The 288358-nt window shown below is 45.4% G+C and overlaps 2 protein-coding genes across 3 annotated transcripts; both read right to left on the bottom strand.

The window, feature by feature from the left end:
• Positions 1-55908: 55908 nt before the first annotated feature.
• On the bottom strand, positions 55909-234830 carry GPR174 (G protein-coupled receptor 174). Of its 2 annotated transcripts, XM_069212571.1 has the most exons (3): positions 234666-234830; positions 60747-60790; positions 55909-57583 (listed from the first exon to the last, which is right to left on the bottom strand). In XM_069212571.1, exon 3 carries the CDS (start codon positions 57066-57068, stop codon positions 56073-56075), a length of 996 nt encoding a protein of 331 aa, XP_069068672.1. In that variant the 5' UTR covers positions 57069-57583; positions 60747-60790; positions 234666-234830; the 3' UTR covers positions 55909-56072. The 2 variants fall into 2 exon arrangements, with proteins under 2 accessions (XP_069068672.1, XP_069068673.1); XM_069212572.1 differs by lacking the exon at positions 60747-60790.
• LOC138259699 (octapeptide-repeat protein T2-like) lies at positions 151295-176132 on the bottom strand. Its single transcript, XM_069207593.1, has 2 exons — positions 175607-176132; positions 151295-151392 (listed from the first exon to the last, which is right to left on the bottom strand). The coding sequence occupies exons 1-2, from the start codon at positions 176130-176132 to the stop codon at positions 151295-151297; spliced, it is 624 nt and encodes a 207-aa protein (XP_069063694.1).
• Positions 234831-288358: the final 53528 nt, after the last annotated feature.

Genomic DNA, 288358 nt, shown 5'->3' with positions numbered 1-288358 from the left:
GAAAAAAGGACTTCCTCTGAGAGAGGGTGTTACACCCTCTCCCTTTGGAAAATGGTGTGAAGGCAGGGGAGGAGTAGCCTCCCCCAGCCTCTGGAAATGCTTTCTTGGGCACAGATGTGCCCAATTCTGCATAAGCCAGTCTACACCGGTTCAGGGGACCCCTTAGCCCTGCTCTGGCGCGAAACTGGACAAAGGAAAGGGGAGTGACCACTCCCCTGACCTGCACCTCCCCTGGGAGGTGTCCAGAGCTCCTCCAGTGTGCTCCAGACCTCTGCCATCTTGGAAACAGAGGTGCTGCTGGCACACTGGACTGCTCTGAGTGGCCAGTGCCACCAGGTGATGTCAGAGACTCCTTCTGATAGGCTCCTTCAGGTGTTAGTAGCCTATCCTCTCTCCTAGGTAGCCAAACCCTCTTTTCTGGCTATTTAGGGTCTCTGTCTCTGGGGAAACTTTAGATAACGAATGCAAGAGCTCAGCCGAGTTCCTCTGCATCTCTCTCTTCACCTTCTACCAAGGAATCGACTGCTGACCACGCTGGAAGCCTGCAAAACTGCAACATAGTAGCAAAGACGACTACTGCAACTCCTTAACGCTGATCCTGACACCTTCTCGACTGTTTTCCTGGTGGTGCATGCTGTGGGGGTAGTGTGCCTCCTCTCTGCACTAGAAGCTCAGAAGAAATCTCCCGTGGGTCGACGGAATCTTCCCCCTGCCACCGCAGGCACCAAAAAGCTGCATTACCGGTCCCTTGGGTCTCCTCTCAGCATGACGAGCGAGGTCCCTCAAATCCAGCAACTCTGTCCAAGTGGCCCCCACAGTCCAGTGACTCTTCAGTCCAAGTTTGGTGGAGGTTGCCTCACCTCGCTAGACTGCATTGCTGGGAACCGTGACTTTTGCAGCTACTCCGGCCTCCGTGCACTTCCGGCGGAAATCCTTTGTGCACAGCCAAGCCTGGGTCCACGGCACTCGAACCTGCATTGCATGACTTTCTAAGTTGGTCTCCGGCGACGTGGGACTCCTTTGTGTAACTTCGGGTGAGCACCATTTCATGCATCCTTGTAGTGCCTGTTTCTGGCACTTCTCCGGGTGCTACCTGCTGCTGAGAGGGCTCCTTGTCTTGCTCGACATCTCCTCTACCACCTGGTCCAATTTGCGACCTCCTGGTCTCTCCTGGGCCACAGCAGCGTCCAAAAACGTTAACCGCATGATTTGCAGCAAGCAAGGCTTGTTGGCGTTCTTTCGGCGGGAAAACACTTATGCACAACTCTCCACGGTGAGGGGGATTGGTCCACCAAAGGGGAAGTCTCTAGCCCTTTTCGTTCCTGCAGAAACCTCAGCTTCTTCTGTCCAGTAGAAGCTTCTTTGCATCCACAGCTGGCATTTCCTGGGCATATGCCCATCTCCGACTTGCTTGTGACTTTTGGACTTGGTCCCCTTGTTCCACAGGTACCCTAGATTGGAAATCCATCGTTGTTGCATTGTTGGTTTGTGTCTTTCTTGCATTATTCCTCTATCACGACTTCTGTGTCCTTGGGGGAACTTTAGTGCACTTTGCACTCACTTTTCAGGGTCTTGGGGAGGGCTAATTTTCTAACTCTCAGTATTTTCTAATAGTCCCAGCGACCCTCTACAAGGTCACATAGGTTTGGGGTCCATTCGTGGTTCGCATTCCACTTTTGGAGTATATGGTTTGTGTTGCCCCTATCCCTATGTGTCCCCATTGCATCCTATTGTAACTATATATTGTTTGCACTGTTTTCTAAGACTATACTGCATATTTTTGGTATTGTGTATATATATCTTGTGTATATTTCCTATCCTCTCACTGAGGGTACACTCTAAGATACTTTGGCATATTGTCATAAAAATAAAGTACCTTTATTTTTAGTATAACTGTGTATTGTGTTTTCTTATGATATTGTGCATATGACACTAAGTGGTACTGTAGTAGCTTCACACGTCTCCTAGTTCAGCCTAAGCTGCTCTGCTAAGCTACCATTATCTATCAGCCTAAGCTGCTAGACACCCTATACACTAATAAGGGATAACTGGGCCTGGTGCAAGGTGCAAGTACCCCTTGGTACTCACTACAAGCCAATCCAGCCTCCTACATTGGTTGTGCAGTGGTGGGATAAGTGCTTTGAGACTACTTACCACTCTTGTCATTGTACTTTTCATAAGAGAAAAATATACAAAACAAGTTCAGTGTATATACACATAGCCAAAAAGTTTTGCATTTCCTCTTTTCACTCTTTTCTAAGTGCTGAAAAGTACTTCTAAACTTTCTAAAAAGTTCTAAAAAGTTTAACAAGTTTTTTTCTCTGTCTTTCTAAAAACTCTGACAAACTTTTTCTCTTTTTCTATCACTTTAACTCTCTCTAAAAAATGTCTGGCACAGGCCAAAATGTTGATCTGTCCAAACTTGCATATGATCACCTTAGCTGGAAAGGAACAAGGAGTCTCTGCATAGAGAGAGGTTTGAGTGTAGGGAAGAATCCTTCCTTGGAATTGTTAATCAACATGCTTAGAGAACAAGATAAGGCTATAAGTGCCCCATCTGTTGAAAAAGTACCTAATAGTTCCCAATCTGATTCAGGGACTCCCCCAGGAAAAGATTCAGGAAAGAAACTTCCTAGCCTGCCCATTACTAGACAGTCTAGCATAGTTGGTAATGATGATGAGCCACACCATACAAATAGTGTTGTCTCACATCATAGCAAAAGCATTTATTCTCACCATACTGGTAGTGATGTTTCTGTTAGCGAAGCTGTTAGGGTGGCTTCTGTAAGGGACAGGTCTCCTTCTGTTCATTCCCATCATACCTCTGTATCTAGGAATGTCCCTCCCACCAACCCTGATGACAGAATGTTAGAGAGGGAACTCAATAAGTTGAGGGTGGAACAAACCAGACTGAAGCTTAAAAAGCAACAGCTGGATTTGGATAGACAGTCTTTTGAACTAGAGAAGGAAAGACAGAAGTTGGGTTTAGATACCCATGGTGGCAGCAGCAGTATTCCCCATAGTCATCCTGCAAAAGAGCATGATTCCAGGAATCTGCACAAGATAGTTCCCCCTTATAAGGAGGGGGATGACATTAACAAGTGGTTTGCTGCACTTGAGAGGGCCTGTGTTGTACAGGATGTCCCTCAAAGGCAGTGGGCTGCTATCCTATGGCTATCATTTAGTGGAAAAGGTAGGGATAGGCTCCTTACTGTGAAAGAAAATGATGCCAATAATTTCCAAGTTCTTAAGAATGCACTCCTGGATGGTTATGGCTTAACCAATGAACAATACAGGATAAAGTTCAGAGAGACCAAAAAGGAGTCTTCACAAGACTGGGTTGATTTCATTGACCATTCAGTGAAGGCCTTGGAGGGGTGGTTACATGGCAGTAAAGTTACTGATTATGGCAGCCTGTATAACTTAATCCTGAGAGCGCATATTCTTAATAATTGTGTGTCTGATTTGTTGCACCAGTACTTGGTGGACTCTGATCTGACCTCTCCCCAAGAATTGAGAAAGAAGGCAGACAAATGGGTCAGAACAAGGGTGAACAGAAAAGTTCATACAGGGGGTGACAAAGATGGCAACAAAAAGAAGGATGGTAAGTCTTCTGACAAGGGTGGGGACAAATCTAAAAATGAGTCTTCATCAGGCCCACAAAAACACTCTGGTGGGGGTGGTGGGCCCAAATCCTCTTTTAATCAGAACAAGGAAAAGAAACCATGGTGCTATTTATGTAAAATAAAAGGCCATTGGACAACAGATCCCAGTTGTCCAAATAAAAGCACCAATGCTCCTACCACTACAACCCCTACTGCTACCCCTAGTGTCCCTACTAATAGCAGTGGTGGTGGGAGCAAACCTACTAATAGCCAATCCAAGGGAGTAGCTGGGCTCACTATTGGTAACTTAGTTGGGGTTGGCCTTGTTAGGGAGGCCACAGAGGCTGTGTTAGTCTCTGAGGGGGCTATTGATTTAGCCACCTTAGTTGCTTGTCCCCTTAATATGGATAAGTACAAGCAGCTACCCCTAATAAATGGTGTTGAGGTTCAGGCCTACAGGGACACTGGAGCCAGTGTGACTATGGTCATAGAGAAACTGGTCCACCCTGAACAACACCTACTTGGTCACCAGTACCAAGTAACCGATGCTCACAACAACACACTTATCCACCCCATGGCTGTTGTTAATCTCAACTGGGGGGGGGTTACTGGTCCAAAGAAAGTTGTGGTAGCCACAGATTTACCTGTAGACTGTCTACTAGGAAATGATTTGGAGACATCAGCTTGGTCAGATGTGGAGTTGGAGGCCCATGCAGCAATGCTGGGCATCCCAGGGCATATTTTTGCTTTGACAAGGGCTCAGGCCAAAAAGCAAAAAGGACAGGGAAGCTTGGATCCTGGAACAATGGACCAAGTGCTCCCTAAAGCTAGGGCTAGTAGAAGCAAACCACTTCCTACTATCCCTCCCTCTACAGTGGATTCTACTTCTGAGGAAGAAGAATTCCCTCCTTGTGCAGAACCTACACCAGAGGAGCTGGAGGCAGATACTGCTGAGCTTTTGGGTGAAGGGGGGCCTGCCAGGGAGGAGCTGAGTGTGGCACAGCAAACTTGTCCCACATTAGAGGGTCTCAGACAGCAAGCTGTCAAACAGGCTAATGGGGATGTCAGTGACTCTCACAGAGTTTACTGGGAGGACAACCTCTTGTACACTGAGCATAGGGATCCTAAACCTGGAGCTGCCAGGAGATTAGTGATTCCTCAGGAGTACAGAAAGTTCCTCCTAACTCTTGCCCACGACATTCCCCTAGCTGGGCATCTAGGGCAAATGAAAACTTGGGACAGGCTTGTTCCCTTGTTTCATTGGCCTAGGATGTCTGAGGACACAAAAGATTTTTGTAAGTCCTGTGAAACCTGTCAAGCCAGTGGCAAGACAGGTGGCACCCCAAAGGCACCCCTTATTCCACTGCCTGTGGTTGGGGTTCCCTTTGAAAGGGTAGGGGTTGACATAGTTGGCCCCCTTGACCCTCCTACTGCTTCAGGCAATAGATTTATCTTGGTGGTAGTGGACCATGCCACAAGATACCCTGAAGCAATTCCTTTAAGGACCACTACAGCACCTGCAGTGGCAAAGGCCCTCCTGGGAATATTTTCCAGAGTGGGCTTCCCAAAGGAAGTAGTATCAGACAGGGGAAGCAATTTCATGTCTGCATACTTAAAGGCCATGAGGAAGGAGTGTGGTGTAACTTACAAGTTCACAACACCCTATCATCCACAAACAAATGGACTGGTGGAGAGATTTAATAAAACTCTCAAAGGCATGATTATGGGTCTCCCTGAAAAACTCCGCAGGAGATGGGATATCCTTCTACCATGCCTCCTTTTTGCCTACAGGAAGGTACCCCAGAAAGGAGTGGGCTTCAGCCCCTTTGAACTTCTTTTTGGACACCCTGTTAGGGGTCCACTCACACTTGTAAAGGAGGGTTGGGAACAACCTTTAAAAACTCCTAAGCAGGATACTGTGGATTATGTACTTGGCCACAGATCAAGGATGGCTGAGTACATGAAAAAGGCCAGCAAAAACCTTCAGGCCAGCCAAGAGCTCCAGAAGCAATGGCATGATCAGAAGGCTGTTTTGGTTCAGTACCAACCAGGGCAGAAAGTGTGGGTCTTGGAGCCTGTGGCCCCAAGAGCACTCCAAGATAAATGGAGTGGACCCCACACAATTGTTGAAAAGAAGGGAGAAGTCACCTATTTAGTTGACTTAGGCACTGCCAGGAGTCCCCTTAGGGTGCTCCATGTCAACCGCCTGAAACCCTACTATGACAGGGCTTATCTCACCCTGCTCATGGCAACTGATGAGGGACAGGAAGAAGACAGTGATCCTCTACCTGATCTCTTCTCTTCCACAGAACAAGATGCTCTTGTGGAAGGTGTAGTTTTGGCTGATTGTCTTACTGCTGAGCAGAAAGACCATTGCATAAATCTCCTAGATCAATTCTCTGAACTCTTCTCTACTGTGCCAGGTACCACTTCTTGGTGTGAGCACACTATAGATACTGGAGACAGTTTACCTGTCAAAAGTAAGATCTATAGGCAGCCTGACCATGTCAGGGACTGCATAAAGCAAGAGGTGCAGAAAATGTTAGAACTAGGAGTGGTTGAGCACTCTGAAAGTCCATGGGCTTCTCCTGTGGTACTTGTACCAAAACCCCATTCCAAAGATGGAAAGAAGGAAATGCGGTTTTGTGTAGACTATAGAGGTCTCAACTTGATAACCAAAACTGATGCTCACCCTGTACCCAGGGCAGATGAGCTCATAGATACACTGGCATCTGCCAAGTATCTAAGCACTTTTGATTTGACTGCAGGGTATTGGCAGATCAAATTGTCAGAAGATGCTAAACCTAAAACTGCATTTTCAACCATTGGAGGACATTACCAGTTTACTGTAATGCCTTTTGGTTTGAAAAATGCACCTGCCACTTTTCAAAGGTTGGTGAACACAGTCCTGCAAGGGCTGGAAGCTTTCAGTGCAGCATATTTGGACGATATAGCTGTCTTTAGCTCCAGCTGGGATGATCACCTGGTCCACCTATGGAAAGTTTTGGAGGCCCTGCAGAAGGCAGGCCTCACTATCAAGGCTTCAAAGTGGCAGATAGGGCAGGGGAAGGTGGTTTATCTGGGACACCTTGTTGGTGGGGAACAGATTGCACCACTTCAGGGGAAAATCCAAACAATTATTGATTGGGTTCCCCCTACTACTCAGACTCAGGTGAGAGCCTTCCTAGGCCTCACTGGGTATTACAGGAGGTTCATTAAGAACTATGGCTCCATTGCAGCCCCTCTTAATGACCTCACATCCAAGAAAATGCCTAAAAAGGTATTATGGACAGCAAACTGTCAGAAAGCTTTTGAGGAGCTGAAGCAGGCCATGTGCTCTGCACCTGTCCTGAAAAGCCCTTGTTACTTAAAAAAATTCTATGTCCAAACTGATGCATCTGAATTAGGAGTAGGGGCAGTCCTATCACAACTTAATTCTGAGGGCCAGGATCAACCTGTTGCTTTTATTAGTAGGAGGTTGACCCCTAGAGAAAAGCGTTGGTCTGCCATTGAGAGGGAGGCCTTTGCTGTGGTCTGGGCACTGAAGAAGTTGAGGCCATACCTGTTTGGCACTCACTTCATTGTTCAGACAGACCACAAACCTCTACTTTGGCTAAAACAAATGAAAGGTGAAAATCCTAAATTGTTGAGGTGGTCCATATCCCTACAGGGAATGGACTATACAGTGGAACATAGACCTGGGAGTAGCCACTCCAATGCAGATGGACTCTCCAGATATTTCCAATTAGACAATGAAGACTCATCAGGTCATGGCTAGTCTTATTGTCCTTCGTTTGGGGGGGGTTGTGTAGGAAAGTACCATCTTGCCTGGCATTTACCCCCATTTTTCACTGTATATATGTTGTTTTAGTTGTATGTGTCACTGGGACCCTGTTCACCAGGGCCCCAGTGCTCATAAGTGTGCCTGAATGTGTTACCTGTGTAGTGACTAACTGTCTCACTGAGGCTCTGCTAATCAGAACCTCAGTGGTTATGCTCTCTCATTTCTTTCCAAATTGTCACTAACAGGCTAGTGACTATTTTTACCAATTTACATTGGCTTACTGGAACACCCTTATAATTCCCTAGTATATGGTACTGAGGTACCCAGGGTATTGGGGTTCCAGGAGATCCCTATGGGCTGCAGCATTTCTTTTGCCACCCATAGGGAGCTCTGACAATTCTTACACAGGCCTGCCACTGCAGCCTGAGTGAAATAACGTCCACGTTATTTCACAGCCATTTTACACTGCACTTAAGTAACTTATAAGTCACCTATATGTCTAACCTTTACCTGGTAAAGGTTAGGTGCAAAGTTGCTTAGTGTGAGGGCACCCTGGCACTAGCCAAGGTGCCCCCACATTGTTCAGGGCCCATTCCCCGGACTTTGTGAGTGCGGGGACACCATTACACGCGTGCACTACATATAGGTCAGTACCTATATGTAGCTTCACAATGGTAACTCAGAATATGGCCATGTAACATGTCTATGATCATGGAATTGCCCCCTCTATACCATCCTGGCATAGTTGGCACAATCCCATGATCCCAGTGGTCTGTAGCACAGACCCTGGTACTGCCAAACTGCCCTTCCTGGGGTTTCACTGCAGCTGCTGCTGCTGCCAACCCCTCAGACAGGCATCTGCCCTCCTGGGGTCCAGCCAGGCCTGGCCCAGGATGGCAGAACAAAGGACTTCCTCTGAGAGAGGGTGTTACACCCTCTCCCTTTGGAAAATGGTGTGAAGGCAGGGGAGGAGTAGCCTACCCCAGCCTCTGGAAATGCTTTCTTGGGCACAGATGTGCCCAATTCTGCATAAGCCAGTCTACACCGGTTCAGGGGACCCCTTAGCCCTGCTCTGCCGCGAAACTGGACAAAGGAAAGGGGAGTGACCACTCCCCTGACCTGCACCTCCCCTGGGAGGTGTCCAGAGCTCCTCCAGTGTGCTCCAGACCTCTGCCATCTTGGAAACAGAGGTGCTGCTGGCACACTGGACTGCTCTGAGTGGCCAGTGCCACCAGGTGACGTCAGAGACTCCTTCTGATAGGCTCCTTCAGGTGTTAGTAGCCTATCCTCTCTCCTAGGTAGCCAAACCCTCTTTTCTGGCTATTTAGGGTCTCTGTCTCTGGGGAAACTTTAGATAACGAATGCAAGAGCTCAGCCGAGTTCCTCTGCATCTCTCTCTTCACCTTCTACCAAGGAATCGACTGCTGACCGCGCTGGAAGCCTGCAAAACTGCAACATAGTAGCAAAGACGACTACTGCAACTCTGTAACGCTGATCCTGCCGCCTTCTCGACTGTTTTCCTGGTGGTGCATGCTGTGGGGGTAGTCTGCCTCCTCTCTGCACTAGAAGCTCAGAAGAAATCTCCCGTGGGTCGACGGAATCTTCCCCCTGCAACCGCAGGCACCAAAAAGCTACATTACCGGTCCCTTGGGTCTCCTCTCAGCACGACGAGCGAGGTCCCTCGAATCCAGCAACTCTGTCCAAGTGGCCCCCACAGTCCAGTGACTCTTCAGTCCAAGTTTGGTGGAGGTAAGTCCTTGCCTCACCTCGCTAGACTGCATTGCTGGGAACCGCGACTTTTGCAGCTACTCCGGCCTCCGTGCACTTCCGGCAGAAATCCTTTGTGCACAGCCAAGCCTGGGTCCACGGCACTCGAACCTGCATTGCACGACTTTCTAAGTTGGTCTCCGGCGACGTGGGACTCCTTTGTGTAACTTCGGGTGAGCACTGTTTCATGCATCCTTGTAGTGCCTGTTTCTGGCACTTCTTCGGGTGCTACCTGCTGCTGAGAGGGCTCCTTGTCTTGCTCGACGTCTCCTCTACCACCTGGTCCAATTTGCGACCTCCTGGTCTCTCCTGGGCCACAGCAGCGTCCAAAAACGCTAACCGCATGATTTGCAGCAAGCAAGGCTTGTTGGCATTCTTTTGGCCGGAAAACACTTCTGCACAACTCTCCACGGCGAGAGGGATTGGTCCACCAAAGGGGAAGTCTCTAGCCCTTTTCGTTCCTGCAGAAACCTCAGCTTCTTCTGTCCAGTAGAAGCTTCTTTGCATCCACAGCTGGCATTTCCTGGGCATATGCCCATCTCCGACTTGCTTGTGACTTTTGGACTTGGTCCCCTTGTTCCACAGGTACCCTAGATTGGAAATCCATCGTTGTTGCATTGTTGGTTTGTGTCTTTCTTGCATTATTCCTCTATCACGACTTCTGTGTCCTTGGGGGAACTTTAGTGCACCTTGCACTCACTTTTCAGGGTCTTGGGGAGGGCTAATTTTCTAACTCTCACTATTTTCTAATAGTCCCAGCGACCCTCTACAAGGTCACATAGGTTTGGGGTCCATTCGTGGTTCGCATTCCACTTTTGGAGTATATGGTTTGTGTTGCCCCTATCCTTATGTGTCCCCATTGCATCCTATTGTAACTATACATTGTTTGCACTGTTTTCTAAGACTATACTGCATATTTTTGGTATTGTGTATATATATCTTGTGTATATTTCCTATCCTCTCACTGAGGGTACACTCTAAGATACTTTGGCATATTGTCATAAAAATAAAGTACCTTTATTTTTAGTATAACTGTGTATTGTGTTTTCTTATGATATTGTGCATATGACACTAAGTGGTACTGTAGTAGCTTCACACGTCTCCTAGTTCAGCCTAAGCTGCTCTGCTAAGCTACCATTATCTATCAGCCTAAGCTGCTAGACACCCTATACACTAATAAGGGATAACTGGGCCTGGTGCAATGTGCAAGTACCCCTTGGTACTCACTACAAGCCAGTCCAGCCTCCTACAAAGACTTACTTGGAACTGGGCACAGGATGCTGCTGAATAGGACTTACCAGGATCCACCTTGGACTGCTGCTGCTGTGCTGACCTGTGACCTGCCTGGTCACCAGGAGGAACTGCCACCATCTGCATCCCCTGTGCTGGCCTGTTGCTGGGCCTGCTAGCCCTGTGATTCCTCCGTCTCTTGTCTCCAGGGCCAGGGTGCCGTGGCCCCTGACCCCTGCAACTATCCAAAATACGAGGAGCACTTCTCTTCTGCACCTATAGCACCTGGAGAGCGCTTTTCGGTGCCTCTATGCGCTTTTCATCGCTGTCACTGTAAGGAACATACACCGTTGTGACCCGGGCTTTGGGAATGCCCCCCTGTACCTGGAAAAGTACATTATTGCTGTAAAACACTCACAGCTGCCACCCGGCTTGGTTATTTTTGAGCGTGCTTGAGTTGCACTTTTCCGGAACCCCCAGGGCATGAAAAGGCAAAGAGTGGAACATCTGTGTTCCCACTAGTACCCCTGGGGTGACGCATGCGGGGAGGAGCGCCTCCGGGGCAGGAACCAACACCTCTTTTAGTGCGCTTTCACCGCCACGGCCCGGGAAGGGCAGAAGAGTGGCTTGCGCACCGTGTTGGATGCGGCCGCTTCCCGAGTGGAGGGGAGGCCTCATTGGGGCCCCCCACTCCACCAGGCCGCAGTCAACGAGGGAGCACGAAGCAAGGAGGAAGTCCTCAATGAAGGATCCTCTCCTTTTTCTGCACCAGAGATCGCAAGCGGGTGGACGCTTCATCGGAGGCCCTTGCATCGCCAGGTCTCTTCTTTTCCCCCATTTTGTGGGGTTTAGATTCGGCCCCCCCTTGTAGAGAGGCCTGCAGAGGCCCAGGGAGGGGCTACTTGGAGATCGTGGGTCCCAGGAGGGTCCGCGATCCTACCTTCCCCTGTTATAAACGGCCCCTGTTTTGCACATAGAAGCGCCAGGGACCCTTATATCGATCTTCATGCCACAGGCTCTGCCTTCCAGACGGAAACAGTTACTTTTCAGAGACTACCCATCCTTTTTTAATGCTTCTGCTATGGGCATTATGGGCCTGATATGATCACCTGTGTGTTTTATGACAACCCATGATTTCTAATGTTCCTCTTATGGGCATGTATGGTAATACCAGGATAAGTGTATGGATTGTATAATGTGATTCCTGAATACTGCTTATGTTGCAGAATCCTGAGTACTTATGTATTCTAATGTGACTACTGCTTATTCTTGCAGAGTATTAGTAACCTGTGCAACGTTATGACAACTGCTAAGGTAGCAGGGTATTACTGACATGTAATGTTTGGTCTCATTATGTTTTGTGCAATACAGCCCAGCGGGAAAGTCAGAATGGCCCCCGCGGTCTTTTGACCATGGGGCGGCCATTTGGCGGTTCAGGCCAGGTTCAGTCTGGGAGTTGGCAGAGGCTAACACTAATTAGTTTTCTGAAAGCTCAGGTAGATACATAGTAATTCCATAAAGTTGCATTTTCAAAATATATAATGAAAATCCCACTTTAACACTGGATTAGATTTCAGTTAACTAAGAAAATTAGTGCTGAGTCAGTAAGAATAAAGTATGTAACCTATATTTTGACTTTTTCTATGCCAGTTACAGCCTGATCAGTGACAATGCTGTTTTGTGCCGTCATGTTCCACTCTAAAATATTATTTAGCCTACCTCGTAGGCAGGAAGGTGAAGTTATGAGTGACTTATTTAACATTTAAAATCAGGTTTTCCTTCCAGTCTAAAGGGTCATTTTGACAGGTCTGAGCAGCAGGGTTCAAGATGCTGCCACCAGGCTACACAAAGTAGGCCTGAACCTGTGTTTTCACTTCCATTGTAATGGATGGCACAATGGGGGTCATTCTAACCCTGGCGGTCCAAGACCGCCAGGGCTAAAATGACGGGGGCACCGCCAACAGGCTGGTGGTGCCCCGCTGGGCATTCTGACCGCAGCGGTTTGACCGCGGTCAGAAGTGGAAAACCGGCAGTCTCCCGCCGGTTTTCCGCTGCCCATTTGAATCCTCCATGGCGGCGCAGCTTGCTGCGCCGCCATGTGGATTCTGACAGCCCATACCGCCATCCTGTTCCTGGCGGTTCGCCCGCCAGGAACATGATGGCGATATGGGTTGTCGTGGGGCCCCTGGGGGCCCCTGCAGTGCCCATGCCAATGGCATGGGCACTGCAGGGGCCCCCGTAAGAGGGCCCCACAAAGAATTTCACTGTCTGCATTGCAGACAGTGAAATTCGCGACGGGTGCCACTGCACCCGTCGCACCTTCCCACTCCGCCGGCTCCATTCGGAGCTGGTGTCCTCGTGGGAAGATAGTTTTGCACTGGGCTGGCGGGCGGCCTTTTGGCGGTCGCCCGCCAGCCCAGTACAAAACCCAGAATACCCTCAGCGGTCTTCCGACCGCGGAGCGGTACTTTGGAGGGGGAAGTCTGGCGGGCGCCCTCCGCCGCCCGCCAGACTTAGAATCACCCCCATAAGGTGCTGCTGTCCACAACTCATATTTAACTTTCCATGCCATTGCTGTATTTATGCACCATATAGTATGTCCTTACAGGAAAGTTTAGTGAAAATTAGATGTAACAATCAAGGTTAAGCTAATTGGATTTCTCACACAAACGCATTCAAATCTTTTTAAAATTATCTCAGCCAACATTTTGCAGAAGGTTATTGGGTTTGGGCATTGCTCTTGTATGTTAGCCCTGCTGTGGATAATCATATTCTATATGAAGTCTGCGATATATACTCACACAGAGCATCCTGAGGGCACTGCATTAAACAAGGTTCAAGATTTATTTCCAAACTTCTGTCCATTTCAATTATCAAGATTGTAAATTATCCCTAGTGCAGCCACGTTCATATTTATTCACCAGAGTACAGTATCTGATGACGGTCAATTATTTATTCTTTTTCTAAGTTGATTTTGATAGCACTCAATGAATTTCAGGTTTCAGGAAGCTTGGGTTATGGCAGAATTGACCAGTGACTTAGGGGGTTATTACAACTTTGGAGGAGGTGTTAATCCGTCCCAAAAGTGACGGTAAAGTGACGGATATACCACCAGCCGTATTACGAGTTCCATAGGATATAATGGACTCGTAATACGGCTGGTGGTATATCCATCACTTTACCGTCACTTTTGGGACGGATTAACACCTCCTCCAAAGTTGTAATAACCCCCTTAGTGTTGTTACCTAAACGTCTTTGCAACTCATGGCTTAAAATAAAGCAGTATATTTGCTTTGCTGGGATGGGGGATGCCCAGACTTACCTGTCTACAACATGGTGGAACTGCCTGTTACCGGGTGCATCACTGCTCGCTCAACCTGCCACAGCTGTTGTGAGGGGGAGGCACTGGCACCACGCATATAGCATTTCCCCGCAGCACAGGATGCTTCCCTGGGTTGGGGACTGCCCTAACTTACCTGTCTACACCCTGGTGAGACTCCTTGTCTCGGGATGCATCGTTGCTCTGCTCAACCTACCACAGCTGCTGTAAGGGGGAGGTGCAGACATGCACATTTAGGGGGTCATTCCAAGCTTGGCGGGCGGTGGGAGCCGCCCGCCAAGCGGGAACCACCAGAAGACCGTATTTCAGACCGTCATTCTGGGTTTCCCACTGGGCTGGCGGGCGACCGCCAAAAGGCCGCCCCCCAGCCCAGTGTGAAACACCCTTCCACTAGGAAGCCGGCTCCGAATGGAGCCGGCGGAGTGGAAGGTGTGCGACGGGTGCAGTAGCACCCGTCGCAAATTTCAGTGTCTGCTAAGCAGACACTGAAATTCAAAGTGGGGCCCTCTTACGGGGGCCCCTGCAGTGCCCATGCCATTGGCATGGGCACTGCAGGGGCCCCCAGGGGCCCCACGACACCCCTCACCGCCAACCTGTTTCTGGCGGTCGAAACCGCCAGGAACAGGATGGCGGTGAGAGGGTCGGAATCCCCCATGGCTGCGTAGCAAGCTGCGCCGCCATGGGGGAATCCTCAAGGCAGCGGAAAACCGGCGGGACACCGCCGGTTTTCCGTTTCTGACCGCGGCCATACCGCAGCGGTCAGAATGCCCTTAGGAGCACCGCCAGCCTGTTGGCGGTGCTCCCGCCGACCCCGGCCCTGGCGGTCAAGGACCGCCAGGGTCGGAATCAGGCCCTTAGTGTTGCCTCTTTCCTCACAGTGTGCAATGCTTCTCTGGGCCAGGGGCTGTCCTAACTTACCATTCTACACACTGGTGTGACTCCCTTTCCCAGGGTGCATTACTGCTCAACTCAACCTGCCACAGCTGCTGTGAGGGGGAGGCCCTGACACCATGCATTTAGCGCTGCATCTTTCTCTGTGGTGTGGGACGCTTCACTAGGCTGAGAATTGCCTGATTACTTGTCTACACCCTGGTGGGACTTCCTGTCCCAAGGTGAATCGCTGGTCTGCTCAACCTGCCACAGCGGCTGTGAATGGGAGGTGCTGACATCGCACATTTAGCGCTGCCTCTTTCCCTGCAGCACGGGATGCTCTGCTGGGCTGGAGGCTGCCCTGACTTACCTGTCTACAACCTGGTGGGACTCCCTGTTCCAGGTGCATTGCTGCTCCGCTCAACCTTCCACAGCTGCTGTGAGGCAAAGGAGCTGACACCGCACAGTTAGTGCTGCCTGCCACAGCTGTTGTGAGGGGGACACACTGATACTGCGCATTTAGCACTGTCTCTTTCCCCACAACATGGGACACTTCACTGGAGGCTGCCCTGACTTACTTGTCTACATCGCTGCTCCAATCAACCTGCCACAGCTGCTGTGAGGGGGAGGCATTGTCACCATGCATTTAACGCTGCCTCTTTCTCCACGGTGAGGGACATGCCTGGGTGAAGCCAGGGCCAAGGGCAGGCCCGTCCGCACCCGTTGGAGCTCGAAGGAGGCTGGGTCACATCGCTAACACCTGTGCTTTGCCGGTTACTATCCATTCAACCCCTTGTGGCAGATTTGTTTTTGGGACAGTCTTGTTTATTTTACTGGCCCAGTCAGTTCTCCAATTGCTGAAAATGTGGTTGCTTTGTTGTTTTTTATATTTCGCCATTATTGGTAGTATATTGCTAGCTAAAGAAGGGGAAGAGGAAGGCTGAGGAGGGGGGGTCAGGTGAGGTTAATAAGTAAGCCAAGAAATCACAAGAACATGCTGGTAGCAATTATGTGATAGATATGATTAATAACCTATTGGTGCATGTGAAGAGATGTTAGCCCCAGATCCAGCTGCCCTGCTTCCCTGCCCCTCGAAACCCAAGAAAGATTTGTGTTAGTGCAAGTAAGCAGGTGCGCATTCCTGGCATTTTTAAGAGTCCGGGTAACCACACACTGGAATCTCCTACCACTCTTCCTCTGGCCCCAATCTCCCAGAGAGCAACAATCTGGCCAAAGCTGATTCTCGGGTGCAGAACTTCCCATGCAGCAATTGTTTTTTACCCTTGAAAAAAATCCTGAAATTCCTACACTTGCTGAGGAAATAGTTGGGGAGGGTGGCTCAACCCGCTGCGTCATCTTTAGTCTCATCCTTTAGTGGAAGCTTGTTTGAATATTTAAACACACTCAGGGAGGAGATCAAAACACTTAGGATCCTTGTAGGCTGTTTTAGGATTAGTTAACCAGCTGCAAGAATAGAGGGTGGGACGCTATCCGAGGGATCACGTCAAACCTATTTATTACCTTGTCACTGTTCAGGAACCAGGTCCAGTTCAGTCATTGGTGAATGGATCCAGAGCGAGCTCTAGCACAACTAGTGAAATAGCTAATAGGGGATTTGCAGAGGGTCTAGTGTGACTGGCTTTGGGGAGAACAGGTTGTCAGCCAGAGAAAGTAGGCACATACCACCCCTGTTATGTGGCCAATGGTACGTCCAAGGAACCTGTGGCAGCAAGAGCTATGAGTCACCCGCCCCTAGTCCCGCGTAGACAGGTTTCGCCCACCCCACAAAATATTCTTATGGTTAATGTGCCTAGGATCCTGTTGGGTTCAGACTATGAGGGGGAGGATTCTCTAAAAAATAAGGTTGTCCTTTGGATCCACTGTATGAAATGATGCAGGTCTGTTATTAGGGATGATATCTTGAGGACCAAGAGATGTGAGTTTTCCAATCAGACCACTGACAGTATAAAACTGACCCTGGTAGATGGAAAATTGGTCGATAGTTTGGTGGCTGTTGACCTGAGGACCAGTCACCCCAATGGTTCCAACATTTAATTGAAATATTTTCCAACTTCAAACAGGCTCTGAGAATATCCTGGGAGCTTTAGCTCTCTATTCAATCGAACCCAGCAATGCTATATATGAGGATGCTACAGGGGATTTTCTCCACTCTGTTTTGTTTGCTAGTGATAGAAACGATGACAAGCCTATCCTGGGCAGTACTTTGTGTGCTTTAAATGGGTCAGAGTCATCCCTTGAGGTTTGTGCTAATTCTACTCTCTCTTTGCTAAACAGCAACCAATCATTGGCACCTAATGTAGTGGATTCATGTGCTCACTATTTACCTTCCTCATCTGAAGCTCTTCCTAAGATTCAGTTTGTTTCTTGGAAAATCAAAACTCACCTTGCCATCTTGGAATGAGTATGTTGAGGAGTATGATATCTGCCTATTTCAAGAAACCTGGTGCATTGAGCCAGGGCATAATTCAGGCTACCTTAATTATTTTCTGCCTGCCTTGCACAACAGGCATAGGCAACGTGCTGGTGGGTTGCTCATTTGGGTAAAAACCTCTCTCAACTGTTCTATTAGTCAGACGTGTGTAACTTGCTCGAACATAGTGGTTATCCGAGTAAAGGACCATTCTTGTGTTACTGTAGATATTTTTAATATCTAGGCAAGAGGCCTAAAGGATGGTAAGCAATCAGCAGCTCTTCTGACAATTGAGGATTTTTTGGATAAGAGGGGCCCTAGCCATTGGTTGATCTTGGCTGTGACTTTAATGTCTCCTTTGAACCCATCGAAATGGATGAGAAGTGTACAGTCTCCAAGTAAGATGATCTATGGGCTATTCTGTGCTTGGACTTGGCCCTTGTGAGCAAATGGTCCAGAGTTGCACTCCAGTTGAAGACGGTGACTCTTGAGTTTGGGCTTCGAGTGGCTAAAGTTAGAACCAAATCATATAAGGCAGAGGCCTTTACATACAAGAGAGTAAACAGAAGGAGTCTCATTGACTGTGTCTTGATTGATTTAAGGCTCTGGAGATACGTCAAGGACAAGGTTGTAGGGGAGCGGCTTGAAAGTGACAATAACCCCTATGTCTAACTTTGCTGTCTCTATTGTGTAGTTTGTCTAATTTTTGCCATTTGCACTTGTTAACCCAGGAAGTGACTTTAATGACAAACATTATCTTAAGCGCTAGTATTTGGCCATGCAGCAGGATTGTTTATTGAGCATTAATACAGATGTATCAAAATCTATAACAGCACTGCAGGCTTTGGAGGAGCTAGGCCGCAGATGTTCATACTTGCCTTTTTGAGCAGTTAGCATCCTATTTTATTGTGCCAGCTTCTCAACCAAGAGAGAAACAAAGCAAGTCCAATTCTCTGGTTTAAAAAATGCTGGGCAGGTTAGCCAACAGCCAGTTAATGTTGGCTATAAAGTCCAAAGATGTGGTTCAAACAAGATCTCTTAGGAAGGTGTACAAGCAGATTTTGATTAAAGCCAAAAAGGATTGGAACGAGAAGAGATGGCAGGACATTAAGGTAGCATGTGAGGCAAAGAGTTCTAGTCAGTTTTGGTCTCTGGTGACATGGGAGAGTAGAAAGGCCTTGTCCAAATTGGATAACCATATTTCTGCTGCCATCTTGTCTGATTATTTTAAGGCATAATAAAGGCATGTTTTGCTGAATAATTAAGGCATATTCTGCTGAAAGTCAGGCCTATCCACCTGAATCTTTTCTTGTTGTCGTTCTGCTGGCCACCTGCGATCTGTTCAACCTGGTTCATATTGAAGCCTCTCTAGAAGCTATTCCGCATGCTAAAGCGCCAGGCCAAGATGGGATACCAGGCGATCTCTTTCTGCACAATAGAAAAAACTTGGCAAAGTATCTTTTGCTTATGTCAAATGCTATTGCATGTGGGGCCTAAATTCAGGATTGGATTGATGCACATAACAAACTGATGCCATTTCAGGATTGGCTTTAAGCAGAAAACCAACACAATTGACCAGGTTTTTTATTTTCAAATCTTGTTTTAGAAAATGGTTGTGATTGGTAAAAGTAGCTTTTATGTTGCATTCTTCGACCTAAAATCTGACTTTGATCTGGTACCCAGACAGACGCTCTGGCAGGTGTTGCACCAAATGGGTATGCCATCGGACCTTTAATTCTTAATTATTCATCTCCACAAGGACAATCTTGCTAGAGTTCGCTGCGGTAAGCAGGGCCAGCTCACTAAGCAAATTTCTGTAAACAAAGGCATTTGCCAAGGAAGCGTGCTCGCTCCAACTCTGCTCTCAATGAATCTGATTGATTTTGTCCAATATCTTTCCTCATTACCTGTGGATGTGCCCTGTCTAGGTAAGGAAAACGTCTCCACATTGTTCTTTGCCAATGATACCCTATTGGTATCTAAAACTGCAGGTGGCCTCCAGCTTTTACTCAATCAATTTGAGGATTTTTGTAAATTTCGTGGTCTTATGATAAATACTGGAAAGACCAAATTCATGGCAATTAATCCCTAAAAGTTGAATAGAGGGAGGCCTACTTTTGAGGGGGATGCACTCGAAGAGCAAATACTTTAGAGTATTTGGGCATACGCCTTTCAGCTAGAATGTAATGGAAACCCCATTTGGTAAAAATGACCTTAAAACATAGGCAAATAATGTGGGGAGGGGTGCTGAGTGAACATTGAGTATCTATTAGCAAACCTGTAGCAGCAGCTCTCCAGGTTTATGAAAGCAAAGCCATGGGAACAGCACTTTATGGACCTGAACTCTGGGGTTTTGCCAATCCTGTGGATATGTCTAGAACTGAGCACAAATATCTGAGGTCTTTGGTACTACTGCCTCCGAATACATCACTCCATCCTCTTAAATTAGATATGGGTGGGAAGTCAATCCAGGATAGAATTAGGCTGTGTCCTATGCTGTTCTGGAGACTAATCATATCCACTCATTAGCTGTTGTCTTACACTGATGCTTTCCAGGAAGTCATATCTCTTGCAGGCACCAGTAAGGTAGTGTGTGTCAAGACGGGGTCACTCACCTGAAAAGCAGGATGTCTGCAGGGGTGATGGTATGCCCTCCGACCTCCTGGAACACCTCTCGGCACTTCCTGGTGGACACAGAAACCCCGGCAGGTGTCCCAAAAGGAAAGGGGGAGTGGAAGAGAAAGAGACAAAACACTGCCAGGCCTCGCCGGTCCAGCCAGGCACCCTGGGGGGCAGGTCGTTGTTGACAGAGTGATAGTAGAGTTAGTGCACTCAACTTCCTCAAAACTGAGGGGGTTATTACAACTTTGGAGGAGGTGTTAATCCGCCCTAAAAGTGACGGTAAAGTGACGGATATACCACCAGCCGTATTACGAGTTCCATAGGATATAATGGACTCGTAATACGGCTGGTGGTATATCCGTCACTTTACCGTCACTTTTGGGACGGATTAACACCTCCTCCAAAGTTGTAATAACCCCCTGAATCTCTCTTTCTGATATGGGCACGGGAGCGGTAGAAGAACACCAGGATGCTCCAGCACTTTTCTTGTATAATAATAACTATTGGCACAATTACTAACACTGTATTACCAAAAACCCAAACTGAGTACCATAACAATAAGTACTGCAACACTAGGGCTGGCTTCACAGAGATTCACTGTTGCACACTACAATTAGAACTGTGGTTGCACTTATATGCACAAGAAAAACAAACAAGGGCATTCATTATATCACATATACATTTCCTGCATGCATAGTGTTATACTGAAAGGAACAAAAGCAATCCAAGAAATACAAATGTCCACTCTGGGTTTAAACAGTTAGGGTGGCACAGTTTGGTTTAGTTTCACTCTGTGTATGAAAAAACCCTTCAAAAAGCAAATTCCTCAAACCTGAAACACAGGCATGAATGACATAATTTAAATCCAAGAGTTATGCTATTAGAGAAAGAAAAGTCACGTAAATGCTCTTTTAAAATTGCACTGTCACTTTTTGTAGTACTTGAGCTCAAGCAGATTTCCTGAAGCACATTTAGGCAGGTAACTACATTAATAATGTAGAATGTTCAGAAATGCATTTGTCTCTTCAAGATAAGCACTCTGCCAAAATACAAAGGGGGTTATTACAACTTTGGAGGAGGTGTTAATCTGTCCCAAAAGTGACGGTAAAGTGACTGATATACCACTAGCCGTATTACGAGTCCATTATATCCTTTGGAACTCGTAATACGGCTGGTGGTATATCCGTCACTTTACCGTCACTTTTGGGACGGATTAACACCTCCTCCAAAGTTGTAATAACCCCCAAAGTCTGAAATACACCAGCTGTTCTATGAAACTCCGGCGCTCAAAGAAAAAACTCCCTGGAGAATACTAGTCAATTAGCTGCAGTCTTTTCTGGTGTGCTGGAGGAATACCTGGTGTCAACTGGTACAGGAACAAAGAAAAGAATTGCCTCAAAAGTCCTGAATACGAGGATGACAGTAGGGGCTGGACTGCCAAATCAGATGCTGAGATCAGGAAGCAAAACAAAGCCAAGCTCTGCTATTTATAGCCAATCAGGAAAGCAGTTGAGATGAGTCACCACACCCAATTAGAAGCACATGTCTACACCTGCTCACAATAGCAAAGAAGCATTGGTAAAACAAGCATTGATAAAACCAATTGTGTAACAAAGCTAATTATGTTTACTTAGAAACATGAAGGTTTAACCAAGAACAGAGCTATGATTTAACACTAATCCCTGGGGATGCTGACAGATAACGCAGGAGGCACCTTGGGGATTCCTGACAGTCTACCCCACCAAAGACCCTCTCAAAGGGCGGGGCTTGGAAGTGTCCAGGCAATGGAATTTTTTAGTAAGACGTGGAGCATGAACTGTGGACGTGGGTTCCCAGGAATTGTCCTCAGGCCCATAGCCATTCCAAGCCAATAACTCGTATAGAACACCACGGACGCGCCTGGAGTCAAGAATTTTGGGCACTTCAAATTTCCACTGCCCGTGTACTTTTACAGGGGGAGGTGGTGGGGCATCGCAGGTATCAGGGGAGTAGGGACGGAGTAACAACACATGAAACACAGGGTGTACCTTGAAATCATCTGGATTGATGCTTTTGGCAATAGGAAAGGGGCCTATAAATCAGGGGTTTCATTTTCTGGATCCTGCAAGATAGAGATTTTTTGATGAGAGACACCTGATCTCCTATCTGATAAGACGGAGCAGGTCTCCTTCTTTTGTCTGCTTCTTTTTGTACTTGAGCTTGGTAGAGTTTTAAATAGTGTTGTACTTGTTTTTTAATCTCCTGTAACTTGTTATGGTGTTTCTGTACTGATGGGACTCTTGTGGATGTTTGGGACCCAGTTATAGGCAGCATTCTTGGGTGCAGACCAAACAAACAGTAAAATGGAGATACTCCTGTAGCCATGTGGACACTGTTGTTATATACAAATTCAACAAGAGGTAAAGCCTTATCCCACTCAGTAGACCATGTGTCAATGTAACATCTCAGGATTTGATCCAGCGATTGGTTGGCACGTTCCGTTTGCCCATCCGTTTGTGGATGATATGCAGAGGACAAGTGGACGTCCATACCGACAGAGGAACAGAAGCTACGCCAAAACCGTGACATAAATTGGGGTCCATGATTGAAAACAATTGTGGTGGGCAACCCATGAAGCCGTACAATGTGTTGGACAAACAAATCAGAGAGCTTGGAAGCCGTAGGGAGGCATTTTAATGGAACAAAATGAGCCGTTTTAGTTAGGTAACCTACAACCACCCATATGACAGTGTGTACATTGGAAGCTGGAGGATAGGAAATAAAATCCATACTTATGGTATGCCATGGGGCCACCGGGATTGGCATAGGAAGTAACAATCCTGTGGCTGGAGGACGTGGGGTTTTAGCCCAACCATAGGTGGAACAAGTCTCGACGTAGCTTCTGACATCCTGCACAAGTGTGGGCCACCAAAACCATCTTTGACAGAGATGTAACATCTTTTTCTCACCCTGGTGACGTGCGAGGACAGAATCATGTCCCCAATGTAACACTGTATCCCATAATTCTTTGGTAGGGACGTACAACTGATCAGCATGGTATAATAAACCCTCTTTTTAATACACGTCAATTGAACAGGGAACCTTGTGTTGGGCTACCCGTATTTTCTCAAGGAACTCTTGGTAAGTGCACACAGCCACAATGTTTTCTGGGGGTATACTGCGTCTGACCTGTTCCTAGCGCAACATCAGCAGAGAAACCCATCCTAGACGATGTGTCTGCCTTTTGTTGTGTTGTACCGGGCCTATAGGTGATTACGAAGTCAAACTCGTTAAAGAGTAGAAGCCAGCGTAATTGACAAGGTGTTAGGGCCTTGGTCGCTTGAGAAAACTGTAAATTACGGTGATCTGTGTAAATAGTTACGGTGTGTCTAGGTCCTAGTAGGTGGTGACGCCACCGTGTAATTTTGCTCTGCGGGTAGCAATTTCTCTGAGAAGTAAGCTACTGGATGGAAATGCCCAGACTCAGGATCTCGTTGGAACAAGACACCACCCACTGCCATACAGGAAGTGTCTGCTTCCACGAAAAATGGCTGAGCCGGGCCGGGATGATGGAGAATGGGTGCTTCAGTCAATGTGTTTTTAAGATGTTGGAAGGCTTTCTCAGCTTCTGCATTCCAGAGGAACTTAACCCCCTTTCGTAGGAGACGAGTTATGGGAGATACCACGGTAGAAAAGTGGGGTATAAATCTCTGATAAAAATTTGCGAAGCCCAAAAACTGTTGCCCTTCCTCGATGGATCTTGGGGCTACCCAATCCAGGATGGCCTGTACCTTGTACCTATCCATGGAAATTTCATCGGGAGTGATCACATATCCCAGGTATTCTACAGCTGTAGAATGAAAAACACATTTTTCCTGCTTGGCGAAGAGATGATTCTCATGAAGCCGTTGTAAAACCGATCTTACATGCCCTATATGTTCCACAGTGGGAGACGAATAGATCAAAATCTCGTCTATGTATATCACTACACAGATATCCAGAAACTCCTGCATCACTTCATTGATGAAAAATTGAAACGTTGCAGGACCTTTACACAACCTGAAGGACATCACTGTGTAATCGAAGAGTCCAAATTTAGGGCCAGATGTAGCAAAGTGTTTGCGCCTCGCAAACGGCGAAAATCGCTGTTTGCGAGGCGCAAAAGCCACTTTGCTATTCAGAAATGCATTTTGCGAGTCGGCTACGACTCGCAAAATGCATTTCCGACTCGCAAATAGGAAGGGGTGTTCCCTTCCTATTTGCGACTCGCAGTGGGATGCAATTCCATTTGCGACCGCGTACGCGGTTGCAAATGGAGTCGCAGTTACCATCCACTTCAAGTGGATGGTAACCCACTCGCAAATTGGAAGGGGTCCCCATGGGACCCCTTCCACTTTGTGAATGGACCCAAAAATATTTTTTCAGGGCAGGGAGTGGTCCAAGGGACCACTCCCTGTCCTGAAAAAATACCGAAACTAAAGGTTTCGTTTTTTTTTTAAAGTGCAGCTCGTTTTCCTTTAAAGAAAACGGGCTACACTTAAAAAAAAAAACCTGCTTTATTTAAAAAGCAGTCACGAACATGGAGGTCTGCTGACGTCAGCAGGCCTCCATGTTAGCGAGTGCCTATACTCGCAATGGGGCCGCAATTTGCGACCCACCTCATGAATATTGATGAGGTGGGTCATTGCGACCCCATTGCGAGTCGCAGTCGGTGTCTGAGACACCGTACTGCATAGCAATTTGCAACTTGCAAATTGCGAGTCGCAGGGACTCGCAATTTGCAAGTCGCAAATTGCCAAGTTGCTACATCTGGCCCCAAGTTCGGAACACTGTCTTCCACTCATCCCCCTTCATCACTCGGATCAAGTGGTAGGTGCCCTGGAGGTCAAGTTTAGTATAAATGGTTGACTGACGCACCTGATCTAAAAGTACCGGGATCAACGGAAGAGGATACCAATTTTTTATGGTCACTGCGCGATAATCTAAACAGGCACGTAGCTCGCGATTCTTCTTGGGCACAGAGAACAAAGACGACAATACTGTTTTTTTTTTTTTAAATAATTTTTATTGCTTTTTATAATAGTGCAATGACATTCACTTAATAATAATATATTGTTCTGAATTCCCCAACTTAACATTTATGCCCTCCTCCCCCCTTTTAACACAAGATTGTTCATAATGGTTCTTTGGTTAGCAATTCACATGTACAAGCAGTTGATTCCAATGCATGTGACGTTTAAGTTATGGGTGTAGAAGGCTGTTCAGTTTCAGATTCTGAGGTAGTATTTTCTTCTTCCCATATGGGGGCGTCTATATTTCTTAAGTTTTCTAGGATCATACTCCATTGTGAAACATTGTCTCTGGGTCTATGCCCGTGTACGGCTTCTTTTAACAACGCTGTTCCCTCGGCTTCTGCCCATTTCTCCAATGCATTTTGCCATCTAGTCACTTGGGGGCCCACTGAGTCCTTCCAATGTGAGGTTATCTCTCTTCTGGCTAAAATCAAAGTGAGGTCCATAAATTTGTTGGATATTTTATGAGCTGGCGGTCGGGTGAAGTCCCCCGGCATTGCCACGATTGGGGCGGGGGATAAATGCCTCCCAGTGCAGGAGGACATTTTCTTAAAAATCTCCATTCAATAATCACTGATTGAGGGACATACCCATAGCATGTGTAGCAGGTCTGCTGCTGGGTCAGTACATCTAGGGCAGTTGGAATTGGTTGTACCATACATTTTCGATATCATTTGAGTGGTTAAGTAGGCCCTATGATATATATATACATTTATCAGCATAAATCTTGCGTTTCTATACACTGTGTATATATGGGAGGTTATCCTGGTCCATAGTTCCTCCTCTATAGTAGTTTCCAATTCCATCTGCCATTTGGTTTTAAGTTTATCTAGGGGTAAGCATGCATTATTCAATAAAGATTTATATATTCCTGAAATCACTCCCTTTTGTTCCCCAATTGAACAGATTAGATTACACCTCTCATGTGTCGGTGGTTCAAGTGTACCTGTTCGCCATCTCTTATTAATGGCTCTGGTAATGGTGTTATGTATAAGGAACATTCCAGGTGGGAGTTCAAATTGTTCTTGAAGTTCTGCATAAGTGCAAAGCTTCCCGTTGTCATACAGGTCACCCAGTTTTGTAATATTATGTGTTATTAGTTTAGCGATGCCTATTATCATATGATCTCCAGTAATGTATGTCAGGCTTGTTATGGGGGCTTCAGGTGTATATGGTGTCATGTTGTGGATGCGTTTTAAATGTTGCTTCCAGCAATATCTGGATGGCTCCCATTCCATAGGAACAGGCCTCTTCTGCTTTTTCGGATTCAGTAATATCCCCAGGATTTGTGCGAGTGGGCAGTTCAATGGAATCTGTAAGTCCCCGGGTATTGAGGGCTCAACAATTATTTTTGCTAGCCATTGTAGTTGCCCTGCCCAGTAGTAAGTTTCCAGGTTCGGGACAGCTAGGCCTCCTTCAGCAGTAGGTCTCTGGAGGGTATGTAGCGCGATTCTGTGTCTGCTCGAGCCCCATATGAAACCTGTGACCATAGATTGTATATTTTTAAACACCGTTTTAGGAATTAATAGTGGAAGAGTGGAGAACTAGTAGAGCAGTCTGGGTAACACTATCATTTTGAGTAGGGCGACTCTTCCAGAGACTGTCAGAGGGAGTGTCCTCCAGAACTGCATGTTCTCTCTGATCCTCCCGAGTGCGCTATGTATGTTACTGTCTAGCAAGTCATTTGTGTTATGGTATATATTTACCCCCAGATATTTAAATGTGTTCGGGGTCCAGGGTAGACCTTTGGTGTCTATAGGTTCTACAGTGCCCTTAATTGCCGGGAAAATGGAGGACTTTTTCCAGTTGATGCGGAGGCCGGATGCTGCTCCGTATGCCTCTTACATGTCCATTGCTCCCGGAAGACCCACCACCAGACTCTTAAGGAAGAGCAGCATGTCATCTGCGTAGACAGCAATATGATGTGTCCAGCGATTTACTAAGATACCCTCATAGTATCCTCGGGTTCTGGCCATTTGGGCCAGCGGTTCTACCGCCACTGCAAAAGGAAGGGGTGACAGTGGGCAACCCTTTCTGGTACCTCTACCTATGGGGAAGGAGTCGGACACCACTTGACCTGTTCGCACTCGTGCAGTGGGGTTGGTGTACAGTAGCTTCGTCCAATGGACGAAGCCGTCTCCAAGCCCCATATGCAGCATGACCTACTCCAGGTAGTCCCATCTCAAGCTATCAAAGGCTTTCTCGATATCCACCGATATGATCGCTGCCTGTGGTGCAGTTGGAGGTATGTTATTAAGGACCGATTAGAGGCTCCTAATGTTTTGTGCCGTGCTGTGTGATGGTATGAAGCCCGACTGATCTTGATGGATCAATGAGATAATGTGCGGTAATAGCCTCTCTGCTAATACTCTACTAAGTATCTTATAATCAAGGTTTAGCATCGATAACGGGCGATATGATCGGACATCAGCAGGGGGCTTATCGGGTTTCAATAATGGAATCATTATGGCTTCGGAGGTTGATTGGGGTAGGTTATTATTATTCCATGCTTCTGTATATAGAATGCAAAGTTGTGGAGCTAGTAGATCTTGGAATCGTAGATAGAACTCCATTGGGAGCCGTCCGCTCCTGGTACTTTACCTCTTGCCATATTTTGGATTGCTGATTTGACTTCTGCGACCGAAATGGATGTCGCCAGAGTCAAACAGTCCTCGGTCCCTAGCTTAGGGAGAGTGAGGGCCTCCAGTTCCCTCATCTGGGTCTCAGTTATCTCATCAATAGTGGGTGCGTATAATGCTGAGTAATAGTTAACAAAGCTCGCGTTTATCTCCTTCTGTCCAAATACTCTATGATCTGGAGTGTCTTCAATTTCCATTATAACCGTTTGCTGCGTGTGGGGTCTGGCTAACCAAGCCAGTAGAGCTCCTGATTTATCCCCCTCTGCGTGTTGTCTGCTTAAATAGAGTTTGTAATCGAATCAGGACAGGTTAATATTTGCTTCAGCTATCTTATTTCTAGTTTCGAGTATTAGGGAGGACAGGTCGGGTTGCGTAGGGTAGTTACGCTCGAGTTGTCTGAGGGAGTCCTCAAGTCGCTGGAGTTCCCCGTCTAGTACTTTCCTAACACCCATACTTTCGCTAATACATTGGCCCCTGGTGACTACTTTGAACGTTTCCCATTCTATAGATCTAGTGGTGGCAGTCCCAGCGTTTTGTTTAAAAAAATCGTTAATGTTCTTATGTAAGACTTGTCTAAATGATTCGTCTTCTAAGGTATCTGCCCTCAAATGCCAAGTTGGTATTGAGGGTCTCTCTCCAGTCCAAGCCAAGGAGATCATCAGTGGGTTGTGGTCCGATATGATGCGGCTAAGATATTCAGCTGTTACCACTGTACTATGCACTTCCGGTGATACCAATATGGTGTCAAGCCTTACATGCAGTGCGTGTGCTGCAGAATAATATGGTTAATCCCTAATGTGTGGATTGAGTTGTCTCCAGCAGTCTGTGAGGTGCCAGTGTAGCTGCCATTTTTTGAATAGTTGGGCCGTTTTACATATCGGGGACTGTGGGAGGGGCAGAAGTGATCTATCCAGGTCAATGTTAGTTATACAATTAAAATCACCTCCAATTACCTTTGGGCCTGTCATGAGTGGGCCTATGTTACATGATACCCTGTTGAAGAATTTCCCTTGGTCTTGATTTGGGGCGTATATCCCACTGACGGTTATCTCTTTTCCTTCCAGCTTCCTGGTGATCACCACATACCTCCCATCATTGTCTATGATCTTGTGTAATACTTGGAAGGGCACCCCCGGCCGGATCCACAATAGTACTCCCCTCTTGAATGCTGAGGACGTAGTTGCGAAGATTTGGCCTCTCCACCTTTTTTTCAGGACATAAACGTCTTGTTCTATTAGGTGTGTCTCCTGTAAGATAGCTATATGGATATCCCTCCGTTTAATGTAATTGTGTACTTTGTATCTTTTAGACATATTATTTAGGCCTCTAACATTCCAGGATATAATTTTATATAGTGTAGGCATGATCTATTTTAGTAGTGTGATGTGGGTAGAATCTATGTTCCTGTTGCAGTGCTTGGAACCATAATAATAATTCCAATGTTTTAGATCGTGAATTGCTCGGAGCATTACCTACTTGTGTTTTTAGTACCCCTAAAACTAACTTAATTAACTTGTTTCCCAACACCCACTTCCCAGGACCGGTGCTTACAACTCCCCCCGTCCAAACCATATTAACTGTCTTAATTAGTGTCCTATAGGTGGGTGGCGTGGCAATGGCCGAGAGCAGTCGCTCCGGGCTGCTCCCCAGGCCCCTCTGTGTTATCCTTATTGCCCAGTCCAGTGTGCTTAAGTAGTTTCATTGGGGTCTGCGTTGTGTGCTCTTTTACTTAGTTCTTGTATTAGTATTTTGTAAAGTAGGTCGGTACTCACAAAGTGGTCCTTTCGTTCAAGAGAGAGATCAGATAATCTCATCCGCTGTTCTTGGCGTCACCGAAGGCAGACTGACAAGGGTGTCTTGTGAGCACCCCGAGGAGCCCCCACTACACGAGTCTATATCTGAAACATTACCAGAGGTAGGAGATAGCGGTGGGACCCCCCCACTCAGTGTCGGTGCTGTGTGTATGGCTCCTCTCATCTCCTGCAGGGATTGGTGTCTTGGAGGGGCTATCTCTGTGATCCGTCTCCTGGATCTGCTGCGTTTTCCTCTGTGTACATGGGAGGATTGAGGGCCGGTTGTCGGTTTGGTTACGTCCAGGATTCTAGCCAGTCCTCTACTGATTGTGGAGATAGAAAGAAGTGTGTTGTATTGTCGTATTCTACTCTAAGCTTGGCCGGGAAGAGCATCGCGTATTTTATACCATTCTCTTGCAAGACCCGCTTGGGTCTGTTGAAGGAAGCCCTTTGCGCTTGTGTTCCCCTGGTGAAGTCAGGAAATATCATGATTCTTTGGTTCTCATATAGGACTTCACCACGTAGGCGGGACTGGGCTAGAATATAGTCTCTGTCTTTATAATGTAGCAGTTTTGCCATTATTATTCTCGGTCTGGCTCTAGGAGGAGGTGGTGTGTTGAATATTCTGTGGGCTCTCTCCACTGCAAAAAACGCTGTGAGGCCCTCTGGTGCTACTTCGTTTCTGAGCCACTGTTCTAGGAAAGATTCCATGTTGACTGCTGATGACTCCGCTCCTTCTGGAATGCCAATTATTCTGAGGTTGTTCTGGCGGGCTCGGTTTTCGGCATCTTCAGCCCTAGTTTCCAGTGTTTTAACCCTTGATGTGAGGTCCATAAACTCTGATGATGCGCTTTTTTGCATTGTGGCCATAAGAGTAATAGATTTTTCATTCGCTCCTACTCTTTCTGCTAATTTCCTATGGTCGTCTCGTAGCAGTGAGAGGTCTATTGTTAGGTTGTCTATCTTGCGTTCCAATGCTTCACAGGATTCCTTAATGGCTAGGAGTACAGTGTCTAGGGTCGTCACTTGTGCCTCCTGATTCTCCCATGGGCCCGTTGGCTGTGACTGTCCAAGCTGTCCTGTGGTTGAAGTTCCATCTTGTTGATGCTCTTCTCCCTTTTTAGGTTTTCCCATTGTTAGAGCAAGGAGGCCTGCTGTTCCAGAACAGGTTTGTTCACAGTTTCAATGGGGTCACTTCCTGAAAAGTTTGCCTGAGGTTCCCACCGCCACTCCTGGCATTCACTGTCGTCCACAAGTGATATGCGTTCCCAGTTATTTTAAGATTTGGTCAGCTTCTTTTCCGGCCCATTTCTGCTCCATGGGCGGTGGGGCATAAACAAAAAGCAAAAGTGAAAAAGGGGGGAGTGGGGGAAGCAAAGTGTCCAAGCACCCGGGAGATCAACTCTCCCTCATCCCTAACAGGCCTGTCCATGCAGGGCAATCTGCCTGAATCGCCTCTTCCCTCTAGGGGTGCAGAGATTTTCCCGACCGCTCCTCTCCGAGCGGTTCAGCCCAGTGCTGGTGTTTAAGTGCCGGTTCAACGATGTGTTCCGTCCGCACTGCCAGAGCCGCGCGCTTCACTGAGTGGGCCTCTCCCCCCCCGTCTGTGATCCTCGATGAACCTCATGGTACTCACCAGAGGGCGGGTCGCTCTCACCCAGTGCGGCTTGTTGCCGGGTTCTCTCCGCTCGCTGCCCGCTCTCCGTAGTGACTCGGTCTGTGCCCTCACCGCTAATCGCTGCCGCCGTGGGCGGTTGGTTAGCGGTTCGATGTCTGAAGGGGGGCACCTCTCTGAGTCAGGGGTGAGTCTCCTCTTCGGTGGTGCACTCGGTCCCTTCCTGCCTTCACATCTCCTCAGCCAGGGTAACGCTCGGCCGCATCCGCCATCTTGTGCCTCAGCGGCCGTGGGGAGAGCTGGGCAGATCTCTCCGATTTCTCCTGTGTTCCGGACTGGCGGTGGGTCCACTGTGTGCTACTGGTCTTCCGATCTCTAACCCCGTTATTTTCGGCAGTGGTTGGGTTCCAATTATTGCTAGTATGATGGTTGGGCCCAGTTCGCGGCCCCGGAGCTCCACACTAGGCGTGTTGCTGCATCGGCTGCAGGCCACGCCCCCCAAAGACGGCGATACTGGTGATGCTGAATGACGAATGAAACCCTTGGCCAATAGATCATTCGGGTAGTCTTGCAGGTATCGATTCTCAGGCTGAGAAACAGCATACAACCTACTACATGGTAGCTTTGCCCCTCGAATCAAGTCGATACGACAATCGTATGACTTATGTGGCAGCAGCTGGGGGGCCTTCTGTTCACTAAAGACATCATGGAAGTCTTTATACGGTGCAGGAATGGCCAGTGTGTCATCCGGTTTGACAGCCGTACTATGTGTGGACCCACAATGCAAGGGTGTCACTTGTAATGGTTTGTCTTGGTAACAGGAGTGCCAGCAATGTTTAGAGTATAATGTCACTGTCCTTGCTGCCCAGTCAATTTTAGGATTGTGTAACTGAAGCCAGGTTAACCCCAAAATGGCTCCAAATACTGGGGTATCTATGAGGTCAAACTGAATTTGTTCTGTATGGTTGTTTGCACAAAGCATGGACAAAGGTGTTGTTTGATAAATGATAAGCCTGGAGGACAATTCTGAGCCATCCACGGCTCTGACTGGTTCAGGGACGTCTTTCCTGACAATCGTAATATTTTGGGTTTTAGCCAAACCCAAGTCTAAAACTTTTCCGGTAGGCCCAGAGTCAAGCAATATGGGAATGACCTTATGAACCTGAGGGGACAACACTAATGTCACAATAAGAGTTAGATGTTGAGGTACTGGACTGGTGGTATTAGCCAGAAGATGTGAGACCATATTGAAAGAAGCGCTCAATAAAATGGTCTCAGAAGTTATCGACCCAGTTAGTTTTTCGCCTGGTCAGGAAGAGAGAATTTAGGCCCTGTTACCACTCCAATGGCTTTCTTTGGAGCGGTAGGCTTGTTAGGACATTCCCAAGCAAAATGCTCTGCCTTGCTGCAGTATAAACACAGTTTCAATTTTCTCCTACGTTCTTTCTCTTCCTTAGATAGTGGGCCCGCACACTGCCAATTTGCATGGGCTCAGGTGTATCATGATTGGGAATGGTGGACTTCTTTTTCTCATTTTTGAGCACCACTAAGCGTGTGTCACCCCGGAATTTTACTCCCTTGCGTTCACTCAAGCAGTGATCCAATCGTACCACCAGGTCAATGAACTCGGAACACTCAGTAGGAGGATCCACAATTTGGGCTAGAACATCCTTGAGATCGTCCCGAAGGCCACAATAGAAGAGGGAGGTCCTCTTCTCCTCGGGCCACTCAGTCTCTGGCCACCAACCGATTGAAAGGACAGTAGATCCTTGTTTCCCTGGTGCAAATTCAGCAACCCATTGTCACTGGCTTGCACGAAGAGGTGTTTGGCGAACAGTTTCTGCAAGGCTTCCTTGAACCGGACGAAATCAGTTTCAAAGGTGTTTGGCGAACAGTTTCTGTAAGGCTTCCTTGAACCGGTTGAAATCATACAGTATAGCGTCATTGTGCTCCACCAGCAGAACAGACCAATTAAATGCATTGTCTCCCAAATAAGAGATAATAAAAGCTACCTTTGCAGCATCATTGGGGAATGCAGCTGCCCGACACAAAAACTGTAGCTTGCTCTGGTTAAGAAATTTTTTGAACTTGGCACTATCTCCCAAAAACATTTCTGGAGGAGCTAAGGGCACAGGGGTTGGTGTTGTGACCATTACCTGCATGGGTTGTGTGGTGGAGATCTTTGTTTTAGTTTGACTCCTCCCCAGGGGGTGTCTTGTGGTTTATACCGCTGTAGTTCAGTGTGCAACTCCAGGTTCTCTTGCTTTAAGGAAATAACTTCCTCCTGTAATCCTGCTAGGGCGCTAGTTAAATCTAATAAAGATGGAGCATCCTGAGCAGCTGGTAAAGCCCGTGCTAAACTTTTGAAAGTACCCATTGAGGAACCCATCACCCAGGCAGCTCTGTATGTTGTTGCTTGGCTTTATGTTGAGACAGGACCACTCACCTGAAAAGCAGGATGTCTTGCGGGGTTATAGTATGCCCCGACCTTCTGGAACACCTCTCAACACTTCCTGGTGGACACAGAAACCCCGGCAGGTGTCCCAAAAGGAAAGGGGGAGTGGAAGAGAAAGAGACAGAAAACTGCCATGTCTTGCCGGTCCAGCCAGGCACCCTGTATCTTTGGGGGGCAGGTCGTTGTTGACAGAGTGATAGTAAAGTTAGTGCACTCAACTTCCTTGAAGCTAAATCTCTCTTTCTGATATGGGCACAGGAGCGGTAGAAGAACACCGGGATGCTCTAGGACTTTTCTTAGATAATAATAACTATTTGCACAATTACTAACACTGCATTACCAAAAACTGAAACTGAGTACCATAACAATAAGTACTGCAACACTAGGGCTGGCTTAACAGATATTCACTGTTGCACACTACAATTAGAACTGTGGTTGCACTTATATGCACAAGAAAGACAAACAAGGGCATTAATTATATCACATATAAATTTCCTGCATGCATAGGGTTAAACTAAAAGGAGAAAACAAGAAATACAAATGTCCACCCTGGGTTCAAACAGTTAGGGTGGCACAGTTTGGTTTGGTTTCACTCTGTGTGTGAAAAACCCTTCAAAAAGCAAATTCCTCTGACCTGAAACACAGGCATGAATGACACAATTTAAATCCAAGAGTTATGCAATTACAGAAAGAAAAGTCACGTAAATGCTCTTTTAATATTGCACTGTCACTTTTTTGTAGTACTTGAGCTCAAGCGGATTTCCTGTAGCACATTTAGGCAAGTAGGTACAATAATAATGTAGAATGTTCAGAAATGCATTTGTCTCTTCAAGATAAGCACTCTGCCAAAATACGAGGTCTGAAATACGCCAGGTGTTCTAGGAAAGCCCGGCGCTCAAAGAACAAACTCCCTGGAGAGTACTAGCCACTTAGCTGCAGTCTTTTCCGGTGTGCTGGAGGAATGCCTGGTGTGAGCTGGTACAGGAACGAAGAAAATAATTGCCTCAAAAGTCCTGAATACGAGGATGACAGCAGGGACTGGACTGCCAAGTCAGATGCTGAGATCAGGAAGCAAAACAAAGCCAAGCAGGGATGCATGCTTCACTCTGCTATTTATAGCCAATCAGGAAAGCAGTTGAGATGAGTGACAATGCTCAATTAGAAGCACATGTTTACGCCTGCTCACATTAGCAAACAAGCATTGGTAAAACAAGCATTGATAAAACCAACTGTGTAACTCAGCACATTATGTTTACTTAGAAACAGGAAGGTTTAACCAAGAACAGAGATATGATTGAACACTAATCCATGGAGATGCTGACAGATAGCGCAGGAGGCACCTTAGGGATTCCTGACAGCGTGGATTAGTAACATAAGAAAATGTTGTCATCTCTGGGTTTCCAGACAGCCTGGACTGTTCTTTCAGGGAACTTCTCCCCTCCAAGGATGTAATGAAGGCTCGCTATTGGAAATGGGTAACCCAAAATGAGGTTTATGCTGCCTCTAGATGTCTGTTATCCGGCAAACTTTAAATCAGCCAGTGTTTTGGAACCTATTTAGACTCGATCTCTGTTCCCCAGGATAGGAAGCTTTACATCCAGTTTAGAATTGCATCCCTTCCTCTTAAAGTATTTACTAGTAGATGGTAGTCAAATCCATCTACCTCCATTCTTTGCCCCGGCTGTAACAAAGCTCAGGAAACTGTAGCTCATGTGCTGTTTGTTTGTGCTGCATATGCACCTCCCTGGTCCCAGTGGCTAAAGCCTACCTGTAGACTACTGGGCACACGTAACTATGTCACAGCTTTCCGAATCCTAAGATCTGATTCCTGTCTTGTGAATGCTTGTGCTATTGCTAGGTTCTTGGGGAAAATGTGGCTTATTAGAAGGAAGGCCTTGTCCCTTGATGGCCTTGTCCTCTCCTGTTGGAGGCAGGGTGGATGCCATCAATGGGGAATTTGCTTATTGCATATAGTACTTTGTATGTTTGCTTTTAGTTGTCTATTGTCTTATTTGGAGTTGAGTTTATGATTCTTCCTTTTGTATTAATCTGCTTAATTTGATTAAGTGGTATTTTAACTATTTGTTTTTGTATTTTCTTATATTTGTATAGTAGCTGTGGATCGCTCTTCATTTTACTTACACTGAGGTGTTTTATCTAAATTTTATTATGTGTTTCTTCATATATTTTACTCTCTATTTTTTTTTTATTGTCTATGTACTGTGATGTTATGTAAAATAGTTATGACACTTTTTGTCGAAATAAAGTATTTCTGCAACTAAAAGCAGTATGTTGGCAGCACTGTTTTTTGTTTGCGCTTAATTGATCTTCCATACATACTAAAAGAACTAAAAGAAGAAAACACCTTTTCCCCAAGTTTAGTAGCTTAAAGATAAACTACCTAACCTATGCTGCTAATTTGGTGTCACTCGCTATGACAATGATTGGTCTACCAAGTATCCTGTCTAACATGCAGATATACAACTAAAACATGTTTTACTATTATTTTGTGTAGCACAACATTCATGGCATTTGCCCAATTGGTAGCCAAATTGGCCAATGCTGCACAGGGCTAACAAGTGGGCTAAATAAATTATTAGCTAGCTAGGCTAAGACATCTAAGGAAGAAACCCTTCCTGGATTCAGTAAAGGTAGATCCAGTTATCTGATATAGATCAGCAGTTGTCTGACAAAATATAATCAACAAAACACTGGCGACAGAAATATGAAATACTACCAAAAACTATAGAGGTCACAAATATTAACTTTACATGTCTTGCATGTAAAATTAAAAATATCAACAAAAAAATATAAAAGACCACAACATCATCAGAAAATAAAATATGTAGGTATCTAGAATGGAATTATTATACAATGTGTTACCTTTAAAACATATATATTAATTTTAAAACTAACATTAGAATGTCAAAAATATTCTTATAATACAAAAATGTATAAAAATGTATAACTTACCAACATAAATTAAAAATATATAAAATAGTATAAAAAAAGTGAAAATAATATTTTAATAGTTAGTTAGAGATAAATAATAAAAAGTAATAAAAATGAATTATAATATAAAAAATAGTTATTAATATATATATATAAAATAACAACAAAAAATAGCATCAATATTATCTAAAAACTAAATAATAAACAATAGTTTTAACTAACTTTTAAAATTAAAATATAAACTAATTGCTAAAACAACTTAAAAAAAAAAAAACATTAAAGTTGCAAAGGCAAAATTCATTACTCTCAATCCCATCAGAGGAACAGTAGGGAAAGTGTTGTACTTTTGAGGGGGCAAATATACTATTCACACTCAAAACTAAGACAAAGTAAGAAACACTTTGGACTTTGGAGTGGTCAGATGTACTATTCCAACTTTAACCTGCCAACAGTAAGCAAAGTGTTGGACTTCAGAAGGGTAAAATTTACTAATTCCACTCCAAGGTAAGCCATAATAGTTGAGAAAGTGTTGGACTTTTGATGAGTCAGATTTACTATGTCCATTCCAATCTAAGGAAAAGTAGGGAATGTGTTAGACACTGGAGATCTTAAATATACCATTCCCACTCCAATGTAATCAAAAGTTGGAGTTTGGAGAGGTCCAATTTACTATTCCCACTCCAATTTTAGCAAAAGTAGGGAACCTGTTGGGCTTTGGAGGGCTAGATTTACTATTCCCTCTCCAATTTGAGCAGTAGTAGGGAAAGCTTTGGACTTTTGAGCGGTCAGATTTACTATTCTCACTCTAATCTGAGCAACAATAGGGAAAATGTTGGACTTTGGAGGGGTCATATTAACTATTCCCACGCCTATCTAAGCAACAATAGGGAAAGTGGTGGATTTTGGTGTACTAATCTCTCTCCAATGTGACCAAGAGTTTGGAAAGTATTGGACTTTGAAGTGGTCGGATTCAGTATTCCCACTCCACTCTAAGCAAAATTAGGAAAACTGTTGAACTTTGAAGTGACTAGGTGTAATGTCCTCACTCCAATCTAAGCAAAAGTACGAAAAGTGCTGTGCTTTGGTGGGGGTCAGATTTACTTTACCCACTCCAATCATAGCAAAAGTTCGGAAACTGTCTTTAGAGCTGTGAGATTTATTATTCCCACTCCTAACTTTTTTACATTTAGACCAAAATTGTGAAACATACTTAAAAGAATACGTGTATTTAATACATATAAAATAAATAAAATGACATTTTAAAAAATGGGCATTTCATATTACAACTAAAAAGGTAAAGTTTGAAAAATATTGGAAATTAAAACATTTCCCTCCCTACTACAGCAAAAACAAATGCCACCAAGCAATTCAAATTAATAGTAAATATATTATAAACTGCAAACCTTTAAAACAATACTAAAACAATTCATGAAGACAAAACTAACACACCATAATCATTAAATAAGCTAACCAATGTTATATTATGTTATTTTATACAGGTTTGTAGACCGCACTATCACCCGAGAGGGTCTCCTGGCACTCAGCAGTTATGCATCTAGGGCATAGTGGAACTACTTGAAAAGCCAGCTCTTCTGCTTCTTGTGGAATTCAAATAGTGAGGAAGAAGCTTTTATGTGTAGCAGCAGGTTGTTCCTAGCTTTAGGACTAATGTAAAGGAAAGCTTGCACACCAAACCTAGTTTTCTGTATGCATGGGATTTGTGCAAGTAGGAGTCCAGATGACCCGAGAAATCTGGAAGGTCTGTGAAAGCAGATGTGATTGTTGAGATATGCTGGGCCAGTGTTAAGCAGTCCCCTGAAATTGTGGGTGAGGAGTCTGAGTTGTGCTAGTTTGTGAATGGGAAGCCAGTGGAACTCCTACCGGTGTGCTGTGATGTGAGTAGGTCTGAATGGTTTGCAAGCATCTGGTGAGTTTTTGCTGATCCTGGCATAGACGGTGTTCCCATTGCCCAGCTTGCTTGTGACAAGGGCATGCATTGCATTTATGTAATCCAGGTACTAGATGTCTTGTCCTTGAGGGAGAGAATAGGTAGAATGTCATCTGCATAGGAGGGGACACTAATTTAGATGGATCATTTATGTATTGAATGGGGTTGGGCTCAGGGAGGAACCTTGAAGAATGCTGCAGGTTTCCAGTGTGCATGCTGCCAGGTTGACTGACTTGGTCCTTTGAGTCTGAAAGGAGCGAAACCATTGGAATGTATGTCCTTGGATTCTGATTCTGTGTAGGCATTGGATGGGGACGGGGTGGGAGACTGTGTCAAAGGCTGTGGAGAGTTCCAGGAGGATGAGGACCTCCTTTTCTTCTCTGTCAAGAGTCATGTGGATGTCATCCAGGGAAGCGATGAGTGTAGTTTCCATCCTGTGCAGACTGAGTAGTTTATGGTTGTTGTCGTATTTGGTAAGGTGTCTGTTGATAATGTTCTCTAAGACCTGGGCAAAGAATAGTGCAAGTGAGAAGGGTATGTAGTAGGAGAGTATTGAGGGACCCACAGAGAGTTTCTTCAGCAATGGGAGGACAGTAGTATATGTCTAAGCAGCTGCAAAGGTCTCAGAAGAGGTGGAGGCATCCAGAATTGGTGTGACCATGGCACTAATGGGTTGCAGTCCCCTTGACAACACATAGTGAGGGCAGGGGTCTAATGGCTGCCCTGATGAACTTCATTTTTGTAGTGGTTTCTTCTGGAGTGATGATGTGCCAGGTGGTTAGCACTGGTTCTTTCAGGTGGGGTATGAAGAGGTCTCTCTGTTCCAGTTGCTAGTTGAAGTTGTTGCAAATGGTGGTGATTTTGTTGTGTAGCACTGTGAGACTGTTGCATGTTGTTTCATGCTTTAGGAATGATGTAGGGGAAGGCTCAACCACAAAACCTAGTTTTCTGTATGAATGGGATGTGTTCAAATAGGAGTCCTGATTAGCAGATATATCTTTAAGTTCTGTGAAAGCAAATGTGATTGTTGAGGTATGGTAGGCCAGTTTTATGTAGTACCATGAAAGTGTGGGGGAGGAGTTTGAATTCTGGTAGTTTGTGAATGGGGAGCCAGCGGAGCTCCTGCATGTGTGGTGAGCTGTGAGTGCGGTGTGGGAGGTCCAGAGTGATTCTGGCTGCTGAGATCTGAATGATGTGCAGGCATCTGGTGAGGTTTTTGTTGATCCTGTCATAAAGGGTGTTTGCCATTACCCAGCTTGCTTGTGACCAAGGTGTGCATAACATTTTTCCACATACCTATTGGGAGGCATTGGAAAATAATCGTTAGCATCTTCAGGGTATGGAACTATGAGGTGGTGATGACATTGACTTGGACGATCATGTCGAGTGTGCTGTTGATGATGATCTCAAGGTTCTTATCGTGGGTTTTGGGGTGGTGTGTTGATCCAAGATGTGTTGACCACCAGATGGAGTCCAATGATGATGTGCTCTTCCAGAAGATCATGATTTTGGTCTTTTCTGTTTTTCAGCTTAAGACAGATGGTCTTCATACAATCAGAAATTTCATTCATGCAGGCACTGAACATAATCCAGGTACTGGACATCTTGTCCTTTAGGGAGAGAATGAGTAGCAAGTCATCAGCGTAGAGGAGGACATTGATATAGAGGTATAATTAATGCATTGAAAATAATCAGGCTCATGGAGGATCTTTGAAGTACTTATGGTTGCAGGTTTCCGGTGTGTGTGGTTAGCAGGCTGATAGACTTGGTCTTTTGAGTCAAACAGGAGCAAAGCCATTGGAGTGCATGTCTTTGGATTCTGATGCTGTGTAGGCATTGGATGAGGATGGAACTGGAAACGGTGTCAAATGCTGTGGAGAGGTCCAGGAGGATGAGAGCCTCCATTTCCTCTCTGTCCAGAGTCATGTTAATGTTATCCATGTCAGCGATGAGTGTAGCTTCCACCCTGTGGTTGGGTCTGAAACCAGACTAAGTGCTGTTGAGTAGTTGGTGGTTCTTGAGGTATTTGGTGAGGTGTTCGTTGATAGTATTCTCTAAGACCTTGGCAAGGAAAAGTAGCAGTGAGAAGGGTCTGTAGTAGGCGAGCATTAAAGAATTCACAGGGAGTTTCTTCAGAAATGGGAGGAAAGTTGTATATTTCCAAGCATCTAGGAAGGTCTCAGAAGAGATGGAGGCATCCAGAATTGGTGTGACCAGGGCACTAATGGGTTGCAGTCCTCTGGAGTAGACGTGGTAAGGGCAGGGATCTGATGGGTCCCCCAACTGGATGAACCTTATGGTTGTTGTGATGATGTGCCATGTGGTTAGCATTGGTTCTTTAGAAAACAGCAGGTGGCGTATGAAGAGGTCCCTCTGGTACAGATGCTGGCTGAAGTTGTAATAAATGGTGATGATTTTGTTGTGAAGAATTACGAGAGATTGTCCGCGAGGGTGGTGATTGAGTTGGAGGCGGCCAATGGTGAGGTATAATATTATTTTTCTTCTGGTAGTGCTGGCATCAATGTAGTTTGCCAGAAAGGTGCGTCTAGTGGTCTGAGTCATTTGATGGTAGCATCCTAGGGTGCATTTGACCATGCTCCTGTCTGCGTTGTTCCAGCTCATTCCCCAGTTGTGCTACAGTTGTTTGCAGTGGCATTTAATCAGTTTGAGTTCCTCTGAGTACCAACTGGCCAGGTGTCTAGATCCTCTTGTATTGCCATGTGATCCAATTGTTGAAATTCTTGATGGCTTTTTGGAGGCTGTGTTTGGGATGGGGTGTGATGACCGTGGTGTTTCAGTCCTTGTCCGTGATACTGTACCAGTTTCAGTGGGCTGATCTGGTAGTGGTGCATGTGTGTAGGACGGGTACGGGGATGGTGAATTTGACATGGGTGTGGTCTGTCCAGGGGACTAGGGTGGACTTGTTGACAGATGTTGCTGAAGGTGGTGAAACTAGAGTCCAGAAGGTGTCCGACAACTTAGATAGGTCCATTTGCTCGTTGGGTGAGGTCTAGGCTTCCAAGGCCTTCAATGAGTTATTTTGCATTGGGGTTGGCTTGGTCTTCTAGGTGAAAGATCAGGTCTAAGAGTGATATGTGCTTGCTAGCATTGAGGGCGAGTAATGGTCTCAGTAAAACTGGTGTGCGGTCCTGGTGGTCTGTAGATGAGAGTGCCTCTTAGGGTGAAATTGGTTTTGATGTTGAGCTTGAATGGCAGGCGTACCAATTTGCAGGACCTGTCTGTGAATGCGGTGCAGCTGATTGTGTTCTTGTGGATGATGGCAATTCTACCTCTGGGCTTATGAAGTTTGTCTGCCCAGCTAATATTGTAGTGGGAGTGGCTGTCGGAATGTGAGGTGGTGATGCAGGTTTCAGCTAGGTTTCTTGGACAAAAAACAGGTTGGGGTCATTGTCATGCAGCAGGTCCCAGATCAACCAAACAAAAAAGGGGTTAAAAGGAAATTATTCAATTAATTCATTCACGTAATTAAACAATTAAATTATGTAGAAGGAACACTAAATTAAAAAGAATAATAATTGTTTTTCAAATTCCCACCCTCATGCTTACAAACCCAACAACCCACTACTAAATTAACAATTTCTAATTAATAAAAAAAAATATTAAAAATTACAAACTAAACTGAAACAGATTAAATACAAATATTATTGTAATAATAACTTTTAATACATAAAATAGCTAAAATTTATCAGATTAACTAGAAAACAATATTTAGTACAAATACAATAAATAAATTAATATTATGTACCATTATGTACAACTTAAAAAACAGTACCAAATGCCTAAAAACACAATGGGGGTCATTCTGGCCAACGACCAGGGAAGCACCGCCAACAGGCTGGTGGTGCTTCCTGGCCAATTCTGACCACGGTGGTAAAGCCGCGGTCAGAAAAGGGAAACCGGCGGTTTCCCGCCGGTTTTCCCCTGGCCAAAGGAATACTCCATGGCGGCGCTGCTGGGGATTCCGACCACCTTCCCGCCAGCCTGTTCCTGGCGGTTTACACCGCCAGGAAGAGGCTGGCGGGAACGGGTGTCGTGGGGCCCCTGGGGGCCCCTGCACTGCCCATGCCACTGGCATGGGCAGTGCAGGGGGCCCCTAACAGGGCCCCATAAAGATTTTCAGTGTCTGCTTGGCAGACACTGAAAATCGCAACGGGTGCCACTGCACCCGTCGCACTGCAGCAAATCCGCCGGCTCCATTCGGAGCCGGCTTCATCTTTGCTGGGGCTTTCCCACTGGGCCGGCGGGCGATCTTTTACAGATCGCCCGCCGACCCAGCGGGAAAGTCGGAATGCCCCCTGCGGTCATCTGACCGCGGTGCGGTGTTTGGGCGGTTTCGGCCCGGCGGGCGGCACCCGCCGCCCGCCGGGGTCGGAATGACCCCCAATATTTTTACTTTCCACCTTCTGTATCATGATATTTTGACATAATAACATTTTATTATTTTACATACTATCTGTGTCACCAAATAGGAAGACAATACAAGCAGTACTATAACATTGCATCCAGCAACGTTGTCAACTGTTTTACGGCCTGATCCCAGCCCTCCTTAGAAATTCCAAAAGTAACAATAGAAAAACCAAAACCATGAGTGGTATACATTCAGTAGCATATTACTGCTCCCATCCTTCAACCGAGGATCATAGCTCTATTGTATAAGAGGAGCTACATCTGGAAGAGGTGGAGTGCTCAGGTTTGTGTAGGGCAGGAGATAAGCGGGAGACCATTGGACAGGAAGGAAAGCAGAGGACCCCAAGTGTACTCAACATTTTTGAAGTCTCTGAAGAAGTCATCCAGACGTTCCATAGTTAGGGCATGAGTCATTGAAGGAGCCATCAGCTTTTTCCAGGATGCTGCTAGGACCATTTTAGTGGCTCCTAGACATAACCAAAGGATTGAGCGATCACTAGAGGTTTGGTGTTTGAGGGACTTATCTTGCAGTCCCAGAAGGGGAATCCTGGTGTTTCCAGTACGGGGTACCCCGATATCTTTTTGATATTGGCTAAGATTTCAGACCAGTATGGGCAGATCACTGGACAGTCCCACCAAATGTGGCGGAAGTCACCCAGCAATCCGCATCCAGTCCAACAAGTAGAAGTGGAATTAGGAAAAATTATTTTGAGTTTTGTAGGACAGAGGTACCATTCATACAAGATTTTACAGTGGGCCTCCGTCATCCCCACAGAATGGTTAAACCATGGGATGTCCTGCCATAGTTGTCTCTAATGATCTTCTGTAATTGTGTCATCTAATTGGGTAAACCAAAAATTCCATATGTCGGGGTGGAATGTTGGGAGTAGTGTCCAATAAAAGTCTAGATAAAAATGAAATTACCCCCTTCAGTTCCATTGGATTTCCTCACAAACTTTACAGTGGGGGAGATGCCTCTCATGACTGTCTCCCTGATCTCTGGTTGAAGCACTCAGGGCCTGCGCCCCTTAGCACACCCTTAGGGCCCCCATGTGTGCGCCATATTTAAAAAACGGCACACCATGGCACAGAGTACTGGGCAATAACGTCATTTTTCATGATGCTATTGGTGTACTCTGCAGGAGTAGTGCCAAAATATTGGCACTACTCCTGCAGAGTACATAAGGGCCCATTCTGAAGAATGGAAGCCCCATTTTAACACCTACTCTTGAGCAGGTGTTAAAAGTGCCATAAAGAAAAACGCGCAAGCAAATCTCATAGATTTCCTTGTGCCATTTTACCGGCTCCCCTAACAGGGGAACGCTCTCTTTGCATACATTATGCCTGGGGCAGGCATAATGTAGTGCAAAGGGTTACAGAGTGGCACAATGCATGCATCGCGCCACTCTCTAAATACGGCGCTGGGATTTCGGCCTCGTTGGACCACATTATTGTAAATATTAATGACATTAATGTGGCTCAGTGACGCTAGGGGACAAATAAATATGCCCCTCAGTGTCTTAATTGTGTATAATGGTACCTCTCTGAGGATGGTAGCCTGAGATTCTGTTGACAATTCTTAAAGGTGAGACTGTATTACCCATGAAATAAGTCCAACATCATAAGACAACCTCCAGTTTTCCATCAATCAAAGGGTTCCTGGGAAAGTGCCGGAAGGAAGGCTGGATTGAAATGGACAGGTGTAAAAGGACAAGTGAACTGAGCCCAGGCCCTGATTGAGTCATGCTATCCCAGGTCTCGAAGGTTGTTTTTGTGCGTGTGCTCAAATATTCGTTATTGGGTCTGTCCTTTGTAGACTTCCATAATAGGTCTCAAATGTATCAACCTGTTGAGGTGTGGTCCATATGAAGCCAATGTTTGTCTGACTCATGAAGGGACCACTCTGTAATCACCCTCAATTGTGCTGCCTTATAGTATAGGAGACAGTCCACAACAGCCACCCCACCCACAGTCTGGGGTAGTCAGAGCACTTTGTACAGAAGTCTGGCTCTACGATCTTGCCAGATTAATTTAATCAAAAGTGCCTATAGTGTGGAGAAAAAATATCTCTCTGCTGAGATAGGGAGGCCTTGGAAGAGGTATAAGAATCAAGGAAATACTGTTATCTTCATTGGGTGAATACGTCCAAGCCATGACAAGTATAATGATGCACATCTTTTAAGATCTACGTTAAGGGCAATAAAAAATCATTAGCAAGTAAGGATATTTTTTGAGTAAGGGACCCAAAGTGTATACCTCTGCTATCCTCTTCCTGATGCACCTTTGCCATTAAGAGATCTATGCTGAGAGTGAATAGGAGAGGGGAGAGTGGCCACCCCGCTGTGTGCCCCTCTCCTAGCGGAAGGTGTTGGAGCTTACTCCATTCACCAAAAACTAGGAGACAGGAGCAGTGTAGTTGGCTTGCACCATTGTGAGAACCATTTGCTTAGGCCAAAGTGTTTCATGGTCTGAAAGAGGAAGGTCCAATCTACATGGTCAAACTCTTTTTCTGCATCTAACATTACTACTACCAGCACTACTGGGATGGGTTTTAGTGGCTTTTTCCACTAGGTGTATTACTTAACGCCGATATCATGGGTTTGCCTCCACTTTATGAACCCAGATTGGTCTGGGTGAATCAAGTCTGGCAAGATACCTTCTAATTGAGTAGCAAGGATCTTGGCATACAGTTCGGTGTCTTAGGCCCATATTTATACTTTTTTTGCGTCACATTTGCGTCATTTTGTGAAGCAAAAGCGGCGCAAACTTACAAAATTCAATTATATTTTGTAAGTTTGTGCCGCTTCTGCGTCAAAAAATGATGCAAATGTGGCACAAAAACAGTATAAATATGGGCCTAAGTTTGGGAGGGTAATGGGTCTACAAGAGGAGCTGTACTGTGGGTCTTTCCCCATTTCGGGGAGGATACATATGGCTTCACTCATGGTGTTGGTAGGCTCTCATTATCTTAATGAGACTGATGGATTTGAGCTGCAGAATCAACTGCGATGGGGGGGACTGAGTCTAACCAACTACAGGAGACACCAGTCGGCCCAATCTGGGTTTTGCTCTGGCTATCTCGTGCCTCATCTCTACCTAAGAGCAGGGATGATTGGGCAGCCGAGCGCATGACACAATTTACTTCTCAGGGAAATTGTGGTCACTCAGATCTCATCCGTTTATCCCAGTTACATTAGTCTCACATATATAAGGACAGTCAGAGGCAGTATATGTTTCAATAAGGTTTTAATGAAGCAACTGCATCTTAGATAATAAAGCATGTACTGCAATAACCAGTACGATGAAGCATGACAGAATTAAAATAGTGACGAGGAGAGTAAAGCATAAAAATAACACTACCATATTGTCACTAGAATCATTAATTCCTACCTAGGCTATATTAGAGCACAGCATGTTTAGCTCTAATTCTGCACTTCAGGTTCCCTTGAGAAGACATCATCCCTCATACCTGAGCAAGGGGCCTGAAGTCTGCAACAGCAGATGTAGCGAAGCATTCAGCAGTCAGCATACAGTTGTGGTTATCTGGCTGGAATCTTCCTCTAACGTGTATGGGACAGGGAAGTGTTTTCATAATAAAACAGCTGATGTTCTAAGAAAATGTCCCTACATAAGGATGTGTATGTTTCTATGAATACCAGAGACAAAGCGTTACCATGTTTACCGGCAACCTATCTTACTGCAGCCTTGAGAGAAGCACAGACTGAAAGAAATGTCTTAAGAATGCAGTGCTGCTCTAGGCAAAGAACAGCTAGATAGAGAGAAATAAAACAAGACCACAAATGTGGCTATTGTTAAAATAATAAACAAAGCAAATAAAATATATCTAGGTTAAAGTGCACAGCGGCAGTCCTAGTGGGCTAAAATAACATGCATGGAGCTATAACTAAAATGTCTACACAACAATGGAACGTGTGACTTCAGGTCCCATAGCTAAGATATAACAGTTTAGTTAAATGCGGTATCTGTTCTGAGCTGAAGGATTTATAAAATTAGACCATGAAGCCATCTGGCCAAGGTGATTTATGAACTTTGCAGGAGGCTATGGCTAACCATACATTATCTTCCTCAATAGGCTGCTAAAAGCCTCATTTTGGTCCTCTGTGACCTGTGGGAAAGTGGCATTGTGGAGGTATTGTAATTGGTTCATTGTCTCTGATGTATCAGCTGTACACAGGTGTTTTCCTTGAAGGCATTTGCTATGTCTATTTCTGTCTTTGCTGCACCCATATTTTCTAGATTTATAAATATGATATATTCTTTTGCCTGTTTTTCTCTCTATTGTCAAACTAGCCATGTTGCTATCTTGTTTCCTTGTGTGAATGCCTCAAGTTTAAGACAAAGTATAGTGAACTCTGCTCTGTTTGTATAGAATGTGTTTAATTACCCCCTGAGAGCTGTAACTTTCTGTTCAGCTTGTAAAGAAGGGGATTCCTAATGGGCCTGTTCTGCTGACTTTAGATCTCACTACAGTGCCAATCATTCTAGGGCTTTTTGCTTAGATAAATTTGACATAGGAGATATGCATTTTCCTCTAATAAGAGACTGGGATGTGGTCCTGTGGGCAGTTCCTTAGGAGTGCCTTAGCTTGGCCTGCGATAGCACTGGCACAGTCCACACGGTCCTATGGCAGCCTGCCAATGGGCCTTGAGGAGACTCCTGTCCGGTGAGGTTCTGGGCTGCCTGACGCTGCTCTATCAGTGGATCTTGGGATGCACTAGGCTTTCAGCAATGACGCTTCTTTCATTGAGGTAATCTGCAATCTTTGGAGGTGTGCCATCCCCAGAGCCGGAACAATTTCCAGAGTTCCTTAAAGTGGACTCTCCGCTGCTCCTGATGCTCCCACATCAAACCGTGTAAATAGACTTTAACACATGAAACCAGGTGGAACAGGAGTGACAGTCCCCAAAACAAACGGTGATGTCGTGGACAGGCGACTGAAGTATCCGGATGTCACCTGCACTGCTATTCATGTCAGAGCAGTCTGGTTAAACAACGGAGGCGTGCCGTGATACCAAGTGCCCAGCTGTACCTGTTTCATGCATGATGTCTGACAAACCGCCTGAAGAGACTCAGTGATTTTTTATAGTTGGTGTTTTCTCTCCCACAGGTTGGACTTAGTTTGTTTTGACTTTCAGTAAAGTTTAGGAGGGATGTAGTGTCCTGCTGGAGACATTCTAGTGTTTCCACCAGCCACTCTGCTGAGGGCTGGCTTCCACACTCACCCCACACCCATACATCACAGTTGTCACCAGTCAGGTGAAGCTGCTAATAGAAAAGGCTGGGCACACATGCCCAAAGGCCAGTTACAGGACCCACTAACTGTGTGTCTGAGTCACCTTATTACTAGCATGAGGGCCTAGAGCCCCCAACACTACATTCAGTATGGCTAAAAACATTAGCAAAGCCAACAGGCCACAGGTACGAGGCCTATTGGCTTTGCCAGTGTTTGTTTCTTTGTAACCAGATATTACGGATAAACTCGGTAATATTTCAACAGTAACTCTTCTATTCTAAAATTAATCTTTCGGTGGTCGAAAATGTTTTCTCTTGTCCTTCGACCTCAGGACCTGACTTAGATTTAAACATATTTACCTGAGGCACTGTACACACCACTGCCAACCAATCTTCATTCAGCTCTACTTGATTCACTATCCAGTGAGAGGTGGTGTTTGTTCATTATTGCCGCTCTCATTGTACTCGCTAAGTATAAGTTTTGATAGCCCTATGAGTTTGGGAAAAAACACTCACTCGAGCAGCAATGTGAGGTCGGTTGGCCTTGGCATAAACGAAAGTGCTGTTCTTTAAAACAAATTCCGTCCGATGGCGTTTTGAAGTTAATCTGAACCTGGGGAAATATAGTGCTGGCGCTGACAGGAAAGACGAAAATTGGCAGCATATTCAATTTCTTGTTTATTGTGTCAATGCATTATCAAATGAAACCCACTGTCCTCCTGCTGTAAGTACCATACTATAGTGTGTTTAGTGACATTGCGTATTTGCATTTCTTTCCCATCAACATGTTTCAAAATTAATCAAAGCATAACCTCTGCGCCACAATTTCCTCTTTGAAAATCTGTTCATATCTCTTCACAAGATCTGTGGAAACTCATTTTTCATGAACTGACTGTGCTGCTTTATCACAGTTATTTTTAGAAGTGTATGTTGGAAATACCCTTGCGTTTCGTATTGACGATATAACCACTGAAATATGGAATCAACTGTACCATGTTTCATTATTATTAAGATTTCCATTCTGAAAAAATGCAGTTTCACAAATGCACTATACGTATTTGTAGTTTATCACTTGGCACAACCTCATGGGCCCTGATGAATTTCAAGTTATTTTAGGGCGAACTATTAAAGTCAAGTAATAAGCCCAATCACTTACAGGAGTGAGAGATTCATTTTATTACAAAATGACATACTACCTTTCGAGACATCTCAAGGACAATTGTCACAGATTCAACAGATGAAACATGCAATATTTTAATTTCATACTAGTGACACTTCTATTTTCAGTCTCGCTGTTGATGGCCAGAAAGTGTACAATGGGTCTCGAATCACAAGGTTTTACCCAAAATCAGAAGAGGGACTGAGTGGTTCTACCCAACGTGTCCTGTTCATGGATGCTGAAGAACCTGAAAAAGCAAGAGGAAATAAGAGACCTTTTCCTGTATGGCCTGATGCAGGAATATACTTTAATGTTGTCTGGCTCCCATAAAGAACTCTCAAATTCTTTGTGATGAGTCCATGATGAAGATGCATAAATTAGGTCTAGAAATACTGATGCCCACTGACTGATTTATGACCTCTAGATCTCAGTCAGTCATAACTATGCAACCGGATAAGGCATAACGCATCCAATGTTTTCTATTCCCCAAATTTCCACCTTCTGGGTAATGTTGCAAGCAACAAAGCATTCACCTGTGCACCTCAGGAACCCGTCCACATCACCATTCATTTAACACTCTCCTTCCACCAGCCAACGCAATTTTTTTGCGCTCCAAATCATGTTCATCAGTGCTCTCCCTGAACACAAAATTGTTTCTGATATTGACACCTTCATCTCTTCTCACAATGAAGATATCCTTTTTGTCCATGAGAACTGTCTCACCAATATATCTTTCCCTTATTCAATGAACTCATCTTCAACAACATCAATATCATCCATGAACCTACCTCTAAGAAGTGATCTTGACCTCACCTTCATTCATACAAACGTACCTCTCATACCAACCCTGTCCTCACATGTTCTCTTTCAGAAGTCTCTGATGGCACCACTAACTTTCTACTGTCCACTGAACCACATTCTGTTTTTTTTTCCCCCAACTGTTAGACTTTATTGTTGGCATCTCCATCATAGCCCAATGACTATCTCAAAAATATCCAAACATTATGAAATCATTGACAATGTTTACCCCTGGGTCCCTGGCTTTCAGTAATGACTCAGTGGGGGTGGTCCCTCTATTCCAATAATGATTCAGTGGGGGTCCCCGGGTTCCAGTAATGATAAAGTGGAAGTCCACAGAAGTCAAAGTTTGGGAACCACTTTTGTATGGAGCAGTGAATAAAAAATGAATGGTTCCTGCAGATCAATCGTTATTCCTTTTATTTTTCTTTTTTTTCTTTTTAATAACATTTGTTGGGTGCCCCAGTGCCCTCCCGGGACATCCCAACTTTTTTTTTTATTGTTGGGGGCCATAAGGGAACCCACAGGGCCCTGACGGCTCACTGGCTCCCGGCAAACGACCCCATTCCATGCGCAGGAGCTGGCAACACTCCATTTAGTTATTTATTCTCCCTGGGGTGTCCTGTGTCCACATTTTTCATGTTCGTGTTTCAGGGGGAGGGTCATGGCCCCCACAGCCTTGTTGGCTCCCCTGCCAGCACCCAATTCAGGTGAGGCGGGAACTAGCATTGTTCTCACCTGTCGGGCGCAACTTTTCTTTTTGCTCCAAGGGGTGGGAGCAATTCTCTGTTTCCCAACTTGTGCGACTGTGAGCAGTAAAAAACATTTGTATTTCCATATGGTTGGAGCATTTCTGCTCTTGTCAGGTTGGAGCTCCAAATTCTTGCCTGCCCCTGCATTTGTGTGGGCAGGGAAACAACAGTGTATTCAAAGAAAAAAACTCTTCTCTCTCTGGTTATTCAAACAAACAATGATGTCATCTACAGGACACGGTCACTTAGCTGGTCTCAGGGGATGGGATCCCAGGGCAATACTATGGCTTAGGTAGGTAGGCTCACACACTCTCCTCATCACCGATGAATCGGCCCCAGGGGATGTGGTCCCCAGTGCCTGGAAAAGACTTGGGGATGGAGGGACGCAAGCACCTCCCCATTCAAAATATGTTGCAAAGCCACCTTCAGGCCCTGGCCCATCCAGGTATTTTTTTCTTACATTTGACCTCAGATCCTCTGTGAATTTGTTATATATTTTTTTAAAACATCAGGCCTACTGGGGCAGGGTATCCTAATTTGCATCCCCTGTATTGTTTATACTTATTTTCAGGATGGGGACTGAGTCCCTGAGCCCTAAAATGGCTGCTGTCACATCTTTGTTGCGGTTGTGGCAGAAAATCAGATCTGATCCCTAAGTGTGTTGGCTCTGCAAATCCTCCCTAGCTCAATGGAATGATACTAAATTTGGCAGAAAGTTAGATCTGTACCCAGAAAAAATTGTGCTTTTTGTTTTTTTTGCATAAATGGGTTCACTAGTTTTGGAGAAATTATGGTTAAAATGTATGTATATCTGGATGGTTGGGTTTGCGGGACTCTGCGAGCATTTAACTTTAAACAAATAATATATAAGTCTAATTTGCCAAGAGAGCTTCTTTTCCTGTCAGCCATCTTGCTCCCTTGTGCTCTGATTGACGGGTTGCAACATGAGGAGAAATGCTGCAGACGCAACTTCAGGATACAGGCACTCGTTCCCATGTCCTGAAAATTAAACAAATAAGATATACGGAGGCAGGGTATGGGGTATCGTAATGCAATGGACTTTGTGGGGGACCAGGAGGGACCTCAGAGGCTAACTTTTTGTGCTGCTGCAATCCTGCAGGACTCTCGTGAGAGCCAGTCGGACTTCCCTGCTCCCTCAAGAATCCTCAAGGAGCCTGCGGTTTCTGGTGATTTCCGCAAGAGTCCTGTGATATCAGAAAGCCTTTTTAAAATAAAAGGGGTCATGAGTGTCTGTAGTGGGTTAGATGCATATGGATGGCTGATTTGCTGGTAACCAACACAGCGTACCACCAAAGGCACAGTGGGGAGCTGGTCGCTGACAGGATTTGGCTGCGCACAGATGAAGGTTGTGTGTGGTGAGTGTTGGCTGCTTGCTGGGGGGTTGGGCGCAGGACCTGGCCCTACAGCCAATCTCATGTCACGCATGGTGGCGGATATCCTGTCTACTGAAATGTAAATCACATTATATCCTATGAGATTTAGATTTCGGAGGACAGGATATCCGTCACCATTGTGATAGAGTAACTAGTCTGCCAATATCTAAATCAGGCCCTAAGTCAAAAAGTCAATTTCCTGATAGGGCAAAGGTGTTAAAAGTTTGAGCTTATTCTGTCGAAGCCAATGGTTTCAGCAGCATCTCGTGCAATGCCTATCCAACTTCATTGAGTGAAGACTTACTCGGATACAGTTTCCTCCTTGTCCTGCTGAAGGATTTTGAATTCCAGAAAAAATTACATTTATGAATCGGCCTTCTGTGCAAAACATTATAGTTGACAATTTTTTTTATGAATTTCTCCACTTCTAGTCACTATTTTTCATGTTGATATTTGCTTATTTTGAGAAATCCTTGAACCAGCTACAAAAATGACTCCTTACTGAATTATGAGTTTTGTCAGCAATTGGTCTGAGAGCTCGTTTGGGTTGCACATCTGTTTCAAACACATACTGGAAGTCGGAATAAAGCATAAAGTAGAAAATGTTGGTTTACTCTTTGCTGGGTACTGACATACAGCGTTTTCTTCTCATTTCATAATGTGAGAGGAAGAAGCTTTGTGTCTGTGCTCCAGCAAGGAGCCAGATGCTGTTTTGATTTTGTTAGTCCATGAAACCAGTCAATCAGTGTATGGGTCCTTGATGGATCACAGATTTGTGAGTATGTGCTCGAGTAAGGAGTCACACAGTTGTTAGATTTTTATAGGTTAAGAAAAAGATCCATCTGGTTCCTTGCTGATTCGGACAGGTGTGTCTGTGAGCCAGCAAGAAGCCAGACACTGAGTGGATTATTGTCTTAGGCTAGGAAATAAGAAAAGAGGTCCAAGGATATGGCTCCATGCTGGACCACAGATCAAGAAAGTATCTTGAGTTTGTTTGGATTTTTTGTAGCGCAAGAAGAAATCCAAACATTGTCTATCTCCTTGCAGGAACACAGATATGTGTATATGACCCAGGGAGGCGCCTGCTGCTTATTTGATTTATCTTTCCCCACTGAAGAAAACATCCACACAGCATCTGGCTTCTTGCTAAGGCACATAATTACTTAATCGGTGTGCAGAAAGCAACCAAATCTTACTACTTATCTTCCTAACTTCTTCCTAACCTAAGAAAAAGTCTAAACAGAGTCTGGCTCTTTGCTTTGGTATACAATTGTGTGACTGTGTCATAGAAAGAAGCCAGATAGTTTTGGGATTTTGTTTTGGTTAAGAACATTTATAAAACAGCGTGTAGTTCCTTTTAGGGCACAGATGCACAGCTTATCTTTCTGATAATGCTTCCCATAGAGAGAAAAAGCATTGTGAGAGGAAGTTTGTTTTTTCTGTGCTCAAGGAAAGAGGCAATGTTATTTGGATTCATTCTTATGCTATCAAAAAATTAAAAAATGCCTGGCATATTTTAGGGGCACAGACACACAGGTCCTTTCTCTCAGGATGCTTTTCATCGACAGATAAGTATTCTGAGGTGAAGAAGCTTTGTGAAATTGCCCAGGAGGTGGAGAGTGGAATGGGGTGGTGGGAAGGATAAGTGGGGTGGGAGAAGCTGGGCTGCTCATACCGCTGTCTCTTCAAACCTCTCACCCACCAGCTCTAGTAAACAATATAATTGGTCTAATAAGCATGTACAGGGAGGAGGTACTGCTTTAATCTACTGCCATAGCCCTGGCCACTATTCCGATGCTTGAAGAGCCCTTAAAATGGCCACAGAATCTCTTGCTCCGATACATGTATTATCTCATACATGACCTCCCTTACATATTAATGAGGTGCCTCAGACGTAAGCCCCAGGCTGCCTGATTCATGAGTCTTCCAGTGGCCAGCACATATTCTGCACCAGAAAAATTCCTCCCAGCATCAGAAGGTGCTTTTCACTCATCTGCAGGACAAAACAATAAATAAGGAGGAGCGTGAGCCTGTGGGAGCATACAATAATGTACATATACATCATAAACGCACCGTTGACACCTTTTATCATGTCTATTAATGTAATTATGCCTGCCAAAGTGTTACGTTTATCTTTATATCATACATTCCAAAGGATGTAGATGGACCAGATTTACAAACCACTTCTGCTTTCAACCTGTAATAACTTTTTCTAGTGACAAAGTATTGCACCCTACTACCACATCTAGAGTCTCCGCCTAAAACCAATTCCTGCCATCATGTCTTGAACCCTAACTTAAACACCTTGCAAAAGAGGTAATTAAAAATGCCTACATATCCCTTCTCCACTTGCCCCTTGTTACTTGGAAATCTGTCCAATTGTTGGTTTACCATAGAACTACGAATCCCATAAATGCTCCTGAGGAAGTAGGAAAGGAAAAATGAAAAAATCTAATGCATTATCTGCTAAAGAAAATCAAATCCACAAAAAACGATACCAATCTCACACAATTACACAATCCACTAACTGTTTAGTCGATCATTTTGTAGATGTATGCACCATATAATAATGGTATTCTAGTTACCAACAGTTTCGCTGGTCTTTTTTTTAAATATCTACTCATTCACAATGGGCAAATTCTTGGCCACCAAGAGACGTTGCTGCAACGTTCTTTTAACGTAGTACACATATCCATGGCAGAAAACATCCCGAATCAGAAGTGACAGACAAGTCAATCCTTCCTTTCACGTGGTCACCCGAGACAGAAGTGCCATCCCAAAGCTGCTACCAGTTCTTTATCCCAGGTGGTGTCAACAGCTTAAATAATTCAACTTCTTCAACATATCGTTTTTACCAATGGATATTCTGTTGTCATAGGCGCATTGTATGTTTGGATCCTGTCAAACAGTCACACATCCCTTTTGTCATGTACAGTGCTCTATTGCTAATCACAGCTAGGATAGTGTTCTATAGCTAACACAATAAAATTAACAATAAATAATTAAGTAGGTCCGACTGTCACCAAATTACTGATCCCTTACAAAATAATGGAAAAATGTGTCAACACAATTTTCAACAGTTTCTCAAACCTCTTGTTATTGATTGTCATCATTCTGGTTTTTGCCCCAAAACATTTACCAGACCCACCTTACTTTGCGATAGTTATGACTTACTTAAATGCGTAATATGGGAGGCACTTCTGTTATAGTCCTGCTCAACCTACTCATGGTCTTCAGTGCCGATGATGACTCCATCCTTCTGAAGAGGCTGCATATCTTCACCTGTATCAATAGTGTTGCTTTTATAGAGGCCCACCCCTTCCCGTAAGATTGTCACCATATTGCCATCATTTTCTCTTTGAAATGTTTTATTGCGACCTCTAATTGATTGCATTGTTTTAAAACAAAAATCAAATTAAGTCTAAACAGGTGTACTTTTGTGTGAGACACTCACCTGCAGACATATGGTCAGAAACATACCCACCGTCTCAATATGGATCCCGCCGATTGTGGTCTCCAAAGGAAACTACTCTTGTTGCACCTTATTTCTTTGCAGAAACCTCAGTTCAACAACATAACAACATAATATAACATCAGTGCTTAATTTGAGCCAATGTTTGCCGGGGGAGTCCCGCTGGCACACATTTTTGGGGACAGGCACTCATTTTTCCTCATAATGGGCTTACACAGAGAACCAGAGGAAAAACAAAGCGGCGAGACTAAGGAACAGAAAGACGGAAAAAACATCCTAAAGGGAGAAAGTAGGAACCTACAGGAGTGAGATAAGAGAGCAGTGAGTGTTTGGTAGTGTATAAAAGAGGCATGAGGTGGATTAAAGATCGTGTAGTCTTGGTATTCGGTGTGCCAATATTTAGTTGCACTAGCCCTGGGCTCCAAAAGCAGAGCTTCGGGCACTGGTTCATATAATTTGACAAATTAAGTAACACCCAACATAACATAAAATGTAATATAACATAACTTCCTGCAAAATACCTGATATGTATTATAGCAACACCACTATGTTCATAGAAGTTTTTTTATTCCAAACACATAAGTTAAAAGCCACAAATATCTGTAAAGAAAGTGCCCTGACGTTGTAGATAAATAGTAAATATATACTATGCGGTGGTCCTCAATTGGCCCTCAGTGTAATGTCAGCGAGGCAGTACATCAATGCCTCTTCCACTCAGCCCTTGAACGATTTTTTGCGGGTGCCCTCGTCACAGTACAGTTCCGTCTGCAGCTCGATATCTTGCATTTCCTGTCGTGAAAGTCTTCTTCTAAATTCATCTGTCGTAAAGTAGTAAATGACGGGGTCCAAACAGGAGTTCAAACTGGCCAGACACAGAGCCACTGGGTGAAATGTCAATATTGCCTTTTTTTGCGAACAGTCTTTGATCTTATTTGACTTTGCCAAGAAGTGGAGGGGAAAACTGAAGTGGTACGGTGCAAAACAGATCAAGAACACCACAGAGCACGTCAAAATCATCTTCAAGGCTTTCTTTTTCTCGCCAAGGTCATTGGAGATCGGCTGTGGTTGTTGTAAGGAGGAGATTGTCTTCCATGAGCAGTACACTACTACTAGCAGTGGGGTTATAAACCCGAAGATCTCGGCCATGGTGACCATTAAAACGGAATAGAACACGCCGATGTCTTTTACAGGGAGGTCCACAAAGCATACTTCACCTCTAGTTCCATTGTGACTATTAATTCTCAGAAGGGGGAAGGGCAAGCAGCTGACACAAACCACAACCCATCCTGCAATGCTGATGTACACATCGAACATGCGCTTGCAGTGGCTGTATCTGAAGGGGTACATGACAAACAAGAAGCGTCTTATGCTGATGCACACCAAGAAGTAGATGCTTGCATACATGTTGACGTACTTCAGGTAGAAACACAACATGCACAGAAACTCACCAAATGGCCATGTGTGGTGCAGGTAGTAGAATATGCGCAGGGGCAAGGACAGCACTTGCGCTAAATCAGCAATAGCCAAATTGATCATAAATATCACAGCTCTTTTAGTTTCTTTGATATAGGCATAGAACACCCACAAAGCTAACACGTTCCCTATCAACCCCGGAACCAACAGGATAGTATACGTGATTGCATACAAAAAGTTTAGGAAACCAGGGTCTACCTCGCAATTGTCTGTATTGTTACTCACATTTCCATGCATCTTTATAAAAAAATATCAATATATTATCTTAAGGTAATGCTATCATACATGCTATCATACTATTCTGTAGCTTATCGAGGAAAACCCCCAAAAATGTCAAGTTAACGTAGTAGATGCAGTTTTCGATGTCCTGACTGTTGTTATGGCAAATATTTGGTTTTTCAAAGTGCCTTCCATGTGCCGCATGCTGAAACAAATGTATCATATTCTTTCTTGCAAAATTAAGTTAGGCCTTGTTTTTAAATTCTTCTTGCTTGGTGTTCTCATTCCTCTTTCTATGATTCAGATTGCGCTTCTATGAAGAGGTCACTTTCACAGTCTCCAAAGCACAGTCAGTGCATTGACCTGCAATGGCCTGTGTGTGATGACTGAGGAATTTGAGCGAAAACATTTGTTGCTGATTCTAGAGTTTTCGAAGCTTTGTCAGATGGAAGATGTTTCGAAAAAGTGTGCAATTCAGAATGTCCTTTTCCGACTTTGAACATGCATTCACATATGCCAGAGAGGAACCACAACTGAAAGATAATACGGGAAAGAGATATTATTACTTTAATTTCACTTTTCATGACTAAATAGCGATTAAATAGTATATTGTTGAAATGATGCCAACAGTAAACCTATTCATAAATACTGTAAAACTAATAGTACTTGAAATTAGAGACACACAAGTAAGAATTGGTTTAAAAAAAGACAAAGCATAAAATATGCCAGCAGCGAAAAAAAATAAGACCAGAGGAATAGACAGGAATTGATGTTAAGATGTGAAGACAGTGACATAAGACAGACAATTCCAAGTAAATGAAGTGAGAAGTGAGAAGTGAAAGGAACAGACAGGCCATGACTGCGCTCACAATTTACAATATTAACACGAGGGGGGAAGGAGAGAGGTTTTTAGGCCCGCATTTGCCTCTGAAAATAACACCAACACCAAGAAACACAGTGACTTCTGTGAAGATGGAAGGGGATACCTAGCACCCTTCCCTCAATTGTCACCTGGTTACCCTAGGTGATTTGTACACTTTTTAGAGCACATGCCACTTTCATAAAAAATTATTGGGCAGTTTGTGTCTTCACACACAAGTTTTATTCTCGTTCCTTTTACATAGTCATCAGATACTGCAACATCTCTGTATCAAATGAGAGTAAATTTCCAGCCAATCATAGGTTGTAGTCAGTTTTCAGCCAACACATGTTTCGTCAACTGGAATTAACCCTTTGACTTGGTCAGGACTGAAAATAATACACAAAGCCCTCTGTTTGTAAAGCATTGGACAACATCTGTTGTACCACCAACAAAATTTCACCTTGTGGTGTAAAGCTTGGAAACCAAACTTGAGATGCAAATGCAAGTACCCAATCGTTGAGTCATTGGGGTCCAATAATACTAATACACCTTTTTATTGTATTGATAATATTCATGCATCAAAGATAGAAAGCTGCACTAGAATGATTGTGTCAATGAAGTCCAATATTCATAACAGATTCCATTGCTGATTATATACAAGGCAGTAAGAAAGGATAAGTCCATTCCCTTGCAAGCAAGTGAAGCCCAAAATCCTTTTAAACCATCCAAGGGCTGATGTTCAAACGCATGCAGAATTGTCCATTAAGCCTAATTCAATCACAATTCTGAATTCTAATGCGATTTCACAAGGTTCCCGCACACATACCATTTTACTTGGGACCTAAATAACAACCTGTGGAATTAGTTTCCAACCATATCAATGTGTCACCAATTAGTCTCAAGACATTCATATACTAAAAGCCAGTCCCGTTTCACGTCAATCGACATCTGCTGAGCCAATATTCACCCGTGTTTTAAGTCATATCCAATCTCTATAGTCCCTCTATATACTGGAACCAACTGTCTCCTCATCATCTAGTTCAAAGTTTTTTTTAGGTATCTATGGTAAAATGAAAACAAACCACAATAAGCTATACTCACAAGATGTATATTTCCAAATCTACCCCAAAGCCAAAGATTAGCCCCAGCTCGACTCACTGTTGGTTCGCGTTGCCTGTCGGAGCGAGTACACTCTTGTCTGGCATTCCACAACCACGCTATATGCATGCCTAAAATCGTTTTGGGCAGAGAGTAAAAATTAAAGAAGGAGAATACCTCAGCCTGTATGGTGGTGTGATCCTAATCGTGGTTGCATGTAGGTGTGGTGAAACTCTGTATCTTTTTTATTGTGTTTCCCACAAAAATAGGATGAACAAAAAGGCACAAACCCTAAAATCTAATGCAAAGTGCACTGACAACCAGTGTTGCTGTCCTCTACCCAACAACCCCTGGCATATCAAAACATTCCAAATCATGCTGTACTTAAGACAACATCTTTTTGTATGGACACATGTATGAAGCTTACTCTGTATAGTCACATGAACCTACTGAATATGTAATGAGTCTCATCCCATGACCACATCAAAAAGTTCTGGACTAGTCCAGGGCTATCCATAATTATATAAGCAATCAAAAGATCCCCATAACAGTGCAAACAGCATTCTCATGCAATATTACAAATTTCAAAAGCAATCCAACCTTATTATTTGGTGCACCGATGCCAGTGTGGGAACCAGATTTACACATAAATGAATATACAGGAACACTGTTCATATAAGTATTTTCTTAAATTAACCTCAATGACCACTGACAATTTGAAATACATATGGAAAAATTTCAGGTGAACCAGTTCAATCAGTGGGGCCCTCTAACGGCCATAGAGGATCTATATATAACCTTCAACAGTATGTTTGATCCAACCAATAAAAATAGAACAATATTGAATTATGTGTACTAGTATACAACCAGCCCCAGTTCTCAATTTAGCAACATATTTAGGGACTTGAAATCCCTAGGAAGTTGGAGGCTGAGACCTTGACCCACCCGTTCTTAAAATTGTTAATATGTTGGTCATCCCTAATCCCCTAAAAGGTATTCTAGTTAATTATCAGTGTTCAAGCCGTCCTCTACTGCCTTTAAACACATTATCCACATGGCTTCCTTTCTCCTAAGGTGCAATTCTCTGCTGCTCCCATAAGGGCCCATCGGTATCTGTTCAGTGCCATAAAATGGAAAGTCTTTGTTAGGTCCTTGCCACTGGATACTTATCATCCATTTGTTTAAGTGCTCTTATGTGTTTGCTAATCCTAATCTTAAGGGCACAAATCATACGACCAACATACATTTGTTTACACTTGCAATCAATGATATATATTGCAGTTGATATTGGAATAAATTCAGAAGGTCTGATTACCATCCTTTCTAAAATACTTTCTTTCATGAAATGCCCATTTACAGACATGCTCTTCAATAACCAGTGGTCCTTTGCTTCACGTGCAGGATAGCGTGGGCTCAAAATGTTCTGCAATGATCTACCCTTGCAATAAATTCCATCTGGTCTTTCTGTGATGCACTCTTTTAAAGTGCTATCCGCTAGCAAAATATGCAAATGTTTTTGCATGTACACACCAAGGCATGAGAAACACCCCTGTAGCTGGTAATCAAGCGTACTTTATGTGCTTCCTTTCTCATCTTCTGGGTACCTTTTAAAGTGTCGCCCCTGAGGAGTTTAACAGCTTTGTTTTGTGCCAATATAACATCTTGTTCTCAATAACCTCTTTGTATAAAACGTGTACCCATATCCATAATACAATTATGAAAATCCACTTCCTTACCACAAAAGCGTTTGGCACGCATCATCTCCCCAAATGGTATTGATCTTTAAAAAAAAAAAAATGTAAGATGTTTTTTATTGAGTCAAATACAAGAACATTAACTTAACATTGCCAGGACAGAGATATGCAGTTGTGAATATATATGCATAAGGAATATTGTACTTATAAATGCATATTAAACTTGTACATGAATTAGGCATATACAGCAATATAGTATCAAAGACTCCAAGTTTGAATAAAGAAAGAAGAAATAGAGAGGGACAGGGAAAAGAGCTATAGGGATAGAAAAGGGAATCAAGTGATAGCCATGTGGAGAGAGAGGTAATAGACATTAGTTACAGCAAATGTAAAATGGTATTGATCTGATGTGATGACTGCAGGGTGCTCTTGATCTGTGTAAAATGGCATTGCAGGAACTTGCTTTACGATATAGCCTGCTTTGTATAGCATTGTCTTCGATGAATAGTTCCACATCCAAAAAGACTATACTCGTTTGACTGTATTAATAGGTAAATCTGATATTCCCATCATTCGTATTGAGGTATTCACAGAATTCTGTTAAGTCACTTTTGGTGCCTGTCCAAATCATGAAGAAATCATGGATATAGTGACCCCAATATAAGATGGAAGTGTTTCACTGGGCGCCTCCCCGGCCCCAAAGCCACTCTTCCTCAAGCCATCCCATAAAGAGGTTTGTGTTAGAAGGAGAGAACCAGGAGCCCATAACCACCCCATTGCTTTTGTCTATACCACTCTTTTTTTAAACAGAAAAACGTTGTTAATTAGTACCAAATCCACTATAGATAGTAGCATTTCTGTATGTTCCCATAAAGTGGCTGATTTTGTTTTGAGAATATGTTGCAATGCATTTATACCCAAATTATGTCTTATACTGGTATATAATGCAACAACATCTAATGCAAACATGATCATGCTAGAATCCCATTGGACATCACATAACAGGCTCACTATGTGTTTAGTATCTTTGATGAATTTATCCAAGGTGTACAGACAGGGGTACTGAGGACAGTCCACCCGTAAATACATGTACTCATCTTCATCCAGTAGGCATTTGTCATACCACATCTTCAGACATTTATTCACCCCACTGGTAGGATCAAACATGGGATTATATGTCAGTTTCTCATAACAGGTAACATCCTCTAGTTGTATGTAGATCTTGTGTTCATAACCTCTGCGGTTCATTACTACAATACTACCACCTTTGTCTGCTTGTCTTATCATCAGACTACTATCTTTTTGCAGTGTTTTCAATGCATCCTGTTCCCCATGGTAAGATTATCAAGAGATCCACACACACCTGGCACATTTTTCTGACAGTGGCGTGTGCCCTAAAAAGTGTATTTGTTTCATGTCAATCGTCAGATTGCAGCGGGGGAAGCGGGTGTGTCTTCTCATTTAGGTGCACTGTTTTTTCAGATAGAGAATTCATTGTATTTAGTGATGGTGTATTATCGGTGAGCACTGGATTCCTTTAAAATACCCTAGGTGATTGCCCTAACTTAAAGCATTTAAGATATTGGATTATGTGGATCAACGTAATGTGACATGCTTCATCATCAGCCACCTCATCCCCCCCTGGTAAGGTAGTACTGCCAGGGCAGACTCAATCTCAATATTTTATTGAAGGAGTTCATAGAATATTATTCTTCTGAATAGCATTCCAGGGATCCAGTTAAAATCTATTAAAAATACTGTAAGCTAAATCACAAAGTAATACTTTTATTAGATGTTACCTTAAGTATGCATTATAAAATACTGACGCATATATTTGGAGGACATTACCGGGTATAATGACCCATATGTTCCCCCATCTTGCCAACATGTTTCTGCCTCACAATAGCCATATAAGTTCTAGGGCATTCATCAGGGCTTGTAAGGACCCTACACATTGCTCATATTGTGATAAGAAATGGAGGGGAGGACCTGTCTCCCTTTGGATATCTCACGTTTTTCCCTACTAAGGTTATCTCTGCACTTCCTGGTCTGATCAGGGGTGGAAGGGAGGGGGAAGTGGTAATGCTTGGATGTCTATGAAAGCCTACAAATAAGTAAGTTTGTGGGCATTTACAAGCTCCTCATTCTTTCCTTGTCTGTCTGGAAACAATCATGACTCTAGCCAAATGCCTTTCCTGGGTGGAAATGGAAATACATCACCCCAAATTTGGCGAGGGGCATAGGAGAAGGGGTTTCTCCACAATAAAAAAAATTATTTCCGCGTGGAGAAAAAAACCTGTGGGAAAAAAAACATTTGTTGATGGGTGTTAGAAATGGGGTCTCTGGTTGACAGTCAGGTTACCCCCTGTTCAAGCAAGGACCCTCACTCTAGTTAGGATAAAAGAGAATCACCCTCAGCTAACCCCTGCTTACCCCCTTGGTAGCTTGGCAGAGCAGTAGGCTTAACCTCAGAGTGCTGGGCGTAAAGTATTTGTACCAACACACACAGTAACTTAATGAAAACACTACAAAATGACACAACACCAGTTTAGAAAAATAGGAAATATTTATCTAGACAAAACAAGACCAAAACGACAAAAATCCAACATACACAAGTCAAGTTATGATTTTTTAAAGGTTTAAAATAAAAAGAGTCTTTAGGTAGTTGTAACACCACACTAGCGCTGCTAGCGTGAAAATGTACCTGGTTTGCGTCAAAAATAGCCCCGCACGGGCGGTGTGCGTCGAAAGTAACCCTGCACGGCTGTGTGCGTCGAAAACAACTCGGCACGGCGGTGCGCGTTGAAAAAGCCAGCCACACGACGATCCGAAAGTCCCGCGGCGCAGGGTGCGATCTCTCAGCCTCCGTCAGCGATGCTGCGCGTCGTTTCTCCTGCTCCGGGCGTCGGTTTTTCGGTCGCGTTTCCTGCGGCGTCGTTTCTCAGCTGCGGAACCGGCGTCGCGTCGTTTTCTCAGCCGCGATCGGATTCGCGTCGATCTTTTCTCCGCACGGTGCTCGGTGCGTGTATTTTTGTCCTTAGGCTGCCAGCCTCTCCTTTCAGGGTCCCAGGAACTGGAAGGGCACCACAGAGCAGAGTAGGGGTCTCTCCAGAGACTCCAGGTGCTGGCAGGAAGAAGTCTTTGCTATCCCTGAGACTTCAAAAACAGGAGGCAAGCTCTACATCAAGCCCTTGGAGATTTCTTCTTCAAGATGGAAGGCACACAAAGTCCAGTCTTTGCCCTCTTACTCAGGCAGAAGCAGCACTGCAGGAAAGCTCCACAAAGCACAGTCACAGGCAGGGCAGCACTTGTTCCTCAGCGATCAGCTCTTCTCCAGGCAGAGGTTCCTCTTGATTCCAGAAGTGTTTCTAAAGTTTGTAAGTTTGGGTGCCCTTCTTATACCCATTTTAGTCTTTGAAGTCACCTTTCTTCAAAGGGGACTCACACCTTCTTGTGAAATCCTGCCTTGCCCAGGCAAGGCCTCAGACACACACCAGGGGGCTGGAGACAGCATTGTCAGAGGCAGGCACAGTCCTTTCAGATGAGAGTGACCACTCCACCCCTCCCTCCTAGCAGAGATGGCTAATCAGGAATTGCAGATCACACCCCAGCTCCCTTTGTGTCACTGTCTGGTGTGAGGTGAAAAACAACCCAACTGTCAAACTGACCCAGACAGGGAATCCACAAACAAGGCAGAGTCACAGAATGGTTTAAGCAAGAAAATGCTCACTTTCTAAAAGTGGCATTTCCAAACTCACAATCTTAAAATCAACTTTACTAAAAGATGTATTTTTAAATTGTGAGTTCAGGGATCCCAAACTCCACATGTCCATCTACTCTCTAGGGGAATCTACACGTTAATCATCTTTAAAGGTAGCCCCCATATTATCCTATGAGAGAGAGACAGACCTTGCAACAGTGAAAACGAAATTGGCAGTATTTCACTGTCAGGACATATAAACCACATTACTCTATGTCCTACCTTATCCATACACTGCACCCTGCCCTTGGGGCTACCTAGGGCCTACCTTAGGGGTGCCTTACATGTAAGAAAAGGGAAGGTTTAGGCCTGGCAAGTGGGTACACTTGCCAAGTCGAATTTACAGTGTAAAAATACACATACAGACACTGCAGGGGCAGGTCTGAGACATGATTACAGAGCTACTTATGTGGGTGGCACAACCAGTGCTGCAGGCCCACTAGTAGCATTTGATTTACAGGCCCTGGCACCTCTAGTGCACATTACTAGGGACTTACTAGTAATTCAAATATGCCAATCATGGACGAACCACTTATATACAATTTAAACAGGAGCACTTGCACTTTAGCACTGGTTAGCAGTGGTAAAGTGCCCAGAGTAACAAAAACAGCAAAATCAGAGTCCAGCACACATCAACAACCTGGGGAACAGAGGCAAAAAGTTAAGGGAGACCACGCCAAGGATGAAAAGTCTAACACGTGTCCCCCCCAGCTAAAAGTGGGGAGCAACTACCCAACCTCATGGGAGTTCTCATCACTAAGGCGGAAGAACCTGGACAGACCATCAGCATTGGCGTGCTCTGTACCGGGTCGATGTTCCACCGTAAAGTCCATCCCCTGTAGGGAAATGGACCACCTCAACAGTTTTGGGTTCTCACCCCTCATCTGCATTAACCATCTGAGGGGTCTGTGGTCGGTCTGAACTCGGAAGTGAGTCCCAAACAAGTAGGGTCTTAGCTTCTTCAGTGCCCAGACCACAGCAAACGCTTCACGTTCTATGGCACTCCACCTACGTTCCCTGGGTAGTAACCTCCTGCTAATGAAGGCTACGGGTTGATCTAGGCCCTCTTCATTCAGCTGTGAGAGTACTGCTCCAATACCATGCTCTGAGGCGTCTGTCTGTACAACAAACTCCGTGGAGTAGTCAGGTGCCTTCAGCACAGGTGCTGTGCACATGGCAGCCTTCAGGGCATCAAAAGCGTTCTGGCAAGCCTCTGTCCAGATCACTTTCTTGGGTTGCTTCTTAGAAGTCAACTCAGTTAAGGGGGTAACAATGGAACCATATCCCTTAACGAACCTCCGATAGTATCCTGTGAGACCTAAAAAGGCTCTCACTTCAGTCTGGGTCTTGGGAGGCTCCCAAGCCAGAATCGTGTCAATCTTAGGCTGTAGGGGTGCCACCTGGCCACTCCCCACCTGGTGTCCTAAGTACACAACAGAACCCTGCCCTATTTGGCACTTGCTCGCCTTAATAGTGAGGCCTGCCTTCTGCAGGGCCTCTAACACTCTCCAGAGGTGTTGCAGGTGTTCCTCCCATGTGGAACTAAACACAGCAATGTCATCCAGGTAGGCGGCACTGAACTCATCCAGTCCTGCCAACACCTGGTTGACCAACCTCTGAAAGGTGGCAGGGGCATTCTTCATCCCAAAGGGCATCACATTGAAGTGGAAGTGCCCATCGGGGGTAGAGAATGTTGACCTCTCCTTTGCCCCTTCAGTTAAGGCAATCTGCCAGTACCCAGATGTTAAATCAAACGTACTGAGGTACTTGGCAGCTCCTAACCGATCAATGAGCTCATCAGCTCGGTGGATGGGGTGTGCGTCAGTCTTGCTGACCGCATTGAGACCCCGGTAGTCCACACAGAACCTAAGTTCTGGAGTGGCACCAGGAGCAGTAGCCTTTGGGACCAAGACCACTGGGCTGGCCCAAGGACTGCTGGAGTGCTCAATAACCCTTAGGGCTAACATTTTGGAGACTTCCTCCTTAATGCAAGCCCTCACCCTGTCAGTCACCCTGTAAACCTTATGTTTAACAGGTGTACTGTCCCCAGTGTCCACATCATGTGTGCACAGGTGTGTGACTCCTGGGATCAGGGAAAACAGTGAGGCGAACTGTCCCAGCACGTGGCGACAGTCCCTCTGCTGTTCCTCAGTCAGGGAGGGGGAGAGGATCACTCCCTCCACAGACCCATCTTTCTCTCCTGCAGACAGGAGGTCAGGAAGAGGCTCACTCTCTTCCTCCACCCCGTCATCTGTCGCTAGGAGCATGGATAGCTCAGTTCGCTCAAAGTGTGGTTTGAGGCGGTTGACATGTAGGACCCTCAAGGGGTTCCTGGGGGATTGCAAGTCTACCAGATAGGTGACCTCGCTCTTTCTTTCCACCACCTCAAAAGGCCCAGTCCACTTATCTTGGAGAGCCCTAGGCTCCACTGGTGCCATGACCCACACTTTTTGTCCAGGCTGAAACTCAACCAGAGTGGCATTCTGGTCGTACCACCGTTTCATGTCCTCCTGGCTTGCTTCCAGGTTCTCCTGAGCGAGACTCCTGAAGCGGGCAGTCTGGTTTCTTAGTGCCAGCATGTAGCTAAATACATCCTGGGGTGGTTTACTAGGAGCTTTCTCCAAAGCCTCCTTCACCAGACTGAGCGGTCCCCTCACAGGGTGGCCATAGATGAGCTCAAAGGGGCTAAAGCCAAGTCCCTTTTGAGGCACCTCCCTGTAAGCGAACAGAAGGCATGGCAAGAGGACGTCCCACTTACGCCTCAAGGGCTCTGACAGGCCCTGAATCATGCCTTTCAAGGTGCGGTTGAATCTCTCAACCAGACCATTACTTTGGGGGTGGTAAGGGGTGGTGAACTTGTAGGTTACCCCACACACCTTCCACAGAGACTTCATATAAGTGGATATGAAGTTTGTACCCCTATCAGATACTACCTCCTTGGGGAACCCCATGCGGGTAAAAACCCCCATCAAGGCACGTCCCACCACGGGGGCGGTGACCGTCCTCAGAGGAATAGCTTCTGGGTACCGTGTGGCATGGTCCACCAAGACCAGGATGAACCTGTTGCCCATGGCTGTCTTGGGATCCAGAGGCCCCACAATGTCAATTCCTACCCTTTCAAAGGGAGTACTGACTACCGGTAAAGGTTGGAGGGGAGCTTTGCATTTCCCCCCACTCTTGCCACTTGCCTGACAAGTCTGACAAGATCTACAATAAGCAGCTGACTGCTTGTTCATCAAGGGCCAGTAAAAGTGGGAGACAAGCCTCTTATAGGTCTTGTCCTGCCCTAGATGTCCTGCCAAAGGCACATCATGAGCCAAACCCAGTAGGAAGGCCCTGAAGCCCTGGGGTACCACCAGCATACGAGCTGACCCCGGCTCAGGAACCTTAGGCTCACTATACAGGAGGCCATCCTCCCAATAAATCAGGTGAGTACCTGGCGCCCCGCCAGCCGCCTGGGCTGCAGCCTGCTGCCGCAGTCCCTCAAGAGTAGGGCACTCCTTCTGCGCTGTGCAGAATACTTCCCTGGTGGGTCCCCCTTCCTGCTGCCACTGCGACAGCTCGGGGACCTCCCCCAGTTCAGCCACCTGTTCCCCTGTAGGTTCCGGGGCATCACCCTCAGGCTCTGCCTCCTCCCGGACCGTGGGAACTTCTGGGGCGGGTTTCCCGCGCCTCCTGCCTTTCCTCTTCTTGGCGGTCCCCTGGGCCACTGTTTCAGGCTCCAGGGGCTCTTGACTACCCTGATTGGCTGCCATAGACCGGGTGGATACGCATACCCACCCAGGCAGACCCAACATCTCCAAGTGAGACCTGTGTTCCACCTCCTTCCAAGGGGAATCTTCCAGGTCGTTGCCTAGCAAACAATCAACAGGCATGGTTGGACTCACAGCTACTTTCCAGGAACCTGAGACCCCCCCCCATTCAAAGGGAACCTGCGCCACTCTGCAGAGGCGCTCAGAATTGTCTACTGCAACTACTTGGTGAAGTACCCGGGGATCAATCTGCTCTTCAGACACCAGGTGACTCCTCACTGTAGTCACACTGGCTCCAGTGTCTTTAGAGCCTCCACCCTCTGTCCATTGATGGTCACCCATTGCCTGTACTTCTTAGTGTTATCAGGCACTAGGTTTCTCTGGACCATCTCACTGTCCCCTAGTGAGACAAGGGTCATTTCTGCTGGTTCCCACCCACCTGAAACCAACTCCTCCCCAAGCGCTACACTGGCCAAACCCTGGGACGGTGCACCAGTGGGTGCCGGTGTACTTTTGGGGCATTTGGGGTCCCCCCTCACATGACCCACCTGGTCACATGAATAGCACTTACGTAGGGGACCACCTGCCATTGGCTTCCCTTTGGAGAACCATGGCTTCTTTTCACTGGGGGGTTGGGAATCCTTACCCTGGGAATCAGTTTGGGGCCCTTTAGAGAACTCATCCTGTTTGCCCTTACCCCCCCCTTTCGTCTGAGAGGGACCCTGCCCACCCTTGGCGTGGTCTCCCCCATACCTCTTTTGGACCCTGGTGCTCTCCCAGCGGTCCGCTTCCTGTGCAAGCTTCCTGGGGTCAGTCAGCTTGCTGTCAATGAGGTGCTGGCGCAGCTCTGGAAAACATAAACTGTACAAGTGCTCCCAAGCAATTAAATTGTAAAGCCCCTCATACGTGTTTACCTTACTGCCCTTCACCCAACCATCCAGTGACCTGCAACAAGAATCAACACATTCCAACCATGTTTGGGATTCCTTTCTCTTGTAGGATCTAAACTTCTCCTTGTACTGCTCAGGGGTGAGACCATACCTGGTAAGTAAGGCCTCCTTCATGGCAGGGTAGGTGAGACTCTGAGCATCCCCTAAGGCCGTCAGTGTGTCCCTCCCCTCTGCCTCAAAATGCTTCCACAGGGCTGCCCCCCAATGAGCTTCAGGGACCAGGTTCATGTGGAGAGCTGACGCATAACCCTTGAACCACAAGTAGATATCATCCTCCCTCTTATAATCCCTCACAAGGTCTTTTGGGATGTGTACCCTTCTCTCAGGCTGCACTGTAGAATTGCTGCCACCATCCCTACTGGACTGACTCCTCTGATCCATCTCTTTTAAACTGAGCTCATGAGCCATGTTTATCTTCCTTTCCTCAAGGGCCAGCTTTCTCTGTTCCACCTCAAGGGTCAGCTTTCTCTGTTCCCCCTCAAGGGTCAGCTTTCTCTGTTCCACCTCTAGACTGAGCCTTTTCAACTCCAACTGGTACTCCCTCTCTGCCTGTCTGTCCTGTAACTCTCCAGGTGTCAGACTCTTGGAGGACACACTGCTACCTGCCCTGGAGATTCTCCCCTGAGACATAGCAGGCCCACCCACTACATCAGTGTGAGTGACTTGCAACTCCTCTTCCCCCTCTGGCTCCTCATCTGTGTGCCCCTCAGCTGCTTTGGCTGTCACCCAGGCCCTCAGCGCCTTTTGCAGCTCATCCTTCTTGGATGAGCTCTTAATGGGACAGCCAACATTACTACAAAACTGCTTCAACTGAGCCACTTTGTAGCTCTCCAATTTCTCCAAGTCAAAAGCAGCTTCAGCTAGGGCATCTCCAGACTGAGACATGATGAGAGGTTAAAAAAAAATATGCACAGTTCCAAAAACAGAAAAGCAAGTTCTCAAATGAAGTTTCAGAAAAGTCAATCACGGGATCAGCGAAAAAAAAGAAACTGAATGCAGAGAAAAACAGTCCAAGTAAAAAAACTAAAATCACAAGACTAGTAGTATGTGGTCACGTAGTGGTCTGAGATCACAACAGTAGTGTACACTTAATTACTGTATGTCAAGTACAAATACAAGTCCAATCCCGACCGCTGGTCACCAATGTTAGAAATGGGGTCTCTGGTTGACAGTCAGGTTACCCCCTGTTCAAGCAAGGACCCTCACTCTAGTTAGGATAAAAGAGAATCACCCTCAGCTAACCCCTGCTTACCCCCTTGGTAGCTTGGCAGAGCAGTAGGCTTAACCTCAGAGTGCTGGGCGTAAAGTATTTGTACCAACACACACAGTAACTTAATGAAAACACTACAAAATGACACAACACCAGTTTAGAAAAATAGGAAATATTTATCTAGACAAAACAAGACCAAAACGACAAAAATCCAACATACACAAGTCAAGTTATGATTTTTTAAAGGTTTAAAATAAAAAGAGTCTTTAGGTAGTTGTAACACCACACTAGCGCTGCTAGCGTGAAAATGTACCTGGTTTGCGTCAAAAATAGCCCCGCACGGGCGGTGTGCGTCGAAAGTAACCCTGCACGGCTGTGTGCGTCGAAAACAACTCGGCACGGCGGTGCGCGTTGAAAAAGCCAGCCACACGACGATCCGAAAGTCCCGCGGCGCAGGGTGCGATCTCTCAGCCTCCGTCAGCGATGCTGCGCGTCGTTTCTCCTGCTCCGGGCGTCGGTTTTTCGGTCGCGTTTCCTGCGGCGTCGTTTCTCAGCTGCGGAACCGGCGTCGCGTCGTTTTCTCAGCCGCGATCGGATTCGCGTCGATCTTTTCTCCGCACGGTGCTCGGTGCGTGTATTTTTGTCCTTAGGCTGCCAGCCTCTCCTTTCAGGGTCCCAGGAACTGGAAGGGCACCACAGAGCAGAGTAGGGGTCTCTCCAGAGACTCCAGGTGCTGGCAGGAAGAAGTCTTTGCTATCCCTGAGACTTCAACAACAGGAGGCAAGCTCTACATCAAGCCCTTGGAGATTTCTTCTTCAAGATGGAAGGCACACAAAGTCCAGTCTTTGCCCTCTTACTCAGGCAGAAGCAGCACTGCAGGAAAGCTCCACAAAGCACAGTCACAGGCAGGGCAGCACTTGTTCCTCAGCGATCAGCTCTTCTCCAGGCAGAGGTTCCTCTTGATTCCAGAAGTGTTTCTAAAGTTTGTAAGTTTGGGTGCCCTTCTTATACCCATTTTAGTCTTTGAAGTCACCTTTCTTCAAAGGGGACTCACACCTTCTTGTGAAATCCTGCCTTGCCCAGGCAAGGCCTCAGACACACACCAGGGGGCTGGAGACAGCATTGTCAGAGGCAGGCACAGTCCTTTCAGATGAGAGTGACCACTCCTCCCCTCCCTCCTAGCAGAGATGGCTAATCAGGAATTGCAGATCACACCCCAGCTCCCTTTGTGTCACTGTCTGGTGTGAGGTGAAAAACAACCCAACTGTCAAACTGACCCAGACAGGGAATCCACAAACAAGGCAGAGTCACAGAATGGTTTAAGCAAGAAAATGCTCACTTTCTAAAAGTGGCATTTCCAAACTCACAATCTTAAAATCAACTTTACTAAAAGATGTATTTTTAAATTGTGAGTTCAGGGATCCCAAACTCCACATGTCCATCTACTCTCTAGGGGAATCTACACGTTAATCATCTTTAAAGGTAGCCCCCATATTATCCTATGAGAGAGAGACAGACCTTGCAACAGTGAAAACGAAATTGGCAGTATTTCACTGTCAGGACATATAAACCACATTACTCTATGTCCTACCTTATCCATACACTGCACCCTGCCCTTGGGGCTACCTAGGGCCTACCTTAGGGGTGCCTTACATGTAAGAAAAGGGAAGGTTTAGGCCTGGCAAGTGGGTACACTTGCCAAGTCGAATTTACAGTGTAAAAATACACATACAGACACTGCAGGGGCAGGTCTGAGACATGATTACAGAGCTACTTATGTGGGTGGCACAACCAGTGCTGCAGGCCCACTAGTAGCATTTGATTTACAGGCCCTGGCACCTCTAGTGCACATTACTAGGGACTTACTAGTAATTCAAATATGCCAATCATGGACGAACCACTTATATACAATTTAAACAGGAGCACTTGCACTTTAGCACTGGTTAGCAGTGGTAAAGTGCCCAGAGTAACAAAAACAGCAAAATCAGAGTCCAGCACACATCAACAACCTGGGGAACAGAGACAAAAAGTTAAGGGAGACCACGCCAAGGATGAAAAGTCTAACAATGGGATTTCATGGGGAGCATATTTTTCCTTTAAATTTACATAGACAGGTATGCAAGTACAAATTTCCATGCTCCGTAATCACATGTTGTGAATAGCACAAAGAAGTAAAATTAATTCAGACCTAGAATGATGACCTGTACCTTTCTTCATTGGATATCTTTGTCCTTGTTCATGCAAAAATATGGGAGAGTCCTATACATTTAAAAGCTGCGTCAGTGCATTCTATTCAACCAGATTCAACATTATGTTGAGATACTTTATATTCTTGACTCTCCCCAATCTTACTTTGGCCGACAAGCAGATCATTAGTGTCTTCGAAGTTGAAAATGTACAGCTATATGTTGATATCTTTCATGCAAGATCCCAAGTTGTCTTGAATTTCTGACTACATTAACAGCAGGGTGACCTCAAAGAAGTTGTGCTCTGATAGCTGACCTCATTTCTTTCAGTTTGAACAAAGGGCTATTCATTTTATAAAAAATCTATCCTTAATGAACTGTGAGCCCTGATGAGTTAGATACAATGCAATGCAATCCAGTTTGTAGTAGGCTTCACTGCCTTCCTTTGGGTTCATACATCAGGTATATTCTAATTATATTTTTACTGGAGTTGGAATGGGACCTCCCTCTCAACAGACTCTCTCTTTCCCCTTACCAACAGATGATCAGTTGATACAAGATCACTTGTCTGATTTCAACTCCTCAAAAACTGGGTTTAACAATGATCAGTGAAGAACAGATTCTTACTATGGCCCCCCGTTATGGGTAATGTTGTTTTCTACTTACAATTAATCTCTTGAACCCTTAAAATTATAAAATTGGGGGCAATAACAATGTTAGGGGCAGGAATACATTTAATAATGGGATATTTGGGAAATAAAATCCAATAATTGCTGTTTCAGCACTGATACTTGCATGATTTGCCCAGTATTCCACCCAAACATTCCACATGCTCCATAGCAGACAAAGGCCCTCATTATGAAAACAGCAGGAAAGACCGCTCCGCCTGGGATGGCGGTAACTACCGCCAACAGTCAGGTGGCCTGGGCCGCTAACGGTCGTTCGACTTCCACTGACCGCCGCAGTGATTTGTGCATCATTATTAGGACGGCGGGGAGTTTGTGTGCTCGCGGTGGCGGGGTGGGATGTCCTGCATTTTTGCAGCAAGGTCCTGGTGGCTGGGAAATTTTTGACGGCTTCTGATTTTTGCATCTTTAATTGTTGGATTCCTGTTCATCGTCGCCACGGCGGAGAACGGTGTTTACCGCCATGTTCATAATGACCCCCGAAGTGTCTGTGTGAAGCAATCCTGATCAGCCCAGTTAAAGAAGTTCTTCCAAGCACAATTTGGATTGTAAGGCTAGTTATTGACCCAAATGGGACTGAAAATGGGCATGTAACAATACCCTATGTTTGATAAATGAAGTGAAAGTTTATATTGGTTAGCAGAGAACATGGAGCTGCACTGAAAATATTTGTAGGTACCCGCAATTTAATGAAAATCCAGTTAGAGGGTCTGCGTTAGACACATAACTATAAAGTAAGAGAGATTAATGTAAAGTACATTGTCTTTTGTCAAAGGAAAGCATGAAATCATGCAAAGATTACTCCTCTATAGAATTAGCTAAAAAATTTTTGCTAGCTTGCAAAACTAAATATGTCACTACCTCAGGCAGTTATAAGAGCATAGAAGCAGTAGAGCAAATTAATTACAGCTTGCAGTGTGTGAAAGGTAATTACAAGTTCAGCAAAAACAGAAAAGGAGCACAACATGCCGCATTCAACAGGAAGTGAAGAAACATTTGAAGAAGCAAAAAATTTTGACTTAGGCATCTTTGGGTCTCAAAAAAGAAGAAAGGACAGGCCATCAAAAAATCAAAAAATGATTAATTATAAAGACTCCAGTCACCTCTACAACATTTTTACGCAAATCTGCCTCAAGACCAAGGAAAGAATACAACATTTTCTAAACCTATTTATTTAAAATCACATATAATTTATATTTCTCATTATATAGTTCTTAAATGTTCAAGGTTCACATTGACTCTAAGCCTATAAATTAAGTGATACAATCTTTATCCATTAGTGCCCTGTAGATTATAGAGCACAGGTTGCTAACAGAACAAGAGCAACCTTAATTAACTGTTCTACCAAGACGGCAGCCTTACATATAAATAAACCTGTTTCAATCAGGAAAAATGTATATTGGTAACAAGGGACTAAACATTCTACATGGGTGCTTCTCTGACAAATTAAACAGCAGCTTTATTTGTGCTGATGTTACAGTGTCTCAAATATGGTTTAATCTATCTGCCTTTTTTCTCTTGATTTGTGTTTCCCTTCTTGCAGGGATCTCACTGTTAAAGTCCTGATGTTGGCAAAAGAACACTTTAGCGTTGTTGTTCATGAATACTCTGTATTGTAAGTATTAGCACCTGGCACTTTATGAACAGGCACTTTAGTTTAGTATCCTGGTCTAAGTGCATTAACAGTGATGAAATGCCATTACTCTTAGCTCTAGAAGTATCAGACAAACAACAGCTACACAAGAATCATTGTTAGTAGATTAATCTATCTTGTGACTTTTATTTCTTTTGAAACAGTATCTGGAATCTGGAATGTGCATAGTGAGTATGTCTTAGATTGTTCTTCTAGCAAATGACACCATTTTTCTGCTAAATGTCCTGATCTTTTTTAATTGAGTGTGTCGTTTATGACAACATTATTTTTTATGTATTGTTATTATCTTTCACGTTATGATTTTATACTGCCACCATTTTAATAGACTTGATTGTCTAAGTAAATTATCGTAAATTTGATTTGAATTTGCCTCGGTCGGGTCTAAAATCTCTGTGTCAGTTTTACTCGCTTTGAGCCAAGAATGAAAAAAAAGTGACCTTTAATGTAAATGGGAGAGGAGGGAGATAAAGAGGTACCCATCTGGTGGCTGAATTCCAAAATGTGACACTAGATTACAGCTTCCATGCTTGTCCAAATTGTGTGACCCTAGCCAAATATTTAATTTCACAGAGCCTCCTTTTTTATTATCACATATGAGTGCACTTTTAAATCCTTGAGTTCAGGATGTGTGCTGTACAAGCACCTCTTATATTTGATTTAATAGACTGCAATACTGGTCCATCTATAATAAGAATCTAAGCCACATTTAGGGTTTACATGCCTAATGTCTTGCCTCACGGTTCTCTTTATGACACTGATGTTGGGGGTGAGCCATTAATTTTTCTAAAAACTGTCACTTTTAATAAATGTCTGTCTGTGCAGTGATATAATCTGATGTACTAAGGTGCAAAACCTTTGCATGTTAAAGAAATGCACTTGTTGGAATCTTGAAGAAATTCTATCATATGTTTACATGATGTTTCTTGCACAATATGCAAGGCAAGCATTTTCTTCGCTCTGCTCATGCATGGACTGTAAGAGCTAAGCCAGACCCATGGCTGGGTCCACCCTGTTATTATGCTTGAACTCCCTCCTTGATTTGCAACTTGGGTTTAGTACATTGGGTCACTTAATTAAATGATTTATAAATGTCAAAGACTCACATTCACTAATTTGACAACAACCATGGATGCCTGTAGCAGAAATGAAGAAAAAGTGTGCAGTGAACATACAATTAAAATAAGTGATCTCAGGGCAGGGACCTCAGGCCATTGTGCTGTACATGACATTATTCATGACTTCCCAGGGGAACTACCAGGCCACAGGAGGAATGGCATATAGGCATACCTTTAGAGGGGTGTTTGGGGGTGTGACACCCTCTAATGCTGCATCCTTGGTTTGATACTTTAGTCTCTATATATATATAGTTTACAGAAAAGTAATAAATCTACATCTATAGCAGTACTCCTTGAATGGGTGGAAATTTACTACTTTTTGGAATTCACAAACTTTGGCAATCATAGGCTTGGAAAACTGCACCAGTTTCCAGTTTTTAGGCATACTACTGACAAACACCAAAAAGGTGATGGGATGAAAATAGTCTAACCAGTGGCAATCACTTGGGGCGACATTCAACCCATCCTTTTTCGCCCACTGTGCCACTCTAGACAGAGGCCCACCTAATGCAAACCTGTACTGACCCTGTTCCTTGTGGGAAAGGTTCTTCCCGAAACTTGATCATCTCATCCCTCCATCCTGTGGCCCATTGCTTTTTTTTTTTTGTTGGGACATTTGAGATTTACATCAAGTCCCCCGTCCTTCCCCGCGCACAACTCTCACTGACTAAGCAGCATCCCTGGACACGACTCTCTTTATATTCAAATTGACTGGATAAAAGTACATTCATTTGGTTTGAATACATTCATGAATAATAATCTTTGGGGAGGTCACATCATGTCTTAAAGCCCCAATGTTAAAACTTAGTTTACATTCATTATTGAACATTACAGGAGCTAGACATTGCTTTAGTCATGGTGTGTTGCAATGATATTTCATAATAATATGTGGGTCCAGGCCCTATACATCACGCAATAACTCTCTATCAAAATAAGATATCGAGCATTGTTGCCTTTCTAGAAGGAGCGCTCTTACCAACTATAGAATTTATGCACTGCAAACATAACACCCACTCGGAGTAGCAATATGCAGGTAATCATTGAAAAAAAAGAAAAATGAACTATTAGAGAGAATAATCACATCATATGTATCCAGTATATTGCATTTACACCCAATGTGGCAAGGAAATCTATCTTCAAATGTAGAACTGTAGTAGGATCAAGGATTGCACCAGAGTAAGCCAGTCCTTCTGCAACATAAAAGAAATATACATGCCTTACTACTTACCACAACAAATTTTCAATTTTACATAGTTGCATTGATGACTAACTGCTGGAACAGACAGTTAGCAGGACCTCAGAGATGGGTTTCACAGCAATTAACAACAGTAACTTGATACAACCATTAATTTTAAATCTATGCATTTCTCATAAAAAAGTTTACTTTAGACACAACCATCAACATGAATGGCATAAAATACAGACACTGATAATCTGCAAATCAATCTGCAGACATCCGTAGCTGCTTATGCAGAAAGAACATCCTAAACACAACTCTTCAGCACAATCTAACTCAAGCAATACGCTACAAACAGATATGTTAGAATACTTCAAATTGGGATCATGTCTTATACAATTCACAGATAAATCCAAGGTTTATGAAATATAAATGCCACATATATACCTTAATCATTTGTAAGTACCTACAGTAATTATGGCAAGCAAAGGCCATGATTATGACACACTGATATCAATCTACCACTGACAGTTTTATGTATGTTGAAAAACCTTTTTTAAAACAAAATGTATTTCCAAAATCTCCAGTGGTAGAATTCATGCCATCTATCAACTAAAAACAAACAATTGTCAGAAGCAGGTGCTCAAACCAAACAACAAAACATGGGACATTCCTTGGCAAATACATATGGATAAATTCTGAGAATGGAGGTATTTTATCACTAGGGAGTCTAACATAAGGAAGCGCACTGCCATACCCACTCGTTAAATCATTTGTACAACTACGGTGCAGCAGGTCCGTTCCAACATGCAGTGATTGTGATGGGAAGGTCAGCAGAGGCGTCCATTTCAAATGATTAAGGCAATGGGTACAATACTGTCTATTGTTTACCAGGACATTTTATCCCTACCGTTCTTCCAGAATATAAATTTAGTGAAGGCAAACTTTTATGGTATTGCAGGTTTCACAAATGTTACAGGGCAATGGAGTGCATTAACATTCCAGTGGTCTCACCAAAGGAAGGGGAGCAAGTATACAAAAACCACAAAATGCAGCATTCTCTCAATTTTCAGATTATGTGTGACCCTGCTTACCCCATTACAGTGCAAGATTCCTGGTTTTAAGTCATGGCTTCATGGCCAGTAAAATAATTAAAAACATACACCATGGAGACAGTTACTCGCTCAGAACATGTCTCTTTGGTGAGAATGACAGTGGCAAACTCTCTTCATCTACAGCAGTAACACCAATTATTAATCATACTTTCCCTTATTGTTTAATGTCACATAATTTAATGAAATAAGTTAACAACTGAATCATTCTATGTTTCACACATGTCGTGAATGTCAATAATCTTAGATTTGGACAGCAAGTGTGGAGTGGCAGTTATGCTGCTGGATTTCTGCAAGCTTATATTGAATTGAAATGATATCTTGTTGGTACATTGTGGGTGCTCAAATCTGATGAATTGAGTACTACCTTTACAAATACAAATGTTATTACATATGAGGACACTGGAAGTTCACTTGGAGACACAAAGAAGGCAAATTCAACAGAACTCAACAAACCTAAGCAGATTAAATTAATGTACTGTGGGGCTGTGGAGGGATATGTTTACAAATTTGTTATGTTGTTTGGTGTGCAGCATAACCCAATAAAAATATTACAAAAAATATGCATGAACACTGAAATGTGTAGTATGAGTGTTAACAAATTAAAAAGAACTATCCGTGCATCCTCTGATGGTATGCTTGGATAGTCTTTGATGTTATGGCTGATGAACCTTCTGTGAATATCAATTTAAATAAAAAAATGGAACCTTTAGTTTGCATTCAGGAAGAATTTAATGTTCAGAGGCTAGCAAACAATGCTCCTAGATGACAGAACATATCATGGATGCAAGTAGCAAAACAGAAAGATTTACCAAAACAGTTTTGATGCTATATATATATATATATTTATATATATTTGTTCATTGTTCGCCTTCACGCCAACCACTTCGTAATTGCTTTGAGCCACAAGTAGGGCGGCGACCCCTCATAAATCATTCAAGACGTTGTCCAAACACCACAAGGAATTTATCCCGGGTAGAAAAGCAACTAGCCGTGACTCAATACAGAAGCAAATTTCCTTTCCTTTGAAGTCTCTCAGAGCATTTCAAAAGCCGGATCGTAAAGCGTTCCGGCTTTTGAAATGCCCACTAGACACCAGAGATTATTTTGTAAAAGGAAATTGGCATGAGGGGAGCGACCCCTTGGGAAAGGGTCGCTCCCCAGGGGGGCATTTTTTTTCAAGGCCTTTTCTCCCCCCCCCCTCCCTGGTGGAGGTGGGGAGCGACCCCTTAGGCAAGGGTCGCTCCCTTAGGGGGCAAATTATATGTAGGCCATTTCTACCGCTAGACACTAGTAGTTTTTTTTTAATGTGCATTTCACGCAAGGGGAGCGACCCCTTAGGCAAGGGTCACTCCCGGGGGGGGGGCACATTATTTCAGGCCATTTCTGCTCCCCTTGCGGGCAGATTGGCCGATTTTTGTTAGGTCAATCTGCCCCCAAGGGGGGCGGAAACCTCTAGACGCCAAGGATAAAAAAAAATTGGTTTGTTTTTTTTAGAGATGGGGAGCAACCCCTTAGGCAAGGGTCAGTCCCCTGAGGGGCAAATTGTAATTAGACCATTTCTGCCCCCCTTGGGGGCAGATCGGCTGATTTTTGTTAGGCCAAGAAACCACTTAGGCACCAGGGATTGGTGTGTGTGTATGCATGTGTTTTCTTTAGGGGGCAGCCCCTTGGGTAAGGGTCCCTCCCCATGGGGGCACATTACTTGGGTGCAGATGGGACTATTTTTGGAAGGCCCATCTGCCCCCAATGGGGGAGGCAGAAAGCCCACCAGAGACCAGGGAAGTTTTTTTCTCCAAAATAAGAGGGTGGGTGTATGGCCATACCCCTGATCCACATCCCGGGGGGGCAGAAAGTCAACTAGATGCCAGGGAATTAAAAAAAAAAAAAAGAAATATTGGGGTGGTGGCTACCAACCAGTATGGGCCTGGTTATGCCCCCCCCCAACTGAAGGGAGTAACAGTCTGTCAGCTCTCCCTGCACTCTCAAACATCTTATCCCACAGCAAGCAAGAAGACATTTGATTATTTTGGTTTTGGTTTTACATGTGGGCCATGAGAGCTTGGCTAACTCTCAAAATCGTCCCACTTGGAATGGTGAGGGCTACACTTTATGGACTTTGGGACACTGCCATGTAGAAAAATCCACAAGACCTAGACATATTTGAAAACTAAACATCTGGGTGATTCCAGGGTGGTGTGTTTCACATGCACCCCGCACCATTTTCGTACCCACAATGCCCTGCAAACCTCCAACTTGGCTGGAAATCACACATTTTTCCCACGTTTTTGTGATGGAACCTTCCGGAATCTGCAGGAATACACAAAATTCCTACCACCCAGCATTGTCTCATCTATACCGATAAAAATTCTGCTGCACTTGTCAGCCTAAAAATGTTTTTTTGCAAACTGACCTTTTGGACCCCCTTTGGTTCCTCTTCAATATCAACATGTTTTTGGCTCTTCCCTTTCACAAGCACTTGGCCCACCAACACAAATGAGGTATAATTTTTACCAGGAGACTGAGGGGAACGTTGAGTGGTATGAAATTTGTCCAAGTGCGGTAATCCCACAGAAATGTTGGAAAAATGTGATTTATTTAGCAAAATTTGAGGTTTGCTGAGGATTCTGAGTAAGAAAACATTGGGGGATCCATGCAAGACACACCTCCCGGGACTCCCTCAGGTGTCTAGTTTTCAGAAATGTCTGGGTTTGGTAGGTTTCCCTAGATGGCTGCTGAGCCCAGGACCAAAAACGAAGGTGCCCCCGCAAAAACAGGTAGTTTCGTTTTTGATAATTTTGATGTGTCCAGATAGTGTTTTGGGGCCTTTTCTTTCGCGGGCAGTAGGCCTACCCACAAAAGTAAGGTACCATTTGTATCGGCAGACATGGGGGAACTTGTGGCTCCTCTCAGATTCCAGAACTTTCCATCACAGAAATGAGAGGAAAAAGTGTTTTTTTGGCCAAATTTTCAGGTTTGCAAAGGATTCTGGGTAACAGGTTTGCTAGGTTTCCCTAGGTGCCGGCTGAGCTACAGCCCAAAATCCACAGCTAGGCACTTTGTAAAATACAGCCCTGTTTTCTTTGTGAAAATGTGATGTGTCCAAGTTGTGTTTTGGGGTACTTCCTTTCGCGGGCGCTAGGCCTACCCACACAAGTGAGGTACCATTTTTATCAGGAGACTTGAGGGAACACTGGGTGGAAGGAAATTTGTGGCTCCTCTCAGATTCCAGAACTTTCCATCACCGAAATGAGAGGAAAAAGTGTTTTTTTGGCCAAATTTTTAGGTTTGCAAAAGATTCTGGGTAACAGAACCTGGTCAGAGCCCCACAAGTCACCCCATCTTGGATTCCCCTTGGTGTCTAGTTTTCAAAACTGTGCAGGTTTGCTAGGTTTCCCTAGGTGGCCTGAGCTACAGGCCAAAATCCACAGCTAGGCACTTTGTAAAATACAGCCCTGTTTTCTTTGTGAAAATGTGATGTGTCCACGTTGTGTTTTGGGGTACTTCCTTTTGCGGGCGCTAAGCCTACCCACGCAAATGAGGTACCATTTCTATCGGGAGACATAGGGGAACAGAGAATAGCAAAACAAGTGTTATTGTCCCTTGTCTTTCTCCACATTTTTTCCTTCCAAATGTAAGACAGTGTGTAAAAAGACGTCTATTTGAGAAATGCCCTGTAATTCAGATGCTAGTATGGGCACCCTGAAATTCAGAGAACTGCAAATAACCACTGCTTCTCAACACATTGGGCCTGATTCTAACTTTGGAGGACAGTGTTAAACCGTCCCAAAAGAGGCAGATATACCACCTACCTTATTACGAGTCCATTATATCCTATGGAACTCGTAATAAGGTAGGTGGTATATCCGCCACTTTTGGGACGGTTTAACACCGTCCTCCAAAGTTAGAATCAGGCCCATTATCTTTTGGCCATTTTGGAAATACAAAGGTTTTCTTGATACCTATTTTTCACTTTTTATATTTCAGCAAATGAATTGCTGTATACCCGGTATAGAATGAAAACCCATTGCAAGGTGGAGCTCATTTATTGGCTCTGTGTACCTAGGGTTTTTGATGAACCTACAAGTCCTATATATCCCTGCAACCAGAAGAGTCCAGCAGACATAACAGTATATTGCTTTCAAAAATCTGAAATCACAGGAAAAAGTTACAGAGTAAAACGTGGAGAAAAATTGCAGTTTTTTTCACCTTAATTTCAATATTTGTTTATTTCAACTGTTATTTTCTGTAGGAAACACTTGTAGGATCTACACAAATGACCCCTTGCTGAATTCAGAATTGTGTCTACTTTTCAGAAATGTTTAGCTTTCTGGGATCCAGCATTGGTTTCTCACCCATTTCGGCCACTAACTGGAAGGAGGCTGAAAGCACAAAAAATAGTAAAAATGGGGTATGTCACAGTAAAATGTCAAAATTGTGTTGAAAAATTGTGTTTTCTAATTCAAGTCTGCCTGTTCCTGAAAGCTGGAAAGATGGTGATCTTACCACCGTAAACCTTTTGTTGATGCCATTTTCAGAGAAAAACCACGAGCCACCTTCTGCAGCCCTTTTTTCCCATTTGTTTGAAAAAAAACTAGATTTTCGCTGTATTTTGGCTAATTTCTTGGTCTCCTTCAGGGGAACCCACAAAGTCGGGGTACCTCTAGAATCCCGATGATGTTGGAAAAAAAGGACGCAATTTTGGCATGTGTAGCTTATGTGAACAAAAAGTTATGAGGGCCTAAGCGAGAACTGCCCCAAATAGCCAAAAAAAGGCCCGGCATAGGAGGGGAAAAGGCCTGGCAGCGAAGGGGTTAAAAAGTTGAAAAGCTGTTCTTATTGGTGGATAGAAGCATGACAAGCAAGGGAGGACTAATCCATCCTAGTCTCAATACTTATTTTTCGGCATCCATAATTTCGTGATGCATTCCATCAGTCAAAATAAATGCATATTCGCAAAATCACACCATTTGTTGCACCACACATTTGACAAAATTAATGCAGCTCTCCCAAGTCAATTGCGCCCTGAATGGGCTGCCATACATCTCATTGGTAGCCAAATCCCTTCACCTCTGCCCATAATATCCAAGGAATACATCATTCATCCTGCCGCACATAGCAATTAAAGTACATTTCCATAGGCGTCAGTCCAATGACTGCACGTCCTTGCCTATAATAATACATGACCAATGTCAATGGCTAAGTGTCTCCACATATAAAACAAAAACAGCACGGAGCACTCACAGGGCCAGTTATTCCTTGTTCTTCCAGAAGCAGACACATTTCAGTGAAAAATGCCTTTCTCAATGTCATGAGCTTACATTCACCACAATCCTCTTAGGCTCAGTCAGGGACACAGCACAATCCAGTAATGCTCAGGAGACGTGTTTGTTTCTCACTTTTCTTTTATTATCAGAATATTTCAACTGCCAAAAGGCATGGTGCAAACAAAACTTTGCCTACACATTTCATCCGGAGCCTTCAGCCGGGCCATAGAGTTGTGCAGACAGGGTGTCCATTTAAAGAAAAACATCCATTCATACCACCACCCTCTTTTAAAAAGATAGACCATACACAGTACTTCCTGTGACTAAAAATGTGGTTGTGACCATCTTTCCATATTACTTTTCACAGTACAGCGTATCGTACATTAAGTGCAAAATATTGAAACACATATTCAACTGTCCATCGTGATTTAAGGCAATTAAGATGACTCTTTTGAAAGACCAAACTAATTTTCAAATGGCCTCCACATTGGAAATGGCCTAGAATTAATCAACACCACTTTATAATAGTCTTTAACAGTTTTTTGACTCCACTCTATTCTTACGCATACATTATAATCCTATAAATGGTAAAGAACGTTAAAACGTAATAATTCAATGGTGGGTTTACATTCCATCTTGATGCTTAAAAACCCTATGTTAAATGATGATGTTAACAATCCGGGAGTAAAATGCTAAAAAGCTTTTTTTAGACCACATAGACTAAGGGCCTTATTTATACTTTTTGGTGCAAAACTGCCCTAACGCAGTTTTGCACCAAAAAGCTTTTGCACCGGCTTGCACCATTTTTTAGCACCAGCTGGGCACCATATTTATGAAACACTTTGCCCAGTGTTCAAATTCAGTGGAGTGGGAAGTGTAACACTATATAACTCGAATATGGTGAGCTTCCTGAGTCTAGGTTTTATTCGCTACAGCACTATACTAAGAGTTAGCAGTGTATTCAGTGTGTGAGGTGGTGGAAGGGGGAATTAACAATCAATGTAGGAACAAAGGGATTCATTCGTAGGAGATGATGCCAGTGTTTGAGGGTGTGCTCCATATTGTTGAACTGCACAGACACAAATATATTTACGAACTAGTTGTACCCCATATTAAATCTTTTTTAAACTGCTATTGATATTAGCTCTTCCTCAAGTGGAAGATGAAGTGAAAATAGACTAACTACACAGCAAATAGGTGTATCATGGGCCGGCACATATAAAGAGCAATAATACAGACATTATTTTAATCTCGTCTTTTTAGGTGCAGATTTGTTAATTATATATATATATATATATATATATATATATATATATATATATATATATATAGGCACATCATGTTTATATTTGAGGTAGTAGCATTTTGGGAAGAACTATCGTGGACATCAATGTATGCCTTGTAGAAATGTGGTGTGGTACATACGTTTCCTTGAGAAATACAAAAGTGTATGCTGGAGCTCCTATTAATTGGAGGTTAATTAGAGTCTTCTGCAGCCTTTTCTCTGTAGGTGTACCCTCAATCTACAAAGGTCTGTTACCTGGACTCCAAGAAAGGGGTATACACACCGCATATGAGGCTGGGTTGATGAGGCATACAAGATACAAGAAATATTGAAGGAATACTTGAGTGTGGCATCTAGTTAGCGGGTGTACATAAATATATATATTACTAAAGTGGTGGTTTTGGTCTATAAGTACAGATGGGATAGAGCGCTAAAAGAGCCTGCTATATATACGCATATCACTAAAGTGGTGGTTTTAGCTTCTAATAACATGAGATGGAATACTAATAGGACCTTTTTTGTATGGGAGCTAGATTTTCTAAAAATGCATGAGGTGCTAATCTAAACAGAATAAGTTTGGACAATGACTAGCCCCTTAATAGATGGATATCTTTTGGGATGGTGCACATTCACTATGAGGTGATATTTTAGGGTATATTGTACTCATGCAATCCTGTGGAATTTCTTCATTGGCTGGGCTTTAAAAATGAAAAAATGAAATCTGTTATTGACAAATTTCTAATCCACAAATAACATAGGATTTCTATATTTAGCACAAACCCTATATGGTCAGAAAAATAAATCAATAATAATAAATCCAGGATTTGTAAATCATGGATAATCACCTCTGAGGGTATCAAGGTGCTGAGTATGCGATTTGCCCAAAATCACAGGATGTTGATTCAATGCAGAGACTCGAGCCTGGGGCCACACGTACAAAGGATTTGCAACTCTCAAATTGTTTTATGAATGCAAAAGTGGCCATTCGCAAAACGAAAAATTGTGATGCGACCAATTAGAAAGTGAGTAATTTTTGCCACCAGATTTAGCGGGCCACAGTTAGGAAATACCTAATTGTGAGTTGCAAACAGCATGTACCAGGGAGTCACAGGTTGCGAATAGTCGCAAAATGCCCCTTTTGCACATGCAATTTAATACCAATTTAAAACAGGTGGTAACTGGTTTCAAAGTATAAAAGCATTAGGGGCTTCCACAATGGCTACCCTGTACCTGATAGCGAGGAGGATGCGCTTACAAGCTGCTAAGCAGAGGAGGTGGAGGCAGAAGAGGGAACTCTGAGTCAGAATGACCATGTTTGAGAAACCGGAGGAGGAGATATATGAACAATATAGGCTGAGTAGCAATGTGATCCTGGAGCTAATTGCCACTTTAAAGCAGTACGCAGAGCACCAATGCAATCCCCACCCATGTCCAGGTCTTGTGCTTCCTCTACCGTTCGGCCAGTGACAGTTACCAAAATGTCATAGCTGTAGCTGGAGGGGTGTCCCAGAGTGTGCTATTGTGTTTCTTTCACAATTTCCTAGATGCCATGCTGCTCTACATATACCAACAGATTCACCTGCCCGTGAATAATGAGAAAATGCAATTGTGTAAGTTGCAATTCTACAGTATAGCCAGATTCCTACAGTTATTAGGGTGTATAAATGGAACCCATGTACCCATACACCCCCCTTCCCACCTAGAACACATACTCAGGAACCACAAAAACAGCAATTCCCTGAATATCCATGTTTTATGCAAATCACACAATATCATCACAGATATTGTGGCACAAGTTCCTGGGAACACCTACAACTCATACATGTTCAGAGGTAGTGGCATATACCAGTGACTGGAAGGAGGGGAGTTTGATGATGGTTGCCTACTAGGTATTGTAAAGTAATTTGAACACACAATCGTTATTACCCAATAATCATTCCTTGCATGTTTTCTCGCACATATATTTGCTATGTCAGGTGGAAGTACCTATGCCCTGAGGCCATGGATCCTCATACCCTATCTCCCAAAAACCCATATGGAAGGCGGTACAACACAGCACATAGGCGCACCATGTCGGTGACTGAGCGGACCTTTGGGATCCTGAAATCATGCTTCAGGTGCCTCAACAAGAGTGGGGGAAACCTTACAGTAAGCACCTGACAGAGCTTGCAGGATTGTGGCCAACTGTGCCATCATCCACAACATTGTCTGCATGCTAGGAATACTCACTGAGGTTACCAGTTCAGACTCTGAGGATGAGGATCCTGGCCCACCTGCCAAGCAGCTCACGAAGGCATGCAGAACAGCTGAGTGGAGAAGGCACAGGGACCACATTGCCAGACATTACTTTGCACAGTAAGACATGTCCATATACAAAATACCATCAGAAAATACCACAACAAGTACATGATTGTGCTAAATAAAGCTGCCTTTAATGACAAGGCATAACAAACATTGACGGACAACCTATCTGTCACACAGAAACTCAAGTACTTTGTATGCACATGTTGGACGGTTACATCATGGCCAACTGTAGGGTAATATAGAACAGATAATTCCCCGAGTCTGTCATAGTGCTAATATTTTTTGTTCAACATCCAGTATGTACTCTGAGGAGGTGCGGTGTGCAGCTGATGCTCCATCACAGCACATGGGCATCAGCGGCAGGTAAACTGCTGAGGCTTGACAACCCGCTGTCTGGACCCTCAGCACCCACCCCAGTGGCAATCTGGCAGTCTGGATGGCCTCCATGGGTGATGTGATTTCTGTCAGGCCCCATGTGACATCCCCACTGTAGTGGCCCATCTCAATGTGTAGGGTGACAGTGCGCTTTGACAGGGTAGTTGTAGCCTGGGCAAACCTCACTATGGCTATTATCATGATATCCATCTCCACGTGCCTCAGCTGGAACCTGTCCTCCAAAAGCTCAGTGCACAGTTGGATCACAGTACCTGCCACTGTATCCATCTTTGAGTCCATATGGGCCTTATTCTCTGCCAACTGGGTAGTCAAGCTACTGAAGTACAGGGCGACCTTTCTGGTTATCAACCATATTTGTTCTTCTGTAGGCACTGAACCTGCAGTACTGCCTCCTCTAGCCTGCCATACACTATCTGTTGGTTTACCATTGCCTGGGACCAAGATGCCTGCCTTGCCTGGTGGTCCCTACACCCATGTCATTTGAAGCACTGCTGTTGGACCCTGCTGACTGGGTGACAACTGGGAGAAGGTGACTGCTTCGTCTCCTGTCCATCTACTGCTTGTGGTTGTGAGGAGGTAGGCACAGTGCTGGAATGGCCATGTGAGGTGGACGGCTCACTCTCAGGCCCTCCATCTGGTCCTGGTCTTCTCTCTCATCTGCTGTCCCTTCAGGTACATCCACAGGTGTATCTCTTTGGAAAATGGTAGTATCAATAAACTGTTATGTTTGACACACTATTTCATTGGTCCTACAACTTTCAAGGAATATCTGACACTGACTACACTGTTTTTGTCCATGACTATATTTTCCATGATGCACCATGTGTGATCTTTGATACATGTTCATGGACCATCCTGATATGTCTGTGTAAGGTTGTGCTACATGCTTATAGTTACCAGGTAGTAAAGGTGGCATAGTACAGTTTTTGCATTTACTTGGTGTACGTGGAGGGGCAGATGTGACCAGGTACCCAAATCTTACTACTGACACAGGCTCAAGTGTTGTCTCTACCATTGCCTCCATTGGTGTGGGTGCAGTTGAGGGAACACCTCCTGTTGACCAGGAATCATGTAGACATGTTGCCACCCTGTCCTTGGCATGTGACCGCAGGTCACAGAAGCAATTTTTGATTTCCTCAACTGAGTACTGTGCAGCTCCAACAGCATTTATCCTCTGCTCAAGTCCTTCCAGATCTTCCTCTTTTGTGACTCAGGGACAGTCATGGAGGCACACCCAACAAAGCTGGTCCTCATTGTTGCAGCACTTCTCTGTCAAGATTTACAGTTCTCGCGCAGAGAACTTACATTTTCTTTTTCTCTGCCCTGCTTCATATTCTCCATGGTGGCTGGCCATGTGTGGATGTGTGCAAGTGGCTTCTTGGCCTGCTCAGCTCATTTTGCATGTGCTGCACTCCTCTCCTCACTGTGCTTGCTCTCCAGGCTTCTCCTGGGAAGCAAGTCCTGTGTTTGGGGTCCTTCCCCTGACCCAGGAAGCAAAAACGCAGTTCTTTTCAATGCAGTCTCTAATCGTGATCCCACTAGCCCATGAAATCCCTCTAGCTGGGCATTTGGGCCAAACCAAAACTTGGGATAGGCTAGTCAGCCATTTCTATTGGTCCAATATGTCTCAAAAGGTGAAGGAGATTTGCAGCTTCTGTGTCACCTGCAAAGCCAGTGGTAAGGCAGATGGCCACCAAAAGCCCCCCTAATTCCACTACCAGTGGTTGGGGTTACCTTTGAAAGGGTTGGTGTGGGCATAGTGGGTCCACTTGAACCACTCACAGCTTCAGGAAACCAATAAATACTGATAGCAGTGGATCATGCTCCAAGTATCCTACAGCAATTCATCTTAGGTCTACTACAGCCTCTGCAGTAGCCAAAGTCCCCATTAGTATCTTTACAAGAGTAGGGTTTACATGAGTAGGTGGTTTCTGACAGAGGTGCCAACTTCATGTCAGCTTACCTGAAACACATGTGTAATGAGTGTGGGATGACCTACAAGTTCATCACACCATACCAACCACAAACTTATGGACTTGTTGAAAGGTTCAACAAGATATTGAAGGGCATGATCATGGGACTCCCTAAAAAGTAAAAAAAGAGATGGGATGTCCTTCTGCCATGCCTGCTTTTCGCCTATAGTGAGGTGCCTCAGAAGGGTTGGGATTTCCCACTTAGAGCTTCTCTTTGGCTATCCTCTTAAGGCACCACTTTTGAATGAGGGTTTAGAGAGACATCTCTGCAAATCTAAGCAAGATGTGACAGACTATGTACTAGGTCTATGTTCCAGGATTGCAGAGTACATGGAGAAAGCATCCAAAAACCTTGAGGTCAGACAACAGCTTCAGAAGCAATGGTATGACCAAACGGCTGCACTGGTGGAGTTCAAACCAGAGCAGGAGGTGTAGGTTCTGGATCCTGTGGCTCCAAGGGCACTTCAGGACCAGTGGAGTGGCCCTTAGCCCATCCTTGAGAAGAAAAGTGAGGTCACCTACTTGGTAGGCCTGGGCACTAGCAGGACACCCAAAAGGGTGACCCATGTGAACCTCCTCAAGCTTTTCCTAGGCAGGGCTGATGTAACCATGTTCATGGTTACTGATGAGGTTCAGGAAGGAGAGAATGATCCTCTCCCTACCTTCTCTCTTGCAGTCCAAAAGATGGGTCAGTTGGTGGAGTTGTCTACTCAGACACCCTCACCGCTCAGCAGCAAGCTGACTGCAGGCAAATGCTGCAGCAGTATGCAGAGCTCTTTTCCTTAACCCCTGGATAGACACACAGGTGTGCGCATGATGTGGATACTGGAGACAGCTTGCCTGTCAAATCCAAGATCTATTGGCAGTCCAACCAAGTTAAGGGGAGTATCAAAGTTGAATTCAACAAGATGCTGGATTTAGGGGTTAATAAACCCTCTGACAGCCCCCGGCCTAGTCCAGTGCTCTTAGTCTCCAAGCCTCATCCCCAGGGTGGAAAGAAAGAAATGTGTTTTTGTGTGGACTACAGAGGTCTCAACTCTGTCACCAAGACAGATGCTCACCCTATACCCAGGGTTGATGAGCTCATAGATAAATTAGGTGCAACAATGTTTCTTAGTACCTCTGACTTGACTGCAGAGCACTGGTAAAATTGCATGGCACCAGGAGCAAAAGACAGCATTCTGCACACCTGGTGGGCATCATCAGTTCACTGTTATGCACTTTGGTTTAAAGAATACCACTACCACCTTTTAAAGGTTGTTAAATCAAGTCCTTGCTGGACTGGAGTCCTTTAGTGCAGCATATCTAAATGATATTGCTGTCTTTAGCTCCATCTGGCAGGATCACCTGACCTACTGGGAAAGGTTTTGAGGGCCCTGCAATCAACAGGCCTCACTTTTAAAGCATTCAAATGTCAGATAGGACAGGGCACTGTTGTATATCTAGGCTACCTTGTAGGTGGAGGCCAGGTACAACCCTTAAAACCCAAGATCCAGACTATTCAGGACTGGGAAGCTCCTATCACCCAGACTCAGGTCAGGGCATTGCTTGGCTTGTCTGGATATTACAGGAGGTTTGTGAAGGGATATGGGACCATTGTAACCCCTCTCACAGAACCTACCTCCAAGAAGATGCCCAGAAAAGTAAACTGGACTATTAGTTGTCAAAAAACCTTTGACACCCTGAAAGAGGCAATTAGCTCAGCACCAGTTCTCAAAGCTCCAGGCTACTCTAAGAAGGTCATTGTGCAGACAGATGCACTTTTGGCGGCAGGTCCGGTGGGAAAATCATTGTACTATAGTTTTAAGCACACATTAATAATTTAAAAACATTGCCTCACAACCCTGTTATTGTTATGCCACAGGTGACAATAAAGATATTAGCAAAAGCTAGCATCACATATTGACTTCACTCACACTTCTGAATAAATAAAAAAAAATGCAGTGGTTCATGTCTCTATGGTCAAACACCTCATTTAGCTCAACTCTACAGTCCCATTAAAATATTCCCACGGCTGCCTCCATGTAGAAAAACGTAACTTCCTGTGGTTCACCCATTCTGTTGAACGTTACCCCATGCCCGCAAGCCTTTTGTTACAAGCTCCTATTTCTGATGGTAGCTACTGTGCTCTAGTACCTATCCAGATCACTTCCTGGAGGCAGGAAAGGAACAGAAAGACCGCAGGAGACATTACCATACACTAGGAAATGTGTAAGAGTATCATCTGGCAAGCCTAGAATGCTTACCGAAAAATCTTATTCTGCTAGTTATTGCCTATAAAAGTTACATTGTTATTGGTGATATGATTACAAAGTTTGACACCAAGATTGAGTAGGGAGTTTAACTGCAATGTTGTAAGGACATCTCAATATGGTCATTTATACCACGATGAAAAAAGGGGGTGCGAAACCATTTTGGTGCAACTAATATTTGGACCTGGACTCACATAACCAACAGGGCGCACTTTCTTTGTTGCGTCATGACGCACCTATAAACATATGTGCTGAGCGCACCTTTATACAGGTGCACTGGGCGCAAACATGGGCAGTGTGACTAATTTCAATGAATGCACTGGCCCAAGGGCAGCTGCAAACATGTGAAACCTGGGGGGCAGCACATTCAGTGAAATACGGAGCAGTTGCTTCAAAGCTGCTCCCTGTTTCACAGTGCAGGACGCATATGACCTGCACTTTAAAGATGGGAGAGAGATACCCCTGCAGGTGGGCACAGTAAGTGGTGAGAAAAACAGAGAGAAAATGGCCTGTTTCTGTCTGCACCTGCATCTATAATACAGTGCAAGCAGAGATGCAAAGAAATTCCCTCATTTGCATGGGTCCACGCCCCCATGCAAATTAAGAAACACTGTCACACAATAGCGCTGGTACTATTACAGAAAGAGCCACACAAGGGTCTGCAACCCCTTCTCTAACACCAATGTGCCCTCGGGGAACAAAAAGACGGTGTGCACGCCCATTGGGCCCCGGGGCACAATCTATAATACGGCCCTAGTTGTTAGGTGTAAATTCCTGCCTCATTTATTTGTTTGCACTAAATAGTTACAAATTACTTTTACACCTGATTTACAATTGTGCACTAAATCATTAAAAATAACATCTAATTTGTACTTGTGTTGCCATCAAGTGGGGTTGATTGTAGTAGAATGGGGTGGATTGCATTGGGGTGGCTTGAGTGGGGTGGGGTGGATTAGTGTTGGGTGGTTTGTAGTGGGGTGGAGTGGATTGAAAAGGGGTGGGGTGGGGTGGACTGGAGGAGGTGGATTAGATTGGGGTGGGGAGGATTGGAATGGGCCGGTGTGGGCTGGACTGGACTGGGATGGATTGGACTGGGGTGGTTTGCACTGAGGTAAGGTAGATTGGAATGGGGAGAATTGGACTGCAGTGGGGTGTATAAGACTGGGGTGAAGTAGAGTGAGGTGGATTGGACTGAGTGGGGTGGATTAGAGTGTGATGGGGTGGACTGGACTGAGTGTGGAGGACTGGAGTGAGGTAGATTGGATGGGGTGGGGTGGATAGGATTGGTTTGGGTTGGGTTGGATTGGACTGGAGTGGTGTGGACTGGAATGGTGTGGATTGGAATGGGGTGAATTGGAGTGGGGTGGATTGTAGTAGAATGGGGTGGATTGCATTGGTGCAGTGTGGATTGATTGGAGAGTGGTGTACTGGATTGAAGTGGGTAGATTAAGGTGGTTTGGGGTGGGGTGGATTAGACTGGAGTAGGGTGGATTAATATGAACTGAGTGGGGTGGATGAAAGTGGATTGCATTGGAGTTGGGTTGGGTTGGATTGCAGTAGGGTGGATCAGACTGCAGTAGGGTGGATCAGACTGCAGTGGGGTGGAATGGACTGGAGTGGGGTAAACTGGACTGGGGTGGAGTGAATTGGGGTAAAATGTATTGGACTGGAGTGGGAAAGATTGGATTGGGCTTGATTGGGCTGGATTCAATTGGTGTGGGGTGCATTGGGTTGTAGTGGGGTGGATGGTGGTGGATTGGAGTGCAGTGTATTGGGATGGAGTGAGTTGGACTGGGGTGAGGAGAGGTGGATTGTATTGGAGTGGGGCAGATTGTTTGGGATTTTAGTTGATTGTTTGGCATTGTAGCGGGGAGGTTGGAGTGAGACAGGCTGTTTTGGATTAAAGTGGGATAGAGTGGAGTGGGGCTGGTTCAAATGGACTGCAGTGGGGCAGGTTGTTTTGGGTTGGAGTGGGGCCGACTCTATTACGTGGATTGGAATGGGGTGGATTTGGTTGGTGTGAGGTTGATTGGACGGATGGGAGTGGGTGAACTGGGATGAGTGGGGTGGAATGTATTGGGGTGAGGTGGATTGGGGTGTGGTGGACTGAACTGGGATAGGGTGGGTGGATTGGATTGGGGTAGGTTGTAGTGGGGTGCATTCAAATTGGGTAGGCTGAATGGACTGGATTGGAGTGCAGTGGACTGAAATGGGCTGGGCTGGGCTGGGCTGGATTGGGATATAGCTTGGCAGATTGGAGTGGAGTGTGGAGCTAGTGGGGTGGAGTGGATTGAAATGGGGTGAGGTGGACTGGAGGAGGTGGATTGGATTGGGCTGGATGTGGATTAGATTGGGGTGGGGTGGACTGGGGTGAGTTGGACTGGGGTGGATTGCACTGAGGTGAGGTAGATTGGATTGGAATGTGGTTTATTGGACAGCAGTGTGGTGAGCTGGGGTGGGGTGTATCAGATTGGGGTGGAGTGGAGTAAAGTGAATTGGACTGAGTGGGGTGAATTACTGTGTGATGGTGTGGATTGGACTGAGTGTGGTGGATTGGATTGGGGTGGATAGGATGGGGTGGGGTGGACTTGTTTGAGATGGGGTGGGGTGGATTGGGGTAGACTGAAGTGGAGTGGATTGTGCTGGACTGGACTGGAGTGGGGTGGAATGGATTGGAGTGAGGTGAGGTGACTTGGATTGGTGTGGGTGGATTGGAATGGTGTAGGGTGGGTTGATAGGACAGTGGTGTACTGGATTAAAGTGGGGTAGATTAAGGTGACATGGAAAGGGGTGGATTCGACCGGGGTAGGGTGGATTAATGTGGATTGAAATGGACTGACTGGGATGGTTTAAAGTTGGTTGTATTGGAGTGGGGTGGATTGTATTGGAGTGAGGTGGATTGGTTGCAGTGGGCTTGAGTGGATTGGACTGGAGTAGGGTGGGTTGGATTGCAATAGGGTGGTTTGTATTGGACTGGGGTGGGATAATTGGAGTGGGTGAGATGATTGAGTGAGGTGGGCTGCACTGGAGTGGGCTGGGGTGGTTTGGATTGGAGAAGGGTGGGTTGAATTGGAGTAGGGTAGATTGGATGGCAGTGGGGAGGATTGTACTAGACTGGAGTGGGGTGGGGTGGAATGGATTGGGGTGAGATGGATTGGATTGGAGTGAGGTAGAATGGTTTGGGCTGGATTGGAGTGCTTTGGATTGGCGTGGGGTCTATTGGATTTGTGTGGGGTGGACTGAGTTGTATTGAGGTGGATTGGGCTAGATTGGAGTGGAGTGTATTAGGAAGGAGTGGGTTAGATTGGGGGTGAGGAGAGGTGGATTGGATTGGAGTGGGGCAGATTGTTTTGGATTGGAATGGGTTGTTTGGCATTGTAGTGGGGAAAGTTGGAGTGGGGTAGGGTATTTTGGATTAAAGTGGGGCATATTGGAGTGGGGCAGGTTAAAATGGATTGGAATGGGACTGCATGTTTTGAAATGAAGTGGGGCAGATTGTTTTGGATTGAGTGGGGCAGATTGTTTTGGATTGTAGTGGGGCAGATTGCTTTGGACTGGAGTGGGGTAGATTGTTTTGGATTTGGATAGGGACAGATTGTTTCGGATTGGAGTAGGCTGATTGTTTTGGATTGGAGTGGGCAGACTGTATTAGGGTGGAGTGGGGTGGATTGGTTTGGTGAGGGGTTGACTGGATGGGAGTGGGGTGGATGGAAGTGGCTAAATTGGGGTGGAGTGGGGTGAATTGAATTGGGGTGAGGTGGACTGGATTGGAGTGGGGCATATTATTTTAGACTGGAGTGGGCAGATTCGAGGAGGGAGGACAGTTTTTGGATGGAGTGGGGAAGACTGGAGTGTGGTGCATTGGAGTGAGGCAGATTGGATTGGATTGAAGTGGGGCAGACTGTAGTGGAGCAGACTTGAGTGGGACAGAATTTTGGATTGAAGTGCTGCAGATGTGAGTGGGGTGGATTAGAGTGGGGCAGATTGTTTTGGATTACAGTGAGTCAGATTATTTTGGATTGCAGTGGGCGGATTGGAGTGGGGCAGATTGTTTTGAATGAGAGTGCAGCAGACTGCAGTGGGGCAGATTGTTTTGGATTGGGGCAGATTGGAGTGGGGCATATTGTTTTGGATTGGAGCGTTGCATACTGGAGTGGGGCAGATTGTTTTGATTTGAGTGGTGCAGATTGCTTTGGAGTGGTACAGAGTGCTTTTGATTAGAGGGGGCAAATTGGAATGGGGCAAATTAGATTGGGGTGGGCTGGAAGGATTGAAGTGGTGGGGTGGGTTAAAGTGGGCTGGATTGGGGTGGGGAAATAAAGTGGGTTGATTGGGGTGGATAGTAGTATGGTGGATTTCAGTGAGATGGGGTGGAGAGGATTGGGTTGTGGTGGACTCGAGTGGAGTCGATTGTGGTGGATTGGACCGGAGTGGGTGGATTGGATTGGAGGGAGGTAAATTGGATTGGTGTGGGTGTACTGGAATGGAGTGGGGTGGATTGATTGGACAATGGTGTACTGGATTGAAGGGAGGTAGATTAAGGTGATTTGGAGTAGGGTGGATTTGACTGGAGTAGGGCGGATTACTGTGGATTGAAATGGACTGAGTGGGGTGGATTAAAGTGGGTTGTATTGGAGTGAGATAGATTGTATTGGAGTCAGGTGGATTGGTAGCGGTGGACTTGAATGGATTGGAGTAGGGTGGGTTGGATTGGAATAGGGTAGTATGGATTGGACTGGGGTGGGATAATTGGAGTGGGTGGGTTGATTGAGTGGGGTGGGTTGGACTGGAGTGGGCTTGGGTGGTTTGGATTGGAGAAGGGTGAGTTGAACTGAAGTAGGGTGGATCAGATGGCAGTGGGGTTAACAGGACTAGAGTGGGGGGCGGCGGACTTGGGTGGATTGGAGTGGATTGGGATGAGATATATTAGATTGGAGTGGGGTAGATTGGATTGGGGTTGGCCGGATTGGCGTGGGGTCTATTGGATTGGTGTGGGGTGGACTGGGTTGTAGTTGGGTCGATTGTGGTGAATTGGAGTGGGGTGAATTGGGAAGGAGTGGGTTAGATTGAGGTGAGGAGAGGTGGTTTGGATTGGAGTGCGGCAGATTGTTTTGGAATGGAATGGGTTGTTTGGCATTGTAGTGGGGCAAGTTGGAGTGGGGCAGGTTGGAGTGGGGCAGGTTGGAGTGGGGCAGGTTATTTTGGATTAAAGGGGGACATATTGGAATGGGGCAGGTTGAAATGGATTGGAATAGAGCTGCTTGTTTTGGTATGAAGAAGGGCAGAATGTTTAGGATTGAGTGGGGCAGCTTGGAGTGGAGCAGATTATTTTGGATTGGAGTGGGGCAGATTGTTTCGGATTGGAGTGGGGTAGATTGTTTTTGATTGGGTTGGGGCAGATTGGAGTGGGACAGATTGTTTTGCATCAGAGGAGGCTGATTGTTTTGGATTGGAGTGGGCAGACTGTATTAGGGTGGACTGGAGTGGGGTGGATTGGTTTGGTGTGAGGTTGATTGGATGGGAGTGGGGTGGATGGAAGTGGGAGAACTGGGATGGAGGGGGGTGAATTGGATTGGGGTGAAGTGGATTGGACTGGAGTGGGGCATTTTGCTTTAGATCTGAATGGGACAGATTGGAGTAGGGAGGACCGTTTGTGGCTGGAGTGGGGCAGACTGGAGTGTGGTGCATTGGAGTGAGGCATATTGAATTGGATTGGGGTGGGGTAGATTCGAGTGGAACAGACTGTTTTAGATTGAAGTGATGCAGACATGAGTGGGGTGGATTAGAGTGGGGCAGATTGTTTTGGATTGCAGTGAGGCAGATTGTTTTGGATTGGGGCAGATTGGAGTGGGGCATATTGTTTTGGATTGGAGTGGGGCACACTGGAGTGGGTAGATTGTTTTGATTGGAGTAGTGCAGATTGCTTTGGAGTGGTGAGCCTGCTTTTGATAAGAGGTGGCAAACTGGAGTGGGGAAAATTAGATTGGGGCGAGTTGGGAGGATTGAAGTGGTGGGGTGAGTTGGAGTGGTCTGGATTGGGGTGGGTAAATAAAGTGGGTTTGATTGGGGTGGATAGTAGTGGGGTGGATTTGAGTGGGATGGATTGAGGTTTACTGTATGATTATGTGTTAAAGTAGAATTTCAGAGATTACACATAATAAACACTGTTGCTTTGAAATAGTTTGAACAAATTTATTGTCATCTTTAGAGGACAGCGCCCATGAGCAAAAACAAAAGAAAACATGCGAGTAAAGTGAGAAAATACAACTTGGCAAACAAAAGAAAGTTAGCTTTAAAAAATACAACTTTGTAATTTTGCTTCACCTGCTGGGCAGTTTCTTGCCAGTCACAAGCCTTCTGTTTGTGGGGCACTGAAAGTTAAAAATAGCCCTATCACGCCGGGAGCAGCTGGCGAGCATTAATTAAGTTGAGTCAATTAATGTTTGATCCCTGCTTCACAGAGAGGAACAGAAATGATGCCAGGCATGACATGACAAATTAAAAGGCTGTAAAGAAGAGTGTCAGGCAAGCCAACAAATGGTGAGTGATAGGCGGGCTACAAGCCCTTTACTGAACACTACAGTCTCACAAGCGAGATGCATGTGCTTGTGCATGCACTTCCAGGCTCGACCCTACAAATGACCTCTCAGGCATTTACAGCAAAAATTCAAAATAGCCTTTGCTTTGTTTGGAAGAAGACCTTGCAGTAGCAATACAAAGGTAATGAAACTTCAGCATATCAGTTTTAGAAATCTCAGGATCCTGTTGATGATGTTTAGTTTGCTTACTCTGATGGGTTTTGCGAAGCACAATCTAAGCAGGCACTGACAAGTGTGAGAAAATATAATGAAGTATATCAGTGTAGATTAAAATGATGTGGTGTATAATACAGGAAGACAGATTACATACTTTCACATGTTTCTTGTTAGACCCTGACAGTTTTTTAATGACAAACTCCGCAATGAAAGATCTTAAGATACTGATGCAGTGGTTTCCTGGCCCGCACCACTGCAGTGTGACCACCCACAACTCTTCTTACCAGTGTGGCTGTTGAGAGAGCTGGTTGAGAGGGTATGAGGAAACCCACGTGAAAAGCACACATAAAGTCCACAGTTATCAAAAACAAATTATATTTTGCAGGCGCTGTCTCAGCTCCCCTTCGGTACATAATGTAGGAGAAGTAGCTTGATCGTTTCCTCTAAGGTAGATTAAATGCAGGTCAGTGAAAAAGGCTAGGCAATGGCAGGTCATCTGCAAGGACGTTCAGCCTATTTCATTTTTCTTCTTTAAAAAAAAATGTAATCTGGTGTCCACAGTGCATTTAGGGTCCCTGAAATAGGGCAGATTGGGGCAAATCCCCTAAATGTTTCTCAGGGATGTCTGAAATGCATATGTTGGAAAGAGGTCAGAAAGAGATATGCTTTGTCTTTTTGGTTCCCAAATAACCACTCTGTTTCTATTTTTTTAATTTGGGGGGCTTGCTGTCATTAGGGTTTGTGGGGGAGTGGTTTAGGTTTTAGGGGTGAGTAGGGGGGTTGGGGTGCTTATGTTTTAGGGGCGGGGGGACTCGGGGTATTTTTTGTTTTTGAGGGTGGGGTGGGGGTCATGGTTTAGGTGATTAGAGTTTAGGGGGAGAGGGGTCAGGGTTTAGGTTTAAGGGGTGGGTTGGGGTAGTTTAGGTTTTAGAGGAGGGGTTGGGGTTGCGGTAATTTTGGGGGTGGGGTTGGGGTGCTTGTGGGGGGGGGGAGTCGCAGTAATTTTTGGGGGTGGCGGGATAGGGGGGAAGCATGCTGGAACCGTGCATGCTGATCACTAATGCCTTTACCAGGAATGCGTTTACAACAAAAAATCGTAAAGGCATTTGTGGTAAAGGCATTAGTAATACCAACTAGTTTGTTGTTCCGAACTAGTTGTTGAGCCATGGATGCTTGAAGCACTCGTGGTTTCGAGATATAACCGGGGTTGGCACCTTGTTCCCTATCTTTTTGTTTATCAGATGGGAGCCATACTGTTCAGGCATTTTTGGAAACTAAGGGCCTGATTTAGATTTTGGCAGACAAGTCACTCCATCACAGCTGGGACAGATAATCTTGTCTGCTGAAACATAAATCCCATTAAGTCTTATGGGATTTAGATTTCGAAGGATGGGATATCCGTCACTGTTGTGACAGAGAACTAGTCCCCCAATATCTAAATCAGGCCCTAAGTGATTTACCAAAGATCAGTATACCATGGAAAGAGATACATCTGTCACTGCTCCAGCACTACCACACTTTCAGAGGCAAAGCATACCATGAAAAGGAAGAAGCAATTTAAAATTACATATGTATAGGTCTCACAACCTAGCATGAAACACATATAATAAATACAATACATATTTTATACATACACATAAAAAGTGGAAAATATACAAAATCTCAAGCACAAAAGCACTGGCACAGCTAATAGGTCTCACTTTTAAAAAAATGAACACAGCGTATATAAACAATAAACAAATTAACAACTTTATGCCAGTGCAGGCTTTACACAAATGGATTACAATTGTCTCCCTATGAATGCTAGAGCTCTCAGGTGCTTCATATAATTGTTTTATTTGTATTTGTCCTATAAATATGGGAAGGGTGTGACAGTGTTTGGGTTAGTGTGTGTCTCCTAGTCTGTGAAGGGTATCAGAGTGTTTCCAGTAGCTTGAGACAACTAGGCAGATGGGGGTGTAAAAGTGCGTCAGATAGTATGTAATTAATATTCTGTGAAGAGTGTGAAATTTCTGTTGGGGGAGTGGGGCCCAGGAGGAAGCCCTGTCCTCAATACAAGTAAACCCCTAAAGATACTTAAAGAACAAAGTTCTCCGGTCCAGACTGGCACGCTGGCTAATAAATCCCCTTACTAGAAGAACTGCACTGTTAGCAGACCCTATTCCTGTAAGCAGTGAATCTGAACACTCAGCCACAACAAGAAACCAACTGGAATCAAGAAGGCAGTAAAACATGTCTTTTCTAACAACTGAATTGTCTCATTACCAGCAGTCAAAACTATCTGTCATAACATAGATCACTGAATGGAGAATTATATCCACTCCAGAATTGGAATATAATGCCTTTCCAGAACCAGAGGTTTGTCACATGTGAACTTGTTTCTCACTCTGATTCGTTCCTCTCCAAACATAACTAATGTTTACTGCATCATAATATGAGACGTTTTTATCAGACACAACAGCAAAACACTCCCCAAACAGGCACATTACATCCCAACCAACTAAACACAATGAAGCGTCTAGGCATTTCTGCTACACTGCATGCCAAAGAGCATCAATTTATAATGATGCTTGACCCAGACAGCTAAAAGGTTGGGGGAGGCAAGATGAAAGTCATCTTATTCAGCCGTGTGCTAGACTCTCTGTCCCCTCTGAGTGAGACTGGCTTGATTAGGGTGGGGGGTGCAAAGGTGTATGGATGGCCCAGCTGCTGCTCCTTTGATAGCATGTTTTTCTTTGGACCAAGTGGGCTTATTCACCTGATTTGGCTGTGCTGTGCAGCTTCAAAGACCTCCAAAGTAATGAAGACCCAAGGAGCAACCATCGGAGGGGCTGCAGGAGCCACAGGAGCAGCCATTTTAAATTAGGCCTCTCTGTCCTCATTGCTGGCTTGCAGGTTAGTGAGACTGATACTAGCGCTGTCTATTTGGTTAAAGTGGGAGTAGGGTCAGTGTTTTGGTAGGCTGGCAAACAAGACTGTGTGCACCTGGATTAGGACTAGTTGCTAAGAAAGTGATAGACTAAAATATGAGAGACTTTGGTAGGTCTTCTTCAGCCATGTGGGGTCTTGGTCCTGGTGAAGATGTTAGATCTGACGGCAGAGTGACCCCGGAGGCAGGGCCATATGGTGCCCCTGAAGATAGCCTAATTAGGATGCAGAAGCTAGAGGAAGCTGTGATATCTACTGATAAACTAATCACAGGTGAAGTTGCAATTGCTGTCAAAATAAGGGCAAGGAAAGAGGGGGCTTCAGTGTGGCAAACCCTTGATCAGACAAGGAAGTGGGACAATGATTATTTTTGTTGTCTGACATTTCGGCTGATTATTTTGAGGTGTCTGGTGAGGAGGCATCACACAGTTTTGCTACAGATATCAATGACAATCTCTGAGTCAGGATCTACTGTACAGAGGCTATCCTCAAATCATCTAAGAAGGAAGTTTCAAGAAGTGAGCCGAAGTGGGACTATTCGACATCTCAGCATCTCGTAACAAACATACCCAGTTCCACTGAGAGGACTGTTCAGGGGCTAGTGGAGGAATGGGGACCCCCACTATGGATGCAGTCTATCAGAGCATTATGGCTCATCGGGAAGAGACTTGTGCTGACAGTCGGAGGCCCCGGGCAGCCACAAGGAAGCTTCCAGGGGAAATATGGAAGAGCTGCAAAACTTGATCTGAGATAGTATTGAGAATCTCAGAAGTGGAGGGTCATGTTGCTGTACCGGAATCTGAAATTACCTCTGTGAGATAACAGACTGTGGCACATGAGTCCCAGCTGTAAGATATCCAAAAGAAGCGTGTGGATTTTGAGAATCACCCACGCCTGAACAATATAAGGATTCTTGTGATCTAAGGGAGTGTGGAGGGCAATGATGTGAGGGGGTTTGTTATTAAGCTCTTTCAAAGAGCCCTTACAGAGATACCAGGATAGGATTGAAAGCGAGAGGTGCAAAGGGCACATAGGTCCCCCTCTCACCGAAACAACCAACTCAGGGGCACGCTTCTTCCAGTTCACTGACCAGGGCTATCTTAGTCTTCTTTAGCAACTTACATATTAGGCAAGCAGTGCTTGAAAAGATGTGTCCAGATGCAAAATGAAGTGCTGATGGCCATATCTTTCTTGTGCGACTAGATTTCTGTTGTATAACGGATGAGCAAAGATGGAGGTGATTTCAGATGATAAAACGTCTCCAAGACCAAGGAGCCCAAGCTTTTTTGCTCAATCTCACAAGATTAACAACAATCTTTAATACAAGGATATGTAGTTTCATTTCAGACTTCAAAGTGTAGGAATATTTGCAAAGGCTATATTGACATTCAATCAACATTTTACTGATATTGGAGGAACATTTTATTTGCATAGCTGCTAGAGGAGCAGCTATCTAGGACAGATTTCGGAATGAGCTAACTAGTTTTGATGTCTCTTTCTGTGATTTGATTGTTACGGGAAGGGGGCTTGGGGAAGAGCACCCAACACAGTAACACAGTGCCTAGATACTCACTCATGTGACAAGCAGAACTCTACAAATACAATTTGATTGATTGATGTGTATCATGCAGTCTACACTCTGTCCCTCTATTCTCTAGTACATATGACACATGGCAGAAACTAGGCAATGCTTAGATGACCAATCGAGGAAAGAATGGAGAACTTAAAGCCTGGATTGTTATTGCACCTTTCTAAGGTACAGAACATGAACTGACAGGGGGATTAAGGCTTAGAGCTTATGAGGCTCAGAGATAGGTAAACATTAATTTGTACTGGGACTTCAGTTTAAACCAGTAAAAATATATGCCACACTTGAGAAAATGTAACGTAGCTACTGCAAATGTGGATAAACTAGTTGTAAGTGGGACATACTTCATTACTTCCCCTTGAGGCAAACCCCAGGGTGAACTGCAGGCCTTTCTCAACATATATATGCTCTCTATCCTTACACAGAAGAAGAAAATGAGGGCTAGCCTACAATCTTTGGTAAAAGAAAGATCAAACATGGGGCTGAAGGTACCCTCAATTGAAACTGAGAGTGGCAGTGGTGTTCATCCCCATAGTATCCCATGTAGGCTGCACACACGTTCACACTATGGGGTTCTCTGCCATCCAAGCATGAGTGCGCATAAGATCAAAATGCAGTCAAATGCAGTGGGATTTGTCTATATAACATGGGGTCAAGTACAACAGCTTCACATTAGCAAATTCAATCAATCACATATGTTATCCTCTGGTGAGGAAGATAATTAAACTACTTGCCTTCAAGTGTTATCAAGTGATCAAAAATCAGGGAGATCTACCGCTCTCTCCAGTCAGACACAGTAACCTGGAGGATTATCGAACACCATTAAAAGCAGAGTGAAAAATCTGAAGCATTTTGCTTGTTCACAAGAAAAGGGTACTGTTCCAACTGTAGATGGTATTGCTGGAGTCCATATATTACTCCCAAATCCAATACTGCACTTTTGAACCCAGATGATTTTGATGAGAGAGGTTAGCAAAGAAATGTCACTTAATTATACATTGATGCTAGCACAGATTCTTATTTCTGCTCCCTACAGACATGCACAGCAGATGACTCAGAGGCATAAGTACTCCATCCTCCGAACCTTCATAAATCAACTGTTCCCTCTCATTCATAGAATGTGTAGCAGCAACTACATCCCATTGAAACTTCAGTTCTATAACTAGGCTCTCGACTAAAAGCTTTTGGACTACTAAGAAGGGAGTGGAAAATAACTTTGAATACATTTCGAACATTTATCTAGCCTTTCTTAAGCAAATATAGAGAATTAAGATTTTAATCCAATCTAAGCTTATTTAGGGAAATGTATAACAGGACCTGCACAGGGAAATAGCTTTTGACCTTTAGTTCACTGAGGGCACTCCAACCCCAATATGCTGTATGCCCCGTTTTGATAAATTAGCATCCTGCCTTTTGGGCTTACAAAGCGCATTTTAGGGGTGACCTATCAATATATGAAAATAGGTTTTTCCTACTTGTCAAAAGGGGTTTCCCCTGCCATGTGTTACTGTAGTGCATTTAAACCTCAGCCCATTCAGAGCACAGTGGCTCTCCTGGCAGACACTTATTTTAGTCACTTATGTGGGTGGTTTAAATGCACACTGCAGCCGGCCCAAATATGACATTTAACTTTCCAAGTGATAGCTGAACTATAGACACGTTTACGGTGGATTTATAGGAAAGTTATATAGGCCAAATAGGGGGATTCCAATGTACAGCATATGTTTTAGAACGGAAGCAAAGGCACTTTACTGCTATTTAGGAGTAAAGCACGCAGAGTCCTAAAGCCAGTGCATTAGTGTTCAGAAGAAGGTAAAAAATCTGGGCGATATGTACAAAAGGCAGTAAAGCACTCCAGTATAACTCTGCCTGCATCACCTGAAAGTAACCTGGACTACAAAATAACATACGTACAGGATCTCTCTGCATTCACCTGAAATATAAGAACTCTGGAGCAGTTGTGATTTCTGGCAGCCTCCTCTCAAACAAACATGTGATAGGTCTGGTCCAGCCAACTAAGCCTGTTAATTAAGAGGAATTTTTAGTATGCAAAGTAAAGATCTTGCATAATTGGGGATTCTATGGGCCATATTTATACTTTTTGACGCAAAACTGCGCTAACGCAGTTTAGCGTCAAAAAATTTAGCGCCGTCTAACGCCATTCTGAAGCGCCATGCGGGCGCCGTATTTATGGAATGGCGTTAGCCGGCGCTAGCAGACCGGCGCTGCCTGGTGTGCGTGGAAAAAAACCACGTACACCAGACAGCGCCGGCGTAGGGGGAAAATGGCGTATGGGCGTCTTAAAATGGGGCAAGTCAGGTTGAGGCAAAAAAATCGTCTTAACCCGACTTGCGCCATTTTTTAACGACGCCCATCCCCCATCAACATGACTCCTATCATTGTAAAGATAGGAGTCATGCCCCCTTGCCCAATGGCCATGCCCAGGGGACTTCTGTCCCCTGGGCATGGTCATTGGGCATAGTGGCATGTAGGGGGGCACAAATCAGGCCCCCCTATGCCACAAAAAAAACAAAAAAAATACTTACCTGAACTTACCTTAATGTCCATGGGATGGGTCCCTCCGTCCTTGGGTGTCCTCCTGGGGTGGGCAAGGGTGGCAGGGGGGGTCCCTGGGGGCAGGGGAGGGCACTCTGGGCTCATTTTGAGCCCACTTGTCCCTTAACGCCATGCCTGACCCAGGCGTTAAAAAGCGGCGCAAATGCGCCGTTTTTGGCCACGCCCACTCCCGGGCGTCATTTTTGCCCGGGAGTATAAATACCACGTAAAGGCCTGGGAGTCATTTTTTAAGACGGGAACGCCTCCCTTGCATATCATTAACGCAAGGAAGGGGTTCACGCTAAAAAATGACGCACACTCCGGGCACTTTGGCGCCCGAAGCGTCTAACGCCATAGTATAAATATGGCGTTAGTTTGCGTTAGTTTAGCGTCGAATTTGCGTCGAAAAAAACGACGCAAATTCGGCGCAACCAGAGTATAAATACGGCCCTATGTATTTTCAGCTTGAAGAATTGGTTATAGCATGGCTTTTGGATGCAGTAAGGACACAAACGTTTGGTCAATGTAGGTTGCTCTTTATTCTACTGAAAATCAACAAGAAAAGTCAGTTTATAATTAAGTTATTATTAGTTTAGAACTGTATGTGACAAGAATCGGCTAACAGGAGTTAAGAGGTTACTGATTGCTGTCATAAAAAGTTATCCAAGGGAAGTGGGTTGGCGATGGAGGAGGAGGCAGAAACTAAAGGTGAATTGATGGGGATTAAAATAATGCATTTCTTGATATTGTTCAAGGACACGTAGAAACTCTCCAAAGTAATGCCTACAGTGGCACAGTAGTACTCAGAAATTGACTCCTACAAGTATAAGAATGCATTTAAGATAAGTCCTTAAAAAATCAACAAGTCTTCAATCTCTGCTAAAAGCAGTTAAAAATGCAAATAATTTTTAAAAGGGTTAGCTCTGATCTCCGTTTACTGCAGTAGGCTTGTTTTCAGCAGAGCAAAGTCTTGAAAATGCCATGGTTTGCTGAAGTTGTTCCCTGTTGATGCAACCATACTGATGGTAAACCTGCATTTCTTACCAAGGGGCAAAATGTTAGATACTGAAAATAGCATTAACTAGGTGCCCCACATCAGCAGGGTACTGTTTCTTATTGTAAGAGGTGTGGGAAGGCTGGGTAGTAAGAATTCTGGGGAACGAACACATGTCAGAACGTTCCCTCACAGAGATATAAGCAATGTGTGATTTTAGAAAACATTTGAAATTTGCAGGGCAGTCTGGGTTGGAAAATGTAGTGGAAACCATGCAAGCGACATAACCCTAGATTTGACTGCTTGTCTAGGTTTCGAAATATATACTTTTTGTAAGGAGTTCTGATTGCTGGATGACCCTGAGCCAGAATGGTATGGGATTGATCCCCTACACCCAATCAATCCAAATTTATTTTAGAGTCCCATATGGATGGGGATTCCCCTAAGGGCCCGGAGGAAGGGCAGAAAGATTGCTTGGACATTAGATGTGCAGGTGCAGCCTAATGCTTGGATGCACCAGCCGGCACCTAATTTTCAGGCTGAGGTTAAATCCTCCATTCACCCCTCAGTGGGACAAAATGACTGTTGGGCCCTTTGACAGGTCATGGTACAACCTGATGTGGACCAGCCCCCACTCCATTTTTTGGAACAAATCATTCAGTGTAATCATCTTTTGAACTTCCACCCCTAGGTGGGGAGAATGACTATGGGACCCTACGATGTTATGGGTCACAATTGATACCTGGACGGGCCTACTCCACCCCATATTTAGTTCTTAAACCTTGTGTCCAGTGGGCTTTCTGCCATAAAACCTTTTGGGTGCCATTATGGCATGGGACAGAACCCAATGCCTGGGTGGGTCACCGTAAATCTCCCTTTAAATTTTTTTAAAGAAAATCCCTGTGTCTAGTGAGCTTTCTGCTCTACCTGGGAAGGAGATTAACAATAAACCCTTCAATATGGCTCCCACAGGGGGCTGTAGGACTGTGGTACCATTTGGGGTAGAGGCACAGCCTGATGCCTGGGCAATCAACTCCACTCCTTCTTTAAAAAAATATCACAGTACAGTTGAATTTCTATCCCTGCATTCCCTGGAGGGACAAACGTGTTGTAAACCCCCCAATGTGCCCCCAGTGGCAGAATGACTGCTATACCTCTTTTAGGGGTGGCCCACCCTCACTCCCTTCTTTGAAATAAATTCCCTGGCAATCCAGTAAGGGTAGAGGTAGCCACCATAACCCCTTTTCTTTTTTTAATAATTTCCATGGTGGTCTAGTTAGCTTTTCGCCCCTCAGGGGGTAGAAAGACTGCTGTGCCACTTTGTGGAATGAGCTATGGCCTGGTACTTTGGTCAGCCACCACCATCCCTTTTTTAATGTAAATTCTTTGGTTGTCTAATGGGCTTTCAGTCCCCCAACTGGGATGTCAGATTGGGGTTAACCACTAATCTGCACCCAGCAAGGCTAAAATATTAATATGGGCAATATGGGCATTTTGCCAGAGTGGACCGCTGCCAGTTCTTTTATTTAATCAAGGCTTCTGGTGGTCTAGTGGACTTCCTACCACCCTAGGCAGGGCAGACTGGATTACCCCCCTCCCCAAATATGCTCATCTAGGGGGGGTAAAATGTGCCTTTGATGGGGTGGAGGCACGGCCCACTGCCAGGATGTGCTGTCCCCATTCCCTGTTTAGAAAAATATCCCTGGTGTAATAGTGGCTTTCTGGCAACCTGGGCAGGCAGGATAGTTGTAAACCTCTAACTGCCAATAGGACATAGGGGGTCATTACAACCCTGGCGGTAAAAGCCGATTACCGCTGTCAGAAGACCGCCAACATACCGCCGCGGCCGCGGTAAACCACCACGGTCATTCTGACCCACAACAGGCAAACCGCCAAAATACAGACATCCACAAAAGTCTGCCACACCAAAGGGCAGCGAGAAACTGGCGATGACCAAACCTCCACCTTCACGCCAACAGAAATACGCCCACACTATCACGACACACAAATCTACGCGGCGGTCTTTCAACCGCGGTATTCCATTGGCGGTACACACCGCCGCGCTCAATATACACACACACTTACAAAACACAGCCACATTGGACAATTACAAATACACACACCTGATACACATACACACACCACTCCCACACACCCAACACAATATAAAACACACACCCACATCACCCACAAATCCCCACTGCTACAGAATCGGGACCACGCACTGAGAAAAAGAGAACTGAGCACCCAGACGCGCATTTTACTTTCACCCAGCAATATTTCCATGCATTTCACACAACACACCAATACACATCACCACACAATCCACCCCACACATCATCCACACCACCCCATGGCACCGCAAAGACACACCAATACACATCACCACACAATTCACCCCACACATCATCCACACCACCCCATGGCACCGCAAAGACACCCCAGGTTCTCCGAAGATGAACTCAGGGTCATGGTGGAGGAAATTGTACAGGTAGAGCCACAGCTCTTCGGGACACAGGTGCAGCACACCACCATTGCCAGGAAGATGGAGCTATGGAGCAGAATAGTCGATAGGGTCAACGCTGTGGGACAGCACCCAAGAAATAGGGACGACATCAGGAAGCGGTGGAACGACCTACGGGGGAAGGTGCGTTCAATGGTATCCAGGCACAACATCGCGATGCAGCGGACTGGCGGCTGACCCCCACCTCCTCCCCCAGAATTTACAACATGGGAGGAGCAAGTCTTGGCGATCCTGCATCCTGAGGGCCTCGCAGGAGTAGGAGGAGGAATGGACTCTGGTAAGTCAAATCATCACTACTTCATCCCCCCCACCCCACCAGCATACCAACTCATACCCCCACCCTCACCCTCACCCCCATCACATCCTGCTCCTTGCAAATGTCTCACCATCACAGCCCACCCATCCCAACACCAATCCCTGCATGCGACCACAAAGCATGGACACTTATCACCAAAGCATGCCCAATGCACATACCCATCCCCCACAAAATCACCGTCACAAAAGCCCCCACATGGGAATGCCAGCACTGGGGTACAAGGGCACCCACTCATTACATGCTATGGCACACACAAATGCAATAACCATACTTTTATACCCTTGCAGGACCCGAACGCCACGTCACCGCGCAGGAAGGTCCACAAATGTCCACTCCACCCCCAGAAGAGGCCCACAGTGAGGACAGCACCTCTGTTGACCTGGATCTAGATGACCAGCCCGGCCCATCGGGGACCTCGGGACAGTCGGTTCCCCTCACACAGCCACAGCCCATAGCAGACCTTCCCCCCTCTGGGAACACCAGCAAAGCACCCACCCAGCGGGCCCATTCCTCTGTCCCCAGGACACGTCAATCAGCGGTGTGTCCACCACTACAGGGCACCCAGGTTAACCCACCACCCCAACAACAACAGGGACCTGGGGGCAGTGGTAGTGGGCACACGGTCCAGGGGACAGAGGCCCAGGGAAACAGGGGAACTGGGAGGGCTGCTGTGCGACAGGGGGGGGACAGGCCCAGGGAACCCACTCTCCACGAGGCCCTCTCCTCCATCATGGGAGCCTACCACGACGATGGCGACAGTCCTGGCCAGGTTTCAGGAGATCCAGCTTCTTCAGGAGGAACAGTATTTGGGGTTCAGGGAGGAACTACGAAACATCAGTTCCGCCCTGGCCACCATTGTAGAGGCTCTGAATCAGGTAGTCACCACATTGCGGTACACTGTGGCAGGACAAAGGGCCCCTGACACTAGCATGGACCAAGAACTGCCTACCACCTCTGCCGGCGCTAGTGGACAGGAGGCCACGCCACAGGACCAACAGGCCACCAGCACCCCACCCCCTGCAGAAGGAGAACCACCCCGCAAGCGGGCCCTGAGATCCAGGAAGAAGACAGAGTAAGATGCCAAGACCCCCGCCAGGAAAGGATACCTCCTTGATTGTCATCCCCCTGTCCCACATTGACACCCTGTCCATTCTTATACTGCCCATGCTCCACTTTCCACAGGCATTTGGACAATGCACCTGTGATACTAATAGTCTGGACTCTGCCATGGACAATCCTCCACCATCACCCCTCACCGATTTGCAATCACCCACCAATATAGAGCACTGAAATAAACACAGTTATTGCACAAAACAATCAGGAGTCTGGCTGTGATTTTGTACTAATGTATTAAACATTACCGTCCCAAAATGCATATTTACATTGTGATGCCAACATACCACTGTCACACAGCTGTAGTCCATGGGGAAACAAAGCAGATGTCACGCAGTATGGCCCACATCTCTGAAATTGGAAGGGAAAGTCACAACTCAGTTACCATACACTGGGGGAAAAGGTCAGACAGTAGAGAGGTAGTAGGGGTTAAATATATGTAATATGCCGGGTTGGAATCTTACTTGTGTGTCATTGAAAATACTGCTGTATTACTGTGTTCCTGTTGTCTATGTCGTCCTCTTCGGCTTCCTCGTCTTCACTCTCCACAGGCTCCACAGCTGCTGCAACACCACCATCTGGACCATCCTCCTGCAGAAAAGGCACCTGGCGTCGCAAAGCCAGGTTGTGAAGCATACAGCAGGCCACGATGATCTGGCACACCTTCTTTGGTGAGTAGAATAGGGATCCACCTGTCATATGGAGGCACCTGAACCTGGCCTTCAGGAGGCCGAAGGTCCGCTCGATCACCCTCCTAGTTCGCCCATGGGCCTCACTGTACCGTTCCTCTGCCCTGGTCCGGGGATTCCTCACTGGGGTCAGTAGCCATGACAGGTTGGGGTAACCAGAGTCACCTAATAGCCACACCCGGTGCCTCTGGAGTTGACCCATCACGTAAGGGATGCTGCTATTCCGCATGATGTACGCGTCATGCACTGAGCCAGGGAACTTGGCATTAACATGGGAGATGTACTGGTCTGCCAAACACACCATCTGTACATTCATCAAATGATAACTCTTTCTGTTTCTGTACACTTGTTCACTCCTGTGGGGGGGTACTAAAGCCACATGGGTCCCATCAATGGCACCTATGATGTTGGGGAAATGTCCAAGGGCATAGAAATCACCTTTCACTGTAGGCAAATCCTCCACCTCAGAGAAAACAATGTAGCTCCGCATGTGTTTCAGAAGGGCAGACAACACTCTGGACAACACCTAGGAAAACATAGGCTGAGACATACCTGATGATATAGCCACTGTTGTTTGAAATGACCCACTTGCAAAGAAATGGAGTACTGACAGCACCTGCACTAGAGGTGTGATCCCTGTGGGTTGGCGGATGGGTGACATCAGGTCTGGCTCCAGCTGGGCACAGTTCATGAATAGTGGCTCGGTCAAGCCTGTATGTCAGTATGACATGTCTTTCCTCCATTCCTCCATCTCCTCGCATGTCCCAGCGGACGGTGCCTATGAAGGACAACAGCGAGCACAGAGTAAATCAACCCACAGGTACGTAACCACAGCTTGCACATAACACGATTCCCAATGCATTGAATGGTTTGTATGAGTGTTGATGCAAGGCCTAGGTATGTGTGACGCAGTTAAAAGGAAGCCATGTGGGCCCTCGAAATGGCGGCTGCCTGACCTGTGAAGTGTGACAATGGGATGTGAGGTAAATGCACTGGCGTGGCACACCGTGGCGGTAGGCGGTCGAAGACCGCGGCGCAAAACAGCATTGGTTAACATTGAACCCTATGGGTCTCAGGAGCCAATGACGATGTGCGCCGGCGGTCGCGGTACGCACCGCCGCTGTACGCACCGCCGCGGGCGTGGCCGCCATTTTCTATCTGCTTAATCACTCGATACCTGATCTTCGACAGGAGAGGACCTACACTGCAAGTGCTGCTGTGACCTCGGTCTGGAAGAGACAATGGCTCATGCGACTGGGGAAAGGGCCCCTGCCTTCACTGCTCAGGAATTGGAGAAACTCGTGGATGGGGTCCTACCCCAGTATGCGCTACTCTACGGTCCTCCAGACCAACAGGTAAGTACACTGGCCCCATGCTTTGGGGGCAATGGCTGTGTTGAGTCGGGTGGATGAAAGATGGTGGGGAGGGGAGCGAATGAGGCATGCATCAAACGACGGATGACAGGATGTGCCACATGGCAAGGGTAGGGATGGGGGGCCACTCACATTGAGGGTGCAGACGGTGATGACTCTTTTTCTCCCCCTGTACATTTCACATAGGTCAGCGCCCACCAGAAGATCGACATTTGGCGTGCCATCGACAAGGACGTCCGGGCCCTGGGGGTCCACCAGAGACGGGGCACCCACTGCCGGAAGAGATGGGAGGATGGCCTCCCAATGTGGGAAGGGTGCCAGTCGGACTTTGACCCCCCTGATGTCCCGGATCCTGGCGGTGGCCTACCCCGATTTGGATGGGTGCGTGAGGACATCACAGCAGACACAAGGGGGTGAGTACACTCTCATTCTGGTGACTTTGCTCGCAGTGGAGGGGTCTGGGTGGGGGAGGAGGGCTGTGGGTATCCCTAGGCCAGGGCGATTTCTGTAGGCTAGGCCCCTCCGTAAGGTATGGCCCTGTGCCCCCGCCCCCCACCTCTGTAGGGTGCCAAGTACAGCTATTCATGGCACTGTGTCATCTATGTGTGCAGATGTCGTCCATAGGCTTGTAGGCCATGTCACACGGATTGAGTAGTGGACCCCAAGTGCACGGCGTAGTGCAGGGGGCTTCTGTGTCTGTCCTGTCCGCCAACGGTGTTGCCAATGCATGCACTCAACATGTCTTTATTTTCTGCCCCCCCCCCCCTTTTCTGTGGTCTTCCTGTTCATGTGTGCATTAGTATCATCAGGCGGAGGAGAAGTGGCATCGGAGCACGAGGGAGCTGCATCCCACATGGCCCTGGAGGGCCATGCAACGGATTCAGAATACACCAGTGGGACGGAGGACGAGGGGAACTCCACAGTGGGGACTCGGCTGACATAAGTGACACAGACTCGTCCTCTGAAGGGAGCTCCCTTGTGGTGGTGGCAACATCCGTGCCCCCCGCAACAACAGGTACAGCTGCCACCCAGCGCACCAGCACCGCCCTCCCAGCAGCCCCTCAGCGTTTGTCCCATGCCCGCTCACCCAGGAAGGTGGGCATCTCCTTCTCCCCAGGCTCCTCAGGCCCTGCCCCAGTCACCCCTGCTGCCCTCAGTGAGGAGATCATTGACCTCCTGAGGACGCCCACTGTTGGGCAGTCTACCATTTTGAATGCCATCCAGGGTGTCGAAAGAGAGGTGCACCAGAGTAATGCATACATGGAGGGCATTCATTCTGGTCAGGCTGCCCTTCAGCGATCGTTCAACACTCTGGCCTCAGCACTCAACACTCTGGCCTCAGCACTGATGGCAGCAATTGTCCCTGTCTCTAGCCTCCCCCCTCCAACTTCCTCCACCCATACCCTATCACCTGTACCTCTGCCTATCCCAGACACACCATCAGACCAGCCTGCACACACCTCAACACCCAAGGGAAGCTCATCCAGACATAAGCACCACACATCACACAAGCATTCACCCAAGCAACATCCACATACAGACATACCAACACCCACTGCCTCCACTGTGTCCCCCTCCTCCTTGTCTCCCTCCTCCCTCCCTGTCACGTCTCCACTCACACCTGCATGCACAACATCTTCAGCCACTACGTCCATTACCAGCACACACACCAGAACCCCCCGAACACGTGCAGTCACCACCCCCACTACCATTTACACATCCCCTGTGTCCTCTCCCAGTGTGTCTGTCACCCCCTCTTCCAAGATACACAAACGCAGGCAGCCACCCACCCAACAGCCATCCACCTCACGACAGCCTCCAGCCCTAGCACCTGCACCCAAAGACACCAGACTTAAGACTCCTACAACCACAACCTCTTCCTCCACTCCCATACCCACTACACCTACCCGTCCCACTGGTCCTAAATTGCTATTCCTGTCCAAACTTAACCTCTTTCCTACAACACCCCCACCCCGTCCATCTCATAGGACTCCAGTCAGCACCTCACCCACCACAAAACCGGGCCCTGTGATGACAGTCTGCCATGGACTGTGGAGTCCCCCACCCTCAAGGGCAGCCAGTTCAGTACGGAGCCAAGGCACGGGCAGCCCACCCCCGGAGAAACACCCGAAGATAGTCAGCGGCCGGCGCGAGAGGGTGAAAACATCAGGCACTAAAATCCCTACCATGGCTCCGGCACGAAGTGTGGAGACAGGTGGCACACCGCCCAAGGTGGGGAAGGGCCACAGGCGAACAGGGAAGGTTGGGAAGGGCAGCACGCCCGAGGAGAGCGCCATCAGCCCAGCTGGCCAGGAGGGCCCGCCAGCCCCATCCCAGGTGGGCAGGAGGACACCAACAGGCCCGGTACTGCAGACGAGGAAGGCCCCGCCGGCCACCCGACAGATGGGCAGGAAGGCCACAGCACAGGTGGCAAATGACCTGCACGCCATGGCCTGATCCGCTGAACTGGGCCCTTCATCTCAAGCACCGCTGCACTGGGCACCGCCGTCTCAAGCACTGCTGAACTGGGCACTGCCGTATCATGCACCGCTGAACTGGGCACCGCCGTCTCAAGCTCCGCTGAACTGGGAACCGCCGTCTCAAGCACCGCTGCACTGGGCCCTTCATCTCAAGCACCGCTGCACTGGGCCCTTCATGTCAAGCACCGCTGCACTGGACCCTTCATCTCAAGCACTGCTGCACTGGGCACCGCCGTCTCAAGCACCGCTGAACTGGGCACCGCCGTCTCAAGCACCGCTGAACTGGGCACCGCCGTCTCAAGCACCGTTGCACTGGGCCCTTCATCTCAAGCACTGCTGCACTGGGCCCTTCCTCTCAAGCACCGCTGCACTGGGCACCGGCGTCTCAAGCACCGCTGAACTGGGCACCGCCGTCTCAAGCACCGCTGAACTGGGCACCGCCGTCTCAAGCACCGTTGCACTGGGCCCTTCATCTCAAGCACCGCTGCACTGGGCCCTTCATCTCAAGCACCGCTGCACTGGGCACCGGCGTCTCAAGCACCGCTGAACTGGGCACCGCCGTCTCAAGCACCGCTGAACTGGGCACTGCCGTCTCAAGCACCGCTGCACTGGGCCCTTCATCTCAAGCACCGCTGCACTGGGGCCTTCATCTCAAGCACCGCTGCACTGGGCACCGCCGTCTCAAGCACCGCTGAACTGGGCACCGCCGTATCAAGCACCGCTGAACTGGGCACCGCCGTATCAAACACCGCTGAACTGGGCACCGCCGTCTCAAGCACCTCTGAAATGGGCACCGCCGTCTCAAGCACCGCTGCACTGGGCCCTTCATCTCAAGCACCACTGCACTGGGCCCTTCATCTCAAGCACCGCTGCACTGGGCCTTTCATCTCAAGCACCGCTGCACTGGGCACCGCTGTCTCAAGCCCCGCTGAACTGGGCACCGCCGTATCAAGCACCGCTGAACTGGGCACCGCCGTCTCAAGCACCGCTGCACTGGGCCCTTCATCTCAAGCACCACTGCACTGGGCCCTTCATCTCAAGCACCGCTGCACTGGGCACCGCCGTCTTAAGCACCGCTGAACTGGGCACCGCCGTATCAAGCACCGCTGAACTGGGCACCGCCGTCTCAAGCACCGCTGAACTGGGCACCGCCGTCTCAAGCACCGCTGGCCCATTAGCGGCAGGGGCGGGCCCGCATCTGTGTCGGGCAGGGATGCACGAGCACTCTGGGCACCAGTCCCCCTCCAGAACCAGTGGAGACATGCATCCACTTGAGAGACTGTGGCTTTGCACTCCCCAGGATGGCACAGTGGGCAACCCACCCACTGTTATCCACTTGAGAGACTGTGGCTTTGCACTCCCCAGGATGGCACAGTGGGCAACCCACCCACTGCAGAGACTTGAGAGACTGTGGCTTTGCACTCCCCAGGATGGCACAGTGGGCAACCCACCCACTGGAGAGACTTGAGAGACTGTAGCTTTGCACTCCCCAGGATGGCACAGTGGGCAACCCACCCACTGGAAAGACTTGAGAGACTGTGGCTTTGCACTCCCCAGGATTGAACAGTGGCCATGGAGGCCCCTCGTGGATCTGGCCTCGTGCACTCATATGGCTGAGGTGCCCCCCCCTTCCCTTCCCTTCCCCCTGAGGTGCATGTAGTTTTCCTATCTGATGCCCCTGCAGTGTTCTCTCCGTTGGAGTCAGGTATCCTGTGTGGGCTTTGCCCATGTGATTTGGGCCCAGTGGTCCACGGACAATGCCTGCTACAATTCTCGGACTTGTACATATATGTATATAAGTGTTTTTGATGTGTAGATATATATATATATATATATAATTCTGCCAGTAATACAATATATTCCAATGTTTAGAATCATTTCCTTTTGTCTTTGCATTCTTCCGGGGGGTTTGGGGGGGGGGGTAACTGTGATGTATTACTGTGCATTGATGTGTGTGTTGTAGTGGGTGAGGGTGGGGGTGGGTGTGTTGTGTATGTGTGTCCCCGTAATATTTTCTCCTCCCCCCTCCCCTGTGTTGTAGGCGCAGTACTCACCGTTGTCTTCTGCGCCGGCGTTCGTGCTCCTGGTAGAGGAGCAGGAAGACAATCGCTGGGAGGATGTGGAGTTCGGGTTCCATGCTGTCCAGATTCCTCGTGGGGTGTATGGAGGTGAGCGTTTTCCGTTTGAAATGGCTGTTTCCGCCATGTTTTTATCGGCGGGGCTACCGCCCCGGAAAAGGTGGCGGATTGATGTGTTGTGATAGGGTGGGCGGTACATTGACTCCCGCCTGTCAGTTGGGGGTGACCGCCGCGCTGTTTTTTTGTGCCGCCATGGCGGGTGGTGTGGTAATGTGGCGGTCTCTGTTGGCGGTTTCCGCCAGGGTCGGAATTCCATTTTTGTACCCGCCAGCCTGTTTGCGGTTTGGCCGCTGGTTTAACACCGACTGCCGAGGTTGGAATGACCCCCATAATGTTTTGAAGGCAACCAATGCCCTTGCTGGCGGACTGCTCCCCCCTAAAAAGAAAATAATTTCTGTATAATGGGTGGATCCCTGCTTGGTGGTAACCTAAGGCAAAACTGCAAGTTTACAGTGGTGCATCTCCTTCTTGGATTAGTGCTCATAGGGCAAAGTTATCTTCATTCGAGCACTTATCAAAATGAAACCAGAGTAATGTCAGTCTACTGAGCATGCAGTGTATCACACTGATAGAAATAAAATCCTTCTGATGCTAGCACCAGAAGAATTTCCTTTAGCTCTCTCTGCAATGGATGAACTGTTCATGTCCACCGTACTACAAAGGTAATGCCTCACCCTGACAAGGATTGTGGTTGCTACTTGAGTAGGATTTCACCCCCCTCAAACAGTAACCCAAATTCTCACATGATCCAAGTTGGGAGACAGGTTGCTATTCCTTCACCCCCCCAGTATCAGTGCCACAGACTGCCCATCCAGTTGCACTGGTCTGTGCTTATTTAGGGTAAGGGGCATTACGCATGGTGGCACTTAGTAAGAGTGTTCTGGGCTGCAGAAGGGTATCGATGGAAGGGCATGGATGGCAGAGACCGAACTATGCACACATTGCCCGCCCAGCTAAATGTTTCAGCAAATATGAGGCAGGTGTGGGAGGACCACCACTATGTGCCAAGGCAGTCTCTGACCAATGTTCAGAAAATGTCTGATATATAATTATTATAGCACCATGCCCCCAATAACACAGTAATAGACAGGAGCTGGGTTGCTGGAATGCTTGCTTTAGGCATGAATGATGAAGCTATTTGACAGGCTACCACACAGAGGTTCAGCCAGAATTGTGCTATTGCCCACCCTTTGCCTATGTAGATGAATGTGTAGGCCTAATTGGGTGTGAGCAGGACCGCACCATACACAGTGGCAGTATCAAACCTGTATTATTGCAAAAGAAGTTACATAAAGATCTCATCATTAGCAAGCCCCAGAGTTCTAAAATGAGTTCTATCAGCAAGCATTAGCTCAAATTATGCACTACTAGACTACATATGGTGGAGATGTGCAAAAACTATTTTTTTTCTACTTTTTATCCATGTTGAAAACATTTTTCTCATGGAGAAATGACTCTGCAACAGCCACATTAAATATTGGGTTGTACCCATTTTCTCCCCACCTCAGAAAGGGACTAAATCCAATCTTTATTAAAAAGTAAAACTTTAGTGTGTAAACTTATCTTTAAACATTTGTGAATCCCCACATTTTTACATAATTGTGGGATTACAACAACCCACCTGGCTGACAGGGCCCGCAGTAGGCCAGAAGTAGGTAGTATTATGCCACAGATTTCAACCCTTGCATTAGGCCAATAATGGCACCATCATGACATGGAGGTTTACATTATTACAAGACTTACTACCATTTCACCAGGAATAACCATCTCAATACCAAGATCAGCATTATGTCAGAAAAGGGCACCTTAAAGTCATGAGTATCCACAACATATAAAAATGTATAGCTAGTTTGGCATGATTACACAGTGAGCTGAATGATCATGACACAAATGCCCACATTACGCAAAGTAATTCAGCCTTTATGCCATGAAGCATCCCTGTTGGACAGAAATGGACTCAATCATGTCAAAGATGGTACAGTAAAATAGGAGGATTCAAATGCCATGAGGGACTACTCTAGTTGTCAGACCTGTGGTAACTGGGATGCTGAAAGACTGGAGGACCCAGCCACCAAAATAAAATGACAATGGCAAGTGACACAGGAATACTTTAACAAAAAGTTTAAATCTTGAAAACTACATAACCATTCTACAAATAATAAAAGGGCAGGGACTATGTTCCTGGCCTGCTGTCTTCAAGGCAGATATTTGATTTTCCTCCCAAGTCTGCAAATGAATACTAGTGTACACATGTATAATGGCAAAGAGACCTCTTTATATACCTTTCACCATGTAACCAAAACAATGTTGTTGGCTAAATTACACTCTAAGAACACCTCACACTTCTGACAACATCCCATACTTGGTGTCTCTTATAACTTACCCCTCTCTGCATTGTGATCCATGACTCTGCTCCAGATGCCACAGCCTGTATATATAATGAGAACCTTTTGGGATCTAAAAGTGGTATGTGAAGGAATACATGTGTCACAGCAGAAGTGTAGCATCAGGCAGCCTGGACTTTCCACATGGAAGGACCGGCCACACTAACGTTAAAGGCATGCTGAATGTGCAAATGTATGCTTGTTCACCAATATTTACCATCCAGTTGATAACAAATCCTTGACTCCTGTATGCAAACTTTGTCTCCATTTATTTTCGGGGGCATGTGCATATGATCTTTACTCTCATTGTCTTTGATATGCATGCATTTCTCCTACATATCTTCCTTGATATTTATTGCCCTACTGTAAGAGGACTGGGTTTGGACCCCAGTCTGGAGAGATGTTTGTCCATGGTCTCATGGACAAATGCTCAGCATGGTCAGTCCCCATATTTATCTCCTCTCTGATGTCATCACTTTCAAGGACATAGTCAGCGAAAAGACTCTTACTTCACCAGGCAGTGAGTACTAATTCAAGTTGCCACTCCTAGATATAGAAGAATTATTACAAAGAACAATAATGGGCATTGACAAAGGATTTGAACTTCTAGTAGCTTGCCACAAAAGCAGTCAGGTATAACTTACAGGCAAGTGCAAAGTAGCACACAAACAGTAATAAGGTGAAAACACAACACAAGAACGATCCCAAACCAATTTATAAAATGGAGTAAATATCAATTAATAAAATGACATCAAAAACTAATTAAATCCAATCAACAGAGCCGGGGTTATGAATTTCTAAAGTTTTTTAGTGGAAAATAGCACCTAAAATTTCAAAGTGCCGACTTCAGGTATCAGATCGAGCAAGACTGTGGAAAAATCAAAAGTTAAGTCTGACTGTGATGGAGTGTGGGTCAGATAAACTAAGTGGATTGGGCCCAGTCTTGGCTGAAACATTTTGAAGAAAAGTTTCTGAGAAGGTAAAATTCAGCAGGGCATAGCAGCCAGCAATGTCTGAGGAGGAGACGTTGTCGTTCAGAGCTGCTGGACGGAGTCATAGTGAAGATTTCTACCTTTGCACTTTGTCACTTTTTTGGAGGTTGAAAATCTCCAGCAGGACGAAGATGCAGGATATGCCTGATGAGGGTTCCTCTAGGGCAAGAATCTTTGTCAAGAGTTCCTGCTGAAATAGGTTTGCTTCTGCACAGAAGAACATAGCAGGAGCTACAGTGGCGTCAGGCCGGCTTGTGAGGCATCTTAGGCAGATCAGCTGACAGGTAGCTCTCAGTCATCTGTCAGTTTTTATGGCACTTTTGGGTGAAAAACAATCTAAGCCCAAGTTTAGGTTTAGGCAGGAGCAGCACCTCTAAAACCACTTCCAATGATTCAGGAGCTGTGGAGGGGGTACCACATGGGGGGTTATAAGTCACTTCAGGAGAGGTGATGTGTTGGGTTCAAGGCCTCAGAAATGTGTTATTTCATTGTAGCTCACACAGGAGGCTAGCCAACTAGCCCTTGCAGTCACTTTTGGTAGTCCTGGGTTCAATGAGAAGATCAAGTTCTCCTTCAAGCAACAAGACAGGCATTTAAGTAGCAGGGCAGTCCTCTAAGGACCCAAGAGGTCCTTTTGAAGTCTTCCACAGGTCCAGGAGTACACTGAAGAGTGGCTCTAAAGGTCCAAACATGGTGCCAGCCTTTGAAGTGGGGGGAGTCCCTACACTAGGCCCACATTTGGGTCTGGAAAGTGCGCCCCTCTCAAGGCTTCAAGAAGTATGGAATGACAAAAGACTAGTGTCAGGATCCTTTGTGTGTGCTGGAGGCAAACCCATTTGATGTGTAATGATAGAGTACAGCTCTAACCCCAGCCATCCTGGCAGGCTGGATCTCCTGTTCATACCTAATCTCTTTTGTGCCACTGTCTGAAAGGAATACACAAAGTCCACCAGCAGAGCCATTCACAGTCATGTGACCCAGGACAGTGTCTCAAGGCAAAAATGGTTGGGACAAGAAAATGCCAACTTTCTAAAAGTGGAATATTGAGAATTCTGACTTAAAATCCAGCTTTACCATTAAAGAGTATTTTAAATTATAAATCATTACTATCTAAACTTTCCATTTCTACCAGCTCCCAAACCAAAGATAGTGTTAGTCAACGGGAGAGATAGGCCTTATGTAGTAAAAACAAGTTTAGGAGTGTTTCACTAGCAGAATATGTAAAACGTAAACCCACATGTCCTGAATTTTAAATACAATGCACCCTGCTCTGTTAGCCTTTAGGGCCTTTCTTAGGAATGACTTACAAGTATTAAAAAGAAACGTTTAGGCCTAACAAAAAGGTTTGACAGGTCAAAATGGCAGTTAAAAAACTGCACAATATGCTGTAGTGGCAAGCCTGAGACAAGTTTTAAAGTGCTAATTTAGTCTGTGGGACAATGAGTGCTGCAGTCTCACTAGTAGCATTCAATTTACAGTCCCTGAGCCCATGTAGTACCACTTTACTAGGAACTTACAATAAAATATGCCAAATGGGATAAACCAATGTTACTATGTTTAAAGAAGTGAGGACGTGCACTTTAGCACTGGTTAGCAGTGGTAAAGTACACAGACTTGTAAGGACAGCAAAAACAAATTCAGAACAAGCATTTGAAATGCGGGTCTTGCATTTGCGAGAGTTAGAGCTATTGGTGTTGTAATTTACAAGTCTTTTATTTTATAGTGTTTTAGTTTGGAGTGCAGTAGATGTATCGAAATGCCCTACTTTTAATTTTCACACAAATAATAAAAAAATTAGATGTAAAAAATGCTTAAGGTGGACATTTCACAGGTAATGCAATTGTGAAAGAAACACTTCCATGTTTTCTTTTCCAACAATGTGCGTTTCTGTAAACTGCTCTGAATTGTGATTCAAAAGCACTGATCTCACCATCCCCAATTATTTTTTATGCTGCTCCAGTGAATGCAGATACTCCCACTTGGGTGGAGCGACATGACATTTCACTTGGCAGATCTAAAGAGGTCACAGACCTTTCACAGCCCCCAGTGCAATGGGGGATAGCTTTGGTAAACATTGTAATGAAATCAAGCCAATGGTTAACCCCTTTCTTAAAACTGCGGAATGGGCCTGCACAAGGCCATTCACATTGCAACACAGCGGCTGAATGGACGGTCACACAATAGAAAATCACGTTCCTCTGTGTGGACATGCCTCAAAAACATCAATTGAAAAAAAGACAATGCATTCCTTTTGATGTGCACACAGCTGTCAAAATTACACATTATGTATCAGTATTGACTGTGCAGAGATAGGTGTAGATATCCAGATTCCCATTGACACTTTGTAGATATATGTGTGTCTAAACACATGTCTGTGAATGGCATAGGCCTCTTTGAAAGGAGAGGCGCAAAGAAACAACACGGCTGCCCCGGAAATTACCTATTGCTTTCAAGTCACTTAAACAGATCAGAATTTCCATTGTTGCAGTTGATTAATTAAAACTGATAAGTCACCATGATTAAAGGCTGTTTTTCTGATTAATGTAGTGGGCCTGATTTGGAAAATGCTTCATTCATGTAGCTGTGAGGTGCAGCATATGGGCAGGAGACATCGGGGGGATATGTACGATGCCCCTAATGCCACCTTGTGCCACATTTGCATAATTTTTTTACACAAATGTGGCATTAAGGTGGAATTTCCCACGCGCCATGTTTACAAACTGGCGCAATGCTTGCTTTGTAAATCTTTGCGCCACATTATGCCTATGCCAGGCATAATGTATGCAAGGGGGCGTTCCCAAGGAGGGAAGCCCAGAAAAATGGTGCAGTGAAATATACTAGGTTTCACAGTGCCATTTGTAGCATCACTATTAATCCCTGCTTATGGAAGGCGTTAAAATGACTCTTCCATTGAAAACAACGGGTCTCCCTATGCTTTGCTGCATTAGCGCCATCCTTTATGGTGCTAATCCAGCAAATCGCCGCATTACTGCCATAAATGATGATGTGAATGTGGACACGACTGCCATGGAGCGCTATATTGTAAATACGGCGCACACATGGTGGCATTAGGGGGATGCAATGGGGTGCTAGAATAGTGACACATTGTGAATGATGCACCACTTTTCCATAAATATGCACCTTTGTGTGTTATCGAACAGACGTTTGTGCAGTGGGAGGGAGCATTTTGGTAAACTGTATAACAAAATCAAGCCAATGGTTAACCACTTTCTTAAAACTGCAGAATGGCTGGTGAACCCCTGCTGCATTATGCCTCTTGCGCCTTCATCTGCCATAAGATGAAAAGCATGCTCAATGCAGGCTATGGCACTGCTGACAAGACCTGGATGTGTGATCCCAGAAGCTGTTTTTGCAGTATGTCATGAGCGTGGTCTACCAGCTGACAATTTGGCACACATTTTGGAACAGGTCCAAAACTCGAAAGAAAAGCAGTAGTCTGTGATTAATATAATAAATAAAATATAATTCAAGCACTTGATAGAAGCGTTTGTTTAAAATGAAGGTTTGTGGTTAGGGTCACGCCATCTGCGAAGAGACAGGTAAATAAATGCCAACTTTCAAGGGGTAAGAGCTGATGTGAAAACTGCACTGACACCCCAGAACAAGCACACACCTTTATTTGACTTAACAGTTAACACTGCAATCTGAAAACAGCAGCCCTGCTCGGTCCCTGATAAACTGAAATACAGCAGAGACATTCAGAGGAGATGCTGTGTATGCAGATATTGAAGAAAGGAGGAGAACTGGTCTTTCTATAGGGAGGCAGTGCAGGAAATGACTTGAAAGGCACACATTCCTTTGTGTAATATGTGCATGCCCACAATCCTTTGTGATATCGCAAGCGTTTGTTTCATTCTTACAGAAAGAAATACATTCTTTAACATTATAAATCACAATGATAAGGTTTTCAGCCTTTGATTTTTATTGCATTTGAGGAGGTGTATTTCCCCCATTGATTTCTATTGAGACAGCTGTGCTCGGCAGCCGTAAGTCAGGTTCTGCAGCAATTTTGAAGTGCTCTTTAAGAATGTCAACCACAAAAAATAACGCAAGGATGTAAAATATAAAAATCACTAGCGCTCATGAATGCACACCCACAGTGTAACACGAGCAGGCAAGAAAAAAATAGTCCCCGTGAACAATAGATAAACACCTAAAGTGCAATAATATAGCACTTGGCCAGTGCTTCTCAGCTATGAAGGGAAGTGAGGTATCAGCTGTGTGAACAAGTTAGGAGTCAGGCAAGAGGAGCGACACTGGAGCCAACCAATGGCAAGCAGCAGACAGGATCAAAGTCTCTCTACTGAAAACAGCAGGTCTTGCAGACAGCGCATGCGCTCTACCTAGGCTTGACCTAAAAACAGGAAGGGTGAAGGAAAGTTTGGAAGTGACACTGCAGAGAGAGCCAACCCCAGCAGGTTGATATAAAGAATAGACAAGAACAGCAGGGAATGGCAAATTGGTTCTCCATAACAGAATAGATTAGTGTACTGAATGTTATTGTTGAAGTGCAAAGATAAAGGTGTTTGATTCTGCTCAGAGGTTTTCCTACTTTGGGAAGAAGACCACAGGTAGAGTTATGTGTAGGCTGATTAGGAATATTGACTGTCTTACAGGTTGTAATTGAGGCACACTGGCAGAACTATATTTAGATTTAAATATTACAATAGCAAGGGATGCAAAAAGTTAACATTGAAGTGACAAAGCTCTGTCTAAGACCAAGTGCTTATGTAACTGCAATGCTCTCTTCTGATTGGGCTTAAATGACCTGGCAGAGCTGTGCACTGGTCCCCAGAACATAAATAACTGGAGGCTGTGTAGGCCACTGTTGAAGCGTATTGGTTGAGATGAGAGTGGATCTAAGGGCTGAAAAGAAATTGTCAATAATACAAAAGATCCGGGAAATTATGGCATTTGGAAGCTGGTCAGGGAAGAAACCAGTGGACATTGACTAGTGAAAGCAGAAGATGTTTAAGACACATGAAAAAATACACTACAGCTGTGAAACAAAAACAATTCACAGAAGTGACTCACTGGGCTACACTAATAGTAAAAATGATGAAAGGAGTGAACATACTCTCATATCTTGGATGTAAATTAACCCCCGTCAAGGGGGCGAACCAAGCCTGATGTCAGTGAAGGTGGGAGGTACCATAGATACCAAGTGATTGTGTCATAAGGGTCATCTTCAGTTTGAGATTTATTGGTCAACACATCTCTGTATTAGAAATTACACAAAACAGTAGAGGGATTAGAGTCAACAATTCTGACTCACTGACCTCAACCAATCAGAAGGGGTCTCTGGAGTTAGACAATTCTACTTTGCTCCTCTGCAGCAATTCAGAATGATGTTGTCTTTGCAAGCCATCCCATCTAAGACTCTGAGAAACTAGACAGGAAGGGCATGAATCTTTCACGCTTTTGTGGCCCACTGTGGACTACTCAGGGGGTAGCTTGGTCAGTAAGGGTGTGATGCGAGTTTCAGATTTTCCAATAATTATATAACGCTAGAATACAATTTAGGACAAGCAGGGTACATGAGAAGGGCTTAAGGGGTAGTGGAAAGGGAAAGGAATTCAGATTGGTAGGCGTCCTAAGTGAGAGAAATCTCAATATTGTGTAAAATAACATTTTTTAAAGACTTTCAAAACAGAGTGTGGGTGTTTCTTTTGGTCTGTATGTAAATATTCCTGTTGACAGACACATCCCCATACCTGACTGATAGCACCAATACCCAACTATTTATCAGACAATACATTTATTGTGGGGTGTAACAGACCAATCGCCCGCTGAAGCTACACCCCTGGAAATACTGCTGTAGGGCTCAATCTGTCAACATGTGCAGACAAAGGTCCAAGAAATGGTGAATTCACCTGACAATACATTTAGTTTCCCAAAGACAGAGAATAGATTAGCTAATCTTAGCGTGTGTTTTAATTTTTTAGGTCTCATTTTAAAATTGGGACAGCAAACACCTAGAATCTATACAGCTGTTAGCTAAAAAGCAAGGGCTAATTTAATATGACTTAATTTGTGTCTGACAGCGCTGAGGTGAGGATATTGTGCTTTCCCTGATAAGGTCACTTGTTATATTTTGACCTGGATAGTTGGAAAACATATGTGTGGTGTACCATGAAAGAGACAAGTGGATGCTGATGTAGCAAAGACAAAAGTGCAGCAGATGAAACAGAAAGGCCATTGGAGTGGGTGGAGAGCATTGTGGGGGGAAGCAAAAAGTTGAAAGGAGAAAGTACACTGTAAACAATAGTCCTTCCCAGTATATTGCTCAAATGAGCTAAGGGTACTCTCTAAATATTTTGTCATGGGTTCACAGGAGCTTCTTGCACACCTGCTTTTAACATGTTATTAAGAAGTCTTATTTTCAATTATATGCAAAGGGCCTTCAACACACTTTTCAAGCATGTATATCTGTCAATCAGTGGGAAAGTTAGTAACTGTTAACTTCACAGTTACATACCCAGAGCTGTCTGAAGAAGCATACTGAGATAAAAGTGCAATTAATAACCATTATCCACTACTTGTTTGCTGTCTGCTTTCTGCGTATTCATTTTGAGTGATTTAGAGACACATTGTGATTCAGTACCTATTGTTCTATTTTCCCCTTTCTAACATATAAAGAGGTCATACATCAAAATTTACAAATATTTTCCATCTCATTTTAAAGACATTTGTATAGTACTTTTAAACAAGTGGCTGGCATCCATGTGACTACCAGAGTTGCGGATGAAATGGTACACAGTCTAGAAGAACCTGAACTCATTTTAACTAACAAATCACATAACACAGTGCAGCAAGTAAAGTTGCTGTGCTGTGTTGTGTAAATGGGAGAGAGCAGAACTGTGCCACATCTGCTAACATGTGGCAGTGTATTTCTGTCTCTCTCTGCTGACACACGCTTGGGAGCAATAGTACAAGGGTGTCTGTGTTGTGGTAACAATAGGGGCTTATTTACAAGCACCTTGCACCACCATTGTGTCACTTTTTGTGACGCACTGGAGATGCAGGCTGCAGGCCCATATCAACAACTTTGCATGGCTTTTCATGGCCTTGTAGATATGGAGTAAGGCAATGCAATGCAAGTCATGTGTATAAGTCAGCTTTTGAATTGTTGCAGTGGGGACAACTGGGCAACATGGTGGGATAAATGTGGTGCAAAATCATGGGAGCCAAGTATATTTGGTGTGTGAAGTTATACTGAATAAGTTTAAAGCGCGTTAGCACTCACTGCTTTACCCCCTCATGTACTCTTTCCCAGTCACACACAGTCAATTCCTCCCCCTGTGTCTCCTCCCACTTCTTCTGTGCCTTTGGTGTCAGCTTCTGGAGGTCTTCTCACTATGCCCTATATATGTATGAGAGTTGAGTCTGCGTCCCCTGGCCATATCCAGAAGTGTTGTCTGAGTATGGGAGATCTGAGGCTCCTCCTGAAAGCAGGGCCTCAGTGTTTGTGCAGTTGCTGCTAATTTAGCATACTGTAAAAACTATCCTGTGGCCAACCCACAGGAATCGATAACATACACCTCAGTGATGACTTGTTCTCCTAGATTTAAATTTCCCAACAGTTCACAACCTCAATCCTTCCACTTTTCTACAGACATTAGTTCCTCTGTTTTAGCAAACCGTAATAGTTCCCAAATGGGCATATCTTTGCCATAGGGGCATGGCGTATCACATAGGCAACTGTCCTCACCCACACCCTGCACACGTGGTGCACTAAGAACGGCACATCTTTCTGTGTCTCCATGTCTCCCATCAGCAATGTGGGCAGAGTCTGTTCATTGTATGTATCCTTCAAAAGGTTATTTTTCTAATTATCTTCACTACCCAGCCAGTGAACTGCATGCTGTAGGTGTGATGCCAAATAGTAAGGTTCCAGACTGGGAATTTCAATCCAATCTCATGCCCATATTTGTTTAAGCATAGCAAAGCTCACCCTTTTCCTCTTGTTGCCCCACAGCAAGTGTACAATCACTCTATCTAAGTAAACGTGGAGTTCATGAAATGTATTTAGGAGCCCATACAGGCATCTGTGAAGTACTACCATTTTTATAATAGCTACCCCACCCATCAATGTGAGGGGGAGCTCTCTCCAAAATTGGATGGATGCATTCAGTCCTTCCATCACTTTTCCCATATCGGGTCATGAAATCTACTTTCGGTATGGGCCAGTCTTATTCCCAGATATTTGGTTCCCTCCGTTCCCCATGCAAGCCTCACTGGTGGCAGGAAGTCTGTTCGTGCCCTGGCAGAGCACCCAGCGACACCAGGTGATATTTCTGTGCATTAACGAGTAGCACTGACTCCTCTCCAAAGAGATGCAGGGCATTCAGAAGAATAGGGACTAAATATTCCAATTTGCACAAATATATCAAAGCGTCATCCACATACAGAGAGGCCACATGTGTGGTCTCTCCCACCCAGATCCCCTAGGGCCCCAGCACGTGCCACAGGAACTCCCCATGGACTCCATAGCCACAGCAAAGAGAAGGGGTGGCAGGGGACAGCCCTGTCACGTCCCTCTAGATAACTGGATTTTGTCTGACACTAAGGCACCCGTGCGTACCCGGGCCATTGGGTAGGTATATAATAACTTTACCCATCAATGTATTATGGGCCAAGTCCCAGCTTCTTCGTTGCAAGTAATAGGTATTCCATTGCACAGTGTCAAAGGCCTGCTCAATATCAAGTAGGGCCTTGGCATAAGGGCCATCTTACAGATGTGGTGGTGATACACGTGTGCCAGTCGACGAAGGTTATACATAGTGCTACGTTATGGTATAAAATCACATTGATCAGTGTGTATGAGCTTCAATAGGTGTGGCAACAACGGGGCCGCTAGTGTGCCACTAAGTATTTTCACATCTACATTTAACAAGGACAGTGGTCGATAGGACAAGGTCTCCACGGGTTCCTTATCTGGTTTCAGAACTAGTACTGTTATAGCTTCCTGCATAAACTCAGGCAGGTGTCTGCACACTTGTGCCTTTTGAGACACCTCTAGCAGCCCATTCACCCTGTGTGGCTGTATATGTTTGATAGAACTCCGCCAGAACTCCGTCGCGTCGCAGCGTTTTTGCCAGTTTTAAGCATCGAATACTGGCTAGGGTTTCCTCCCTAGTAATAGGTTCTCCCAATACGGCTTGTTCCTCTTCCCCCAATTGGGGCAGCTCCATGTCTGCCAGGAGAGTTGTTCCATGGTCTGTCAACACTTCCCCATGGTCTGCGCAGAGCCTGCTAAAGGGAGCTCGAAATATTTTTTTTATTTGCTACTTGTTTATGGGCTTTTCTCCCCCCTACATCCTGCAATACCTTTACCGGTTTGCATATCATCTATTGGTGAAGTAAACACTCTAGCATTGCCCTGGTGGTTTCATACTCTGCAAAAGATCACCGGTGGTTTCCTGTGTATACATGCTTTTCCAGTCTGCGTCAGTCATCTAATAGTTCTTTACAGGCCTGTTGCCATTCCCCCATTTTTTGTGACGGTGTAGGGAGATTCTCCTCCAAAGCAAGCAATTTTCTTTCTTGTCAACTACGATCACATTCCAATTGTGTCTTAACCCCATGTGTAGTTTTCAAACAGACCTCTGCCATTACCACCTTCTTCACTTCCCAGTCACTAGCTCTGGTGCTACAGCTTCCCCAGTATTTATCAAAATAATGTGAGAGTTCTACCCGGACCTCCGCCTCAATGGAGGGATCATTCTGAGCTTCTGCACGGAGGCACCACAGTGGGATCGTCAGAAGTTTGCATCCCTTTCCTATAGACATAAGCAGTGGGGAATGGTCAGATGGGTATCGGGTCCAGATAGGAAAAGTCACCCACCTGATGAGTCAAAGCTGCAGTTATGAAATAGTAATCCAGTGAACAATAGGTATTAGTTGCTAGCGTATAGCAGGAGTATGCTCTAGTGGACTGGTACCTACGCTGCTAGAGGTCCACCAGTATTAAGTCCTGCATGATGCCCCCAAACTGTCCCGTCATCTGTGAATTTCTGTGTGTGGGGGCGGGGTCACGATCCATCCCTCCATCTATGACACAGTTACAATCCCCATCCAAGACAATTTCTGCCTCCAAATAGGGTGCAGCAAACAATCAGCTCACTATAGAATGTCCCATTATCTACATTTGGAGTGTAGATATTGATCATACACAGCTCTCTCCTGCCAACTTTTCCATATAGAATCACATACCTCCGTTTTGGGTCCAGAATATGTCCTCCATATTGAAAAAAGACCTCAGGGGCCACCCATATTAAAGTACCACTAGCGCTGGCGTGGCCAAGATGGCGGCGTGAGCGGACGCATCGGTCCGTGCTCCGCCGCCTAGGCCTGGAATATACTGCCTGAAGGAGGGGCACGCTGGGCGGGAGTGTCCTGATGAGAGGCCTTGCACCCCGGGGGCGCTGGGGGTTCGCGGTGGCCTTGTGAGTCGCGGGGTCACGGCCCCCGAGCAGCGTGGATTCAGGAGTGCCGGATCGGAGGTGGAGGCCGAGGGGTCGCGGGTTCTTTTTGCCGTGATCCTGGGCCTGAAGGACTGCTAACGGAGTGTGGGGGTGCGACGGAGCACAGGAGGGTGCCGCGCCCCCGTGGCGAGGAGCGACTGGTGTGTGAGTCCTGGTTGGGGCCTGGAGTCGGGCCCCGGTGGTGGCCGGGCTGTCTGTTTTGGGCCACGCATGGAGGCCTGAGGTGGAGAGAGTGAGCGAACCGGTGGGCCCACCTGTTGTTTGGACCTGAGGTGGTGCTCCTTGAGTGCTGAGTGGACCAGGACTGCGGTCCACCGGAGCGGACAGCACGTGATTGTCCCTGCTGGGAGCCGAGAGTAGCGGGGCCACGAGGGGCTCACGGACTGTTGGTAGCTGGTGAGTCGATGCCCCTGAGGGATTGAGGACTAGTGGAAGTTGCCTGCGGCGACTCTGGGTGGTGGTCAGTCAGTCTGGTTTCCGTGCAGGCCGCGGGCGGTTGAGATGGCGACCTCTAAGCCCAAGAGGGATTGCACGGTCCGTGATATGTTGACCAGCGGGCGCCAGGTGCCGGGAGGGGCGCTGGAGGACATTCTGAACACGAGGACCCCAGAGACGGTCCAGGGAGGCGACGGAGGACGAGACAGCTCCAGTCACCAAGGGCTTTCTTACCACCTTGTTTGAATCACTTAGGAGTGACCTCCAAGCGCTTCGTAAAGACATATCCCACGAGGTCAAGGAGCTGAGAGTGGAGCTTTCCTCCCTGGGTGAGCGGCTGACGCAGGTCGAGGATGGTGAAGTTACCCGTGGTGAGGAGGTGGCAGACTTGCAGCAGGAGGTTCTGCGCTTGCGAGAACAGCAGGACCTCCTACAGATGATGGTGGAGGACCTGGAGAACCCCTCGCGCAGACATAACATCCGCATCAGAGGAGTGCCGCATGGGGCGGAGAAGGAGGACATTGGGGCCTTCGTGGTGGCGCTGTTTCGCTCGATCTTAGAACTCGAGGAGACCCGGGAGAGCACCCTCGATAGAGTCCACCGCGTGGGCCGACCTGGAGGAGTGGGATATCGCCCACCAGATATCTTAGCATGCGTGCATAACTTTGGTCTGAAAGAAAGTATACTGCAAAAGGCGCGTAATCTTCTGCAGGTCCCTTTTAGAGGGTTTCAGCTTCAACTTTTCCAGGACCTTTCGGTTCGGACCTTGCAAAGACGGTGTGAGTTTAAGTCCATCACAGAGCACCTGCACGAGCGGCAGGTGTCCTACTCGTGGGGTCACCCGTTCCGTCTTGTCTTTCGCTGGGAGGATCAACTGCGTCAGGTGAAGTCAGTATGGGACGCTAACCGCATCCTGGATTTGGAGGAGGGTGCCTCTGCTTCGGGTTCCGGGTTGGGTTCGGCTGGAGGCGGAGGAAAGAAAGGAGAAAGAATCAGCAATGCCCTACAGTGATGGAGCAGATTTCGGAGCGCCAGTCAGCAGTGAGCAGCGTAGCAGCCGGGACGAGCGCTTAAACAGAGTGCGCTGGGGTCCTTCTGGTTGGATCGGGCCCACTGGCCACGGCCCTGTGATTGAGTGAGCGGCCTGGGCAGCGGAGCCGGTGAACTTGGTGGAGGAACATGTGTGGTTCTACAGCCCAGCTGAGACTTTTACCTCTTTGGAAGTGGAAGAGAGGACTTTGTTGGTATAGGCACCTGTTGTGCATTTTGTTTATTTGTATGTATGCTTCCCTGTGAGCTTGTTTAGGCATGCCATCGGAGGTCTGGTCGTGTGTGTTGGAGTGGCGGGGGTTCGGTTCTGGGCCTTGGCTACTCCGTAGACCTCCCTTCTACCTGAATAGCTGCTTCTCTGTGCTGCATGACGGTTAGATGTCTTAGCTTTAATGTCCGGAGGCTGAAAAATCTGACTAAGCGATTAGCGATTTTGTCAAGTCTAGAGAAATCTGGGTGTCACATATGCTTACTCCAGGAGACACATTTGTTGCTTAAAGATACATATTGCATGCGCTCCAGATGGTTTCCTAGGCAGATATGGTCCTCAACAACTACAAAGCATGCAGGCGTAGCGATACTGCTTTCCAGGACCTTCTCTGAGGAGATAGTGGGGAGGATACATGAAGTACAAGGCAGATACCTGGCCATTAGAATAAAACTCGGGCCTTCTCTTTTACTGTCGCCTCTCTTTATGCTCCGAACGCTCAACAAGAGGCGTTCCTGAGACAGGTGATCTCCCCAACTCTTAGTTCACCAGATAGGGCCATTTTAGTGGGGGGAGATTTTAATTTCGCAATGGATAATGAGCTTGATCATTCTGGCCAACACTTTGGACAAACTGGGGCTTTATTGGTAGCGGGGCGGCAGTGGTTGGCTGATTGTGGGTTGGAAGATATTTGGAGAAAACTGAACCCTACGCTCTGAGATTATTCCTTTTACTCAGCGGCATCTAAGACTTACGCTCGGCTTGATTTTTTCCTAGTCTCGCATGAATTTGTCCCCAGGGTCAGGGAGGCCACGATCGAACCCAGAGCTCTGGCTGATCATGCCCCAATCACCTTGGAGGCCACAGTGGGGGTAAGACCGGTGGGCACTCCGAGTTGGCGCCTTAGAGATGCCCTGCTTCAGAGTGAGACAACGGTAGAGTCACTTCGACGTGTGATCACGGACTATCTTAGATTTAGTGATGTTGCCAGCACCTTAATGCGATATTATGGGTGGCTATGAAGGCAGTGGTGCGGGGTGAGGTGATGGCGCTGTCGGCAAGGGATAACAAGGCAAGGAGAGAGATAAGAGAGGAGCTGGAGCAGAGGGTGGCTGTCTGGAGCACGCCCACAAGACTACTGGTGTGCCTCGAATTTGGCGGGAGCTGGAGAGAGTGAGGCAACAGCTGAAGAGGCTTGACTGGGACATGGCGGAGTATGCGATGGTGAGAGACCAGCACAAATTCTATGTTGGGGGTAATAAGTGCGGGAAGCTATTGGCACATCGGCTACGAGCACAGCGCGCAGCGTCGGCGATAAAATTTATCCGCTCTCCCTCTGGTATGGAGGCGGGCACGAGTGACCAGATTGCTGAGGCTTTCGCAGAGTTTTACCGCGGCCTTTACGCGGTGGAGGAGGGTGATTCTGAGGCTTTCGATTAATTCTTAGAGGGCATAGCAATCACGCCTCTGGGGGAGAAGGAGGCGTTGCGGTTGGACCAGCCGATAAGGTTGGAAGAGGTTATTTCGGCAATTTCCCGACTGAAAGCTGGGAAGTCCCCCGGTCCAGATTGGTTTTCGGCCCTGTTCTACAAGACCTTTTGCGCGGAACTGGCTCCGCTGTTGGTGCGCCTCTTTAACTCCTTTCGGACGTCAGGTGCTCTGACACCTAGCATGCTGGATGCTACTATTGTAGTTATACATAAACCGGGTAAGGACCCGGAGGACTGTGCTTCATATAGACTGATCTTGCTCTTGAATATAGATGCTAAGTTGTTTACTGGCATCCTTGCTGCCAGCCAAAATTTTTACTTGCCGGGACTCATTGACCCAGATCAGTCGGGGTTTATACCAAACCGACAATGCGGGGACAATCCGAAAAGGCTCCTGCACCTGTTGGATAAAACGGATCGCTCCCTTAGGGAGGCGCTCTTCCTCTCCATAGACGCTGAAAAAGCATTTGATAGGGTGCATTGGCCCTATCTTTTTAAAGTTCTGGAGAGATTTGGGCTGGGACCCATTTTTAGGTCATGGATTAGTTGTGTTTATCGGTCTCCTAGGGTGGCAGTTCGAGTTAATGGGGAGCTCTCCTTGCCTTTTCCGATTGGACGCTAGACTAGACAGGGATGTCCGCTGTCTCCCCTCCTATTTGCACTATATATGGAGCCCCTAGCGCAGAAATTGCGGGATAGACCCCTAGTTTCAGGGGTGAGGTTTGGCGGAGACCACCATCTCATCGCCCTCTATGCGGATGATGTGATCCTTACCCTGGCGGAGCCTATGACCTCACTGCCGGCACTCATGGAGATAATAGTTAAATTTGGTCAGGTCTCGGGAGTCCGAGTTAATATGCAGAAGTCCTGGGTTCTTGGTTTGGCGATGGGACCAGATCATGAGACCGACTTGAGAGCTAGATACCCCTTTCTCTGGTCGCCCCTTAGTCTTCCTCATTTAGGAGTTGAGTTAGCAACCTCGGTCGCTAAGACAGCGAGCCGGAACTATGTGACGCTGGTTCGTGAGGTCCAGCGAGATCTTGACTCATGGGGGAGGCATAAGCTGTCTTGGCTGGGAAGGGTGGCGGTAAAGATGACTATCTTGCCGCGCATTCTCTATCTATTTCAGGTGCTTCCGCTAAGCCCTCCCCCGAGAACAATAGCGATCCTTCAATCGGCGATTCTGAGGTTTATATGGGAGGGTCGACCGGCGAGGTTATCGCGAAGGATGCTATACCGGACTAAGAGTGAGTGAGGCTTGGCGATCCCTTGCCTCCAGCGCTATTTTCAGGCGTCACAGCTCCGTTTTTTTCTGGAATGGAATCGTCCACTCACTGAGAAACATTGGTGCTTTATGGATCAGGCTGTAGCGGGTTCGCATATATGGGAGGAGCTATGGCTTCGACGCCGACATAGAGCTGCTGGACTTTATTCCTCTCCGATAACAGGGGTCACTTTACGCATGTGGGATGCCGTGGCTACTCGATCCGGGCTGACGACTTTTCCATCCCGATGACTCCCATAGGCGCAAATCCAGATTTTGAGCCCGGGCTCCGGCTAGAAGCCCGAGACGCTGGCATGAGGGGGGCTGTAAAAGGGTGGGGTGTTTTTTGATGATCAGGGGGTTTTTTCTTTTGCGCAGATGAGGGAAGAGTATGGCTTGACGGAGGCGGATAGATTGATGTATTACCAGATACGGCACTGGGTTTTGCAGCCGCCAAACAGAGTGTTGATAGATAGACCCCTTAGGCCCTTTGAGAGAAATGGCTCCTGTTAAAAAAAGACGATAAGGGAGTCATCTCAGAACTTTATCGGCTCTTACAGGGGGTCCAGCGCCCGCCTAAGACTAAAGGACAGTTGCGATGGGAGAGAGAGTTGGAGAGGGAGCTCTCGGATGAGGAGTGGGATGGTATCTTCTTTAGAATACATCACACAGCCTACAATGCAGCGGGGATGGAGACATCGTATAAGGTGGCCTCCTACTGGTACTACACCCCGGCGCGTATACACACATGGGATCCTGTTAAACCGGATCTATGTTGGAGGAGATGCGGAGGTACAGGTACACTTGTCCATCTGCTTTGGCACTGCCCCAAACTTCATCGCTACTGGGAGGGCATAATAGACGAGATAGACTCAGCGTTTCACACTAAGATCCCTAGATTTCCATTATACATTTTGTTGGGGTTGCCTAATCCTCTTACTTTTCCCTTGAAGTCGCTGAGAGGGAGACAGATGGCTCTAGCACTTACCGCAGCCCTACAACTGATCCTAACCATGTGGGGCACGGATAGAGTCCCGACGCATAATGCGTGGCTGCAGAAACTCTTTGTTCTTGCCATGGAGAAACTCACATTGGCCTCGCAGCAGCGGACAGGGGAGTTTAGTGAATTATGGAAGCCATTTCTGCAGATCTTATCTGCAGAATTCACTGAGTTGACATGCCCAGCTTACTTGAGAGTCCCGAGGTTGATTTGAACCATGACTAGAAGGCTTGATTTAGAAGCGTCTGAGGGCGGTGATACGGTGGGAGGGGGGTTGGACTGATGACAAGATAGGAAGATTATATGGCTGAGATGGGGGAGCATTTTAGTGTGTTTTGTTTTATGTGTATGTTTGATTGATTTTTCTAGGTGGGGCTCGCAGTTTTGAAGATATCAGATATGCTCTGTGTGCTAATCCTATCAACAAACAGTGGTTTGATTTGAGGCATCTTTTTGGCCAAATTTAGAGTGGGCCTAGAGGATTCTGGACAGTGGGTATGGAGCTTCTGAAGCGTTGATATTGTCCATAAATAGCACTGTGATGTACTGAACCTGCATTTCATATTCTGTATGTATATGTTGTGTACAAAATAATAAACAGATTTGATCCATAAAGTACCACTAGCAAACCCTGAGCAAACCCTGAGTACGTTTTACCTCACAATCTCATCTGGAGACTAGGGATACACCTTCCCCAAACATGCATTTCCTGTAGGCAGGCTATTGATATGTGGTAGCATTTTAGACAAGCATAAACTGGGCAACGTTTCTCCACTTTGGCCAAGCCTCTCACATTCCACGTCAGCACTTTGACTATGTCACCCATACTTAAACAGTTGTGACATGCATCTCCAGGCCTCTCTACACCTCACACCCAGCACACATAAACCCTTCTTGCCGAGTATAGCTTAATTTGTATCACTAGGCACCTTGAATCCCCTTTGAACTGCAAAACTGTAAAACTGAAATATCTCCCCAATACCCCACTCCACATAGGAGCCATCCCATCCCGCCAGAAGCATATCCAGGCTGAGACCAGCATAGCAAACCCCATTACCTTCCCTTACTGTGAGCTTAAACTTGTTAACCTTTCATGCTTAGACAGAGGCCAGCATGACTACGAGAGCACAAGACCAAAGGACTCTAGTAGTCTCACATCGGCTCCACCCCTTGAGTCCGTTAACCTCCACCAGCCCACCCCCATAACTTTAACCTCTAATGTGGATGCAAGGGGTACTTACCTGAATTTCCCCAACTTGTTTCACTTTAGACATTTATCCCTATGTTGTGAACCTGGTTGAATCCCTGTCTTTCACAGCTGCCCCATAAGCATTACAAGTGTCAAATCTGCCATTGTATGAATGAGCAGACCTTTACAGTGTTGTCCCATTCTCTGTGTGTTCGTCCATCAGTGCAGTCTGAACCCTATTTGTGGTTACTTCTCCGTTCAGAAAATGTGTCTAGTGAATTTGATCTTGCAGGGGTCCGCATAAGAATTTCATCTGGTCTCACTACTATTCAGCCTGTTGATTTGGAAGAGTGTGTTTTTTTGCCACTTTTCATCCATTTTTGTTGGTTGATCAACTGTCTGTGGTCGCTCAGGGTCACGTTCGCTCCAGACGCCGAGCTTGATGGTACCTTACCAGACACAGTGTCCCGCCAGTCACTTGCCTCTGCAGAGTCAAGGAAGAAGAGTATCCCTTTGTTGTGCACCACCCTCAGTTTTGCCAGGAAGACAGGGCTGTACATTAGGCCATGCCCCCGTAGGAGCTGCTTAACGTCTAGAAATGTTTTTTGTTGGTTTTGAACTTTTTGCGTATAATCAGGAAAGGTTAAAATATTTTGTCCTTCAAACTGCAGCTGTCCACTTGTTTGAACCTGTTGCAGGATAGTTTCCTGGTCTCTATAATTAAATAGACAGGTGACTATCACCTGTGGTTGGGTCCAAAGGTGAGGCAGGGGGGACTAATACCCTATGGGCTCTCTCTGTACCAATGAAGGTGGATCATCCCGGGTGAGGCACCACCGCAGACAGTCACTCCTGCAGGAATTTCTCCATGGATTGCCCCTCCATCCTCCCTGAAAACCCCACAAAATGCAAGGTAATTTGCTGGGACCTTCCTTTAGCATTCCCCATGCATTCTTTCAGGAATGCTGACATCTTTTGTAGGGCTGACACCATGTCCCTTAGTGTGGTCACCTCGCATTGTAGTTCACCAACCTTGTCATCTGTTACTGTTATTCTATCATCCACTTTCCACAAGTCCACTCTCAGAAGACTGACATTTATGGCTACTGGGTCTATTTTGGTGGCTACGTCTGTGCCAGTTTTTTGACTGCCTTCATGAGGTCCGTTAGCAAAGGGACCTCCTGTTCCCAGCTCCAGGTTGCCCTCCTGTGTGTCTCCTGATGGTGCCTGGGATGCTTTCTCCACTAGAGGTGTCGCTTGTGTGCAGTTCACAACTTTATTAGCATGGGGATGAAGTGCAATTGCGAATACCGTGGGGGTCACCTTTTTGACGCAACAGTGCACCCAACTCAGGGAATGTCTCTGTTGTAGTTATCTATCACCCATTGCACCTCAGGGCTGGGGTCAGGAGAATTTTTTGTGCTCTCAAGAGAGTGGGTTCTTGGCTACTCACTTCCGACTGCCCCCTGCCAGGCAGCGCAGTCACATCTGGACCAGGGCCTCTCAGATGGTTTTGTTTTGTATGTTTTTTCGACTGTGAGGCAGAATCTCTGCTTTATCAACACTGTGGTCTCCCTGCAGGGCCTCAAGCCCAGCACAGGTAGGCAGCACATTCAGGGCAGATCAAAGGCCCCACTTGTGGCTAAGGGTCCCAAGTGTTGCTACATCCAATCTGCAGCACTGGCAGTCCCAGATCTCAGAGCCCAACTACCTCCGTAAAAGGGTTGAGGTGTCTGTTACATGTATCTGTAGGGTACATAAATGTCCCAGTGGGGTGTCCCTTCAGTTCTCAGGGCCCGCCCTGTTAAACATCGTGCCTCAGGGTCCCTCTCACCAGCAGCATCGCCCTGCCACAACCAGGGCTTTGGGGGGATCGCCAAGGCCTCCTTTGCATCTCAGCACGGGCCCTTCCAAGCGAGGCCCCATCTGAGTTTGCCTGGGAGTCACAGCCAGGCCATCAGGCCTCTCACCCCATGAGCCCGCTCTGCATTCTCAGCGCCCTTCATTGCTCAGGGCCCGCTGTGTTAACCATTGTGCCTCAGGGTCCCTCTCACCAGCAGTATCGCCCTGCCACAACCAGGGCCTCAGGGGGATTACCAAGGCCTCCTTTGCGTCCCAGCACGGGCCCTACCAAGCGAGGCCCCATCTGAGTTTGCTCAGGAGTCACAGCCAGGCCGAGGAGTCAGGCTTCTCACCCCAGGAGGCAGCTCTGCAGACTCTGCACCCTTCAGTGCTTACAAGTAGCCTCTGCCTCGTAGCCCAGTAACAAAGATGCTTCAGCAGGGCCCCTCAGCACCCGGTCCCTCATCACACCATCAGCAGTCAAGGTCCTTCACCACCACGGCTGCCGCTCTGTTTTCCCAGGTAGGTTGTTAGTTCCCTCAACAGGCACCGTCCGTTGGAGGCAGCAACTTCGCCGGCCCAGCCACATCCAAGAATGGGTCCTACATCCCTCAATCCTCTTTCCAGGGATTGACACTTTCTCCCGCACCCTCTGACTCTTTGGCACTTCAGGTATGTGTCTGGGCTCTCATTTTGGCATCTGGTTCGTCAGTATTCTGTTTGTGGTCAGCCATCTGGTTCAAGGATGATTGCCTTTGTGTACCTTCCTGCACAGAAACAATGCCAAGAGGTGTTTCCTCTTGCTATGTGTACTGCAGAACGAAAAAGGAAAAAACAAGGAGAAAGAAAGGTATTTCTCATAGTTGTGCCTCCCTTACTCCTCCACTGAGGAGGCGTAGGCTTTTGATGCATTCACAGGTTTACAAAATCCAATCTTGCAAATCTGGGAATTCGTCAAAACCCATGGGTGATGCATGGGACACCCACCTCAACACCCATGGAACACCTTTTTGACGCAACATAAGGCAACGCAGCGACTTGTGCTAAGTCACCTTACTCCATATCTGCAAGACCATGAAAAGTCACACAAAGTGGCTTTGCATGGCCTTGTAGATATGGGCCTGCAGCCTGCATCACCAGTGTATCACAAAAAGTAACGCACCGTTGGCACAAGCTGCTTGTAACTAAGCCCCTATGTTTTAAGGTGTTTGCCAATTGCAGACTGCATTCCTGTTTGTGGCCAAATAATACAGGGCAGTGCACTGTGCAGCTTTGCATTGCTTTTGGTCACAATCCAATGCAAACTGCTATTTATGTTGGATTGTTAATCTCACCACTACACTTTGCATTGGAATGTGCCAATAAAGTAACACAAACCCAATGCAAAGTCAGGTAGAGTAATAATGTGCATAGCTGTGAGTTATGATTCATGGTAGTTCACAAGGAGGCAGGTAGCAGAAGTGTTCCGATTGTAGGGATGGATAAGGTTCCTTGAAGATATGATTTATCTGATTCTTGCTGAATTGTGGGAGATTAAGACCAGCTTTGATGTTAGCAGGGATGATGTTCTATGTCATGGCATCATAGACAGAAATGCTTGCCTTCTGTGTTTCTTTCTTGGAGATTTTCATTTACAGTCTGGTGATGTCCTGACTCCTGGTATGATACATTCACCTGAGGCCAGCGATGTCTTGCTCATGTGAGTCATTTTTAGGTGATGCAACTGAGCCTGAATATGATGCAGGCTTGGAATAGGAGCCAATATAATTCCTTCAAAATTGGGATGATGTGCTCAAATTTCTGCAAGTCTTTTATGACGTGTGCCACAATGTGAAGGGTACTTCTGAGACGTGCTGGGGTGGTGTTGGATAGCCTGTGTAGCACAGCTTTACTTCTATTGAAGTGTGAGAGGATCAGGGCTTGTACTGTTGTTCTGAAGTTGGTTTCTGGAAAGAAGGTTTTTTAGATTTTTCAAAAGAGAAAACATGATGCAATAAGTTAAAAATGAAATGACAAAGCTCTGTCGAAGGCCAAGTGCTTATGTAACTGCAATGCTCCCTTCTTTTTGTTTTCCTCACCATGTATTCTCTGAAGGTGAGATCTGTGTCAAGGGTGAATAATAGTTATTTTACATTGTTGGCCAACTGAGGTATGAAGATGTCTGGATTTTTATCACATATCCAAGGATGGATATGTAGTTGTTTGGCATTTTTGGTAACATGAAGATCTATTTCTTCATATGGTTGAAATGTAGGTTATTAACCATCCAATTCTGTGCTCACGCAGGGTGAGTTTTGAACCACTAAATGTCATTGATTGACGGGATTTTGAGAGTTGAGTGTCATCAGTGTATTGATGGATACTAAGGTTGGTCTGAGTAAGGATATATGAAGTTCCATGAAGATATTAATGATGAGAAAAGGGATGAATCCCTGTGTACTTTGCAGTAGATGGTGGTTTCTGGATATTGCAATCCTTATTGGCAGGAACTGACAGGATCTATTGAATTCTGTGAAGGAGGAGAACCATTGCAGCAATGCTTCAGCCAAGTCTTTGGTAGTTCAAGGGTCCAAGGCATCACTTGATATTCGACTATGCAACAGGCTTAAGAAAGGTCAAACAAGATCAGGAAGCTGGGGTCATTTCTGCCATTGGTGGGGAGGGCATCACTGTCTACTTAAGAGTAGTTGTCTCCATACTACAATGTGGTCTTAAGTCAGTTTGATAGTCCTTAAGAAGACTGTTGTTTTTATCTGCTTGTGTAGCTGTTTGATTTTTATAGGAAGTGCATGTGGGTGACAAGGCAGAGGATGGTAATGTCATTTAAGTCCTGTGTTGGTTTCTACAGTAGGAGGGTTTATCCTGTCTTGAGGGCATCCAGGTAGGTTCCAAGGCTGAGTGACAATTTTACAATGCTAAGGAGTGATGTGAAGGTGAGGCTAAATTGTCATCTTTATATGAGATGTGTTAGGCCAGACAGCCTTAGGGTGGTCTCCTCCCCCAACATTTTAACAAGGTCCACTTTTCTGACTTTGTCTTTGCTGGTATTAGGACTCTATGCACGCTGCTAACCAGTGGTAAAGTGCTAGCACTCTCTCCCCTAAACATGGTAATATTGGTTGATGCTTAACTGGCATATTTAATTTACCTATAAGTCCCTAGTAAAATGGCACTGCAGGTAGCCACAACCTGAAAATTAAATGATGGTAGTGGGCCTGCAGCACTGATTATGCCTGTGTGTGCAGTTTTACACTGCCATGACGACCTATCAAAATACCCCGTTTGTTAGGCCCAAACCTTCCCTTTATATACATATGGGTCACCCCTAAGGTAGGCCCTGGACAACCCAGAGGGCACGATGCAGTGTATTTAAAAGGCAGGATATGTACTTATGCGTTTTACATATCAGTTTTCACTACTACAAGGCCGATCTCTCCTGCAGGAAAACACTGGAGTTGCCTTAATACAATTTATAAGTGTACTTTCTAATGGAAAGAGATAATTCCTCCATGTTTGGTGTCTCTGGAATCACAATTTAAATTCCTAAATTATCATGAAGTCCAATTTTAAACTGCAATTCTGAAAATTCCACTTTTAGAATGTAGGCATTTTCTTGCCTTAGCTATTTGGTGCCTGCAGCCTGTCTCTGGTCCAAAGGATGTACTCAATCAGAAACAGTGACAAATAAAATACGCAATTAAAAATTAAATGGACCATGTGATAATAAATGGCAGCAAAGCAGCGACATCTTGGTTGCCATCTCACAGTCAAGACAAACCACTTTCTTTTTTGCATAAGGCATTTTTATTCTTCCCTATTGTGCAGTAATACATCATCATAAGTGTTAGACCTGTGAGCCTTAGGGTGGTCCTCCCCTGGACTTTTTGCCTCTCCTCCTTCATTTTGCTGGAACTATTTTTGTTGGCCTTAGGACTATGAGCACTTTACCACTGCTAACCTGTGCTAAAGTGTGCTCACTCCTTTAAACATAGTAATATTGGCTTATCCCCCAATTAGCATCTTTAATTTACTTACTCCCTAATAAAGTGCACTAGATGTGTCCATGGCCTGTAAATTAAATGCTGTCAGTGGACCTGCTGCACTGATTGGGCCATCCACTTCATTAGCCCTTTAAACATGTCAAAGGTCTGCCATTGCAGAGCCTATGTGTGAAGATTATACTCCCATTTCGGCCCGGCAAATAAACCTGTTGCCAGGTCCAAACCTTCCCTTTTTATACACATAAGTCACCCTTAGGGTAGGCCCTGGACTGCCAAAAGGGCAGGATGCAGTGTTTCTAAAAGGTCAAGACATGCACTGTTGGCTTTTTCATGACCTGGTAGTGAAAAACCCGTAAATTAATTTTTCACTACTGCAAGGCCTATCTCTCCCATAGAATATCGTTGGAGTTGCCTTGTTATAGTTTATAAGTGTAGCTTCCAAATGAGAAGAGATGCCCCTTCATGTGTGGTGTCTCTGGAATCACTTTTTAAAATTCTAATTTGTGGTGAAGTTGGATTTTAAATTGCAGTTCTGAAAATGCCAATTTTAGAAAGTTTCCATTTTCTTGCCTTTGCTACTTAGTGCCTGCAGCCTGTCTCTGGTCACATGACTGGGTGTAGTTGGCAGTGGGCCTTATGTATTGCCCCTAGACAGCCGCACATAATGGGAGTTTAAGTGTAACTTGATGGGCCATCCTTGCAGGATGGGAGGGAGGTTCTGGATACAGCCTCACGTGCACCTGAATAGGCTGTGTCTTGTTTGCACACAAAGGGCTGCATACCCCCTGTAGTTAGTCTGTAGCCAGGGCAGGAAGGTTAGGACATCTGTGACCTTCAAAGGCATGTCTTTGATGTCTCATCCACTTAAAAGGCACCACTAGGTATAAGAACTGGTCCTCAGACACCACCATTTTGGTACACCTGTGGACCTGTGAATACTCTGCCATGAAGACGTTCTGCTGTGCAGGTGAACGACTGACACTCCTGGACTACTGCTTTGCTGGAATTCTGCCTTGCTGTGCTGCCCTGCTGCCTGCTGCTCCCTTTACTGGGTGAAAAGGAATGGACCTGCATCACTGGAACCCAGAGTGATTCCAAGGGCCAGCTGGCTAGCCTGGTGATCTGAAGTCTCAGGAACATAAAAGACCTCCAACCACCCTACTTCTGCACTTAGACTCTACGATCTGTGTCTACCCTGCCAAGTGGTGACACCCCAGTTTAGGACTCTTGGAAGAGGGCCTAAGATGCTTACCAGTGGAATCAACACATCCTCTCGCTTGAGCAGCACATCCCCAAGCAGAACCAATGCATCTCCTTGGTTAAGCAGCACACTCCCGAGCAAAACCAATGCATTGCTGCTGCTGGGTGGAATGGACCAGTCGCAAAAGACTCAAATCACCATTGCATCCCCTCATCTTGGGTTTGACGCATTGCCTTTGAAACTGCTTCTGTGCAGTGCTTTCCCTCCCGCAAGCTCCTGGCATCTCTCACTGACAGCAACCTCACTGTTGAAACTAAGCATCACAGCTTGACCTCTCATCGGAATCAAAGCATCAAACTTTGTTCAGTGCACCTAACTGGGTCCTTGGAGCTAGCTCATGCTCCATCACAGTTTGTCTGAAATTCACTTTGTCCCAATCCAACACAACCAGATGTCCCCAATAACTCTTTATGCTTCATGGTGCTATATTGACTTAAATCATTGAAATTCAGAACAACTGGTTCTACCAATTAGATTTTTGTCATTTTGGTCCTTTCTTATTTATTAAAATCTGCTCTATTTTTCTAACTTTGTTGTAGGCTCCTTTTGTGGTATGTTTTCACTGTGTTTGTTAGAAGTGGGCTCTCTAGTTGGCAGAGGTATAACCCTTGTCCAAGTAGGGACCGCAATCCTAGTCAGGGTAAGTCACACACAATCCAAATTATCCTGTGCCCACCCTCTGGTAGCTTGGCACTGAGCAGTCAGGCTTAACTTAGAAGTCAATGTGTAAAGTATCTGTGCAATACATCATACAGTAACACAGTGAAACCATCAAAAAAATACACCAAACAGGATTTAGAATAATAGATTATATTTATCTGAATAAAATAAGGTCAAAACGATAAAGATTCAATAAGCTCAAGTTGAAATATCACTTTTGCAAGATTAAAAAAATCTTAAATCTTAGAAATCAACAGTTGTCTCTTGATTACACAAAGTACCTGGTTTGCATCAAAATGACACGCACGGAGACTGCAGAGGAGGAGATGCTTGGAAAAATAGGGTGTGTGTTGGATTTTCCAGCGTGGCACAGTCTTGGTTCCTCACTGCGATGCAGGGATCTGTTTGACACCCAGGGATGATGCAGGGAAATCCTGGACGTGCAGGAAGAAATCACAAGCGTTGCGTTGATCCGGTGTGGCGATGCATCGAATTTTCTGTCACACAGCAGGCACTGCGTCGATTTTTCACTCGGGGAATTGGCTGTGTCGTTTCGGTTCGGCTGTGAGTTGATCCAGCAGGTCTGTGCGTCGAATTTCCGGTCACAAGGCAGGCGCTGTGTAGAATCTTCACTCAAGAAGTGGGTCTGCATCGTTGGGCCTCGCCTGTGCAGTGATTTCTCGTTCGCAAAACGGCAGTGCATCGTTTCCAGCAGGCTGTGCATCGATTTTCGTCGCACATGGAGTTTCCTGAAGAAATTAAGTCTTTTTGGCCCTGAGTCTTTAGAAAACAGGAGGCAAGCTCAATCCAAGCCCTTGGAGAGCACTTCTCAGCAAAGTCAGAAGGCAGCAGGGCAACAGCAAAGCAGTCCAGATGAGTCCTTTGGGCAGCCAGGCAGTTCCTCTTGACAGGTTGCAAGTTCAGGTCCAGAGGTGTCTGAGTTTGTGGGGTCAGGGACCAAGTTTATATACCCAAAAATGCCTTTGAGGAAGGGGAGTCTTTAAAGAGTGGTTTTGAAATGCACAAGTTCCCCTTTCAGTACAAGTCTGTCCCAGTCTGTCGGTCCCAGTATGGGGCTTGACAGTCCATTGTGTGAGGGCAGTCCACTAGCCTTTGAAATGTAAGTGTCAGGCCTCCCCCCCTTCCAGCCCAGGAAGACCCATTCAGTATGCAGATGAGTGCAGGTGTGCCTGAGTGCCCTGTGTTTGTGATTGTCTGGTTGAAATGCACAAGGGAGCTGTCAACTAGCCTGGCCCAGACATTGATTGGAGACAGGCTGTAAGATGGATTGTAAGTGCAGAAGAATGCTCACTTTCTAAAAGTAGCATTTCTAACATAATAATATAAAATCCAACCTCACCAATAAGGATTTGCTATTATCATTCTGGCCATACTTAATATGACCTGGTCACCCCTTTCTGATCAGAATCTTCCACTCAAACAGTATATGAGGGTAGTCCTAATGCTATCCAATGAAAGGAACAGGCCTCACATTAGTGGAAAACGAATTTAGGAGTTTTCCACTACCAGGACATATAAAACACACATGTAAATACCTTGCCTTTTACCTACATAACACCCTGCCCTACGGGGTTACCTATGGTCTACCTTAGGGGTGACTTATTGTAAAAAAAGGGAAGTTTAGGGCTTGGCAAGTAATTTTAAATGCCATGTCGAAGTGGCAGTAAAACTGCACACACAGACTGTGCAATGGCAGGCCTGAGACATGGTTAAGGGGCTACTTATGTGGGGGGCACAATCAGTGCTGCAGGTCCACTAGTAGCATTTCATTTACAGGCCCTGGGCACATGTAGTGCACTTTACTAAGGACTTACAAGTAAATTAAATATGCCAATTGGATATGAGCAAATGATGCCATGTTTTTAGGGAGAGAGCACATGCACTTTAGCACTGTTTAGCAGTGGTAAAGTGTCCAGAGTCCTAAAGCCAGCAAAAATGCGGTCAGAAAAGGGGGAGGAGGAAGGCAAAACATTTGGGGGAGATCCTGCAGAGAGGCCATTTCCAACAGTGTTACTGTTGAAATGTTGCACAAATACTTAACACATTGCCTTTAAGTTAAGCCTGACTGCTCTGTGCCAAGCTACCAGAAATTGAACACAGGTTAATTTGGGGTTTGCTTGTGTTTTATCCGGACAATGATTGTGGTTGGTGCTTGACCAGGGATCATACCTCCTGTTAACCAAGAATACAATTACTAAGTTGCTTTGTCCACCTTCTGCTCAGTGCCTGATGATATAGGCCACTTACCTCTTACTGATAGGGTAGGTGGGAAGGCTGATTTACCATCAGGAGCTGATTGCAGGCTCATGTTGTACTCTGGGGAATGATTCTTCTGGTAGCTCAGCTGGGAGGCCACAAATACAATGATTGGCTGCTTAACAGGCTGTGTGTATTTGGAAGGCTAAGCATCTAGTTTGGCTGCTGCAGCTCGCATAAGTTTCTGCTGCACTGTAGAGCACAATTCCTTTATGGCTGGGGCTTCCACCCTTATGGTGATCGATTTGCTCTTTTACAAGCTCTGAAAACATAGAAGCTTAGCACCATCTTTAGTGGCTGTAGGGCACTGAGCACTATCTCGAGCCACACTCTATGTCATATGTCTTTGAGTAGATTTCCCCCCACACACCTCTTCTATCTCTTTGAAAAATGTATGTTCTTCTCCCCAATTCACAGCTAAATACTTCTACATTAACTTTCAAAGGATATCGACAAATTTGTTTTTTCTCTGGTTAACCTTCCTCTCCTGTTTTCTGTACGTTGACGATTTTACAGTAAAAGGTTATTATATTGGAAAGTGCATTAAAGCCCAACATATGTATGGAATGTTGCTATATCAAAAGGTAAAACAGAATAAATGAAATATCTGTTATGCTATATAGGTATGGTGGAATCTGATAAGACTGAGAAATTGCATGGTCATTAAGGATAAAGATGAAATGAGTAGCTATAACCTATGAATACTACCCACACTTAAAGAACTCAACAGCTCATTCAATGGAAGCACATTAACATTCAATAATGATGGCAAAGGTCATGAGTACTGTGGAGCAAGACACAGTGCCACCGAATATTTGGAAGTGATGCCATGCAGAGGGCAGGGCCAGATTGGCCATTCTTTCACTGGCATTTTCACGAATTGGGTCGCAGACTACGGAGTTGCTTTCAGAGTTGAATGTGTTGCCATGAGCTAACCATGAAAGCAGGTATGCCCCATTATAGTCGCTGCTTCCTACAGTGTTAGGCCGGGTTGAACATTTTCACATGGGCTGATTTTAAATTCCAGTTCAGTCCGTCAACTTCGGTGTCAACTTCAACATTAGTTTTAGATGTCAACGTTTGCTCACAGTCACACAGTACGTTTCCCCTTTGCATTTATCAAAATTGAGATAGAGATGGTGTCGGTTAACATAGGCTGCAGTACATCTCGTTTTCTGCCTCTAAACTACGAGGTAAAATCCTTCTTTACAAAGCTAGTGCTGATCTGCACATACAACGTGGCAGGTCTTCACCGTTTCTCCATATTATCTATTTCCTCACCCAAAATAATCGTGACTGTCCAGTTAATGGTGAAGAGAATGTGTTGCTGTAAACAATATATAAGTGTTCCAATTCCAGTAACAGTATTTAAATAATTTACAGTTATTTTTTTTTTGCCTCTGAATTAACCACATAATGTTGTTTGTAATGAACACAACGCAAAGATGGAATTGATTACTGAATAAAGGTCTGCGTTACATGCGAGCTAATGCCTGCAGAGTAGTTCGCTCGCTCTCATTTCCCACCAGTAAAAAGACCATTTCCATGTAAATATTTAAAGTCATTAGAGACGGTCTGGAAATGTGCACTTTCGCCTTGAACTGTCCTTGTGGTATTCTTCGCCCCGTTCATAAACACGTTAAGTATTTTCTTAACGTTCACTGATCCGAGGGCAGATTCAGAGAACTCGGAACCTAACAGTGTCAGTCTCAGATAGCAAAGCTGTCGCTTTTTTACGCAGTGGCTGGTTTGAATCCCATAGAGTATTTGTTTTCTGCGATGGATGTACACAAGTTCTTCTCTTTGAGAATGTACTGAAATTGGGGCAAGTTCAAGGACAGAGGCCTGTGAGTAACCGCGTACCTCCATCCGTCATTGTCCCTCGCCGAATGACAACTTTATTTTATTTATTGCTATACCTGCCCATTATGGGTCATGGGCTACATATTGGCATGCTTCCACAATGCCTGCAGCTCACATTCATGGAGTGGAACTTGTCCTTTGGGCAGCCGGCATCCAATCAATGGTTTGCAACCTCTATCCGGGCAGAAAACCAGTGATATATTGTGCTGCGAAATGCTAGGGAAGTGGGTTGTCTATTTTGCTTCGCTAATGATTCGAAAGGATTCACAAAGTGAACATTGTTAGTCACACAGACTTTTGAAATTTCCACTGTATCTGCATCTTACCCGTGATACCTTGCAGCTATGGGGTGTGAGATCATAAAGCCTGCAATCTTGCAATTTCAGTCTTTGATATCGAAAACCCCTTTATATGTCATCAGGCCACAATATCTGAACTCTGGAACAGATGTTAAACAGAATTGTCCAAGAAGGTAGCAGGTCTTTGATAATTTCTATAGGTTCTATAGGCTAAGGATAATACGCTTCAAAAGAATAACCAGCATTGGCAAAGCCAATAGTTTTTACCTTTTATTATGAAGCATAGAGCTATTGGCTTTCCCAATCATTGTTTGCACCGCACAAAGAAAATGTCCAAAATGGTCACTGATGCATCAGTACACATGTGCATGCTCAGGAAGCCATCCTGAAATCGTATATCTGTATGATGAAACCCATTCCAACATGAGTGCATGTGCATGTGTATCCATGTGCATGGGTGCTGATGCACCAGTGGACATTTTTAAATTTTCTTTTTTACTTTAATTTACTGTTTCATTACGGCCAGGATTGAATGGTACATTAAAAATTAAGTTTGTACTGGATGCCACACAAATAAAAAGAAACAAGAGCCCAGAAAAACAGTTCAACTGCTGGACCCTGGCACAAATAATTAAAAGAAAATGATAACAAGTATACAGCAGAGTGGAAAGAGGGAGGTGGGGCGCAATGAACTAGTGGGGGAGCAATGGACGAGCTGGAAAGATAATAGCCCCACAGCATTGACCAGTTGCTTGAACTCTGCAAAAGCATTGTGAAAAAAGTTAATACAACATTATAAAGTGGGTGGAAAGGGGAGGAGTGAAAAAGCAATGCATCAAGAGGGTCAAAAGCAGCAGGGAAAGAATGCACTCAGTGAAAGTGCTTAAAATAAAAAGGAAAAAGCAGTTCCTACATGTTAGCCATGGCATTTTCCTATCAAATCAAAATGATGGTGAAGCAGTAATGCTGCAGGGGGCAGGAAAAACAAGCATTTGCAATGCAACGGGTCTCGCGTTTGCTCATGTTAGAGCTGATAGCGTTGTAAACTCCTAACCCGACTTTTCACCTATCGGCAAAAGTGTATTTATGTAGGTAACCCGAAAAAGTGCAATTAACTGTGTAAAGCGCTCGACTTCTGCCAAGCGAAATAGCGCTAGTAAAATAGAGAAAAAGTAGTCCACGAGCCGGACAGAAAACAGCGAGCCTCGCATGTTTTCTGTAGTTGGTTGAAGCACTCCAGGAAGGCTAGGCACCGGAAAAGGCATGAAGTGTGCATGCCTTCGACTAATGAAAGCAAGCAGATTTTAATAGGCAAGCCCACAAACCAATGAAAATCACTGACGTGATGTTGACAGGGCTCCGAGCCCTTTTCTGATAACTAAAACGTCTAGCTGCGTACGCATGCGCGAGCGCATGCGACGCAGGCTCGACCCTAAAAACATAAAATCAAGAACAGGGAACTCAATAGCAAGAGAGTCATCCAGTGATGAGCAAAGGAATGACGTAAAGTTCATTCCATATATTGTGTTACTCACAATAGGACTTCAACAACAGATATGTGTCTGTAGGCAAGACTTAAAAAAGTGAAAAAAGGAAAAAATAAAATTTTCTCTACATGGGTAATGGGACAACCTCTTCTCTTTCAAGAGAGGGATAAAGGAAGGATGAGGCTTGCCACAGAGTAAGAAAACCTCAGTATGTCTTTATCCGGCTGTTCGGGGAGGCCGTAGAGTACAATTGCTATCGAAGGGGGCTCTCGTCAAAGCTGAATGGGGGAAAGGGTGTGCGATGACCTCTTGACAAAACCAGCCTGCTCAAGCCTTACGGGAAGCCTTTGGATGGAAGAAGAGGCTGGTCAGTGACTATTCTCACATACGCAAAGAACAATGCGGGCCCTAGAAAGTAGATGCAGCCGTGAGGCGTTGACTGCATGGCTCATGCTATTGCTGAGGAATTTCTATTGGAACTAACCAGAGCCACGGCTAAAATGAGCGGACCCTAATTCCAATCCAGCTTGTGAGCAGTCACTGATAATGCCACTTTGCCTGCAAGAGGAAGTAGACAGCCACTTAGGACACTGTTTTACCCGCAAGAAGGATTGTTGTGGGCAAGTTAATACATGACCCAGAAGGTGCAGTAGTTGCATGTTGAAAAACACTACCTGTACCATCCACATTCTTAGGGTTGTCAGAAAGTGGGTGGGCTGTGGTTTCAAACTTAGAAGTTATTGCACATGGGCTACAGAGACCACGCTCTACTGGAAACAGTACCTTTTTACCACAAAAGAGAGTACAGGAAGGAGGGCTGCTGCCATAAGGTACTTGGTGCCTGTGAGAAATTAAGTATCTAGTTGAAGGGGTTTAAACCCTAGTCAAGCAGCAAACACAATACTTGTCAGGGTGAATGTTAGAAATGGGATTCCTGGTTGGCTGAGGTATTCACCCATGCCAGGGAGGAACCACCACGCTAGTCAGGGTAAGTTAAGTACACACTAAATATAGCCGGTGCCCACACTCTGGTGGTTTGGCACATAGCAGTTGGGCGTATCTAAAGAGGCAATGTGTAATGTTGTCGTGCAACACACACCCAAACACAGTAACACAATGAATACACCACAAAAAGAATCCACACAGGTTTATAAAAATAGCTGTCTGTATTATTAGCAAAACGAGACCAAAAGATAAGAATACAATATGTGTTTTCCAGATATGTACATTTAAAGAATGTCAGTAACTACAGTGCTCAGTAGTTCTTGAGTGTCATAGGAACTCTCATTTTCAAAGCGGTTTTTTTTAAGTAGGCAAAGAGACAGGGTGTTTGCAAGTTCTGGAGAAATGGATAGGGCAGTTACAGTCTCGCCAACCGGTTCATCCTACCTTATGCAAAACAATAGAAGAATGTGGAACAACTCGTCCACTGCCAGGTCGGCTATCAGTCCCCAGCGGGGATAAACGCAGCAAACCCTTGGACGGTCCCTCGAAACTGGGCTGCAAGGGCAGACTCCACCACCTGTCAGTGAGAGTGCGGGGAGCTGCAAGGACCTCCAAGGTCTGATGTGAACCAGTACATGCTCAGGGCGCTGGGGAGAACTGAGGAGAGTCCCTGGTGTCTGATAGTCAGGAAGAGAACCTCACGGCGATGATCTTTCTCCTGTCCTGACCTCTCAGCTCAGGATTGCTGCAGAAGCACTGTGCTGAATTCCAGCTTTGTCAACAGCGACTCAGGTGGATCTGATGTAGCCATTGCACTCTGCGTTCACCGGGCAACACTTTTAAAGGGAATGCAGCTGACCCACTCTGCACACAGCCTGAGGTGCCACTGTCATGTGGAAGCTCTGCTTACAGGGCGGTGAGGTGTGAGCATGGAGTGCTGATCTCTGCGAGTGGAATGGCTTGGTGACTTGTAGAGTGTAGTGCTGGGCCTCCCAGGGTGAATTGCTTATCTTTGGAGGAAAGAGGCATGTATTCTTGGCAGGTTTCAGCTGCCGGGTTCAGGGTCACATGGCAGTGCTGTTACAGTAAAAGCATTTGATGGCCCTGAGACTTTTAGGAACTGGGGGCAAGGCTACAAGCCCTTGAAGATCACTTGGAGGGAAGACTGGATCCTGTCCAGCAGAGTCAGTGAGCACTAGGCACCAGGGAAACAAGCAGAAAAGCAGTCCTTATAGAAATGCAGTCCAGTACAGGCCTTTAAGCAGCATAGCAGTCCTTCTGGCAGAAGTTCAGTTCAAGGTTCGGACGAGTCAGATTTCAGGGAGTCAGAGACCCAGCACAGGTACCCAAAAGTGCCTTTGATGTGTGGGTGACTTCGAAGCTGCTCTCCCAAGTGCACAAGTATCCCTTCCAACCCAGTCCTGTCTGCCAGGCTATCTGTGGGGGCTAAGCAGTCCTTTGTGTGGCGTCAGTGTGAGTACCTCCTTCCAGCCCAGGAAGACCCATCACTATGCAGATGAATGCAGATGCATTTAAATGTCCTGTGTTTTGGCTGTCTAGAGGGAATGCAAAAATGTAGCTGTCACCCAGCCCAGCCCAGACGTATATTGGAGACAGACTGTCAGTCACACAGAGCAGTAAGTGCAGAGAAATCCCCACTTTCTAAAAGTAGCATTGCTAAATTAGTAATGTCAAATCCTACTTCACCAGTAAAGAGGATTTGTCATTACCAGTCCAAAGATATGAAACATGAAAAAGCTACTCCTCTCTGATAAGGAATTACAGGTTAAAATAATATTAAGGAATTCCCAAAGCTAGACTATGAGAGGGATAGGCCTCATAGTGGCAAAAAACTAAATAGGCAGTTTGTCACTACCAAGACATGTAAAACGTAAGAGTACATGTTGTAACTTTTACGTACAAACCACCCTGTCCTTAGGGTTACTTAAGACCTACCTTAGGGGTGACATATGTATTAAAAGGGGAATTTAAGGCTAGGAATTGGTTAAGTAAATGAATGCCAACCAGAAGTGGCAGTAAGATGCACACACAGGCACTGCAGTGGCAGGCCTGAGATAGGTTTGAAAGGCTACTTCTGTGGGTGGCACAAACAGTGCTGCAGCCCACTAGTAGAATTAACTCACAGGCCCGGGGTACATGGTATACCATTTTACAGGGGACTTACAAGTATCTAGGTACACCAAACAGGTGTACACCAATTACACACATGGTTAGAGAAGGGGGCACATACATTTTAGCACCAGTTAGCAGAGGGCAAAAAGTTTGGGGTAACCCTTCAGAGATGGCCATTTTCCAACAGTGAAGCATAAGCAAACCCCAAATTACCCTTTGCTTAATCCTCTGGTAGCTTGGTGCACAGCAGTCAGGCTTAACTTTGAGGCAATGTGTAAAGTATTTATACAGACTTCAAACGGTACTAAAGTGAAATACAGCACATGAAAAATCCCACACTACTTTAGAAAAATAGAGCAAAATGTAATAAATACATCAAGACTGAAATGACAAAAATACAATGAGTAGAACCAGAGATATGCAATTGTAATGATTTAGCTGAAAATAGGGCCAAAAACCCATGTGCCACTCACAGCTATCTGGTTGTGCAAGACAGGGAGAAAGTCACTAGTTCAAGCTGACCACGATGGAGCACAAGTTGGATACAGGGACCAGGTTAGCCCAGCTGAAAAGTTACCTTCTCAGTATAGCGCAAAGAGTCCCGTTCATGGTGGAGAGGGCCGCGAGGAGCCGGGAAGAGATCCTGATAGCAAAGAGCTAAAACAAACTTCAGGTAAGCTACACTAAGGCCCCAAGTGGCCTCAGTGAAGCTGAACTGACATTTTTGGGCTCTTCACGAGTGAAAATGGGTCTGTTGGCATCAAAAGCTTGTCTCTTGCATTGCCCGCCATTGCGATGTTCCGTCAACCCGATCCTTCACTCTATAGCAGTGACTGCTCACGGGGAGTACCTCTACAAAGCTCTGGCCTGACTTTCACAAGGACAACTTGTCCTTTGTCCTGCAGCGATGACTGTCCGCAACTCCAGGCTTGCTCTGTGCGCTACATGGACGACCATCCATAATGCTTCCCTGCTCCTCATGTCTCCGTCTTTGCATTTCAGCTTTTCAGAAATAAAAAGCGAAAAGGAATAAAATTAGGCAAAATATAAGTACATTATCTGTAGATTACCAGCTAAAACTATATTATATATAAGGAGAAATAAATGTACTGGTTTCTCGCATCAGCATATTGCGCTAAGATCTAAAGTGCTTTGTGTACAATTCTATTTGAGGGGTAATCTCAATTAGTGCTATCTTCATTCTGTATTTGACACTTACGGCTTTCCACTTTCAATTTTTTTTCATGGTGCACTCTTTTGGGAATCTTCAAGGTGTAATTAATCATCAAAACACGTGTGGTGTTTTCTCACGAATGAGGATTAGCACTAACCACACATATATCTCATTTGAATATATCCTTATTCTGGTCTACATGTATTTTTTTTAACAGCCTTGAAAAAGCCCTTGGCTTGCATGCTGCTATATGGCGCAACACGTGTTGGCAACTTCACAAGTTTAATCTTTTAAGCTGGAAAGGTATATGGAGCTAAAATGAGAACTGAATAAAGGAATTCTTTGTTGAAATAATTTTGCTGGAAGACGTTTTCAATTACACTCAGGGAAATATAACATCTTAACTCAAGTGTTTTAATTAAAAAAGTTTTCTGATTCTGGAGGATATATTCACTTTGTTTAATAAAACTGTATCGTTAGCGCTCCATGTAAGAGATCATGTTTTTTTTACTTTTTGTATAATAATCGTACTATTAATATATATAGTGATAGCAGTGAAACGAAACTCCGAGTAGAGAAGATATGATGCAAGGTTGTAGACCAACTTGCTACCCAGCTTGCTAAAGGTATTGCCTTGATAAAAAATATACGTATATGTAAATAGACAGAGTTCCTTATCCTGCTCCCCAGTCATCCCAGCTTGCGGCCTAAAGGCACTGCAGCAGGTCGTGATTTGTGCCTTTGATTCTGATGCTCTGTTGTACGCTCTGTCAGCACTCTGTCACTTCCTTGGTAACCTCAGGGGATAGAAGTACAGTACATAAAAAGAACTAATGTAATTGGCTGGTTGCAAGGCTGGATGCTCCCATGTGATGGCATTCGAGTCAGCTCAGAGTGCAGAGCACAGTGTCTTCCCCTGTAACCGTGTGGGGGCTGGCAATACAGTGCAGTACTTAAAAAAAAACAAGTGTCACCAGCTACTTCCAAGGCAATCCCGCCTGTGGTCGCTACCGCCAATGCCAGAGCCAGCTGGATTCACTGCCTTAAAGTGCAAATAGACTGGTCAAAGAGCAGAAATAAGTCCTTCATGCTCGATGTCTTCTTTCGCTGGAACTCGTGGGCTAGCAATAAAGTGAAAGTGCAGTATTTGTGCTAGTGAACTACACCTAGTGCTCCCTGCTCCCAAGAGTCTTGTGTGTTGAATGGGATGGTTTCCTGGCATAAAGGCATTTTATATGGCCTCCGTAGATATATCTTAATTTGTATCTGCGCCTCACAGTCATAGTCAGAGAGATTCACTTTTAGTGTGGTGGCATTTTGCCACCCTCCCAGTTGCTCTGCAACAAGCTTCCTAGTAAAAAATCCTTTGTTTTTAAGTCGAGCATAGCAGCCCCCAAGTGGTGCTTTTCTGACATGTTGGTATGTATCTAGGCTTTTAACCATGCCCACCGCACAACCATTACTATCACTCATTCATGGACTTGCCCTTCAAAAATCCTTTATTTTAGTTGGTAAATGCTTTACGTTTGTCCTTCCTTCGGGTGGTTTAGTCACGGCCTGTTACATGGCTAATTGCACTTTTGCCGATACGTTTGACCGCGAGCGAACTTCTTTTTCCTTTTGTGTGCTCCTTCACGCTGATGCCGTTGCGCTTTGAATCAGCTCATTTATGTCAACTGTTTTACTTTTCATTTTCAATTTATGTGGCAGAAATGTCCGGTTAGGAGTTTACAACGCTAATAGCTGTAACTCCAGCAAATGCGAGATCCTTTGCAATGCAAATGCTTGTTATACCTCTTGCTGAGTGTCTGATACTGTGACCCTAGCAAGCCACTCCTATATGCTCTTGGCTCTACTGAGCCTTGACCCCTATGTTCTGCCCTTTTTTGCTTATTACTTCACACCTTCACCATGTCTGTTTCTTTCCATCCCAGATGTTTTTACATTAATATGTCTTCCCAGCTCTCCACAGTGAGCAACAGTTGTGGATTTGGGCAACCCCTACAAACCGCAGCAGTGGCAGTATGCGGAGCTCCCGTAAAACAAATTTGGGGAGCTGGAATTCTTAATATTGTTTTTTTTTTACAACTTAAGTCCGATTAGAGTTTCATCACAATATATTTATTGTGGGACATGATTGTTACTGAAAATCTACAGTTTGTGAAGCTATTAAAGGCATAAATAATGTGGAATCTGTGAAGAATGTTTTGTGTGTATAAAGTATTGCGCGTAACACTATAATGTATACATTTACACATACTGTGTAATTTGGTTATGGTCTAATTATATTTTGGACTGCATGTTGTTACTTTATTGAAACAATGGAGAACAATGATTTCTATTTTCTACATGCTTACCTATGTATCTTTCAAGCTCATATAGGTTTCCTTCGTTATTGATTGGATTTCTCTCTGTGAGTGTTGTGGTACTCAAGCTGTCACCAAAGTCTTTTGCAGGCTATAAAGTTAATGTGGCACAATGAAGCCACTGAATGTACTATCGGAGGTTGTTTTGAGATAGATTTTAGTTCTACCTTTTCCTGTTACAGGTGCCAGTGGAGGATTCACAATAGTACCTAATATGTTTGTGTCAGAGGATTATTAATGAATAGCCTGTTTCAACATTATTTTTGTTATATGAAGGCAAATAAATCTGCAGCGCCTGTTGGTATTCAGCAGATATTCATGTTTCCCAAGGAACAACAGTACATATTGACCTACTCATACTTATTTTAGATGTACAAGCTACTATGCCTTCTATAAACAAATCTTTATGAGAACTTAAAAAAAACAGGTTAAAATATAGTGGTTCAAAGGCTAAATTCTACATGTAATGTTTCCAAGCTATACAAAAATATTCCCAATTCATAAAGATTTTTCCATAAGTCTACTGAGGAGTTAAATGGTGGAAATTCCAAAAGGCCCCTATTGCACATGTGTAAGTGTTGTGTACGTAGGGGCAATTTACGCAACATTTGTTTATCTTCCACATTTGTAAATACCACCTACATGTGAAGAAGTGTGCGTTCCTGAGAAAAAGTCAGGGAGTGGGCAGAAAGTGAAATGTAAGCAAGTGAACACCCTCTCAATTATATTTTTGTAGGCATTGACAGCTGCATTAAGTTTTCCACTCATACTGGTAAATACAAACTTTGACATCAATATCCGAGGAGGAGCCGCTGGTGAAGGTGTTCTAGAAATACACGAGTACTCCCACTTTGTGTGAAAGAATGAAAGGTCATTTATTGAACTATCGTATCGTAATGAAATTTAGAAAATGAAATATTATATGTCACATTTTACTATCTCCTCTGCATTCAGTTTGTGGAAGCTACTCAGTGCGGATGCTTACGGAGTGTGCCAGGAATTTCAGAGAATACCGGGGGTTCTGCTTCACAAAGATTTTGATGTAACTTACTCTTGTAGAACTTCTGCTATTCCCCTGAATTTCAGTAGTCTAGGTATCTACTCAAAGAAAAATATTTGTGAATCAGGCGCTATGAATATATATATGTTCATGTTTCAATGTTCATAGGATGTGTACAACTGAGTAGGCTGATTTTGGGAATCCACTTCTCACTAGTACATGCTGACCAACTAAGGTCCTTTGACATGCATGGTGAAATGTATGACTCCTGCTATCTTTTAGGGCAATATGAGAATATACTTTTGGAGGATGAAATCAATACCTTTCCTTTAAACAATAAATATCTATCAAAGTCACTATTTTATTAAAAAAGGACAGAATCCTTCAAGATGTTTCTTTTCTCACTTCATTTAAATATTCCTTCCATGTTGCATTCTCAAATTAATAAAAGTATATTAGCAAAAACTTAGAAAATAAACTAACCTAAATTATAGTAAAAAACTAAAAGCATAACAATTCAAAATGTTAAAACATGTAAGTTAGGAAGCAAGATAATTCCAAAAACATCTCATTGCCTGAAACTCGAGCTAAAGGAATGGATATAAAATATTTTGTTGTGGCTTACTGTTGAATTACCCAGGGATACTTCTGAGTTCCAGGAAACGCTTGGTGGATTCCACTGCTAATACTCAAAACTCTGCTCACAGAGAGTGACAGAAACTCTGAGCACATGCTTTTCATTAGGGAAAAGGGGGACAAGAGTCAGAGAAACACCAAACTCACCACTCCTGCCTTCCCTGATCTGTCTGTCTCCTGCTCTTATTGGTTTGATCTATTAGAATACCCCTAAGCCTAACAGTAGGCAAAGATTATACACAGACATGGGTCACAAGCCCAATGTGCCACAGGATTAAACCTATGGCTCACTGGTGAGATCCAAATAGGCGGAAACCAGTATGGAGTTATTTGTTTTCATGTCTGGAAAGGACTTGGTCAGACATATTGGGCTGCATTTTTCATCCTTGCATAGGACCAACACTGATTATAAAATTGCTGGTTATACTTAGGCATAGTGGGCAAAAACCGAGGGATATGAATGAGTGATTACCAATGGATGAACTAAGTAGGAATCAACATCCAAAACGCCGCCGCCAGACTGATCCTTGACCTACCCCAACACTGCCACATCTAGCAACACCTACGTACACTGCACTGGCTCCCCATAGAGAAAAGAATCACTTTCAAGATCCTCAACCACGCACACAAAGCCCTCCACAACACTGGACCAGCCTACCTGAACCAGCGACTCAACGTCCACATACCCCATAGGTCCCTAAGCGCAGCCCAGCTCTCTCTTGTAGAAGTACCCTGCATCAGGAAAACCAGAACAGGCAGCACCCTCCCATCACTTCATCCAGATTTGACGAAAGCTGACACAGCAGCCCATAATGTTACCAAGCATTTGCAATGCAGTGGGTATCGCTTTTGCTCAAGTTAGAGCTATTAGTATTTTAAACTCCTAACCGGACTTTTCTTGCCACATAAACTGAAAAGAAAAACAGTTTCACATAAGCGAGCCGACGGCCAGCATGAGCGCGAAGCAGAGTCACAACAGGAAACAGAAGTCTGCTCACAGTGAAACGTATTGGCAAAAGTGCAATTATCCATGTAACAGGGTCGATGTCATGCAAAGAGCTCGATTACTGCCCAGTGAGATCACGCTGCCTCCGAAATAAAAAGGTAATCTAGAATTCATACAGAAAACATCAAACCTCATATGTTTTCCATAGTTGGCCGGTGTGCTCGAGGAGGGCTAAACACCGGAAAAGTCATGAGGTGTGTATGCCTTTCACTAATGAAATGAAGTGAATGTTAAAAGGCAAGTACACGAACCAACCAAACTGATGGGCATGGTTAAAAGCCCATAAAGAGATTACACTAGGGACACAGCAATTTGCGCGTTTGACCCTAACAAAGTGTCAATTTGAAAGTAGCATGGAGTCCACTGGGCCGCTTTTCCCGGATGAAGCATGTGAGGTGACATTCTGAAGGTGGAGGCAGTCTGTCACATAGAGGTTTCATTTTATGAATAGGTTCCTGTTAGAAATGGGGTTTCTGGTTGGCTAGGTTATGCACCTCAGCCAGGCAGAACCCACCCACTCTAGTCAGGGTAAGGGAGTTACACGTCCAAGATAACCCCTGCTCACCCCCTTGGTAGCTTGGCACGAGCAGTCAGGCTTAACCCAGAGGCAATGTGTAAAGCGTTTGCACAACACACACAACACGTGACGCAATATCCCCACCACAAAGGAAACACAACACCAGATTATATGAAAATATACTGTATTGTACACAACGTAAATATTAGACCAACATCACAAAGCAGAAGTATCCTGCTACCTTAGCAGTTGTCAGAACGTTACACATTAGTTACTCTGCGAACTAGCAGTAGTCACAAATAACACACAGGTTACTCAATATTCTGCAACATAAGCAGTAGTCAGGAAACACGTTATCACATTAAAGCACTTGTCATAAGAATATCATGAAATGCCCATAGTAGGAACATTAGAAAACACATGGCAAGTTAGAAAAACATATTAGCAAGTCATGCCCATAAAAGGAACATTTGCATACATATGTAAAAAATCATAAAACGCATGTAGGTAATATATGATTCAATAAAAGTCTGTAGAAAGAACTTTGGATTGTAACTAAATTGGTCCTTTAGACAGTACCTGGTTGGATAAAGGCACCTCCAGTGCCTAGAAGGCGAACAATGGGGCCCCCGGCGCTCCTTTGCGCGAAACAGGGGCCTCCCTTATCCTCTGGGGTCAGAGGAGGGCGACCTGCACCTCCTCTCTCTTATAGACGGGCCCCTCTGGGGACATGACTACTGGGGGCCCCCAGGCTTCAACCGGCCCTCACAGCGGGAGACAAAGCCAGCAAAAACAACTTAGGGCAGGAGGGGGGTGCCACGCACCCCCTCCGGTTTAATGACAGGACCCTCCGGGGACCCACGATCTCTGGGGCCCCCCCGGGCCTCCACTGGCCCTTCCACAAAAGGGGGGGCCGCAATAATGCCCGTTTTAACTACCAGCCGAAAAGGAGCATCCTGCTCCTAACGCAGAGGCCAGGGGGATGCGGGGAACTCCCTGCGCCTTCCCCTGGTCCTGCCTGAAGCCACAAGAAGATCGGACCCCTCCTGGGGCCCGAGCAGACACTCGCCCGCACACGATGCGGTGCACAAGTGTTCTTCCAGCTTCCCGGGCCGCCGCAGTGATCTTCTCAAAGATCGGAGGCGGCTGGTGCCCCGGGGGCCCTCCAGGGAGCGGACGGTACCCCGGGGGCACTGAAGAGTGCGTGAGACTCGCACTCTGTAAATATCGGACGCCCGGGCTGCGGCAGTGATTCGGGGCATCAAAAAGAGCGCTTTTCAAAGCGCCAAAGCCACTCTTGAAGCCTGGGCTGCGGCGGTGATCATTTTTAAAGGGGCACAATGCAGCAAGGAGCCTACAAGCTCCCAAGGCTCCATACGCGCGCTGCAATCGCATTTCCCAAGAAATGGATGCAGGGGTCAGGGGCCACAGCACCCTGCCCTGGGGAGCAGAATCTTAAGACAAGGTCTCCAGGTGGAGGGCCCAGTTACAGGCCAGCACAAGGGAAAAGCAGCAAGTGGCAAGTCCTTCACAGTGACCAGGCAGGTCAGCGTAGCAGCAGCAGTCCATGGCGGTTCCTGGTGAGTCCTTTCAGCCTTTGGTGTCCAGTTCCAAGATGATTCCAAGAGTCTCCAAATTGTGGGGAAAATTCCCCTATACTTATACTCAGTCCTTACAATGTTTTGCAATGGTAGGGAGAGGAGGTTCCAGCTAGTTACAACTGATTCTGGGAGTGCCCCCTCTCTCCTTTCAGTACAGGCTCCAAACATCAGTGGGGGGTTAACAACCCTATTGTGTGAGGCCAGGGCACAGCCTTTACAAATGTAGGTGTGCCCCGCCTCTCCCTTCTCTCAGCCCAGGAAGACTATTCAGTATGCAGATGCACCTCTGTGACACCTCCTCCCTCCCTGTGTACAGGCTGTCTGAAAACTATGCACAAAACGCCCCAACTGTCGCTCTGCCCGGACGTGGATTGGAGTCAAGCTGAAAAACACCAGAGTCATAAGCACAGATAAATGCACACTTTCTAGAAGTGGCATTTCTGTGATAGTAATAAAAAATACACCCACACTAGTAAGCTGCATTTATTATCACCATCACAACCATACCAAACACGCCTACGCTACCCCTCATAAATCAGACAATACCCCTACACATAAGGCAGGGCATTTCTAATGCAATCCTATGAGAAGGCAGCCCTCACAGTAGTGAGACACCAAGTTAGGCTGTTTGTCACTATCAGGACAGGCCATGCAATATGGCACATGTCCTGCCTTTCTACATACATGGCACCCTGCCCATAGGGCTAGCTATTGCGTACCTTAGGGGTGACTTACATGTAGTAAAAGGGGAGCTCTGGGCCTGGCAAGTAAATTTAGATGCCAGGTCCCTGTGGCAGAAAACTGTGCACACAGGCCCTGCGCTAGCAGGCCTGAGACAGGTTTGAAAGTCTACTTCAGAGGGTGGTGCAAGCAGCGCTGCAGGCCCACTAGTAGTATTTAATTTACAGGCCCTGGGTATAGAGATAACACTGTACAAGGGACTTATAGGTAAATGAAATATGCCAATTAGGTTTAAGCCAATCACACCAACTTTAGATGGGAGAGCACCTGCACTTTAGCAGGATAGGCTCTTCCCCTTCCTGCCTGGTGGTGCAGGCTCATTCGCTTTTTTTTAGAGACATTGGGACAGGAGGAGGGAGGAGTAATGGGAGTGGAGGTTGAGGGAGTGTGTGTGGACGTGTATGTCTGCAGGACTTGGGTGCAGGTACATCAGCTGTATGCTGATGTGAGGTGGATGGCTTTTGGGTGTGTGAGTGCTTACGTTTGTGTCCTTTAAGAGGGGGGACAGACAGGTTGGAAGAGGACAGAGGGGACACGTGCACGGTTGTTGAGGAGGTGTCTGTCAGAGAGGTATGTGTTCGGCTTGGTGTGGTGATGCTAGTAGTGGATGTTGATGTAGTGCTTGCAGGTGTGAGTGTGGACGTGACTGGGAGGGAAGTGGTGGAGGAAGAGGAGGTGGGGGAGACACTGGAGGCAGTGGATGTTGTTGTGTCTGCAACTGTATGGTGTTTGTGTGAGTGCTTGTGGGATGAAGAGTGGTGCCTGTGTTTGCATGTGCCACTATTGGGTGTTGTTTTGTGTGTATGCTCGTCTGTATGTGTGCCTGGGATGGATTGGGGTTGAGGAGAATGGGAATGGGAAGTGGTAGCTGGAGGGGGGACGGTAGAAACAGGGACAATGACTGCCATAAAAGAGGAGGTCAGAGCGTGAATCGATCTCTGTTGGGCCGCCAATCCACAGTGAATGTCCTCCAAGAATGCATTGCATTGCTGCATCTGGGATACCAGCCCCTGGATGGCATTCACAATGGTTGACTGCCCTGAAGAGATGGATCTCAGGAGGTCATTAGCCTCCTCACTCAGGGCAGCAGGGCTCACTGGGGCAGAGCCTGAGGTGCCTGGGGCAAAGGAGATGCCCTCCCTCCTGGGTGAGCAGGCACAGGAAACTCGCTGAGGGGCTGCTGGGAGGGCAGTGCTGGTAGGGGGGTGGCAGATGTACCTGCAACTAGGGTGGTCACAAAGGTGTCTGCCACCACCAGGGAGCTCTCATCGGAGGAGGTATCAGAGTCTGTGTTGTCTCCTATAAGTCTGCGCCATGGTGCTCCCCTCACCCTCTGTCCCACTGGTTCTCTCGGCATTGGTGAATTCTGCCTCCTGGGTCATGTGTGATGCAGCTCCCTCTGTTGCAGTGCCCCTGCTCCTCTGCCATATGATGCTAATGCACACAAAGACAGGATGACAAAACAAGAAAAGGGGAGAGAGAGAGAGAGAGACAAAGGATACACTGGGTCAATGACTGCACCAACACCACAGTTGGCATACACATCACCATCACACACAGGGAACAGGCTTTAGCACTATGCATTGAACTGCCAGGGACATGGCTATTCACTAAGGCAAGATGAGGACCACACCTCACCAACTGCAGCACTCCTGGGACCCATGATGCCCTGCCTGAAATGGACTGCTAACAAGCTAGGTCACCTGTATTTGCCATACATCCATTATCCTTCAGATGACCCACGCTGCAATGTCTGGCCTGGCCTTGGGGCACCGACTAACACACATCCACCACCTGGATACCACCCCACCAGCCAAATTATGTATTGATGCCCACTGTACTCACCCCCTTGTGGCTGCTGTGATGCCCTCAAGTGCCCATCCAGCTCAGGGTAGGCCACCGCTAGTATGCGAGCCATCAGGGGGGTCAGGGTCCAACGGGCACCCCTTCCTTATTGGAAGGCCATCCCCAGCTGGGCCTCTGCAGTCTTCTGTACCGAGCGTCTCAGGTCCTTCCACCGCCCTGCCTGCCATAGATGCCCAGGGTCCGTACGTCCTTGGCGATGGCACGCCATAATCCTATCTTTTGTTTGGCGCTGACCTGCAGAGGCAATACAGACAGGAAAACATCTTTAAACAAACAGTCCAGCCTGTCACAAAAATGGCCCACCATACCAGTTTCCACACCATTGGCACACACATAGGCCAGCGCACAACATGTACACTGCCAACAGACAATGCACCCACCCACCCTTACACAATGCTTACACACACATCTCCATTGATCCTTGCCACATGCATCATGGCCAAAGTGTACTCACCTGTTGGTCTGGAGGCGCATGCAGCTGTCTGTAATGGGGTAGGACCCCATCCACCAGTCGCTCCAACTCCTCTGAAGTGAGGGCAGGAGCGCTTTCCTCAGTCACAGGGGACATGGGAGGTTACAGACACAGGTCACAGCAGCACACCAAGTGTAGGTCTTCTCCTGTCAGGAAACAAGTGAGGACTGTCATCCAACTGGGACCCCCCCGCTTGTGCAATTGCTATCAGTGCTCCATTTCCTGGTGACAGGTTCTTTCCAAGTGACAGTGGGCTTAGCAGCAGGAATGCCACAGCTAATGTTCTCAATCGTGCTGGCAAGAGTGTTGTCTGCCCTGATAAAACACATGTATAGCTACATTGCTTTCCCCCAGGTGGAAGATTTGGCCACTGTGAAGGCCAGAATCTATGCAACGGGACATATCCCCAATATTATTGGGTCGATTGACCGGACACTTAATGCATTTGTCGCCCTCCCGCCAGAATGAACAGTTGTACAGGAATCGTAAAAGTTTCCACTCCATGAATGTGCAGATGGTGTACCTGGCGGACCAGTACATCCCCCACGTCAATGCTAAGTATACTCTGTCGGTGCATGATGCCTTTGTCCTGAGGCATAGCAGCATCCCAAATGTGATGGCCCAACTATTGCTAATAGGTGAGCCGTGGTGCCCACCCAGGGTATGTTAGTGTATGCCTCTGGTGTTAACCTCATAGAATTGTGTGTGGCTAAATGTTGTCCCTCAATACCTATTGTGGCTGCTGACCCCTGTCAGGAGTGCCAGGACAAGGGCTAAAGAACATCATAATAAGGCACATGGGTGAACCAGACGAATCATCGAAAGAACATTCAGCCGCCTGAAGGACAGGTCCAGGTGCCTCCATCTGACAGGTGGATCCCTGTGCTACTGCCCCGAGCAGGTCTGCCAGATAGTGGTGGCATGTTGCACAACCTCACCCTCAGGTGCCATGTACCTTTTCTGCAGGAGGAGGAGACAGGAGATGCCCCTGTGGCTGCATTAGACCCTGATGACAGTGAGGATGAAGAGGCTGAAGATGAGGATGAGGACAACAGAATATCAATTATCCATCAGTACTTCCAATGAAACACAGGTGAGACAGTGCAACTTCACATTTCTTTGACTATTGGTGCATTAGGTGTGGCTGTGGCATGATGGCATTTACTACCTTTGACCTCTACTTACTGTCACCTATGGTTTATCATTTTACAGATGTTGGTGCTATGACAACTCTGTACTGATGTGCTGACTACAGCCAGCTACAGGTCATTATCTCTATGCTCTCAGAATGTACAATTCATTTGCAATAGATGTAACTGTTTCCATAAATACACTTTCTCAACACATGACATACAAGTATTCGAGTTGTGTTCAAGGGTGTTTATTTTAGTGCTATCAAATTGAGGGAAAAGTGTAATGGAATGGGGTGAGGATGGAGGAGAGTCCAGGGTATTGTTCCAGTCTGTTTGTAGCACAGGTGCAGTGTCCAAGTGGCCATAGGAAGGGGAGCAACAGCAATTTAAGGTGGACAAGGTGACTGAGTGGGACAGAAGGGGGACAATCAGGAGAGGCTAAGGGCCAGATGTAGGTAAGTCACAAATTGCGACTTGCAATTTGCGAGTCATAGCGACTCGCAAATTGCAACTCGCAATTCGCGATGCAGAAAGGTGCCTCAGACACCTTCTGTGACTCGCTATGGGGTCGCAAAGACCCACCTCATAAATATTTATGAGGTGGGTCGCAGTTTGCGACCCCATAGCGAGTCTAGGCACTCACGTGGATGGTGGCCTGCTGGAGACAGCAGACCACCATGTCCGTGACTGCTTTTAAATAAAGCAGTTTTTTTTTCTCTTTGCAGCCCGTTTTCCTTAAAGAAAAACGAGCTGCAAATAGAAAAAATACCGAAACCTTTTTGTTTCTTTTTTTTTCAGAGCAGGCAGTGGTCCATAGGTGCCAGCACCCCTGCTTTGGAGATCAGGGTGGTGTTTATGGCCTGCAAGTCCTCCCTGATCCCCTGATACTGTCCTTCCTGCAGCCGCCTGTTCTCCTTCACGTTGTCAAGGATCTGGCCCATTGTGTCCTGGGTATGTTGGTAAGCTCCCAGGATCTTGGAAAGTGCCTACTGGAGGGTCGGTTCCCGGGTCCTGTCCTCCCCAGGCACACAGCAGTCCTCCCCAGGTCCCTGATTGTCTTGGAGTTGAAGTGTGGCCTGGGGTCCCTGTGTAGGTGGGCACACTGCTGATTGATGTGTCCTAGGGACAGAGTTCTGGGTATGCTGGGCAGGTGCTGTGGTGTTGGATTCTGATGGGGAGGCTCTGTGGTGGTCTGTGATTGGGCTTGGGTAACCGGCTGTCCAGTGGTCCCTAATGGGCCAGGTAGGTCATCCAGATCCAGAAGTCCAGAGTTAATGTCATCACTGCGGGCATCTTCTGTTGGGGGACTGGATAGTCATGGCACCTCCTCTCTGCTGACATTGGATGGGGTCCCTGTGGGGATGTAACTGATGTATTATGCTTCATGTGTATGGCATTTGTACAACCCTGGCTTCCCCTCTATCGTTGGTGTTGCCCTGCCACCTTTTTCTTGTGTATGTGATGTATTGTAGGAATGTTAGTTTCCCTATGCTGTGCATGCTTTAGTGATGGGTGTCCATGTAGGGCTGGGAGGGGTGTCCATGCATTGGTATCGCATGCAGGGCTTGGCATTGTGGTTAGTCATATCTGTAGGTGCAGTGTGTGGGGTGGAGTGGAGTGATGGGAGTGAGGGTGAGGCTGTGAGATGGCATGCAGGTATGGGGGTAATAAGTAGCAAATATTGACTTACCAGTGTCCAGTCCTCCAGCAACTCCAGCGAGTACCTCAGGATGCAGTATTGCCGGTACTTGCTCCTCCCATGCTGTGAGCTGTGGGGGAGGAGGTGGGTGTCCACCCCCAGTCTTCTGTATGGCGTTCTGGTGCCTTGCTTCTATGGAACGTACTTTTCCCCGTAGGTTGTTCCACCTCTTCCTGATGTCGTCCCTTGTTCTTGGGTGCTGTCCCATGGCATTCACCCTGTCCACGATCCTCCCCCATAGCTCCATCTTGCTTTAAATGGATATCTGATGTACCTATGCTCCAAACAGCTGTGGCTCTAACAAGACAATTTCCTCCACCATGACCCTTAACTCCTCAGTGAAATGGGGGTAGCTTTGTGGCGCCATGGGTGTTGTGTGGTGTGTGTTGGTGAGAGTGTGTTAAGTAATGTGGTGGGGTGTGTAATGTGAGGTGCGTGAGGAATGTATGGATGTAAGTAGTGTGTGTCCAGTTGTCTAATTGGTCTTGGTGTCAGTCTGGCGGCTCTGATTTGTAATCGTAAAGAGCTGTGAGTAATGTGGGTGAGTGTTTTATAGTGGTGTGGGCAGGTGGGTGTGGTGTGTCTATGGGTATCAGGTGTGCGTTTTTGGTATTGGCCAATGTGGTGTTGTTTTGCATGTGGGTGTCCATTCAGAGCGTGGCAGTATGTAGCGCCAATGGTTTACCGCCGTTGAATGTCCGTTGTGGTGATTCGTGAGTCATATTGTGGTGGGCTTTGTTTTGTTGGCGTAACAGTATTGGTTTTGGGACCGCCACTTTATCTCTGACCTTTGGTCTGGCGGATTTGTGTATGTGGCTGTATTATGTCAGTTTGGTGTTTGTGTGTCATAAAATGGAGAACGGATATTGGCCACTGTGGCAGTATGTTGGCGGCCGTCAGCATGGCGGTAGGCAGCATTTACTGCCAATGTCATAATGAGAGCCATAGTGTCTGTGTGTGTACACACATACACACAAATACACAGAAACACATGCACAAACACACATATTCTTATGTTTAGTAACCTGGGGCTTGATATCCAAAACTATTTTGTAAAGCGTGCAATTTGTACAATCACAGGCTTTGCGACTGCAAGCATGTTTAGGAATATGAAAAAATTAAAGATGAGTCAGAAAAGTAATTCTCACTTACACAGTAACTTTTGCAGAACTTCCAAATCACAAACAGGAGGATGATAAATGGATATCCGCTCTCTATTCGCTATGAATCAGTGGCTGGTGACTGCAATTGCAGTTGCAAACCATTGATCTTTTGAGTTGGGGTGGTGATCTGCAAAGTGGAAGCATTCTCGGGACAGCTTCCCCTCTGAGGATAGTGTGAGGCAGACTTGAAGGATCAGGAGGAAGTTGAGAGGACTGCTCTCTGCTACTCCCTTAATCATTAATTGAAAGTGATTTCTTTTAAGCAGCCCTGATCATTTAATGAAAGGGTTGCTTTTATAAAGTGTGTTCATTTCAAATGAATGAAAACACAGAGAGTAAAGTCTGCTGTCCTTACAGGCTTTCATCCTTGTTTTTGCATGCATTCGCAGGGGGCTGTACAATGTATCCTGCCTAGTTAAAGTTCGTTAGGCAGGGAGTTTTGTAACCTACTGAGAATCCACATTTTCGACGTGAATGATGAGTAGATCAGTCACACAGCAAAATGAAGCCCAGGTTGCAAATGAATTGGAACTTCATACATCGTGCTGCTGATTTCCCATCAAGTAACCTGTTGATTACCCTCAAAATGCATTGCTGACAGTTTATTCGCTAGACATCAGTACAGCCTCAAATATCTTTTACTAGGTTTAATATGATAGGGGTGTAGCAGGGACACAAGCACCGGTTGGTAGTAGAGCAGAGCACCAATTTTATGCAGCTGCACTGCCTAAATCACATACAATAAATTAGTAATTTCTATGAGTTAGTGGATGAGCTGCAGACCAAGAATGTGTAGTGGTTGCTGTTTCTAATACATGCAATCTGCAGCTAATTCACTGTCCTGAAGACATTCTAAGTTAAATATATGATCTTTTTCAGTGGAACTGCATAACATGACAGAAGTGCTGAGCTCTGTTCTAACTGTTGGCCCCATTTCTTGATACTCCCTTAAAAAGTTAGGGCAGATAATGGATTAGAGACGAAATGGTTAGAAAATAATTCACAACTTGAAAAAACCTACACTTTTCTCATATTGGAAGGAATCTATTGCTGTAATAATATAGGTCTATCAATAGGCACTATATTCTCAGCATGCATCAGTAGTAAACAAGGATACCTTTACTGATCATTCAAAAAGTGACAGTTGTCCCCCCCCCTCGGAAGTGACATCACATCTGTTACCAGGACTTCTGGTGACGCCTGGGAGCCCGCCATGGAACTGACGTAGGTGTAAGTGAGTCATGTGTGTTGTGACATGGTGTGATGATGTGTTAGTTATGTGCATTGATGCTGTCCCTTGTGTCTAGGTGTATGTGTTGTGTAAAATGGCGGTCATGCAGGTGTGTGCTGTGTTTATGCGCCTAACAGGACAAGACTGGGCATGTTCATGCCGTCAGGATGGTTGGGCTGCTGTGTACCTCCTCAGAGGGAGGTGCGGTGGAAATACAGAGCTCCCACCCACCCTCCCCGAACATTGCATAACCTAGAGGGAATGTACAATGGTGATCTTTAAAAAAATAATAATAATCTTCAAGCCCACAGGCACAGAAAGGGTTAAGCAGGGTGTATATGGACATAGAGAATGACCTTTAAAATCACAAGTAATAGTTACCTAAGAAGGGTAGCTGTGTCTAAGGGGAAGATAAGTGAGGCCTAATAGGCCACGTGGGGGTCTTCAGCCCGATACGTAGTTTCTAGAGGAGCTGCTGCTCACCGCCCCTAGTATCTTATCTGGAATGCTTGTTACTGCTTACGTCAAGCAATGAACTTTCAACCTATGTTTTAGAAAGTCATAGGGCCAGATGTATCATCACGGCCCTTTGCGATTTGGAAATAGCGATTTTTAAGAAATCGCTATTTCCGTCTCGCAAAGTGCCATGTATCACATTTGCGATTCTGTAATATCGATTTCTTAAAAATCGCAAATGCTATTACTGAATCGCAAATTGCGATACCGGCCCCATTCGCAGCTATGGGCCTGTTGGTCCATATCTGCTAATTTTTTGCATTTCCAAAATTGTGATTTCTAAACCAGAAATCGCAATTTTGGAAATGCAAAACCCCAGGGTGCTGCGGGGCTAAGGCCCCCTCTGCTGCACCCCAAAATGTTTTGGGGGGACATGTAAGGTGCACACATGCCAAAAGGGCATGTGTGCTTTACATGTACAATTTAAAAATGCATTTTAAATGCATTTTTAAATTTTGCACACGGTTACCACCAAGTTCAACTTGGTGGTAATTAGCGATTCCTAAATGCCAAAATCGCATTTAGGAATTGCTTCATACATGTGCTAAGTAATCGCAAATAAGGAATCCTTATTTGCGATTTCTAATTTAGAGAGTCGCAATTTGCGACTCTCTAAACAGGGTCGCAATTTTAAGGAATCGCTATTTTAGCGATTCCTTAAAATTGCGTTCAGAATGTATTTCATACATTCTGAACTGGCCTTTTGCATTCGCAAACGGGCATTCGCACCATTTGCGAATGCAAAATGCTTTCATACATCTGGCCCATAGTGACCTATACATGCTTAGCAGATGTCAATGTAAAAAGTGGTAGCCCCCAGGTGACACAATCAATGGTTGAAGCAGACAGGGGCTGTCAAATGAAACCCTAACACAGGTGCTAGCTCCAAACTTCCCAGGACAATGGCAAAACATGATTAGCAGATGTCATAGTATGAAGGGGCCCAGTCTCATGGGGCTGCAGCAGTCAAGGAGGTATGTTGCTTTTTGTAAGATGCCACAATAGCCAGGTCTAAAAAGGTAAAATGGATGTGGGGGTAGGTGTCAGGGGTAAGAAACATAAAAAAAGGAGAGGCAAGCAGATGGTAAAGGAAGAAATGAAGAACGATATCTTAAATTTGATTTGATACTACTTATGGTTTTCTATAGCACAGGAGTAATCTAAGAGACTTAGATTGTGTCACAGACAAAATATGAAGAGGTCACCTTCTGTTTACAGGGGTCATAATAAAGCACAAGTATCAGGTAGTTTCAGTCAGGTGGCTACAGCATATGAGTTGAAGTCAAAAATGTTACATTTAGAGATCATTGTATGATGAGACTTTATGCAGTCTGCTAGCTCTGTTTCTTTTAACATGATGGATATTCTTTAAGAAATATCATCATTAGAATGAAAAACATATCTCGCTTCGCGCAACATATAATAAGACTCATGCTCCTATTTGTTGTGCAAAATCTTCAACAGTGTTTGTAAATGTCAGACACAATTTAGACATTCTCAAAGCTAGACCTATTGGCTTTGTCAGTGTTTGTTCAGTACAAGTTCAAAACGGATGTCTGCTATTTCCAAAGACTGTGTCCTGTTGAAGGACTAGGGAATTCCTTATGTACTGTTTATTTTTTCTGTCTGTTGTACAGTTTTTTTTAAATTGTGGCATCTCTTCTGAATGTGTACAACTTCTATGTTGCCTTAGTCTGCTTAGAGTAGCTTTTAAAAGTGTTGGGTAACTTGTATTACTGACTTGTGCACTTACAGAAGTTCATACACCCCTTCGAGTTCTTCTTTATTGCACAGCGTATTAATAATATGTGCAAAGCATATCATAGTAAAGCGTGCTCAGCCATTTTGTTTTTGACCTGTAGTGCTCTGTTTAAAAGATACCATCTAAAAAGTGGTTTTGAAACCTGTAGCATTCGAGTCCATGCTTTTGTCGTGAAACATTTGAGAAAACTTTCCCTGTGCCTTCTCTCTGCCATCACACCGTTTTCCTCCCTAAAAGTGAAGAGCCCTGCTGGCTAGTACTTGCAGAACATACTGGTCATTCCCACAAATACTTGCATACCCAAAATAACTTTCTAGATTAGGGCCAAAGCCGTGCATGAAATAAGTGTTAAGAAGCTAAACCTCGTACATACTGCTTGTATTGTTAAATCCCAGCAGTGTTTTCTATATTATGTTTTCACTAATTCCACTTCTTTGAGTAGGTCTGAGGTTTTACTAAAGAGCAGAATCCTTTATAAAGAGGCAGAATATATAGTCCGCGTCCTATCAATTTAGACAATGCATAGCCTTTTGCATAGGCCAGCAGACAATGATTTAAATGGCTCTGCTTTCAATGTATGTGTTGGCGATTGAAGAATGACAGTATAATTTAAACTTACCTACAAAACATCCCACTTCCCAAATTATAGTTGATCATATGTACAGACTAGAAACCTTAGCCCTACTAAAATACTTGGATACTGGGATAATGGTGAGTCCCATTCTACATGTCCAGTATCTGCTTAGGTGACCTTCAGAGTTGAGTGAGTGGACAAAAGTTTATGAGAAAAAGATTGGTGTGACCTGGGAGCCACACCAAATAATTGCTGAATATCAAAACGGTAGAAAGCTTTGATCGGCTTTCCTAGAATAATCATTCATTTTCTGCACCAACATATTAAACATTCATGTGTCTCTTCCTGTACCTTAAGTAGTGTTGGTGCGGTACTGAGGGGGGTACACTCTCTCGGCTAGTCTACAATAAGTGTTCTTTATCCACTTCTGTTCAGAACACACTTGGAGTATCCTTCTAAATGGTTAACCTTTTGATGCTATTTGCGGTAAGCATTTTTAGGTTTCCTCCTTCCACTCTAGGTGTTACAATATTGTCCATTCTTAGTCTGCTTCTTGGGATAAGCATGTATATTCTCTTACAGGAAAACATTAATATACTGTTTCCTCAGGGGCAAGCCTTCTGTTCCTGTTAGGACAACCATGCTTGATTTGCTTCTGTTGGATAAGCATTATTTAACCGAGTTCCATAAGGCATTTTTGATATGCTCTTGTTGGCTACTACTTGTAGTGTACTTGCTGAGTAAACATGTTTGGTGAGGTGCTGTAGAGCAAGCATTTAAGGTTTGCTCATGTTGGGTGAGTTTTCTTAGCTGCTGCTGTTAAGCAAACATTGCTGGTCTGCTCCTGTTGAGCAACCCCTCAACACTTATGCTGCTCTTTTTCTGTTGGACATTTATTCCTATTACATAAGCATTGTTGGGCTGCTTCAATAGACTAAGCAGTCTTGGTCTGCCTCTGTATGAAAATTGTTTTTAAATTGTTCTAATTTGCTAAGCATATTTATACTTGGTCCTCCTGTGTTAAGCACACATTATTGGTCTGTTCCTGTTGGGTAAATAGAACGGGGCTGCTTCTGTGGGGGGTAGGCATTGTTGATCCTTTCCTAAGTAATAGGTATTCTTAATAAGTGTAGTAAACAAACCATAATAATCCTTCAGCACTCTGATGTTTCTAAGGGTTGTAAATGTTGTTTTCCAGTTTCATGATACTCTAATTATTGACGCTGGAAAGATGGAAGACTGAGTGGGCCTTGCCAAGATTCTAGCTCATGGTGTGCAAATTACAGCAGTTGTGAGCTGCAAGTGTTTCCCTCGTTGAGACGTCTTGCCTTAGCCTGGTGGTGCAAGGTCAAGTGCTGTCTTTACTGTGTACAAAAAACATCCCATTCTGTTGGCTTAACTGTTTCAGTTGTGTAGGCATTATTGGTCTGATTCTGTAAAGTCTGCTTCCATGGTTGAGTGTTATTGGTCTGTTTCTGTTAAGTAAGTTATATTTCTTCCTGTATACTAAACCTTTAGGATTTGCTTCAGTGCGATAAACAATTGAGGACTTTATCTCCAAATCCCTACATGTGAATAGTATTTGGATAATTAAAAAAAATAGTGTTGCTCAGAAGAAACACACCCTCGGGTAGGTTGCTTCCCCGCCGCTGCAGCTCCACCTGCCCAGGCCCCTGCCACTGGTCTGTAGGTCCTAGGTTTTTCCTTTGCACTCCGCTTCTGATTTCTCCATTTTCTCTCCTGTTGTGCTTCTCTATTTCTCCTTTGTCTCTCCTGTTGTGCTTCTCTATTTCTCCTTTGTCTCCCCTGTTGTGCTTCTCTATTTCTCCATTTTCTCTCCTGTTGTGCTTCTCTATTTCTCCTTTGTCTCTCCTGTTGTGCTTCTCTATTTCTCCATTTTCTCTCCTGTTGTGCTTCTCTATTTCTCCTTTGTCTCTCCTGTTGTGCTTCTCTATTTCTCCATTGTCTCTCCTGTTGTGCTTCTCTATTTCTCCATTGTCTCTCCTGTTGTGCTTCTGTCTTTCTCCATTTTCTCGCCTGTTGTCTTCTGACTGCTCCATTTCTCCATTTCCCTCCTGTTCCGCTTTCCCGCTCTCCCGCCTCCCGCTTTCCCGCCGCTGCCTCCTGTGCGGCCCCGCCCCCGCTCCCATTTGTTGCCCTCCCTCCCACCTCCCAGCCGACCCCTCCTCCCCCCTTCCCTCTTATGGCGGCCAAAGGCAAGCCCGTCTGCGCCCGTCCGCGCCTGGTCCGCACCCAGCGCCAGAACCCCTGGCCCCCACCGCACTCAAAACCCCCATCTTAGATACAACGCTGCCTCCCTCAACGCACTCAACCCCGGGCGAACAGCCACCTGCTACCAAGCCAGCCCCAAACGCACTCATGGACCCTTCGCCTGTCAAGCCTGCAAGTATACCTTCCACCGAGCCTGCAGTACTTCCACCGGCCCATGCACCAACAACCACCTCAAGTGCATCCTCCTCAACACACGCTCCGTCCACAAGCACGCCATCAAATTATGGCACCTCCTGGACACAACAGCACCTGATGTTGCCTTCATCACAGAAACCTGGATGAACGCCTCCTCGGCTCCTGACATCGCCTTAGCCATCCCCGACGGCTACAAGATCGCCCGGAAAGACTGCACCAACCAAATCGGGGAGGAATCGCCATCATCTACAAGAACTCCATCAAGACACCCCCCTCGCCGCCGAACACATGCACTTCCAGATCCACACCGACCCCAGAACCACCCTCAGAGGTACTCTCGTCTACAGGCCCACTGGCCCATGCGCCCAATTCAGCGAATCCATCACTGACTTCATCACCCCGCATGCCCTAGCCTCGCCAGACTACATCCTCCTCGGGGACCTGAACTTCCACCTGGAGAAGAACAATGACACCAACACCGCCACCCTGCTCGACAACCTCGACAACCTCGGACTCAAGCAACTGGTGAACACCCCCACCCACACCGCTGGCCACACGCTCGACCCCATCTTTTCCGCCAGCAACCACATATCCTTCAGCCACTCCTCTGAGCTACACTGGACCGACCACAGATGTGTCCACTTCACCTTCAAACGTGAGACCCACCACCTTCGCACACAACAAATCCCCGCAGACCCTGGAACAAAATCTCCACAGAGCAGCTACTCTCAACTCTAAACCATAACCAACCAGCCATCACCACCGACACCAACAACACAGCCCTCAGCCTCACACAGTGGATCACCAACTGTGCCGACAACCTCGCCCCTCTCAGAAGCCACCCAAGAGAGACCAACATCAGGAAACCCCCGTGGTTCACGGACGCCCTCAAAGAATCCAAGAAATCCTACCGTACCCTCAAAAAAACCTGGCGCAAAGAACACACCAGAGAAAACATGTCAGCCCTCAAGATCGCCACCCGTGAACACCACCAGCTGATCCGCTCCACCAAAAGGGCATCTTTCAAAGAGAGACTTGACAACAACACCCACAACAGCAAAGAACTCTTCAACATCGTCAAAGATCTCTCCAATCCTAACATCAGCTCCAACACCATCACGCCCTCACAAGAACTCTGCAACTCCCTCGCTACTTTCTTCCATCGAAAGATCACCGACCTACACAACAGCTTCGGACCCCAGACCCCGCCGCCCACCACTGAACCAACAGCCCCAGCCACTACCCTCAACACCTGGACCCCCATCAGCTCCGAAGAGACCAGAATCACCATGAACACCATCCACTCTGGCTCCCCCTCGGACCCGCGCCCCCATCACATCTTCAACAAAGCCGACGCCATCATTGCCCCCTATCTCCAGAGCCTCATCAACAGCTCGTTCGCATCTGCCACCTTCCCCGAGAGCTGGAAACACGCGGAAGTCAACGCTCTCCTGAAAAAACCCACGGCTGACCCCAACGACCTGAAGAACTTCCGCCCCATCTCTCTTTCCCCCTTCCCGGCCAAGGTCATCGAGAAGGCCGTCAACAAGCAACTAACCAACTTCCTTGAAGATAACAACCTGCTCGACCCCTCCCAATCAGGTTTTCGTGCCAACCACAGCATGGAAACCGCCCTCATCGCAGTCACCAGAACTCTGATGGACAACGGAGAAACAAACGCCCTCATCCTCCTGGACCTCTCGGCTGCCTTCGACACCATTTTCCACCGCACCCTAATAACCTGCATCCGCTCCACTGGAATCCAAGGACAGGCCCTGGACTGGATCATCTTGTTCCTCTCTGACCGAACCCAAAGAGTCTACCTCCCGCCTTTCCGCTCAGAACCCACTGAGATCATCTGCGGCGTTCCACAAGGCTCTTCGCTCAGCCCTACCCTCTTCAATATCTACATGAGCCCCCTCGCCAACATCGCTCGCAAACACAACATCAACATCATCTCCTACGCCGACGACACCCAGCTGATACTCTCCCTCACCAAAGACCCAGCCACCGCCAAAGCCAACCTGCAGGATGGAATGAAAGACGTCGCAGAATGGATGAAGCTCAGCCACCTGAAGCTGAACTCAGACAAGACGGAGGTCCTCATCCTCGGACACTCCCTGTCCGCCTGGAACGACTCTTGGTGGTCCACGGCCCTGGGCACCGCACCAACCCCTTCAGACCACGCACGCAACCTCAGATTCATCCTGGACCCCCTCCTCACCATGACCAAGCAAGTCAACGCCGTCTCGTCTTCTTGCTTCCACACCCTTCGCATGCTCCGAAAAATCTTCCGCTGGATCCCCGCCGAAACTAGAAAAACTGTTACCCACACCCTCGTCACAAGCCGCCTGGACTATGGAAACACCCTATACGCAGGAACAACCGAAAAGCTACAGAAACGTCTTCAGCGCATACAGAACGCCTCCGCATGTCTCATCCTCGACATACCGCGCCACATCCACATATCCGCCCACCTGAAACACCTGCACTGGCTCCCCGTCAACAAAAGGATCAGCTTCAGGCTCCTCACCCACGCACACAAAGCCCTCCACAAAAAGGGGCCCGAATACCTCAACAGACGCCTCTCGTTCTACACGCCCACCCGTCAGCTTCGCTCAGCCAGCCTTGCTCTCGCCACCGTCCCTCATATCCGCAGAACCACCGCTGGAGGTAAATCCTTCTCCTACCTGGCAGCAAAGACATGGAACTCCCTTCCCTTTCACCTAAGAACTACCCAGGACCACCTCGCCTTCAGGAGGCGCCTCAAGACTTGGCTCTTTGAGCAGCAGTAACACCCCCTCCCCCCAGCGCCTTGAGACCCTCACGGGTGAGTAGCGCGCTCTATAAATGCCTTGATTGACTGATTGATTGAAAGTTTGCATGATTACAGTTGTCTGCTTGTCACACTCTTGGCAATTTTGTTTCTGTGATAAAAAATATGGAGGCTCGTGTGAAATGTTTGCGATTTTTAACAAGGAAAAAAACATTTCATAATTCCTGACCCCAATAACCCTTGATCAGAAAAACTAGCTCGGCCTCTTATAGATATTTGCATGCTAGAAAATAGAGCAAAAAAAATACCCAGATGGTAATGTGAGAACTTATCCGAGCTGGCTTTAACATTAACACAGACAACGGTATCTGCAGTGATACTGGACTAAATGTAGACTCAAAGAAGACAAGGGGACAGATATATCAAAATACAGTACAAAAGTCCTCACAAATTTCACACTGATCTTTTACTACCTGTATCTGATTTTGTCATGTGACCCATGTACTAATAGGACCCACTGCAAAATCTACGAGATGACTGATGAACTATGAATATTATTTGCACTAGTCCCGGTTTGGCACCTCTGCCCCCACACCAATCTTGGCATCAAACGGAGAGATAGTGACCTACAATTATTAACATGTCACCTTCCGCATAGCTGCATTATCAAATGTGAAAGTTTTATTTTTTGAAGCAGCCCATGTCTCTTGAAGGAAACGGTACTGCATTAAAAAGTTACCCTTTTTGGTGTTTATGTATGTACTGCAATTCCAGATGCTAAACCTTCCCTTTTGCTGTTTAATTCGCACATCTTACAGCATAACACTAACACCTTGGCCAATGCGCTGTTAGTGCTATTTATTTTAGGTACCTGCTCCTGGTTTTGTAATTCTATTACCAGCTATTTCCCTAGAAGCTGACTGGGAAACATCTTCAAGCATGCACCATCCTCTGAGTGCGTGAATACTTGAAGTAACTCATGAGTCTGCACACCACTGCCACCCATCTGCCAATCTTTTCTGGTTCACTTCATAACCTGTACTTGGACTATTTTCACTGAATATGAATATGCCAATCACAGAAAATACCTTTCTCAGAGTGTCTAAGGGGCCATGATGCGTTTAAAGCTAATCAAAATTCACCAGCTTGCGTCCAAGAAGTGGACAGTGCCTAGAAGCATACGTCAAAGCTATCATGTATGGTATAAGTCCTTGCCACTCCCACAAGACCTCTCCTGCCTTTATATTATGAGGATGCAGAGCACCTCAGCATTACGGGCGCCTGATGTCCCAGGCCTTACCTCCAGGTGTGATGTACACGTGCTCGAGCTCCAATTCATACACCAGCTTGCCCTTGTTCTTCAGACTGGGGTCAGGACTGTGTCTTTTAGTAGGGGCTGATACCTTGTCAGCACCTGCTGGACAAAGGCACATAGCATTTTTGGATCTCCAAAAAGCCTTAATGCACACTTTTGTTCGTCTACGGTGGTCCAAGATTCATAGCATGCCAGTCTCCTCAGGGGCTGTTGTCACAAGTCATCCTACTCTGCTGCAAACTGTTGCGCTGTGGATTTGAACACAGGTTGCGTGTGTTTGAAACTTAGTAGTGGTGACTTACTGTCTCTCCTTTCCAAACACTGTATGCTCCGTGGCCTCTTGGTGTCTCCTGTCTCACTGGAGACGTAATCTGCCAGGGCTGCCCCAGCACCTCCCCTTGTTCTTCATAGTTTTACATGAAAAAGGGAGAAATGCACTGCCTGCCTGTTATCTGGCCTTCTGTAAGTCATGACGGGCTTGGATTTTCGTATTGAGCTACTGGCAGGCCTGATACAGCCTGTGTTGTCGAAGATGTGAGCCCTTGGCCGCGTCTCCCCATCGAGACATGACATGCACCCGAGCAGCCCTGTCAGAACAGTTTACCAGCTAGGGCCTGGCTGCCAAATAGTGGAGGGGGGCACTACTATTGAGGTATGAGGGCTCATTTCACCTTAATTAAGGATGTCGCTTACAACCAGCGGGTGAAGTTCATAAAGAAAAGTATGGGAACTGTGATCCCGAGTACAACATTTTCTGCAACTGTTTTACTGCCTTGCATCTACCAGTAACAGCATATTAAATATGATGCCCACACTTTCAATGAAAAATAAATACAGCTTAAATTTACCTCGGAAAATGTGTTTTTCAGGTAGGAAAACTGGTTTGTAAATACGATCACTTCAGATGTCGGTGGGTACTACAGGACGTCACCGATTTGAATGCTGGTTGATGCACTGGGGAAAAGACACCAACAATTTGAATGCTGGTTGATGCACTGGGGAAAAGGTGACGTGAATTTTTAGAGCTGAGGTCCAAGCCTGTGGCAAAAAGCGATGAGAATGACATTTGTTTAACAATGTATTACATGCAGTAAAGAAAGGTTGCACTGACTATAAATAGGCTTTTGACAACAAGTTTAAAAAGACTGTGTTTAATTGTTCACGGTGCTTTCAAAAAGTTATGGCTCAGTAATGCTCTGACTGTAGTTAGTGCAAACCTTTTTCTGGTTTCTATTAAAAGGACACATCCGAAATATATTGATTAATGCCTGTACTGGCTCCCAAACAGCTTTTAGATTTGCTAATTCACCAGCTGCACAAGTTTGCACTTCGTTCCAGTAGCAGACACCCCAGAGGGAAGTCTTGTTTTATATTAAGCTTTTCTGTCTTTCACTTCACAGTAGAGGAGATCTTTCTTCTCCTCTGGCAGCATGTAACCCAACTATTCAGGAATAGTGGTTTTGTTTAAAAAAAAGTATGGGAACTGTTTTGATCAGATTAACAAAGGTACATGGCATCTGAGGGCCAGGTTGTGCAACATGCAGCATGCCACTACTATCTGGCCAACCTTCTCGGGTGAGTAGCTCAGGGATCCACCTGTCAGATGGAGGCACCTGAACCTGTCCTTCAGGAGCCCGAAGGTTCTCTCGATGATCGGTCTGGTTCGCCCATATGCTCATTATAACGTTCCTCGCCCCTATCCTGGCATTCCTCACAGGGGTCTGCAGCCACAATAGGTTTGGGTAGCCAGAGTCACCTGCAAGTATTGACGGATCACATTTCGCCTCACGCAATGATTTGGGGATGACACCTGAAGGCATACACTAATATACAGTGGGTGGGGACCAAGGCTAACCTACTAGCCACACCCTGTGCCTCTGTAGTTGGGTCATCACATCTGGGATGCTGCTATTCCTCAGAACAAAGGCATCATGCACCGACCCAGGATACTTAGCAATGACGTAGGAGATTTACTGGTCCGCCAGACACACCATTTGCACATTCAGTGACTGGAAAGTCTTACAATTCCTGAACACCTGTTCATTCTGGCGGGTGGGGGAGAACAAATGCAATATGTGTACCGTCAATAGCCCCAGTAATATTGGGGATCTGTCCCACTGCATAGAATCCAGCCTTCACAGTGCCCAAATCTTCCACCTGGGGAAAACAATGTAGCTGCACATGTGTTTGACCATGGCAGAAAACACTCTTGCCAGCACAACTGAAAAAATTGGCTGAGGTATTCCTGCTGCCAAGCCCACTGTCACTTAGAAAGAACCAGTTGCCAAGAAATGGAGCACTGATAGCACTTCCACAAGAGGGTGGATCCCAGTCGGATGACGGATAGCAGATTTCAGGTCTGGCTCCAATTGGGCACACAACTCTGTGATTGTGGCCCTGTCCAGTCTATAGGTAAGGATAATATGCCTATCCTTCAGTGTAGTGAAGTCCACAAGGAGTCTGTACACGGGGTATGTCTCCACCTCCTATTCATCTGCAGTGGTAGGTATCTAAGGGACACAAGAGTGAGTAGGCTGTCACAATTTGAACAATGGAACCATAACTTCACTGTACATGGTGTGTTTATGTTATGGGACAGTGGGAATGGCGGGGAATGTGCTAATATAGTCTGTGACGCAGTTAATGTCGATATACCCGCTGTCCCCCCCCCTGAAATGTCAACCGCCTGTCCTGTATGTAGGGACAGGTGGAAGTGAGGTAATTCCGCCGACATTGGGAGTCGTGGTGGAAGACGGTCTTGCACCGCCGTGCAATTCCTCATTGGATAATATGGGGCTCTATGGAGTACAGTGGCCGATGGAGATCTGCGCCGGCGAAGGCGGTGTACACTACCACGGATGTGACTGCCATTTTCTATCTGACTCCTCACTTGTTTCCTGACCTTCAACAGGAGAACACCTACACTGCATGTGCTGCTGTGACCTGTTTCTGGAACCTGCCATGGCCCGGGTAACTGGGGAAGGGCCCCTGCCTTCACTTCGGAGGAGTTGGACCGACTGGTGGGTGGGGTCCTACCCCAGTACGGACTGCTGTGTGGGCCTCCAGACCAACACGTGAGCACACTTTGGGCACGATGCATGTGGGAAGGATGCATGGAGAAGTGTGTGCAAGCATCGTGTCATTGGAGGAGGCGGGGGGAACATCTTGGGATGGTGTACATGGTGTGCGCCGGGCAATGTGCGTGCCAATGGTGATAGAAATGGGATTGGTGGGCCATATGTGTGACGGGCTGGACTGTTTGTTTAATGGTATTCTCTTGTCTGTATTGCCTCTGCAGGTCAGGTCTCCTCAAAAGAAGGGATTATTGCGTGCCATCGCCAAGGACGTGCGTACCCTGCAGGTCTATGGCAGGCAGAGCACCCACTGTCGGAAACGGTGGGAGGACCTGAGATGCTGGGCAAGGAAGACCGCAGAGGCCAGGCTGGGGATGGTCACCCAACGAAGAAGGGGTTCCCGTCGAAACCTGACCCCCTGATGGCCCGCATTCTGGAGGTGGCCTACCCAGAGCTGTATGGGTGCTTGAGGGAATCATAGCAGCCACAAGTGGTAAGTACAGTGGGTATTATTCTAAAACTTGGCAGGTGGGGTGGCATCCGGGTGGTTGATGTGAGTTAGTGGGTGCCCCTAAGGCCACCCACACATTGCAGAGTGGGTCAACTCTAGGGTAGTGGTTGTATGGAAAATGCAGTTAACCTAGCTTGTTAGCATTCCATTTCAGAGAGGGCTTTGTAGGGACCAAGAGGGGTGCAGTTGGCAGTGTGTGGCCCTCATCTTGCCGTAGCATCTAGCCAAATCACTGGCAGTGCAATGCATGGTGCTCAAGCCTGATCCCTGTTTGATGGTGCTGTGTATGCCAACTGTGGTGTTGGTGCAGTAATTGACCAGTGTTACCTTTTTCTCTCCCCCCCTTTTTTGTTCTGTCATCCTGTCCATGTGTGCATTAGCATCATCTGGCGGAGGAGCAGTGGCACAGGCAACAGAGGGAGCTGCATCCCACAGGACTCTGGAGGCAGGCTCCACCGACGCTGAGGGAACCAGTGGGACGGAGGGTGAGGGGAGCAGCACGGCAGAGACAGGAGGTGAAAACACAGACCTAGATACCTCCTTCGATGGAAGCTCCCTGGTGGTGGCGGATACCTCTGTGACCATCCCAGCTGCAGGTACATCCGCCACCCCCGTACCAGCACCGCCCTCCCAGTAGCCCCTCAGCGAGTTGCCCATGCCCACTCACCCAGGAGGGTGGGCATCTCCTTCCACCCAAGCACCTTAGGCGCTGCCCCAGTGAGCCCTGCTGCCCTGAGTGAGGAGGCATTGACCTCCTGAGATCCATCTCTGTAGGGCAGTCAACCATTGTAAATGCCATCCAGGGGCTGGTATCCCAAATTGAGCAATGCAATACATTCCTGGAGGGCATCCACGGTGGATTGGCAGCCTAACAGAGATCAATTCAGGTTATGTCCTCCTCTCTGATGGCAGCCATTGTCCCTGTTTCTACCGTCCTCCCTCCAACTACCACTTCCCAGTCCCAGTCTCCTCATGCCCAACCCATTACATGCACACATACTGACGGGCATGCACACAAGACAACATCCAAGAGTGGCACAGTCAATCACAGGCACCACACTTCATCCCACAAGCACTCACGCGAACACCAGACAGTTGCAAACACAACCACATCCCCTGCCTCCACTGTCTCCCCCTCCTCCTCCTCCTACTTCTCCACCTCCCTCCGAGTCACATCCACACTCACACCTGCAGGCACTGCATCAACATCCACCACCAGCATCACCACACCAAGCAGCACACACACCCCACTTGCAGGCACAAGATCCATGCAAGCTTCCCCTGTGTCCTCTCCCACCCTCTCTGTCCCACCCTCCTAAAGGACACGAACGCAAGCACTCACACACCCAACAGCCATCCACCTCACATCGGCACACTGTCCAGGCACCTGCACCCAAATTCAGCAGACATACACCTCCTACAACCACTGCCTCAACCTCCACTGCCATCCCTCCTCCCAACCCACTGTACCTAGGAAGCTTTTCCTTGCCCAACTTGACCTCTTCCCTCCCCCTCCCCTTCCTGCCAGTAAGAGCAGGGTCCCAATGACCCAGCCCAGCACCTCAGCCAAACAGTCCACGGGGACAGTGGTGGCACCACCTAGTGGTGGTGGCAAGTCAGTGAAGTATCCCACTCCACCAGCCAAGAAGGGGAAGGATCCCACACCTCCTTCCATGAAGGGGAAAGAGCCTGTACCTCCTGCTTTGAAGGGATAGAAGGCCTCGACTCCTGCCCGGAAGGGTAAGGATTCCACGCCCCATGTCATGAAGGGGAAGAAGCCCTCTACTCCAGTGGAGGCTGTCAGGGTGACCCCTCCACCACCACCAGTTGTCACAGGGCCCCCACCCCAAGCTGAGGAAGTAAATCCCAGACTACCAGCAAAGACTGCCTAGGAGGCACCTATATCTGCAACCAACGTGCAGCCATCACCACCAGAAGAGGCTGCCCAGGAGGCACCTCAATCTGCCACCAAAGTGCAGCCATCACCACCAGCAGAGGCTGCCCAGGAGGCTACTCCATCTGCCACCAACATGCAGCCATCACCACCAGGGGAAGCCATGTAGGCTACCCTCCAGGGGCTGCTGTATGAGGAGCCCCCTCCAGAAACAGTGGGAAAGACATTTACTACCTGAGAGACAATGGCCTTTCACTCCTCAGCAAAGAGAAATAGGCATGGAGCCCCCTCCAGAACCAGTGGGAAAGTCACCCACCTGAGAGACTGTGGCCTTGCACTCCCCAGCAAAGAGAAATAGGCATGGAGCCCCCCCCTCCCGAACCAGTGGGCTTGTTCCCGACTTCGACTGAGGTGCCCCCCACCCCTCATCCTCGTGAGGTGCCAGCCCAATCGCAAACTGATGCCCCTGCAGAGTTCTATCCGGATGAATTCAGGATTTGAGTTGGGCCTTGGACTGTGGCTTGTGGCCATGTGCGTCCTTTGTACATTGGACTGGGCAGTGTCCCTTTGTGTACATTTGAACATATCTGTTACACGGAAAATGTGATTATTTATTAGCTGTTGATATCAATACATTCACCTTGGTGCATTCTTGTTGTCCTTGAATTATTCTGCTGTGTATCGGGTGCAAATTGTGTTTCGTGTGCAGCTGGTTGTGTGTATGGTGTGTGTGTCAGGTGTGTGTCCTGCGTCTGTGTGTCGCTCTCGTTTTCCTCCTTCCCTCCCTTGTGTGCTAGTCAGCTGTACTCACCGTCATTGTCTTAGTCGGCGTTGGTGTTCCAGGTGGAGCATAACGTAGAAGAGCTTCGGAAAGACTTGCAGTTCGGGTTCCATGGCGGCATTGTTCTTCCCTGTGTCTCCGATGGTGAGTTTTTTGTCTTCAGTAATGCGTTTCCGACAGGCTTTTGATTGCATTGGTACCGCCCCGGAAAATGTGGCAGATTGTAGTGTCTTAATATGATGGGCAGTACTAAGTCTTCCGCCTGGCTGTTGACGGCTCCCGCTGTGATGAGTGTTGTTTCCACCCTGGCGGCTGGTGTGCTATATTGGCTGTCTATGGGAGTTATCAACGCCATGGTCATAATTTGGCTGTAGTTGCCACCAGTCTGTTGGCGGTATTACCACCACTTTATCACTCACATAATGAGGGCCTTAGTCACAAAACTGACGGATATCCCTTCCACTGTATTATGATCCCATTTTATCCTATGGGTATCATACTACAGTGGATGGGATATCCATGTGACAGAGTATTCCATCTGCCAAGATCTAAATCAGGCCCTAAGTTCCTTTTATTCCAGTGTCCTAGAAAGTGCTGTCAATGTGTTTCGATCCCTGTTAATTGGTACTCCTAAATCTTATAGATGTAACTATCTTCTATTATTTGGCAACTGCTTCCTGATTCCAGGTTGTTTATTACCACATCTCAATTCTTCTAATATTCTTGTTTTACCAGTGGAACAATGTCCTGTTCCAGGTGTGCTTGGGAGTTGTTTGCTGGTTCAGTGAGCATTCACCACAATTAAACTAGTTATGCCAAACCACAAGACATTTCAAGTTCCTTATGAAGAGGGCAGCTCCATAAACCAGCAGCAAGTCTGCTCTGGTGTCTGTTTGGATGCTTAAGTTATTTATATTTTAACTTAACTATATGTTGTATGGCTAGTTGTTGAGCATGCAGTGCATGCTTTTTGTCTGAGGAAGATCATACTGCTTGTGTCTAGATAAAAATTGTGAGCCAGGGATTCCTCAAAGTATTGACTGTACTACTATAGATCACAATACATGGACCTCAGTCAAAGCTCACTTCACTACTGCTTCATACATTTCACTCCACTTTCCTGTTTCACGCAGCTCTGCTGAGGCATAACTATACCTGTGCTGTGTATGAGTAAGAATTATGTTCCGCTATTGTCAAAGCTGCAGCTGTTTTCTATGTGTGAGGGAAGCTTGCCCTGCTGCTGCCTTGATTGATGTATGATTTTGCTAAAAGCTTTCTTCGCTATTCTCTTTAACTTTTCTGAATGAGGGAAGCTTGCTGCCAATAACTGTAGAATACTGATGTGAAACAAGCAGGCAGTAGTGCTGTATCTGTGTAGCCTTTAGTGCTGTGCATGCCCTCCTTGTGTAATGAAGATTGTAGTACTGCTGTTCATACCGTGTGTGAGGGAAGCTTGCTATTTGCTGTACAAATTGTACACATGAGCTTGTAAGGCACTTACCATGCTGTGCCTTTTTAGGTTGAGCATAGCAGCCCACAAGGGCTGCTTTTCTGACGTGTTGGTATGTATCTGGGCTTTTAACCATGCCCACTGCACGCCCATCACTGTCACTTGTTCATGGGCTTGCCTTTCAAAAATCCTTTGTTTTTGTTGGTAACTGCTTTACGTTTGTCCCTCCTTAGGGCGGTTACCACCTTGGCCATTGACCCTGTTCCATGGATAATTGCACTTCTGCAAATAACTTTACCTGCACGTGAACTTCTTTTTCCTTTTGTCTCTCTCTTCTTTATTTTCAGTTTGTGTGGCAAGAAACACAACGCTAAAACATCTACCTCAAGCAAACACAAGACCCATTGCATTGCAAATTCTTGTAAATTTGTGTGAGAGATGCTGGCACTGTAGATGCATTTTCTGCAGCCATTCCATGCTCACTAAAAGTTCACAAAAGTGACCAACTTTTTGCGTCTAGACATTGTGGTAATAATAGGCCGCGTTATAAAATCACAACTTACATGTGCTCCAGAATGACCTGCCTAATAAGTATTAATAATTAGGCTGGTGGCGATATGCGACCTCCTGTGATCCTGCGACCTGCTACAAATGCAAGGAAAAGCAAACCATCATCCCTGTAATTTACTCCCAAATTGAAAAGCTTTCTTTTTTAGTCAATGCATCTTTAAAGAAAAAAACGTTTTGTTGGGAAAACATCAGGAGGAGCAGGTAGTGATCCTCTGCTATGCAAAAACAGCACAAGACGGCAGGAGAGCATGTACATTTTATGGACATTTCAAAACAGAAGAACAAAGGAGCGGACGTGACTAATATTGTGACGTTTTAATACTTTTTGAAATAATTTCACATTTACAGCATTCCTCATAGTAAAATAGATACAAGAGATGTACGAGTTCTGATTTTGTTTCCCAGTTGAAATTGCCCAGATGCTTTTAAGTGAAGTGGTCTTTAAAGGCCTGTTTGAGAGGGTCCTCGCCTGTACGGGAAGGGATGGGATTCTAGAGAACAAGATGGACTGGTTGGAATTTATTCTATAACATAGGACATACAAGACTCAGAAATGATCGTTTCTAACAATGCATTTGCACGCTCAAGATGTTAACTGTGGGGTCAGATGTGTGTGTTTATTATTTTGAGATCTCGGAAAGTGAGATCGAGTTGATGTGATCAAACTTCCTGATATGATATGATGATGCAGACAGAAGCGGGCAGCACCATCTTCAGTGGAGCTGGGTGGGGTTTTGGTAACCTTGTTGGTAGGGAACCCCTGCAGTGTATTCGGCAGATGGCCTTTGTTTTAAAATTGTGCGCAGAAAAGGGAGGCTTAATAGAACACCGTTGTTCACGTTGGTGATGGACGCCTTTGGTTAGATTTGTAATGTAGAAATCAGGTACATTTTGAACCAAGGGTAAAACCAACCTTAACACATTACTATTTACAATGGTTTAGCAGTTATTTTATAGTATTATATGCACAGAGACCTTTCGTGTCCTATAAAAGGGCTCAGAACTCAATTAGCTTGACAAAAGATGTTGATGTCAATATTAATCACATAGGGCAAATTGATTCAAAATGTTTATGCTTGCCTGTATATTAACGTATTCAGATGTGAACATGGACATTTTTTATTATTTCAAAATTTAGATTTTACAGTATCAAAGTGAATAATATTTTCAGATCGACAGTTGTGCATCTACTAGGAGAAAACATTAGCCTTTTAATACGCTTAAATCTTTCATATTTTTATCTAATCAAGGCCGCACACCATCACATTTAACAAATATGTACCTTTCCATTTTAGGAATACCATTCAATTAAACAATAAGAAAATGTTAACAAGCAGTTAACACCTTAACTATTTCAGAGATTTGAGGACATTATTAATCTGGAGAAGAGTAAAATGATCTATTAAAATGGACACAGAGAGAGAGAGAGCTCTATGCCCTCATTAAAAGTTGGCCTGACAGGCACGCGGATACCTGGGGACGAAAAGCTCTAATTACTGCTGGTATCCTCACTCCTAAATCAGCCAACTAAGAGTTGCAATGCACGAAATGAGAAGAAACTATGTGCATCCAAGGATTCTGTATGAAAATCGTCATGTTTTTCGTGATCCGGGAAATATTCTACAGACGGTTACCACTTGCTCAGAGCAGATGGGAAATTTCATCAGAGGGCCTGTGCAAGTCAGGAGGTCGGAGGTTTGGGGGAGGTTGGACATCTGGGTTGAGGGGAGGTTGCTGGGGGCATTGTCTGCCCGCACCGTGGTGGAAAGGCTGGTGAGGGACTGGACTGTTTCCCCTACCCATAGTACATGCCCTTATTCAGTTGCTGTTTTAAGAGGTGTCAATCTGCATTTAGTAAAACTTTACATAGTGTTTCCAGACGTAGACAGTTTGGGCCTACAAATAACAGACCACCTGTAGTGTCCCCCAACAGTGCATTGTGATACTGATGATACTGCTCAGCCACATGTGTAATAATGAGAGCCTATATTGTGTGTTAAGAATTATATGGAACTGCATTTATACATAAATTCTCAATACATGCAGTGTTGTTGTTAAGAATGTTATGGGTATTACTTAAACTCTACTTTTTTATCATTTTTTTTTTTACCTGCTGCTCAAGTGTTTTGCCTGACGTTTAACAGTCATGACTGCATATTAGTCAGTGTTTGCTAATGCAATTCTTCAGAAGACTGTCCATGTTTATAGACTTCTTCTTCAAGTAGTGTCTCAATTAGAACAGACTGCAACAACAACGTGATGGATGGAATGCTTGAATTAATCTCAGGGACTTGCAAACGCTCGGGCTGCATCCCAATCCATCGTTTTTCACCCACCATGCCACCCCAGTTTGCACCCAGCCATATGCAAATGAGTCTTGACCCTGCTCCAACAGTAACAGCTCCAGACATCAACCCAGCCAGGGGTGTAAGGGACCGGCACCTTGCAACCGACGCCACCTCACCTCCACCGCTCCACAGCAAGGACCCGATGCCTCTCACCGAAGCCTCCGCTCCTTTGCCCCACAGCACCGGAACCAATGCCATACTGGATCCAGTGACGCCTCACTCCCGATTCTGTGCACCAGCTTGTTTCCTACACTTTTGCTTAAGGTACTTGTTAGAAATGGGGTCTTTGGTTGGCAGTCATGTTGCCCTCATTCAAGCAAGGACCCTCACTCTAGACAGGACAAAGGAGAAACACACCTGGTTAACCCCCGCTTACCCCCTTGGTAGCTTGACAAGAGCAGAAAGGCAAGCCAGAAGCAATGTGTAACGTAATTCTACCAACACACACAGTAATACAGTGAAAACACCACAAAATGCATAAACCCCAAGTTAGAAGAATAGCCAATATTTATCTAAACAAAACAAGGCCAAAACGTAAAAAAACCAACATACACAGGCAAAAATCTGAATTTTTAAAGATTAAGCTTCAATATACCGATTAGGGACACAAATGCTTCGAACTGGTGATATCACAGTGTCGTTTTCAACAATCTGGCGCCAATGGGGTTGGTGCTGCAAAGTGGTGGAGGTGAGGCAGAATCGGTGAATCCGTGCACTTACGGCAGAGTCTATCTCTGGCGTTCACAATGTGGTGCAGTGACTTCCACAGAGTTGCAGACTTCAGCAAGGCTGCAGCGGTGATGGCCCTGAGTCTTCAGAACAGGGGTCAAGCTCAGCCCAAGCCCTGGGAGATTCTTCTCAAGCAGGAATATACCACAAAGTCGAGTCTTTTTTCCCTTTCACAGGCAGAAGCAGCAACTGCAGTATAGCCCAACAAAGCACAGTCACAGGCAGGGGCAGCACTTCCCCTCAGCTCTTCTGCTGTGTAGCTATTTAAGCCATGTTTTATTTTAGCTAACTAGGTCTGCAGCGGTGCACTTTCACCCGCCTAGGTTTTATTCAGCATTGCTTCATTCTTCTAGCAATAGCTTAATTTGCAGTGCTGTTTTATTTCTCCCTATCTTGTTGTCCTTACGCCTAGGAAAGCATTGCGTTCTTGGTAGGACGTATAGTTCACTTTGTGCCTCTCCGAGGCTACAGTCAGGTAGGGTTGCTGTGTCTCCTGCATTCACAGCTGTTTTATTATAAAACACCCTTTTGTCCTAGACACGTTAGAGGGAGATTCAAGCCAGATGACCATGACTGTATGCTGATTGCTGCAAGCTTCACTACAGCTACCTGCTTAGATGACCAAGCCCTGATCCAGATAGGGACAACGTCTTTATAGACTTCAGGCATCTCCTCAAGGTATGAGGGATGATGTTCTTCCAGGGATAAACCCGAAGGGCAGATTAGGCTTAGTATGCTGTGCTCATACTTAGCATAGGGTGGGGGTCACAGATCTGCTCCCCTGTTTAGACAGCATGGTAGGGCTGTTCTTGTGTTTTACACTTTTAGTCACATGCCTGCTCCTATTGTCTTTCATTATGCTCGTTATTGCGATGCGCCTGCTTTTATCTAAGATGCAGATATTTTAATAAATGGTTATTCAAATATATTCTGCCTCTGTTGTCTTTGCCTGAGTAACATCTTGGTAACTGAGAGAACAGGATGAGATCTGATCTACCACGATTCCCTGGGGAATCTATTGTACCATGAGCTCGGTTACCATAGCAATTGGCTTGATGGCACCAGTTAGACCTGACAGCATTAGGGTGGTCACCCCTAACGTTTTGCCTGCATCCCTCCACTTTTGAGATATTGTTTTTGCTGGTTTTTAGACTCTGTGCACTTTACCACTGCTAACCAGTGCTGAAGTGCATTTGCTCCCTCCCTTTAAACATGGTAACATTGGATCATACCTGTTAGAAATGGGGTTTCTGGTTGGCTAGGGTATGCACCTCAGCCAGGCAGAACTTACCCACTCTAGTCAGGGCAAGGGAGTTACACGTCCAAGATAACCCCTGCTCACCCCCTTGGTAGCTTGGCACGAGCAGTCAGGCTTAACCCGGAGGCAATGTGTAAAGCGTTTGCACAACACACACACACATGTGACGCAATATCCCCACCACAAAGGAAATACAACACCAGATTATATGAAAATATACTGTATTGTACACAACGTAATTATTAGACCAAACATCACATATCAGTACTATCCTGCTACCTTAGCAGTTGTCAGAACGTTACACATTAGTTACTCTGCAAACTAGCAGTAGTCACACATAACACACAGGTTACTCAGTATTCTGCAACAATAGCAGTAGTCAGGACACACGTTATCACATTAGAACACTTGTCATAAGAATATCATAAAACGCCCATAGTAGGAACATTAGAAAACCTATGGCAAGTTAGGGAAACATATTAGCAAGTCATGCCCATAAAAGGAATATGCGCACCTATATGTAAAAGCATCATAGAACAGGTAGGCAATATATCATAACTAGCAAAGTCTGTAGAAAGAACTTCAATTATAGGTATATTGGTCCCTTTAAAAAGTACCTGTATTGATGAAGAGGCACTTCCAGTGCCTAAAACGACCAATGGGGCCCCAGGCGCTCCTCTGCACAAAAACGGGGGCCTCCCTGAACATGGTAGACCGAGAGGGGCGGCACGCACCCTCTCTGAATTCCTGAAGGGCCCCTTCTGGGACCCGTGATCACTGGGGGGCCCCCGGGCCTCCACCGGCCCTCTCCAGGGGGGGCCCAAGTCAGGGAAATCCTGTGGGTAAGGAGGGGGGCACCACGCACCCCCTCCAATCTGCGAACGGGCCCCTCTGGGGGCCAGCAAACTCCTGGGGTCTCCCGGGGCCTCCGTCGGCCCTTTCAGAAGGGGAGACCCCTTTACGGCAAGGCTGGCCCTCGCAGGGGCCCTGAAGGATCTGGGGGTGCAGCGAGCCTCCGATGAGGCTGCTGCCTGTTCCCCAGGCAACCAAAGCCTTCCGAGGCTTCTTCTAGGTGAGGGAGAGGCGTCCTCCTCTCCCCTCGCCCCTCCGACGGCGACCGAAGCCTTGCGAGGCTTCTTAGGCAAGGGAGAGGCGTCCTCCTCCCCTCTCGCCTCTCCGATGGTTCTCCGGCCCAAGGAAGGGCCTTCCGGTGCCCCGGGGGCGCTCCTCGGAGCGATCCCTACCCCGGGGGCACCGCTAGGAGCAGGCTTGCTCCTGATTCTTTGGATGTTGCTTTTCTCCTGCCCCGGGGGCACTGAGCTGAGCGCGGTCCTCACGCTCCGAGGCCATTAAACAACCCGGCTGCGGCGGTGATCCGGGGGATCCCAATCAAGCGCTTTTCACAGCGCTAGGAAAATTCTGCAGCCTGGGCTGCGGCAGTGATCCGGGGGTTCCCAATCAAGCACTTTTCACAGCGCTAGGAAAATTCTGCAGCCTGGGCTGCGGCGGTGATTCTTCCTTAGCGATTAGGAGAGCGCTTCCTGGACCAAGTTTGTAGAGATCGTTTACAGGGGTCAGGGGCCACAGCACCCTGCCCCTGGGAACAAATAAGCAAGGAAAAGGTACAGGGCTGGTTGGCCCAGCTACAGGCCAGCTCAAGGGGTGCAGATGGTGGCAGTTCCTCCTAGTGACCAGGCAGGTCACAGGTCAGCACAGCAGCAGCAGTCCAAGGCGGTTTCCTGGTGAGTCCATTCATCAGCGTTCTGTGTCCAGTTTCAAGTTCCAAGAATGTTCAAATTGTGGGGAAAATTCCCCTGTACTTATAGTCCGTTTTTACAGTGTTTTACAATGATAGGGAGAGGAGGTCCCAGCCAGTTACAACTGGTTCTGGGAGTGCCCCCTCTCTCCTTTCAGCACAGGCTTCAAACATCAGTGGGGGGTTAACAACCCATATTGTGTGAGGCTAGGGCACAGCCTTTACAAATGTAGGTGTGCCCCGCCTCTCCCTTCTCTCAGCCCAGGAAGACTATTCAGTATGCAGATGCACCTGTGTGACACCTCCACCCTCCCTGTGTACAGGCTGTCTGAAAAGTATGCACAAAGCCCCAACTGTCACTCCACCCAGACGTGGATTGGAGTCAAGCTGCAAAACACCAGAGTCATAAGCACAGATAAATGTGCACTTTCTAGAAGTGGCATTTCTGTGATAGTAATAAAAAAATACACCCACATCAGTAAGCAGCATTTATTATCACCATCACAACCATACCAAACACGCCTACGCTACCCCTCATAAATCAGACAATACCCCTACACATAAGGCAGGGCATTTCTAATGCAATCCTATGAGAAGGCAGCACTCACAGTAGTGAGACACCAGTTAGGCTGTTTGTCACTAACAGGACAGGCCATGCAATATGGCACATGTCCTGCCTTGCTACATACATGGCACCCTGCCCATAGGGCTAGCTAGGGCGTACCTTAGGGGTGACTTACATGTAGTAAAAGGGGAGTTCTGGGCCTGGCAAGTAAGTTTAGATGCCAGGTCCCTGTGGCAGAAAACTGCGCACACAGGCCCTGCGCTAGCAGGCTTGAGACAGGTTTGAAAGTCTACTTCAGTGGGTGGCGCAAGCTGCGCTGCAGGCCCACTAGTAGTATTTATTTTACAGGCCCTGGGTATAGAGATACCACTGTACAAGGGACTTATAGGTAAATTAAATATGCCAATTAGGTATAAGCCAATTATACTAACTTTAGATGGGAGAGCACCTGCACTTTAGCACTGGTCAGCAGTGATAAAGTGCTCACAGTCCTAGAGCCAACAGCGAGAGGTCAGAAAATCCAGGAGGAAGGAGGCAAAAAGACTAGGGATGACCATGCGTATGGCCAAAAGTCCAACAATACCCAATTGGGCTATTTAATTTACTTATAAGTCCCTAGTAGACTGCACTATATGTGCCCAGGGCCTGTAGATTAAATGCTACTGGTGGGCTTGCAGCACTGATTGTGCCATTCACTTCAGTAGCCCCTAACCTTGTCTCAGGCCTGCCATTGTAAGACCTGTGTGTGCAGTTCCACTGCCAATTCAAATATTCAAGTAATTGTCAAGCCTAAAACTCCCCTTTTTCTACATATGTGTCACCCCTAAGGTGTGCCCTGGGTAACCCCTAGGGCAGGGTGCTGTGTAGGCAAAAGGCAGGACATGTACCTATGTAGTTTACAAGTCCTGGTAATGTAAAACTCCTAAATGTGTTTTTATACTTCTGTAAGGCCTGCTCCCTTCATAGGCTATCATTGGGACTGCCCTCATACATTGTTTGAGTGGTAGCTGCTGATCTGAAAGGAGTAGGAAGGTCATGTTTAGTATGGCCAGAATGGTAATACAAAACCCTGCTCTATATTTGGGGGTAGAAATTAATAGATATTTTTGCCACAGCATCCTCCATCATATTAAGTAATATTGAAGGGGAAGCAGTTGCACTGACAGTGCCCATGCGACTCCGTGACATTCCGGCACAGGATGAGGAACGGGAGTTGCCAAAAATAATCACTGAAACATACTCAAGTATAGGGCGAGATAGTTTGGGAGCCAGACCAACTAAGCCACAAGTACAAGGGAGATCCATTAAGGATGCAGCCAAGCAAACACCTGAGGGTTCTAAAAAATGCTAGAATAAAAAACAACAAACACCTAGGAAAGAAAGGGGAGAATCTCCGCAATCAGAGACCACATAAAATAGATATAACCTCAGAATTAGGGATAACATAAAAACACCTGACAGATATCAGTATACTGATACACGCCAATCTCGTTCCTTTCAGGACTCACTGGATAAACGAAGTAAGAGAGGTGTGCGGTCAGATCAACGGACTGAGTACATAAAACCGAGAAAGGACTCAGAACGCTCCTTGGATGTTTTAGTTAAAAAAGAAGAGAACTTCCACAACAGAAACCCCAATTTAAAAATAAAAAAGTGGCAGCAGTTGCTATTCGACATGCCACTCAAGAAGAGGGCTTTACTAAAGAGCAAGAAGTGGGCGTTAGCACTGCTAGACAGTGCAGCAAAAGTCACAATAGTTTGCCGGGATGTTCTAGAGCATCTGGAGGTGAAAGTAACTAATGAATATCTACAAATAGAGACTGCAGGCATGAGTGTCTCCACACCGGACAGGGTGTATAAGTAACTATTCAGTTAGAAGGGGACATCGAACGCATAAAAGAGGCCATCTTTTGGGATTGTGGTGTCTCTATCTATGACATTTTGGTGGCCAAAAAAGATTGGCCACCGGTATTTGTCTGAGAACTCCCATATGGAGAGGAAATTATTGAACAATCCTTCTCACCCCTTGTTCCGAAAGGGCTAGTTGAAAAATACGCCATTGATTGGGCAGTGATACCCCATTTCTAACAGTGGTTGAGATCACTCTCAACATATCTATGTATATTTGTGTAGTTGTCCCTGTAAGTATGCCCTGGAAATCTTTCACAGTCACAGATTTCAAGGAGTACTTAAGCTGCCTTTTTAACAATCCAAAATCTGACACTGAAATGCAAATCCAATTGTACTTTTTGTTTAAACACATGGAAAACATCTCTTCTTGCAAATAAACAATTTCTGCTGCTTTATCTACACCATAATTAATTTTGAAAGTATTTTGCCATATCCATCCCCCGTACTGTTCATTCATTCATGTCCTAGAGTTAATTTGCAAGTATGTTTTGGGGTGGGAAAACTACCTGCAAACATTTCGTGAATACACACAGGTTTTCATCGTTATGCATGTACACCATCTTGTCTTGCTAGACATACATAGGAAAGTTAACACACACCCCACTGCAACAGATTAATTTATAGCAATAGTCTTCCACATTTGAGCAAATCCCATTTGGTATGGTAATACCTGATTTTATGAATCAGGGATTTGATTTTGTCCTCACAAGTGCTTTATTTGTGCATCTAAGATCAACAAAGGGGTGCAAAATGCTTTCATTATGTTTTACTGTTTCCCATCGCTTATATGTCTATCTGTTGATTTATTCATCGAACTTCGTCTGTCAGTATCTATATATCTTTATCTCTGACTCTGCATGATTTGCTCTGCTTGTGTGCCAGTATGCTGTGCATGAGTTTCTGATCTCTGGCTGTTCGCTTGACTGTCAACCAATTTTTTTTAATTTCCATCTGGTTTTAATTATTAAGCAGCTGTCTTCTGTTATCAAATCAAAGAAAAGGTTAACTTGCTGAACACAGATTCATATATTTATGTGACCTCAGCTAGTACAATATTCTTTTGAAAAGTATATTTTTACAGGCATATGTTTTTGTGAAATACAGTGTTCACTTTAGCAAAGGGAGTTTGGTTATACTTTTAGTACATATACAATTCTCTCGGTATATACGAGTAGGAAGATGATGCTGGCAGAATAGGGCAGGTACAGAGAGAGACATCAGGTGACTAAGGCATAGGCAAGGCTAAAGGCTTAGCCCAAACATGGTGATTTTAAGCCCCAGGGTGCCTGGTGTGAGCTGTTCTCGTCCTGGCACACGGTTCCCGTGTGCCCAGGACGAGACCAGCTCTTCCTGCTCCCAGCCCATGGGGGAGCACTAGTATTCCCCCCATCAGCCTCCCTCCCACACCCTCCAGTCTGGGATGGAAGGGGAATCGCTTCCCCTTCCACCCCTGACCCCACCCCGGCTATCTGATGACATCAGCACGCTCACAGCGCATCAACGTCAGCAAATGCTGCTGAGGACGAGCTGGAAGCCATTTTCTTTCAGCACGTCAAGAGAGAGGACCTTCCAAAGGTGAGTCCTTCTCTTTTCATTTTTTTTTTAGGGGGAAACAGACACAGGGGAAGGAAAGAGTTTTTCCTTTCCCCCTGTGCCGGTTTTCAATAGATTCCTGCTCCACAATCACAGGCGAGGCCCGTGATAATGGAGCAGGAATCCACCACTAGGCACCAGGGATCTTATATTTGTTTTTTGGGGGGGAGCGACCCCTTGGGCAAGGGTCGCTCCCCTGGGGGCAATAAAAAAATCAGTGTTTCGCCCCCCCCGGGGAATCAAAACCCACTAGGAACCAGGGATTATATTGTTTAGGATGTTTTCGGGCAGCGACCCCTTAGGCAAGGGTCGCTGCCCTGGGGGCAATTTTTTTAAATATGTTTTGGCCCCCCCCTTGGGGCTAAATCAGCCATGTTCTTGACCGATCTCACCCCCGGGGGGTCAAAACCCACTAGGCCCCACAAATTGTGTGTTGTATGTCTTGGGGGCACCCCTTGGGCAAGGGTTGCCACCCCAAAGGGGGGAAATTAGTGTTGACCATTTCTGCCCCCCTTGGGGGCAGATCAGCCTATTTTTTTTAGGCCCATCTGTCCCCAAGGGGGGGCAGAATCCACTTAGGGACCAGGGATCTTGTGTGTGTGTGTTTTGTAGGGGGGTGGCCCCTTTGGAAAGGGTCACCCCCAGAGGGGGCACATTACTGATGCCCATTTCTGCCCCCCTGGGGGCAGATCGGCCTATTTTTTTTAGGCCCACCTGCCCCCAAGGTGGGCAGAAGCCACCTAGGCACCAGGGAAATTTGTAAGTTCTTAGTGGTGGGGTGTTTGTCAACTGGCGAAGTATTTGTATTTGTGATTATAACAGTTTATTTCTTCTTTTTGTTCTAGTTCAAAGCTTTTGCTTCCTTTGAGGTGGATCCTTGTGGTTTTGGCAGTAGTTGTCCTGCAGTTTGCATAGTTGCATGTTTTAGGTAAGTAAAAGCAATTTACTCCAAAGGAGTATTGTTGACATGCATGAATGACATGTTTGTAGGTGGTGTACTAAATGCAGGATTATGTGTGGAATTGTCCTTAGATTTGTGTACAATGATATTTGTGTTGTCTTATGTCTAATTTTCTTTTTTCTTTTTAGTGGGATATCATTGGTGATTGCTGTGTCTGAGCAGAGTAGTTGCTGGTGAGTCTAGCTTTTTCAGGCAAGTGAGTGGTATAGTTTGTTAGTACATAACTCTTTGTGATAAAGGTACACTTTGATTATATCTTATTTTAGACAGTGCTGGTTGTTGTTGGCAATCCATTTGTTGTTAGAAAGGATCATGGCTAGCTGCAGACTGACAGCTCAGCAGGTTGTTGGCATGCTTTTTGAGTCGTCTTCTGACCATGATTATGAGACTGAGACAGAGGAGGAAGTAAGAGATTCTGACAGTGAGTTTTCTGTCCAAGAGGAGTCTTCTGATGAGGAAGCCACTCTCAGTGCAGATGAAGGGCCTGTTTTAGAGGAGGACATTGATGCGCCAAGAGTGCAGCAGCCTGGGGCTGAAGAGTTTCCTATTGGAAGACCTGACACCTGGATTGCCCCAAACATGGAGCAGCCACGGTTACCTGCATTTACTGGTCTCCCAGAGTGTCAATATGGAAAACTTTTTGCCAGTCAATTTCTTTCGCTTGTTTATGGATGATGTATTTTTGGAAGAGATTGTTGAGCAGACTAATTTGTATGCAGAGCAATATTTGAGGGACAACGCTGCCAGACTTAGGCCTCAGTATAGAGCTACCCAGTGGGTTCCCACAAATCTGGAAGAGATGAAAAAGTTTTTAGGTTTGACTATTTGATGGGGTTGATAAGGAAGCCGTCACTGGCTTCTTATTGGTCTACTAGTCCCTTGATGGCAACGGCTATAATTCCTGCAACCATGACTAGTAATCGCTATTTGCTTCTTCTTCGGATGCTGCATTTTGTTGACAATGCTTTAGCCTTGCCACGGATCACCCTGATTGTGACCGTCTTTTTAAGAATAGGCCTGTCCTTGATCATTTTTTAGATCAGTTTTCAGAGGTGTATGTTCCAGGCAAAGAGATCAGTGTGGATGAGTCTTCGGTCCTGTATAAGGGGTGTTTGGTTTTTAAGCAGGACATTCTTAGCAAGAAGGCACAGTATGGAATTAAATTGTATATGCTGTCAGAAAGTAGTACAGAATATGTGTATAATTTCCAGGTTTACACTGGTAGGGATTGCAGTATTGACCCCACTGGTTGTCCACCCACTTTTGGAGTTACCAAGAAAATTGTGTGGGAAATTGGTAGACGACTGTTTAACAAAGGTCACCATTTGTACGTAGATAATTTCTACACTGGAGTGCAGTTGTTCAAGGAGTTGTTTAAAGTGGACACTGTTTCTTGTGGCACAATCCGTTCTAACCGGAAAGGCTATCCAAGGGAGCTTGTCTGTAAAAAACTTGAGAGGGGACAGAGCAGTGCCTTGCGGAATAATGAGCTGCTAGCACTGACATTTTCAGACAGGAGGGATGTGTACATGCTAACTACCATCCATGATGAGAGTACTTCCCCTGTGACTGTTTGGGGTCAGGATGCTGAAGTGCGCAAACCTGCGTGCATTTTGGACTACAGTAAGCACATGGGTTGTGGTGATAGAGTAGATCAGAGGATGGAACCTTACACTGCTCTTCGTAAGTCTTACGTGTGGTATAAAAAGTTGGCCATGCATTTAGTTCATTTGGCAACTTGTAATGCTTTTCTTGTGTTCAAGGATTGTTCACCTGAGTCAAGGATGAAATTTGTTAAATTGCAGGAGTCACTGATAGAGAGCCTTATTGTGGTGGAGTAGGCAAGAGTGCCTAGAGTAGCAAGTGGTGGAGGATGTGGCTAGATTGAAAGATCGCCACTTTCCAGATCACATTCCTCCCTCCCACAAAAAAGACTTGCCCACTAAGAAATGTAGAGTATGTGCCTGAAGAGGTATCTGGAGGGAGAGCAGAATGTACTGCCCTGATTGCTCTTCAAAGCATGGGCTGTGTGTGGCCGACTGTTTCAGGAGTTACCACACCCCAAAAAAAAATAGGGAAATAACGTGAGCATAAACTGCCTGTTTTATATTTTCAGATGTTCAGTTTCACATTTCTGTCATGTTTTCAGTTAGAGTTTTTGTGTTTGTAATTTTATACTTATTTTATAATTAGTTAGTGGTTTGTTTGTTGTTTATAAAAAAAAGTGATGGCGGTGTGTGTGGAGTGGTGCTTGGTCGATGCTGTGTGGGGTGGCACTTGGCTGGCGGTGTGCGTGGGGTGGCGCTCCGCTGGCAGTGTGCGTGGAGTGGCACTTGGCTGGCTGTGCCAGCCAAACGTCAGTCCACACACTCCCATCAGCTAGTGTGATTGCTGTATTAGGCATGTGGGCGTATGTAAGTGATGGGCCCGTGAGTGGCGCTGTCTGTCGATGCGAGTGTTGTAATCTGCTGGGCCTGTGGCTGGCAGCGTGAATGGTCTTGTGCATGTCATGTATGAAATGTTTGTGAATGGACTAAAATGTGTTTGGTGCCTTGACGCGGCTTTAAAGCTCACGAGCTGTGAGTCATTGGTTCAGTTTTATGGCCTTTCAGTTATTAACAGTGCATTTCATTTTTGTGAAATGTCTTGTTAATAAAATTTGATCTACTGAACCAACACTCACCCTCGTGCCCAATCCAACCAGTATGTGTGGTAAAAATGACAAAACCTGCTCCGCTGTAATCAGGCATTGCAGCCCCCACACATGTGAGGTATCCTTTTTATCGGGAGACTTGGGGGAACGCTGAATGGAAAGAAAATGTGTGGCTTCTCGCAGATTCCAGAACTTTCTGTCATCGAAATGTGAGGAAAAAGGTGTTTTTTAGCCAAATTTTGAGGTTTGCAAAGGATTCTGGGTAACAGAACCTGGTGAGAGCCTCACAAGTCACCCCATCTTGGATTACCCTTGGTGTCTAGTTTTCAAAAATGCACAGGTGTGGTAGGTTTCCTTAGGTGCCGGCTGAGCTAGAGGCCAAAATCCACAGCTAGGCACTTTGCAAAAAACACCTCTGTTTCCTTTGGGAAAATGTGATGTGTCCAGGTTGTGTTTTGGGGCATTTCGTGTTGCTGACGCTAGGCATACCCACACAGGTGAGGTACCATTTTTATCGGGAGACTTGGGGGAACGCTGGGGGGAAGGAAATTTGAGGATCCTCTGAGATTCCAGAACTTTCTGTCACCGAAATGAGAGGAAAAGTGTTTTTTTGGCCAGATTTTGAGGTTTGCAGAGGATTCTGGGTAACAGAACCTGGTGAGAGCCTCACAAGTCACCCCATCTTGGATTACCCTTGGTGTCTAGTTTTCAAAAATGCACAGGTGTGGTAGGTTTCCTTAGGTGCCGGCTGAGCTAGAGGCCAAAATCCACAGCTAGGCACTTTGCAAAAAACACCTCTGTTTCCTTTGGGAAAATGTGATGTGTCTAGGTTGTGTTTTGGGGCATTTCGTGGTGCTGACGCTAGGCATACCCACACAGGTGAGGTACCATTTTTATCGGGAGACTTGGGGGAACGCTGGGGGAAGGAAATTTGAGGATCCTCTGAGATTCCAGAACTTTCTGTCACCGAAATGAGAGGAAAAGTGTTTTTTTGGCCAGATTTTGAGGTTTGCAAAGGATCCTGGGTAACAGAACCTGGTGAGAGCCCCAAAAGTCACCACATCTTGGATTCCCCTAGGTGTCTAGTTATCAGAAATGCGCAAGTTTGGTAGGTTTCCCTAGGTGATGGCTAAGCTAGAGGCCAAAATCTACAGCAAGGCACTTTGCAAAAAACATGTCAGATTTAAATGTAAAAATGTGATGTGTCCATGTTGCGTTTTCTGTCGCAAGCATTAGGCCTACCCACGCACGTGAGGTACCATTTTTATTGGGAGACTTAGGGGACCACACAATAGCAAAACAAGTGTTATTGCCCCTTGTCTTTCTCTACATTTTCTCCTTCCAAATGTAAGACAGTGTGTAAAAAAAATACGTCTATTTGAGAAATGCCCTGTAATTCACATGCTAGTCTGGGCACCCTCGAATTCAGAGATGTACAAATAACCACTGCTTCTCAACACCTTATCTTGTGCCCAGTTAGGAAATACAAAGGTTTTCTTGATACCTATTTTTCACTGTTTATATTTCAGCAAATTAATTGCTGTATACCTGGTATAGAATGAAAACCCACTGCAAGGTGCATCTCATTTATTGGCTCTGGGTACCTAGGATTCTTGATGGACCTACAAGGCCTATAAATCCCCGCAACCAGAAGAGTCCAGCAGATGTAACGGTATGTTGCTTTAAAAAATCTTCCATCGCAGGAAAAAATTTGCAGAGTAAAACTTGGAGAAAAATGGCTGTTTTTTTCACCTCAATTTCAATATTTTTTCATTTCAACTGTTTCTTTCTGTAGAAAACCCTTGTAGGATCTTCACAAATTACCCCTTGCTAAATTCAGAATTGTGTCTACTTTTCAGAAATGTTTAGCTTTCCGGGATCCAGCCTTGGTTTCACACCCATTTCTGTCACTAACTGGAAGGAGGCTGAAAGCACAAAAAATAGTAAAAATGGGGTATGTCCCAGTAAAATGCCAAAATTGTGTTGAAAAACTGGGTTTTCTGATTCAAGTCTGCCTGTTCCTAAAAGCTGGGAAGATGGTGATTTTAGCACTGCAAGCCCTTTGTTGATGCCATTTTCAGGGAAAAAACCACAAGCCTTCTTCTGCAGGCGTTTTTTCCCATTTTTTTAAAAAATAAAGAAATTTTCGCTGTTGTTTTGGCTAATTTCTTCGTCTCAAACTCTGGGTAGCTCTGGAATCCCTAGGATGTTGGGAAAAAAACATGCACAATTGGCGTGGGTAGCTTATGTAGACTAAAACGTTATGAGGGCCTTAGTGCGAACAGCCAAATAGCCAAAAAAAGGCCTGGCACTGGGGGGGGTGGGGGAAGGCCTGGCAGCAAAGGGGTTAACAACATACAGAATATTGCCTTCAAAGGGTATTTATGCATTCAAAAACGTTTGTTCAGATTACCTTTGTTCTGGCATCTGCATCAAGTGTTTCATGTGTATAGTGCATTCAGAAATATTTAAAATACTTCGCAACATATTTTATTCCATTTTTTTCCAGTCTGCCTTTTAAATTGTTTATGTCCGTTCCTTGCATAATAGGATTATTTCAAATAATTTCATCATAAAACATTTCCAATCCTATCCCATTTCATAGGACTTTTGTCAAGTAGACCCCTCTCTAGCAACTACTCACAGATATTTTTCTTAAGGTACAAATGCACGTATTATGAGAGTCACAAAAATGTTTGCGTGGGGTGTGTATGTGTGTGTGCGTGTGTGTTTAGCCTAATAGACCTGTCCTCCCTCTTCATGAAAACTGACAAAAGCAAATAAGCATCTTCTCTGTGAGGACCACTGTGAGGTCTGTTTAGCTTCTCTTGAGCAAGTGCATCAAAAACTGAGCAGTTATTTTTCCTTTCTTTCACTGTATAAACCTATCCCACTATCAAGACCATTGTGCAATTAAAATGTATTACTATGGTTCTCAATTTAATAAATATGACATGGTGTTTACTCATCCTCCTTGACCTAACCACAGGATTCGACACAGAATCACTCTACTCTCTGTAAAAAAAGTTGAAAATGAGGTTGAATGGCACAGCATGCAGCAGGTTCTCGCCTACCAGGAAAACCACTGCCAGTGCATATAATTAGATAACTCCTCAACCATGGTAGGCTGTAACAAGAGGTGCCACATGTTTAACTTCCCTCTTCTACAGTATTCAATCTATACACAAAACTACTTGCCTCGATTATAAATCACCCTAACACCCCCTACCAATTCTATGCTGATGGCCCTTGGCTCTATCTGAAAATTCCATCCCCTAAAGATGTAGTAGTTCTGGCTAAAATTGGACATACATGTGTGCTCTATTTTAACCTAACCCGCTAAAAACAGTCCATCTCGCCCCTCCCAATGCTCCATACCTTTTAAATTGTGGCTCAACATTCTCACTGTGCTTAAGAGCACCCACATTTCCCACTCCAAATTGTTGAATGCTCTTAACCTCCTGGATTTTTTCCTAGAGAAGAGCTTCAGCCTATAAGCACATTCCAACACATAGGCAAACAAGCCACAGTTTCAAGGAAGACTCCAAATGGGAATGGAACATCTCATCTGAATGTAGTTCAATACCTCATGTTCTCAAGTTTGGAACATTCCCAAATAGCACCTCGCTGATCTCAAAGCAGCCCTTTCATGCAACTTCCAGGCTAGCTCTGGCATTAAACAGCTAGCTCAAATCTTGTCAGTTTTAATGTCCCTAAATTTGCTTTACATAAACAGCATGAGTATTTTCAAACTGGAAAGCATCTCACATGCCCTAGCACCTTGAAGTATCTTTCCAAGAAAATGGTTATCTCTGTAGGTTATCACCATCCCATTGGCTATATATACCATATCATAGACCCACATAAATTCTGCCCCATAAGGAAGGATTGCTTTGGGAACACTTGCAAAAGCATAATCTGTGTGTGTGTTCAGTTTACATATTTCTGCTGGGTGGAGCACCCTCTAGGTATTTTTGCATATGTCCCAAATAAGCAAAAAGCTTTCACTGTGCAATGGAAATAGCTATTAATCTGCACTGTTACATTTCACATTCTTCCACCAATTAACTAATGTGTAACTTACAATATTCAGCCAATGTGCCTCGTGTATCTTCTTCTATGCTTTGCATTAATCGATACAGCTTGCCTTCCACTGAGTGATAAATGAGTGATAAACACCCCTTTTTAACCTAAATGTAATGGAGAAACTGATGAATAAATGAAATACTTTGCCTGGCATCTGCTCTTAATCAGTCATTGTTAGAAATGGCCCTTTCTGCAGGGTCATCCTTAGACTGCCTTCCTCCTCCTTATTTTTCTGACTCATGTTTGCTGACTTTTAAGATTCTTCTTACCACTGCTGACCAGTGCTAGTGCTTAAGCGCAGGTGCTCTGTAATCTAAAACATGGTAACATTGGCTTTAATTTACTTGTAATTCCCTAGTAAAGTGCACTATATGTGCCCAGGGCCAGTGCATTAAATGCTGCTAGTGGGCCTGCAGCACTGATTGTGCCACCCACTACAGTAGCCTTTCAAAAACGTCTCAGGCCTGCCACTGCAGAGCCTGTGTGTGCTGTCTTGAACTTCCATTTCAACCTGGCAAGTAAACCCACTTGCCAGGCCCAAACCTTCCTTTTTTTTACATGTAAGTCACTGCTAAGGTAGGCCCTAGGTGGCTCCAAGTGCAGGGTGCAGTGTATTTAAAAAGTTGGACATGTACTTTTAAGTTTGACATTTTCAGGTAGTGAAAACTCTTAAATTCGTATATCACTATTCCAAGGTCTATCTCTCCCATAACGTAACATTGGAATTACCTTAAAACATTTTTAATGGGGAAAGATAAAAATATATTGATTGAGGTCCCTGGACTCACAATTTAAAATCACAAGTTATTGTGAAGTCAGATTTTAAATTGTAAGTTTGCAAGTGCCACTTTTAGAAAGTTGGCATTTTTTTACTTTAATCATTTTGTGCCACTGCTTGTCTCTGAATACACTTCTGGGGTTGTTGACAGCTGGGCTTTAAGCATTCCCTCTAGACAGTCACACACAAAGGGAGCTTGGGGGTGGCATTTGCATATTGATGGCCCATCACCAGGATGATGGGTCTTACTGGGCTAGATTGGGGGTGGAGGAGCTAACTCTCCTGAATAGGACTGTGCCTGTCCTCACACCGGGCTGCATAACTCCCTGTAGATTGTCTGGCGGGAGGGAGGGCAGGACAGGGACCTTGCAAACTTCAAAGGGAGGCCTGAAAGTGTTTCTGACCTTCCAGATCCAGGGCACCAAAGTATAAGTTCTGCACAGCTCTGCTGCCAGGAGGGACTGCCACTCTGCAACTGCATTGCTATGTTGGCCTACTGCTTCATTTGCTGTAAGAGGGGCTGCCACCTTGCTGTCTGAAACACTTCAAGGGTACATTTGGGTATAAGTACTGGACCCCAAACCCCACCAAATCAGAACTCTACTGGAACCAAGGACACTCTACCAGAAAGTGTTGTGCTGTTGGGAGGGACTGCCACTTTCCAAATGCATTGCTGTGTTGGCCTACTGCTTGCTGTGCTGTAGGAGCATTTGCCACCATGCTGTCTGCTCAGCTGTGTTGGCCTGCTACCTGCTGCTTCTGTCCTGCAGTGGGAAGGACTGGACTTGTTCTCTACCTCTTTGCACCCAAGAGTCTCCAAGGGCTTGCTGGCTCACCCCCTGTTCTTCTGAAGTCTCAGGGACATCAAAGACTGTTTGTACTTTTGCTGGTGCTGCTGAACTCTGCAATCTGTGAGTCTTACTGTTGCCTGAGGTGCCCCCTCCAATCCAGGGCCTCGGAAGTAGGTTCTGCAGCTACAAACTTCAAAAAGTGAAGTATCCCCACAAGTATGGCAGACAAATTGATGCATTGCATCTCCGATGGCGCCACAGCGGCTCCCCAATGACAGGGAAATCACCTACTGTGTGGGCTGATGACAACACTCTGTGCGGCCCGCCGATGATACACCGCATCCACTTCTACATAGCCGGACAACAGCGCATATTGTCCGAATGTGGCAGAAACACCAATGGATAGTGTCCTCGCCAATGACGTATTGCTCTAACAAAGGTACTGTTCAGCAGACCCTGCGTGGGTTGTATAGCTGGCATACCCTCCATCACGGTTGGCATGGATTTTGGATTTGCACTGGTCCCCCGCCACCTCAAGTAATCTTTTTACCGCTATAAACCTCTAAGCACTGTTTCACATTTAATCTTTAAAAATGAATATCTCAACTTCTACTGATTGTTTTTGTTGTTGTTTTGGTCTTGTTTTAATCAGATAAATAATATTTATTTTTCTAAAGTTTTTATGGTGTCACTTTGCCTCTTATGTTAAGCCTGATTGCTCTGTGCCAAGTTACCAGGGGCCAAGCACAGGTTAGTTTGGAGAGTATCTGACTTACGCTGACTAGGATTGTGGTCCCTACTTGGACAGAGTGTATACCTCTGCAAACTAGACACCCAGTTTTCAACAGTCATCGATGCACTATTGTACAATAATTTGTGGAAATAAACCACGTGGAATGCCTGACTCTTTTTTAAAAGGGTAATTGCAAACACAGTACCTTAAATATCCATTCTGTATTGATTTCATTGCACTCATGGAATGCCAATTATTTAACCTCCTTCCTCAGGAGTCTTGAGATGGTGCATGAAGTTTCACTTTGAGGTCACCTGTTACAACTAATATTTTTCTTGCCTATCCCATCATCAGCAGAGTCATGTAAAGTTGAAGTGGTCACCAGGAATTTCAGTTAAGCTGTGAGTAAAACATATTTTACTGAAATCTCAATCATGTGGATACTGCAGAATCCCTTATATTATTTAACATGTTCTATCTTTGGGTAATAACAGTCAATTGAAATACTCTCAGGACTCAATCTCAGTGTTTGGTTTTATCACACTTTAGTGTATAAGTGTTAGAAATTGGCTCTCTAGTTGGCAGAGGTATACACCCTTGTCCAAGTAGGGACGACAATCCTAATCAGGGTAAGTCACTACACAACCTAAATTATCCTGTACATACCTTCTGGTAGCTTGGCACAGAGCAGACAGTCTTAACTCAGAAGGCAATGTGTAAAGTATTGGTGCAGTAACAGTAACACATTGAAAACACCACAAAAAGTACTCCACATCAGTTTAGGAAAATAGATAACATTAATCTGAATAAAATAAGACAAAAATGGCAAGAATGCAATGGACGCAAGTAAAGTTTTTAATTTTGCAAGATTAAATCCTATTATAGTCATTAGAAACACAATAGCTCCTACTGGGGCTGTTATGGCAGTGTGACGGAGTCGTTCCAACAGGCCAATGGCACTCACCGGGAGTGGGGCTGGTTACGGAGTCGCACAGACTCCAGGCACAGTACCTTTGGTAAACAAGGAAACAAAGACGTAGCATGGAGTTGGGGAGATGAGGTATTGCTGGGGCTAGTGTGGCGTTGGGTCCTGCCTGTGTCCAGGGAGGTGATGCGCCAGTTCCTAACTGCTGCGCAGGGTAGGCGAGGTGTCAGTTCCCTCCGGTTGTGGGGGAGGTGATGCAGTGTTTGTGGTGAGGTGTTGGTTCATTGTGAGTCCATCAGGTCAAGACGGGGTGTATTGACTTCGCAGTGTCGTGATCACACTGCGGGACTTCAGGGGCATTATGGCAACATCAGGCTTATGTTGCAGGCCGCGGTCATTGCATTCAGGAAGGACCAGGGAGCAGGTGCAGGCAACGGTGCGACGTTGGACAGCGGCGCCAGTTCTGGAGTCGCTGAAGTCGGTGAACTAGTCAGGAGCTAGTAGATCATGTCTTTGTCGGCCCAGAGAGTTCAGAACAGGATGCTAGCCAAGCCCTTGTGGAGGAAGGCAGAGGCCTTCCTGCAGACTCAGGGGGCAGCAAGCAGCAGGACAACAAGCGGGATAGCAGTCCTTCTAGAAAAACAGCCCAGATGAGTCCTTTGGGCAGCTCAATAGTCCTTCTGACACAGTCCAGTTGTTGATCCAGAAGCGTCTGAATTTGGAGGGTCACAGACCCAGTGTATATACCCAAAAATGCATTTGAAGTGGGGGAATCTTCAAAGAGTGGTTTTGAAGTGCACAAGGTCCCATTTCAACCCAACCCTGTCTGCCAGAATCCCTGTGAGGGGTTTTCGGTCCTTTGTGTGAGGTCAGGCCTGAGTGTTCTGAGTTTATGGCTGTCTGGGTGGAATGCATAAGGGTTAGCTGTCATCCAGTACAGCCCACATGTACATTGGAGACAGGCTACAAGGCACAGAAGACAGTTAGTGCAGGGAAATGCCCACTCTCTAAAAGTGGCATTTCTAAAATAGTAATTTAAATCCAACTTCACCAGTAAGTACGATTGTCCACTGCCATTCTGTCCATACTTAAAATGACAATGCCACTCCTTTCAGATCAGAATCTATCACTTAAAAGTGTATAAGGGAAGTTCTAATGCTGGCCTATGAAAGGAGCAGGCTTCACAGTAGTAAGAAACAAATTAGTGAGTTTTTCACTACCAGGACTTGTAAAATACATACGTACATGTCATGCCTTTTACTTACATTGCACCCTGCTATGTGGGTTACATAGGGCCTACCCTAGGGGTGACTTATATGTACAAAAAGGGGAGTTTAAGGCTTGGCAACTACTTTTAAATGCCAAGTCAAAGTGGTAGTGAAACTACACACATAGGCCTTGCAATGGCAGGCCTGAGATATGGTTAAGGGGCTAATTATATGGGTGGCACAATCAGTGCTGCAGGCCCACCCATAGCATTTTATTTATAGGCCCTGGGCACCTCTAGTGCACTTTCCTAGGGACTTGCAGGTATATTACATATGCCAATTAGGTAGGAATCTATGTTACCATGTTTAGGGGAGACAGCACACGCCATTTTCGCACTAGTTAGCAGTGGTAAAGTGCGCAGAGTCCTAAAGATGGAGAACATCAGGGGGCTTCCAGCTGTTTTTGCTTTGTGGTAGAACCGCCACGTTCTGTAAACTAAAAGTGTCCCTTCATGGTTTCCTATCAATTGACCTCCTCCATGAAGTTTGTTGAAAGGGGTCACTTTGGCTTTAGGCATTGGTGTGGTGGATGTGTGCCCAAGGCCATCTGCCTGCATAGGTAAAGTGATGTGATCCACAGCAGCCAACTGTGATCAAAAAGTAGAATGTTATCATTTGTAAAACCCCATTAAGCTGGTCAGAAACACCATATGTTCTTTTCTTGTGTACATTAAAAACCATGATGTGCTGCTCTTTAAAATATTATCCCTGATATATTCTTAACATGTTTATGTGTCTCTGATGATTTGTTGCATTAATATCCTAAGTATTTATGAGAAAAACTGACTTGATAAGAGCCTGAGCTGTGACTAATCTCCACAACATTGCTTAATAGAATTAGGGGTTTTTGATCTTTATTATGAAAATAAGTTTGAAACTGTACAAATAATTATACATGCGTAGCATCCTGTTATTATTTAATGGAAACATGAGTAATGGACTCAGGGACAAAAAGCAATTTAAAGGTACTGGGACAATTTTTGTATACAGGCAATGATCAATTACCAAATCCTTGGTTGCTTAATTATTTAATGTAAATATTATTTTTACTGTTCTGTAGTAAAGTATAAATTGCCACTAAGCCTGTATCGTTCTGCAATTCATTTGTTCTGTAACATTGTTAGACCTTTCAGACTTAGGGTGGTGTTTCCCCAATCTTTTTTGCCTTTGCCCTCCAATTTTTTCTGAAATGTGTTTTTGCAGGCCTTAGGACTTTTTACCATTGCTAACCAGTGCTAAAATACTCTCTCCTCTAAACATGGTAAAATTGGCTTACACCTGATTGGCATACTTAATTTACTTATAAGTCCCTTGTAGAGTAGTATACCATGTACCCAGGACCTGTAAATTAAATGATACTAGAAGGCCTACAGAACGTATTGTGCCACCCATTTAAGTAGCCCCTTAAAACATTTCCGGGGCCCGCCATTTCAGCCTGAATAGGTTTAAACTGCCAAATTTGATTTGGTAATATATTCCCCTTGCCTAGCCCTAATCTCCTGTTTTATTGCATATAAGTCTCCCCTAAGGTAGGATCTGGGTAGACCATTGGGCTGGGTCCATTTTAATTAAAATGTTGGACATGTACCTTTAGGTTTTACATCTCATGGTAGTGAAAAAATCCTAAATTTGTTTTTCACTAATGTGAGGCCTTCTTCTCACATATGATAGCATTGGGTTGGCTTGTTACATATAATAAGTGCTAACGTTTGATTAAGAACAGGTAAACATGTAATTTTTGGTGTCTGAGAAATCGTAATTAAAATTCCGCTTTAATAGTAAAGTCAGATTTTAGGTTACAATTTGAAAATGCCACTTTTAGAACGTTGTCATTTTCCTGTCCTAAACGTAGGCCAATCCTGGCTCACGAATGGGTGTAGTAGGCAGTTTGAATTTGTTTATTCCTCCTAGACAGCACACAATAGAGGGAATACTTGTGCCTGGATGGGTCATCAATTTGCAGGAACTTGCAAATGAATAAGCTGTGCTCTGCCTTCACAGAAGTGACATGTCACCCCTGCATTGTTTATGAAGGTGGCTTGGAACCAGAGCAGGTAAGTGAGAAAACCTGAAGCACTTCAAGGAATTTTCTCAATACTTCTACTTCAAAGAAGACACTGTGTATAAAAAGGAGTACCTCAGGCCCACTCTTCAGTTCACTTTCTAGACCTTCAGAAGGACACTCAGAGGAATGTCTGCTGCTGTGGCCTGCTATATACTCCACAAAACTGCCTTGCTGCACCCAGAAGGACTGCTTTGCTGCTTTGAGCCTGCCTTGAACAATCAGAGACCTGTGCTCCTGTTTGAGCCCTGTTTCCTCAACTGCACACACAATTACTACAGTGACTCCAAGGGCTAGTTTGCTCGCCTCTTGTTCAGAGCATCAGGGACAGAATAGGCTCACTCTGTCTTGAAACTGCACCTGGGCCAAACCTGAGAGAGTGCTAATCCCTCAAGTGATGCCCTTCCAGCCCTGGATCCTTGGAGGTGACAGTAAATGTGCACAGATAACCAAAATAGAAAATAATTTGCCTACAAACTGCTCTAAGAAACTGGGGAATACTGGGACCAACCTGCTTATCAATTCGTCCAAGGTGCATCACTGGTTAGCCTGACTTTGCTGCAGCTCCCACTACATTCTTCTGTGCAACAGCAAATCCTGTTCAGCTGTCCTTTACAAAGGGGTTTCTGGCCTTGTAGAACTGTTGTCAGCTACAGCCTATTGCTTCATCCCACTAGAGATTTTCAACTTAAATTAAGTGACTAAGTCAAATTGTAGAAATCTTCCCCGGGACTTAGTACGGCATCTTCTCAACGATATTGCTTCTTCCTTGGACACGGCCCGCAGCCTGGTCTCCCTGAACTTTACCTTCTCAGAACATTTGTGATGAAATGTATTCTAAGTCCAAAGGTAAGCGGTGACTGGGCCCAATCCACTCTTTGTATCCGATCCACATGTACCATAGCAGTTGTTCATATATTTTGACTTTGACCCAGTCTTGCATGTGGATATGTCAGTTTGTGCTTTGATGTTTTAGGCACTAGTGTTTACCTTAAGCCTTAAAAATACATAACTCCGGTTCTACTGATTGAACGTTTGTCTTTTTGGTTCTCAAATCATTTATTAAAATTTGCTGTATTTTTTTAAGTTGGTGTGGGATATTTCATGTGTTTTGCTTTTCACTTTATTGCTGTTTGTGTGCAACATAAATACTCTTCAAATTGCTTCTAAGTTATGACTGACTTCCTTTGTGTAAAGCTACCAGTGGATTAAGCACAGTTTGATTTAGTGACTTTTTGTGATTCACTATGACAGGGATTGTGGCTTTTGCTTGACCAGGTCTAACTCCCACCTCAAGCAGCACTCTAATTTCTCACAAACATTTTCCAGTCCTTTAATAAAAATCAGATAATTTTATGTATACACAATGCTCAGTATTTTTTATATAGCCCATACATCGCATTTGAAAACTCAGGAAACTACGTGAAAGACACAAAAATGGAAATACATACATACCCATAAATGCTCTTACTTACTCCTGCTCACTACCTCTCACTCCTTCCCTACCTACTTTTACTTTCTTTACTACTACTGTTAATATGAATTACTTCTACCAACTCCTAACATATACTACTAATTATTCCTTCCTATGTTTACTCTTACTTTTTGCCCATCTACTCTTACATACACATATTCCTAGCTACTCCTACTTACTCATACCTATTTCTACCTTCTCCTATTCTCCTACACCCACTGCCGCTTGCTCTTACACTTACAAATACTTTCACTCCTACTTTTATCTGTTTGTTCCCCTACTAACTCCTAATAGTAATCCTATATAATCCTACTTACTTGAAGCTATTTACTCCTAATTGCTACTATAGACACCAATCATATTTGTGCACCTACTTACTCCTACATATTTATACCCCTACCTACACCCCTCGTTACCACCCATTTCTGATTCTCCTACCAACGAATTACTTCTACTTCCTCCTACCAATATCCCAAATCTTACTCCTACTTAAGTATATATTATTTCATTATGCCTCCTAATCTTCCTTTTTTTACTTCTAGCTACTTACTCTTACTCCTATTTGTACACCCACATGCTCTATTTATTGTTCTTATGCCTACCCATACTCCTCCACCTAAATACCTCTACACACTTCTCATCCTATACTTTTAGCCCTACGTATTCGCACTTAGTTCTATTTACTTCTATTTATAACTACTTATTTCTACTTACTCCTTCTGTTAATGTTACTCCTACTTACATCCACCCAACATCTCCATGTGTCCATAATTCACTCTCATCAAGCTCATCTTCCTCAAACTACCACCAAGCATTCATCCACCCTCTCTTCACCTACGCAGCTACGCCCATCTACTCACTCACCATCCATGCCGTCTGATTACTCGTTGCTTTGCATGTGTGCTCTGCATTGTGTCTTTGTGAATGTGTGTGTGTGTCTCCATCATGTCAACGAGATATTGTCTGTATGCAAATGAGTGCCTCTACCTGTGATTTCTGTGCAGCCAAACATATTAGAAACAACATATGTCCATTACAAGAAAGAACAAATGTACCTAAAACATTTCACCAGCCTTACTAGCTTTGCCAACAGTTGTTCACTTCTCCATTTACCACACTCCTTCTCCCCTATATTTTCACAGGTGGAAGAATAGGGCTTAAATCACACTTTTTCTTAAGCCATAGAAATAAATGAAGCAAAAGGGTTGTACATCGGCAATAAGTAGGGATGCAACAACTATTTCAATTCGACATTTTGGAATACTTGTGGTGAACCACTATGTGATGTTCAATGTAAGTGAAAGGCGATACAGAGAGTGGTATTTCCCCAGCCTCTGTTCCGCAGATCATAATGATAGTTTCACTTCACACCCCTATCAACAGATATGACACAATCTTTCCATGGAGGTGTTATGTTTTCTTCTTTCACTTTTCCGTTTTCTGAAATACCCCCTTCTTGCCTTTCTTCAGTTTATAGAAATTTGTAATTAGATCGCACTACCAAAAATTAGACAAATGGTGTGCAACAAATCAGCACAATCATATCAACCTTGCACTTAGTGAGACATTCTAGAGAAAGAAGTGCCGGAAGAGCCTTGTATGAGTCACTACAAATCTTGACATAGCTCGCAGCCAATTTTAAGTTTACAAGAGCAACCACCACATTTCACCAAGAATACGTTCTTACCAAAGGAGGACGTTGTCCAGACAAGGTCAGCGCGTGCCACTAATGCTTAACAGACCAGTATGAAATGTGCATTTACACATTTAAAGAAGGAATACAACATCTAGAATCATTTCTCAAAGCTGAATGACTATTCCCTAATCACGTGTGCCAAAGGTTCATCCAATTGTCGACATTTATTTATTATGCTGTCTACTTGAATGAGTTGTCCTTTCATCACACTAACAGAGTATATTTTTAGTTGAAATGATAAAAGGTATCTATCCAGGCCAACTGACCATGGGTGGACACTAGCAATTGGGCTAAGACTCCCTGCCTACTGCCATTATTTTCAGCCATGGAACTGGCGGAATAGCCCTTTCAGAGACGGAATCAACAATCAGAGGGTGGTAAAATTGGTGTCATCTCGTGGCTCACTTGATCATTGTGGAAATTGTAATCTAGGATTCCAATTCTGATTTTCACACTTCATTTAATCGTTGGATCATAGGGAAATCTCTCAATCTTTTTCCTAAATTCCCTGATCATTCAGCACAGTGTAAGTTTACAAATTTGCTACATTTGGTACTAAGTTCATGTACATGGCAAAAAACATAATCTTAAAGGAGATACTTAAGGAATGCCATAAAATAGGACTGCTTCCCTTCCATGACATATCCCCATTTGTGATGATCAATCATCAGCATCTCCTTTCATTCATACATCACCAGGTAGAGGCAGAAATACATCTGCGGGAAGGTACTTCTGTTGTTTTTGGCCACAAATGTTACACACCTCATGGTGGCAATAGTCCTGTCGGATTGGAACTACTGTAACATTTTCTACATGGCTCTACTACAGCTCTCTCAAGACCAGCACAGGAAAGTTCAATTATTTTCAAATTTGAGACATTTGGACAGTAAATTTCCTGAAAGCACTCTACTGGCACCCTGTGAACCAGATAATATCTTGTATAGTGCTAAATCTCTTCTGTAGATAACAGTGATGCAAATGCCAGCGATATCTTCAAAAGTTGGGATATTACTCAATCTTTCAAAATCTGAAACTTACGTCCACTCAAACCATATTAATCAGCAGGCTAAAATCAATAGAAAAACCTAGTGGCATTGCCCTAGTGGTGCAAAGAGGCCCACCTTTGTGACTCTCTGAGCCCACACTTCAGATCTTGCCCACTCTTTCCATCCTAAAGGACTTTAAAAAGGCTGTCTTCAAAGAAGCTGCCCTCCTTTAAAAATAATAGCCCAGGTTCACATCCCTCTCTTAAAGGTAAGAGGCCACTTGCTCAGATAGCAGAACATAGCATTACACATACAACTATTTTGGTTTATGTACTATAGACCGAAATTCTAAGTGATTATGTTTATCAGGAGTAAAGTGTCTACACAGGGATAAGTATTTTGAAAATATACTTTACAAAACTTTGCATGTACATTGAGTGTATTGCTCTTTACAGTATACTGTAACATAAGCAAATATTTTAATAGGAAGGACTGTGCTGGCCTAAATGGAACTAAACAGATGATGACTGAAATTCAGATCTTCCATTGGGAGGGTACAGAACAATGAGTTTAAAAGAAAAAAATGCTCACCTGGTGGTCCAGCTTTAACTAGCGGTGGACATTTAATTCTGAATAGTTGCTATGCTTTTGGAGAAGTGGAGGATGTCTTGTTATGCAGAGAATGAAGTACTGTTGGTGTTTTCTGCATATGAATAGAATGAAATGCCTATGTTATTAAATTACCCAGCTATTCAATGTAAGCATGCAAGAGCATATGGTGTATGAATTGGAGTCTAGAGTGACTCAATATGGAGGTGGTGCAGGGTGGAAGTGAAGTTTACAAACTTTGCATTTTGGGCTCTATTTTGCAGAATTCAGAAAATCATTTGAACAAAGCACAATCAAGTTTCAATAGATATTTTATGATATTGATGAGTGTTTCATTGTTTGCTGGGTCAAACAACAGGGAAATATAGGGTTAGGAGAGAAACTTCTGCGCTGTCCAGGATATGTGGGATGATGACCAGAATCTCTATAGAGGAATGCTCAGTGCTGCACCATGGATAAAAGGAAGAGTGAATTTTCCTAGGTGGTTGTTTTTCCATGTGTAGTTTGTGAGTTGGAAGAAAATGTGCTTTCATTCATGGGCATCCACAGGAGAGGGTAAGGGGGGTGCTTGCCCCCCCCTGAATTTAGGTACAGACTGGTGTGCAGGTTCACAGAGTAGCGTAAACACTACGGCCACCGTAGTGTTATGCTGCCTGCACTAGTATGGCCATGGCCCTGCCAAAAACGGTCCGGGATGCCGGAGACAACAAACCCTGAAAGAAATTTCTGCCTACACCCATGCTTTCAATCAACATGTACAGGATGACCAGGTCAGTGTTGCAGCAGTAGCTGTTATTGTCTTCTACAACTGCTGTGACTTGTTTCAGTAGATGTGACTGGGCCCTTTTGGAGGCTGTCAACGAATACTCATTTGTGCTATGATGTATTGGATATGTAAACTATGTCAAACCATTGCTCTGAATTGAAAACTGATGAAGGCAGTAATAGGTCTGCCTGGAAGCATGCTGATTTTGAAGAGTCTGTGGGTTTGTGTGAGTGAGCCACAGAGAGCACTGAGAACGCAGAAGATGTAATGCTGGAACTTTCATCAGGATGATTGGGACCTTGGAATTCATGTGTGTTTAGAGACAGCCATCTTCTGCCTGGTCTGATTTTCATGAAAAGAGCAGGTTTTGGCAAGGTGGAGGATTTCAGAACGAGGACCAAGGTAGACTTGTCTCAGGCCTTGAAAAATGTCTTAGGTCAGTTCGATGATCTGCGATTCAGTGCCGTAAAAAATGGTTCCTTGGCTCATTTAATGTTTGTCTTTCCCTGTTCGAGTTGTGCCCCTTCTCGTGGCTTTTGTGTTTTGTGGTCATTTTCATTCTATAGAATCACACTTACAATGTGGCCTTACAATGTGCTTTTAAGGACACTGGTTGTATCCACTTTAGCTCGTAGTAGGGCAGAGAAGTGTGCATCATTTTAACTTTCATCTTTTCTACATAAGAAGCTGTCTATTATTTATCCCTACGCTTCTGTGTTGAGTAGGTGTGGAAAAAGATTTGTAATTTGTTCATTGTGAAGTTGTGCCACCCAGATTACACTGGGAAATATTATCATGAAGCCTGATAGCCTCCCCATAAATGGGGGAACATCCCTTAGCAGACAGTCACATAAAACAACACTGCTGCATTGTTCCAAGTGAAGTCATATACCTGCGCAGAGCAGGGGCATAGCTTAGTCAGTGAGGTTTGGGATGTGAATCTCAAATTTCCCAACAAAAAAACAGGTCACAGGGTGAATGTTAAGAAGACCAAGGTTCAGCGTGGACTGTTCCCATGAGGAGCAGAGTCTGTACTGATTTGCATTAGGTGGGACTCTTGGGCTGATTTAGAGTTTGGTGGATGGGTACTCCATTGCAACAGTGATTAAGTACCCTGTTCACCAAACTCAAGGTCCACCTATCCAATTTTGAGTCTAGCAGACTGCAACCTTTACAATGACAGAGTAAAATGTACTCTTCCAGTGTAAAACTTCTTCTGATAGCCCATCAGAGGAGGGGAGATAAAAAAATTAAAATCTTTAGAAAGATTAATGGTCGTCGTCATGTTTGACAGAGCTACTCGTCAAACATTTCCTAAATTAACCCTCCCATGATGGGACTTCCTGACAATGTATAGAGAAGTCTGTAAGGCTAGCTCTAAATTTGACAGACAGAAGAAAAGGTAGGGTGGCAGATATAAAGTCCTCATCCACCCTGCCTGTCTTTACTCAGTCTGCTAAACCCTAAATCATGCCTTAAGTGTAGTTTAGCAAAGTGGGCGAAAACCAATAGTTCAGAATGCCACCTCAAGTGATTGCCAGTTGTTAGACTAATTGCGTTTGTCCCAATACATACATACATATATATATATATATATATATATATATATATATATATATATATATATATATAAATATATATATTTATATATTCCCACACAAATTGACACACAGTCAAACGCGGCACTCACAGGATTCTTGGAATTTCTTGTTTAATCTGCAACGATTAACCCAACACCAACGCATTTGAACCAACAAGGTCTTGATCACGGTAAACGAGTGATCCATTCTTAGCTAAATATACTCTTTCCCTCTTCTGCCTTTATGTGGCATTGTGGGATATGTAGTCCTAAGATCATTATAAAACTAAAATATCACCAAACTTTGAATAAAATCAACAAAACCCCATAGACACCATATAAAACTAATATATACACTTTCCAAATATCTTTTGTCACTCATAATATATATATATATATATATATATTCAAAGAACAAGATTCTCTTTCTGTTTTAGCAAGAGAAAACCGCACTCTGTCGTTGTGCCAAAAATACCTTAACTTTTAATACATTAGTGAGATCATAAACAAACAAACAGGAATCCCCTGACGCGTTTCGGTCTCACCAGACCTTGTTCACAGGTGTCACAGGTGAGGAAACACCTGTGAACAAGGTCTGGTGAGACCGAAACGCGTCAGGGGATTCCTGTTTGTTTGTTTATGATCTCACTAATGTATTAAAAGTTAAGGTATTTTTGGCACAACGACAGAGTGCGGTTTTCTCTTGCTAAAACAGAAAGAGAATCTTGTTCTTTGAAAATATGGTTGTCCTGCCTCAAACCAGCACCACCGGAGAATTAAGTGCGCCGTAACACGCAGATCAGGACATCTTTTCTTTCATATATATATATATATATATATATATATATATAAATCCTACTGGTGGTTGCCAGTAGGTAGTTAAAGTTAGGATCTAGTTTCCATAGTAAAAACATTTTTTGTTTTGCCAATAACTTTAGCGCTGTTTGCTGAATCTTCACAAAAATTTTAAAACTAATACAACAGTCGGTTCAACCGCTATCTTTAAAATTTTGGGGTGATCTGTCAAGTGAGGCCTGAGAAAAAGAGGGGGTCCTGAGATGTGTTTTCCCTATGCATTCACCTAGAGGGATAGGATTTTTCACACAACTGCAGCCCAAACCACTGGATGGAGTAACACCACATTTGACAGAAAGCTAGCTTTTGATCCAGAAAGTGTTCTTTTTGTGATTTGGTGTAAATCTGTTAATTAGTTTCTGAGATATTAAAGGAAAAAATATAAATATCTAGGGATGTGGGGGCTCCACGGATTCGGGAGATCTCATGCTGAGATCTAATTGGCTGCCAACACTTCAACCAGGAAGTGTTGTCAGCTATTGTGGGAGTCGGCTTCATCCATGTCTCAAAGGAAAACATAAAAAAAGAAAAGGGGGGCAGGAATACCCTAAAAACTTAGCCTTGGTGCTGGGGTCTCCCTGGGTCCCTACCAAGGCAAAAAAGCATGTTTTTTGTTTAATGTCTGGCAAAATTCGTAGAGGCTCTATCAAAAATAAAAAATAAAAAACATGCCCAGTCTTCCACACTTGTTGGTATCTTAACCCCCGGGTGGGCAATGTAGGAGGGCATGCATATGTTTTCTAAAAATGGAGGAGAGCACATAGGGTCTCCCTCCAAGGGCTTACTAAAGCTCCAGTGACCACCATCATCCCGGAGCAAAACTCTAGATTGAGCAGGAGGTGACGTGGACCCCACTTCCCCCCAGGCTCCAGGGACCACCACCTCACGGAGGCTACACACAAAAATGTACATGGGGGTTACGCAGGTCCCCCTGGGCTCCAGGGACCACCATCTCCCTGGGGCAAATACAACATTACCGTGGGGGCAGCAAGGACCTCCAATGCACCGAGAACCACCACCTCCCAGAGGCCTTATACATATTTAAAGAAAGGAGGGGGGCCGCATTCTCCCCTGGGCCATATACAGCCTTCAGACCACCACCTCCCCGGAGCCTGCCTATGCAGAACAAAGGAGGAGAGCTATGTGGCCCCGCCTCCTGGAGCCAAATGTTGCCCTGGGGACCGCCACCCCCCAGGGCCGGCTCCTGCTATCTCCTGAGATGCCCACCCTTGAGAGATAGCTGTTGGCTTTAGCTTGGCGGTAGCTGTGACAGTTCTCACCAAGCAAAAGGGAACACTCCACTTCCAGCAAGCAAGAGCTGTCAAAATGTTCTTGTTTGCTGGAAGCAGAGTTTTCATCTCTTCCCCTGCCTGGAGACAGACTGTAGTCACTCACAAACCCAGTAAGACCCTCATGTACCCACTTAAACATCCACTCAGACACGTATGCACCCACTCACAGACACACTCAGATCCTCATGTACCCACTCACAGACCCACTCAGACACTGATGCACACACTCACAGACCTACTCACACCATCACACAGCCACTCACAGAATCACTCAGACCCTCACGCATCCACTCTCACACCCAGACACACCCTCTCACACCTATTGTCACACCCAGAGAGACAGACCCTTTGGCCATGTATGGCAGGGGTTGGTTGGCTGAAGGCTGGACATGGTGCAGGGTGGGATGGTTATAGGGGGTTGACCGCAAGCTGTGCACAAAGGTGGTTGGATTAACTTATAGTAATTAAAATTAATTTATGTTAAAAAAAGATAGAAATTGACCGAAAAAAACAAAGGTTACAGGGATGTTATAGTTAGGAAACAGAATTTAAAAACCATAGAAATTCACTTAAAAAAGCAAAGGTTATAAGGATAGTTAGGTTCTGAATTTACTCGTACAAAACCATATAACTTCAGCAGTTATAGTTAGAGCTATTTCAAGTAACTATAACTCACGCCCTAAGGTGACAATATTTTGTGTCCTTACCATGACAACTTTTATAGGGTCATTAATTAAAAATATAAATGAAGCATGTGCAGTCAGAAAAATGAAGAAAAAACTGTGCATAGCAGGGCCGTGAATTATTGTTACCTTAAGGTGCAGCAACCCCTTCATTTTGTTCCTTTCTAAATATTTTAAGTTTTAACAGTTTGATTTAATCAAGATGGCATTAGATGTGCCACACTTTTGTCATAAGTAAGATTGTTAGCGCTCTATTTGTTCTTTAGAACACTCTGGGAGACTGCAGTAGAGCACAAGGGTATCAACTGACAGACTGCTCCTGCTGAAGTACATGTTTTACTGAGAATGTCAGACTTCATTCTCATATGGCTGAGAAAGATAGTGTGAACTTACAGAAGTACATGTTTTACTGAGAATGTCAGACTTCATTCTCATATGGCTGAGAAAGATAGTGTGAATTTACAGAACATTTGCTCACATTTTGGCTTCTGCAACACTTTCCGTCACCTCTATGGGTAAATCATGAGAAAACTGTTTTCTCTAAAACATGATTCATAATATCCCAGCAGGGTAAAATCACCTTAGAACTCACCAAAATTCTTAAAGATAGTATGGTACCATCAACAAATGATTTATGTTTTAACTAACATGTGTTCTTTATATGTTCTCCTTATTGTGACCCTCAAAACCTCACATTCACTAAAATGCATTTCAATGGGGTGCTATCATATAGCTGCCAGCATATATATAGCTGCCAGCACTTCCTGGTTGAAGTGCTCTTAGTCAATCAGATCTCACCAAGAGATCTGTGCTTAGGCTTCGCCCCGATCTACAAATTTGGATTTCCTTTAATTTCTCCTATGCTATTGAACGGATTCATATCCAAAAAAAAATCCACTGTCCGTAGAACAAAATTTAGTGTTCTGCCAAATTTGGTGTAAATCTGTCCAGCGGTTCGGCCTGTAGTCGTGTTCAAAACTCCTATGGAATTTCACATGGAAAACACACTTTTTTGACCCTTTGTTTTTCTCAGTCCCCGCTTGATGGATCATCCCTAGACTTTCCATGCACAACAAGAATCACCAGCACACTTCTTTTTAGAAACTTTTGTGAAGCTTTGTTAAACAACCTCAAAGACATAGCTAAATCAAAATGCTTTTACTATGGAAATATAGCCCTAACTATAACTACCTACTGGCAACCGCCAGTAGGATATATATATACATATATATGTGTGTGTGTGTGTATATATATATATATGTATATATATTATTATTATATATATATATATATATATAATATATATACATATATATATAAATATATATATATTATTTGGGGGGAAACCCTCCTTTTTTAAATAAATTAAGTGATTTTGTTATGGGGAAAACCACCCCAAACCTCCCTTTAATATTCACCCATACCACCCTATGCCCCTAACCACCCCTAAACCCTAAGACATACTTTTACCACCATATGCCTCTACCCATCTCTAAACCCTAAAATATCTTTAGAACCCAATACCCTTATCCACCCCTAAACAACCCAATACCCTTACCTACCCCTAAACCCTAAAAATACAAAAATACCCTTACCATCCCATACCCTTACCCACCACTAAACACTAAAAGAAAACATGCCACCCTATCCCCTACCCACGCCTAAACCCTAAAAATACCACTACAACCCAATATCATAACCCACCTCTAAACCCTAAAATGCCCTTACCACCGTACACCCCTACCAACACCATAATCCTACAAAATCCATATGCACTTACCTACCCCTAAACCCTCAATAACCCTTACCACTTAATACCCCTACTGAACCCTTAACCTTAAAAACACCCTTACAACCCAATAGTGTAACACACCCCTAAACTCTAATAAAAGATGTATCACCCTACACCCACCTGTGAGTCCATATATATGTGTGTGTGTGTGTGTGTGTGTGTGCGTATCTATATCTATATCTATATTTCTAGTTATATCTATGTCCATATCTATATTTATATCTATAAATTCACTGAAAAAGGTTACAGGGACATTACAGTTTGCATCAGATTTTACACATACAAAACCATAGACATTCTGCAGTTATAGTTACCTGAACTAACTTTAACTTACCCCCAGCAATACCCTGCTGATGACGTAACATATTACATCACTCATGACATGGTCAGTGACATCACTGATGATATCTCCAAAGACATTGCTGATGACATCACTGATGACACCAACCAGCAAAGAAAACTTTAATATACTTCATACCATTTTAAGAATAACAATAAGACATGTGAGAGACGTGCAGCACAGAGCTCACTGTAACCTTATCAACTACTCACTTATCACCTAAGAGACAGTTCTCAGCAGATAGTCCAGTCTCTTCTGAACCACTACTCTAAACACTAATGACCAAAGTAAAACATCTAACTGTATAAGCTAGTCTATTGCAAACCACAAAAATGCTATTTGTGAACCTGGAAAGAGGTTTAAAGGAAAGGTCAGACTTACACAAATCACTACAACATAGAACCACTAGAGAGGTTTTAGCGTACAGCCCACTGTGTCACAAACCACTAGTAAAATTATTCCTTATCCTGAAGAAAGGTGTGGACACAGAAGTGAGTCTGTGCCATCGCTAGAGGCACCACTGAGCCATCACTAGAGGAAGGTCTTAACAAACAGATATGCCATTTTCTAGGCACTCTTTCTTGCACTGCCCACCCAGTTTCCTTTGCCTCCTCAGTGTGTTGCTTACCTGTGCTCTTGTCCTCTGTGTGCTGTACCAGCTCCTATTAGATGCCCAATCTGTTCACACTGGAAAGGGGTTGGTAAAGCTGTGCCATAGAAGGGTGCCCATCACTAGCATAGCATGAACCAAGGTCTGTTATTAGGGAACCCATGTGAGGGAGGTGATTATAATGAGTTAACCCCAAAGGCAGGCTATTACCAGCAGCCATGCCCCTGCCTGCTTCTATTAAGTAAATATCCCCCTTGTAAAATTAGGCTGAGCAGGAAATCTACAATGGAATCACACATTCCAAAAAGGCATCTGCTTGGAAAAAAACATTTTTATCATTTAAACACTACATTCGTAAAACCCCATTTCACCAAGCTCCCACCAAAGAAAGGGCTCTACGAGGTGCACATGTTTGCCAATATCTTACTTTACGCATCCCACCACTTCAGACGCCCAAATCCTTCCCTCATCTCCCAGAGTAAATCAGCCCCCAAGAATATTTGGCTCTTTAGTGCTTAATGCCCCAGATAATGAGACACTACCTAGTTGGACTAAGAGGCTGTAAGGGCTGCCGTGAGTGAGGCTTTGTGTCTCCTCCTACTAGGTGTGGGAGGCAGGCAGGGGGAGAACAGAGGGATGAGACGGCACAAGGAGGATTGGTGCAGCAGAAGCCTCTAGTCCCCGCAAAATGGGAAAAGGGAGCCCATCCAACATCCTACCCAAGTGCTCTTAGAGGGGGAGTGGGTTAAGAACCCTTTGGAGCCCCCTAAAATAGCTGAGTGTTTGTCTCTCAGAAGGACGTTGAACAGCCTGGTGGACTGTGAGGACTGTGATGGGGGCCCAACCAGGGTAAGTGATGTCAGTTGCCAGCGACAGGGGGTCAAAATCAACAGAGAAAGAGGGTGGTATCCCCATATACAGAGAAGAGACAGGGAGAGGGTCAGCACTTGGAAACAGGTAACCCATCTGCAGGTGATATGAGGGGGTGCAACCAGTGTTTATTTGAACATGGACGTGGCTTTCATTCTCCCCAGTTTTCCCATAGAATGGTAAAAGACCTTTGTTCCACACCCTCCCAGCCCCCTCTCCCCACAGCCCCCTACTTCTTCTACCTGTAATTACATCATAAATCAAAAATTGCAATCAAATTCTGCAGAGCAGCTCTGATCTGCACCAATGCACAATTCCGAGCAGACCTGCCTTACACGTACCTGCTCCGCTCCCTGTCAGAAACTTTCTGGAGAAAGGGGGACTGTACACCAGAGAAGATTGCATACCCCATTATACCCGATAAAAGCACCTCAGTGTGTCCTCAGCAGTGCAACCTGTGCTTGGGTGGACCAAGGCACAGTCTAAATGTGTGTGACACGATGAGGGCTTCTGAGTGCACCACTGCCAAAGCTAGAACTCAACCCCCACCAGCTGCCACAGTCAGCTGCATTTCAGGAAGATGATGGTGCTCTTCATGGGGGACTTGTCAACAGCAGCTAGGTGCTTGTTTTGACAGCAGGTTCCTTTTTGGCCTCGTATAACAGCTGTCTTAGAAGGATGACTGACCTTTTCATTGCACAACTGGACTCTGGGGGATGGGGTCACCGGGGCCAAAATCAGCCTGGGGAGAGGGGCCACGCATGCCCCCTACCCCATTATTATTATTAATCCACCCCCAGAATCTGGCCCATCTGATTGGAATATACAAAACAAGCACAGGCACCTGCCCCTGTTTTTTTTTCAATGTTACCATGGATTCACAGATCCTCTGTAAAATTGTGTCAAAATTGAACAAAAATTTTGTTTTGCTCCAATGGAGTCCCTGTGGGATACCCCCACCAGGCCTAGGGGGTCTGGATATTCCTACCCTGTCCCCTTCCTTTTTTTGGACGAGTCAGAGTCCTAAGATGGCTGCCAACTTCCTGGTTGAAGTGTTGGCTGCCAATCAGAGCTCAATATAGGATCTGTTGGATTCATGGAGGATCCACATCCCTAGATATCTATATTTTGTCTCCTTTACTATCTCTAAAACTACTCGATGGATGTATGCCAAATCATTAAAAAAATCATGCTTTCTAAACCAAGATCTAGCTTTCTGCCAAATTTGTTGTGATTCTGTCGAGCAGTTCGGGCTGTAGTTGTGTCTAAAATCCCTATGGGAAACTTTATGGGGGAAAAAGCGTTTTGGGACTTCCCCCCTTTTCCTCTGCCCCCGCTTGACAAAAAAAACGAAACAAAAAAAATTTAAAAGACAGAAGCTGAAGTGAGTAGCAAACTAGTTTAGTTTGTGTGTGAAGATTTGTTAAATGGTGCCAAAGTTATTAGCAAAACAAAACATTCAAAACATTCTCTAACAATATATATATATATATACACACACACACACATATATACATATATATATATATATATAAACACATACGTATATATTCAAATATACTCGGCTTTGTGAGCTTTTTGGAGTTCGAAGTGGAGCAGCGTCAAGTGGGTGAGCCTGTTGTAATAATCTTTGGTCATTTCGCACTTTGTATTGCAGGAATGCCGAAAGTCAGCTGCTTTTTTCTGCTTTTTTGAATGATATTGGGGGTTTTTAGTGGCCCGCATTAGTTTGACAACTTAATTCTTGATTCCAAGTATATAAGTGGAGTCAGATCACAGCAGAGGCGTCACCGTTTCAATATTAACGATGGGACATGTCCTTTTGATAACTCTTAATGTATATTTGCATATTGTTATATATGAATAGGGGAAATTCCTTTCTTTTCTTTCCCTCTTTATTTTTTGGAGCATTTTGACTGGTACATATATTTTTTTTCTAGTGAGAGTTTTTTTTCTTAGACCTACATGATGACTGATACTCGTCAGAAGCGTTTGGAAGCTGCGAAAGAGTTATTTGATGAGAGTGCTGACATTACTGGAAGTGGTTCAATGGTCTCGACTACAGGGAGTGAGCCCCTTGCTAAAACAATTAAACAACAATTGACTTCTTATGAAAAGTTAATGAATAAGGAGCTAAGTAAAAGCTGGGAAGTAATCTACCTTGAGAATTATCTTGAAGTTGGTAGGGTTCCCAGAGGCCTCAGGATATTGATTACTCCGACTTATCAAAATCCGAATCCTAATTTGTTAGAGGAATGGTCAAAATTAATGGCTGAGACTTGTAAATCCATGTTGAAGCTACTGGTCAAATATGCTTCCATGGATTTGGAACAAGTGACTGAAGAAATGATTAAAATGAGGGAACTTCTGGATAAACATCCAGAACAGGAACTTATAAAGGACTTTTTATCTTTGATGGATAAGAGGTTGGAAAAATATGAAGAGGAGATTAAACAGAGGAAGAAAAGGAAGTTTTTGGGAGATAAGCAAGATTATGCCCAAGGGAGAATTTTGACCTTTGGTCGGAGATATGATGAGGCTATTAAACAATATAAAACATTTGGCACCTTGAGGAAACAGGAACTGGCTACAACGGAATCCAGTTCGGATAATTATTCCTCTGACTATGATGAGACTGAGATATTACCTGGTAAAAACTCTGTTCCCTTTACCTCACTGGAAGAATATCGTTTTTTACAAGGAAATCAGACTGGTCAGGCTGACTATTAAGACGAGGAGAAGAAGACAGTGTAAGAGAAGAAGGACACGTAGGGGGAAATGGAAGTGCAAAAGGAGTAACCACACATGGCAGATTCATGAGGCAAACAAAGAAGAAATGATAGGGGAAGTTTCCCCAACTGTTATTAATTTGTCACAACATCAATTAACTCCAGCTGAGTGTTCTCTTCTGGAATTGGGCCTGTCTTTTTGCCCCACTGCTGATTTTAACTTTTGTCAGACAAGGATTGACTTATTTTTGTTTGTTTGTAAATTGAAATTGAGGAAATTGTTCTTACAGCAAGAGGATAAGAAAAGTCTTTTAGATTCAAATATCACTTCATCCACTACTATTGCTGTTACCCCAGAATTAACACTAAGCGATGTTGATGGCCTTATGGCTTTAGCGAGTTTGGCAGAAATGGATGTCTCTGGTATGAGTGAACATGAATTGCTTGAGTCTATGGATGTAGAATTGGGTAGACCTGAGTTTACACATTTTAAGACGAAATCCAGGTTTAATCCGTCTACTACACATGATTTGATTGATACCTTTCATGAAGTTGTCATTCAAGATTTATTTCAAATGTGGCAGATTATTAAGAGGAAGAATAGTGAGTCCAATCTCAATTATGAGCAAAGAACGGCATTGAAAAGTTTGATTGACGATCATAATGTTGTAATTAAACCCTCAGATAAAGGGGGTAATGTTGTTCTTTGGGATGGGAATAAGTATTGTAGTGAAGCGGAAACACAACTCAAGAATAGGAGGGATTATGAGGTTACAACCATGCTCAATTACAATCACTCAATTGACCAATATCATAATACGTTGTTCGATTGGAGAGAACGAGGATTGCTCAATACTGATGAGTATTTGTTTCTTTTGGACAAAAAACCAACAGCACCATGTTTTTACATGTTACCAAAGATCCATAAGGATTCTCTTCATCCTCCTGGGCGACCCATAATTTCTGCGAATGGTAGTTTGTTGGAACGAACATCCATCTATTTAGATTTTTTTTCTCCTACCCTATGTGTTAGCCTTACCTTCCTATTGTAGGGATACCATGGATTTCATCTCTAAAATTGAAGGTATTCCTTGGGAGCCACATTTTTTGTTGGTTTCCTTGGATGTAGAATCCTTATATACTTGTATCCGGCATGACTTGGGGATTCAAGCATGTAGATATTTTTTTCGTGATAGACCACTTCGTAAATATGACCATTCTATGATGCTGTTGGAGATGTTGGATTGTTGCTTGAATAACAATTTCTTTCTTACTTGGTATCGGCAGTTGGTCAGAACTGCGATGGGAAGTTGCTTTGCCCCGAGTTATGCTGGTATTTTCATGGGTTGGTTGGAGGCCACTTGGGTTTGGATTGAGGAAAATGAGAAATGGACCAGGTATATATCCATGTGGACACAATACATTGATGATCTTTTCTTGATTTGGGAGGGTCCCCGTCAGGACCTGGAAGAATGTTTGGATCATATTTCCCAAAATACCTTGAAGTTAAGATTCACTCGGAAAATACATCAAACTAGGCTGGAGTTTCTGGATGTTCTGGTGGAGGTAGTGGATAATAAATTACAGACAAGGTTATACCACAAAGATACAGCGGGTAATAGTATTTTGCATGCAACTAGCCACCATCCCACTAGTCTTAAGGACAGTATCCCTTACTGTGAATTACTTAGAGTTAGGAGGAATTGTAGCAGGAGAGTAGGGTGATTAGGAGATTACGAGCGAGAGGCTATTCCAATAGGATATTACGTATTGCTAGCAAGAAGGTTACGAACATCAATAGGCAAACATTATTGGTGAAGACTGAAAAGAAATATAATTAAATTCCTGAAATGAGGATGATCACAACTTATAATGTGGCCAGTCCTACAGTTAGGAGGATAGTTATGAAACATTCGCATTTGGTGAAATGTGATCCTATTATTGGTAAAACTCTGTCTCCTAGTCCTCAATTTAAGTATCGCAAGGCTAAATCCTTGCAGGATATTTTAGTCCATAGCCACCTTCGACAATATAACAATACAAACCGTGGTTGGTTTAACCAACAGAAGGGTTTTTATAAATGTGGTAGATGTAAAGCATGTAAAAATAGTAGAAATGTTAAGACTTTCAAGACAGCTTGTGGAGAGGTCAGAACAATTTCCAAAGTTATTTCATGTGGTTCCGATAACTGTATTTATGTATTACAATGCCCTTGTGGCCTTCAGTATGTTGGTAGCACCATTGGCCCGGTTAAAAATAGGATTTTAGAACATTACAGGGCAATTATGATACTTCTTATCCTGTGGCGAGACATTGGTCTAGGATGCATAATAGAGATGCTGATTGTTTAGATTATTTTGGAATTGATAGGATTGAAAGAAATGTACGGGGTGGAGACAGAGAGAGACTTCTCAGGATCAGGAAATCAGAATATATCATTCTTCTCGGGACAAAGACCCCGGGGGGGGCCAATGAGGATGAGGAAGATGAAGACACTTTGGTTTTGAGACGCGTTGCCTTTGAGTCAGTTTGCTTCCTTATCGACAACATATATTTTTGCAAAGAAAAAAAATATTTTTGAGGAGTGGACATGTCGAGTGCGATTTTTTTCTGCTTTTTTTAAATAGTGCAGACATTTTTTTTTCTCTATTCAAATATATATATATACATATATATATATATATATATATATATATATATATATATATATATATATATATATTGGATATATAGATATGGATGTATGTATATAGAATTCACTGGAAAAAAACAAAGGTTACAGGCTCGTTATAGTTAGGTTGACATTTTACCCATACAAAACCATAGAAATTCATCAGTTATAGTTATATGCATGTTAAGAATCTATAACTAATGGCCTAAAGTTACTGAATAGTACAAGTTATAGTTTCTTCAGATACATTTAACTATAATTGCTGAATTTCTATGGTTTTGTGGGGGGTAAAATGTCAACTTAACTATAACGCCCCTGTAACCTTTGTTTTTTTTAGTAAATTTCTATGCTTTTTTAATGTAAAGTAATTTATAAGTGCCGTACATTAATACAGCCTCCGCCGGAACACAGACTTTGGACGTGAACAGTGGGGGTATAGTGTGTGATTTTTTTTTCCCCTTTGGGTTTCAATCCACGGATCCATCGTGGATTTACACTGGGGGTCACGCTGTGCACCCTGGTGGATCTGCAGATTTGCAGAGCAGATCGGCCAAAAAAAATGTTGGGCAATTTTATGCCCATGCGGGTTCCTTTAGACAGCCCTCCATGTGTCCTATGGGGTCAGAATAACTATATTATGATGTGTTTTTATTTCTGTTTTTTCCCTAGGGGCCCAGTCAAGAAACAAAGAGGCAGCAGCAACTTTCCTTTCAGATTATGGACAGCCAATCAGGGCCTTGCCTTTCACTAAATCGATTTGCACCAAATAACAAAAACAGATCTCTCTGTACCAAGATGTAGCTTTCTGCAAATTTGATGTAAATCCATTCACCATATTAGGCTGTAGTCGTATCTAAAAACAGCAAAATACCCATGGAGATTGCATGGGGGAAAAGTGGTTTGTCCCCCCCCCCCCCCTCTTTCTTGTCCTCCACTTGATGGATCATCCCTAAACTTTCCAGGCAGAACTAGGCAAAAACATTTGTGAAGATTTGTCAAATGGTGCCAAAGTTATTAGCAAAACAAAAGTTGTTCCTAACTATAACTACCGACTGGCTATTGCCAGTAGGTAGCATATATATATATGCATACATGGAATGCATGTTTTGAAACTCGGAAATGGGAAGGTATAACTATTTCTAAATTACCAAACCCATTAATGATTTTAAAAAGTTAGTTCTTAGAGTGCTCTAAGAGAAAAGTGTTGTTGTACATAATCTATGCTGAAATAAACCGCACTTCACTTCGTGTTCTTGTTTTGCATCTATTATTTGCTGCTTTAAGTGGTTCCTGTGTTAATGCTCGTCGGTGTGATGCTTACAACCACACGGCAGTTCAGTCAGCCAGTGTCTGCAGACAGGAAACTGGGCTCACTTGAAATGGCTGTTTACAGAGTGCACAAAACATGCTAAATTGCATGTGGACCCCTAACAGATAACTTTACAGGAAAGATACTTAAATAGTATTCGTACTTATGGGAAACGAAGCCTTCTGGGCAGTTGCAGTTCCTCATTCTGAAGACTGCATGTCATTTTCATAAATATATTTCAGCAGCTGTTGGAGTAACACACGTGCTACTCTTCACTTCCTCTTCTCAATCTCTCTCTCATTCGCATTCTCGCTTGACCTCTGCCCCTTGTTCTGTCATTATTATACTGTAGTTCTTCCCTCTCCTTTGTAGTGTGTCCCTTGCCCTTTTCCTGCATTGTACCCATATTGCCCCTCCGGTCAAGTCCTGGATGTTCGAGAGAAAAAAACACCACGGAGCAGCCACCACCTCCAGCGCCTGAGACCCTCACGAGTGATTTGCCTTGCTTTATAAATGTTTGATTGATTTCCCTCTCTCATCCTCGTCCTTTTAACCTCTGAACTCATCAAGTTTCTGTTCGTGGTTCTCCGGTGCCTGTGTTTTGTTACTTTTTTGTTTATTGTTACATCTTTCACTTTTCTTCCTTTCGTTCTCTCTTTCTTGCAATTCTCCTCACGGTCACCCAACAATAAAAACACGTTTTTCTTAGTAACCATCATCATAAATGCTCTGATTTTATTTACCGATACAACAGTGATATAATGTTATCTAGTCTTGGGAACACACTGTGGTTGAATACAGCTCTTATCTTGTCTGCTAACACCATTTCACACAATAACATAACTTCTGTATTGTTTATGTATCTCTTTCGCCAACACGTTTTTCTGAACATATTTTGTCCTCGAGGTAGCTAAATGGACCATTGTCCTGCAAATGTTACGGACTGGGCTTTACAGGACACAGGACAATAGTTACTTTCTATTGGGGTTGACCGTGCAGATATTAAATACATACAGCAGCACAAATAATTTAAAAGAAAACGCAGGGTCCAAAGCAGTATCTTTTGTAAACGCGAATATTTCTGTGCATAAAATAAGGACAGCCCAACGAGAAAGCCACATTAGTTGCAGGCTGCAGCATCCGTTAGTCGAAACGTCTCCAAGCAAACACGTTCAAGGAACTGCCTTTCAACAATGGAAGTTCTTACCTGGTGGTTCGTACTCCACTGGGATTACATCCAAACACGTTTCCTTCACACCCACTTCAGACTCGCGCGTCAATGCCGAACATTCGGGGCACCCTTCCTCAAACGAAGAGAACTGCAGCTCGCTGATTTCCAGGCAACGCCCTCTTGCAGCGCTCTGCAACGAAATGGACCTTGACTGCTGCGCTGAACTGAAAAAATGGCAATGCACATAGCTCGCATTTCCTTTTTCCAGAGCCCTCACTGGTTCAGTCAGAGTTTTTGGTCAACTACGAGTGCCAGATTTAAGCATGAGAAATGGGCGCACGAGAAGATAACAATTCTAACTTTAGAACAATGCCTACTCCCCGTACTTCGCTAAGAAAGGTTATTAGGACTCGGAGATTAGTATCGTGCTTGTGTCGTTTCATGAATTTGTTGCTCGCACTACATTGAATCCTCTCTCGCAGCTAGTCCTGAAAAAGCACCCACCAACGTCTTCCTAAAGCTGCCAGGGCCATAGAAGCACACATTTTTGCCAAGTTTGCAATGACTTGTTACTGCAAGATTTTGTCTCCTTTTCACAAAATTACTGTCACAGTGACAATTTATTTTAACCTTTAACCCCTTCGCTGCCAGGTTTTTTCCCCTCAGGTGCTAGGGCTTTTTTTTTGGCTATTTGGGGCAGTTCGCACTTAGACCCTCATAACTTCTTGTCCACATAAGCTACCCACACCAAATTTGCGTCTTTTTTCCCCCAACATTCTAGGGATCCTAGAGGTACCCAGACTTTGTGGGTTCCTGTGGTGACTGCTTTGTATTACGTCCTCGCGGAGGCATAGAACGGTGTGACATCATTGATATGATGTCACGCTGTTCTGTGTCCTCGATGCGGCAGTTGCTGCTCTCTGTGCCCCTTTTCGGAGACGTGTCTTCGCTGCCTATCTGATGCTAATAAACTAAGAAGAAAGAGTACGTGTCTTCGTGAATTCATTCACCTTCACTTCAGTTCCCTAGAAGGAGATCAAGAAATTAGCCAAAATAAAGTGAAAATTTCGATAAAAAAAAAAAAAAAAAAAAAAAGAGGCTGCAGAAGAAGGCTTATGGTTTTTCCCTTGAGAATCGCATCAACAAAGGGTTTGCAGTCCTAAAATCACCAGCTCCCCAGCTTTCAGGAACAGGCAGACTTTAATCAGAAAACCCAATTTTTCAACACAATTTTGGCATTTTACTGGGACATACCTAATTTTTACTATTTTTTGTGCTTTCAGGCTCTTTCCAGTTATTGACAGAAATGGGTGTGAGACCAATGCTGAATCCCAGAAAGCTAAACTTTCTTAAAAAAAAGACGAAGTTCTGAATTCAGGAAGGGGTAATTTGTGTAGATCCTACAAGGGTTTCCAACAGAAAATTACAGCTGAAATAAAAAAAAAATTAAATTGAGGTAAAAAAACAGCAATTTTTCTCCACTTTTTATTCTATACTTTTTCCTGCGATGTCAGATTTTTGAAAGCAATACACCGTTACGACTGCTTGACTCTTTTGGTTGCGGGTATATATAGGGCTTGTAGGTTCATCAAGAACTCTAGGTACCCAGAGCCAATAAATGAGCTGCACCTTGCAATGGGTTTTCATTCTCTACATGATATACAGCAATTCATTTGCTGAAATATAAAGAGTAAAAAATAGGTATCAAGGAAATCTTTGTATTTCCAAAATGGGCAAAGATAAGGTGTTGAGAAGCAGTGGTTATTTGCACATCTCTGAATTCCGAGGTGCTCATACTAGCGTGTGAATTACAGGGCATTTCTCAAATAGATGTCTTTTTTACACACCCATTTACATTTGGAAGGAAAAAATGTAGAGAAAGACAAGGGGCAATAACACTTGTTTTGCTGTTCTGTGTTCCCCCAAGTCTCCCAATAAAAATTGTACCTCACTTGCGTGGGTAGGCCTAGTGCTCGCGACAGGAAATGCAACATGGACACATCACATTCTCCTAAAGAAAATAGACCTGTTTTTTGCAAAGCTAGCTGTAGATTTTGGGACCTAGCTCAGCTGGCACCTAGGGAAACCTACCAAACCTCCACCAATGTAAAAACTAGACACCTAGGGTAAACCAAGATGGGGTGACTTGTGGGGCTCTCACCGGGTTCTGTTACCCAGAATCCTTTGCAAACCTCAAAACTTGGCAAAAAAACACTTTTTTCTCCAATTTCAGTGACACAAAGTTCTGGAATCTGAGAGGAGCCACAAATTTCCTTCCACCCAGCGTTCTCCCAAGTCTCCTGATAAAATGGTACCTCACTTGTGTAGGTAGGCCTAGCGCCTGTGAAAGCAAATGCCCCAAAACACAACGTGGACACATCACATTCTCCAAAAGAAAACAGACCTGTTTTTTGCAAAGTGCCTAGCAGTGGATTCTGGCCTCTAGCTCAGCCGGCACCAAGGGAAACCTACCAAACCTATGCATATTTGAAAACTAGACACCTAGGGGAATCCAAGATGGGGTGACTTGTGGGGCTCTCACTAGGTTCGGTTACCCAGAATCCTTTACAAACCTCAAAATGTGGCTAAAAAAACACTTATTCCTCACATTTCGGTGACACAAACTTCTGGAATCTGAGAGGAGCCACACATTTCCTTCCAACCAGCGTTCCCCCAAGTCTCCTGATAAAAATAGTACCTCACTTGTGTGGGTAGGCCTAGCGCCCCCAAAAAGGAAATACCCCAAAACACAACGTGGACACATCAAATTCTCCCAAAGAAAACATACCTGTTTTTTGCAAAGTGCCTAGTTATGGATTTTGGCCCCTAGCTCAGCCGGCACCTAGGGAAACCTACCAAACCTGTGCATATTTGAAAACTAGACAGCTAGGGGAACCCAAGATGGGGTGACTTGTGGGGCTCTCACCAGGTTCTGTTACCCAGAATCCTTTGCAAACCTCAACATTTGGACAAAAAAACACTTTTTCATCACATTTCAGAGACACAAAGTTCTGGAATCTGAGAGTAACCACACATTTCCTTATACCCAGCATTCCCCCAAGTGTCCTGATCAAAATGGTACCTCACTTGTGAGGGTAGACCTAGTGCCCACAAAAGGAAATGCCCCAAAACACTATGTGGACACATCAAAATTATCAAATAGAAAACTACCTGTTTTTGCGGGTGCACCTGCGTTTTTGGTCCTGGGCTCAGCAGCCATCTAGGGAAGCCTAGCAAACCCAGACATTTCTGAAAACTAGATACCCGAGGTAGTCTAGGGAGGTGTGACTTGCGTGGATCCCCCAATGTTTTCTTACCGAGAATCCTCAGCAAACCTCAAATTTAGCTAAAAAACACATTTTCCCCACATTTCTGTGTAGGATCATTGCACCGGGCAAAATTTCCTACCACCTTACGTTCCCCTCAGCCTCCCAGTAAAAATGATACCTCACTTGTGTAGGTGGACCAAGTGCCTGTGACAGGGAAGAGCCAAATATATGTTGAAATTGAGGGGGAACTAAAGTGTGTCCAAAACGTCAGTTTTGAAAAAAACAGTTTTAGGCTGACAATTGCTGCAACATTTTTATCGATATAGATGAGACAATGTTGGGTGGTAGGAATTTTGTGGATTCCTGCAGATTTCGGAAGGTTCCATCACAAAAATGTGGGAAAAATGTGTGATTTCCTGCAAAGTTGTATGTTTGCAGGGCATTGTGGGTAAGAAAATGGTGCGGGGTACATGTGAAGCACACCACCCTGGAATCATCCAGATGTTTAGTTTTCAGATGTGTCTAGGTCTTGTGGATTTTTCTACATGGCAGTATCCCAAAGTCCAAAAAGTGCAGCCCTCACCATTCCAAGTGGGACGATTTTGAGAGTTAGCCAAGCTCTCATGCCCCAAATGTAAAACCAAAACCTAAAATAATCAAATGTCCTCTTGCTTGCCATGGGATAAGATGTTTTAGTGTGTGGAGGGAGAGCTGAAAGACTGTTACCCCCCTTCAGTTGGGGTGGGGGCATAATCAGGCCCATACTGGTTGGTAGCCACCACCCCACTATTTTATATTATTTTGTAATTCCCTGGCATCTAGTATGCTTTCTGCCCCCCCCCTCCCGGGGAGTGGTTCCGGAGTTATTGCCCCATCTGCCCACCAGTGGGAAGAACAACTTTAGCCCTATTTATTTGGGGTAGGGGTATGGCCATACCCCCACCCTCTTATTTTGGAAAAAAGTCTTCCCTGTTGTCTGGTGGTCTTTCTGCCCTCTTTGGGGGCAGATGGGCCTTCCACAAATAGACTGATCTGGCCACCAGATATGGCCAACAGTAATGTGCCCCCATGGGGAGTGACCCTTGCCCAAGGGTCTGCCCCCCAAACAATACACACATACACAAACACCAATCCCTGGTGCCTAAGTGGTTTCTGCCCCCCCCGGGGGCAGATCGGCCTAATAGAAATAGGCTGATTTGCCCCCAAGGGGAGCGGAAATGGCCTAAAATAATTCCCCCCCCCCCCCACACAGGGGAGCGACCCTTGCCTAAGGGGTCACCCTCCCTTGCTTGTAATTGCAGCAAAAAAAAAATCCCTGGTGTCTAGTGGTTATTGCCCCCCTTGGGGGCAGATTGGCCTAATAAAAATTGTCTGATCTGCCTTGGCGTAACATAACAAAAAAAAGAAAAATGATCCCTGGTGTCTTAGATCGGCCTAATTTTAATAAGCCAATCTGCCCTCAAGGTGGGGGGGGGGGGGCAGAAATGGCCTAAAAATGAATTGTTCCCCTGGGGAGCGGCCCTTGCCCAAGAGGCCTCTCCCCTTACGGACAAGTATAAAAAAAAAAATATTCCCTGGTGTCTAGTGGTTTCTTCCCCCCTTGGGAGCAGATTGGCCTAATAAAAATAGGCTGATCTACCCCAAGGGAGTTAGAAATGGCCTAAAAGTAAAACTGCCCCAAGGGAGCGACCATTGCCTAAGGGGTTTCTCCCCACATACATAAAACAAAAAAAAACACAAGAAATGGTAATGATTCCTGGTGTCCAGCGGTTTCTACCCCCCCTAATTATAATAGGCCGATCTGCCCCAAGGGGGTCAGAAATTGCCTATAAATAATTTGCCCCCCTAGGGAGTGGCCCATCCCCAAGGGGCCTCTCCCCTTATGCCATATAAGTAAAAATAATAATTCCCTAGTGTCTAGTGGCATTTCTGCTGCCCGATCGCATCACAATTGGGCAGCAGAAATGCTGAGAGAGACAGGAAAGGAGAAGAAAGGCCTTTCTTTTCCTTTCATGCCTCTCTGTGCCTTCCACGTGATTGGAGGAGAAATGCTCTTGCATTTCTCCTCTGATCCCTGCTGGAAGCTGAGCTTCCAGCAAGGAGGGGGCAGGCCTCTGATGCGCGCTGACGCCATCAGACTCCACGGGGGCAGGGGTGGAAGGGGAATCGATTCTCCTTCCACCCCTGCCCAGGGGAGGGGGGTGCCAGGCCCCCGGGGGGAGGGCTAGTGCTTCCCTCGTGGGCCCCTGTTTGGACGTTATGGTTATGTCCTGGGCACCCGAGCAGTGCTGCCCAGGACGTATCCATTACATTCACGGCACCCGAGGGGTTAAGCACTGCAGCTCATCCCTTCTGTCATCCCTCAATGCTGAGTTCTTTTTGATATTTGCGTCAATCTAAGCTCAAGCCTTCATAACGTTTTACCTCAAAAAATGTACAGGCTTATTGTGGACCTTTTGATTTTAATAAAATTATATGTGTAATATATTTACTTACAGGCATTGGCATCTCCCTGCGGTGGGGTGTGGGGGGATAGGGGGCAGCTTGGCTCCCCATATAAAGGTATGCAGTCTCACAGTGCAGCACAACACTACAGCCAACGTAGTATTGAGCTGCCTGCATTAGTACAGACGCGGCCCCTGCCCTTTTTAACATTATCAAAACGGGTCAAAGGACAGAGGATGTTAACAGAATGACCCCCCCGGAAAAAAATGTCTGCGTGCGCCCATGCTTACAGGGGTTTCCAGGCAGCCCCCTTGATAATTTTGTTGTGTCAGTCAAATATTTCTCCCACCCGTTACAGCACACAGCATAGGAGAATGGTTCAACCCAATTCAGCCATTGGATAACTACTCTGTGATGGAATTCTTTTTCCCGAGGAGAACATCAACACACAAAGTAGTTCCCGGCCACATCTGTTAGCTTAGCCAATGCTTGTTTTCACAATTTTGGGGATTCCAAACTGTGCTCAATCTGTAAAATAATAAGTGCAGATCCTCAGTTTTTCTTAGAAGTCCACAGTTAGTGCTGATTATTACTGGGATTACAAAATACCAAGGTTGCATAGTCTTGATTTCAACTTTATTCCACCACCTACACCCCATGCCCATTTATTTCATTCTAGCAGATTGGTTTTCAACTCTTTCACCTCTCTGTCACTGTTTTTGAATCTTTCTCCTACTCCTTTGTTTCCCCCATTTGTGTTTTTCTCTTTCATGCTGCGCGTCAAAGTCTGTTGGGAAAAGGTATGTGCCAGTCCACAAAAATTAATCACTAATTTGAAAGGCACCCTTCGTTTGTCGATTCCCGTGGAGGGAAATAGCCAAAATGTAGCAACATTTTGTTGAATTTTTTAAAGCGCTTGTTAGAAATGGGGTCTTTGGTTGGCAGTCCGGTTACCCCCTATCCAAGCAAGGACCCTCACTCTAGTCAGGGTAAGTCATGCACAATCCAAATTATCCTGTGCCCACCCTCTGGTAGCTTGACACTGAGCAGTCAGGCTTAACTTAGAAGGCAATGTGTAAAGTATTTGTGCAATAAATAAAAAAATAACAACATATAGCACCACAAAAATACACCACACAGTGTTTAGAAAAATATATAATATTTATCTGGATGTTTACAAGTCAAAACGATCAAAGATGTAATAAGTAAATGTAGAGTTATCACTGAAAAGTGATATAAAGTGTCTCAAGTCTTTTTAAAGCAAACCTAGGCCCTCATTCTGACCTTGGCGGGCGGCGGAGGCCGCCCGCCAAAGTCCCGCCGTCAGGTTACCGTTCCGCGGTCGAAAGACCGCGGCGGTAATTCTGACTTTCCCGCTGGGCTGGCGGGCGGTCGCCTTCAGACCGCCAGCCAGCCCAGCGGGAAAGAGGCTTCCACGATGAAGCCGGCTCGGAATCGAGCCGGCGGAGTGGAAGCTGTGCGACGGGTGCAGTTGCACCCGTCGCGTATTTCACTGTCTGCACAGCAGACAGTGAAATACATGTAGGGGCCCTCTTACGGGGGCCCCTGCAATGCCCATGCCAGTGGCATGGGCACTGCTGGGGCCCCCAGGGGCCCCGCGACCCCCCCTACCGCCATCCGGATCTCGGCGGTCCGACCGCCGGGATCTGGATGACGGTAGGGGGGGTCGGAATCCCCGCGGCGGTGCAGCAAGCTGCGCCGCCGCGGAGGATTCAATGGGGCCGCGGTACACTGGCGGGACCCCGCCAGTGGTGCCGGTCCGACCGCGGCTTTACCGCCGCGGTCGGAATCCCCATTGGAGCACCGCCGGCCTGTCGGCGGTGCTCCCGCGGTCCTCCGCCCTGGCGGTCAAAGACCGCCAGGGTCAGAATGACCACCCTAGTCTCTTTCAATGACAAAGTACCTAGTTCGCATGAAAAATCTCTGCAAAGGGCCGCAGAGGAGGAGAAGCATGAAACTAAAGGGATGTGCGTTGATTTCTCGGGCCGCACACAGCAATGCGTCATTTCGTTTCCACACAGGGGTGGCTGTGCGTCAATTTCCGGCGCTTTGTTGTGGATCCTCTTCGGGTTGTGGGGTTTTCAGACACCCCGGGGTCTGTGCGTGGAATCCTGGGCTTGCGAAGTGAAGTCACATGAGCTGCATCGTTCCAGTGGGCGTTGTGTGAAAGTTTCTTCCTCACAGCAGGTGCTGTGTCGATTTCCCCTCTGGAAGTTGGACTGCGTCGTCCCAGGTCAGCTGTGCGTCGATCCGGTGGGCCGTGAGTCGAAGTTCTGGTCGCAACGCATCGTTCCGCTGTGCAGTGAATTTCTCACCGCAGGTCAGGCTGTGCGTCGGTTTTAGCAAGCTGTGCGTCAAATTTTCACCGCACAAGGAGTCCAGTTGCAAGAGAGAAGTCTTTTTGGTCCTGAGACTTCAGGGAACAGGAGGCAAGCCGTATCCAAGCCCTTCGAGAGCTCTTCTCCACCACAGCCAGAGAGCAGCAAGGCAGCAGGCCAACAGCAAGGCAGCAGTCCTTCACAGAAAGCAGTCAGGTGAGTCCTTTGGACAGTCAGGCAGTTCTTGGCAGGATGCAGGTTCTGGCTCCATTTATCTTCTCCAGGAAGTGTCTGAGTTGGAAGGGGCAGAGGCCCTGTTTATATACCCAAATGTGCCTTTGAAGTGTTGGAAACTTCAAAGAGTGGCTTAGAAGTGTACCAGGTCCTCTTTCAGTTCAATCCTGTCTGCCAGGGTCCCAGTAGTGGGTGTGGCAGTCCTTTGTGTCAGAGCAGGCCCTCCACCTTCCCAGCCCAGGAAGACCCATTCAAAATGCAGATACATTGAAGTGAGGCTGAGTATCCTGTGTTTGGGGTGTGTCTGAGTGAATGCACAAGGAGCTGTCAACTAAACCTAGCCAGACGTGGATTGTAAGGCACAGAAAGATTTAAGTGCAGAGAAATGCTCACTTTCTAAAAGTGGCATTTCTAAAATAGTAATATTAAATCCAACTTCACCAGTCAGCAGGATTTTATATCACCAATCTGGCCATACTAAATATGACCTTCCTACTCCTTTCAGATCAGCAGCTACCACTCAAACAATGTATGAGGGCAGCCCCAATGTTAGCCTACGAAGGGAGCAGGCCTCACAGCAGGCCAAAAAATGAATTTAGGAGCTTTACACTACCAGGACATGTAAACTACATAGGTACATGTCCTGCCTTTTGCCTACACAGCACCCTGCCCTATGGGTTACCTAGGGCATACCTTAGGGGTATCTTATATGTAGAAAAAGGGGAGTTTTAGGCTTGGCAAGTACTTTTAAATGCCAAGTCGCATTGGCAGTGAAACTGCCCACACAGGAGTGGCAATGGCAGGCCTGAGACAAGGTTAAGGGGCTACTTAAGTGGGTGGCATAATCAGTGCTGCAGGCCCACTAGTAGCATTTAATCTACAGGCCCTGAGCACATATAGTGCACTCTACTAGGTACTTATAAGTAAATTAAATAGTTAAATTGGGTATGATCCAATGTTACCATGTTTTGAGGGAGAGAGCATATGCACTTTAGCACTGGTTAGCAGTGGTAAAGTGTGCAGAGTCTAAAAACCAGCACAAACAGTGTCCAAAAAGTGGAGGGAGCAGGCAAAAAGTTAGGAGTGACCACCCTAAGGCTGTCAGGTCTAACAGCGGTGTGCATGAAAGTGGTTATTTTATTTTTTTTCTAAATATTTACATCACTAAAAGATTTGCGGTGCTCCCACCTTTCAGGAAAAATCAGAGTTGTAAGAAATATTTTTACTACACTTTTTTGGTACAATTCTTTATGGGAGCCAATACTGCCAATTTTTTGTGTTTTTTCCTAGTTACAACATGTGAGAGAAAGAGGTGGAAAAACCATGCATGAACCTGGAATAGTTGACACAGTTCAGAATTCAGAAAGCAGTCACTGGTGTAACGTTTTACCAAAGACAGTAATAGTTGAAATAAAAAACGAATGAAATTAAGTATGAAAAAATAGAAGTAGTTGACACGGTGCTCCTCTTTATATTTTTTGGGTCAAATTTTATTTCTACAAAAGGACTACGCCGTTACATCCACCTGACTCTTTCTGTGGCAGGGAAATCTAGGGTTTGATTCACAAAGGTAACTCACACTTTTGCATAATAATTTACACCTTTGAGTAAGTTTACTACTGTTTGTTTAGTCTGAATATTAGAATGTAAGTTGCTTCTCAAGAAACAGTAGTAAATCTAGCGAGAAACAAACTTTATCACCAAGGCTAAAGAACGGAAGCCTTTACAACAAAGTCTTTATAATGAAAATGCCTTTAAAACGAAAGGCTTTTAGAACACAACATTTTACAATAATGTATTTACAATGGATTCCTTTTGCAATGAAAATTGTGGACAATGTAAGTATATTGCAGGTAAGTAAATAACAGCTTTTAAATATATTTATTTTTAGGGTGGATATGGGTTTTTGAGTGGTAAGGGAATTTTGAGGGTTTAGGGTGTGTATAGGCTTTTGGATGGTCATGGAACTTTTGGGGTTTAGGTTCGTGTAGCAGGGCGGCGCAATGAGGACAAGTAGTCAGTGGCGGATGGTATGGTGACTTTTATTCAATTTAAAGATTTGTTCCACGCAGTTCTGTTTTTCCCGTATATAACATGAATGTCTCTTTAATTCTTCCCTTCATCTTTTCATTACTGGGCTCCCAGGAGGCGCATGTGGGAACAAGAGGGAGAAAAATACAGGTAAGTGGTCTGTCCTTTGCTATGTTTCCTCTTTTCTCCTATTATTAATTTTTCCTCTCTTCCTTTTTGTTCTTTTCCTCCTTTCTGTATCTCTGTCTGTCTTTCCTTCTACTTTTCTGTGGCCTGTTCTGGCTGCCTTCTCCTCTTTTCCTCTCTTCTTTCGTTATCTCTCCTTTGGTGCGCTTTGGGTTTCTTGCTATAGATGTACCTAGTCCTCTCTCTCTATTCTTCCCTATTCACCCGCTTCTCTTCTTTTGGGCTGTCTGTCTGGGCCTGAAGCGCTTCCTTATTTCCTCTTACCCACGAGTGGTTTTCTCTTATTGTTTTATCTTTCTGGGTAATAATACCTAGACCATATACATTCTTCAGTAATATTCCCTCTTTGTCTTGTCTCCTTTCCCTGTCCCCTGGGTTGGATAGTGGATCCTTATATAAACCTCCTGTGTTATTTACCATTCAACAATAGTCAATCATGGACAATGTCCCCTCCTCTGTGCTTGTGCCAATACGACACCTTCCCCCAAACCAAGTAAAAAAACACAGTTCTCTTCCCTATTCCTGTACTACCTTCCCTCCCCCTAGTGTAGTATAGCCACGCACCTGATGTGGCCACGCTTTCCCTCAATCGTGGCCAGAGCTTGAGCTGGGCGCCTCCCACGCCGCTGGTTCTGGACTCCAAGTCTCAGACCAGGACTTCGGTTATGCAGTCTGCTGCAGCGTATCCTACTTCTCCTTGGTCGTCTTCTTTAGGTTCTCCCGGTCTCCTGCTCCTCGTATGCTTCTCCTCCGAACTCCCTTCTTCAGCCGAATCGTCCTCTTTTGTACACCTGAGAATGGCGCGCATCGGCTTCCCCTGCCCTTCTGCACCCGGATGTACAAGGGGATTGGGCGTCGCTCCCTGCACTTCCGGGACGGAAGTGGCAGTGACGGTTTCCTCCTCCAGGCAAGGCGGGTCCGCTTGCTGTAGCAGCGGTCTGTCACAGTTAGGTATAGGTTTTTGGGTGGTAACGGGATTTTTAGGGTTTAGGGTGGGTATAGGGTTTTGTGTGGTAAGGGAAATGTTAGGGTTTAGGTGGGTATATAGTTTTGGGTAGTAAGGGGATTGTTAGGGTTTCGGTGGGTATATGGTTTTGGGTAGTAAGGGGATTTGTATGGTTTACGCAGAGTATAGGCTTTTGGGTGCTAAGGGAAATGTTAGGATTTAGGTTGGGCTTGGGTTTTTGGGTGATTAGGGACCTTTTCTGTTTTTGGCTGGTTATGGGTTTTTAGATGTGGGTGGTAAGGGAATTTTGGGGGGTAAGAATCCTTTTGAGGGTTCAGGGGTTATTCGTTGAAAGAGAGTATATATATGTATTTATAGAAATATATTTATATTATATTTATTTACAAGGAGTCCTACACCAGTACTGCTGTTCAAAATGCTGTTCAGGTACCTACAAGCAGAGACGTCCACCACCCATATCTTTTCTGTGTGGTGATCTTTGCCACATGTGCAGAGATCACAGCATTCCACCAACATGAAAGAGGCAACCTGTAAAGAGTAATTATGACTACTTACCCTAAAGATAACCTATGCTTTGACACCCATCTGGTGCTTTTCTATGACTCTCACCCTCAATCAGAGGCATGCTTCATAACTGAGTCCTTGTGTCTGGACCTATCGTCGGCTACCAGGCTCTACCTGGTAAACACAATGGAGCTCTTTTAGATCAAATGGGGGGATGCTAAAATTATAATTACCTAAGTAGTTATCTAGAGTTTATTGGAAACAAATTGCTCCTTGGTAAGATTAAAAAGAAGATGCGATGTCCAGTGGGATATTATATCATAGGCATCAAAGGGTCAACATGTTTCAGCCACCTTTCTACCTCAGTCTCGTGTCATTTGCCAGTACCTTCTACGATGGATCACTTACACATCCACACTTGTTTTGCCCTATTCTATTATTGTAGCATATTATTACCAATCTTTTTTGGTGATTAATCATTCACACATGCCGGCCATTCATACAGGCCTACATACAAATACAGATCTATGTTCTGGTCTCATCAATGCATATCCTACAGAGAGGCCTTCAAAACTCCAGTACACAAGTCCTCACAAGCTTGCATTTTTTGCAAGAATATCTTTTAGGTGAAAATACCTGCCTGAACCCCTTGACAAATATGTGACTACATGGGCCGCTGTTAGGCTTTTCATCTTTGCCATGGTCTCCCTTAACTTTTTGCCTCTATTCCCAAGGTTGTTGATGTGTGCTGGACTCTGATTTTGCTTTTTTTGTTACTCTGGGCACTTTACCACTGCTAACCAGTGCTAAAGTGCAAGTGCTCCTTTACCAAAATGTGTATATAATTGGCTTATCCATTATTGGTATATTTTATTCATTAGTAAGTCTCTAGTACAGTGCACTAGAGGTGCCCATGGCCTGTATATCAAATGCTACTAGTGGGCCTGCAGCACTGGTTGTGCCACCCACATAAGTAGCTCTGTAATCATGTCTCAGACCTGCCACTGCAGTGTCTGTGTATGCAGTTTTAACTGTAAATTCAACTTCCAAGTGTACCCACTTGCCAGGCCTACACCTTCCCTTTTCTTATATATCAGACACCCCTAAGGTAGGCCCTAGGTAGCCTCAAGGACAGGATGCAGTGTATGGTTAAGGTAGAACATATAGTAATGTGGTTTATGTGTCCTAACAGTGAAATATTGCTAAAATCGTTTTTCACTGTTGCAAGGCCTGTCCCTCTCATAGGTTAACATGGGGGCTACCTTTATATCTGATTAAAGTGTAGATTTTCTTTGGGATAGGATGGACATGTGGAGTTTGGGGTCTCTGAGCTCACAATTTGAAAATACATCTTTAGTAAAGTTGATTTTAACATTGTGTGTTTTGAAAATGCACCTTTTAGAAAGTGAGCATTTTCTTGCTTATACCATTTCTGTGACTCTGCCTGTTTGTGGATTCCCTGTCTAGGTCAGTTTGACAGTTGGGCTGGTTGCACCTCACACCACACAGTGACACAAAGGGGGCTTATAGGAGGCTGGCCTAGCTTGTAGTGGGTACCAGAGGTACTTACACCTTGTGCCAGGTCCAGTGATCCCTTATTAGTGTAGAAGAGGTGTTTCTAGAAGCTTAGACTGATAGAAGGTAGCTATGGCAAAGCAGCTTAGGCTGAACTAGGAGACATGCAAAGCTCCTACTATACCACTTATATCATAAGAAAACACAATACACAGAGTTACTAAAAATAAAGGTACTTTATTTTTATGACAATATGCCAAAAGTATCTCAGTGAGTATCCTCAGTAAGAAGATAAGTTATATACACAAGTTATATGTACACAAACCAAAATTAGGTAAGTAAGAGCAAGTAAAGTAATGTAAACAGTGTAGAATTACAATAGGTTGCAATAGCAGCACATAGGGATAGGGGCAACACAAACCATATACTCCAAAAGTGGAATGCGAACCACGAATGGACCCCAGACCCATGTGAGCTTGTAGAGGGTCGCTGGGACTGTAAGAAAACAGTGAGGGTTAGAAAAATACCCCACCCCAAGACCCTGAAAAGTAGGAGTAAAGTACACCTACTACCCCCAGAGAGCACAGAAGCCATGATGGGGGGATTCTGCAGGAAGATCAAACTCCAGCATTGCAACAACAGTGGATTTCCGGACCTGAGTACCTGTAAGACAAGGGGACCAAGTCCAATAGTCGCGACAGTGTCGATAGTGGGCAGGGGCCCAGGAAATGCCAACTGAAGATGCAAGGAAGCTGCCACCAGTTGGAAGAACAACAACATTCTCACTGTTTTCTAAGAAGTAAGCCTCATTCTTTTGAAAATTCATATCTTGACTTGTGTATGTTGGATTTTTGTTGTTTTTGTCTTGTATGATTTAGATAAATATTTCCAATTTTCCAAACTGGTGTGGTGTCCATTTTGTAGTGTTTACACTGTATTACTGGGTGTGCTGGTACAAATACTTTACACATTGCTTCTAGTGTTAAGCCTGCCTGCTCGTGCAAAGCTGCCAAAGGGGCAAGCAGGGGTTAACTGAGTGTGATTCTCTTTTACCCTGACTAGAGTGAGAGTCCTTGCTTGAACAGAGGGCAACCTGACTGCCAACCAAAGACCCCATTTCTAACAGCGTAATTGCTGGATTGACAATTGACGGGCTCCCTTCGGTTACTTGGGCTATAACTAATTGGTCTTGTGACATTTGGAAGTTAGGGTGCCCGGAAATTAATCTAAGCTAGGCCAGCAGGAAATGCTTTATTAAAAGCACTATTGAATCTTTTGGTGGCTGTGCAGTTGAATATTTGTTCTAAGGTCAATGTTAGACAGGGAGGGTGCCAGTTCACAAAGGACTTGCGGTTATCCCTGTTTATTCTTGATCTCATCCTCATATTATCAAAGGACAAAGGTAATCCTCTTAAACTATATGGTATGCAGGTAGATTCTCTGTTGTAAGTGGATGATCTTGTTATGTTTGATTTCACTCCTGTTGGGTTGCAGTTGGATACATTGGAAAATTATTGTTAGATGATCAAACTTCACATTAATACTACTAAAACAAACGTGATTGAAAACTGCCTTTTCTGTGGAAAATGAATATGTAAGAGTATTTTTAAACCATAAATCAACAATGTTCGACCAGGTCCAATAAGCATTCTTGGGCACTATCTACACTGTCAGCTCTGTGGCATTTCAACCGTTCAAATATGGGCTATTCAGTGAGTCCTCTTGTTAGAAATTAGGGGCCTAATTACGAATTTGGCAGTCTTCAGACCCCCAAACTCATGGTGCCACATTCCTGGCAGTTTGACATCCTGATTACGATCCTGGCAGTCAGACAACTAGGAGGATGCCACCACCTCCAGGATCACAGATCCTGACGGAGTGGTGGCAGTCAAAGTCATGGTCAGCCATGGTGGTGGCTGTGGCAGCACCTCCATGCTGATCACAACTTCACCACCATGGAAAGGCTGGTGGAAAGACAGTGTAAGGACCCTCCTGCCAGCATCCTTGGAATTCGCACTGTCTGCTATACAGGGAGCCAAGGCCAATACTGCCACACTGTTTCCACTGGGCTGACCAGCAGGAATCTCGTGATACGATGTTTCCACCAGTCAGCCTGGTGAAAAACATCATAATATGATGGGGGGGGGGTGCGGTTGCTGGGTTGACTGCAGCCTCATCCCTGTGGCTTTGGCAGTCTAATAGTCAGTTCACCAAAGTCGTAACGAGGCCCAAGATATCCAGTTGGCAGAGGTTTGCACTCTGCCCAAGAAGGGACCAGAATCCTGCCAGGGCAAGTAAGATACACACTAGTAGTTTACATGTGCTCATCCTCTAGCTAGCTAGGCACAGAGCAGTCAGGCTCAACTAAAGAGGCAATGTGTAAAGTATTTGTTCACACACAGACACACACACACATACACACGCACACACACACTCACACACACACATTATTAAATACAACTATTTAATTTTGTTTACTTTGAACTTAGTTGGCATATATGTTTTGGTTATATACACGTTAGTAAATTTTTATGTTTAAGTCATTGTCTATATATTTTGTTTAATGTATTGCAAACATATTTTAATTTTTGACTTTATTTTTTAATATATATGTATGTGCATATCTATAAATATAGATGTATTTATTTTATTTATATTAACTTGTTAAAAGTACTTAGTTATAAATGCATTATTATTTTATAGTGTTATATTTTAATTAGATCATTTATAATGCATTACATAGATGATAATTTGGATATTCTTACCTATTTTTGGTGATATTCTATTCAACTATATTTTTGAAACATTTTTATGGTGGTTTAGATACTAAGGGCCTCATACCAATTTTGGTGCATGAATAAACCGTCCAAAACAATTCTGACGGGAGGTTGCCGCCATTATGTCAGCCTCCACGCCGGGCTCATTACGAGTTTCCTGTCCGGTCAGTGGGCGGAAACCGCAGCTTCCGCCCACTGGCCCAGCAGGAAATGGCCAACAGCATTGTCTCTGGCTCGTAATAGACCCAGCGGCAATGCTGTAGTGTGCAGGGTGCAAAGCAGACAGTGAGCATTGCGAGGATGCTGGCCAGGGTGGCCTTGGACTGCCCATGCTAATTACATGGGCCCTCCTGGGGCCCCCTGCACCCGTTCTCTGCCAGACTTTTCATGGCGGTAAAACCATGGTCAAGAGATCGACAGACTCGTAATGAGGCCCAAAGTACGTAAGCTCCATATTTTTTAAGGCAATATCTTTGACATGATGATATTGAGTCATAGTATTGTTGTTCACAATATTTTGTCATACAACCATCTGAGCATTAGTCATCAATGAAAAAGGCTGATATTTACTAGTACATCAGTAGAAAATTGATTTACAACTGCTTTATACATAGAAGACACATTTATTTGGTTTAAGTCTAACCAATATAAAAATAAAACAAGACAACTGTTGTAGTTACAAAGGTCTTTGAAAAGCTTGCTCATCATGCCACACATGAGGGAAAAGTTGATTCGGTGACCAGCACACTGGACAAATGGCAAGAAGAATGTTGCAGATTGATGCAGAAGTGTTCATGTAACATTCTTCAGCATCTAACATTTGTCTGTGATTCTTAATGCAAGGCATTATCAAATGCCTTCACATTAGTACTGTAGACCTGGGCAGTTCATCACTCTAATTCACATGCAAAAATAGAGTAAATGGTATTTATGCAGTGATAGCATCCAGAATACAAAAACTGGTATGTTTGTATGTGTTACTTGTGTAGCACAAACACAAATGAAAGGCAGCTGAATGCTGTATATAGTCAAAGGTGGAAATAATGTCAGAGATGTTCATGGCTGGGAGTGCTGGGTTGAGGAAGTTGTACTATAGCATTAGGATGTAGCATTTTTTTAAGAGGTTTGTTTGGGGGTATGACCAAGATGGCACCCATGTAGCCACATTTTCACGGAGCTCCAGCGCATGCCTCCAGAGGAATAGTGGCAGCAGTGTCACCCAGGCCGTGACAAAGCCCCTACACCCTGGGGTTAATCATTGGTGACAGCAAAGCAGCATTTGCTGCAACCAAAGACCACGACAACGGATACCGGGATGTTTTCTGGCCCGTGACAAAGAGCGCAGACAAACTAAAAAGGCGGCCATTCTGTAATTGAGCCCAGGGCCGGCCAGTCAGATCACAGCACAATACCTCTGCTTCCGCAAGATGCCAGAGAATGGCAGAAACAATGCTGGTAAGACTTAGGGCAACACAAGAGTATATAAACATTGAGGACTGGCTTGGGAGTGGCACAGAGGCTGGAACTGGGTGCCGGGGATGGTGGCAAAGTTGGAGAGATGATAAACCCTAGCGCCTCCCCCATACCAGCGTTCCTGAAAAGAAAAGTAATCCCACCCGCCAATGCCTGGGAGATTGATCATGCCTTTGAGGGCATACACAGAGGAGGCCTGCGCCATGCTTGGCCCTGGGTTCCCAGCTGTGATCTGTGGTGCCTCGCATTGCAGAATGTGACTGAAGTCTTGAAAAACGCACAGTGGGGACTACCGGTAGATGCGCCTATAAGTATAGTGGACCAACTTAAAACCTCACCTTGTGGAGACCCGGTGCCTTGGTTTGCGAAACTGCAGCACCTCCTTTTGGTACACTGGATGGGAGCCTGCAGTACCTGAGGCCAATGTTTCACAAACTGCTTTGACACCTGGGTGTTCTCAGAAACAATAAGGCCTCCCAGGTTCCTAGGAGAAATGCCATAATAGCTGTTCAATTGCTCTGCCACAACACTTCATCTGTTGGATCTTGCTGCAGAGGGACTTCTGCAACATTAGAGACATGTACACGGTCAGGGAAGCGAAAGCCATATAGTGCAACAGTGGCTTGAAAACCCCCAATACTGAGCACCCCCAACCAATACACTGACAACACACCACTCGAAGAAGGGCAGGACAAAAAAACCTGAGCAGTGGACAGACAAGCCACCTACTGTGTCCTCTCAGGCTGCTGCACCTAATGTTAACACACTGGAGGCAGGGTAGCCAGTAACTTGTGCATTCTTGGAAAACTTATTTGGGACCTTGCGAGATGACAATGTGGCCCTCAAGCGACACATGGCAGTGAATGTTAAAGACATCAACAAAGAACTGGGTGAACATAGTGAAATGGGACAAAAAGTGAACATCCTAAAGTGGTCTGGAAATTCGCATGAAGAAGAGCTCAGTGAACATTGACAGGAACTGCTGGACTTACAAGATAGAAATAAGGAACTGAAATATTACTTTGAAGACCTTGAAAATAGGTCACAATGCTCTAACATTTGAATCAAAGGACTCCTGGAAACTGGAGGATTATGTAGTGTGATTGTTCCACCAGGTAATGCCAGAATTGGTGGATAAAGACATTGCTCTGGAATGCTCTCACAGAGCGGGCCATCCTGGTATGCCACACAACATTCTACCTTGAATACACTCTTATAGACAGAAAAAAGTCATCATGGCAGCCATATGTGACCAGAATATTATTACCTTCGAGGGTGCATAGGTGGGGCTCATCCAAGACCTGTCCTCCATCACATTACTGTGGTGCATGATGCTCTGCCTGGCCACAGTGCTCTTATGGGAGAAAGGGATCCGGTACAAGTGGGGGCACCTCTTCTGTCTCATTTTTGTCTGAATAAGAAGACCCACATTGTTCGCACCTTGGAGGAAGCCCACTCCTTTGAGAATCCTCAGGATGATGGCACTTACCAATCGGACCCATGTGGGCCGCCTAGCTACTACTCTAAACCGCAGTGGCCATGATGGTCTGTGAAAAAGAGCTTTGCGAAACCCACCGAATCTGATAGCCGCAAGGGACAAACAGTACTGCTGCACCAACTCCAATAGTGGGTAAGCAAATATGAGACTGAAAACGACTAACACCAGACTCAACAACCTAAGCCACGAGCGCCATGTGCCTGGCCCATGGCAGGGTTATCCATCGACTCAACCCTAGCAACCTGGAATGCATCGCTGCACTCTTGTTGTCATCAGCACGCCGTGTGGCAGAGCTCCAACCAATCACAATTGATGGCGGAGATGCTTGACTGCTGTGGGCATGGACCCCTAACACGTGGATCAGTACGTTCCTAGGAGAGTAAATGACTCAGTTGTTTTGTTTTGTACTGTTTTCCCATACCCTTATGTTGACAACTCACACTCAGCCACTGCTACCACAGGTGATGTGATCTGGATGGGCCAGAAGGATGGCCTATACTATTTGCAGACCCATACCCATGTGCTCGTCTTAACAGGCCTCTCTTGACAAGGTACACAACTACTTGATTAAAGTATTCAACTAAATTTTCAACGCCTTAATGCTCCAGTGAAAGGTCTGTCACTACTCTCCATGCTCAAATCGTCTAAATGCACCATCTGCCTCATCCAGGAGACCCACCTCCTCAAGACAGATTGGCATTGCCTGTGTTCTCAATGGTTTGACCACCAGTACTTTTTTTTATCGGGCCCGCAGAAACAAAGGGGGATAAAATAATTTCTAGCTATCGCGTCAAGAATTTTTAATTCTATTAAGGACAAGGAGGCGAGGATTATGCTTTCTCTTTCTTTACTGACTTAAAACAGCAGCCAATCAAATACAAGTAAAAGACTACACATCCCAAGATGCCATAACATCCTATCACATGGTCCAATCACTATCCATGTCCTCTGTCATAAGTCCTTTGACCCTTGATGTCACTTCCTCTTTCTTTGGTCAGAACAGATAAGATCAACTTGAAAACAAAACGTCTTACGCCATCACGAAGTCTGGAGATATGAACATCTTCTCTTCCTGGATCTCCTTCTCCTGGATAACTCAACACTGGAACCTCAACGGAGGTAAAATGTTACAACCAAACTTTTTCCCATAACGATAAGAATTTCAGGAATTCTTCTGATCAGAACCTGTAACAACAAACGGGCAGGTAATATCTCATCGAAATTGAGAATGTCTCAAATAAACTTATGTTTCTGTAATTGACACTAAAAATGGGAGGGATAATAACAAAGATCAAAATATTCACAATAATTGATATTTCTTATTCATTGTGGTTTTTTCAAAACAAAGGGTGGGATAATCCTCGCCTCCGTGTCCTTAATAGAATTGAAAATTCTTGACGCAATAGCTAGAATTTTTTTTATTCTATGTCAGGACCGGAGGCTCCGATTATGCTAGTTTAAAGCTGTTCTATTACCACAGTAGCTATATCCAATACAGGCTTGTGATAAAACTTACGAAAACTATTTTCTGAAGACCAATCTGCTGCCTTCATAATGACTTCCAACTGGGAACCCAAGGCAAAAGATTTAGAAGCCATAGCTCCTCTAGCTGAATGGGCCCCAAATACAGAGGTATCAATAACTGCTTCACTCATCAACCATCTCATCTATTTAGCCAAAGTGGCTGAGGTAACTGTTTTAAAAGGTTTTTGTAACGCAATTAATAATTGACCTTTAACATCTTGCCTAAATTCTTCAGTGACCGCCTCATAATCCTTTAAACATTGAACTACACATAGCTTTGAATTTTCAGTGTATATTGGATATGATACCGACTTGTAATTTGTTTTAGTCCTTCTTGTCACAGTAAAACTGACACCCTCTGGAGAAAAAGTTCTACCAGCTAAATCCAGAACTCTGACGTCTGAAACCCTTTTGCAAGAGATAAGACAAAGGGGCTGGTCAGCTTAGCCGAAATCTGTTTACGGGACAAATACCTGTTGGAAGGCCAAGAATCTAAGAATTTTAGAACAATGTTAACATCCATAAAGCAGAATATTTAGGTTGAGGAGGTTTAGTGAGACGTATACCTCTCAAAAGCTTGCAAATTAACGGATGTTCTCCAATGGGTTTACCTTCTATAAGAGAATGTCGTGCTGAAATAGCTGATCTAAAGTTATTAACCGTCCGGTAAGCCAGACCAGAACTAACTAGTTCTGCTAAAAAGTTAACAATCAGACCAAGATGTGCCTCCAATGGATTGGCGCCTCTTCCATCACACCAACTAGACCATCTGCGCCAGGCTGAGTCATATCTCTTATGGGTTCTACCGGCCCAGGCCTGCTTAATGTACTCCGCAGCTTGCTTCGAAACGTCTGGGGTACTCCATCTAGACCTGAGACTAACCAGGCTAGTAGAGTCAACTTTCCTGACAAGATCAGTGGATGTTGAAGGCCCTCCGGACTCAATAGAAGATTCTGACGAGGCAGAATTAGAAGAGGAGAGGCACAAGCTAAATGAAGAGCTATGGGGAACCAAGGCTGTGCTCTCCAAAAGGGGGTCACCAGAATAATCTCTATCTTCTGTCTCTGCACCTGAGACAAGACCCTGGCAATCATCAGAAATGAAGGAAATGCATACCCTCGAAACTGGGACCAATCCTGAAGAAAAGCATCTGTCTTTATTGCACAAGGGTCTGGACGGCAACTGTAAAATTTTGGAATTTGACAATTGAGACGTGATGCAAAAAGATCCACTTCGCAACTGCCCCATTCTCTGACAATCTGAGAAAATATCAGAGGGTCCAATTTCCAGTCGCTGGAATCCGACCGGTATCTGGAGTTCCAGTCCGCTATGATGTTCTGGTCCCCAGGAAGGTATTCTGCTATGACTACTAGACGTTGAGTTAAGCAAAAATGCCAAAATCCTTGGCAATCTCTGCCAGAATCTGGGACTTCGTGCCCCCTAATTTGTTGACATACCTCACTGCTGACACATTGTCCATCCGCAGGAGTAAGCAACAATCTGTTTTCTGCGGGGAGAGACTCTTTATGGCAAAAGATCCCGCTAGAAGTTCCAGGCAATTGATATGAAGGGATTGTTCCCATTCCGACCATCTGCCCCCCGTCACTAGGGAGTTGCAACGTGCCCCCCAGCCCCATCTGCTGGCATCGGATTCTATTACCACTTCTGGGTGAGAGCTGAAAATCGCTCTGCCATTCCAAGCTTCCATATGATGAAACCACCATTGAATCTCTGATTTCACTTCGGCAGTCAATGGGATCTGTTCCGAATAACTCAGACCTTGTTGTAGATGTCCGATCTTGAGCCTCTGTAGTGCTCGATAATGTAGGGGTGCAGGGAAGATCGCCTGAATAGATGAAGCTAACAAGCCTACTATTCTGGCTATCTTCCTCAAAGAGACGGTGCGACTGGAAAGTGTCGATCTCAATTTCCTCTTGATGTTGCGAAACCTTTGAGAGGGAAGAAGAAGTAGACATAGAATATAATTTATCTGGAACCCCAGGAACTCTATCACCTGAGAGGGTTTCAACAGTGACTTCTGCACATTGATAAGGAAACCTAAATCTTGCATAAGGCTGATGGTCCAATGTAAGTGATCTAGAAGGACTTGAGGGGATTGGGCCATCAGTAGAATGTCGTCCAGATATATAATTAATCTGACTCCCCTGGCTCGGAGCCATTCCATCACCGGCCTCAGGAGTTTCGTGAAGCAGCAAGGGGCTGACGACAGACCAAATGGAAGGGCACGAAACTCTAAACAATGTCCTTTCCATTGGAATTGTAGGAATCTCCTGTGAGGAGGAAAAATTGGAATCGACAGGTAGGCATCTTTTAAGTCCAGCCTTACCATCCAATCTCCTTCTAGGAGAATATCTCTTAGCATGTGGATGCCCTCCATCTTGAAATGCCTGTAGAGGATCCACTGATTGAATTCTTTGAGGTTCAAGACTAACCAGTGACCTCCTCCTTTCTTGTCTACAATGAAAATAGGCCTGAGGAAACCGTAAGGATGAGGGGAAGTAAACTGGACTGCTCCCTTATCTATGAGAGCTTGCACTTCTTTGTCTATTAAATTCTGATTTGCTAGGGAAAAACACATCTGTGTCGGAGGGGAGAGTTGAGAGAGGGTACTGATAAACTCTAGTCGAAAACCCTTTGACCATTTGAAGAACCCATGGATCTCCAGAGATCCATTTCCAATGATCCAAGCATAATGCTACTCTGCCCCCAAGCTTTACCTGAGAGTAATGAATGATGCTCGCCTGTGAAGTTTGAGTCCTGTATGGCTCCTTGCTGTCCTCTGCGGTGGCCCCTGCGGAAACGAGGATGTCCTCCTCTGGGGCGGGTGGGGTAGAAGGTGGAGTCTTGTTCCCCATACCAACCACCTCTGCCTCTTGGATAATAGTTTTGGGGACTAGTGTAGGAGCCGCGGACAGGCATATGTCCTCCATAACGACCGGCCCTGACAAAAAGGCCTCTTTTGAAAACCTTCTTGAGTGACATTTGGGCTTTGTCAAGGGAAGAAAAAGTAGAGCAGAACTTGGCCAAGTCTTTAATAAAGGATGATCCGAAGAGTAGACCTTCCGCCGAAGGGCCCGCTTCCGAGGATGCAAGATCTGACAATCTTGGATCAATGCGTATTAGTACTGACTTTCTGCGTTCTGCAGAAATAGCACAATTAGAATTACCTAAAAGGCAGATGGATCTTTGTGCCCAACCGATAAGGACATCTGTGTCCACAGGGGAGCCTGATTCTTTGGCCACATAGGCCATCTCCAGGATCTTGGTCAACGGACCAGACAGATCCAACAATTTGTCTTGGCAACTACGCCAGGATCGATCCAGGCCTTTTTTGGGATCTTTCGCAAATTTTTTCATAAAAGTGACCATGGTAGGGTCTATCTCTGGAGTGTCAGATACCTTGTCTTCTAGGTCTGGTCTAAGGCATTCAGCTTTTAATTGAGATCTGACTTCTTTATCGAAGCTCTTTCTTAAATTAGTTTGGACATATTGAGCCACTTCGGGTGGTGGAACCCAATTGGAAGCTCTGGGGTGTATTATTTCTGTGGGGTCGAAGTCTAAGACCTGGCAAGGAGGGGGCGCGTTCTTAACTTTTTTGCTAGGAATTGGGGAATCCGAGTCATCGGAGCCGTCAGAAGAGGTATCCTTCTCAGAGGAAGAGGGAGAGAAGGAGGCATCCTTCTTAGAGCTATAGTTATGCTTCCCACTATGTTTTTTGCGTAGTCTATCAAATGCGTCCGCATGAACATCACTAATCCCGGCTCCAGATTCTAAATTTTTTGATTTGTTCTTAACCTTCTTAGGTTCAGTTAGGGGTTGTTGTTGTTGCCCTTGCATCCAACCCTGCGAACGGGCGTAGTCAAATAGTTGCCCCGAAAAGGGACCCAAAGCTCTGACCAGGGCATCATTTACCGATTGTTGGACCCTGGTGTCAAGGGCTTCCACTAGATCTACCTCTAGTTGGTTGCCCAACTCCTCCGTATAATATTCTGTTTCCTGGTCATCCCATTGAGCCATGATGGGAATTTTATGGTAAAATACCTTTAATAATCCAAAATAATCTTGTAGGCCAGGAGTTATAAATGGGGGAGTGCAAAAATCCCAAAATTCAGGCTAGGAATGAAAAAGCCCTTAGTTAGAATGTGGAGGGAGCTGCCTGAAGGCACTCTAGGCTGCAGCCTAGTTTAATTTTACAACCCAGTCAGTTTAGAGACTGCTGGGCATCAGGGAGCAAGCTGAAGAGGTTTGGGGGTCCCCGGTGCACTCGCGCTGCAAATCCACGAGCCGATCTTGATTCAAAGTGAAAGAGAATCGGCTCGTGGAGGCGTGCGCGCTCGCGGAAATAGAAAGGAGACTGCAAAAGCATCTCCGCTCCCACTCCACTTAAAAATCGGGCATCAAAATTTTTGGCAAAAAGCCAGTAATTCAACATCGTACGATCGCTTCACAACCTCAAACAATAGAGCGCTGAATCGCGACGCTCAAATAATCACATAAACAGTATAAAATCAATATATATAACAAGAAAATATCGGAGAGAAATAAATCGTGTACTTATCTGCTGCGAAGCAGCAAAGAAAGAGGAAGTGACATCAAGGGTCAAAGGATTTATGACAGAGGACATGGATAGTGATTGGACCATGTGATAGGATGTTATGGCATCTTGGGATGTGTAGTCTTTTCTTTTTCTTGTATTTGATTGGCTGCTGTTTTAAGTCAGTAAAGAAAGAGAAAGCATAATCGGAGCCTCCGGTCCTGACATAGAATTGCCGATCTAGCCACACACTTCCCATGCCGGTAATCCAAAACAAGCAGATAGACTGATATCACTTCAAATGTCCATAAATATATATACATTCACAATAGCTAACATCCATCCCCCCAATTATCACCAAAAACCCTTCCTTTTAGAAGCTAAGGGCTGGGTGATGGTCTCCCCTGACACTGAAACACTACTGGGCGGGACTTTAATTTAGTGCCAAATGCCCTCATGAACAGATCGGCTCAGAGGGTGGGGCTAACAGGGGCATTTGCTACAGTCCGCCTTAACTGGCTGATGAACATGGGGCTAGTGGACGTATGGGAATTGCGCCATTCAACAGTAAGGGTCTAAACATTCTAATCGGCAGCCCACCAAACCAATGCCAGACTAGACCTCTTCCTTATTTTGCTACGTTTTAGAAGCTGCTGCTCTTTCTGATCACTCCCCCTTTCCATAACAATACATACCCTCCACATTTTGCCCCAGTCCGGCACCTGACGTCTTATCCTAAGCTGCTCACTCATGACTCAATTATGTCTGAAATTGTCAACATAATACGCAGCGTCCTTGAAAGTAATGATACACCGGACATCCCCATGGCCCTACTGTGGGATAAACTGAAAGCCGTGGTGAGAGGTACTGACATCTCTGCCAAACTCACCAGAGATACAAAAGATAAGAAGCTCCAACTGGAGGGACAGTGAGGAAACTAGTGGAAGCTCATAAACAACCAGGCTCTCATAAAGTGCAGCGTCAGCTTACATTGGCCCACAAAGAACTTAAAGCCTTAGATATTGACAAAACAGAATATGCCCTCCTGCGTATTAAACAAAAATTGAATGCGGGAAGCAACAAGAAGGGGCTCATTTTAGTACATAGGCTATGTGCCTATGCTCTCAAACAGAGGATAGCCAAGATTGAAGGCCCACAGGGAGACAGGGTATATCAGGACTCACAAATTGCACATGAAGTTGTACACTTCTATTCCACATTGTACACTAAAGAGACACTGGAACTGGAGGATGCCAATACACACCTAGTTCAGGTCTGAATTGACTGCATCCCCACTGCTGATGCCTCACACATGGACAGGGCTATTCACCCCAATGAAGTGTTTGCAGCCAAAGCCTGTTTGTAGCCGGGTAACAGGGGGGATATAACTCTGACTTTTATAAAACATTTGTCACTGTTCTGGCTCCAACACTGGCCCGTCTATACAATTCCTTTAGCACCTCAGGTACTCTTACAGACACTATGAGAGACACCATTATTACAATACTGCTGAAATCAGGGAAGGACCTGGCGTACTGCACCTTCTATTGCCCCATATCTTTATTGAATATTGATACCAAAAAAGTCACTAGTGTGCTGGTAGCATATCTGGCCCCCTACGTGCAGAATCTGGTTGAGCCCCGGTTCAGGCCTGGTACATTCCTGAAAGAGGCTGTAGTGATAACATTAAGCGCCTTTGTCACCTCATAGACAAAGCCAATCATTCCCGCACATCAGCAATTCTGCTCTCTGTCGGCACAGAGAAGGCATTTGACTGGGTACATTGGCCCTCATTACAACCCTGGTGGTAAATCCCACTTACCGCCTTGCTGACGGCCGCCAACATACTGTGACCGCCACGGGTATTAAAACCCACACAGAGAACACCGCCACAATACAGACACCCACACAAGTCTGCCACACCAAAGGTCAGTGATAAACTGGCTGTATCAAAACCAACACCGTTACGCCAACAGGAATAAGCCCACAGTATCACGTCCCACGAATCAATGCGGCGGTCTTTCAACCACGGTAAACCATTGGCGGTACACACCGCCGTGTTTAAAATACACACACACTTACAAAACCACACCACATTGTACAATTCAAACTACACACACCTGACACACATACACACACCACACCCTCATACCACTATAAAACACACACCCACATTACCCACAATCCCTTACTATGAAAAAAAGAGAGCAAGCACAGAGAGACAAGCAAAGAGCACACACTCACTCAGAGGCACAGAACACTATCACACATACACCATCCACGCACATCACAGTATACAACCCAACACATCACCACACACATCACCTCACACATATCACTCACACCACATCCATGGCACCTCAAAGACACCCCAGGTTTTCTGAGGAGGAGCTAAGGGTCATGGTAGAAGAAAATATCCGGGTAGAGCCACAGCTGTTCAGATCACAGGTGCAGCAGACGTCCATTGCAAGGAAGATGGAGCTATGGCGGAGAATCGTCAACAGGGTCAACGCCGTGGGACAGCATCAAAGAACCAGGGATGACACTAGGAAGAGGTGGAACGATCTACGGGGGGAAGGTGCGTTCCGTGGTATCAAGACACAAGATAGCAGTATAGAGGACTGGCGGTTGACCCCCACAACTAACAACATGGGAGGAGCAAGTCTTGGCGATCATGCATCCTGAGGGCCTTGCAGGAGTAGCAGGAGGACTGGATTCTGGTAAGTCAAGCCTTAGCTACTTCATCCCACCCCACCTGCATGCCATCATATATCCCCACCCTCACCCTCACTCCCATCACTCCATCACCTCACATCTACCCCACCATCACAACCCACACATCCCAATACCAAGCCCTGCATGCAACACCAATGCATGGACACCCATCACCCCAGCATGCCCAGTAGAGAGACTCACCCAGCCCACACTATCAGCAATCACACAAGGCCAATGCAACAGGGAAACCACTATTAGATGAGAGAAACACACCCATCACAAAAGATGGCACACACAGGTACAATAACAATGCATTTGTATTCCAACAGGACCCCTACCCAACGTCACCAGAGAGGAGGTGCAGCTACATTCAGTTCCCCCACAGAAGAGGCCCACAGTGATGACAGCAGCTCTGCACGCCTGGATCTCGATGTCCAACCTGGCCCATCAGGGACCTCTGGACAGTCGGTTTCCCTGCCACAGTCCCATACCACCACAGAGCCTCCCCCCTCAGGAAACACCAGCACAGCACCCACCCAACGGGCCCATGCCACTGTCCCCAGGACACCTCAATCAGCAGTGTGTCCACCACTACAGGGACCCCAGGCAGCCCCACAAACCCAGGACGATCAGGGACCTGGGGTCAGTGGCAGTGGGCACACGGTTCAGGGGACAGAGGCAAAGGACAACAGGGAAGCTGGGAGGACTGCTGTGCGACAGGGGGAGGACAGGCCAAGGGAACCAACACTCCATGAGGCGCTCTCAAACATCATGGGAGCATACCACCACTCCCAGGGGACCATGGGCACTGTACTGGCCAAGTTACAGGAGACCCAGCGGCTGCAGGAAGGACAGTATCTTGGGGTCAGGGATGACCTAAAAAACATCTACACCATCCTGGTCACCATAGCAGGGGTGCTGGCTTACATGGGCAAGACCATGAGGGAGGCAGTGGCACAACAAAGGGCCCCTGACACTAGCCAAACTGAGGAACAGCCTTCCACCTCCGCCGGCACTAGTGGACAGGAGGCCCGCCACAGGACCAACAGGCCACCAGTGTAGGAGGCTGGACTGGCTTGTAGTGAGTACCAAGGGGTACTTGCACCTTGCACCAGGCCCAGTTATCCCTTATTAGTGTATAGGGTGTCTAGCAGCTTAGGCTGATAGATAATGGTAGCTTAGCAGAGCAGCTTAGGCTGAACTAGGAGACGTGTGAAGCTACTACAGTACCACTTAGTGTCATATGCACAATATCATAAGAAAACACAATACACAGTTATACTAAAAATAAAGGTACTTTATTTTTATGACAATATGCCAAAGTATCTTAGAGTGTACCCTCAGTGAGAGGATAGGAAATATACACAAGATATATATACACAATAGCAAAAATATGCAGTATAGTCTTAGAAAACAGTGCAAACAATGTATAGTTACAATAGGATGCAATGGGGAAACATAGGGATAGGGGCAACACAAACCATATACTCCAAAAGTGGAATGCGAACCACGAATGGACCCCAAACCTATGTGACCTTGTAGAGGGTCGCTGGGACTATTAGAAAATAGTGAGAGTTAGAAAAATAACCCTCCCCAAGACCCTGAAAAGTGAGTGCAAAGTGCACTAAAGTTCCCCTAAGGACAAAATAGTCGTGTTAGAGGAATAATGCAGGAAAGACACAAACCAGCAATGCAACAACTGTGGATTTCCAATCTAGGGTACCTGTGGAACAAGGGGACCAAGTCCAAAAGTCACAAGCAAGTCGGAGAGGGGCAGATGCCCAGGAAATGCCAGCTGCGGGTGCAAAGAAGCTTCGACTGGACAGAAGAAGCTGAGGTTTCTGCAGGAACGAAAAGGGCTAGAGACTTCCCCTTTGGTGGACGGATCCCTCTCGCCTTGCAGAGTTGTGCAGAAGTGTTTTCCCGCCGGAAGGACGCCAACAAGCCTTGCTAGGCGCAAATTGTGCGTTTGGTGTTTTTGGACGCTGCTGGGGCCCAGGAGGGACCAGGAGGTCGCAAATTGGACCTGAAAATAGAGGGGACGTCGAGCAAGACAAAGAGCCCTCACTGAAGCAGGTAGCACCCAAAGAAGTGCCAGAAACAGGCACTACGAGGATGCGTGAAACGGTGCTTGCCGAAGTTGCACAAAGGAGTCCCACGTCGCCGGAGACCAACTTAGAAAGTCGTGCAATGCAGGTTTGAGTGCCGTGGACCCAGGCTTGCCTGTGCACAAAGGATTTCCGCCGGAAGTGCACAGGGGCCGGAGTAGCTGCAAAGTCGCAGTTCCCAGCAATGCAGCCCAGCGAGGTGAGGCAAGGACTTACCTCCACCAAACTTGGGCTGAAGAGTCACTGGACTGTGGGGGTCACTTGGACAGCATCACTGGATTCAAGGGACCTCGCTCGTCGTGCTGAGAGGAGACCCAAGGGACCGGTAATGTAGCTTTTTGGTGCCAGCGGTTGCAGGGGGAAGATTCCGTCGACCCACGGGAGATTTCTTCGGAGCTTCTGGTGCAGAGAGGAGGCAGGCTACCCCCACAGCATGCACAAGCAGGAAAACTGTCGAGAAGGCGGCAGGATCAGCGTTACAGAGTTGCAGTAGTCGTCTTTGCTACTATGTTGCAGGTTTGCAGGCTTCCAGCGCGGTCAGCGGTCGATTCCTTATCAGAAGGTGAAGAGAGAGATGCAGAGGAACTCGGCTGAGCTCATGCATTCGTTATCTAAAGTTTCCCCAGAGACAGAGACCCTAAATAGCCAGAAAAGAGGGTTTGGCTACCTAGGAGAGAGGATAGGCTACTAACACCTGAAGGAGCCTATCAGCAGGAGTCTCTGACGTCACCTGGTGGCACTGGCCACTCAGAGCAGTCCAGTGTGCCAGCAGCACCTCTGTTTCCAAGATGGCAGAGGTCTGGAGCACACTGGAGGAGCTCTGGACACCTCCCAGGGGAGGTGCAGGTCAGGGGAGTGGTCACTCCCCTTTCCTTTGTCCAGTTTCGCGCCAGAGCAGGGGCTAAGGGGTCCCTGAACCGGTGTAGACTGGCTTATGCAGAATTGGGCACATCTGTGCCCAACAAAGCATTTCCAGAGGCTGGGGGAGGCTACTCCTCCCCTGCCTTCACACCATTTTCCAAAGGGAGAGGGTGTCACACCCTCTCTCAGAGGAAGTTCTTTGTTCTGCCATCCTGGGCCAGGCCTGGCTGGACCCCAGGAGGGCAGCTGCCTGTCTGAGGGGTTGGCAGCAGCAGCAGCTGCAGTGAAACCCCAGGAAGGGCAGTTTGGCAGTACCAGGGTCTGTGCTACAGACCACTGGGATCATGGGATTGTGCCAACTATGCCAGGATGGTATAGAGGGGGCAATTCCATGATCATAGACATGTTACATGGCCATATTCGGAGTTACCATGGTGAAGCCACATATAGGTAGTGACCTATATGTAGTGCACGCGTGTAATGGTGTCCCCGCACTCACAAAGTTCAGGGAATTGGCTCTGAACAATGTGGGGGCACCTTGGCTAGTGCCAGGGTGCCCTCACACTAAGTAACTTTGCACCTAACCTTTACCAGGTAAAGGTTAGACATATAGGTGACTTATAAGTTACTTAAGTGCAGTGTAAAATGGCTGTGAAATAACGTGGACGTTATTTCACTCAGGCTGCAGTGGCAGGCCTGTGTAAGAATTGTCAGAGCTCCCTATGGGTGGCAAAAGAAATGCTGCAGCCCATAGGGATCTCCTGGAACCCCAATACCCTGGGTACCTCAGTACCATATACTAGGGAATTATAAGGGTGTTCCAGTAAGCCAATGTAAATTGGTAAAAATGGTCACTAGCCTGTTAGTGACAATTTGGAAAGAAATGAGAGAGCATAACCACTGAGGTTCTGATTAGCAGAGCCTCAGTGAGACAGTTAGTCACTACACAGGTAACACATTCAGGCACACTTATGAGCACTGGGGCCCTGGGTTACCAGGGTCCCAGTGACACATACATATAGGCCACAAACCTATGAGCACTGGGGTCCTGACCAGCAGGATCCCAGTGACACATAACAACCATACTGAAAACATAGGGCCGTATTTATACTCTGGTTGCGCCGAATTTGCGTCGTTTGTTTCGACGCAAATTCGACGCAGAACTAACGCCAACTAACGCCATATTTATACTCTGGCGTTAGACGCTTCGGGCGCCAAAGTGCCCGGAGTGTGCGTCATTTTTTAGCGTGAACCCCTTCCTTGCGTTAATGATATGCAAGGGAGGCGTTCCCGTCTTAAAAAATGACTCCCAGGCCTTTACGTGGTATTTATACTCCCGGGCAAAAGAGACGCCCGGGAGTGGGCGTGGCCAAAAACGGCGCATTTGCGCCGCTTTTTAACGCCTGGGTCAGGGATGGCGTTAAGGGACAAGTGGGCTCAAAATGAGCCCAGAGTGCCCTCCCCTGCCCCCAGGGACCCCCCCTGCCACCCTTGCCCACCCCAGGAGGACACCCAAGGACGGAGGGACCCATCCCATGGACATTAAGGTAAGTTCAGGTAAGTTTTTATTTTTTTATTTTTTGTGGCATAGGGGGGCCTGATTTGTGCCCCCCTACATGCCACTATGCCCAATGACCATGCCCAGGGGACAGAAGTCCCCTGGGCATGGCCATTGGGCAAGGGGGCATGACTCCTATCTTTACAATGATAGGAGTCATGTTGATGGGGGATGGGCGTCGAAAAAAAATGGCGCAAGTCGGGTTACAACGACTTTTTTCGACGTAACCTGACTTGCCCCATTTTAAGACGCCCATACGCCATTTTCCCCCTACGCCGGCGCTGTCTGGTGTACGTGGTTTTTTTCCACGCAAACCAGGCAGCGCCGGTCTGCTTGCGCCGGCTAACGCCATTCCATAAATACGGCGCCCGCATGGCGCTTCAGAATGGCGTTAGACGGCGCTAAATTTTTTGACGCTAAACTGCGTTAGCGCAGTTTAGCGTCAAAAAGTATAAATATGGGCCATAGTGTTTTCACTTTGAGCACTGAGGCCTGGCTATCAGGATCCCAGTGAGACAGTGAAAACAGTGACAAACACCCTGACATACACTCACAAACAGGCCAAAAGTGGGGGTAACAAGGCTAGAAAGAGGCTACCTTCTCACAACCAGCACCCCACCCCCTGCAGAGGGAGAACCACCCTGCAAACGGTCCCTGCAATCCCGGCAGAAGACTGAGAATATTGCCAAGACCCCCGCCAGGAAATAGGACTCTCCTGATTGTCACCCTTCTGTCCCACTCTGTTCCCCTGTCCACCTTGAACTGCCATTACTCCCCTTCTTATGCCCCATTGGACAATGCACCTGTGATACCAAGAGACTGGATTTCACCATGGACCTTCCTCCACCATTACCCCAGCACCTTGCCTGTACCCCCATAATACACTTTAGAACATAAAAATAAACACCACTGAAATATAAACCATACTGGAGTCAGTGTAATGATTGGAAAGATGTATTCTTACAACATTCTCAAAGCATTGCAACGTCCATGTTGATTGAACCATAGCAATGTATGAAAGTTGGTGGGCAGCAGTAAACATAGCAGAAGCCAGATTGGGGTACACAGATCTGAAAAAAGGAAACCCAAAGGGAACAGTCAGTGGCCACACACAGAGAGTAAGAGCATGCCATATACAATGTCCTAAAGTATACTGAGATGTGAAGAGGAGATACAGTCTCTTCCCTGTGTGTCACTGGAAGTACTGCTGGATAATGTTTGTTCAGTTGTCCACATCTTCTTCATCTGCCTCCTCTTCCTAACTGTCCACAGGCTCCACCGCTGCCACAAGACCATCACCAGGCTCATCCTCCAGTAGGAAAGGCACCTGGTCTCTCAGTGCCAGGTTGTGCAACATACAGCATGCCTCGATTGTCTGGCACACCTTCTTGGGTGAGTAATACAGGGATCCACCTCTTAGATGGAGGCACCCGAACCTGGCCTTCAGGAGGCCGAATGTCCGCTCAATTATCTTCCTTGTTCGCCCACGTGCCTCGTTGTAACATTCCTCTGCCCTTTTCCTGGGATTCCTCAGTAGCGGGGTCAGTAGCCATGACAGGTTGGGGTAACCAGAGTCACCTGCAAGTATGGAGGGATAATTGTGAGACACACACTAACCCTTAGGGACAACCCCATACCCAAACACCAACATATGGTGTGGAGTGGAGAGATCTGGCCCGGGACCAGAGTTCAATTCCAGCCTCGGCGGGTCTTGGGGTTCAATTCCCTTGGATCAATTCCCTTGGACCAGCTAATTCTCGCCTTGGTGCCTAATCTAATTAATGGGTCCCACTCTGTAACTCTGGGCAATAGCTTGCTTAATCTCCACAACGGCCCTCACAGCGCTTGGATGCCTGGCTTCACCCTGGGGCTGTCCAGGAGTGGGAGCCTCACAGGGAAAAGCCAGGATGGGTTCCACAGCAGTATGCGTACAGCGCCTTGAGACCCTAACGGGTGAGTAGTGCGCTATACAAGTGCGAAGTTTACAGTTTACAGTTTTAAAGTTTAACATATACTGTGTGGGGACCTTGGCCTCACCCATTAGCCACACCCGGTGTCTCTGGAGTTGTGCCATCACATAAGGGATGCTGCTATTTCTCAAGATATAGGCGTCATGCACAGAGCCAGGATATTTGGCATTCATATGGGAGATGTACTGGTCTGCCAAACACACCATTTACACATTCATCGAATGATAGCTTTTTCTATTACTGTACACCTGTTCATTTCTGCGGGGAGGGACATATGGCACATGTGTACCATCAATGGCACCAATGATGTTGGGGATATGTCCCAGGGCATAGAAGTAACCACATTACTGGGGCCAAATCCTCCACCTGGGGGAACACGATGTAGCTGTGATGTGTTTCAGCAGGTCTGACAACACTCTGGTCAACACGTTAGAGAACATTGGCTGAGACACTCATGATGCCATGGCCACTGTAGTTTGAAAGGACCCACCTGCCAGGAAATGGAGGACTGACAGGACCTGCACCAGAGTGGGTATTCCGGTTGGGTGGCGGATAGCTGACAACAGCTCTGGCTCCAATTTGGCACACAGTTCTTGGATTATGGCATAATCAAGTCTGTATGTGATTATAATGTGTCTGTCCTCCATTGTCTACAGGTCCACGAGGGGTCTGTATACTGGAGGATGACGCCATCTCATCATCTGCCTCAGTGGTTGTAGCCTATGGAAGAGAACGGTGAGCAGAAGTTAATTTCCCACAGAGACAGCACAACTGTGTATGCATTAATGTCACAGCAGCAGTGTGTGTGAACTAGAGTCAGTATATGTGCCAATATGTGCTGTGACGCAGTTAGGTGCCATGCCATGTGCCTCCATGAAATGGCATCTGCCTGACCTGTGAGGAGGGACAAGTGGAAATGAGGTCACTGCGCTGGCATTGTGCAGCATCATTGTAGGTGGTCGAAGACCGCCGCACAACTCCGCATTCGTTATCATTGGGCCCTATGGGTTCCAGAGCCAATGGTGATGTACGCCGGCTGTGACGGTACACACCGCCCCGGACATCACCGCCATTTTCTAGCTATTCACTCACTTGCTACCTGACCGGCAATAGTGGAGGACCTACACTGCAAGTGCTGCTGTAACCTGAGTCGATGCGACAATGGCTACAGTGTCTGGGGAAAGGGCCCCTGCTTTCACTGCGGAGGAGTTGGAGAAACTGGTGTACTGGGTCCTACATCAGTACACGTTACTCTACAGTCCTCCAGACAAACAGTTGAGTACACTGTGAGCATGATGCGTGGGCCAAGAATGTAGGGAGTGCCGTGTGTGTAAGCCACATGTGGGGGGGGGCTGAGGCGTCCTGGCCTGAATGTTGCATGAGAGCTGGTCAGTGTATGTGTGTCAGGGCATGGGTGGGAACTGGTGGGCAATGAGTATGACGGTTCGACGGGTGAGGAAAACCTTTTTCTGCTGTCTTTTCCCTTTAGGTCAGCGCCCGCCAGAAGAAGGGTATTTGGCGTGCCATCGCCAAGGAGGTGCGGACCCTGGGGGTCCATCACAGGTGGAGCATCCACTGCCGCAAGAGATGGGAGGACTTGCTCTGCTCGACCAAGAAGATGGCGGAGGCCCAGCTGGGGCTGGCATCCCAACGTGGAAGGGGTGCCCGTCGCACCCTGACCCCCCTGATGTTCCTCATCCTGGCGGTGGCATATCTGGAGTTGGATGGGCGCCTAAGGGCATCACTGAAGTCACAAGGGTGTGAGTACCGTTTCAGAAAGCGGACTTTGCGCGCTTTAGGAACTAGCTGGGTGGTGGGTGTGGGCTGTGGGTGCCCCTAGGCCAGGGTGACCATGCCAGGGTGGGTCCATTGTCTGCAGGCTCTGAAGCACCCCTACCCGAATGGTACAAGTGGCCAACTACTACTGGGCAGGGTCCTGTGGGTGTCAGGTGTGCATGTGCTGGTGTTAGGCATTGTACCCCATGGGTTGGTGACTACTTTAGTGAGTAGTTGGGCATGGCCTAGTGCATAGGGCCGCTCAGTGTGTGGTGTGTACGCCAACGGTAGTGGTGTTGCTGGCATTGACCATGTGTATCCTCTGTCTCTCCCCCCTTCTTGTTTTGTCACCCTGCCCCTGTGTGCATTAGCATCATCTGACAGAGGAGCAGAGGCACCGGCGACAGAGGGAGCTGCATCCCACATGGCCCATGAGGGTGAATCCACTAAGGATGAAAGCACCAGTGGGATGGAGGGCGAGGGGAGCTCCACAACGGGGACAGGAGGGGATACCAGTGACAGTGACTCCTCTGATGAAAGCTCCCTGGCAGTGGTGGACACCTCTTTGCCCACCCCAACAACGGGTACAGCCGCCACCCCCCACCAGCACCGCCCTCCCAGCAGCACCTCAGCGTGTTTCCCATGCCCGCTCACCCAGGAGGCCCAGGCAACTCAGGCCCTGCCCCAGTCAGCCCTGCTGCCTTCAGTGAGGAGGCTATTGACCTCCTGAGATCCCTCACTGTTGGGCAGTCAACCATTCTGAATGCCATCCAGGGTGTCGAGAGGCATTTGCAACAAACAAATGCATACCTGGAGGGCATTCATTCTGGCGTGGCGGCCCAACAGAGAGCATTTCAGGCTCAGGCATCAGCACTGATGGCAGCCATTGTCCCTGTGTCCAGCCTCCCCCCTCCAACTTCCACTACCCAGACCCAATCCCCTCTACCTCAGCCTATCCCAAGCACACCTTCAGACCAGCATGCCCACACATCAACACACAAAAGTGGCTCAGGAAAACATAAGTGCCACACATCTTCACACAGGCACTCACACAAGGACCATACCCATGCACACATACTAACATCCACTTCCTCCATTGTGTCCCCCTCCTCCTCTTCGTCCACCTCCCTCCCAGCAGCGTCTCTCACACCTGTATGCACTACATCATCAGCCACTGCCTCCATCACCACCACGCCCATCACAACACACCCCTCACAAGCAATCACCACCTCCACAACCATGCACATGTCCCCTGTGTCCTCTCCCAGTGTGTCTATGAGCCCTCCTCCCAAAGTACACAAACGCAGGCACACACCCACCCAACAGCTATCCACCTCACAACAGCCTCCAGCCCATGCACCTTCACCCAAGCTCAGCCGACGTACACCTCCTACAACCACTACCTCTTCCTCCACTCCCACACCCCCTCCCTCTGCCCATCCCAGTGTGTCAAATAAACTTTTCCTGGCTAACATTGACCTCTTCCGTACACCTCCCTCCTCCCCTGTCCTTCCCCTAGGGCCAGGATGTCTAGATCCCAGGCCAGCACCTCAGCCACCAAATCAGTGTCTGCTGTAGTCCCTGCAGGTCTCGGAGGATTGAAGGGGGCACCCGTCAGGGATGCCAGTGTGCCATCTACAGAAGCTAAGGACCACCGTCAGCGTTACTGCCTTCTTTGCTGTTCCTGGTAGATGAGGAGGTAGACCAGTATGGGCAGGACCTGGAGCTCGGGCTCTATGGCATCCTGCTTCTTCGTTGGATGTCGAAAGGTGAGTGGTTCCCCTTCAGTGTACTGTTTCTGCCGTTCTTTTGATGTCGTTGGTACCGCCCCGGAAAAGGTGGCGGATTGGCCTGTCATAATACTGTGGGTGGTACATTGTCTTTTGCCTGTCTGTTGGCGGTGTCCGCCGTGGTGTTTGTTGCTACCGCCCTGACGGTCGGAGTCTTAAAGTGGCTGTCTATGTTGGCGGTTTCCGCCGGGGTCGCGATCCCATTTTTTTCACCGCCGGTCTGTTGGCGGTGTTACCGCCGCTTTAACACCGACCGCCAGGGTTGTAATGAGGGCCTTTGTCTTTACCTTCAGCAGATACTGACCAGGGTTGGCCTTGGAGCCCTGTTAGATATGCTGAGTATGGTGCAGCTTCACCAATTCTAGAGCACCGGTTAGGGCGAATAGGTTGATGTCCCGATCCTTTAATATAGTACTTGGAACCAGACAGGACTGCCCTCTGCCCCCCATTCCTTTCACTCTCTACATGAAGCCACTGGATGATTGAATACACGGTAACCCTCAGATAACAGGCATCACCATGGGGTACAGGGAACACAAATTAGCTATGCATGCAGACAACGTTATGATAGTAGTCTCACAACCTCTCACGTTCCTTCCCCCATGGATGCTAGAGCTAGAGGTCTTTGGGAGGGCCTCAGGTTTTAGGATCAACCACCAGAAATCACAGGTGCTTGGTTTCATTGTTCCCCAGGCTGACCATCTCCAACTAGAACGCCTCTTCCCCTCCACATGGGCCACTCAGGGAGTCACATATCTAGGCTTACAAATACACTCTACGCTGGAGCCCACGGCAGAACGCAATTATGCTGTTCTCCACTCCACAGCCAAGACAGACTTACACTCCTGGAAGGGGGGTGTTCCCTGTCCTGCCTGGGAAGAGTAGCAGCACTAAATATGATCGTATTACCTCAAATATTATATGTGAAACAGATAATGCCACACCAGCCTCCCCTCCATGTCATTGAGAAGGCGCAACATCTAATTGAAGAGTATATGTGGGATGGTAAGGGCATGTATGGTGAGGAGACATGCCTGCTGGTCTATGGCAGAGGGTGGTCTGGGAGTCCCTCACTCAGTGCACTACTACCAAGCTGCACAATTCAGATACATGTTAGAGCGGTCTAGGTTACACACTGAGAATCACTGGTGCTTCATAGATCAAGCAATAGCTGGGATTCATCTGTGGACTCCCTAAAGTGCACCGACCAGTGGGGGGTTATATCTCTTCCATGCTTAGGGTAACAATGGGCATTTCAGACAAGGTACAGCTAACAAAGAAACTCTCCTCCTGCATATCTCCACATACAGATTTTTGGGAATCCTGATTTCCCGCCAGCCCTTCAGGTAACAGCATTCTCATAGTGGCAGATAACCAACTGCAAAAGGGTGGAAGACCTATTTGACCAGGATGGTCTGTTAAACTTTGCACATGTCCATTTGTAATATGGCATCCTCTCTAGTGCACACTGGCAATACATGGCCATCAGACATTCGGTCAAACAATCACGGATAAAACCGCATGCCAGCCAACTTCTCACGGCCTTTTAAGAAATGCCTCCTCACACGTAATACGAACAAGAGTCTCCTCTCTGATATATACACATTCCGTAATGCATGGTCAGCTAATATTGAATCCTCTAAATCCCCTACTCAGTGGAGATGGGAGTTGGATTGTGAGCACTCCTTCACCCTGAAGTAATGGACATATATCCTACACCGAGTACTGACGTCCATTTGAGATCGTCCGGTGAAGAAATGCAATTGAAAATTGTACATTATTGGTATTACACACCTGCAAGACTAGCTAAATAGAAACTGGGTGGGGAAGACAGCTGTTGGAGGCAAGGTGGCCACCATGAAACATGAGACCATTTTCTCTGGCACTGCCCTGAACTGCAACAAAATTAAACTGATCTGGTTGGAAAAAGAGCCCTCACTCACCAGTTGGTGACATGCTTCATCATCGGGCTTTGCTCCTCGTCAGGCCGGCACTGCAATGCCTGACGGGCTCCTCAAAGGGGTTCTTTGCCGGAAATCTTTTGAGTATAGAGTTTCCGGTTGGTGAGTGCTTGAAAGTGGGATTGGTACAAAAATAAATCTATGTGAAGTTAAAAATGACTAGAGGTCTAAGAAACTCTTATTTAATAGGAATCAAACCCGTGTCATGGTTAAAAACAGTGGTGTAGGGGAAAAGATTAGTATTATGTCTAATCGACCCTTTATCAGAAATAATTATGAAAAAAGTTTATCTACAGTCCCTATAATCAGAGAGTGTGTGGAGTGTCAGTACAGTAATCCCTATACTGCCTCAAATAAAGGTCAACATGTTTCTCACATTTACAGTCAGTGCTATTCGTCAGGACCAAACCTATCTAATCCTCAGATTGCATAGAGCTAATTGTTGAGTCATTTCACAGGAACCCTCCTTATTTTAAAGGATGGGCCCTATCGGGATAGCTACAGACATCAGTAGTCCCAGCTGGTCTAAATACCCAGCTTTGTAGGTCCACACAGTGGTGAACACCTACCCCTGCTCCGTGCTCTCGGAATGATTGTATCTCCCCACACTAAGCGTTGTCTAATACATCCCTATTACTGTTCTCTGAAGTTTCACTTTCCTCTCACTTTCCGCTACACTCTTGCTAACTTACTCCTTTTAAATTTTTTTTTTATTTCTCTACACTCATATTATGCTTCACCAGCCTACAGATGTAGGTGAAGGCATATTTGTATTGTTGGTTTTCTTCCTTGAAAATTAATAAAAACAGATTTAAACCTAAAGAGGTTTGTTTTTGTCTATTTCCTAAATTAGAGTGACAGGCGTTCCTGATGTGTACGGTTCAAGGTGGAAGAGTGCCTGCATTGCATGCAGTATTGGTTTTGTGCAGGAAGACGCACCTTCCTCCTGAGAACTCCTGAGAGTTTTTTTCTCTTTCTATGGAGTCTGCAGCACACATGAAAAGAGCAAAAACCAGGGAAAAATAAAGATATTTTTTCTCATTACGCCTCTCCTGGGGAGATGTATTTTTTTTGGCACATTCCCTGGTTTACAAATTCTTGTAAATATGGGAGTGTGTCAAAATCCATGGATGGGGTGTGGGAACACCAACACAACACCCATGGAAGTACCTCACTGGCGCAGAGTAATGTAATGCAGTGATTTGCGCTGTGTTACAGTAGTCAAGATGTATGAAGCCATGCAGGGCTATGCAAAGTGGCTTTGTATTGCTTCATAAAGCTCACTTAAGGTTTGCGTCGCTCGTGCATCAATTTGTGTGGTGCAAGAACGACGCAAACCTTGGTCATAAATATGGCCCTTGGGGATTAGATAGCAGAGAGTTACTGTGCTTTGGAAGCACACATAACCGAAATAAATATAGACATTTCTTTGTCAACCAAAGGGAAACTAACAAAAATGCAGATTTTGAGTTACTTCTCAATTTTACTTTTGATTACTGTGGCCTCATTTACAAACATAAAGTTACACATTTGTGTAAGCTTATGCTTTTTCAGTATTCACAAAGCTGCATTTTAATAGTAAGTTTAGGAGTGCAGAAACTCCACAGTTGGGTTGGAGAACTCCACACATAAAAAAAGAGGCTTGTACTATCTTCTTAGGTATGGATTACTCCAACCTGACTGCTGAGTTTCTGCACTCGTAAACTTACTATTAAAATGCAGTTTTGTGAATTCTGTAAAAGCGCAAACTTACACAAACGTGTAAGTTTACCTTTATGAATCAGTCCCTGAGTAAGCAAATCGTATTAAAGATTATGCCCTAGAATGCCTGATGTCATAGTTAAGGTTTGCTGGCCATTTTAAACAAATATTTAACTAGATTGCCATATTATTTCTACTAAAGTCACTTAAAAAGCTATACAGAATAAATTATCTGTATGAGATGATAATGTACATCATTGTTAATGTTTTGCACTACCCAAGTATCTACCCAGAAGGTCTTAGGCCAGACCAGATCCACTCTTGATGAAACCCAAACAAGACCCTGAGATGATGTTGCCACCTCCTAGCCCATCTCTCAACTTCTTTTCATCTGCAAGATCACTGAGATTATATAGACGTGGTGTGCTTTCTTGGTAGCGCATTATTTTGATGAGTGTATCACACATTTAACAAAATAAAACCTTAGTGCTTCTTTACTTTCCAGCTATTCTTGGTGCTTTTGGAGGGGGTTGTGCTGACAGGTTGGCGGACCTTCTGTTTTTTTCTTGTGACCCTCCAGTCCACCACAGCCTTTTGACTGATTGTGCAGAGAGGGTGCCAAGCTCATTCTTTCTTCTCTTCCGGTCTCTGCACAGTTTTGTGCAGGGTAGCGTGCTAGTGGCCGCACTTACTTCTTGTTCTCTGCCTTACATTCAGCCTGCCAGTGCAGACTCACAGCAGGCGTGGCACTGGCGTGCCTAAGGCAAGCCTATCCGCACCTGGACGGCGCCAGGCATGCTGCTGGTTTTATCCCAAATTCTGACCTGAATAAGGTGTACTGTCTGTCACGCAAACAGCTATTGGACTTGCAGACCGGCAACTCTCAGGTACTCTGTCCTATGGTTCTGGTTGTTTCTAATCCCTCTTTAAAGCTCTGTTCCTACCGTGACTTTGTATGATGTCTAATACAGGCTTAGCAGAGCCTGATAAAAAAAGTTAACGCAGGTCTTTTTCAGGTCCATAACCGTTGTGTAACAGCCTTAGACTCTGGAAAGTTTCAGTGTAGCTTGTTAAACACACATTCGCTAATTAAACTGAATATAATATTGAATCTAACTGATTCTCTTGATTTTCTTTTTATTGCTGAGACTTGGGCTAAGGCTGATTTGGATCCTAACCTCATTGATGCTGCTCCTCCTGGTTATGGTATTTTCAGGCATATTTGCAAAGGCTGGATGGGTGGGGGACTTGCAATTATTTTTAGGATCTCTCTTGGCTGCACACTGGAGCCTATACATCTTAACAGCAAAGATGACACTGAGGCATTTTTTTTAGACTTCAGTTTTCTACTAAGGAGACCTTTTTCTGGGATCCTAGTTTACAGACTGCACAGCTTAAGGGCCAACTTCCTTGAAGCTTGGGGGTAGTTTTTTTAACCCTATCTAAACAGTAGATTCACCGCTACTTTAAGGGATTTTACTTTTCACTTTGATGATGCATCTAATAAGGATACTGCCTCGCTACTCAAGGTAACGCTCAATTCTGATTTGTCTAAAAAAGTTATGAGCCCCACTCACTCTTCGGGTCCCACTTTGGATTGCATTTTTTCTAATTATTCTGATTTTAGTATGGATGATATCCGTCCTCTGAGCTGGACAGACCAACACATTATTTTATTTATGATCCCCTTGGTAGTTTCTAGGGTTAACCAAATACCGGTAAAGCACATTAATTGCAGAAATGTAAGGTAGTTTACTCCAGCCAATTTAGCAAAAGCTCTTTGTGCTTCCAAACAGAATTAATTGCCCCTGTTACATTATTTGCCGGAAAGCTCTGGCATTTGGGTTTCCTCCTCTTTAGACTCCATTGCACCATTAAGATCTCAAACTTTGACAAGGACCAAACCTTCTGCTCCCTGGTTCTCGGCTGAACTTAAGGAGCTGCTTTCTAAATGGTGTCAACAAGAACACAAGTGGCTGTTTACTCTCTCTTTGGATGGGTAAGCATTTGGAAAAAGCTAAATATAACACTGTGCTGGCCCATTACAATTAAGCTGTTAAGGCTGTAAACACAGGTTTCTTCTCTGATAGGATAAGGAATGCAGGCAATTCCTCTAAGCTGCTGCTTAAAACCGTTAAAGTGCTGACCTTTACTCCTTCTCAGAACCATGCTTCCACCTCGCAAGCCGTCTAGGATGGGATCGCACTTTTAAAAAAAATAAGATCCTAGATATCTAATCCACCTTTGATCTTAAATCAGACAGTATATCCTTGCCCATAAACATAAACATAAACTTTTAGAGTTCCCGACTATGGGGGTCATTTTGACCTCAGCGGTCTTTTTGAAAGACCGCCGAGGGACCGCCGTGCGGAAGATCGCCTGCGTACGTGTTGTGTGGGTATGGGTGAAGTGATGTTGGGGGTCGGGGTGGGGAAGGGGGCCCTGCCACCTTTGGGGGGTGGCAGGGGTGGGGGGGTAGGGGAGGGAGTCAGGGTGGGGATGGGAGGTGGGGGAGACCCCTATCAGTGCCAGGGAAGGGATTCCCTGGCACTGATAGTGCTTACCACCATGGATTTCATGGCAGTTCAAACCACTGGAAATCCACGGCGGCAAGCTGGGTCCAAATACCACCGGCGGTATAGTGACGGCCGCCGGGCTGGAGACCATGAAGTAAGACCGCCAGCCTGTTGGCACACTTACCGCCGGTTCTCCGCCTTCCGCTAGAGTCATAATGACCCCCTATGTCTCTTCAGCAAACTAAAGAGCTGTTTTAAGTACTAAATATGGATCCCTTTCGGATCCCTGCTCAATCAAAATATTCCATCTGGTGCCCAGCCACATTGCCGACTTCAAGCATTATACCTTTCTGGGTATCATTCAATCTGGCATTTTTCCTGCACCCTGGAAAAGAGCTTTAGTCACTACTCTTCTGAAAAAATGCAACGCTGATCTGGTCGATTTTAAGAACTATCGTCTAAGCTCTCTGCTCATTTTGCCTGCTAAACTGGTGAAAAAGTTTTAAACCAGAAACTGGTCAACTATATAGAAATCCATGACCGCCTGCACCCTTCACAAAATGGCGTCAGGGCTGCTCAAAGTATAAAGACTGCACTGGTGGCAGTGACTGATAAAATCCACTGCCATGTTGACCCAGGGGGTGGGGTGCAGCTATTCTCTTAAAGCTCAACTTGTCAGCAGTATTTGATATGATTTGGCCAACTCGTATGATACATCGGCTGGACGAGATAAGAGTTAGCGGTACCGACCTTAGTTTGCTTTCCTCCTGGATAGGGTGCGTGTAGTTAGCTGTGGTGACTTTATAGCAGATGCCTTCACACCTCCTTGTGGCGTCCTCCAAGGCTCCACTTTGAGCCCAACCCAGTTTAACGTCTTTGTGGCACCTTTGTCAACTCTGGTGCGATCTTCTGGATTTGAGGTCCAGTCATATGCCGATGACACCCAAATCATTGTGGCAATCTCTAACAATGTGACTGAGATTGCTGATTCTTTTAGGCATTGCATGGTCAGCATTGAGAAGTGGATAAACAAAAATGCACCTAAATTCAATGCTGGCAAGACAGAGGTCTTGTCTTTTGGTGCCAAAGATTCCCTCTGGTCTAAGATTTGCTGGCCTGAAGAGTGTTGTCTCTCCCTACTTCTATGAAATCTGCTAAGAATTTGGGGGTAATAATGAACAATTCCTTGAGCTTTGGCATCCAAGCCAACCGTATGGTGGTCACCTGTTCTCATATTATCAAACTTCTGAGGAAGATAGTTCCTTTTATTCCTCTAGAGTTGCATCAGGCAGTGGTTATTGCGCTCATTACCTCGTGTTTGGACTACTGCAATTCTTTACTCTTGAATGCTAAATATGCCACTATTAACAAATGGCAGGTTGTCCAGAACACAGCGGCTCACCTTACTCTGAACATCACTAGACATCAGTGAGAGAGGGACTATGTGCCCTTCACTGGCTGCCCATCAGAAATTGGATTGTTTTCAAAACTCTCTGTAGGGTGCACAAAGCTCCCTACTCCCAGAACACGGAACAGCTCAATGCTATGTTCAGGTGGTACACTCCTTCCAGACCTATCTATGGAATACTTTACCAGCCCGCATTGCAGACATAGAAAGGCTCTTTTCCTTTAAAAAGTACCTAAATACGTGGCTTTTTACTTTGCACAGCGTCAAGTGAATGCTCCTGCCATCTACCAGGTCTCTGATATCGCTTTGATACCCTCGGGTCTAAAGCGCACTATAAATGCTCCTAACATAACATAACATAACAACATAACATAACACAGATGCACAAGATTAAAATCACATCAACATTAAGCATCTTCAGCATGATTACCAATCTCAGTTCATATCATGCTACACCACCAAGACGATGGCCTGACTACAGATAAAAGTGACTGTGCCTCCTTATTTTGCTAGACATCTCAGTTGCCTTCTACACAGTCAACCATCCCAGCCTTGTCATAATCCCAACGTCTTGAATTAGTTCACTGGCAACTTCTGTCTCCTAGTTCTCTTGCCAGCTATCAAGCCAACACCAGTTTGTGCTCATGGGCACCTCCACATCCCACAAGAACCTTTCCTCTGCAGAGTCCCCCAGGTTTCATCTTCTCTCCAATATTCTTCAACCTCGACATGGACTCATTGATTAGAGTATCAAAATTCACCAATACAGTATTGACACACAACTCTACTTGAAAGCCTCCTCTCGTGAAAATATCCAGTACCTCAAACACTACCTGCACCTAATTTAGACCTGGATGTCCAGCACATGCTTTAAGGTGAACCACACCAAAACAGAATTCCTATTTGCCAAAAACAAAAAGTAGCCCAAACCTGATTCAATGACATGGATCTGGACAGATTCGAACTCCAGCATTCATTTTTGTTAAATAACTCAGATTAACCCTGGTAACTGAATTCACAAGTAGTGCATTGCAATGAAAACCTAGGCAGCCTTATACCAGCTATCCCTACTGATGAAACGGAAACCATTCCTCCTACAAAACAAATTCAGAACTGTCCTTCAGGCCTCTGTGTTCTTGCATCTTGATAGTGACAATGCCCTATTCCTTGGCTTCCCAGACTTCTCACTGACCCCCTCGCACACTACATTAGGACCCATCTATGGCCTGAAGGAATATGACCACATCACCCTCATCCTGATGAAACTCCAGCCAACTTGCCAACCCGCACCATTTTCAAAACCAGCAGCACTCATCTATTTTTGTGAAATCATAAAGGATGAGATCATGAGAACTGCATATATCCATCAAGGGGTTCTGGTGACATAAAACATGAGGCCAAGAGCTGAGTGGTTTCACATTTACCACAATCTCGAGATTGCAATATAAGAACCATATTGCATGTTTGCTACACTGTCTTTTTTATTTAATGTTTATTATGGGACAGTGAGCTTGAAAAGGGTAGTTTATAAACAGTGAAATGTTTTACACTGAACTAAACTGTTTAGCTGTCTGCAATCAAATAATAGGATAATAACCAAATATGTGATTTGAAATGAATAATTTAAAAAACACCATTTTTGTTTAAAAAAAACACATTCTACCTTTAGAAGAGTTATGCCGTTGACAATGAACTATTCAAGGATCAGCTATGAAAAGGCACTGATCAGAACTAGAATGTTTAGGTTTACTTACCTACCACAAATACATTTTTAAAGTCAAATGTGCAATGGTGAGCCCGGTGAATTTATGCAATTGTGTGAATGCAGAGGTCAGCACATAATTATGGATTTACTGCATTTGCAAATTAATTTGTAAATGAATTGTAGATCTCAACAAATACTTTATTTCTACTTCAAATGAATGAAAATAATGCTGTTAGCAAATGTAGTGCATAATTTAAGATATGCTCGCTGCATAATGCGACATAGTCCTAGTAGCTCTGGCAATGTTAAAGTGCTGCAAAGTGGTTTGGGGTCTGTCACTATGATGACAGATGAACTTTATTCGGACATCGAAAATATTACATACAAACACATAATAACAACATTAAAAACATTACAAATTATTAAAATACAATGATGCAAATAATTAAATACAAAAGTCTGAAAGTGTCCTGAACATTCCAATCTGTTCATTAAAATTGAGTCCTCTCAAATTGATCAGTGTTCATTAGGCAGCGTGCACGCACCACCGTGCATAAAAATGCCCCAACAAGAACAATCACCCCTTCATCAGCAAACTGTAAAAAAGCCCTAGCGTACATACAGTAGTAATTAAGGTGCGTTATAGTTTGCCCTGTCCTCTCATCACAGGGGCAGGGTTTGAAATGAAGGCCGGCATTGTAGCCCAGTGGGAAACATAACAAATATTTAATCATGCCCGCCCTGTAGCAAAACAGCAGGCCCCGCTCCCAACGGCCCATGGATCTATTCATGTACCCCACGGGACGGTTGTCTGTTGTCAAGTTCATGTAAACTCCCACACTGGGCTTCTTCCTCTCAGTTGTCCACTTTGCAGACACTAACCAATTTAGCAGCGCCATCTGCAGCTGTTTTTTGCTGATATTGTGATTGCCTTCGGGGTCTAAAGATGTGAGAAAGTCCAACCTTACGCAAACTTAGTTTTACACTGGCTAACCAGTGAATCTCAATTTCTTTATCACAATGAAGGCAGTCCCTAATGATTTCTCTTGAGAGACCTGTTCCCTTATTTTTCCATACTGACAGCCACAGCAATGTAGGATGGCTTCCAATATAATCTGCAATGTTTGGAATACTCAGTTCTCTATGACAAATCGGATGGGAAGCAGACATGGGGCTGCCACACCCTCCTACAGAGCCTATTCTCTTTGCTCTGAATCACAGTGCAGTTCTGGATACCCCACACCCCTCCTCCATAAGTTACTGCAGGTAGGCACTGTGATTTATACATTTCTAATAGGGGGAGAAGTGCACTGCCACCCTTTGGCTGTGGTAAACTAAACAAGGTACTAGTAGTCTTTGTTAATCAACCCTGCAGTGGGCGATGTGTGTGCCCTGGAACCAGTATCTGCGAAAATTACTCCTAAGTAAGGGAACGTACTGGTAGATTTAAGGCTGCTACTACCAACTGTCCCGGTTGAAATTCAGTGTTTTTTTGGACCACAAGCCAGACTTATTAAATACTTAATAAAATGTGTTTGTAGGTCTAAATCAGACATAAATTTAACAAAGCCAAAGATTATGAGGGGCAAAGCTTTAGGAGTTCGTGCCGTTAGGACGGCACAGTCCGCATATAGAAGTGAGGGCAATAGAAAGCCATTATTTCTTGGGACATTTCAGGTTTGGTTCCATAAAAAGGGGTGTCAATTATTAATATATAAAATAAATAAAAGCGGGGCTAAGGCACAACCCTGCCTTACATCTCAGAAAACCCCTATGGCTTTCGAGACTTCGCCGTTAGTATTTCATCTAGTCCTGGCCTTCAGATCCATATGGAGAAAGGCTAAAAAATGTACCAATGCTTGATCCATCCCATTGGTGAGAAGACTTTCCCGCAGCTTTGACTGGTTAACACAGTCAAACACTGACAACAAGTCCATAAAGGTCAAGTACAAGGGAGAACGTTTGTCGACAGTGTATTTCCAAATTACCAGTGACAAGTTAAGACATTGCTCCGTGGTCCCCACATAACTTCTAAAACCATACTGGCAGAGGTAAAGGATTGACTTCTTTTCAGCCCATGCCCATATCCTAATAAAAACACTCTACCCAAGATGTGTCTCCCATGCTTCACTAGAGACGTGGGGCATAATAAGGGGCTCTATCTGATTCAAGCACTTCATGCCCCTCACACACATAATTGCTTACTATTCTTTCTAGCTGCAGATAAGGCCAAGGAAGCCCACAGGGACTGAAGCACTGCCATCATCCTTCTTTTGATCACCTGTTTGTAAACCTAATGGTGATGGGCCAGCACCATGGGGTCTCTCGGATTAGCTGTCAATGCCCTAGACAGCAAACGGTTGGCCACTGTACACTCATGGTTGAACCACCTAGGGTTAGTAGCTGACAAACAAGGGGGGCGCAATAACTTAGTTCTGATATTCTTGCATAGTTTAATGAAAGCTGTTACAACCTCACAGCCAGTGCCGTTTTTGGTCAGGCAGATCTCTACCAGGTTAGGATTTTCCATGATAGTGTTGTGGAAGAATCGGCCAGAGTCCATCACTCTCCAAACTGCTCGCAGCCCATCAGTGGATGGCTCTATATTTCTAGTGCCGCACTTCAGTCTGAATTTAGGCCTGGGGACAATGAAAAGGTGGCCTCTTACAGATTATGGTCCCCAAAATCTGAGGAGACTGCCCGCCCACATAGTAATAAATTCTTTATGTTGGATGATATAAAAAAGTAGTCTACAGTAGAGGGACCACCTCGTCCTCTAAAAGTTGGTAACATGGGCAAGACAGCTGGGGCACTTACATATTGTTATCAAAATCACATGAAGCTAAGTAACCCTGCAATTCCACCCCACTGTTATCTGCCTCAAACGGGGTGTCAGAGAGGTCAGTACCTGAAGCCAAAAATCTACTGACTAGCTTATAATAGTGCAAAACGTGGTGTTGAAATGCCCAGCTAAGCAATAGCCTATCTGTTTCCCTTTGTGGGCAACTCTACTTTGCAAGTGTAATAAAAGCAAATAAACCTGAAAATGTAGTATTCGGACCATTGCTGAAATCATTGTTATAAAAATTAATTAGATACAAAGTGACACCTCTTTTATAGATCACAGGAAACTCTGACTTCTGTTTTCAATGACTTTGGTGCAACCTCCATCAGAAATGTTCACCCATATTACTAACTCACCTGAGGCTCACCCAGATCAAGGGGGAGTGGCAGGGGTACAATAGCTTTCAAACCCATCTACAAACAAATCCTGTGTTGCCCAAGTTTCCTGAAACATAAGAATATTATATTGCTTAAAAAAAGTAACCTACTCTGGCATTGTAATTTTTGAGGAGAAGCCATCCATGTTCCAATGCAATATCCTCAATGAGTTATCCTTCTGGGCTACAGGTCTTCCGAGCTCTTTGGTGGTATCCGGGTGCAGTATATGGGCTATTGGGTGGGTAAGGGAACCATGCTCTCCTTAACACATTGCATTAGTCAATCCTGCTCATTAATATCATAGGGCAGAAAGCCCGTTGTGAGGAACAAATTGAGGATGAATGGTGTAGTAATGATGACAACCCCTGTGTTCATTCGACAAAGTTGGTTTATAAAAGTACCATTGGGTAAAGAGCACGGACACTAGTTTCTTTACCCCCCACACCTCTGGCAAGTGCAACAAGGATTTCACACAAGAAGGTCTTCAAAAGTTCACAACAATACATAACCCCTTAATATCATTTTTTGAGCGTCCAACTCAACCCACTCTGCATGCCATTATAATCTCACTGAAACTGCTTTTTTTAAACTGTGTGTGCTTATTAAGCCAATACACACACTTATTATGTAGGTCTGACCATGATTCAGTCTAAAAAGCCTTGAGGGGAGAGACCTGGCTAGCATATAACATATGAGCATGAGGCAGGGGGTAAATCGGTTTGGCTTCCACTATGCATTGGAGCAGGTAGGTTTTTCTGCCAGGGTGGGGTTGCAGCATTCACAATGGCATTGGGGGAGAGAAAAGAGTGTTTCCTCTCTCCCGATGTCTCTCTGCAGAGCATTTCTGCTGCACAATTGTGCATGGGGTCACGATTGTGCAGCAGGAATGTGCCGACTAGCGCAAGGGATTTTTTGTTGAATAATAGTGAGTAGCCCCTTGGGCAAGGGTCGCTCAAATGAATGGGCAATGTTTTGGCTGTTTTCTGCACCTGGGGCAGATTCGACCCTAGCTGGAGGCCCATCTTCCCCCAGGAGGGGGCAGAAAACCCACCAGCACCAGGGATTGTTTTATATTATGTTTGGGGGTGACCTCTTTGGTAAGGGTTGTCCCAACTGGGGGGTATAAGGTTTCATCCACTTTTGGTAATTTTTCTGTCCCTCTTGGTGGCAGATTGGCCAAAGTTTCAGGCCCATCTCAAAAAATCACTAGACATCAGGATACATTTTTGTGTGTGTCTGGAGTTAAGCTGGTGGTGTCTGTAGACTAGCGCTTGGCTGGTGGTGTGTGTGGTCTGGCATTTGGGTAGAGACACAGGGTTTTATATTGTTAAATGTTTTCTTTCTTGTCATTTACATTTGTGATTGTAATTTTGTATTTCTCCTTTTTATTCTAATACAAAGCTTTTTAATTCCTTTGCTGTGATTCCTGCTTGAGGCTTCGTCACTGGTAGATCCTCAGTTTGTGTAGTTGCATGTGTTAATTAAGAACATGTTTTTTGTACTGTTTACTGTGAATGAGTATCATTTCCCTGGATGGATGTGTTTTTAGCAAATGGTGTAATAATAGCAGCATGTTTAGCTTCTGTTTTATTGTATGTGAACTTCGTCTTGCATTTGTGCATGATGAGTATTGTGTTGTCTTGTGAGTATTTATTTGTTTTGTTTTTCCTTTCTAGTTAGATATTGTTGGTGTTTGCTGTGATTGTTCCAGAGCCAAAGAGCTGAACTCTGGGTTGCCTCAAACATGGTGTAGCCGGCTTTGCCTGTCTTTACCGGTGTCACAGGGTGTAGAGTGAAAACTGAAAACTTTTTGCCCATACATTTCTTTCAGTTGTTTATGGATGATGTATTTTTGAATGCGATTGTTGAGCAGACTAATTTGAATGCTGAACAGTATTTGAGGGACAACAGTGTCAGACTTAAGCCCCACTCTAGTGCTACCAGGTAGACTCCCACAAATCTGGATGATTTGAAGAACTTCTTGGGTTTCATTTTTTGAAGGGCTTGATAAGGAAGCTGTTGCTATCTTCATATTGGTCTACTAGTCCCTTGATGGCAACCGCTATATTTGCTGCAACCATGAGTAATGATCAATATTTGCTTCTGCTTCAGATGCTGCATTTTGTTGATAATGCTTTAGCGTTTCCATGAGATCACCCTGACCGACTTTTTAAGATTCAGCCTGTCCTTGATCACTTTGTAGATCAGTTTTCAGAGATCTATGTTCCACGGAAAGAAATGGCTGTTGACGAGTCATTGGACCTTTTCAAGCACCATTTGTTTTTGTGCAGTACATTCCTAGCAAGAGGGCACGCTATGGAATAGAGATGTATATGTTGTCTGAGATAAGGACTGGATATGTCCATAATTTCATGGTGTACACTGGCAGGGATTCCAATATTGACCTCAGTTCACTCTGGGAGTTAGTGAGAAGAATGTGTGGGAACTTGGCAAAGGACTTTTTAACAAAGGTCACCATTTATATGTCTATAATTTCTTCACTGTGGTGCGATTATTGGTCAAAGTGGACACTGTTGCTTGTGGCACAATCCACTCGAACCATAAAGGTTACCAAAGAGAGCTTCTTTGTAAAACAACTTTAGAGAGGGAAGAACAGTGCTTTGCTTAGCGATTAACTTCTAACTGTGAAATTTGCAGACAGGACAGATGTCTACATGCTGACTATCATCCATGATGAAAATACTTCACTTGTGACTGTTTGGGGACAGGTTGCCGAAATGTGCAATCTTATGTGCATTTTTTGACTATAATAGGTGATGTTGATAGAGTAGCTCACAGGTTGGAACCTTACACTGTTGGTCCTAAGGCTTACATTTGGTATAAGAAGTTAGCTAACCATGTTTTCCACTTAACAACCTTTAATGCTCTTGTTGTATATATGGATTGTTCTCCACAGTCCAAGATGACATTTGTTCAGTTTCAGGAGCCTTGTTGTAGTGGAACAGGCAAGTGTCTAGCAACTGGCTAGATTGCAAGATCACCACTTTCCTGATCACATTCCTCCCATGCCCAAAAAACTTCCCCAGTAGGAGATGTAGAGTCTGTACACAAAGAGGTGTTTGGAAGGAGAGTCATATGTACTGCCTGACTGTCATTCTGA

This window comes from Pleurodeles waltl, chromosome 2_1 (genome assembly GCF_031143425.1).
Source record: "Pleurodeles waltl isolate 20211129_DDA chromosome 2_1, aPleWal1.hap1.20221129, whole genome shotgun sequence".
NCBI classification, from domain to species: Eukaryota; Metazoa; Chordata; class Amphibia; order Caudata; family Salamandridae; genus Pleurodeles; species Pleurodeles waltl.
Note: the sequence above shows the minus strand (reverse complement) of the source record. Positions and strands in the feature narration are given on the sequence as shown.

Coding starts and splice junctions, on each gene's coding strand:
- GPR174 (XM_069212571.1), bottom strand. CDS start 57,068: ATGCATGGAAATGTGAGTAACAATACAGACAATTGCGAGGTAGACCCT.
- LOC138259699 (XM_069207593.1), bottom strand. CDS start 176,132: ATGGGAGCGGGGGCGGGGCCGCACAGGAGGCAGCGGCGGGAAAGCGGG. Junction 151,393..175,606: donor GGGAAGCAACCTACCCGAGG/GTGTGTTTCTTC, acceptor TTATGTTTTTAG/GGTCGAGCCTGCGTCGCATG.